Source organism: Myripristis murdjan, chromosome 22 (genome assembly GCF_902150065.1).
Source record: "Myripristis murdjan chromosome 22, fMyrMur1.1, whole genome shotgun sequence".
NCBI classification, from domain to species: Eukaryota; Metazoa; Chordata; class Actinopteri; order Holocentriformes; family Holocentridae; genus Myripristis; species Myripristis murdjan.
The window spans coordinates 3,833,382-4,121,739 of NC_044001.1; the positions used below are offsets into that span (position 1 = coordinate 3,833,382).

The following is a 288,358-nucleotide window of genomic DNA, read 5'->3' on the forward strand; positions in this document are numbered from 1 at the left end:
CAATAATACCTCCTTCTGTTGGTAAGTGGTAAACAACTGCAGTATTTTTACGCACTTATTCAATACCCAGCTGTTGGCTGCCAGTACAATACTGTAGATTACTCATTATTTTTAATGGGATAACCTTGAAATAAATTATTCTTTCAGTGGCAAAGGTGAGTTGCTCCTATGAGTGGGTTCTTGTGTATGTCCATCTTTGTTAATTGATGAATCTGCCATTGCCATTTGACCATTTACAAGCCAAGAAGTTACACATATTCAGTGTTTTGCCCTCAAATTGTATTCATAGTGAGCTGCAGGTTTTCTTCACCAGTTCATTACCTGTGCAGCTATCTGTGCTGTATATCAGCCGCTGATTAAATCGCGAAAATAAAAACTAGCCGGGATCCGCTGTGGGCCCCAAAGATCTGAGAACCACCACTTCAGACCATCATGTGGCACATAAACTCCTCCCTAAAAAAGCCACAATAAAGAAATTATTTGACTGCGGATGGGATTGGACTCAAACTACCAACTCAGAGGTAGGTACACTCTGGTACACATCAAAAACCAAACTGTACAACAAATAAAAATCAAATTTTTATTGTGTCTGAGGTCACGGAAGAGCCTCAATCATATCGTAGCCGCAGACGACATTGATTGGCTGATATCCCAAACTTAATGAAAGGCTGGTCCGGTCCCAAGATATTGTCTAACCTCAGCGGAAGCCTCTCCTGGATCCGGCTTTGAAGAAGATTTAATTGTGTTCACACATCAGTCGGGATGAACTTTATCGATCTCTTGAGGGAAGCGGGGTCATTACAGCAGCCGAAGCACAGCGATGGGATCGAGAACAGACACACACAGAGAGAGAGAGAGAGAGAGAGAGAGAGAGCTAATAAAGGATAAGAGCAAAAAATAAATAGGATGCCTATAAGATGCTGATGGCATGTTTCTCCCTGATGACTAAAACAAAATTTGCACTACGGCCTTTCGCTTATCGGCAGTGCACGAAGATTAATTCAGACTCGTTCATTTCTTTTGTATGTGAGCGTCTCTCAGCTCTTTCCGTATTTTAAGCTCCAAGGGGCATTTTAGTCATTTGGCGCCATTCACTGCTGATCAGCGTGAATCTCGTGTGTGTGTGTGTGTGTGTGTGTGGGTGAATATATATCTGAGCACGTGTAGTTGCATGTGGTCCTGAACATATGTGTGCATATTATGTACATATGTATGTTTAAATAAATTGGTTTTTGCTTCCACAGTCATCGCCTTTAAAAATAAAGCCAATGGGATGAGATAATCCCTCTTTCCCAGTGTACAGTATGTGGGAATAATATGTTGGAACTAAGCCTTAAAGGGCAAATCCGACCTCTAGTCTCAGGAAAATGATGCAAAATTCCTCAAACAAGTGAAACTGCATCTAAAACAAAGATTTTAGCATTGAGGATGAGACTAAACAATATATTTTTTTGCAGTATCACCATCACTGTCACCTTCTGCACTTAGGGATGGCCAATGTATTGATGTTTTATCTACAGCATCATCATATGAGACTAGTTATTGTCAGGGATTTGGGATATTGGGCTCACCAAAATCGATAGGGTTCATTCTCGGGGAAGCATGGGTGCACTCAGCATAGCACATTGCATTCCTTCCATTACATTTAAAGATATTTTGAAGTCAAAGTCAAATGTTCAGCCTGAGTGTGGATGTAGAGGAAAAGTCATGACGTCACCTAAGCTGACAGGGAGCATGCGGTGGGTAGCATGAATGTGCTGCATAAATTTCATTAGACTTTAAAATTTCAAAATTCACCAAAATTCCCATACTTCATGCTCTTGGTAGCACTGAAATCACCTGTTGTAGGTTTTTTTTGTTGTTTGTTTTTTACACAGCCGATGTCACATTTTGACCAGAGAGTGGCGCTAGAGGAAAAATCATACGTTTGCCAAAATCAAGTGGAATCTTCTACAATCCGCCGATTACAGTTTGTGATATTTTGTGTGGAAAGTTAACATTTTGGCCTGCAGGTGGCGCAGGAGGACAGACCATAACGTCACCAGAGTCAACAGGGTTCCTCCTCCGTGGAGCATCGACCTGCTCACCAAATGTCACGGAAATCCACCATCACCGTCAAATAAAACAGAAATGCAAAAAAAGATATTCTGATATATGATTGTGTTTATATCGCCCATCGCCGACCTATGCTATAATCACTGCTATCACCATATTCATCATCAAAACTACAACCATCATCATCATCATCATCATCATCATCACCACTATCAGAAACCTTTATTGTAGCCGTGGAGGGAGGCACGGCGGTGTGTGAGACTTCATCCACAGTAATCACAGCGAAGCAGCGTTCATGTTCATTTTGTAATACACACAATCGACGAGTGAGTGTGTGAGGCTGAGAAACGCACACACACACACACACACACACACACACACACACACACACACACGCCTCCCTCGGCCCCCAGAAACATTAATACGAGGAGATTGGTTATTGGGTGAAAATCCAGCGGGAGATATTCCCACAATTTACCATCCCAGATCTACTGGAAAGCGTGTCAAACAACATTAAAAAGCGAACAGCATTAAAACTTAAAACTGGGCTGTGGAAACGATATCAATAACTGCAGTATCTCTCAAACTAATTGCAGCATTAATCTTTTGGCTGTTTGATATCCTCCCTGACTCTATATTTTATTGAATTTTGCATTAGATTGTAAGCATCTAAGCTCACTTTGTAATTTCACACTGTTGAGCCACTAAGCCACTGCCATTCAGTCTTTATGGAGTCCCACTGAGCGATGTACAGCAGATAAGTGGCTCATTATTATTTAAGATGCACAACTATGGATTCATGCAAAATGATGTGTTTCACAATCACTGCCTTCAGCTGTTTATTTTTTATTTTTTTCCATTATAGGGTGACGAAATTCAGATTTAAAAGGTGTCATACAACAAGAATTTTAAAATGCCATTTTGGACATAATTTTCTATCCACATATGAGATTAAGGTCTGAGTTTACCATAAACATTATTTTTGGAAGACTTTGTAAATATTTCCTATGTATTTATTTACATTTTTGAGATGAAGACCATGACAAATTATCATTACTGCAACATGACATTACCTCAAATATAAGGTTAAAAATGTGTATTTTTGGCTATTTCTAAAGTAGATTTATATTAGTCATGCTGAAAGCTATATATAACTTTGGAGAGATCATTTTTTCATTTTTATTATTTTTCATAATATCCGTATTATTTCTCATTACTGAAACATACTGCATTATTTACAACCTTTTTATTTTATCATTTTACTAAAAAATAACATACACATTTTTTATGAAGCAGACCTTAGATAAGTACTGTTGGATAATATTTATACACATTTTCAAACAAAATATTATTATTTAATAATTACATTTTTTTTTTTTTTTTTTTTTTTGAAAATTCTTTTTATTGAAATTTCCACAGGCACTTAAGTCATACAACATAAGACATACCAACAACATACAGCACATATAGTACATTATACAAAAAGTAAAATCTAACCAAAAAATAAATAAAATAAATAAATAATAAATGACACACAAAAAAGATATATATAAGAAAAAGAAAATAAAAATGTATATATAAAAAATAATTTTTAAAAAATCTTCTTTCAGCAAAAATCATCACATCAACATTATTAGTGCAAAATTTACAATAAATAAATTGTAAAAGGCTTGAGTAATAGGGAGTGCAACCTCTAATATTTAAAGGGGGGATCGATCAAAATATGACCGATATACAGTATGTCCCAGTACTCGTAAAATAGAATAATTACGAATTCTGTAGAAAAAATACCTGTTGCGGTAATGAGAATGACATTTCGGAAATGAGAATGAGTTTATAGTCTCTTCACTCGCTGACTGTTTTTTTTTTTTTTGCTTTGACTTTATTGTATTTCTTTTCCCATTACTTTTCTCTGACATGAGCATTGTGGGGTCACAGGCATAAAACCAGGGTGCTGTGGCCCTGCTGCTTTTAAAGGGAATCAAGTTCACCGCCTAAATTGATGTGTAAAAGCTTTATTCCAATTATTGTCTTTCCTCGCTTTTTCTCCTGCGGTTATGTAATGCAGCAACAAGGCGGTGCAGGCGAGTCAGCGTGGTGACCTCCTAGTCAGCGCTGTTGTTTTATCTCTAACCGAGGATCCAGGAGGACGGCGTGCTGCGACCCCGCCGCCACCCCTCACTGATACACTGATACTGATGTGACACTGCTAATTAAGGCTGATAGGCTGACATAATGTATACAACCAGCAATTTGTTGCAATTCAGTGGTTAACAGCAAATTTATTCAACATCAGCAACACTACTCATAAAAAAATAATACATGTATCGCCTCTCCTGACTTTTTTTTTCCCAGTAAAATCTGTAGTTGAGCAAATACTGCAGGGACAAGTTCATTAATCTGCCTTTTTGTGAAATTTTAATCTTCAAAAATGGAAAAAAACTGAATGAAAATGTGCAAATTTTGAGGAAAAAGAATTGAGTAGTGTGTGTTGTGAGTTTGGGAATTCATATGAATATTATAGCGGCTCCAAAAAAATCCCACATATGACAAGCCAATGTTTGAGCGGGGTTGGCGTCACGCAGTGAAAACAACAAGCGATTTCAGATCTGAAGTCAACAAAGGTAATTTATTAACTAAAGAACGAAACTAACGAAAATATTCTTTAGACTCCTATCAAAATAATTTGGGACTTCATATTAGCAAACAGACATTCAAGAAGCTTAATGCACACAAAGGACAAGCAACTTCTCTCATGCCAAGTGTATTTATTATACATGGAAATATACACATGTGGTATATATGATTAAATGGTATAAAGTGGACTGGGATGGAGACAGCGCACACGTCTTACTGGTGTGACGTCTCACTCAGTATCTTGGATTTTGTTTTTGTTTCTTTATTATTTCATTCATTCATGGTTTTATTTTGTCATGCTCACCCTCCCTCTCGTTTCAATGCATGCACCTGTTTCTGTGTGTATGTTCCTACCACTGTGATTATGCAGCCACACCTCAATTAATTCCACCTGTGTCTCATTAACCTGTGTGTATCTCCTCGTGTCTCTGCTCGTTTCCCTGGACTTTGCCTTTCTTAGCCGGTCCTGCTGCCTGATTATTCGCCTGTGATTTGAAACTTGCTTGCAACCTCCTCTGCAAGTAAAAGACTGAGTTTAACTTGATCCTGTGGAAGAGTCGCGCTTTCGAGACAGGTGAGCCGTGACTGAGCCGACACAGATGGAATAATAAGACAGTTGTGACTTCCATGATGTTCGTGCTGACCTGCAGATCGACTCCAGTCAGACAGCTGGGGTGAACAGGGGGTCAGTGGATGTGCAGGCTGAGAGCCGGCTGGGTGGTCCCGCAGGTGTGGAGCCGACTCGGGTTCAGCTCTGGAGGTGCTGCTGGTCTGGGATGCGGGTGGTGAGGATGTGGACGGCGTTTGCAGACTTTGGGAAAATGTGCCTCAGCAGGAGGAGGGACGTCATTGGAGGAAAAGAGAGGCTCTGTCCCAATTCAAAGGCTGTACGCTACCTAGGTCGTATTTGTAGGCTTCTTACGTCACGGCGGCGTGACAAGTGCTGTCCCAATTCAGTTTTACCGTGCAGGGTCCTGCAAATGCAGCCCACAGATCCAGCCTATTTTTGACTAATTTGCAGGAAACACCTCCACGATGCTTCGCGGCCGACATCACAGCCTACTTCCCAGGGTACCTTTCAGTCCAGTTGAATTCCTGGATCAGCCACCATTGCTGTAATTATGAAGCCTGTCTTAATGTTTATATCATGACGTTTTGATAAGTTTTCATGGCTATAATTACCACCATAGATTCGCCTGTAAATGCAAGTTTAGTTAGATGAGTTAGATAGGCATTTTGCGTGATGTTTCCATAGCAACCATCAGCGCATCAGGTACGTTACAATGTAGCCATGTGTACAATTACTTTAATTGGGATAGTCTGTTGAAATTTCTGAGGTGTAACAATTATCTTAATTTTCTGCATCTTCACAAAGACAAAATAAAATAAAATACATAAAACTACAGAATCGATGTTGTCCATCTTGAGAGCGTTGAAGCTGCTTATCGTTTGGTTTCATGCACAGGTGTTCACCGACACACCTCCCAAACCTACTTTGGCATTTTACGCTGCATCACTCGAATGCGCTTCGGGAAGCCTCGATAATAATGACGTAGGAATCCTCCGCAGGCTACACCGTCCCAATTCACTAAAGTTTTAGTTCCGGTAAACCTGATATTGGCACCTACGTCGGACGCCTCCTACGTGGCCCTGTAGGCTGCGAGCTAGTAGTCATCTAGCCCTTTGATTGAGACAGACCCAGAGACAAGACCAGCCTGTCTCTCTCTGTCAGGATCTCTGCCGCTGATGAATCTCACCGCATTGACATCTCAGTCCAGTCGATTCCACTCGGCTGCCACAGGGTACAGCTTTGAGCTCCTCCTCACAGCAGAATAAGGTGTGATCCTCCTCCTCGTCCTCCTCCTCCTCCTCCTCTTTCTTCTTCCTCCTCTTCTGCTCCTCTGTTCTCTTCCTGCTCAGCACACAGACCTCCACACTAAATGAAGTTTCTCTCGGAAAAGGCTTTTTCAAAGAGGCTGCTCCTTTCATCGCCTTTTCATTTGAGGGTGTGATAACAAAAACTGCTTATTAATTAAATTGCTGGAACTATAACAGGTACATGAAAGTGATTTCTTTGAAACAGTCATGATTCATGCTGTCCAACCCAATCCCTGTATGAATGCAAACCCAACTCAGAGTAAACTGAAAAAGTGAAATTGACTGAAGCACAAAATGATAATGCAATTCCTAATGTTACTGTTTTTTGTTGTTTTTTTTTTTCTTTTTTCTTTTCTGGCTTCTTTGTGTAAAATTTGAATGCAGGGTCTGCTGATGGTGCTGCTTTTATGACCCCAAGGAAAGCTTTTTTGGAAGCAGGATGGGGCTTTAGGGCATAAAAGTGTCACTTGAGGGTCTGCATAATGCTAACAGTTGGAGATGTGTTGGAGACAGAGGTTGGCCTCAGATCTGCAGGCCTCCACCGGTCCTACAGCCGTTTTATGCATCTTGAAAATCATGAAATTGTGAGATGTGGGTCTCAGAGTTGCAGGATCCTGCACACACTCAAGGCCAATTTATATCTTGTAAGACAAAAGGTTGCAGGGCTCATTTTCTGCCATTTTGACGTGATTACAAACATCACAGCAAGACATAAGACACTTCCTGAAAACTGAAAACGGCGCATAGTATTGTGTTGTTGCTGTAGTTCTGAATGGCTTTGAGGAAACGCCGGCAGAGGTTTGGAGCAGATCATGAAGAACTTTAAAAATGTCTCAAAGTGCGACACCCTTGCCCGTTCTACAAATCCTGTGCAACACACGGTCCACGTGGGAAAATTCTCAAGCACAACGTGGCGCATTTTGCACATTTGGGGCTTTAACTCCAACCCCACAGCAGACATCACACACATTTCCATTAAAAACACGACACTCACCAACACGCCGGTATATTGAGTATAAATGCCCAGAGCTACCAGATGTTATATTACATTGTCGGGCGACAATTGTCTTGTGAGATGTGAACCGGCTTTTATTTACTTCAGAGCAGTCAACAGAACCGCTCGCCGATTTGCATTTGAACACCGTCGGCTCTTCATACGCTCGGATGTAATATGCATAAAACCGAAAGGGAAACACAGCCAGAGATGACAAAGCCAGTGGCTATCCGAGGCACAGTGGCTCCCCGGAGAAATCATCTTTGACGACAGCACCGCTCTGCCATTTCTCTCCGTCGCGGGCCGTGCTCTCAGATCCCTGCCGCGCCCGGGTCTCTGCAGGGGCAACTGTATAATTCATAACTCCAGTTGGTACCTGTCAGGCTGTTAGGGAGGCGGCGGAGGGGAAGTTGCCCTTAAGCTCTGAGTGCAAATCAGCTTACCTGCCCTTAATCCCAACCTACAGTTCATTAGTGAGGAAAATTGGGAAAACTGACCCCGCATCAGTGACCTAGATAGAGACTTCTTTTTTTTTGCTCGGGCCCTGTACATCACGGTCTGGGAGAGAACTCGACTCTTGAAGGGTGTCACTTAAATTTGTGGGAAGTACATGACGACCTGGCAGCTCTGACACAGCTCTCAGATACTGTTGGAGATTTGAGCGCTCCGCTTCGGTCAAGAAAACCTGGATATGTGTGACTCCCTGTGTGGGATAGTTTGGCAAAATGAAAGGCTTTGTCGCCAGTGACCCCAATGGAAATAAGTCTGGTATCAATGAACAACCCTGTCAAAGCCCACAGATACTTTCATAGTCATTTTGTGTTATGGGGCAGTAAAAATCTGGTGTACTGACCCTATAAAAAAATCGGAAAATTGTTAGAATAGGCTCATTTTCACACTGCTCACCTCGGTCACTGTCTTACAGAGTTTCTACAGCCTTGCATGTCCCACTGTCCCCGAGCAGATGTTACAGCCTTCAGGTTGGGAATCTCTGCTGATGGTTAAACACTGACCAACACTGCAAAAAAAATCTCCATCTTACAGTAACTAGTCACTGAGTTTCACATTCAGTGTTCAAATCTCGTTTTTCTCCAAATAAGGTTAAAAAAAAAAAAAAAAATCTGCCAGCGGGATGAGATAATCCCTCATTTCCGATGTTAACCAACTTGTTTCCAGGATTTTCTTCAATCAAGTGTCATTTTCTGGATCCTAGAGGTCAGATCTGCTTTGTTGTGCCTTGTTTCAACAGATTTATACTTGTTCTCTGAAGAAAAAATCCTAAAATAAAACCCTTACGAACATATTCATTTGTTCCAACCCTCTGATACGACCCACAGGAGCGTCTCCCGATCTTGCCACTAAAAATACCGGGTTAAGGTTAGGAAAAGGTCGGGGTTAAGGTTCAGAAACATTAGCTAACATCTGCTGATATGAAAGTGAACACTGCTTTTGCTTGGATTTGAAATCGTCTTCGCAAAACTTTGACCGGTTCCTCACCCCAGACGCCTCTTTATGCAGATTTTAATGCTCCCTAAACGCTACACCACACTGTTGTTCTTTACAAGACCACTAGAGGTCGCTTAACTTTAAAACGTAACTATATGTTGTAATAAGCTGCTGTACAAACGACTGATGGGGTCGATTTTTCCTCGGAGAATGAGGATGGATATTTTTTTTTTGCAGTGTGTAGAGCCACCTCTGCCGCTGCCACCTCCTCCTCCCTCCTCCACTTCCTCTTTAGCTCTTTTCTCCTCCTGCCAAGAGCTGTTCCAGGTCAACCTCCCCCCTTCCTCCCTGCCATCACCACCCCCCTGCGGCCCAAGGAGGAAGTGGTAATGTCAGAAACGATTAGGACAACAGGGGTTGTTAGAGCAACTCTCCTGTCAGAGCCGCTGAGGATAGGGGAGGTCCAGCAGCCGAGACAGCTCCCTCTCCTTTTAACCTCTCCCTTCTTCTGTTCACACGGCAGAAAAGCCTCTGCAGCGCTCACACACCCTGCTGTTTACTTACACATTTTGTCCCCTGGTATTAGATATATGTGTCAGTGTGAGCTACTGTTTTTTTGTGCTGTGAGTCACGTTTTGGGCCTCAAAAAACTGGGAGGATCAATGGCTGCCAAGGAGAGGAAAAGACGTGTTGTCATTAAAGGACCATACCGGTGATTTTGAATGTTTGACCTATAAACCTACATTTTATATTGCAACAAACCATTTTGCAAATCATGCAGGGGAAGTAAATTTTTTACAACATAAAATAGATAGATAGATAGATAAATAGATAGATAGATAGATAGATAGATAGATAGATAGATAGATAGGTATACTTTATTGATCCCAGACTGGGAAATTCACAAAAACATAGGGACAACTTCTTGCATGAATTGGGAATCAAACCGCCGGTCTTCTGCATGGCAGGCAGAGAAACTACCCATTGAGCTAACAGGGCTAATGAATGAATATCCATTGATTTAAAATTTTGATTTTTTGATGAAAAGCCACCTTATAATGTTCTGCCTCTGCAGCCAACAAAGACATCAACCTGCATGAACCACAGAGCTGGTGCTTGAAAAGCAAACGTCTCCCTGGGGACTATTTTCCCTGGCGGAGGGACCGCTTCACTCCACCCCACCTCCACTCCACTCCATTTCAAGTCATCGTAACACAAAACAGTGCTGCTGCTTTTAGGAAAACTAATGTGGAGGAAAGTCTGAAGTCTTTGAAGGTTCATTTTCACACCGTTGTGGAATGAATGGAAACCAGCGGCTGGAGGAAAAAGGAAGGAGAAATGATACGGCAGCTCTAAAATACGACAAGTGCATACATTTTGACGATATTAGACGCATTACGGTCCTTTAAGGTCACTTTGTGTTGTGTTTTGTGACAGAAAGCCCAGTGAAGTAATTCAGCCTGTATAACATAACAAGCCTACAGTACACTTAAAGTACATTTATTTTGAAGTACTGACACGTTACGTTTTTACATTCAGAGACTACTTTTTTAACCCTTTCTTAACCCTAACACTCATGTTTTTATGGTTGTGTGTTTGCATGGCAATGTTTTGTTGTGAGAGTTCCAAAGAGCGGGACAGCGCAGTAAACTTCACTTTACATTTCCACAAACCAACAAATACGCTGACATGTCAACATGTCTGAACCAAAAACACGTCACATATCAACATTTAGACTTGGAGGCAGTGTCGCGTGACTGTTAACGTTCACACACATTAGCCCGTTAGCTGCTTTAGCCACTTTTGTTTGCTTCATTAGCTTGATTTGCCACCAAAAGTACTTGACTAAGGCTAAGTCTTGTCGTCCTGGTTAAGGTTAGGAAAGGTCATGGTTAATATTACAAAACAGCTGCTAATGTTCACTAATATTAGCCAGGTAACATTAGCCAGCTAATATTTGCTAGCAATCATGAGCTAAAAACAAATATGGCGCTTACTTTTATTTTATTTTATTTTATTTTATTTTTATTTTATTTTTTATCTATTTTATTCTATCTATTTTTTACTTGCACAGTGCTGGAGTTGTTGCAATCACATTTCACTGCTGCTGTACCTGTACATTCATGCATATGACAAATAAAAAATCTTGAATCTTGAATCTACTTGAGACAGGATCTGAGCCACTTTTTCACCACGACATGAAACTTAAAAAAGTGACATTTGATCGTAAAATGCCAACATTTCATCCTAGTGACTGGGCTGCTAATTGACGTCCTGCGATTTGTTTTCGTTCATTTAGACGCCACAGTGGGCTAATGGGTCAGAAACCGTCCTGTAATCAGAAGGTCATGGGTTTGACCCCTTTCATGTCCATATGCTGCCTTTGTAATTCACCTTGCGTGTGCTTTTTTAAATTTGTTTCCTGGTATAAGGTAGCCGTGTCAATAGATGCTACTGTGTTGTCTTGCGAGCTGAGTTTTTAAAGCCTCTAAAAAAGCCTTTTGAGTCAATAACCGGAGGATTGTCTTCGCATCAAAAAGCGTGTTGCTGTCACCGTGAAGGCTTTGCCCCGCTGAGAAACCACCAGCGCCGTCTGATCCCCGGTGTTTGGTGGCTTCATCGATATGAAGCACCGGTGTGGCCGCTAAAAACAGCAGCAGAATCCATAGCGCTGAATGATTATCTTTGGACAAATTGATGAAGTGTCAGCGATGATGTGAAGTCATCTTCGCTCAGCGTCACTCGTTTACACGACCCGGGGGGGGGGGGCGCTGGTACTGTCCCGTAGGCGGAAGGTCACAAGGTTGATCCTTGCAGACGTCTGTATGAGTCCATCAAGCCATTTTTTTTTTTTTTTTTTGGTCAAAGTGTCCTTCAGGAAAACTGTGAACCCTCTCCTTCCTCTCACTTCCTGAAAGCCTGGGATTACAGTGTAAATAGTAAAAAATCAATTCGGTCATCAATTAGCATTTTCATCATTGTACTCCTTCCTTCAGCTTTGTGTCAGGAAAGTGCATTTTTAAATCATTTGTATAAAGCTCTTCTTAATTCTTGCACCATGCTTTTTTTTTTTTTTTTTTATTTCTACTTATTTATTTACCCTTCGTCTGTTTGATTTTACTTAGGGGAGAGTGGGGTAAATAGTGCCAATTTTTACTTAAAGTGCCTTTAAAGCAAGGGGATTACAGTAATGCCTCCAACTAAAATATGCACATATAGTTTAGGATGTTGTGCATCCCTGGGAACAATCACTTTGGATCTTATATAAACTGTTTGAGAAATATAGCTTTCGAAAAAAAAGTGGTTTTGTGGCACAACTTGCCCCCGGTGCCGGGTAAATTGTGCCATTAGAGAGAATAGACTGGGGTAAATTGTGCCATTGATAATTGAAGTAAAACAGATCATTTTAATCTCATAAATGATAATGCTATATAAAAGCAAAGCAAATTCAATACAAAATTATTTATTTAACATTTATTTATTATTTTAACAAGATCACAGGCCACTTTTCTATAACAAGGCCTAGCGCCACATGAACACATACCCAGAACAAAATAAAACTTCCAAAATGAGCACCTGCAAATCATCTTCATCTGAATCTGAATAGTTTTAGTGATCAAAGGTAAGAAGACAATGTACAATAACAATAAAATACAATAAAGTAATTTATAGTATATAATCACAAGTTGTGCCACTGGCACAAATTACCCCAAGGCCCTTTGGCACAAATTACCCCAAGCCCACCATTTTGAAAAAAATGCATCCCCCAGCTGTTTTGAGCTAACATCATGCTAACTGTATAGACTCATGGTGTAGCTTACTAAAGTACTAAAACCTGTGTGAACTGTTTTCAAAGTTTTCTATAATTGTTCAAACACAGCAATCAAAAAACCTTGATCATAGAAATTTTACTTTGGAGGGCAAAAAAATGTTTTTTGAACTTAAATGTGCTTACCTCTCAAGCCATGTGTCTCCCTTCTTTGCAGGATGAGTGAAATGGATGCCTCTTCAAAAATATGTGGTCACATGACCAACTTCTTTTATGGTTTTCTAGATAACAGGGGTGGCACTACTTGCCCCTTGGCACAAATTACCCCACTCTCCCCTATATACTTACATATTATATTGTTTTTACATGCATATTTGTAATTGCTCCTGTAGCCCTTGCTTTAACTGACACTCTTTGTCTTTCCCCCATCTCTTTCATTATTCATCATCCACTTTCATTATTATTTTATTACCCTGTTTTATGTATGTGCCGCACTGTGTAACTCGGTTTGGAAAAGTGCTATATAAATAACCTTTATTATTATTATTAGCAGCAGTAGTAGTAGTTGTAGTATTTCTATGTTTGAGGTGGAAGTGACACCACTACCGGTTTATGTGTTTGTGTGAGAGAGAGAAGCAAATAGAGAGAGGAAAGAGGAGACAGGAGAGGACATTAGAGACGGACAGAGAGACGAAATACTGCGGATATTTAGTGTAAACTGTGTGGATGTGTGTGTGTGTGTGTGTGTGTGTGTGTGTGTGAGGGTGTGATTCTGCGAAACACACACACGCTTTCTAATCAGCACTGACTCCTTTTTTTTTTCAGTTGCAACCTGGACCACGTGCTTATGTCCACAATATCATGCAAAGTTCATTCAACTTATATTTAAACGCAAAAATTGGAATTTGTCAGTGTTTCCATGGCAATAAACAAATCTTTCCGACATTCTCCTGACGCGCTTGACGCCTCGGTTCAGTCAAACTGCGAGCTACATGCAGTAAAACACCTCCTCCGTTCAGGAAGAGCAGGAGCACTTTGGAAAAATTTAAAGTTTCAATCAAAAAAAAACTATCAAAGGCAACTGTGGTGAAGGTTAATTTGTGAATTAGCTGTTAAAACTGCAGCTTTTTAACTCATTTTGTGTGCTAAGAGTCCCCTTGGATGTTGTGATATATTTTTAATTGTGACTGTAACGTGTTTGAAAGTGGAGGAGCTGGTGCCAAAAAACAGATATGATGTCTTTTTTTTACTGTCACTGTCACTGTACTTTTTTCTTTTTAACATCGGTGTCACTTCAGATACGAGTTGCATCCTAGAATAAATACGAGCAGTCATCCTTAAAAAAAAGAAAAAGAAAAAGCAAACATCAGTTCAGAGCAAAGCGTGCAGGCCTGCCGTGTGAAGGTAGCCGAAGAGACAGAGGGAAGCAGAGGGGTCGAGGTTGTTTTTTTTCCTGGCAGCGCCGTACTCTCCTGCAGCCTCCAAACGCCCCTCAGCGCCGAGGCTCTGGATCTCCTTAGTGACACGTGAGTACACACTGGGATTACGTAAGCCCGTTCTCCTTGGGAATCATACGAGCAACAACACTTAGCGAGGGCTGTTTTTTTTTTCCGCCCTGCCGCTGATGACTAACCAGCAGGAAATTTGGCCTTGGAGCTCAGATTAGTTAATTAAGCGCTAACAAGCGGTCACATCATTAGGCGCCCATCAGAGCCTAATTATTCCCCGTCAATTACGACAATTGCAAGTCTCACGCTGATTGCTTTGTTTGTTGTAAAAAAAAAAGAAAAAAAATAAATAGGTGAGCTGTATTGAGGAGAGCGTGTGACATACTGAACGTGTTTTTCCACAATTTTAAGAGAAGATACTTGCATTTGAAAGGGACGTTGTAATAAATATTATATGTGCGTAATATTGTCCTGTTGAGACACGCTGAGGAGGGGAGGGGGGGTGTGTTTAGGCCTCTGTGACAGGAAACATCTGCTGTGTTTGAATGTCCTTAAAGTGGAATTGTGCATCCAGTTTGAGCTTCTCTCATGTGATTTTAAAAAATATAAGAAAGTGGGAGTGGAAATCAGAGGAGATGGGGGTTTGTTTGTTGGCTGAAAGGATGGAGGGGGATTTTTTTTTGTTTGTTTTTTCAACCTAATAATGTATTTTAAGGCGGTCATCCTTGGCTGCATCTCCAAATGGCTGAGGATGAGGAACAGAGCCAGGCTGGTGAGAAATAAGAAGCACCGGCATGTTTATGCTGCTGTGGTGTTGCTGATGGTGACCTCTGACCTCCATGTGGTGGAGGAAAAAAAACAAAAAACAACACCACATTTCTCCTTCAAAGCAGGAAGACAAAGTCACCGGTTCAATTTAAAACCCAACAAGTCATCCACCTGTGTTGGCTGCTGAGACGAGGAAATGGGAGTTTTACCTCTCACTAAACAATAAAGCAAATTAAGCTTCGGTCATAATTCAGTCATATAATTTGTAATGTAGACATGAGCCTTGACAAATTGTATGTCTTCAAGTCCCTTTGAAATTCCTCCAAAACTGAACTGGACTGCATTTGACTATAAATTCAAGGGTTCAGTTGAGTGGCAGCTTTAATTCTAATAAATCAGTTTGTTTTAGAGCAGAGGTCTTCAACAGTGCTATAGGAACTGCAGGGGGGTTGTGAAATTTTTGGCTCATTAGACAATTTTTTATATATATTTTTTTAAAAAAAATTTACCTCATTTTTCCCCCCACAAATTTAACCCTATAAAGCCTGAACTATGAAAGAATTGGAAGAAAATTCCAATTTTTTGAAATTGAACCCTTTATTTAGTCCTATAACAAAATATGTATAAAAAAAAAAAGAAAAATATTTTATTACACGACCTTTCTGGTGTATGATATATGATATGTACTTGAAGTGCCAATGGTATGGTCCAGTGTGAACAGGGGAAGTGTTCAAAGGTATACAACAGTATTCTGGTCAAGTATTGATTAAACTGAAAACGAAAAACGGAATTGAAAATGTGTATCATATATGATACAAATGGCTTTATAGGGTTAAAAGTCTTTAAATACACATTACAATGTTACAGATGTGTTTATTCATGGCAGTGGCACTAATAGGCCATCACTTATTTTTGTTTCCACTTTACCTTTTGCTGTCACTTTACCTTGCACATTAAAATAAAAACTTGAATCAATAAACCTGTGAATTAGAATAGCTTAGTATTGCATGCACAATAACAAGGTGCATTTATACATGTCACTAGGCCCAGTTTAATATAAAACACAATTTTACACAATATATATTGAAGGGGGTCCCTGCTCCATCACTCGACCCCTGGTGTAGAGGATTAATGGTCTGAAAAATAGGTGAAAACCAGTTGTTTTAGCGTGTGAACCAAACTCACAACAGTTTGTGCAGCAGAAATAAAGCACAAGAAAAGAGAAAAGCAATTATAAGAAGTGAACCGTTAACCGTTGAACTCTTGTATTGATTTTATTGATCATGCACATCTGGGTTACATTGTAAGTAGGCCAGGAAAATAAATGAAACTTTTTTCATCTACATGCAGTGGCAGATGAAGCTGCAAATTGCACATATAAAAACTACATACCTACAAAAGCGGCTTGCAGAGTAGAAAAACACACCAGCCACTCGCACAAATCTACCAGCATTTGCCTGGTGGCCGGGGAAAAAATTTCCCGCAGATTGTAATTTTTTAATTTTTTAGAAACATTTCGTTGCTGAAAAGCTGTTTTTGGTTGAGTTAAACCTCAGAGGATGGAGCCAAAGAACCACAGTTTTATACCTTAGCTAAAACCAGCACATTTGAGTGGCACAAAAATAAAAAATATAAATGCAGTTATACAGCCTCACTAATTCATTTTCATGACCGTGGCGTTGATGATCTTGGAGGCTCAGCAGGCTCGCTAATTAGCTCATCTCGATAATTCAGTATAGCTGCATGGTTTCCCTCTCTCTGTAAGGAGCTCAGGCCTCATAAACATAGTTCAGTCTAATTTTACTCCGCTGGTTTATTAGGTGCACAAACTGAGGTGAGGTTTCACTCCACCAACGCAGAATCCCAATGAAATGTTTTTAAAAGTTCAACTCCAATCTGCTTGAATAACAGTAAGACAAATCAGTGAATTCTTTGTGTAATGCCTGTTCAGGTGTGTGTGTGTGTGTCCCGTGGCAGCGTCACACGGAGGTTATGCACTCGGTGGTGCTGGTGAGGCAGACGCCGCAGTCGCACCTCAGGGCCACGGGGTAGGTGTACGCCGGGTCCACGTTGGCCGAGCAGTTGGGCAGCCGCACGGTGACCAGCCGGGTCTCGTTGTAGGTGCAGACGCGCTGGTAGGACTCGATGAAGGGCGGGTCCAGCACGGGCTTCTGCAAAGGTCAAACACACAGACTCAGGGCCAATCCCATTTCTTATTTTCACCCCTACCCCTACACTGCAAAAAGTCAAATCTTACCAAGAGTATTTGTCTTATTTCAAGTCAAAAATGTCTTATTTCTAGTCAAAATATCTCATTACACTTAAAATAAGACATGATCAGCTCAGAAGTATGTTTTTAGACAATTTTCACCTGTTTCAAGTGAAAATTTACTTGAAACAAGTTAAAATTTGCTAGAAACAAGAAACATATTCTGCCAATGGAACAAGCAAATTTTTACTTGTTCACTTGTGTCACAAGTAAAAATTTGCTTGTTCCATTGGCAGAATATGTTTCTTGTTTCTAGCAAATTTTCACTTGTTTCAAGTAAATTTTCACTTGAAACAAGTGAAAATTGTCTAAAGACAAGTTATTTCTGAGCTGATCATGTCTTATTTTAAGTGTAATGAGATATTTTGACTTGAAATAAGACATTTTTGACTTGAAATAAGACAAATACTCTTGGTAAGATTTTGACTTTTTGCAGTGTACCCCTCTTTTTGGAGTGCCTCTTGCCCCTTGCATCAAAGTCACAAAGGGTAGGGGTTGAAATACTCCCCTATGAAATGGGACAACCCTTCATCCCCGGAAACGTCATCATTAGTCATCAGTGACGTTGTAAACAGACGTAACGATTTTTTTTTTTTTTTTTGCCGGGAAATCTCAATCTCAAAATGACGTCTTCAGCTGTGGTAATCTCTCTTGCGTGGGCTGTTGGCATCTTTTTGCGGTTGTCGATAGCGAATCGGAAGAATGTAAGGAGATGTCCCCCTCCGCCTCAACAAGAATCGGGACATCCCTACCCCTATGCGTGAACGGAGGGGTGGGGGCAAGTGGTAGGGTTAAGGGGTGAATTGGGATTGGCCCTTAGACTTAGACTTTCTTTATTGTCATTGCACAAAAAAACACAGCAGTGAGTTTTTTGCAATGAAATGTCGTCGCTTGGCTTCCGGATTACAACAGAGATGGAACTGTGGGGCAGTTTAAATAATTAAAATATAATCTATATAATAATCTATATAACAGGGCCTGCTCACAGATCTGCTTCTAATGTTCCACTAACAGTCAGAATCAAAATAAATCAGAGAGAATGTTCAGTCAGGCCGGACGAGGTGGTGTAAGCCTTTGATAATCCGTTGTATAGGAAAACATTAGCATCTAATAACCATGTAAATGCTTAATCTGATCGTTTCTCTCTGTTTGGGTTTAATCTGTTATTTCTGTGCGTGTTTATGGGGGGGGGAACATGAGGTGACGTGACAGGTTTCCAGGACGGACAGAAACTCGTGATCGTGATTTCACCGATCAGCTCACCTTCAAGCGGAGAGGAGGTTTGGGTTGGAGTGAAAACCTGCAGCCTCCTGGTTCTCTGTGGCTCGTGGTTCAACACCCAGCATGAAACTATGAGTTGTTCAAATGAGCGTTTGGAAAGATGAACGAAACCGAAATCCAGCTGTTCATCGGCCAAATCAAAAGCTGTTGGATAAGTTTGAGGGCTGCCTGTTACTGGGCTAAAAGTCAAAATGGCAAAAGCGGCTCATTTCATGTTTACACTCTTACAGCCGCCCTGATGGGAGCGTCACCGCTGGCCAACATGACTTAGTCCATCCTGTATTTATATGTCTGGCAGATTAGACACTTCCCAGCATGAGGAACCACTTTGCACATGTCAAAAAAGTTTTGAGAAATGAAATAAAATGCTCCGTGGCTCCGTTAACACACATCTTGTCATATCACTTGATTCAGCCTCCGTGTAAACAGTTAAGCTGTGATCTCTGATCAGAATGACTTGAGCCGCGTTGAAGAAATACTGTCTATAACCACAGCTAGGATGTTATGTTTCCTCTTTAGCTGCCATTTCCGCAGCCATGACAACAAAAGTTATCATTTCAGGGCTTTTCTTGTAACATTTACTGTCTCTGAAGATTTCACCCCTCACTTAAGGGATGTGCTGTTTTCCTCAATGAACATCACTGATCCATCTGATCACAGGTAATGTAAGCTTATTAGCCAGCGAACCAGCCAACACAGCTGGTTCATGATTTAAACAAAAGCTTATGTGCTATTAGAGGCTGTAGAGGCTTGTACAGGGTGACCCAAAAAAACGGGAATTTTTGAAGTGCGTATTGGCAGACATGAGCAAGTGGCAGCACTGCGAGACAGTGACCTTGAGCAAGTAAACACGCCGCCATTTTAGTAACCATGGATCAGTGGAACGGACAACAGCGTGCGTTAGCCATAAAAATGTTTTATAAAAAGGGTGATAGTTTTTACAACTTAGGACGCCATGGTGCTGTTCCATCAAAACACGCGATAAAATGTTGGATTAATAACTTTGAAGAGACTGGATCTGCTCTAAAGAAGAAACCAACAGGACGACCAAGAAGTGCTCGTACTCCACAGAATTGAAAATGGGCCTCATCTGACATCCATAACTTGCTTAGGTTCACGCCAGATTTGTCAGTTTGTGATTTTTTTCTTGTGGGGCTATCTCAAGAGTAAAGTGTACACGACTCGACCAAGAACTCTGGACGGGTTAAAACAGAGAATTCAGGATGAAATTCACAGTATCCCAGCTGAGATGTTGCAGCGGTCAATGAGGAATCCCAACAGCAGATTTCAAGAATGCATTCGTACAGGAGGACGCCATCTACAGGACGTAATTTTTAAAAAATGAAAATTCCATCACTGTTTCTTAAATGGCATGTTTTAAGGTTTCAATTACTATGAATGAAATATTTTTCCTCCATCACTCTTGGTTTTATTGGATTGTTAAAAAGTTCCTGTTTTTTTTGGGTCACCCTGTATTTGTGCATTGACATGAACATCAGCTGCACTGCCGAATGAGTGTGGTGAGTAGTTCGCCATAAAAAAAAAAAAAAGACAAAACCAGCTGTTTTGAGGCTTGGATTGCAGTGAAGAGTTATTTTAACATGCCTTTGGCCACTCCAACCTCGGCACTTCTCCTCCTCGGGGGAATCATCGTCTTAAGTGCCGTGCAATTACTCTGATAACTCAAGTTGAACTTTGTGATATCGATCAGTGGAGGGGCCGAGGCGGCGACTCAACAGCAGCGTGGGCTTCGGGAGCTTGTTTTGCCCAGACTGCATCCTGATGGCTCCCATCCTCCTGTGCACCACCCGCCGTGGCCGCGTCAGTAAACAAATAAACGGCATAGAGGCTTACTCATGAAATTACCTCATCTGCACTAATGCATTACTCAGCGTGTGTAATTACTGTCATTAATCCCTGTTGTCCCCTGTTGTCAGTCATCGCTGCTGGTGGCCTCTCGCATGATGCAGCGTACGTATCATCAGGCACCGAGGGAAAGTCAAGGAGGGCGCGCTGGATGACTAATAACACAGGGCTTTAGGCCCACGGGGGGCAACGGCTGGAGATTCAAGATTCAAGATTCAAGATTTATTCGTCACATGCATGAATGTACAGGTACAGCAGCAGTGAAATGTAATTGCAACAACTCCAGCACTGTGCAAGTAAAAAATAAAAATAAAAAATAAAAATAATAATAATAATAACGATAATAAAATAAAATAAAATAAAAATAAAGATAAAATAGAAAGAATATATGACATTCCTATATACAGTGAACAACCTGTATACAATATACAACAATATACAAAAAGTACAAATAAGTAGAGGGTAAGTACAGCTTCCTGTATCACAGTGACGTGAATGAAAGCGACAAATCCACCTGAATTTATCTGCAGCCACATCACAATGACGATATTTTCCAGGTATCTCTTTTTGTTCCTCTGGTGGTTGAGTTATTTGCCGTTGTTTGCACACAAACAATCCACCAGTAGGTTTCCGTGATGGTGCGACCCCGTGTTTGCGAGGAGATTTAGTGATGTAGCTCGCAAAGCCTCTTTCGGTTCGTTATAATCCTGTTCTGCTGTTGTAGTCCAGTCATTTTATGAAAAAACCTAGGACAAATTGCAAGAGAAGCAAACTCAACTGATTTTGTATCCTCAGTTTGTCCTGAGTGAGGGGAGAAAGTCCCAAGGAATCCCATTGGTGGAAAGTTTTGAAAATCACCTATTTATGACCACATATTACCAAAAAACACTGTTTTTAACACACAGGGGAAAGGGGTTCAAAATTTTATTTTCAGATATCACTATAAAAATTCACAAGTTGATTGCACACACAAAAACAAGAAAAAAAGTCAATTACAAGTTCTTTGAATTATTCTGTTTCACATGCATATCACACATTATCTGATTTGATATGCACTAATTGGAATATAAGGAATAAATGCCAGAAGAGACATTTAAACAGTGAATTAAAAGGTTACTATATATACAGTAACCTTGAATTAAAAGGTTACTACATAACAGTGAATTAAAAGGTTACTGTATATATAGTAACCTTTTAATTCACTGTTTAAATATCTGTTCTGGCATTTATTCCTCATATTCCTTATTAGCGCATATCAAATCAGATAATGTGTGATATGCATGTGTAAACAGAATAATTCAAAGAACTTGTAATTGACTTTTTTTCTTGTCTTTGTGTGTGCAATCAACTTGTGAATTTTTATAGTGATATCTGAAAGTAAAATGTTGACCCCTTTCCCCTGTGTGTTAAAAACAGTGTTTTTTGGTATTATATGGTCATATAGAGCTGATTTTCAAAACTTTCCACCAATGGGATTTCCTGGGACTTTTTATTCCCTCACTCAGGACAAACTGAGGATACAAAATCAGTTGAGTTTGCTTCTCTTGCAATTTGTCCTAGGTTGACCCCAATTTTGGCCTAAAATTACTGGACTATTGCACTAATTGAAAGTTGGCAGCCGGATGCCTGGAATACAGGAGTGTAAGCGCTCATGCAGGAGGGGGATAGATGCAAGAGGAGGCTGTCCTGTAAAAAAGAGTCCAGATCGGATGCTGCATGACCCCCGCAGTGTCCCGGAGCGAGGCGTTGAACCCCCGCGCTGCGCTCTGACCTCTGTGCGGAGGCAGCAGGTGAAAGCATGAGTCTCCTCCCCAAGGGCGTCGAAAGAGCGCCACAAAAATAGCAGGGACCTACGATCTGCATGCTCGCTGGGGCTGCGGCGATAAAGCAGAAAGAACCATGAGCCTCCTAAATGTGTCGTGTCACAGGACGCGACAACGTGCCGGGATTCAAACTTGAGATTTCACAGCATTTTCTCGCCGTTACCCGGGGGGGCGAGTTATGAAATCCAATCGTCTCTTTCATGCACTTGAGGCATTGTTAGGAAAACGATGACTGTCACTTCAATTTTCGGGATTCAAGCCTGCTTTTTCTGTTCTGGCTCAGCTCTGACTCGGTTTCAGCTGCGGGGCTCTGGAAAGTCGTCTCTGTGCTCGTGCAGGATTTACACTTCAGGCCCGTGCAGCTGCTTATTACATGTGACAATGATTACATCCTCACATGGAAGTCTGAACACACACTCACATCCAGCGGTTGGACAAAATAACAGAGGGCCCACGTGAAAAAAATGAGTGACTAATGAGCCGCCTGAGTCCCGGCAGCAGAGCTCCCACACAGGTCTGACATGAAGTGGAAAGCCAATTAGCAACATGCATCAGCGGTGAAAAGGGTTTTTTTCAGAGCAGCACGGCGACATTAAGCGATCTCTAAAGAAGGTAATTATTTAATCAGTGGTTGAAATTCAAAAGTGTCCGTCACACAAGTCTAAGAGTATTAATTAGAGCCGGTCTGGAAAATCCTGACAACTCATGAGCCAAACAGAGACGGAGCAGGGAGGGAAACTGGGAGAGGAGGAAACACACGGAGAGACGCCTGGAGAGCCGGAGAGGAGGACAGGGCGCGGGACGAAACGAGAGAGAGGGAAGGAGGCCTGTCTGTCTGTCTGCCTGCCTGTCTGTCTGCCTGTCTGTCTGTCTGTCTGACTGTCTGTCTGTCAGCTCAGGATGAAACGCCGGCTCGAGAGAGGGAAGGAGGCCACCATGAGGCCGAAGGCTGAAGGCTCCTCAGCACCACACTGACAACTCTGTTCATACATGTCTGTCTGTCTGTCTGTCTGTCTGTCTGTCTGTCGGTCTGTCTACGTGTCTGTCTGTCTGTCTATCTGTCTTTCTGTCTATCACACATTGAACTGAGAACACTGTTCATCAATGTCTGTCTATTTGACTGTCTGTCTGTCTGCCATCCTACCTGTCTGTCTGTATCTGTCTGTCTGCCTGCCTGCCTGTCTGTCTGACTGCCTGTCTGTCTGTTTGGCATCCTACCTGTCTGCCTGCCTCCCTGCCTGTCTGTCTGCCTGACTGCCTGTCTGTCTGTCTGCCTGCCTGTCTGTTTGGCATCCTACCTGTCTGTCTGTTTGTCTGTCTGTCTGTCTGTCTGCCTGCCTGGTTGCCCGCCTGCCTATCTGCCTGTCTAGCTGCCTGTCAGTCTGTCTGCCTGTCTGCCTGTCTGTTTGGCATCCTACCTGCTTGTCTGTCTGTCTGCCTGCCTGTCTGTCTGTGTGGCTGGATCTCTGTCTAGCTGCTAGCTGACCTTGCACTGACCTCCCTGTGGAGAGAAATATTTCTCTGTGGTGATCACCTGTCTGTCTCTCTGTCTGCCTGTCTCTCTGTCTGCCTGTCACCTGTGTGTCTGTGTGTGTGTCTGTGTGTTAGCTGTCTCTCTGCGGCCTCGGTCGTCCAGCTGGCTGCCCCCCCCCCCCCCCCCCCCCCCCCCCCCCCCCGTCTCCTCAGTCTCTCCAGCTGATGCAGACTCATTTCTTCTGTGTAAAGTTGTCAGCACTGCTTGCATCACCTCTCGGCATAATTACATTATACTCCCGTGTGTGTGTGTGTGTGTGTGTGTGTGTGTGTGTGTGTGTGTGTGTGTGTGTGTACAGTAGCTGCCACCACCACCCTGCTCCTCACCTCCCAGGTCTCGCAGCGCCCCCAGCAGGCGTCGGTGGTGATGTGCAGGCCCCCGCAGCCGGGCTTCTTGGCCAGGAAGGTGAACTCGCGCACGGCGCAGCCGATGAAGCGCCGCAGGTTGATGGCGGCGGCCCGGGGCGGGGCGTGCGGCTGCAGCACCGCCCACAGCAGCACGCAGCACAGCAGCAGGCCGGGGCTCCTGCAGGCCACACACACACACACACACACATCAGCACCCGACCACACACACACAACACCTGGCTCGTCTCTGCCATGGCAAAGTACATTCAGCAGCCGTCACATCTGCATCATAAACCCCAGAGTCAGGCTGGGCGATGGGGACAAAATCAAACATCACCATATCTTTCACCAAACACCTCGATATCAATACTGTGGCCATAATGTAGTGATGACTCTTATTTGTTTGCATTATTTTTACATATTGTATAATTCCTGTATTAATGCCTCGTGTTGTTTTTACATTTTGTGTTTTTAATTTCTGTCTTAATGTTTCTTGCACTCTGTAAAGCACTTTGAATTGCAATGTGCATGAAATGTGTTATACAAATAAATTTGCCTTGCCTTATCTTGTTGTGTATTTGAGTTCTATGTGCTGGTTGTTGGCTGTATTTGAATCTTGAATCATGAATCTCTTGAATCTCTCCTTTGGGGATTAATGAAGTTGCCTTGTCTTATCATATATTATCTTATCTTATCTAAACCGCAGAGTCAGGCTGGGCGATGTGGACAAAATTAAACATCACGATATCTTTCGCCAAATACCTCAATATCCATACTGTGGCGATAATGTAGGGATGACTGTCGGTGTGTTCATAAGATATTTACACACAAGAGATTTTTGCCAAACAATCATCAGTCATAATGTGGATATGATGACCAAGCAGGAGACAAATAATAAAACAGCTACAACAGTCTAATCAGCTCAGAAAATTACATTTCTTTACTGTAATGCAGCCTTTAAAGCCAGGAAAAAAAAAAAAAAAACATCACTTATGTCCAGTGTTGGGACCAATTACTCACAAAACTAATAAGTTACAATTACTAATTACTTCTGTAAAAAAAGTCATTTTGATTACTACTCAATTACTGCTGCAGAAGAGTAATTCAATTACTGGGGAAAGTAATTTTTATGATTACTTTTTTCTTTTCTTAAATCCTCTTATTAATGCACATATTTTTGCGTTGCTGTTGCAGTGTGGACATTGCTGTCAAATTTCATCTATCATTGTCAGTGTTGGGCACGTTACTTTGAAAAAGTAATTCATTACAGTTTAAAGTAGTAATGCCAGCTTCTCCACAAGACGCACATTTTTCGAATAGGATAATAAAATAATAATAATAATAATAAGTATTAGTAGAAAGTAACGGCGCATTTTATTGTCAGTAACGGTAACGGCGTTGTAACGGGGAAACAGTAATTTCTTTGATTACTCGTTACTGATAAAAGTAACGCCGTTTATTTATAACGCCGTTACTCCCATCACTGCTTATGTCACATGACAATAAGACAAATTCCAGATCTAGTTTCATATCATGATTGATAAGATATCAACATATCGCCCAGCCCTGCCCAAGGGTTGTAACTCAGTGTTGAGTTTTTTAAATCACTTCACTTGCTCTCAGCTGCTCGCTGTTATACCTGTTTCTCTCAGACTTAATCAGAACGTGTTTGTTTAAAAACAGGACAAGAACGAAACCAAGACATGAGATGGAAAAACACTCACACACATCAGCATGCTGACTCATACACACCTGGCTCATCTCTGTCATGAGGACATTAGTCATACCTGTACCTTTGGTCATACCTGTACCTTTGGTCACACCTATCACATCTGTGTTATAAATGAGGCACCGCACACTTGCTGGCGACTCTGCCACCGGTGCCAGTGTTTGTGTTGTAAGTGTTGGAGTGGTTTTGACTACCGTATACATGGACGACATGACTAACGCTGCACTTACTATTTGTCCATTTGTTTGCTATATGTGGTTGTGGACTTTTTTTTTTTTGGACGCCGCGCTAACACGGCCCTCTACACCAAGTGTGTTGGATCCTGATGTCGATCTCCAGGGAACCAAGTTCAGGACACGGGTGAGACAGAGAGGACGCAGAGGAGGTGCCCGGGTCAGGAACAGCCGGCGTGGGTACAGGCCCGTCCTGCCCTCTGTTATTATGGGGAATGTCCGCTCCTTAGGTAACAAGGTGGATGAGTTGTCAGCTTGTTTGAAGTGCGACCGCCGGTACCGGTGGACCAGCTTATTCTGTTTTTCGGAGACGTGGCTGTCTGACAAGATTCCTGACTCTCGTGTGAAAATGGATGGATTTACACTTCACAGGATGGACAGGGATGAAGCGCAGATGGGCAAAAAGAAAGGCGGGGGCGTCTGTCTGTACGTGAACGATCGGTGGTGCCATCCCGGACATGTCAAAATAAAGAAGACACTCTGTGGCCCGAACATTGAGTACCTTGTGGCGAGTTGTCGACCTTATTACCTGCCCAAGGTGTTCTCCCATGTGATTGTCATAGTGGTCTACATTCCTCCGTCGGGCAACTGGAAGGCCACAGCGACAATAAAAAACATCGTGGATGACCTACAGCGCTCCTCCCCAGATGCGCTGGTCATCATAAACGGGGACTTTAATTGGTGCTCTCTCTCCTCCACTCTGCCATCCTTTAAACAAATGGTGTCGTGCCCTACGAGAGGTGATAAAACTATTGACCTGTTTTACACAAACGTTGAAGAGAGCTTTGTGGCAAAGGCGCTTCCTCCGCTGGGTAATTCAGACCATAACCTGGTGTCTGTGACGTCACGATACTCACCGGTGATACGGAGACAGCCGACTACGGAAGAGACCTGGAGAAATGCACACGGATTTTTTCAAAGCACGGACTGGACTGTGTTCTGTGATAATGACAGCGAGCTGGCCAGCATCGGTGACAAAGTTAACTCTTACATGGACTATTGTGTCGAATCTGCAATTCCCTGTAAACAAATGAGAATCTTTCCTCATAATAATCCACAGTTGAGATGCAAGCTTAAAGCAGCTCTTAATAGGAAGAAGGCTGCTTTTTACAGCGGTGATAGAAACAAGATCAGAGCTGCTCAAAGGAAGCTGAATGCAGTTATCGGACGGATTAAACGGAAATAGGCAGGAGGCCCTGACAGCAGGGGCGGACTGGGACAAAAAATCGGCCCGGGCATTTTGGACCAGACCGGCCCACCACATTCGATCACGCACACCTTTCCGGTCTTTTTGCTCTCTTAAATGTGTATACCAACTGTGCAACTCTTTAAAGCCATAATGCCATGCAATTAGTTAGCTGTCATCAGCAGTGTTGGGCACGTTACTTTGAATAAGTAATTAATATAGTTACTAGTTACTTCTACTAAAAAGTAACTGAGTTACATCATTGTCAAAGTAATTAATTACCAGGAAAATCAACTATTATGTTACTTTTTAAAAAATTGTTCAAATATGTCAAATTACTTGGCTGCCCCAGTCATACTGGCCTATAGTACTATAGTGGAACAATAAAATACAATAGATGAATTGGAACTTTTTTATTCTATTGAACAGGCCACAACTGGCCAACGCCTTTTGGGCATCTACTTCAGATCAGTAAGTGCAGGTGCTTATCAGCATGAATGGAGAATGAGCCCAGACTGCACATAGGAAAGTCATGGTGACAAAGTATCAACACAAATCCGTGTTTAAATCTGAATCTGATTCAATTGGTGTATATATAAAGTTAGAACAAGGCATTAAAAAAAAAAAAAAAAAAAAAAAAAGCAAGGCAAAATAATAATAACAATAATAATAATGATAATAATAATTTAGCACCTGGGTTACAAAACAAATTCACATAGAGTACAGAAATTAAAATTACAGAAACCCTAAATGCCACTGTGTGTGTCATCTAGCCAATGACAGGCAGAATAATAAGAATCACTTCGTTGTCATGGTTAACAACAAGGTGAGGTACCAAAGTAAAAATGCACTCTTGTCTGGGGGGAATTGAACCCCTGAACTCCAGCATGGCAGACGGAAACACTATCCGCTCTGCCATCGGGGATCATGTCTCTTTCAAATCCTTGGGGCTCATACTTTATTCATGCTGATAAATTACGAAAAACTCCGAAAGCGAAAAAGTCTGATTGGTTTGAAAATTGACAGCCGCTCTTTTTCCCCTTGCAGTTTCTCTGCGCTACTTTTGCATTTTCTCTCCATCTCATAGATCCTATGAGATAACGTTCGGCCCGCGTTGCACTGCACACCGGCACACCGAGCCACAGGCTGTGATCTGATTGGGCCAGCCCCGTGTCAGTGAAGAAAAATAACCAATAGGCCGCAGAGCAGCGTGTCTCAAGGGCCGGCCCGGTGCTGAGTAAACAAACTCTTGCAGTGACTTTATTTGCCGAAATCATTATGCAGGCGGGACCAAACTACGCAAAAGGGGTTGTTTAGCAATGTGATTGGGCCAGGACAGTGTCAGTCGGGCCGCTGATCTACTGGTTGTATGGGCAGGTCAGCTATTTAAATAATAATTAAAAAAAAAAAAAGTGTAGGGGGACTGTCGGCCCACGTAGCACCACCCATGCCTGACAGTGTTCATCCACGAACCGTAAAAGTCTGTGCTGACCAGCTGTGCTCGGTCCCAAACAAACTAATTGATTTTAAATTGCACGCTATTATTGCCTGGATTTTAGATCTCAGTTCATTAGGCTTGAAAATAAACTGTCTGACACCATTTTATTCAATACAGCAGCACTATAGGGCACAGTGTTATCCCCTTTATTATTCTCACTTTATACTTCTGACTACAGACATAGTCTGCCATCCTGTCTGATACAAAGGTTTTTTTAGCCGACTCAGGGCAATGACCTGGCCTATAAAAGGGAGGCTCAGTCATTTGCCAGCTGGTTTGACTCTAATTTCTTAAAGCTAAATGTAGGGAAGACCAAAGATTTTAGTAAGAAAAAGGAGGAGGTCCTCCCCATGACAATTAACTGTCAGCAGATAGAAATCGTTGAGTCGTATAAATATCTTGGTGTCCACTTGTATTGTAAGTTAAACTGTAAAGAAAATATCGAGGTCGGACTGAGGAAGGCTCAGTCGAGACTTTTTTTCTGAGGAAACTCAGATCTTTTAAATGTCTTGTATCAGGGTATCTTTCCAAGTGTCCTTTTTCTGCTGTTCTTATCTGTGGAGGATAAAAACAGGATCAATAAGATGATCAAGAGGGCCGGCTCAGTGATTGGCCTAACCCCAGACTCACTTGAAGTCATTGTGGAAAAGAGAACAAGATCAAAACTCTATGAAAATCATCCACTACAGAACGACTGAGGAGGTCCTTCGTTCCTGCAGCAGTCAGATTTTTTAACAGTCAGTTAGTCCTGGCTTGCTGCACAGTAACCTATTGTTTGCACTGACTTTATCTATTTATTTATTTATCTTGTTTTTCTATTGTTGTTCTGTGATTGTTCTCTATTATCTATTCTATTTGTTTACATTATTTTTACATATTGTATAATTCCTGTATTAATGCCTCGTGTTGTTTTTACATTTTGTGTTTTTAATTTCTGTCTTAATGTTTCTTGCACTCTGTAAAGCACTTTGAATTGCAATGTGTATGAAATGTGTTATACAAATAAATTTGCCTTGCCTTATCTTGTTGTGTATTTGAGTTCTATGTGCTGGTTGTTGGCTGTATTTGAATCTTGAATCATGAATCTCTTGAATCTCTCCTTTGGGGATTAATGAAGTTGTGTTATCTTATCATGTCTTATCTAAACCGCAGAGTCAGGCTGGGCAATGTGGACAAAATTAAACATCATGATATCTTTCACCAAATACCTCGATATCAATACTGTGGCGATAATGTAGTGATGACTGTCGGTGCGTTCATAAGATATTTACACACAAGATTTTTGCCAAACAATCATCAGTCATAATGTGGATATGATGACCAAGCAGGAGACAAATAATAAAACAGCTACAACAGTCTAATCAGCTCAGAAAATTACATTTCTTTAAGGTAATGCAGCCTTTAAAGCCAGGAAAAAAACATCACTTATGTCACATGGCAATAAAACAAATCCCAGATCTAGTTTCATATCATGATTGATAAGATATCAACATATCGCCCAGCCCTGCCCAAGGGTCGTAAATCAGTGTTGAGCTTTTTAAATCACTTCACCTGCTCTCAGTTGCTCGCTGTTATACCTGTTTCTCTCAGAGTTAATCAGAATGTGTTTCGGCAGCTTGTTTAAAAACAGGACAAGAACAAAACCAAGACACGAGATGTAAAAACACTTAAAAATCCATAAGCTATAAAACAATTAGATTACCTAAAACACTGCAGCAGAAAAGCCATTTATGAAAACAACTAATTTAATGTAACCTGTTTTTTTTTTTAATGTAATGTCTTTCTGCAGTGTAAACTCTTCATTGTTATCGTTTACTTTACTGCTGTAACTCTTCAAATATGTAATCAGCGATCAGTAATAAATCACTAAAACTGGAGGTTTTCACCTGACATCATCATCATCATCATCATCATCCTCATTAAACATGACGGGCACACTCAGAATGAAATATCCAGTTTTGTACCTTTTTGGCAGGTCTTGCTAAAAGCCCGGTGATAATAATATAAAATGATAATGTTGAGGAATTTGTTTATTTATTTGTCAGCATAATAATCCAGCTGATGCTACTGTATTCTGCTTAAAAAAATCATTTCAGTTGTAATAAAGCTAGTAAGTGAGGATAAGCTGCAGGTGAAGCCTACCTCCCTGTATTGATCTCATTAATGATTTTATTTGTCCTGATGGAGAGATGGAGATTCATCCGAGTGAGTCGTGAAATACGCGAGGAGGTCAGAGGTCATGGCTTTAGCGGACAGATCGGCAGAGAGCTGCACACTTTAACACGGGGCGAGCGCAGGCACCTCCAAAAGGAGAAGAGGGAGTTTTCCTCCAGGGATCAATAAAACATCACATGAATATTGCAGAGCTTTGTTGAGCAGTCACTTCTGACTGACGGCGTAAACGCTCTCTGAGCTCTGTTCTTCCTGAACGACCCTCGAGACGCTGCGCCTTGATTACTGCACACAGTCCCGCTGCTCGGCCTTTTCACAGACGCCTGTAAATTACTTGGTTCATTTAAAGTTATTGCATTTTTAAAATCTTTGGTGATTGGCTCTCCTCATGGAAGAATTCACCTCCACTCCTCACAGTGCCGGCCACCGATCAGGGGCCGGTATCCTGATGACTTCATCTTCACATTTATTCGGTTAAATTAATTCAATTAGACGTTGGAAGGTGCGTTATGTAAAGCTGACGAGGGTCAAATTGAAGTGAGGACCCTTTGGACTCATCTGGTGAAAATGTGGAATAAGTGTGTAATTTACCAGCATGGACTCGAATCTCAGATCGACGGCTTGCTCCATGACTTTTTTTAAACCAGTGGAGTCTACAGGGTTCTCACTTGAACTGACTGGAGGTGAATTTGCATAATGCACCTTTAATTACATTGTAAAGAACCCTAACCCTAACCCTAACCCATGCAAGGTTACTCCTGTGCAAGGTTACTATAGTTAACTAAAACTAAAAAGTGTGAAGAAAAACATTGTAGTGAACTGAAATTAGAAAACAATAAAAAGTAGACTTTGGGAAAAAAATGAAAACAATCTAAAAACGATTTTGTGTGCTTAAAAACTGACTAAAATAATATAAAACTATGGAGAAAATGTGTCTAGTTTTGCAGCTGGTCGGTTTGTTCAAATGTGTGAGCACAAGCAGCAGGAGTTAGAGACTGGAACGTTTACAAAGTTAATACCTATCCTGACAAACACCACCCGGATTAACAACTAACTAAAACTTAAACTAATAAACATAAGAATCAAAACTAATGAAAAATGCATATACATGACTAAAACTCCATAACTATAGTGACTTTGACCCTGTGCTATAGTTAGCTTGAAAAGAATAATCCTGAAGTCATGAAATATTAATAATATAGCAGCTTTTTTGGTCCCATATGTAGTCCAGCTGATTAATGTCATCGGTAATTAGCCATGCAGTCAGCAGGGTAATGCACAGGCAGCGGGTCATTAAGATATTAAAAAAAAAAAAAAAAAAAAAAAGTCAGACTCCTGAGGCAAAGTGGAGCCACCCTGTTCAGGACTTTGTACCATAATGACCAACTCACTTTTTTTTTTTTTTTAAGACTGATACTGATACTCTTGATAGCCGGTTAGGGTTAGGGTTAGGGTTAGCTGGCTTCTTCAATGGTATTCAATGCAATTAAAAAAAAAAAAAAAAAAAAAAAAAAGTAAGGCTTCTGAGTTTTTGCCACAATGACCAACTCACTGTGCCGGGTTTAGACTCTTATGACTTTTTTTTTTTTTTTTAAGACTCATACTGATACTTTTCATAGCCAGTGTCTGGCTTCTTCAATGATATTCAGTGCAATAAAAAAAACTTAAAAAATGCTGGTAAACAAATTTAAAAAATGCAAATGAGAGAGATGCAGTTAAACAACGTTAAAAACACCTTGTTCATCTCTGAGAGCGAGGACAAGGACACACTCATATCCAATAGTCATAAAAATGCATTTATCAGCTGACTGATTAGTAAACTGATTGAACAGCCATATAAAACCCACTCAGGGTAGATAAGTAGGCAGTGCAATCCCAGCATGACTCTGGGCGTTTGGCCGCCTCCAGCTTCACTCACCGTCCCTGTGACCTTGTCCTCTGCGGGGTCATGGTGGCCGTGGGTCAGGTCAGCGCGTCCGAGCTGTTGGCTGGCAGAGATGCAGACACACACACACACACACAGACACACACACACACACACAGGCAGTGAGACGGTGCAGGTAGACGCTGTGTTTAGCGGCCGGACTCCGCAGGCCTTCGCTGTCCCGGCCGGTTAATCATCAAACGGCTGCACAATCTCTGTCCCGCGGTTGTTCTCTGGGTAACGGGCACCGCGGTACTTGTCACTGCGTGCTCCTCAGACCCCGAACCACCCGCTAATGGATCTGACAGCACAAGCCAGGGCTTTTTATCATCCCTCGTCCTGTCAATCAAGAGGCAGCCGAGGAGCCCGGGCTGAAGTCCTCATCTCTGTTTCTCTGACTCACTGAATCCCCCCTCGGGCCCTTCTACCTGTCGCTGCCCATCTCGCTCAGCCACCAGCTTGTTCCCACTCCATTAGCTTGATTAGGGAGAGAGTCTGCCCTTTTGTTCATAGTCATCCGTACGGAAGAGGGGGAACACACACACACACACACACACACACTCTGCCTACCTGTGTCTGCTCTCACTCATCCGAGCTCAATTAGCTGGCTCCAGAGACAGAGCCGGCTCCTGTCCTCACACGCTGACTGTAATCACTTCACCCCCGAGCTCCTGCGCCGCTGTTTGTCTTTTATTCGCCTCTCTAACACTTTGTCTCGCTCTCTCTTTCCACTCTGCCAGTGACATTTCCACACGGCGTTTTCTCACACGGGGAGAAACAAAGCGGGGCTGGTTGCTCAGTTCACGTCTTGCAGGCTTTTACACTTTGGATCCCTCACTGAGCAGGAGACAGCGTGCATGTCGGAGGACGAGGCCCGAGCTGCACGGAGACGAGGAGGAGGAGGAGGAGGAGGAGGAGAAGGGGGAGAATCGATTTGGGTGAGTAAGCACCTCATCAAGAAATTACCATTGTCTGAGGCCCCGCGGGCGCCGTGCAGAGCCAGCGGAGCAGAACTGCTTTCAAACAGTTTGAGGAAATGAATCTTTAAGAGTAAAGTTAAGAGACGAGGCCAAGCAATTAAAGTTAGATTAGACAAACTGACGTGGAGGATGAGTCAGAGACGGGTTCAGGCTCAGCCCGCAGACCCCGAAGAATAAAAGAGTGGACTGTTATTGGACAGTGAGCCCGGCGTGTAATAACAGAGAACATGTAAGGGGATAACAGAGATGATTACTGAAAGGTTAATTGTAATCCAGCACAAAGGGAGTAACAGAAGACTTGTACTTGTGTGTAATTAGAGTAGAAGCATTACAAAATGAAAACGTAATGTGTTAGAGGGGAGGAAAGGCAAAGGAAATGTTGCTGTAGCGACGGGAAGGGGATTATTCTGCTCAGATTACACTAAAATGCAGATTTATGTCGTTTCCTGACAGGATAAACCCTTTAATTTTTGAGGAGGTCCAAGAGAAATGGATTGAATGCAAATCAGTCAAACAACAAAATTACACCTGTCATGTTTTTTTTTTTTTCCCCAGTTTAGGAATCTATAATTAATACAAACAAATTAGGAAATAATTATATGATTCCAGTGTGTGTGTGTGTGTGTGTGTGTGTGACTAGACAAAAACAAACAATTATACAAAAAAAAAAAAAAAAAAAAAAACATCAATGAAAGCCAGCAGTCAGTTCTGAGATAAAAGTAGAGTGTCCATTAACTATCTGAGTGATGCTATTAAAGCATCAGGTAATATATTCCAGCCTGGTGGAGCCTTCAGAACAAAAGATGTTTCCTTAACTTTTTAAAAACTTTTATGAACCACAAAAACAAACAAACAAACAAACAAACTGGCATAAGTGTCTAAGTTCAAGAAGCTCTTTCAGCTAATGAGGATAATTAGTACGAATAATGTGAAAATAAAATGAAACCAGTGGAGATATTTGTCTCCAAAGTGCATCAACTATTATAAACACAATGGCTGATGATGTATTGTGATAGTAAACAAGTGTAGATGTGTTGCTGGTTTGAATCCCTGGACTAAACAGCGATCACTGTGGTGCCCTTGAGCACGGCAGATACTCCATCCCCTGTGGCTGTGCTGTGTTACTGTGTCTCTGTCAGTGATGAAACTGTAAAAGCCAAGCCAGTGGGTGTCGCCTGAAGGCATCTCCACCCAGCTGTGGCTCCGAGCGGGACGTGGTGCTACACTGACCTCTTGTGCCTGTTTGGAGTATTGATAATTCCCAAAGATCAGTGAACGCACCACCGTGAGCTGACGTGTCATGTGACGGCCCACTCAGCTGATCTCAAACACAACAAAAACTTACACCTGTCAGGATTTTTTTTTTTCCAGTTTAGGAATCTATAATTAATCCAGACAAATTAGAAAATTACCGTATGATTCCAGTGTGTGTGTGTGTGTGTGTGTGTGTGTGTGTGTGTGTGTGTCAAAAATAAACAACAAACCAAGACATGCCAAAAAAAAAAAAAAAAGAAAAAAAATCACGCCTAACATCAATGAAAGCCAGCAGTTTTGAGATAAGAAAAAAAAAATCAGGAGTGTCTGTTTACAATTTGAGTGATGTTATTAAAAGATCAGGTAATATATTCCAGCCTGGCAGAGCCTTAAGATTAAAAGACTTTTACTGATTTTTTAATTTTTTTTTTTTTTACTTTTCCTGATTTATTTGTTCATTTTTTTTGGCTGTCCAATGTGGTGCAGAAGGTTTTCATTGTGTTTTGTGGTTGTTTTAATCTCATTTTTAGAATTATATTTGAGTTTTGTTTTTATTTATTATATGAGCAACAGGAAAAATCGCCAGTGAAACCTTCATGGCATAATAACTAACAACAAAAAAAAAAAGCTCATTCAGTGAAGAAAACGCAAAAATAGTCATTTCAGAGAGTTAAATTATCGCTGCATTAACCTGTAAGAAGTATTTTAACTGCTCCATGTCCTGTTGGCTGTTTACACTTGAACATGCAGCACATTTTATTATTTTGCATGGAAAAGCTTCTTCTGCAAACGAACTCCAGCTGTCAGATGAATGTAGAGCAGAAAACAGGACGGGGACACAGGCCTGCAGGAGATGGACTATACCTCTGCGTTTATGTAAATCAATAATCGTTCATTAATTCACTCACTAAAGCCACAAAGTCCTATGAGTGTTATATCCTGCATTGCCTGCACAAACCTGGCATCCTCATTATTGCTAATTTATCAATTTATCATTCAACAGCATCTCTCTAAATTTTGATTTTTTTTTTTTTTTTTCTGACCTCTCATGACACAAAATACTCAAACTAGCCTCATGAAAAAAAAATCACATGTGAAATAAAACACGTGGTTTTGGAGCACATGATTTAAAACCACATGCGATTTAATGATTTCACGTGATTTTCATGTCAGTTTTTCCACGTTTTCTGAAAACACGTGAATATTTCACATGTGAAAAAGCAAAATGAAAAAACGCATCCAAACCACATGGGATCATTTCACATGAAAATTACAGTACACGTGAAGAAACTAGTCACATGTCATGTGGAATTCACATGTGAAGATGCAAATCTCATGTCATTTCATGTTGTTTTTCACATGTGGAAATTCCAGTTCAGAGGCCAGTCACGTGTGAAAATGACAATTCCACATGACTTCGTGTGACCAATTTTATTTCACATGTGGAAAATCTCAATCATGTGAAAATACTAAATCAAATGTGAAAATATCTAGTTCACATGTGACAGTTTTCTTTTTACATGTGAAAACTGAAAATCACATGTGAAAGTTAAACCACATGAGAAAAGTTAGTTCCCATGTGACTTTACTTTCACTTCACATGTGAAAATGTGAGTTCACATGTGAATATTTCCAGTCACGTGTGAAAATGGTAAATCAACATGTGAAATTCAAACGTTCACATGTGAAACGGCCTGTTTGACATGTGAACAGGCTGTCAGAGGAGCAGCAGGTGTGTGTGCAGGTGCAGGCTGTGAGGAGGCTGCACCTTCACTGGGAGCCCAGGGCTTCCTCAGCCGCCTGCGTGACCTTTGATCTCTGGGTCAGGCTTCCGGTGCCATCTGCGACCGTCGGCCACATTCAGGGGAATTTTTTTGTTCCTCCCCCGTCACCACCAGACACAATCCAGTATGGTTTCAGTGACATTAAGAGACGGTTTTGGAAAAAATGATCAAAAAAATCTATAATTAGAAAGTGGAAATCCAGGACTACACTGGCTATAATAATAACATGAGACTTTATTCATATGTATGTATAAATATAAAAATATAAGTACGCAGACATTTTGAAAAAGTGGAGCCACTGATCTAATGAATATAATGACAGTAAATATGATTTTTGTCTGTTTGTTTGTTTGTTTTTTGTTTTTGGTCAAACACCAGAAAATACTTTATGAGGGAATTGTTCCTTTAAACAGTGAAGGAGACTGGAAGGACGGCGCACTTAAAAGATTTGGTCGCCTGAGATGATGATGATGATGATGACGATGACAATATTTCGACTACATTTCAGCTCTTTAGGAACTAACAGCGCCCTGCTTCTGTTTCGACATGAGTCTCCTTTTACCAGATGGATTTAATAAACAGTTTGCACAGACACATATTTTCAGTATCAGTCTAATTTAACTGTGGCCAACACTATTCCAATATTATATAACCAATAAGGTGATTTCATGTAGTTTTACTAGTTGTTAATTCCAGCCATCTCCTGCCAACTCCTGATAACTGTAACTGAAATATCAACATTTAATACTGTAAAATTAGTCTTGTTTAACATCAGAGTTTGACCTTCAGATCAGGTAATATGTAGCTGTAGGTCTGTTTCACATTGATCAGTAACTCCTCTCATGCTATGACCGGGTCATGTTCTTCCCATGTAAATTTGTATTTTGTCCATTTTGTAGAAAAAAAAAGCAAAGCGAAATGATGCATTCAGGTTTCTATTAGAGGTGAGTGTGGGGGGTGAAATAATTTGGATTTGGACTTGGAAAAAGCGGGCGTGGCTCAAGCCATACGTTGTTTTTTTTTTCTAATGTTGGATTTTAACAACAAAAAATATATAAAATGACTGAAATACCAGCTTATTAAAACCATATGTGTTAGAAAACCCACTCTGCAAATCCAGTCAGTGGAGTTTCCCAGCATGCTTTTTGTTTATTTGTTTATTGTTTATCACGTGGTCTTTATGCTGCGTTATTAAGTTTAGGGATGGTTTTACATTATTTGTGCACCGTGACTGTCATTCTCTATTCTTCTGGTGGAGCTGTACATGAATTTTTATTAATATGTTGGCTTGTTTTATGCCCCTTTAAAGTCAAAGTTTGAATGTAGCAGACAGCCAAAACAGTGTAAAGCTTCACAAGAAAACCTAAATTGTGAAGATATTAGGCTATATGTGTCAGTCAAAGCTGAACTTTTAGGAGAATATTAAGAAAGGTAATTAACTCCTCAGAAAGGCTTTACTGGTTTCATGCCGACTGTGGATTTGGATTCTGGTGCGTCCCCGGTTCTGCTTTGCCATCTTTTGCGCGTCTGTTTTCCTGGAGCCCAGCCCCCCTCCGCCCCGCTGCGGCTGGACCTTTAACCCAGGTGACGGCCGCGGCCAACCCGGGGGGCGGCGGCCCGTCTTGCGCCCTGACTGGTTTCTATATTTAGCGTGGCAGGGAAGTTTCCTGGCCTCGGGATGGCTCTGGCTTCTCCGGTGTCAGACCGGCCCGTTACCTCGGGGTGCGCACACGGCACGGCTGTGTATCTGCTGCTACAACCACCACCCACCAGAGCACTGTGCACCACAACCAGCCTGGAGATCACCACCGCCCGGAGCTGCGTCCTCACTCACACCCTGCGTCTTCACCCACAACCCGCCTGGTGAACTTCTACCGCGCGTAAGTCTCTGCAACTTTACGCGTTCGGGTATTTTCATGGAGCGGAAATGTCAAAGTGCTTGAAGTGTGCGTGTCGCTGCTGCGTTGGCGCACTGAGCTTTACAAAACCACAGATTTAGCAGGAATAATTGATCCCGCGTTTCATGCGGTAACTTCCCTCCGTCGTGTTTTCTCCGAGCGTTTCTTTTGAGCCGGGCTCCTCATTACAGCGCTCCAGTCCTCTGGTCCCCCTCAAGGACTAATTAGGGCTCCGCTGAACTGATCTGAGAGCAGCCTGACACACACATGTTCACTGCGGTTATTTTGGGCCCCTGGCAGCCAACAGTAGGCCATGTCACATTCCTCAGTCAAAGGCTGCGCACTTAATAGCAGCTGATAATAAATAGTAGTAACTGACAGATAATGTTCAAACGGGTGTAAAATGGAACAAAATGTCTAAATTGGCTGAAAAGATAATTGAATTCTTGTATAATATATAGCTACTACGTTGAGGCCTGTAGTCTTCTTAACTGTCAGTGTAATGGGATAAAAATAGGAGGCTATTTTATTATTAAATGTTGTGACATCATCGGGCAAAAGCATGTTTCCCCCCTTGATGGGTCATAATTGCTAAATGTTATGTTGGTGTTTTTTTCTGGAAATTATTTTGATTACATTTTCTTACATTTTAAACCCATTTAGAAAGACTTTTTTTGCAAATTAGTTTAATGCATCTACCAGCAGTTGATTTGTTCTGAGTTGCTGCACATTTAATTCTCGGTGCTGTGTGATTATGAGTATTTAGGCTTGTCAGGGGTCAAGTGGAGGTGTAACCCACGCAAAACTCAGTTTACCCTCTTTTTTTATTTGCGGAATAAATCCACCCAGCTGTTTTTTTTTTTTTTTTTTTTTTTTTTAGCAGGTATAAATAAAGTGGGTGGTTTAAGTAGATGATGGTAGGGTTTATAACTGGTGATTTTCCTTTTGATGCTCACTGGAGGTCGGCTGGAGACCCATGTATTCACTGCTAACAGGCTGTAATGAGGGGAAACAGGCAGTAAAGTCTGTTCTTGTCTGATGAATGGCTGATTTGGAGGCTGGATAGCTGAGGTGGTGGCAGCTCAAAAGCTAGTAAAGAAGACTATTGACTGAATCCGTGGACCATCCAGGAAAATCTGGGCGGATTGGGAATGAATGTGGATGAGTAAGAGTCTCCAGTAGGTTAGCAAGTGCTTTCCGTCTCACACAGCACAAAAAAATCTCTAACAAGGTAAAAAATAAATAAATAAATAAATACCAGTTGTTTCCAATGCAGTTGCGCTTGTTTCAGGATTTTGTCTCGGAGCATGAATAAAAATGTTAAAACAAGGCAAGAATAAAGCAGATTAGCTCCACTAAAATGACACTTGATACAAGAAAATCCTAGAAACAAGCTGATTAGCGTTGGAAACAAGTGGGATTATCTCATCCCACTGGCAGGTTGTTGTTGTTGTTGTTTTTTTTTACCTTGTTTGAAGAAAAATAACATTTTAAGACTAAATGACTTGATGATGTGCCAGTATAAGGCACTGTGTCGTGCTTGTGGTCTGGTCCAAAAATCAGGTCTGACTGATTGGCCTTATTTATGAATATTCCTGTTAGACAATTTAATGTAACATCTAACATACGGCAATCATCTAATCTAAAACAATCTCATTTCTTACACTTTTTGCAGTTAATTTGTATATTAGAATCAGAATCAGAGATACTTTATTGGCTCCTGAGGGGAAACTAGGTCAGTTGTAGTTGCTTAATTCTCAAGAGAAGAATTAAATTTCAAGAAATAGAGAAGAAATAAGAAATATAAAAATATGTGCCTCACAACTTTGTAAAAAAGTGTGTGTATTATGTGCATTAAGTCTAAAATGGGATGCACATCTGTCTTGTTAATGGCCAACAAGCCAAGTAGTCGTTCTGTGATTAATAAAGCTGTAAAGTTACTGTATTGTGTTAAAAACAGGTTTAGCACTCATCACAACAGCCGCAGTAAGGCCGTCTGCACTAATCTGGTTATAGCTTATCACTTATTACTTTTGAGATTGTCTGTATCTTTGGAAAATGGTCTTTGTTGTGTTTTTTTTTTTTTTTTTTTTTTTTTTTTTGCACTGCACTTCCCGGTGAACACCTATCAATCAAGCAGTGTGGGTGGAGCTCTTTCTCAGAAAAAGTTTGCCAAACCAAAAAAATCCACTCTGCCAACCTCTAAGCCGGGTTTCAACAGGCGCTAATCCATTGATTTGGCCCGGAGATCTTGTATTGTAAATGCCACACCGACACTGGACCTGCCAGATATTTGTCCCGAATTGCCCTGACCTCTCACTGTGGAGCGTCTCTATTAAAACGAAACAAGAGCTCGCCTCTCCCCGAGCTCTATTATCATATCTGCCGGGGCGTGTCTGCGAGCGATTCGCCCGACAGGTTCAGCAGCACCTGACACTGTTGATTTATTTACGCTGGCAAACAAAGCTGCTAATCACAGGACAAAGGCTATTCGCTGAGAATTAATTACCGAGATGAGAGCGAGAGTCTGTTGTTGCTGAGTCACGCCACAGATGATGACGATGATGATGATGATGGTGGACAAGAGAGGAGGAGGTTGTTCGAGTCCCAGTTTTGATTTGACTCACCTCACTTTTTATTTTTATTTTCACTAAATCCAGTCAAACAAATTCACTTCCTGTTCTGGTTTTGTTTGAGGAGTTTCAATCAGTTCCCTTCACTCCCATTCAGTTACATTAATCTCTATTCAGTCCTCCTCAGTGTTAAATACAAATGCATAACAGATCCCTGCATCACACTGTAGACACACAAGGAAACATCAAGAAAAGCTGCATTTGGTAAGAGCAGACGGCTGAAGGCACAAATCTCCGTCGGCATCGTGGAGCGCCACCTCACTGTCCACACATGTGAATATTCGCCTTTGGCATCTTGCACAAGTTAAAAAAGAAAAGTCCTCACAGCAGCAGCAGCAGCAGCAGCAGCAAAGCACAGCGATGCAAGTCAAAGGATGGTGGCGTGAAAAGCGAGCGAGCGGTTGTAAACTGGGCAAAGGAGTCCATTAAACGGACTCCTGTAGCGGCTCTGCTTTGTCTTGCCGTGTGCCTCAGCTCGATGCAGGCAGCAGCAAACTATCACACTGACATGGAGGAGACTTACTTGTATAGATGGCATACATCATTAGTAAATAAATATGGAAAGTTCCCTTGTGTTGCCGCTCTTGTCTTTGTTTTTAAAGAGCAGGAAGGATAATAACAGGGCTAAAGCAGAGTGTTGGTATTTGAGATTTTACCCAAGATTTAGAGTATCATCTGAGAAATAAAAGCAAAATATCTTGATTTTCACCAAAACCTGTGCTTTATTTCAATTATTTTGTGCACTGACACTTAATGCCTGGTCCAAGCTTCACTGTCCAGTGACTGGAATGGATCAGAACGGGACTCAGTGTTGGTCAATACTTTTAATTTTCGTAATCGTACTTAAAAGTGTTATTGATGCATCCCCAGCAGGCAGCATGCATTCTGAATTAAGTTGACGTGAGGATCTGAGTACACCACTATCTGTATCTGTATCTGTATCTTTATCTGTTCAACCATCTACATTATCCGTATCCGTACTCGGAGCAGGCGGGGCCTAAACCCAAAATGGGTGGAGTTTGACTGGAAATGGGTGGGGCTTAACCGGTGTGTTATTTTAAGCCTGAAATTGATACAGGTTGATCAGAAGTTGCTATTTTTATTGTTTATTAGAAAATCTACTAATAACTATTTGTAAACAGAACAGCCTCAGAATTGACCTTCAGATCAATATTTTTGATCACAATAGTAAACAAACTATTTACAAAACAAGTTTTTTATAAACACAGAACATAACCAAAGTTAGAAACCACATTGTTCTTGCTCTTGTCAAAAAAAAAAAAAAAAAAAGAAAAAACAATGTAGCAGACTGACAACTAAAACATGATCAAAGGAGAACACACATTCGGCATTTTGATATTTTGAATTGTAGGCTAGGTAGGCTACAGAAAGTCAGAGTCCATACACATGGACACACATGTATATACCTTATATTTATTTATTAGTTATTTATTTAATTTTTCTATTATCCACAAAGATCCATTCAATAAGGGTTAACTTTTCAGGTTTCTAAACACGGCTCAACCTTCACTCATTTCTTCATTCCTTGATTTTTTTCTATAGCTTCAAGTAAAAACAAGCATCATTTCTTTGGGATATCTCTCATTTCCCCAGAACTTTAGGGAAACACAAACTATTATTATTATCATTTTTTTTTTTTTAGGACCATTTTCCCAATGAAAAAGTTGTCTGTCAACAAGGAAATCAATAATCAGAGCATTTTTATTGACCAGTGTGTGATCATGTGTGTCGTTCAGTCTCACTGCAGAATATTTTGGGTGTCGTTGTCGATTCAGCTTGATTTCATTCCCACGTTGTCAAGCAAGTTCTGGATGTCGGTCCAGCCGTCCAAAGCAGCAGCAGGCAGAAGGCATAAAGTTCTGTCTTTGAGACGCAGAAGGGACACTCAACCATGTCCCAGAGCGCCGGGATGAAGGACAGGATCTTGAGGAGGCTCACGGCTCGCAGCTCCACGGTCAGAGGAGCCGCGTCTTCTGGGCCGAACACGGACAGGTAGAGGGCACACGGGACCAGAGCGTCAAACACAGTGGACTTCCTCTTCAGACACTGAGAGCCTTCAGCCCACACTTTGATCAGGAACTCCAAAGTGTATATCCCAGAGACCAACGCGCTCTCAAACACAAAGAGTTGGTGCAGATGTTCACGCAGAAACTCGTAGGAATGCAAGTCGTGAACCACGGCGTCGAGGATGCTGGTCGCCACGATGAGGATGTGGAACCAGGACGACTGGTGGATCCTGACGATCAGACCGCCGGCTCTCCTCCGGTGCTGCTCGCTCTCTGCCGATCCCCCCCCCCCCCGTCGTCGCCTCGCTCGGGGTTCGGCTGCCTTGCCGTCCGGCTTCCCTCCGGCTCAGCGACAAATTGAGCTTTCCTCTCGTTCTTCACTTCTCCTTTTTTTTTGCTCCATTTTCAATTCAGGTTTCTGTCTCTTGACCTTGGCAGAGTGTCAGACCACAGCTGTATACGCTGGACAGGTTGTGTGTGCTTCCTTTTGAAAGCTCTGCTCCAAACACGTTTGAAAATAAACGTTTTGGGGTCAAAACCATAGAAATGGAATCTGCTTGATTCTGGTTCTAAACCGCCGAGAACACTTGACATCTTGACTGTTTAAATCTCACTGGACATGACAAAAATTAAAGCACAAATAATTTACAAGTTGCTAAAGCATCATGCACAAAGAAAGGTGTTTTTTTTTGTTTTGTTTTGTTTTGTTTTTTTACAGTTGGAACAGTTTACAGTCGGGCTGTGCAGCTCTTCATACTGTCCCTATAATTAAATCATCACAAGGACGTGTAAAGCGACATCTCCTAAATGTATCAGTGATTAGTTTGTAGTGTTCATATCTAAACCGACAGTACAAGGTGTGTCACAACTAAGGATGAAATAAAAAAGACTATTAACAGCAGGCTGGCTGCAGAACAGCCCTCCTGAGCATTATATTTGGAAAAGCATGCCCACTCTTTACTGCCTGTTATGGTTTTGGCAGCGGGTAGGACTTGATTTACTCTGCTGTCGATCCACTTTGGCCCGGCTCTGCTGTCGCTGGCTGTTGGTGCACCTTGCCTGGTTAAATCAGGGTTAAACGTGCCTCCACTCCCCCCTGTGTTTTTTCCACAGCGCTGTGTCATGAGTTGGAGGCTTAATGCCCTCTGTGGCCACAATTAGAGCTGGCCGCTGTGACTGCAGCGACACTCAGTCACACTCTTTTCCTCTCTCGCTCTCTTTCATCTCACCCGGCCTTCCCTCTCGCTCGCTGTCCCTTGATTTCCTTTGTTCTTTCTCTTTTTTTCGTCTTTTACTCTCTCGTCGTCTCTGCCTCTCTCTAGGACTTTCTCTCTTGAATCTGTCTCACCCTCCTTCGCCCCGTCCCGTCTCTCTCCACCACCCCTCCCCTTCCTGTCACTCTTGCAGCAGCTGACATGAAGCCTGAGGATAGCTGGGATGCCGTGCTATAGTGGTTTAAATGGCGACACAGCACGCACGCACGCCCTCACGCCTCCCGCCCCGGCTTCACGTGACGGTGTGGCTGCCTGGCCATTTTAACCCTGGAGGGCAGCGGGACGGTCGTTTAGTCGTGTTTTTAGAAATGGCACACGTGTTTATTTGCCGCTGCCCGCTCTGTGTGAAGGTTGCATAGCAGCGAAGGCCACACCTGCAGCAAGCGCTGTTCGGAAACACAAATTCATGGTTTTGTTCGCCACGCGGGCAAAGTTTGCTGCACAAGACGATACGGCGACTGTAGCTGCTGCTTCTGTGTTTTATTAGTCCTGCAGATACCAAACGCAGCAAACTGCACTGTCACAGAGATATATCAGGCTGGTATTTGCTTTTTATATATAATCAGATATCAATTAGTCAGCCACCTCTGATATGATAGAGGCTCCACTTTAAAAACAGTCTGCAAAACCTGCAAAAAAAATTTATTTCCTTTGCACAGTTTTTGTATCCTGTTTCTTCCATCTATTTTGTATTCTCAATAATTTTATTTACTTACTTACTTATTAATTTACTTACTTACTTACTTATTTACTTACTTATTTATTTTTTACTTACTTATTTACTCATTTACTTACTTATTTACTTGCTTACTTACCTACTTATTTACTTATTTTTTACCTACTTATTTACTTACTTACTTACTTACTTACTTATTACTTCTCCATTCTAACCAGTGCTACATCACGGTACATCGCTGTGCTGCTGCTAACTCTAATATACAGTCACTAGTAATGAAATTCATGGGAAATAGTTACTATTTAATTTTTTTTTTTTTTTTTGGTATGCAGATGGTCCAATTTTAAGAAATTTAAACTTTTGGCAGATTCCAGATAAAAATATTGTTATTGGCATGAACCTTAAAATCTCATATCCATAATAATATATTTTCAGCTAGTATACATCAGCATTTTTTTCAGCCCAGACACCTGAACGAAAAATAAATTGCAAATCAGCATTTAGACTTATAACCAATGTGGTGCAGCCGACGTCGACGTAACGTGACCGTTAACGTTTAGGCATGTTCGAATGCTAGGTAACATTAGCTCGTAAGCTACATTAGCCACTTTTGTTTGATTTGTCAGCTTCGTTAGCAACCAAAACTACTTGGTTAAGGTTAGAGAACAGGCTGTAACGTTAGCTTGTGAGCTACATTGGCAACTTTTCTTTGATTTGTTAGCTTGGTTAGCTGCCTAAGCTACTTGGTTAAGGTTAAAGAAGAGGCGTTTGATTTGATAGGTTAATTTGCTGCCAGAATTACCTGATTAAGGTTAGTGAACAGGCTGTTATGTTCGTTAATGTTGGTTTGTTAGATATATTATCAACTTTTGCTTGATTTGTAAGGTTCATTTGCTGCCAAAAATACTTCGTTAATGTTAGAGAAGAGGCTGTTGTGCTAGCTAATATTATAGTCCAGTAATTTTAGGCCAAAATTGGGGTCAACCTAGGACAAATTGCAAGAGAAGCAAACTCAACTGATTCTGTATCCTCAGTTTGTCCTGAGTGAGGGAAAAAAAAGTCCCAAGGAATCCCATTGGTGGAAAGTTTTGAAAATCACCTATTTATGACCACATAATACCAAAAAACACTGTTTTTAACACACAGGGGAAAGGGGTTCAACATTTTACTTTCAGATATCACTATAAAAATTCACAAGTTGATTACACACACAAAGACAAGAAAAAAAGTCAATTACAAGTTCTTTGAATTATTCTGTTTACACATGCATATCATACATTATCTGATTTGATATACATTAATAAGGAATATAAGGAATAAATGCCAGAACAGATATTAAAACAGTGAATTAAAAGGTTGCTATATATATAGTAACCTTTTAATTCACTGTTTTAATATCTCTTCTATCATTTGGTAATGTGGTCATAAATAGGTGATTTTCAAAACTTTCCACCAATGGGATTTCTTGGGACTTTTTTTCCCTCACTCAGGACAAACTGAGGATACAAAATCAGTTGAGTTTGCTTCTCTTGCAATTTGTCCTAGGTTTTTTCATAAAATGACTGGACTATTAGTTCCTTAGCTACTTTAGCAACTTTTCTTTGATTTGTTGGTTATCTGCCAAAACAACTTAGTTAAGGTTAGAGAAGCGGCTGTTAAGCTAGGTAACGTCAGCTTGTTAGCTACATTGGCAACTTTTGTTTGATTTGTTAGGTTCGTTTGCTGCCAAAACTACTTGGTTAAGGTTAGGAAACTTCCGTTGTCATGGTTAAGGATAGTAAAACATCATGGTTAAGGTTATGAAATGTTAGCTAATGTTTACTCATAAACAAACAGGACTCGACATGGGATTCGAACCATGGTTTCGCTCGCTTTGTACCACATCACAAAACAAGAAAACATGACATTTACCAAGAGCCAATACAAAAAGTGTGAAAAGCAGCTGTGGGAAAAAAAGATTATGTTTTTTTTTGTGACTGACAGCTGACATGACAGCATCAGAGAAGTGCTTTTGAATTGAATCCCAGCCGCCTCGACTCACCAAGCCGGTTAAAGCAAACGCTGATAATTGCTGCCTGACCCGGGTCGGGCTGTCTTACCGGTGTTTGATTTTGGCGTCACTCACCTGTTTATTCCCCCGAGCTGTCAGTCACGTTTGTGATCGGCGGAGAGAGAAAGACGGGCCCGTCAAATCAAAAGGCTCCTTCCTCTTCACGGCGTGATTGTTTAGGCAGGCGTGTGAGGAGAGGTGTTTAAATGTCACGCATTTTTCTCAGATCACTAATTCATACCCCGCGGCGAGACGGGACAAGACACAACAGAGCACCCGGCGCCCTTCAACCGGGACACAATGTAAACTGACGGAGCAGAGTGTGATCATACACTCCCCCCCTACACTCACACTGGAAGGTGTTTTATTCTGTTTATGTCCTTTTTCAGCTGAGAAACGTGTGATCGATCCAAACTTTTTCCTGACTTTATGCAGCTTTCCTCGCTTTTTCTCTGCAGTGCACGCTCATGTACGCTGTGATTTCTGGTGTTCAGAAAGTTGGAGGTTGTGTGTTTGCTCTTTGGGCAGTAAAATATCTCAAACGTTACCAAAAAGTTGGCTCACATTTGGTGGACAGGAAGTAATCGGTTAGTCGGTGATCAAGAGTTGAGATTGCACAATGAGACTTGGAGAAACTCCCACATCTGGCGCTTCCAATAAATCAGTTTTTCTCATAAAACTTTGCTGTAAAATCAAAGTGAGACGCTCAGGAACAAACAAACATAAGTGGTTACCAAGGCTGCGGCTTTTTAAGATGGACAGTGGTTCAGTGTTCAAAATTAGCTAAAACATTAAAAAATAAAAAATAAAAAATGGAGTAAAATTATCATGAAATTGCCAAAAAATTACAGAAGAATATTTTTGGAAAATTACTAAAAGAAAGAGCAGAAAATCAGCGACCAATAAATAAATAAATAAATAAATAAATAAATAAAATGTACAAGAAAATTACCTGAAAATGACCAGAAAATTTGGAAAAATGTAGACATTTTAATTATTATTATTAGCATACATATTAAAAATAAATTGAAAGAAAATTAACCAAAATTAGCAAAAAAAAAAAAAAAAAACCTAATAAAAAAGTAGCATGCTCATTTTTTATTCTAACATATTTTGAAATTTATTGTTTCCATTTGCCGTAAAATTTGGTGAACACATTCATACCTGACCTGACCTGATGCATGGGTGGGCGCTGTCTGGAGAAGCTTCTACTTTGAGCTGAGAGCTGAGAGCTTTATTTCTCTGGTAGATAAACTGCCATGAGATGTGTGCAGCACCGTCCTCCATCACTGAGGACGTGGAGGATCGGGAAATCTCTCGAAACCCCTGATAGTGGGGAGTTTTTATTTCAAAAGTGGGTTTTTAGAGCCGTAAATCTCAGCCCCCGTCCCAGTAATCACCAGTCCATTGGTATGGATCAATAACCCAATCAAGCCCCTGCAGATTGGAATGCATGTTTTTGGTTATATTTACCGCCTGAAATCGCCTACGTGTTGCCTTTAGTGTCATCACGTAAACTTCAGCACCGTGATGTGGCTGAGCCCGACCCAAACCTGAACATAATTTCTTAATATTGATCCGGATCCGCCCCGACAGGCTCAGGTCAGGTAAACACACTCGACTGCAGAGGTGCACTATCATGGTCGTGGTGTGTGTATGGTTTTATGGTCGTTTCCTCTTTACTAACATGTTGTTTTGGGGGGTTTCTTGTATCTCCAGGTGGGAACCGAACCCCTGCTGAGAGTTAACCTTCACGGCCCTCTGCTCAGCACCGACCCCGGCTGTGTTTCCCCCCTCCCCGCTGTGCAGAGCGCTGCCATGCTGCAGGGCGTCCTCGGGTGAGACAGCATGGCGTCGGACTTCTACTCCGGAGACGGCGTGATGGAGAGAGGAGGCTCCATCCCGCTGGACATCGACAACGTCCACATCCTCCTGCAGGGTCAGTCCGCACCTCCTGCTGCCGTGTTAACAAAACCATGAGCGCAGTTTGCATGTTCCTGAAAGAAAGAAACTAAATCGTGTTGCAAAACGACAATATAAGCATGCATGGGTCATTGTTCTCCGATTTGCAAAATGAGAGGGAAGAAAGGGAGAAAGAAATGCAGAATGCAGAAAGATATTATTTATTTTTAATGTGATGACATGTAAGACACATTCACTTACCACTTTTTTGAAAACTGCAGCCAATATGGCCCACAAATATGGCGGTATTCATTATTAAGTTGCATAATTTGTGTGATCGTAGTTAGAAAGAGAAATTATCTGACAAAATGGTATGGTTTTTATTTCAGCAGCAACCGTCAGATCGCCGTCTTTTTGTTGTTGTTGTTCAGAAAAAACTAAAAGTTGTCGGCCTGTGTTACTGTGCTGCTGCTGCAGACATTTTTTTCTATTTTAATCTCACTTTGTGTTTACTTTTAGCCAATTTTCAGTGTCGATTTTATGGTTTTAGATTATTTCATTCAGTCATTCATCCATTCTTATTTCATTTAAACACACATTTTTAGTCAAAACTAAAATTCTCTGCTATAAAAGAACTTTTTATTTCTTTATTCTCACACAAAAAACAACAAAACAATCTCATTTTGCCTTTTATTTAGGTTCAGTCAGTGTTGGAGGCAGACAAGTTAGTTTTAGCGTAGATGAAGCTTTTAGTTTACAGTGATGTTTGAGTTGTTGTTTTCCCTGTAAGAAGCTCCGTGCAAACGAAATCAGCAGATTCTTTTGCAGGGAAGAAACTGAGGAGATGATTTGGGTGAAGATTTAAGCGCGACGGCACTGAGGGCTCGTTGTTCCTGCTCGCCGCTCAATGTGAGAGCAGCTGGAGGGCATGCAAAAGTTTTTTAAAAATCCCCCTGTCTTGATTTCGGTGTTTTATCTCGGTTCCCGTGACAACAGGGTCACTGTCCAGCGTCAGGGAACAGCCCGCTCCCCCGGCGGCTCCGGCCTGTTTGGGCTCGAGCTTCATGACCGCCACTCTCTGAGCTCACGCTTCGTTTGATCTGCTGACAGTGGAAGAGTCCTCGCCGACGCTGAGAGTCGCGTGGCGAGCGTTCGACCAGCAGGAGCGAGCGAGCTGGAGTTGCCATCTGAGGCTTCCACCAGCTCTGATGGTGTTTTCACTGTCACTCTCACTCTCAGTTGTGCACAATTTAATGCACAATTTAAGGGAACAGTTCACCCAAAATACCAAAAAAAAAAAAAAAAAAAAAAAAAAGATTTCTCCTCACTGAAGGGCGACAAAGTGAAATCCTCACCAAATCACACAAAATCTGTCTGGATGGAGAGATTGGACTGAGGGTAAAAAAATATTTTGGGTGAACTGTTCCTTTAGGATGTTTTCAAGCGGCTGAGTCACATTATTGTATGGTTTTAGCACACATCAGAGCTATTTCAAAATTAATTAATAGAAAAAAAAAAAAAAAAAAAAAGGTCTGCAAATTCTATGAACAGCAGGTAAATTGATTTCTTTTCTTTTTTTTGGCAAAATTAGAACTATTTAACAGGCTGAATTTTATATTTTTTTGTAAATATTGATGAAATATTTAGAAATATTTTAGAAATATTGATGGATGCATTCCAGATAGTGATTTTAGTTTTTTTGTTGTTGTTGTTGTTGTTGTTGTTGTTTTTGACCGTGTAATTAATTAACTAATTAATGTTATATTTGGAACTTTTTATTTAAGATTTTCCATTATTTTACTGAACAATGCATTCACTGAAATAGGACCTTTCACCATAATAAAATAAAATAAAATAAAATAGAATAAAATATTAAGTAATTAAAATAAGTAGGTAAAGGCACAGACTTTTACAAAAGGTGGGTGTGCTCAGCCTCATTATTTCTCAGTATTTCATTATAATAATAAGACAGTTGTGTTATAGCAGTCAGTGTCACTTTATTAAACACCCAGACAGGCGTCCAAGCTGATCCACTAAATGATTTATATTCAGATGATTTATTGCACCTGCTAAGTGATATTTGTTGACTTTAGTCTTGACACTGTGGCTGCAGTGTGAGTGGGTTTCACATTTTGGAGATACTGAGCGCTAAAAGGCCAAAATGAAAACTTTGAGCTGTTTCCTGTGAGGTTTTTCTGTTTGGTGTGCAGCGCTGCAGTGATGAATGGCATGACCAGCTCTGCCCCGGGCGTCTGTTTTCTCGGGGTCCGTGACATTTCCAGGAAAGTTTTGCCATCTGATCTGGAGCCGGATCGTTTTTCAGCTCTCCTGGCAAAGCGAGCGTGAGTCCCTGTCTGAGCCCGACCTCGTCAAGGTCACAGCGGCCTGGACGGGCCTCGTCCCGGCGGCGTGGACGGGCCTCGTCCCGGCGGCGGTCAGTCCTCCAGCATCACAAAGCCTTGGCTCTTTGTTGAGTGGGAGCTGGCAGCGGCACTGACTGGGACAAAGGCCTCATTCTGGTTTTCTGTCGCTCCCTGCTTGTCGTTTATCTCCTCTCTCTCACTTTGTCACTCTCTCTCTCTCTCTCTCTCTGACTTCCATGCACCTGACTCCCACACTGCAAAAAATCATGTTAACCCGCACTCAATTCTTGTTTTTCTTCAAACAAAGTACAAAAATCTGCCAGTGGGATGAAATAATCCCACTTTGCAATGCTAATGAGTATTGATAATGAATATTTGTGAATACTGTGCCTCATTCTGACTTGGATTATCTCATCCCGCTGGAAGATTTTTTACCCAGTTCGATTAAAAAAACAAGATTTTAAAACAAGATTTTCTAACGTTTTAATTTTACCATCCTCCGTCTTGTTTTGGGTTTTTGAAAGCTCACTTTTTTCGCTCTCTTCTTCTTCTCTGTCTTCCATCGCAATGTCAGCCTCACTCGCTCTCTCCCTGTCTCACTCTCTCTCCAACCTTCTCTTTATCTTGGGTTTTTTTTTTTTCGGGCCCATTACTGCGAGGCACTCCATTGAACTATTTTAGGCTCGTGGCTGCTTCCTCCACCATATTTAGAAACAGTGTTTTCTGGATCTCTTCATTCGAGGCTTGTAAATTCTCCCGGGCTGTGCAGATTAGCAGATGGTACGGATGATGTGATGCGAGCCTCGGGTACCGCGGTGACAAGCCGGCACGTTAAACACGAGCAGGGAAATTCCTTGTTTTACTGCGTGTCCTTGAAGTGGCCGTGACGACATAATGTCCCTAAAGGTAGTTTGTGCTGTTGAATTTGTCTTGCAAAACATTTGTCCACACCGCCGTTTATTACCTCTTAACACATAAAAATAAGAATTACACTGGAGCTTTTACCCGTGACTTCTCTTCCTCAGGCCAGGGTCAGACCAGTTTCTGTCTATCTTTATTTCTTTCATTTTGTCTTTCTTTCTTTCTTTTTCTTCTCAAGCCAATCCAACAAATCGATCACCAAATGCAGGATACAAAAAGAAAACCTCTCACTAAACAAAACATCCAACAGTCGACATGTGGAAAACATACGTGATGCGTTCGAGACGGGGCAGAAAGAAGGAAAAAGCTGATTCAGTCCTTACAATATCAAATCACTCTATCTTTAAAAAAATAAATAAAAATAAAAAGTAAAAAACAAAACAAAAACTCTCAGCAAATAAATTGTATATAACAAAAATAAAGGCAAAAAATGCTTACTACTAATACTTTTTTTTTTTTTTTACTTTTCGTGCTCCTGTATTTTATATTTGTTCATTAATAATTGCTTGTAGTTGCGTTTTATTTTATTTTTTTTATGTTATTGCACATATTGCCACATCAAGGCTCTTCCATTTCCCATCTTCCTATTTCCCTCTTAAATCATAACTGCCCTCTCTGCCTGTAAACTTTTTTTTTTATTATTATTATTTTATCATTATTATTTATTCGGTTTATGAACAATTCAGGCTGTTATCTGCCCTCTTATTGAATATCGGATATCATTTCCTATCCATTTCTTCCTATATGACAAAAAGTTATTCTCTAGCTTCTTTTTTTTCTTGATGTTTTTTAATATTATTTGACAGTTTCTCTCGAATCCTTTTATTTTGAAACACCTGATGCATATTTTGGAGCATTTTAAATAATGAAAACCTGATCAGTGCAGACATGAGGAGCGTTATGGGCTGAAGGGCTTGGAGAGACGGCGACCTGGGCGGTGCGGCGCTTTTCATCTCATGTTACGAGGTCATAAATGCCTCTGCTGAGTGTAATTATGTTGCCGCATGTCTTTTGTCCATTCGGCCTTCCATAGCAAAACACTGAACTATCAGCATCATCAGCATCATGCACTGAATTGCAGCACTGATCTTTACACTTTAGAAAGAAGAAGAAGAAACCTCCCATGCTTCAGTTTTATATCTGCAGAAACTGATTTATGGACCTAAATATACTCGGATCCTTGTTTTTATTTATTCTCCGACTTTGTTGTGAAGCTCTGATTGACGTGGAGTTTCTGCCCTGCACATCCCAGAGGTCACCTGTCAATCAAACAGCGTGGGCGGGACTTGGATTTTATTGCGTTTCGAACAGACTGATTTTTTTTCTTCTTGTTTTTAATTTATTTTGCTAGAAAATCTGCGACCACGCTGATGTTTTCTACATGCTCCGCTTGTCGTAGAGCATGATATCAGATTTGACTTACGTTTACAGATCAGTGACATAACAGACTGCTAGCCGGCCAATCATAGCCTCAGTATACTGAACAAATCTTACCAGCATGATATCTCTAACATTTATTATTTGCTGAAAGTAACAATGGGAGTCGACCAAACACAGTCCATGCCTTCCTGCAGAGACTCCCCGTGATGTTCAAAGCATTTCCTCCTAATGAGCGTCTGGGTGTTTGTCTTTGAGTAGAGGTGGGGGGATTTTGCATATTCATAGATCATCTGCGCATACGAAATGAAGGCAAAGATGTGGAGTTGAGCCATTTTAAGGCATGAAGGGATTTTTTTTACATGGGAAAAATACATTATTGTGTAATTTTGTTGCACAGAGATGAGTTTTTATGTTTTTTTTTAACTACAATTTGAATCACCTTTATGTGACAGCTATCAGAGTTATGATATTTATTTTTGTATATGAAAATCCTTGGATATACTCAAAATCAGTGGCATGAAAATCTGATTACTGTGCCGTCACAAACCACAAAACACGCAGAGCGCTTTGTCCACCTTGCTCCACACACACACATACACACACACACACAGACGTAGGACAGCCACACTTTTCCTGAGGTTTATGTTTGTCATTTTGATGGACACACAGGGCGCTGACAGCTGACACACCTCTGTGGTTTTACACTGCGATGATGATAGGCTGTGTGTTTGTGTGGCACGGCTGTACAGGGAAACAAGGATGCAGAAAATTAAGGGCAAAGAAATTACTTCAACTAAATAATTAAATAAACAAATCACTTGTTAAGGAAGTTATTAAATGACATGCAACAGCAGATGAATTTGAATTAGAGCGCTTTGCTTCCTTGATAAATGAATTTATCTCCAAAGCCCCAGACAGAAAGCGTTAAAAAAGAAACATAACTGTGCTGCATACTTCATATCTTTGACTGTGAGTTTCTAATCAACCACGAGGTGCGTGAACTTTAATGAAAATGCACTTGCACATTTTCAGCTGTGCCCCTTTTTTTATGAGACGTTTAGCTCTTTGTATGACATTTTGATCAAAGTAAAAGACAAAATAGTCATAATTCTGGTGATGGTGTTCGTGCAAATACCATTTAAAAAATACAAAAAGTATTCAACTGAAACTTTAGAGCAGAAAACTATTAAAAAAAAAAAAGGAGTCAGGGAACATCCTTGCATGGACTCCCAGGCCCATGTGAATCTGTGCCCCAGTTTGAGATAATGAACGTCTGGTTTTGGCCGCAGGCAGAACAGGTTTATGAGTGTCAATCGACAATAATGCTGCCTTCAAGTGCTCCTCGTAAACTCCACCTTAGGAGTTCTGAAGTCATAAATAAGACGCGCCGCACATCCAAGCGCCTTTGGCCAGTAATTATCATTTTTTTAAAAAAGGACCATTTAACAAAAGGTTCCTGCTTTGATGCCTGTTGTTTTATTTCTCTGAGTTTCTTTATTTAGCAGCAGCTGAGCTAAGACACAGTGTGCATGAGGCGTTTTTGTTCTCATTCATGGGTTAGCCAGATGTTCTTGCATATTTGTTCCCCCAGGTTTGTTAAGGTGCTAGGGAGAACATAAAGGCGTTCTCGGCTAAACACTATTTGCATCTGTTTCATTTTCAACACCAGTAAATATGGATAAAAATGCATAGCTGCTTAGTGTGTATGTGCAAGAGAAAAATTAATCAATATTCATGTTCTCTGCCTCAACACCAGATTTTGACATTTTAGCATCTTAGTCCTGTTTGCTGCTTTTTGGGTCATTCATGTGCCCCAAAGTGATGATTTTGATATTTCCAGCAGCGCCTGAAGTCAGCATTTGGCACCTTTTCAATCAGGTCATGCCTCTTTTATTGCATTAAGTGTGGATGCAGCACCGAGGCAGGCGCTGCTGCTGCTCCTGTTTGGGCAGGCCTGCAGCCCGTGGGAGGCAGGCGTGGAGGGGGCGGGGCGTGGAGGGGGCGGGGCGGCGCTCGCCTGACGAGAGCGGCTGACCGGCAGGGTTCATATCTGCGCGGTGTTGATGTTGGTTAGTGAGGTAAAGCATGCATCTGCTGGGGCCAGAGTCGCGGTTCAAAGTGCTGATTCCATAACAGTTTCTCGCTGAGTCAGCATTTATGATCCCATGATGGGTGAGTTTTTTTTTTTTTCTTTACCTTCACAGTCCCACCTTGAAGAGCTGTTTTGAATACTGTACACCACATGATGATGTTTATTATCATCATCACATTCATTAAACCTGTGTCTCCACTAAATTGGAAACTCCAGTATTGTAGATACACTTAGACTTACAATTAGAGTCATAATTAGCCTCGTAATATGTTGATTCTGCAAGGAGAATCTTGAGCTCAGATTTCGTTAAAACTCAATTTGGCTCAGGTAGCCACAGGTGAGTAATATCAGTAAACCAACCTGTGATTGGTCGGATCGACAGTGGATTTAATAGTTTCAAAAATGTTAAAAATTTCACTCATTCATGCATTATTTAGGCCTAATGCATGAATGAGTTACTTCATGATTTGAGAGGATTAATGTTTTGGAGTTACGTTCACCTGAAACCTTCACTGGCCTCAAGAGGAAATGAAAAAAAAAAGGTTGATGTACGCTGATCGGTGCACTTTCTCCTCTCAGATCCTTCTCAGGAATGTCATATATTTCTTCTATTTTATCTTTATTTTTATTTATTTTATTTTATTTTATTTTATTATTATTATTATTATTATTATTATTATTATTATTATTTTTATTTTTTTTTACTTGCACAGTGCTGGAGTTGTTGCAATTACATTTCACTGCTGCTGTACCTGTACATTCATGCATGTGGCGAATAAATCTTGAATCTTGAATCTTGAATCTTCAGTGTTTCTGGTGCTTCGGTGTGTTTTTACATGGCAGCAGGTCAACATGACGGCAGGCCACGCTACAGCAGGATGAAAACACAGAGCGCGCCAGGTGTGAGGTGGCTCCTGTCCAGAGAACGCACCTTTGTTGTTTGTCGATGAAGCTTTGAATAGAGCATTGCCCTGAAGGCAGAGCTCACCTGTGACTTTTTTTTTTTTTTTTTTTTAACCTAGAAATATGAAGCATGGGCAGAAATGAACACCGCCCACTTGTGAGCTTGTTTACTTGAGCCTCTTCTCCGAGTAACCTCATGTCTTTGGGGAAAAAAAAGCAAATTCTTGTCGTATCATAAATTTCTCAGCAAATATATTTACCCAATTTCTCACTCGGGGATCAATAACGTATTTCTGATTCTGATTTATCTCCATGATTGGGGCTTAATGGAGAGCTGACTGTGCACAGCTGAAGGTGAAATGTACAGGATGTCAACCAGGTTAGACGGAGAGACACCTGAGAGTGAGATGTCTGAGGTGTGGCTGTGGATCCATTCAGCGATGAGTCAAAGTGAATCGCCTGAAGTCGATTTACTGTCAGATTTATGTGACCGTGACGCATAAAACTGTCTTTTAGCTCTTTAGTTTGTGTCTCCAGAACACGTTTGTTGACGAGCTCAGCAGAACAAAGTGAAAGTTTGATCAGCAGACGAGATACTACGACATGTTTGCTCAGGGCTTTTTCAAACCTGTGAATTCTGGACCCTCAGGTTGACTTTGATTGAGTCGTTGGCCCCCGTTTGAACCCGGTTTGCCCCTGGAGCCTTGACATGAAAAGATATATTGCATTATTAATTAATTTGTCAGTAGTTGCACCTCAACTCTGACAAAAAGAAACAGAAATAATAAGAGTAAAACATAACTACTCGTACATTTTTATACTGCAGAAGTTTTTAATCAATCAACTTAGAGTGAAGTTCTATCCAGCGTTTTGTTGAGGGCCCCCTGGAAGTCCTTCAAGGACCACTGGGGGTCCCCAGGCCCCACTTTGACAACCAAAAGACATTCAGTTAAACAAATCAGTTGAATTCTGTTGAGATGAACAAGTTTTATGTTTCTTTGGTCAGGAGGTGTGTCGGTGTGTCACCTGAATGCTCTCTGTGCAGAACGACGGCGTGAAGAGTGTTTTCTGAAGTGATCGTACCCGTCCCGTGACTTTGAGCCCTGAGCTGCTGTCAGATTGATTTTCAGGCTGATTTTCTGGCAGATCGCTGGCGGCTGTGGCGGCGAGCACGCGGCCTCCTTTTAAAATAATTTGCGTCTTGGCAAACGGGCAAGTGTGTCACAGGTCTCTGGTTGCCGCTTCCTCCCGGTACGCCGCTCAGGAACTGTCAGCGTCTCCGGTTGCTCATCGTTGTTTTGTCTGATCGATGATGAGGATACAGCGCGACGTCCGGATGTAAAACAGATTAAGATTAGCCTGTGAGTGAATTCAAGCCATGTGGCCTGCTGGGACACAGATTAAGGAGGGGGGTAGTCTGTAATCTGCCTGTCCAGGTTAGACAGACAGAAGGTGCATCACTTTTGTCGGGTAAAAAGTCTCAAAAAGTCTTGTATAATCCTTCAGTGAGCAAGAATAATGACCACTGGGGCTGTCAGTCTAGTTAAATAAGCACTGTGATTATTTTTAAATGCGAGAATACAGACTTTTTGTAATGAGGAAGATTGAAATCTGAATATCTTAGATGTTTTCTGATGTCTTAACAACCATGAAACTGCCCTGTCACCTTTATGGAAGAGGAAAAATGGTTTGAAACAGTTATTTTTTTTATAATTTATTGCATCTCTTTCTCTAATTTATCATCTTCTTTGCCGCCACAATGACCCATTCTTCATATTTCCCTCGGGGGAATCAGCAAAATTCTTCGTGACCTTTAAAAGTGATTGATTCTGAGGCTTACTTTGTAAAAACTTTTACTTATTCGGGGGGAAATTGCTGAGTAATGCACGGTCTGTTCTCAGCAGCATCCTCCTTTATATTCATGCAGTCACACTTGTTGACACTGGGATCTTACCAGGGAGTATCCTGTAGTATACAGGTTTTTGCAGCCGAATCTGAGCCACAGCGCGTTTGAGCTTTGCTTTATTCCAGCTGTTTGACCAAAAACTTAACGACAATAACCCGCTTTAACAGATTAAATAATTATTGTTGTAGATGCCTGGCTAATTTCACATGTGTTTTCTCTCAAGGTGTAATGCAAAAAAAGCCGACATCAGAGACTCCGGCACGTTTTCCGTTTTCAAGAAAAAGTTTAAAACCTGTTGAGAAACCACTCAGACTCGCTATCATCAGTGTCTGATTTATAGCACCTGTTGATTTCATAACATCTGCATTTTATTAAATATTGGGTATTATTTTAGGCTGTGTTATTTCTTGTTGTGTTGTTACATCATGTTGTCATGTGATGTATGAGTTGATGTTTTTTTATGGTTTTAATGCAGATGAACATTAGCGTCCTGCTAACTCTGGAGGCCGGTGTTGATTATCTGATGCTTTCCCAGCCATTAGGGCCGATGCTGATATGCACGTTTGTACGATTCACATGACAAATGCAGATCCGACACAGGCCTGTCTAAAGACATTAAAGTGCTTTAAGAAAATCTAAGAACTCACTGTAAACGGCTCTGGTTCTCAGTGTGATAAAGTGCTTCTCTCTTCTTTCAACAGTGGAGCAAGAGCAGATCCAGAAGAGGACCTTCACCAACTGGGTCAACGCCCAGCTGGCAAAGGTGAGCTGTGGCCCTGACCTTTGACCTCTCTGACTTGTAATGTTGTCGCTAACTTCACTGCTGCTCTCGATGTCAGCTGCTCTGGTTTAGAGCGTCAGGTAAACGACGAACATTTACATGTGAAAAAGGTAAAGTTTCACTGCAAAGTTCTGGTTGGTCACCTTAATTATTATTACCTCGTGTGGCTGTTTGGGTCATTTTATAAAGAAAAGCTGCAGGTAAGCAACTGAGAGACACAGCAACAAAAATATGAATGACTTTTTTTCTACATTTTAGGCACAATTATATCTGAAATTCGTCATCGAGTATGCCACTGTTTAGTATTTGTTTTTTAATTGTTTTTAAAATTTCACTCAAGCATCCTTGTGCATTATCTCTAAATTATACGGGATCCACTGTGCAAAAAAAATACCTCATAAGGACTTTTATCAACTGCTGATCCTTAAAATGGACCATAATTTGTTTAAAATCTGTGTTATCAAAATGTCCCATCGCTTTCTCAACAGTTTTCCACTCTCTAATTCCTTCATCTCAGTGTGTCAAATGTTCTCCTACCTGCAGTATAGAGTACAATAGAATTCAAATGGTAGATTTTTTTCCTATATTCCCTCATTTAGTTGCATTGGGGTCTTTTTTTTTTTAGGTGTCATTTTCCATTAAATGGGAGTGAAATGTACAAAAAAAAAGTTGTAGGTATGCTATATTCATGCCATATCAGAAGAAGTGGAACAGTGAATTTATCTATTTATTTATTCTATTTTACTTATTTTTTTCTCTTTTTTCCTTTTTTATTATTTATTTTATTTTTTATTTATTTGCTTATTTACTTATTTTTTAATATTATTAATTAATATAAAAAAGAGCCCAAAAATGTTTCCTGCTTGTGTTTACACACTTAAGAAAATATGTGATGCTGAATAGGAGGTATAGGAGCGCAGATGAAATGGGCACATGGGTACTAGCAGCCCGATGTGAACAGTTTTTCCCAGTCAGCATCTCGTGTTTACAGTAAATCCAAAGTGACGTGAACGCAGCAGGAGGTAATGCAGAGCCACGGCTACTGTGTGTTTTTTTTTTTTTTTTTTTTTTTTTCCCACGGCACACAAAGTGCCTGGCAAACCGTGGTCACCACTCATGGACGGCCTGCGAGGGACGTTTCTACAACCAAATGCCAAAGTGACACTCATCAGAGTTGATAATCTACACTGCACAAAAAACCCCAAGAATCCCAAAGAATTGTTTCTCAAATACTCCAAGATATGATCCAAATATCCCCTCCCAGATACTGCAGATAGATGCCACCACAGATGCACTCTGTATTCTAGAGAAATACCAAGCTTAGCTATTTTCAGACATGACATAAGGTCATGTTTGGAACACATACATGATAAAAAATAAGATATATCTGGTATCATAATGTAATATAGACCGTAAGAGTGTTTATTGAGTCCATATTTGACCAGATATGACAAATATGAACAAAACTCAGCATATCCATGAGAAATGGTCCATATTTTTCAGAGAATCTCAGAGATATCCTGTTGAATATTTTTGGATTAGGGCCCTTTTGCACAGTGCTATCCATGTAAACAATATTTTGAGCTGGTCTTGTTGATTCTTTGAGTATAAAACTGGAGGTTGGTTGAAAGGAGACCGGTTGAAAACTAGTTGACACACCCACAGGAGGCTGGCAGGAGTTCACTGTGAGGGGGGTTTTATCTGAAACATGAAAACCAGAAGGTTAAGGCGAGCTGAGTCCAGCCGAGCCGTGCGGTGGAGAAACACGGCGTCAGTCAGTGGGACAGTGTGCCGTTGTGTTTGTGACGGTTTCGTGTTTGTTATGGTGGAGATTCACCTTCACAGCGAGCCAACATGAGCGGGAGCGTCCTGTCAGCTCGCTGCCGGCCTCCTGCCAGAGGTCAGCTGTGAATGTGACAGCGGAGGACGAGGGGGGTGTGGGGGCGTGAAAGCGGGGGAGGGGCGTTGCTGTAGCCATGTAAATATAGCCTTCAGGAGCAAGGTTCACAGCCCACAGACAGACAGCAACAGACGGCTGACACCCTCCCCTCCCCTCCCCTCCACCCACACTGGACCGGCAGCAGCCCCGGGGCTCCTCGCTCTGCTCGACCACCAGAGACTCTCAACCTCAATGGACAACCAGTGGGATTATTGTTAATCTGAAGTTCTGGTCAAATTAGATTCTGCACTACGACACAAACTCATGTTACATCTGCAAGGTTTCCTTCCAAAATGATAGTTTATTTCTATTTCAGGGCTGCAACTAGTAATTATTTGCATCGTCAGTTAATCTTTTGCTGTGTTTCAAATTAGTCATTTCAGATAGCAAATATGAAAATGAATGAGAAAATGCCCTCCACACGTTAACGATGGCCCAATAATGCCAAGCTTTGTCTGAGAAGCTGCTAAACATCTTTACAATGATAAGAAGCAGAGAAAATCAAGTTAAGTGTCAGCATTGGTGAAGCAATGGTTTGTTGTTTTTTACGTTATAAATAAAATTATTAACTGACTGCTCAGTTATAACTGAAGGACGAGTGTCTCACCATGGGTCAACTAGAAAGGCTATGACCCGTGGTTTGGGGTTTAAATGCTGTTGGAGAGTGTCTACTATTTGCCTGAACGTTTTATCAGCTGGTTGTTCAGGTGTTAACAAGCTCCGCAGCAGCCCAAATGTTTGTGCTCCCATAACACTGAGTAAGACACTGACTTTCTTTTCATCTTCAACAGAGTTAGCAACACAATATAACTCCACTCTTTCAACATAAGCTGCCCAGTCTTCAATGCCACTATCAAACGCTGTAATTGTTCCAATCATGGCCATCTTTGTTACGTCAATTCAGTCCCGTTTTTCTTGTTTTCCTTTTTAGTCCAGTAATTTTAGGCCAAAATTGGGGTCAACCTAGGACAAATTGCAAGAGAAGCAAACACAGCTGATTTTGTATCCTCAGTTTGTCCTGAGTGAGGGGAAAAAAAGTCCCAAGAAATCCCATTGGTGGAAAGTTTTGAAAATCACCTATTTATGACCACACATTATCTGATTTGATATGCGCTAATAAAGAATATAAGGAATAAATGCCAGAAGAGACATTTAAATAGTGAATTAAAAGGTTACTATATAACAGTGAATTCAAAGGTTACTATATATATTGTAACCTTTTAATTCACTGTTTAAATATCTCTTCTGGCATTTATTCCTTATATTCCTTATTAGCGCATATCAAATCAGATAATGTGTGATATGCATGTGTAAACAGAATAATTCAAAGAACTGATAATTGACTTTTTTTCATGTCTTTGTGTGTGTAATCAACTTGTGAATTTTTATAGTGATATCTGAAAGTAAAATTTTGAACCCTTTGCCCTGTGTGCTAAATACAGTGTTTTTTGGTAATTTGTGGTCATAAATAGGTGATTTTTAAAACTTTCCACCAATGGGATTTCTTGGGACTTTTTGTCCCCTCACTCAGGACAAACTGAGGATACAAAATCAGTTGAGTTTTTTTCTCTTGCAATTTGTCCTAGGTTTTTTCATAAAATGACTGGACTATTTAGCGAGTTTGTTGCATATCCCACTTGACTTACAGTCCGTTGCTAGGCAAAAAGTGTACTCCGTCAACTGCTTCTGCTCCAAACTGCTCCTTCTTTTCCTCTCCTCTCTCCTTTTCTCCTTTTCCCCTTTTCTCCGGGCGTTATCAGCTGATACGATGCAGGTCCATAATCCTCGTCGCCAATTTGTTGTGTATGTGGCCTATTAACACAACTATATTATTAATAAAGACACTAGAGAGAGGAACTTAACTGCTCTTTACTTGAAGAGTTAATTTGCAAAAACAGATAAAAGCCATCCTTAAAATGAATACACCTTTTTCACTGATACTGCTTGTAGTACACACACACATATATACACACACACACACAAAGCATGATTTAGGATAATAAACATTATGCCAGGCTAAATAAACATATAAAAAATAGAAATAAATATAAAGTAAATTCTAATAAAATTCAGAAAAGTTTGAAAAGGTTTAATAAATTCAAATGGAGATATCTGTTTTTGCAAATGAACTCTTCATTAAATTCCAAAACATAACAACTATATACGGATCAGTGCGCACCTCATAGCGCATGTAACGTGTTACTACAACATAAAGTAGTCCCTTTTTATAACGTAGGCTATACAGTACAAACCCAATTATTTATTATCTCTTTATTAGACGTTTCGGTTGGATCTCTGTTAGAATTAGCTAGTTTATGTCTCTTTGTGGTGAAAAAAAAAAAAAAAACGACTTGGGAGGTGTGGGAGATGTCATTGCAGTTCCTTCTGGTCACCAATAGAGGGCGATAAAAGTTGTATTTTACATTGATATTGTGAATGTATTATTATTTTTTTTTTTATATGGACTCAGGCAGTAGGATAAGATATTTTCTATTTACCTGAACAAGGCCAATCAAAGAGGACTTTATATACATTTACTTTTTCCGTTTTTTGTTTTTGTTTTTGTTTTTGTTTTTGTTTTTGTTTTTGTTTTTGTTTTTGTTTTTGTTTTTGTTTTTGTTTAGCAGCCAGACCTCGGAGTATGATCAGCATGTGTGAGTCAGTTTGGCACATGTTTTCCTGTGGCTGCCAAATCAGCTGACTGATCTGAGCCGGGAGCAGTGAGCCCCTCCCATCTGGCACGGCACATTGAAACAAAACCGGAGAGGCATTTTCAAAATAATAGTTTTGCCCAGGTCTGTGTAGCACTGGCAAGTTCAGGAGGAAAAATTAAAATTTAGAGAACTGTGTATGTCTATTTGAACCTGTGCAGTCACATAAACACACAAACACACACTGCTGGGATGCATGTGTAGGTGGTGTTGTTTGGGTGCATCAGGTTTATTTATTGTCGTGTCTCTGTGTTTGTGTTTGTGTGTGTGTGTGTGTGTGTGTGTGTCACAGAGGAGGCCGCCATGCATGGTCGTGGACCTGTTCACCGATTTCCGTGACGGCTCCAAACTGCTGGACCTGCTGGAGGTGATGAGCGGCCAGCGCATTGTGAGTCTCCGCCCGGCTCAACACCTAAACCAACACACCTGTGATTTTGCATATTTAATCTAATATCTACAAAATGTATATCCTTTACATCTCTGCTAATCCTTTCCCAAAGCCAGCAGTGGTATTTTAGAGCTGCCGTATGATTTTCCCTCTTTCCTCCAGCCGTTGGTTTCCATCCATTCCACCACGATTTGTAAATGAACTTCAAACTTTCTTCACGCCAGTTTTACATCACCTGAATAAAGTCGTCCACATTAGTTTTCCTAAAAGCAGCAGCACTGTTGTGTTTCGATGACTTGAAACTGGAGTAGCGACAAAACTCCTTCCTCCTTCCGCCAGGGAAAATAGTCCCCAGGGAAACCTTTTGCTTTCCACAGCCGATAATCAGCGGTGTGGTTTTATGAATGTTGAGGACTTTGTTCAATGCAGAGGCAGAACATGATGAGGCGGCTGTTTCAACCGAGAATTCACATTTGAAAACTGAGGGATTTTGATTATGATGTTGTGAAGTCTTCATTCCCCCGGTATGATTTGCAAAATGTTGTGTTTACTTGCACAATGTGGAGCAAACAGGCCAAACCAGGGTGGTGAATTTACACCAGCCACCTGTAAACTTTGATATGGTCATCAGCTGCTGGTTTACAACATTAAAAAATAATAAGAGGTGCAAGAGATGTGCAGAATAAATGGATGAAGGAGTTGCCTAACAAAAATCATTCCACTGGTTTATGGGAATATTTACACAACAGCTTCAGGGGTGGCAGCCCGTAACCTGCCGCTCCCTGCCCCAGAAACACGTTAACACCCAGCACACACACTCACACACACACACAAAAAAAAACAGGTTTTGATTTCAGTGCCACACAATCAAAGAGAGCGAGGCCTTCTTTCTAGAGATTTCCCAGAGAAATTCGTTGCAGGAGAGGACAGAGACATGACCAGGATGCAACGCTGCAATACAGAGATACAGCAATTTGACCAGGAAAGACTTGCAATTGTGTTTTGCTCTCTCCTCCTGCATGCAAAACCCACAGTCAGCTTTCTTTCTAGGAAAACGAGGAGATCACTGCCTGTAGTCAAGGTGCATGAAACATGTTGAGGGAAAGAGGGCACACCACAAAAATAAACTCCCAAATTAACTCCTGGAATACACTGAACATCACAGGTTGATGAGATCTAACAATATTAAAGTGTCTGTTTCCTTTAAGCTGCTGCAAACAAACCTAAAGCTTTCAGTGGAGAGTTTTAGTGTCCAGTGATGGTTTAAATGCTTTTTCAGAGACTTTTCAGTGACTTTTCCACACTTTCCCGAGTTTTTCTTGGGGAAAGCATTAAATTCATGTCCTTTGTGTCATAAAAAGCACCAAAATTGGCACAAAACTGGCGTGCACCGAGTCGACTTTCACAAACATATACCAGTAGAAGGTTGAACTCAGAGCGCCTCTACATGCTGCAGCAGGTCTGATCCTCCTCTGCAGTGAAACTGATGTTTGTTTTAGCTTTTCTCGGTTTCTCCGTCTGTAAAGTCATCACACGAGCGAATGAACGCTCGACGGCAGACGGGCTCTGCAGCCATGCGAAACGAGCGGGGCGTCGCTCCAGCTCTCCGGTTAACGAGCAGAAAGCACACGACGTTTTCAGGGATCCCGCTCCCGGCTGCTCCACTCCTGTTGGAAAAAACATATTCACACTGCAGCCGTGTCTGTGGCCTGAGGCTGCTCCAAGCCATAAATCCATGCTGTGATGTCATTCAACATAAATGAATTTATAAAGAATGTGTGGTGATTTTAATGCACGGTGTAAGCGTAAACATATTTGTCATATAAACAGAGTCCTCTGAGGAAATGAAAGTTGTGATGATGTAGTTTTTGTCCTGTGGGATCTGCAGAGTCGGGAGAGAGGCAGGGGGATGTTTCAGCACCGCAGCAACATCGAGAAAGCCCTGGCCTTTTTAAAGAAGAAATCGGTAGGAACTCTCTCCCTCTGTGTGTGTGTGTGTGTGTGTGTGTGTGTGTGTGTGTGTGTCAGTCCATCAGTCCAGAAATCTCAGGCACGACTGGTGTGATTTCCTCAAAACTCGGTGTGGTGATGCATCTTTACGCAGTGATCCAGTTTGGAAAATTACACCCGTTGACCTAATGGTGGCGCTAAAATTAAAGGTGACAATCCCAAACTCAAACACTTTGCCCCATGCAACACTTTTCCAATTTTCAGGGGTGTTGCGTAGTAATTTGGGGTCCCAGAGGCAAATATCTTTGTCGTGTGTTATCATCGTCTTCAACTTCATCAGTTTTATTGCCGTTTCTAACATTTACAGCTTTACTTCTCTAACAGCTGCTGCTACGTGGCAGTGAAAATGAGCTTAAAGTGACGTGGAAGTGTCACACTAGATGTGATGTGGATCCAGTGTAACCTGACCGAGCAGGGAAAGCAGCCAAAGTGAAAGTTTAAAGTGCATTTCTTTTTAAATTTATGTAAAATTTGCCACCTCTGCTGATTCTGATGAGGGCAGGAATGGAGGGACGACACATTTCATTCTGCTGCTCCAGATCATTACACTGAGTGGCTCATAATCATTATAATTCTGGGTCAAAGTTTGAAATTGTTAATCATTTTACTTCTTATCTCTTAGTCTATTAGTTTGACATCAGCTGTCCTTATAAATCACACCGATTGTCCTCATAGGGGAGCTGTAATTGTTAAACAAATCCAAATTATGAATGATGAAGAGCGCTGCACTGATTTTTGATGAAACAAGGAGGGATGAAGCGTCTTGTTAGTGCCTGGTCAAACGGTGTCTGCATGTGGGATGGCATTTTAATTGTTTTCTGTGGAGGTTTTCATGTGAGATGAGAAATATTTTCGTTTTCCTGCTTTTTCCCCAGATCAAATTAGTCAACATAAACATTCCCGACATTATCGATGGCAAGCCGTCCATCATCCTGGGCCTCATATGGACCATCATCCTACAGTATCACGTGAGTCTTTTTACGTTTTCTCATTAAATCCATCTTTTTTTTTTGTTTGTCTGTTTGTTTGTTTTTTTATTGTAGGTTTCTTTGTGTCTTTCTTTCTTTGTTTCATTGCGGTTCCCATCTTAACCTGTTTCTTTGGTTGTTTTTATAATTTCCTTGTTCGTTTCTTCCTCTTTTTTATACTTTTTCCTCAGTTTTTTGCACACACACAGGAAAAAAGGGATTTAAAAGAGCGCACTCCACTTGTCATGAGGTTGTCATTTTCAGATGGAAATGCTTGACATGTAAACGGTGGCGTGTGTGTGTGGGTGGTGTGTTTCAGATCGAGGAGCTGGCCAGCGGCCTGTCCTTCAGCTCCCGTCAGTCGTCCATGGAGTCGCTGGCCAGCCTGGACACTCGCTCCAGCCTGTCGAGCCGCTCGGCCGGCAGCAGCCCCGTCCCGCCGCGAGGCTCGCCGCTGCACAGCCGCTTCAGGGTCTCGGCTAAGAAGGCCCTGCTGCTGTGGGTGCGCGAGCAGTGCCACAAGTAAGAGTCCTGCCTGGAAAACAACATGTCAAAACGCATCAAGGGACAAACAGGGACAGACTGACATGCATCTGTTTCCTGAGGCGCTGACAAACTCCCTGTTCTGTATTGTCTATTTTTTTTTTTTTTTTTTAAATAAGGTTTCTCAGCTTCTATGGAGTTGTTTTTGCTTTTTGCAGTTTCATTTAAATTATGTTTGTTTGTTTTGATCTTCTTAAACTATGTCCTTTATACGTTTTCTAAATATCTATATATCTATATCTATATCTATATCTATATCTATGTCTATATATATCTATATCTATATCTATATATAAATATATAGATATAGATATAGATATATATAGATATAGATATAGATGTATAGATATATATAAATGTGTATACATATATATATCGATATCTATCTCTATGTCTCTATAGCTATACATATCTATATCTATATATATAGATCTATATATATAGATATAGATATAGATATAGATATATAGATATATAGATATATATAAATGTGTATACATATATATATCGATATCTATCTCTGTCTCTATATCTATACATATCTATATCTATCTATCTGTCTATCTATATAGCTACACATGTACACAGGGTAAAAACAGGAAGTAAAAATACAATTTATAAAATGAAAACAGACACTCACCAATGAAAGCAATGAAAACAATAAAGACAAAACAAAGGAAAAGACAAATAAAAACCAATGGGAATCACAAAGCCACACATTACGACACTTTATTATTAATTATTTAGTAGTAATAGCAATAATAACTCTAGCAGTAACAATAGCAGTAGAGGCAGCAGTAGTTGCAGCAGTGGTAGTAGTAGTAATAGTCGGAGTAACTCAAGTAGTAAAGTAACATTAGCAGTAATAGTACTTGTCATAGAAGCAGATGTGGTAGTAATAGCAGTATTAGTAGCATTAATATTTGTTAAATATTTGTATTAGTGGCATTAGACAGTGGTAGCATTTGTACTATTGTTAGTTGTAGGAAAAGTAATCCCAGTAATATTAGCAGTGGCAGTAGTAATTGGTGTAGTCCTAGTAGTAGCAGCAGTAGTTGTGGTATTACTGCAGTATAATGACGTGAGGTGCGTCCTGTGGCTCAGGGCCGGCTGCACGCTGAACGTGAAGGACTTTAAGGGCAGCTGGAGGAGCGGCGTGGTCTTCCTGGCCGTCCTGTACGCCCTGCGGCCCGACCTGGTCGACCTGTCCAAGGCCAGGACCAGAACCAACAAGCAGAACCTGGACGAGGCCTTCCGCATCGCCGAGCGGGAGCTGAGGATCCCCCGGCTGCTGGAGCCCGACGGTACACACACACACACACACACACACACACACACACACCCCGCTCAGAGCCAGGCTTGTCGTCATTTGTTGTCATTTTAATCGTTAATTGACATGTTTTCCAGCACAGAGTGTCCGGCACTGTGACGTCTTTTCCCTCGAATTTTGGATCAGAGGAGTCTTGAATTTCTGCGGAATCGACTTCAGTTTTAGAGAACATTATTTAGAAGAGATGATTCCCAGAAGAATCAAAACTGAGAAGCTGTGAGGTTCTTCAGCGAAATGCCATCTCAGGTTTTGGTCCTATATTTATCTGACATTTTTGCATTTCAGTTTCAGTAAACAAATCATCCACAGTCCATCAGGTGTCTGTTTGGTCGTCTCGGGCCATGCGGTGCAGACTGTTTACAAATTGTCAATTTTTAAGGCCATGATTTTTAAAGCCTTTAAAGTGCAGATGACTGGGGGAAAGCCGGCGGTGTTTTCTCAGGTCACTCTAACATGAATTTGTCTTCCTGGCGCCAGTGCCAAAGCGGTTTAGCGACTTGGTTTAATGGCACAGAGTCAAGCAGAAAACCCACGTGGATGATTCATGGATCCATCGTCCTTCATCTTTTTACACTCTCTGTCCCGGGTTGATTCTTGTAGCTCTTCACCAGAGACCAAACACTGCATGGCGATTATGCTCTCATTCCAAATATGATTCGTCCCGTCTCTGACAGTGATGTTATTCAGCAGCGGTGAATCTGCAGGGTGTTGCTGTCTGTTGTGACTGTGCCGTGCCCCGCAGGCCCCGGGGCGCGAGGGGGGGTGGGGGGTGGGGATGACGATCTGACGGTCTGCTGACTCGCTCGGCGGTTGTTTGCTTCGATTTGATATCAAACCCTCATTTGTTCGGCCTTGTCGTGCCTGTTAGCCTGTCACTTTATTATCAGACCTCCAAAGCTCCGGCTCCTGGGTTCCAGTATCGACCCTCTGAGCGAGTCCGGTTTCAGGCGCCGGCTCGTCGTGTTAGCCGGGCTGAGCTGAGCTGAGCTGAGTGTGTGGCGGTGTGGCCGCGCAGAGACAGTTTGATCATGGACGATTGTGATCTGGATGCAGATGTGGACGTTCGGGACCCGGACGAGAAGTCCATCATGACCTACGTGGCCCAGTTCCTGCAGTACTCCAGAGACCTGCCGGTGCCAGAGGAAGACATGCAGGTCTGTAGTGCACTTTTTAAAACCTTTTATTTATTTATTCATTTATTTTTACATCAGGTGGTATTGTCAAGATAACCTGTCCTCTATACCAGCACTCCATATACTCTAATATCTAACAATTCAATGCCAAAATACAAGAGTTCAATGTGATGATGAGATAATTCATTGCATCAGTGCATTGATTGTATTATTGATTGTTGGATATTATTATTCTATTCTTGAATTATTGCACGTTTTTAACTGAGATACAACATTTTAGCTAGTCGTTGACTTGAATGCGCCTTACAAACTCAGATCAAATTCCATCGCTGAATTGAATCTCTGTTCGGCCGAAAAATCCACACCCCATGTTGCCGTGACAACAGGAAAACCTGTCAAGTCATGCGTTGCCCCGTTTGATCGTTTGACCTCGCAGCGACATTTGAACACGGGTCTCATTGTCGGTGCCGATTTATTAAGACGCGCCGCACCGTCAGCACGGAGCTCAGCTGTTCGGTGGGGCTGCGAGTTTGGTTGTCATGGCAACGCTGATGTTTGTCTCGAAGCCCTGTTGCTATGCTGCGCTGCATCTTTCCACTGAGACTTTCTGTTTTACTCTGGGTTTCTCTCTCCTCTCCTTTCCTCTCCTCTCCCCCAGACACAATACCTGACTCCTCCTAAAAGTCCTTCTCCCATCAACCTGCCTGTTCACTACACTCCTGCTATCTCTGCCTCACCTCTGCGACAGGTATCCCCGACCCTCACGCCCCACCTCTCGCTCTTTCACCTCTCATTATCTCACCTTTCACCCACCCACCCACCCACCAACCTACTCACCTGACTGTGTGTTGAGAGACATCCACACATCTTTGGATCAGATTTACTACTAACAATGAAATGTTACTGTACCTTGCAATATTTTTGAGACGCCTTGAAATGAGATAAAGGTGGAAATTTCAGGAAATACATTTTTTCTCCAGCAATAAATGAGGAAATAAGTAAGTGAGTAAGTAATAGAATAACCGAATGAATAAACAATAAATAATAAATCAATAAATAGACACCACATAGGTAGATGTTTGCCTCAAGTGTTGTCAGCATGGCAGTGTGTTTCATTTGGAAGACACCAGGGACTCTTAGGATTATTTTCACCCTCATTCCTGCGGTGTAGTGTGGCTTAAATAAACTTTAGGACCACCCAGAAGTGAGAAAAGATCTGAATCCGTCCTGATTAAGCCACGTCAGGAGACTTATTTTGCAAGAGGACTGGATTTATAAAAGAAAGGGGGGGAAAAAAAATCAGCTGCTCGGAGCCAAGATTGCCGTCAAATCACGTGTCGATGAGCAACAGGACTGATCATGCAGTTTGGGACGAGTTGGTCCTGTTTTCTGCGAGCGAGCCGTCAGCCGCAGGGAGGGTGTGTTCCTGCGAGGAGAGAGATCCTCGTGGCATCGTCCCGTCACAGAGCTCATGCCAGGTCACGTCCCGCTCGGCAGCCGCACACCTGCCGACTCAGGTTCCCGATGAAACCACATTGGAAATCTGAGTTTTTACTGCGGTTGTTGTTACACTGTTGCTTCACCTCCAGGAGTTTTTTTTTTTTTTTTTTTTTTTAACTAATCCTGTGGATGGAGGACAGATCAATCAGAGTCTCCTGGGAAACTTTCAGCACTGGAGGCGTGAGATGACCAACTTTAAAAAAAAAAAAAAAAAACGAATGCAGAGATTGTTTTCCATGGAAGCCCTCATGCTTTTCCACAGTGGAGTCTTTGTTTTGTTTTTTTTGTTTTTTTTGTCAGCCTTAAAGTCCCCATGAAATGAACTCCCATTAAAATGTAATAAGAGGTGACCTGCACACCGCATCAGAAGGTAGAAATAAAAAATGTCCAACAGTGATTTCGTGGCTGGTTTGCCAGGTTTTTTACGCAGGAGGGCGTGGGCGCGCTAAACCACCGGAGTACAATAGAAACTATCACATGATATTGGCTCCCACGTGAAAGCTGCAGTGGCACAGTCACGTAAACAATAATTTAACCCACCATTTTCCATATGAACAACAACTTGCATTTTAGGTGATACTTTTCAAAACAAAATCCCTTTTTCCCTCGTTGTTGCCGACCACTGAGGTATTTTTATTTATTTGTTTATTTATTTATTTATTTTGAACATGTTGTATAAACGACAACAGACAAAAAAGTACAAAAGTACAAAAGAGATCAATAAATTCAATGCCATTTCCTAGATGGCCGGCCCATGTTCAAAAGGGAGGAGGAAGAAGTTAAAAACTTATATGATCCTAACCCTTGAGTTCCTACATGTTACGTATATATTGTATCATACTCTAGTAATTATCATAAATATTATATTATTAAGCTATGAACATGTAGAAAAATATAAAATCTGTGTAATTAACATCAATATTGTATTATTAATCTATCAAAATACAGAGAAATATAAAGTCTAATCTTATCTAATCATACACATACACACACATTTATACACATATATACATACGCACATTCACATACTTATATACACACATACACACATATATACACACGTATTCACACATACACACCTAGTTCAAAAGTGGAGTCCCAGTCTTTTTCTTTGTCTTGCCTGCCGTGTTATTTCTGTGTTTATTGTTGTAATATTTTGGAGGATTAATGCACTTATTTAGACTTAATGCACATAATGCACCTATTTTCTGAGCAACTTAAGTCCGTATTTCTGACATGAGGCATTTCTGATTCTGGCTCTGATTCTGATCTCGTCGCCTTTGTAAGCGGCACATGAACCGGCTGATTTCACTCTTAATTATGTTCCCCTGTGTTTAAGCCAGGAAAACACACAGAATCAAAAACGCACAAGATACCTTCTCATGGGGTCTTTAAAAAATCTGTGTTTTCACTTCAAGATGAGCAGCCTGGTGGTCCTTACTGCTCAGTGGAAACTCAATAAAAACCTCATGAGGCGCTGGCTGAGGGGCTGCAGTTTCTCTATCTATTGAATTTCACCGCACAGCAACACATTTAGTCGCTTCATAATCTTTACATTGCAGCTAAATGTCAAGGAGGACGTAAACACAGGCATTCGGAGGATCATTCACTGCTGTGTATGTGTGTGTGTGTGTGTGTGTGTGTGTGTTCCCTGGTCAGGCCCACCGGCTCCAGCCCAGATTAAGTCCAATCAGAGCAGCTCCTTATGATATAGCCGAGCCGACCAGAGCTGCTGTGGTAAACTTCATTTTTCCTGTACGCTCTGCCTCCGACTCTAACGAAACTAAAAACACGTCACGACTAAAATCAGAGTGGCTGTCATAACCCGAGCCTGAAAAACCTGCTTCCACAAAATGATTAACCAAAAACCGGGACTCAGAAACAAGGAGTCATAATAAATCTATTTTAATCTAGTTTATCTCCCTCGCTTCGTTTTCGGATGTGGTGGAAATTCGCCGTTCGAACCCTCGTCATGATCAAACCCAGACTTTCCGTGGAAATCCTCAGACAGGTTTAGACAGTTTCCCGACACACAAAAGAGAAATTATTTCCACTGTGGCTGTGGGCTAACAAGCTCACACCAAGCTCTGACAAGTCTGTGATCCACAAGAGACGGGGAGATATTTTCATCTCTATCCTTTATCTACCGTGGATGCATTTTGCTGTTGTTGTCGTTTATTTTTTCGTGTAATCTTCCCTTGTGGTCTTTTATTTTTTGTTTTGCAGTGAGATGTTGTTATAAAACCTTTTTGCTTTATTGATCTCACCTGCATGATTTCATTTATGATTGTGTCTTCAGTTTTATCCTTTATATGGACAATTTTTTTAATTAAAAGCTTCACTAAACAAGATCCTCATCCATCATTCATCCTGACTAACTGATGAGTGATTTAACATCTTTGAACGGTAAAAAGTTTGAAGGTTAAATGAGAGTTTAGCTTTGAATTTCCCCGCTCGTCTTCAGACCGGTCACTGTTTTTTGTGCATGCTGTGTTGCCAGGCATCGCCCAATCAGAAGGCGCAGGAAGTGACGTGCTGGCTTCTCCAGGCGTACGAGGAGCTGCTGGAGGGCTGGGACTCCACCGAGGGAGAGAGCTACGCAGAGAGATACCACGTACGACCCGAGCAAATTCACAAACATATGTTTAGTTAAAACATTGTGCGGCTGTCGCATTTTAAAACATATCATCATCAAATTTCTCAAAGTTGAGGCCGTGGAAGAGGATGCTCTGTTTGTACTGGAAGAACAGCGCCCTCTTCCTGTTTTGTGCTGTAAAGCAACCCAGCAAGTTTCCCCCAAAATCCAATTATGATCAAAATCAATGTGATCATGATTTATTGATATTAAAATGTCGCACCTTTGACCAAATACAGCCGAATATTGTGAATGAGATCAGATTATGGTGGCACAAATAGCAGGGATTTTTTTTTTGTTGTTGTTGTTGTTGTTGTTGGTGATCCAGGTGTTCCAGACGTTCGTGGTGTCCTTTAACGAGCAGCGGCGCCCCGTCATGCCGCTGCTGACGGCGATGAAACGAACCCCGAAACCGAGCGAGGAGCAGCGAGCTCTCCGGGAGGCGTGGGACTCCCTCGCCGAAAAGGTCGGTTCCACTCAAATCTGTGGTCGTAGATAGATAGATAGATAGATATAAACTTTATTAATCCCCGCAGGGAAATTGTAATGCCATAGCAGCACATAAAACAGCCACACATAACACAATAAAACAATAAAACCACATTAAAAACAGACTAGAAAAGTGCAGTAAAATAAATAAACTAAAATACAGTGAAGACCACAGTCTGTATGATAGTGTAGGAGTGTCACTGCAGGGAGACAAGAAAAAAAAAATTCACAGTCAGAGAATATTCTGAGAAAAGAACTCACAAAATTATGAGAAAAAAATTCAAAAATTCTGAGATTTTAAAGTCACAAATTTACGAGGAAAAACAAAAACAGTGAAAATTAGGTTTTCTTCAACACATGAGGTTCCTTCATAAGAGTATAAGAGAAATTTGTCTCATAAATTTGTGACTTTTTAATCAAAGAATTTTCTCAGAATATTACCCCTGGCTCTGTAATTTTTTTTTCCCTACAGTGTCCCCAGTACGCCGATGTAAGTCTACCCTTATGTATGAAAAATCAAATGTAAACATCATGAAATATCAGCACACAGTGTCGATAATCACCAGCTTCTTTCCAAAAATATTCCCTGCTTTCACAAATTGTGTTGAGAATCTTTCTGTGTCCTCTCTCTCCCTCTCTCTCTCTCTCTCTCTCTCTCTCTCTCTCGCTCTGTGTTTATGGACCTCTCTCGGTGTATGTAGCTCCGTGAGTACAAGATCGAGCTGGACGTGAGTCTCCCCGCCCCGCTCGACTCGGTGGCCGGCTGGCTGCTGAGGGCGGAGGGGGCGCTGGCCGAGGAGGAGGGCGACCCCCAGGACCACGGCCGGGCCGCCGACGACGCCAGAGAGAAACAGGAGCTGCTCAAGGTGAACGTTCACCTCACGCATGGGCCATAATCCAGCCATAATCCAGGGAGTTTATAATATCAGCACCACACCTATTCCATTTAATATTCCAAAATTAACCCTCTGAACCCCAAGCAGTTTTTGGGTGTTTTCTGCTCCCCTCACATTTTGGCTCACTGTGGGCTTGTTTTTCTGCTGCACCTCTATGGAAACAGCACAGCTGTGGCTATCACCTGAAGCCATTCAAAAATGTCTTTCACACAGTATGAAAGAGTTATAGTGCCATAAATAATAAAAAAGTAAAAAACGCAAACTGAATTTTTTTGATATTTTATTTTACAAAAATTGAGAAACATTGGAATTTATATACAGAACATTTTTTCAGGTGCCCACAAGTGTCACTGATCCAGGAAAAAAAAAAAAAGTAGGGCTTCTCATGATTTATTTCCTGAAATATTGCCATTTTTCCAACCTGTATAAATTAGGCGTTTTTTTTTGTTTTTTTTTTCTATTTACAGTATTTTTATTGCAAATTCACACAGTTCCCTTCAAATCTCTTTTTAAAGCCATGCCAACATTTAGAGTCATGCCACTCCATTAAACAGTTTTCTGTCCAAAATCAGACAGAGTGCCACACCACAATTCCTGCACTTGCTCAGACAGGCATTAACATTTTCTCACTTTTCTCTCTTGTTTAAACACTCTCAAAGTTCAAACCTTCCTAGAAAAATAAATCCAGTAAAAAGAAAAAGCATGCAAAATTGCATTAAAAAAAATCCGCGAAACTGTGAGGCAGCGAAAGGTGATCCGCGTTATAGTGAGGGACAACTGTATATATATTTTTTTGTGAGTTCAAGCTGTCTCAATGGTGTCCTCTGCCCTCTGTGCCCTCTGGCTACGCACTGCTGCCTACACACTGAAATTTTTGCCACATGACTGTTGGTCTCACCTGAAGTCGGACATGTTGCATTTAGGGACCGTCGGAAAATTCAAATTCCGACTAAAAAATAGGTTTTTAAAGCTTCCAGCTATGATAAACGGTTGAATTTTGGCGATTTTTTTATAAAATACATCCCGCCGGAGGGTTTTGGGGTTCAGGGGGTTAATCGAGCAGCTTTGGAAGTATTTCACTCCACAAATATTGCTGCTGACATCTGAAGAACTACAAATTTTGATTGTCAGCATGTTGAGTGAATTCTTCAGCTTTGGATCTATCGCCATATCAGTTAAATTCCCCTAATGCATTCTCTTTCAGCTAAAAAGAAGGGTTTTTTAAACTTCTTTTAAGTCCCTGCAAAGAAAAGACAGTTTGTCCGGTGGTGTGCCTTAGTGACATTTTGTTGCTGTCATGTGAAAACTTTGCCGTGTCAGCTGCCGTGACTCAGGGGTTTCCTTTCAGTTGAAGAATCTCATGATTTCCCATGGATTTTAAAACGTCTGTAAATCCTCAGGCTAACGGGACTGGTCAGGCAGCCGTCGACTAAACACACACACAAAAAAAATGCATTTGCCTCAAGGTGAAAAAGTGTGTCACAGGAGATCGAGAGCAGTAAAGTAGGAAAATGAGGAGATACCAATCATAGGAGAAACCTCATCACACCATGAACGAACCGACGTGTCAAATCACATCAGATAAAAAACACGAAACGCCGCAGCTTTGAAAGTGTCTCCTCAGGCAAAGAGTTCCACATTCAGGAAGGAGACTGACCATCCAGAATAACAATATTATTTGGCATTAATTCATTCATTCAAGGGAAAATCTGGGACCAAGATATGAAGATGCATCTAAATTTAAATATAACCTCAACTGAGAAGTGAGCCAGTGTCTTTGTCAGGGGTTTAAATGTGGAGCACCATGAATAAAAAAAAAAAAAAAAAAAAAAAAATGTTTGTTCTGGATGATATTGAAACATAAATGTGCATGTAAATATGCTCAGTGCTAAATATTGTTGCAGATTGTTGTATATTATAGATGAAATCTTCAAATCAAGACTGAAAACCTGCCTTTATTCACTTTATTACTGTCCATTTCATTCACTGCTGTATATTTTGTTTTATATATATTTATATATGTATTGGGACCATGCTGTGTGATTAAATGAAACTGATTGATTGATTGATTGACTGATTGGTAGATTTGCTTGGAGGAGATGCCGCAGCAGCTGAGGACCTTCCAGATGTTCCAGAACCTGGACGAGTACGGAAACCTGCTGGTTCCCACCGACAAGATGGAGGAGATCAAGAGGAGGTGAGGCCGCCGCGTTTTTTCAGCGCGCCTCCTCGAACACTTCAGCCAAACTTTATTATGTTCTCGCCGCAGGTTGTCCTCGCCGTCTGACGGTAAAACCATGGTTCCGGTAACTGTGGTCACACAAACACAAACGACAGTAAAAATTTCTGTTCCAACTTAACTCAAACTCCTCCTGCAGCGTAATCCAACATATACTCAGTCTGTCTCAAACAAATTATAATCCTCGTCTCATGCACGAGCAGCGACTGGCCTGCACCCTCACTGAACCGAAGACCCGTGTTATGTCTACTCTTGTGTTAAAAAATAAAGTCAAAAAACATCAGAGTAGTTTGTGAGGAGGAGGTCTACGACTCGCTCAATAATAAGCACTCGTGGAGATGTTTCAGTTTCAACAAAAGGGTCTTTAATTTATTTAAATGAACAGAAATATTCTCCAGGTTGACTTCAAACAATAAGCAAATAAAAACCGTAATTTAGCGGTAGATAAACTGTTTCACTCCTCACTCGCCTCACTCCTTCAGCACCAAGGAAAAACCAAAGAAACCAGCTGCCCTCACTCCCTAATCACAGGAGGAGGTTGGCCTGGCCGGGAGGAGGGACGTGAGCAGCAAAGAAATATAAATAATAGTTCGTCTACAATATATCCTCAACAGTTATCATTATCCTTAGCATTTCCAAATCATTCAAATAATTATACAAAGAATCAATAGGCTCCAACATCCAGCCTCCAGCTTGCTGACAGGCCATATCAAAGCTGTTTATCAACCTATTTCTGCACGTCTGCTCTCCAGGAGGCATGCAGTTTTTTTTTTTTTTTGTTTTACTTCAGCCGGGGTCAGTAAATGATACAAAACATGGCGTTTTTCTGTATTATTTTTATCATTTGCAGCTGTATCTCTTAAAAATAAGTGAATATGCATCCAAATGCCATCACTGGACATTGAGAAACCGTTGAAAATAAAGAGAAAAAATGATCAGAAGCACAAATCTTGGCACTAACTATCCCATACGCTCACAAACAGACGTTTTAAATCCTGCTTTTGGTTTGCAGTGGGAGACACCAGAGAAGCAGAACTAACTTTGAGCTGCAGAGTTGCTCACATTGGAGATGATTGCAGGAGTGTTTTAATAATGCTGACTGTTGAAGGGGTAGAGATGAATCCCACACACTGGCTTGACTTTCGACGAGGACTTTATTGCAGAAAACATTTTGATCCGGTCAGGATCCTGTTCAGGTCGAGTGTGCAGAAGTATTTTCTCCCATAATGTTGACTATGAATCACAGCAGCCGGGCGCAGCGTCATTTATCTGACACTTGTGACTCATTTTGTTCAACTTTAAGATCAACAGATTTGTTTTGTGAGTGAGATATTTTTATACATCCTCTCCCTTTTCACCTGACCGGCCCGATTTTAGGATTTTGTTTCTTCCTCTTCCTGTGTTTTATCATTTCTACGACTCAATATGAAGTTTCTTTTTCGGCTTCACTACTTTATCGTCACCTGTCTCGTCCAGGTTCACCAGTGTGAGAGTGACGGCTAAGTACCATGGGATCAGGCTGGAGTACCGGGAGCACCGCCACACCGTGCTGGAGCTGCTGGGGCAGATCAGGACCAAGCTGCGGCTCTGGAAGAGGCCCTACATCTCCCAGGAGGCCGTGCGGCTGCTGCTGCACGAGTGGCATGTGAGTGCTCTTTGCTCAAACTCAGCGTCTCGGGAAGAAGACCTGAAAATATTTACCGAGAGGGTTGTGAGGAGCTGTCACGGCGCGCTGGGCCTGCTGCAGTCATGTCGAATCCAAAAAAGGTGTAGTTTCCCTCTGGGATTTGACTCGGCCGCTCTCTCTGTGCGCTTTTTTCAGGAGCTGGTGGAGAAGCAGGAGCTGCCGTCTCTGCTGGAAGCCGCCCTTCACAAGCTGAAGGATGTTTCTGAGAAGTACATAAGCAAGTCTGCCCTCGGTAAGCGTGCTGTCGCTGCAGAACAATTAAACTCCTCCCTGATTAATCGCTTCAGAGTTTAACAGAAAGTTCACTCTCCAGGACTTGTGCCTGAAATTAAAACTGAACAAACACACACAGCATTTGCTTGCTGTTTGTATCTTTTTATGGTTTATGTTTGGCGATAATGCAGACATTATTAGTTATGTTTAAAGCCAAAAATATTAAGTATTGCCAGAGAACATGCAAAAACTTTTTGTGTTCACCTCAGAAGATGAAAATTACAGAGGGAAATTTGATTTTAGGCATCCAGTTGCTCGGACCACTTCAAAACAAATGTATATTTCTGTTGCCGGTGTAAAACTTTGGAATTCTCAACAGAATGACTTAAAGAGTTATAAAGATATTGCTCAGTTTAAAAAAAAAAAAAAATGTATAAAGGAGAGAAATTAGGAAATATGCATCTGAAATTTAACTGTATCTTTATTTGTTTTGAGCTTGTAAATTTTTACTTATGGGTTATTTTTGTTTTATGTTGCTGTAATCAAGGGTGTAGTCGATGGTACAGGTAAATGATGAGCAAAGGGTGGGTAACTGGAAATGACGGACCATTCAAGATTCCTCGTGTTCAAGTAAGGAGCAGACAAAAAAATAAGAATTAATTTCATCTCTCTGCTCCTTTCCAATCATGAAACGCATCAATTTGAAATACGTATTGTGAATTTTTGCACCAATTTCATATTGTATTAGTGTGCATTTTCATGAAAGGAGCAAATAAAAATGAATGAATGAATGTTATGATATGAATCAGTACATCAGGTGGATTTGTTGATTTATCTGTTTGATTGATTGATTGATTGATTGATTGATCCTGTGCTCCTCAGCGGTGGAGTACAACCACGTCAGTCAGCAGGTGAAGCAGATGGAGGAGGAGACGGCCGCCGTGCTGGAGGGCGTGACCGCGGCCAAGGGCACCATGGGACGGGTGCTGTCGGCCTGGGACTCGTACAGCGACTGCCTGAGCTCGCTGCAGGCGTGGCTGGAGCAGGGGGCCGCGGCGCACGGCCTCGCCCCGCCCACAGAGGTGTGAACACGACACACAGCACAGAGGGGCAGACTGGACGTTTAGGTCACGCTTGACATTTTATTTCTCAGCTGTCACCGTCCAGCTTTGAGTGAAGACGGTGATTTTTTGGGGCTGATTAATAAAAAAGGTATTAAGACTGTTGACACGTAGCGGACTTTTGCTCTACGGCGGCGTATTTGAGCCATTGTAGGGAACAAAAAAAAAAATTATGGAGCCGGGAGAGAGGGATAATATTCAAAGGAAAAAAAAATGAAACTTAAAAATTCTGAGATTATAAAGTCACAAATTTATGAGAAAAAAACTCAGAAAAATAGTTCTTATTATAATTGTTGTATAATTTATGAGTTTTTTTCCCATAAATGTACAGCTTTAATCTCAGAGAATACCCAAGGTTTTTTCTCGTAAGTTTACAACTTTAATCTCGAAAAGTGTTTTTTTTTTTTTTTTTTTTTTTTTTTTTTCTTGAAATATTACCCGCCCTGCCTTGGCTCCGAGATATTTTTTTTCCCCTCCAGGGGCCCCAATACGCCGTCATGTCTCTTGATGGTTACGGCTGAAAAAATAAAAACACTGTGTGTGAATTTGGTCTTACTTAACATTTAATGGACCAAAGCAAACAGATAAAACCACACACCCGAGCAAAATACAAATATAAATAATACAGACATTTGCAGGGCACACAAAACATGTCATTGGCTTTCTCTTAGTATTAGAGTCCCAAAATCAGATTTTAAATATCAGGCGGCATATATTCCATTATAATCTGGTCTGTAAACAAAATATATAACTGAATAAGTAAATAAAGATAAAAGAAATAAATAAAAAATAAGAATAAAAAACCTTCAATCCCCTAATCCCATATTTCTAATAATCTCTTTAGTTTAGTTTTAATGCCTCTCAGTCTGTGTTTAACTCCAGCAGTGAGATTATAATATTATTAATAACACGTTCACAGTTCCCTGCACACTCCAAACTCCTCCAGCCTGTCCATGCTCTCTGTGCAGGTGACGTCCGAGGTCATGGCTGAATGGGGCTCCCGCCAAGCCCACCTGAACGAGGTGGGCACCTTCCTGGTGGAGGTGACGGAGCCGCAGACCAGCAGGAGCCTGGCCGACGAGCTGCGCAGACTCAACGCACACTGGGCCGACTTCGCCAAGAGAGCCACGTTTGTAAGTTAGAGCGTGAGGGAGGAAACCTGACACACTGATGAGAAAGAGCAGCAACACAAACACACGGTTCAGTTCACATGTGGGGATTAAAGTGGTAATCTGCAAGATACTTGGTGTATATTTTAATTTTAGAGACTTTTTGTGCTCTGCTCTCCACCTCTGAGTGACCATCTGACTCTGATGTCTTTTTCCTTGGATTGAATTTGAGTTTCTCCTTCCTTTGTTCTGCCGTCACTTCTCATGCAAACTACTCAGTTCTAGTTTATTCCAAACAAACTGGAACCTAAAACTCATCACTTCCTGTGCAATGGAAAAAAGCTGCTCATCTTTTTTGCTCTGGAAGGTTTCTACCTGAGTGAAAAGACCTGGAAGGATCTAAGTGACAGTCATGATTTGAGCCGGTCCAGTTCTCTCAAGGTGAAGGAAAGGAGCTTCAGTGCTTTCTTTCCTGTCTCCTTTAGCCTCGGACCTGATCCTTTAAGTCCCACAATTCACAGTGAAACTTGCACTGACATGCACAAGAGTAAATTTGTATCTGTTTTGCAGAAATCTAATGATTATCTTCATATGATCTCACTAATCGGGATCCATGTGGGTAAATGTGAGCGGACAGGAGGGGGAGCGTGAGCGGCCGTTCTTCATGTGACAACCGTTTGGTTTCACTTTTGTGACTGCTGGCCTTTATTCCTTTTTTATTTCAATTCCAGCCTTGGTAGTGAAGTCATATTTTTCACCGTGTTGTCCTCGTTTATATCACCTGCATGAAAGAGCGCACAGGGCCAAGGCGTCCATTTTCACAACATCAACAGCGTAAGTGCAGTCAGATTCTTGTGTCCTTTCCTGAGTCCCTATGAACTCTCCTTCACGTCTTTCCTTTACCTCATGACTTTTTCCGTCAAAGGTCAAGGAAAAGCGGTCAGGTAAGGACATGGGATGTGATTTTTTTTGACCATCAGCTTCAGCCTAAGCGCTTAGGATCGCAAACAAGAAAAACTTCTTAAAGTGGACATAGACTGAATCACTAGTGTGTATTTATCAGTCATTATACCTCAAAGGGTATTTATTGATGCAAAAATTCTGCTCTGTTTTCAAATGAGTCACTCTGTTTGTGCCCTGTCGTGTTGTTTTTTCTCACCGTATGCATCAGTTTTCTGGAATTTGAAGCCGAGATCCTCCTATTGTCGCAGCTCCTCTCACACCCTCGAAATCAGTGCTGCTCCACCTCAGCTATTGTGTGCGTCGAGGCAATCGTAAAAGGTTTTACTGTCTCTGATTGTGGGTGTATTATCACGCGGCTCTAGGTGATTTACTCAGTTGTGCATGACAGACGCTGGAAAGATGTTGTTATAATCTGATTGTCAGATGGCTGTCATGTGTGCAGCTGAAACCTGCAGAGTTATTTCCTGTACCGCTGCACCGATACAGGAAATAAGACTCCATTTAAACTTTAGGTAATCCTCCATAGGCCAATTTGAATGCAAAGGATTTTTGCTCTGAATCATAAATGTGTTAATCTGTATTTTGTTTTTTATTTATGTCTTATTCAAATGCATACATTTTTTAACTCTAAGATACACACTCTATAGGCATGAGGGCTTATAGTCTTTAAGTAATGAAGCGTGCAGATTTTTGGGGTGAAAGATTTTTGTCTACACAGGATTCTGATTGGGTTTAGACGATACCTGCTTTTTAAAAGTTTCTGTAATGTGTCTGATTGTTGTATTTCTTCCTGTGCTCTGTCCAGGCCGAGCCCAGCGCTGACGTCCCGGCCAGGTCCCAGGACCTCCAGGCTCTGATCAGGGAGGCAACACTGATCCTGAAGGAGCCTCTGGAGGTGATGGCCGGCCCTTTACGCACCTACAGGAAGAGAATACAGGTGAGCTGGGTGGACGGGTTACAGTCATTCCTCGAATGAAAGGAATGGAGATTCAAGATTCAAGATTCAAGATTCAAGATTCCTTTTATTTGTCATTTTCACCCATAGTACAAGTACACAGGTTAAAACGAAATAACGTTTCTCACTAGTTCTAGTGACCACAGTGCAAGTTGTGCAATAAAAGAGTAGTTTTTAAAAGAAAAGTAGCATATACAATCGATAAGAATAGGAATAAATAACTAGATAAATAGATACATGAATACTCACATAGCACATAAATCTGTCTAAAATGTTGTAAGAATAAACATAATGGAGTTGTAATCCTTCTTGTGCTAACTGAACCTAACTCTGAATGTTTAACTCCAAAAGTCTGCTCCAACCAAATAAACAGGGAGACAGTTTCAAAGAGAGAAGCTGTATTTATTGCTGTATTTATTATATCATAGTGTGTTATGTGAAAGGTAAAATACATTCTGATGGCCATTACCAAACAATAAGCCCTGACAGACTGAATCAAAATGCTGACCCAAAAGAGACTATACGTAATCCCATTTATTATGCAGGTAATTACAAGAGACATGAAATATTGATTTAAAGTGACTTATCAGCAGTTGTCAAAAACCTGGACTCTCTGAAGTAACCACGCAGTAGTGTATTTTTGGCACAGAAAGTGTAATAATATTATTAGATGATAAAGAGCAATGTTCTAGTCTGTTATGTCATATTGTGGTACCGTGCTATCTGATACGCTGTTATGATTTCTGTGCTATAAATGATTTGATAGATTTTGGCATGAATGTCATTGTCTTCCTGCCTTTCAGTTCATGATGAGGAAGATGAGGGAAGTGGATCTGGAGGCTCTGGTTCCCTCCCCAGACTGCTCAGCAGATCAGATACAGAAAATGAAGCTGGCCGTGCCTGAGGTAGGGAGGAGGATCCCTTCTCTCTTAAAGATTCACACAGATTTGATCAGACGGATTCCAACTTACTGCATTTTGTAAATAACAGCCAGAAGCTCCCAGGTGTGACTGAGAGAGAGCTTGTGTTTGATTTGCCCACCACATTGTGCAGCTGTGCAGAGGCTCCACTGTTTGTATTTATATTTATATTTGTTTTGGGGCAAAATAATTCGGATTCAGATTCAGGAAAATGTGGGTGTGGCTTAAACCAGAAGTAATTTATTATTTTTGTAATCATTGGATTTTAACCACAAATAAATAAATAAAAAAAATGACTGAAATTCCTGCTTATTAAAACTATATAGGTTTAGGAAACCCACTCTAATGACTATGTATTCTGTAAATCAAAAGAAATATAATACACATATTTCACATTTTTTTGTGCACCATGACTGTTATTGTCTATTCTTTCGGTCTATCTCCATATCTCTCATCTGCTATGCTGAAAAAGATGAAGCTTTCAGGTTAACACTACTACAAAGTAAAGGGCTGGATGTCAAAGACAGCCAAAGCAGTGTTATCCTTCACAAGAAAACTCAGATTATGAAGAAATTTCATGTATTGTTTAAAGCTGAACTTAAAGAAAAATGTTCAGAAGGGTAGTTTATTCGTCAGAAAGCCATTACTTGCCAAATATGGCTTTGGGGGCATCCCTGCACATAATAAAAGAAATATACAAAGATGCAGTAACATACTACATTGAAAATGGTTCATACATTTAAAATACGGTGTGTTTAGTTTGCTCGGTAGACAAATCAATCATCTCAGAAGTGTCTTTAGTTAAACAGCATTCGTAATCTGTCTTGCCCGTGGTGACCCTGCAGATCCTGCAGACCCTGTCGGAGGCGGAGCAGGTGTGCACGGAGCTGCAGCACAGCGTGTCGGGGCTGGACAGCCGCCTGGCCGAGCTCCTGCACTGCGAGGCGGAGGCCAGGGAGCTCTACCACATCCTGAGGGCTGCGGAGCGACGACCTCAGCGGAGCCAGGACCCTCGAGTCCGGGTGAGCGATCCAGACACGGAGGCTGGACTGCTTGTCTCGTCAAGAATGGAACAGAATAGAACAGAATAGAACTGAGGCGTCCCGGTAGCTCACATGTAGAGCTCGTACCACCTTTGAATCCAACCTCAGGCCATTTGCTGCATGTCATCCCAAGATTGTTGTGCAAATGTGGAAATTTACCTTTACCTTCACTGTGGTTAAATTAAAAACAAACAAAATGTTATAAATGGATTGTTGACTTTTTATTAGGGCAGAGCAAGGCCTGTGCTGTTGTGCATATGGAGTTTATTTTCTGAACTAATCACATCAATTTGTAATATCCTCAGTGGTTTTTGTTCCATCGGAGAACACGCTATATTGGTTGTAAGTGAGCTACGGGGAGCCGGTGGAGTGTTTTAGCCAGCCAAAGCTGAGTTATATGCTGAGTTATCATTATCCAGTCACTAAAGTGATAAATTATTAAGTGGTAAAATATTCCTATGGACCCGCCTTCGTGGCAGGGGAAATGGTAACTTTCATGGAGAAAATGAAAGAAGTTGGGCCAAAACATTTTCTGTCCAGGACCCTTAATGAAAACTTTCACCCTGGGACCCAAACTCATTAAAGCATATTTCCTCTCTTATTATGCAGGGACTGAGAGAAGCAGCCCTGTGGCCCAGTTTGGGTGTTTTTACACAGTTTAAGCAGCCATAGATTAAAAGATTCAGTTTTAGGCTCATTAGGGTACTGTAATCACAACCAGCAACTGCCTCTGTTGAACAACCTGAAATTATCACTGATATTAATTCCCCCCAAAAGACATTCAAGTATGCAATATGCATATTCTTTATAGTTACTGCTTCCCTCACAATCCTACATTCAGACAGACTGAATTTAACGAGATTGCATTTACAAATCATAAACAAACTGAGCGTACAAATTAATACAGTGACAGAAATAATACTTTACTACTTCAGAGATCCAACAGAACTGTCTAGTGTAGTGTGTGATACAAAATATATTCTTATAAATATATTCTTTGGCTTTGACAACCAAGCTTGTCAGAGTTCATTGCTGAAATGTCTTGAGATGCCAGTTTCTTGGTCAAAGTAGTTAAAAAATTGTGAGTAGGTAGGGAGAGAGTTGATAGATTGGCACAAAATTCAAATGGATAGGGAGTTTTTGAAAGTGAGTCATTGCAATTGATTGATAGCGCTATTAACGCTATGATCATTTTGTGCAATGGGGCAGTACAAATATTATTTATTGCCCTTTTGGAAAAAAATGACAGATGAAGCTCTCATGCTTATTAAATCCCATCTCTTCCCCCAGGTGCTGATTTCCCGTGGTCTGCAGCTGGAGGGTCAGGTGGTGACGGAGGAGCAGGACCTGCAGGTGATGGTGATGACGGGGCAAAAGAACTCTCCAATCCAGTACCTGCACGCCTCGGCCATGCAGGACCGAGTGCGAGCTGCTGTCGCTCAGTCACAGGCCAGTAATCTTTTCTTATCGTTATCATTATTAAGGGAGTGGGAAGGTGCTTGCAGACTGCTGAGAGGGACCCGGGACAGAAAAGGCTTCAGAGTCAATGTTATATGGTTCTAGATGCAAAGTCTCAAACCTATTATGACAGATAAATGTTTGATTTTCTCTGTTGCTCGTTATTAATGGATATACATGTCCTGAATGAATAACATCAAACCTGTATGCAGGCATTTTTAGAAGCAGAGGCTCTCGACAGTGAATTGGCACATCATTCCTCTTTTGTGAATGTGTGCACAAAGGGTAAGGGGTTTGAGCTCCCTTTAGTCCCATCTGTACACATGGCTCATTAACTTAACATAGATACTGATGAATATAAGAAACACAAGTGAAAGTAGCTAATATTGAAGAAGTCAAATTAGAAAATTAATCAATTTGCAGTGGGTGTTATTGATTTAGTTTATTTTACTGATACGCCTGCAGGCATTTGAAGTCTGGGAGATGTCTGGGATTATTATAGTATCAATTTTGCAATGTGTGTATCTCCTATTTTAGGAAGCTGTTGGTATGTTGAGCAGCCTTGGAGCCAGGCGAGACAGAAGTAGAAGTCCTCCAGAAGAACAGCCTCCTCCAACAAAAGTCTTCATCAGGTCACAGGAAGAGACTCAGCTTCAGAGGTCTTCAGATGCTCTCTCAGCCACCAAGCAGACATCTCAGCTGCCAGAGACACAGTCACAAGTTTCCCCTCAGTGTCAGGAACCCTTTGTGCCAAGGATAGTAGTGCAGGTATACAGAGATGAGGAGATGAGTTCTCCTACGTTGCCATATTCCTATGCACAAGCTGTGACTCAGACCAGGCCACAGGTACCTCCAGAAGGCCAGGCTCAGGTACAGACACAGACCTCAGCACAGATCCACACCCAGACTCAAAGAGAAGTATCAATACAACAGCAAGAGCTGTCGCAGCAAGAACAACAGAGACTGAAAGAACTACAGCTACAACAACAGCAACAATTCAAACAACAGCAACTGCAAGAGGAAATTCAGCAGCAAGAGTCGATACAGAAACAGCAGCAACAAGAGCAGCAGAAGCAGCAACAACAGGTGAAGAAAACTGAAGAAAACCAGCAAGAACAGCAACAAGAACAACAGAGACAGAAGGAGCTACAGCTACAACAACAGCAACAACAACAGCTCAAGCAACAGCAACTACAAGAGGAAATTCAACAGCAGGATTTGATGCAGAAACAGCAGCAACAAGAGCAGCAGAGGCAGCAGCAACACGTGGAGCAGCAGCAGCAAGTACAGCAGCAGCAATATCAAGATCAACAGCTCACGGCAACGCAGAGACAAGTTGAAATGCAAGCCAAAGAGACACCAGAGGCCCAGAAACAGGCTCCACCTCAGCAACCAGCTCCACAGAAGAAGCCTCTAAGCACCCAGGAGCTTCAAAGCAGAAAGGCTCAGGCCATGAAGAACCGTCCCTGGCTGCAGAAAAAGGCCTCAGAACAGGCAGCAGCTCCAGCTCCAGATTCAGAACAGGCTCCCTCTCCAACTAAGGCTTCTACTCCAGTAAAAGCTGATACCCAAACACTGACCCAGCCAAAGCCAGGAGAAGAAATAATGGTTTCAGTTCAGGTGGTTCCACAGCATACCGGAACTCCCAGGCCCCCTCCTGAGGCACAAGTTAAGACAACTGGACAGCCACAACAACAAGAGCAGAAAGCAACAGACAACAAAAAGCAACAAAAACAGCAGCATCAGCAAAAACAACAGCCAAAACAGTTTAAACAGCAGCAGCAACAACAAAAGCTAGAGCAACACCAGCTACAACAACCATACCAACCACAAAAACAGGAACAGCCACAGCTACAACAAGCACAACAGAAACAACCAGATCAGCCACAAACTACTATGAGGCATGCACAAGCACATTCAGCCACCATGGTTAAGACCCAGACTATGACCATGGCTCAGCCTCATCAGCAAACACCCTCCCAAATTCAACCACAGCCCCAGACTAAAGTTCCCTCTAAATTGCAGCCAGTCATTCAAGTTCAAGTGGAACCCATTAGTCTGTCCCACACTACAGTGCACAGTCAGCAGCCATTAAAGACCATGCCGCAGGCCAAAATGAACCAAGGTCAATCACAGGTACAGGCTCATCCACAGTCACAGGGCTCTACAAAGACACAGTCAATCAGCCAGCCACAGCAACAGCTGCAGCCCCAGGGTCAGGCTTATCCTCAAACATGGTCCCCAGTCACACCTCAGTCTCCCATGCAGCCACAAACTCAAGCACATGGCCAAGCTATGGCCCAAATGCAGACATGGGCTCAGATCAGATCTTCCTCCCCTATGCCGACCCATGCCCAGGCCCAGTTGCAGGCCCAAATTCAGCCTCCTGTGCCATCCCACATTCAGGTGCGTAGCCATCCACAGTCCTGGGCCCCAGTCAGGCCCCCTTCCCCTATGCCAACCCAGCCACCCAAAGAGGGCCAGCCTCAAACCTACACTCAAACTATTGTCCAGTCTCAAACCCATGTTCAAACTTTAGTCCAGTCTCAAACTCATGCTCAACCTATGGCTCAGCAACACACTCAAGCCCAGTCTATGGCTCAGACTCAAACCCATGTTCAACCTGTAGTTCAGCCTCAAACCCATGCTCGACCCATGACTCAGCATCAAACACACGCTCAGTCAGTGGTCCAGCATCAAGGCCATATTGCCCAGAGCCAAGCACAGGCTTGGGCTCAAGTCAGAGCTGCATCCCCAATGCCGATCCCACATGTCCAGGCTACAATGCAGCCTCATCTTTACCCTCAGGGTGGCCCACAGGGTCAGACTCCACCCCAGCAATGGGTCCCCAAGCAAGAGCCTTACAACCAAGCCACTGACCAGCAAAGGCACCCCCATCCTCAAGCCTACCCTCAACATATAGGTCAGGCTCCACAAGCTCAGGGTTATCCAGCAGGTCAGACTCTACAATGGGCCCCAACTGGGCCCCAGCAAGGACTACATCAAGGGCCCCCTGGGTATCCTCACACAGGGTCACCATACTCTCAATCTCAGATGCAGCCCCCGGCACAAACCCAGCCATGGGCTCAACCACAGTCCCAAATGATGCCCCACAGCCCCATGCAACAACAGCAGCCTCAGATGAGAACTTACAATCTGGCGCATATGCAGACACAACAGGGCCAGGTTCAGCAACAATCTTGGATTCAGGCACCACCACAACTCCAGCCTCAGCAATATTCACAGGCTCAGCATCAGTCCCAAGCTCAGCATCACCCCCAGCCTCATATCCAAGCCCACTTACTTTCTCAGTCACAACCACAACGCCAGGCCCATCCTCAACTTATTACACAAGCCCAGCCGCAACCTCGTCAGGTTCAATCTCAAACACACATCCAGGTACAGTCCTATTCACAAGCAAAGTCCGAATCTCAGACTCATCACTCTCAGCCTCAGTTCCAACAGAAACCATCACAACCCCAATCTCAAGCCCAGTTGCCATCACAACCTAAGGCTCAGCCACCACCACAGACCAAGGCTCAGTCACCACCACAACCCAGCATTGACTCACCACCAAAACCCAGCATTCAGTCACCAATACAACCCACCATTGAGTCACCAACACAACCCACCATTGAGTCACCAACACAACCCACCATTGAGTCACCAGCACAACCCACCATTCAATCACCATCACAACCCAAGGCTCAGTTTCCACCACAACTCACCATTCAGTCGCCACCGCAACCCACCATTCAATCGCCAACACAACCTGCCATTCAGTCACCAACACAGGCCAAAGCTCAGTCGCCACCACAACCTGCCATTCAGTCACCAACACAGCCCAAGGCTCAGTCGCCACCACAACCCAGACCCCAGACCCAGTCACCACCACAACCCAAGGCTCAAGCACCACCACAGCCGAAGCCTCAGGTCCAGTCACCCCCACAAACTAGGCCAGAGACCCAGCCACCTCTGCAGTCAAAACCTCAAACCCAGTCACCTCCACTAGCCAAGCCTCAACAGCCCCAACCCAAGCCCCTTTCCCAGCTCCATGTCCTGCCTCAATCACTGTCTGAGTCTCCAGAGCTCCGCATCAAACCTCAGGCCTTGGCCCAAGCCCCTCCACAGGCCTATACCGAGGCTTATGCCAAGGCCCAGGCCCTGGCCAGGAACGGCTTTGAGGAGGCCAAGCACTGCCTACAGCAGCACATCTTGGATGCCATAAACATCTTCAAAGACAAATGCGTATCAGCTGAACAAGCATCAGTGAAAGAGGTAAACATGATTATTGCTTATTTCTGCATGATAATATTCAATTCTAAAGCACTCCTTTTTCAACATTTGAATCGTAATCTGCAATATTTTCATGCAAATGATTTTCTCTTTTTGTACTCTCTGTTGCTAATTGATCAAAGACAATAGGGTTTCAGCCTATACCCATTTCATATAATGATATACATTTGCTGCTCTAAACGTGCAGGTTTGTCCCAGCAAAAATCCTCTGGTGCACAGGAATTGGTGTTTTATGTTACTAGCAGCACCAACACCACTTTGTTTGGGATAAACAGAGGAATAACTTGACAAATGGTTTGAGCAGCCACTAAAATCATAACCCCGGCAATCCCATTGAAGAGATGTCACAGTACTGGCCACACTCACTGAAAAGTGATCTGTGGGCACCGAAGATGGCATTATAAGAACAACACATTACAAGAGAGCATAGAATGCAGCTTAAAAATAATTTTCTATGGTTTTGCAGAATGATTGCCATGTCAAACCTCTAAAATTTTCTTATATTGTCTTAAATACAAGTAAAGCATGCTTTGATAATCTTGTATTTATTTATTACGATAAATGTGTAATTTGTGTGAATGTAAATATCTGTGTAAACTCTCTCTTTCTCATTTTGGTACCAACTGAGCTATTTGGGGATCACTTTTATTACATTTCCGGCACTGTAAAACCCTCGAAAAAGAAAATGTTTCTCACAAAATATGCTTAAATAAACACACTCCTCCTCATGTTTCTAATTTCTATTTGTAAGTGAGATAAGCTCATTTGCCCACGAGCCAGCCTGCTCATTAAATCTGTGCCTGTCTCTTCTCCCAGGAGACCCTGAGGACCCTTGACCCAGAATTGCTGGAGGAGTTCCTGAGAGCAGCCGAGGGCATGGAGGCCTTCTGCACCCCCTCCCAGCTCCGAGACATGGAGTTCTTCACCCAGTCTGTCAGGACGCAGTGGGAGGTAAAGCACATGCTCGCTGTGTGTGGGCGGTGTGGCGGTTTAATTTCCATTGATAAGAGAGTGTTCACACTAATTGCAACGAGTTTTAATGACCCAGAAGTGTGTGTTTGCCTCCGTCTGCAGTTCACATGTCACGTATTTGCTTGCGTATGTCTTGTAAAACATGTGTGTACTAAAACTGTAGCAGTGTTTTTGCCTTCCTCAGTATTTTATGAATTTGAATGTCAGTCATTTTGCTTGTTCACATTTTATCTTTATGTAATAACCTGGTACAGCGTGTGATGTTCTAACGTGCCATCATGCTGTTTTATTCATTTCACTTTGTCACGCAGGCCGTGAGAGCTGACATATCAGGCTTTTTGCAACAATTACGATTTGAAGTAACAAGGAAAGACTTTAACACAGCTGCTCTGCAGTGTGAGATGCACTTAAGCTCCAGCTTAGAGAGCAGAACTCAGGTAGCCAAATTGCTCAAGCTAAACTCTTGGCAGGCTTTGGTGGGTGGATATGCAGCCAGCTTATCAGCTCTGCTTTCTCTAACCTTTTTTCCTCTTTCTCCTCTGTATGCCTTCATGGAGCCTATAACAAAGGGACTTGGTAAATGCATATTTTCAGTGACTTTGTTCTTGGTCTTTACAATTCAAAACAAATGATACAATTTATTGCCTTGAAAATAATTTACAACCACAAAAAACATAGTGAATATTATGCACAATACAGTAACATATAAAACAAAACTGTAAGGATAAGTAAAAAGCAGTATAACAGACATTACATTGCAAACTGAAATTAAAAAAAATGCATTTTTTATTCTCTCTGTACTTGTGGGCTGCTGCCATCTGCGGGGTTTGGTTGTGTGTTGCAGTGTGTGTGGTTTTGCACTGCCATGTACTCACCAGATGTGACTGGGATAAGATACAAATGGGAAAAATGAGAAGATGTTATTTAAAGAGAAAATTTAGATTCTTTGAGATTTATTGTGGTTTGGTCAATCAAGGGAAAAGTTTGTAGCACACAAATCTATGTAGATTTTTCTGTCAAAACAGAAATGCATGTGTGACATTGAACAAAACAGGGAAAAAAATTAATCTGGTTGGAGTTGGCTTTATAAATCCTCTGGATTTAAATCTAATTATTACCGTGCCAGTACGCTGACTGTCTTTGCTCTGTCAACATTAATCAGGCTTGCTTCTCGGTGGATGGCAGCCTGGCTCAGGCGGGGCAGCATCTCGAGGCCCTGAAAGAGCTGTGTGACACCCTGAGCCCGGAGGACGCCCACCGCCTGGCCCAGGCTCAGCTCAGGGAGTGTGAGAAGAGGCTGGCCGCCATCCAGCGCCAGTTCAGTGGAGACCAAGACACATCATCCCCCGACGCTGGGTGAGATCCTGACGGGAGATGTTACTAATCTTGTGTGGTCTAGTTTGAACGGTTATCTAAATAAATTGCACCTCAGAGCAGCAGTAGAGTAGATACAATAGTACAGCCATGTCTACATATCAGTGTGGGGCTGCAACAGAGAAGAGCATTCCATACCCACTTATTGAAATGCCATAGACAGACCATATTTACCCAAATTAATTTCAGGTTTTGGTATGGACGCTGGTGGACAAACGTCTCTATGCATAGAAAATTGAAATTTAAGAAAAAAGTAAGGAACAGAAAAGTACACAAACAATCTGTCCATAGAAAGCTGGAAACAAGATTTTACTTCATAACTTTTTTTTCCACATTACCATCCAGTCAAAAATGAGAGTGCAGTGAAATGATGTCATGTTAAGTGATTTTTTTTTTTTTTTTTTTTTTTTTTTTCGGTAATGAAGTCCTTTATTTATATTGTATTAAACTGTGGAAGGTGTGGTGGCTGTTATAATCCACATAAGCGTCATTTCACAATTCATCAGCAAAGCTACAGGATTACAACACAGGCACCAGAAAAGAGCAAGTATGTGGAGACATGATTGACACTTGTGAGTTATCATTTCATCTCTGTTTCCCAGGATCCCTGCTGACCACAGTCAGGATCTGACCCCACAAAAGGAGCAAACGACAGCTGACAAACCTCAGATCTCAGTTGAGGTATGATTTACTCCCATGGAAAGAATGAACCCTGGATTAGATTAAATTCAATAGTAGGAGCACTTTTAAGCATGCTTGTCTCCATCATCCTGCTACACAATCATACATTTACACACAGTTATAATATTCATCATGTTACATTTGTCAGGTGTCCCAAGTGGTGGTGAAGACGAGCCCTGTTGAGAGGAGGGAGATTGAAAAGCAGACGTCTGTAGACGAAGATCTTGCCAGAAAGGAGTCTGTAGAAAGGTAGACTGAACTCACTTTCCGTTTAAACTGCATTGAAATCTATTTCCAGTTTGCTAATTGCTATTTTTTTTTTTTTTTTTTACCAATTATTAAAACAATCTGGGTGTTAAAACATGCAGAATTCTGAACACACATTATGAAGGGTGCTCAAAACTGTTTGGAGGTCAATATTTTATTCATGTTTACTTTGACGGATAAATTCCCCAGACAGGAGAGTAGTAAGAGGACTCTGCAGGCCCAGCTGGCTAAGAATGAGCAGAGCATCCAAGACGTCCCTTCTGAATCTGTTTCCCTCAAAGGCCTGCATTCACGGCTGCAGGAAATACAGGTACAGTGCAAGTTTGTGTATACATAATCACAGCCTAGTATTTAATAATATTTATGATTGCAATATATGTATTTTTTTATATAAATGTCTGGATATAATATTTGGATTACTCTTAATAAGCAAAAAAAAAAAAAAAATCCTCAAATTATTAAATGGCAGTAGCATGGCAATAAAGAAACTGGAATTCCTTGTTTCCCAGTTCATGAGGCAGGAGACAGAGTCCCTGTGGTCTGACTACACAAACCAGTGCTCCCAGTTGGCTGGGAAGGCCGGGCTGGAGCAGGAGAGGGTGGAGCTGCAGGAGCAGTGGCGCAGCCAGCAGGTGAACCTCCAGAGGAGGGGCAGCGCTCTGGGCGCCGCGCTCAGACAGATCGACTCCACCGAGAACCACATGGTGGACTTCACCGACCGCCTGGACCGCTACCTCAGACAGCCCAAAGACGTCAGCGCCTTCACGCTGGCCAACAGCAACATCCTCACCGATATCAAGGTCTCACATGAGCCATGCACTGTCTCTCTTTTGGTCCAGCTAATGAAAAAAACCTTGAGAATGACTGCTGTGAGATGCAGGTGTCATCATCAACAAGTCAGTCAAACAAAGGAGAGGGTTTTTCCATCACAACCTTAGATCAGAGCACAATCCAATCATAAAAAGGCTGCAGGGCATAAAGGTGCTTTGTTGCTCTGGCCTTGCAGCTGAGGCAGCATTTTTCTCTTGCAGTCGTGATGAATGGGCTTATTTGCTCACACAGCACTTGTTCTGAGGGCTTGTTTACACCACAATTTGATTTGCCTTAAAAACAGCTCAGGCATGAAAAATGCATGAATTGGTAATTTAATTAAACAAAAAAAAAAAAAATCCCTTAATTTTGTTTCTTTCTTCTCTGCTAGTTTTTAATCTGTTTGAAAACATTCTTTGCTAAACCAGCTGTCAAATGTATCAAACCAGGAATATTTCTTGAGCCATTTTTTCCACAAATTTAGTCATTCTCTCCTCTTGTGACAGGAGCTGGATGAGAATATCCAGAGCGAGCTGGATCAGCTGTCCCGGCTGAACTCTGAATCCAGCGAGCTGGACCCCAGAGACCGCTCCCCCCTGTCCGGCGAGGTGGAGACACACCGAGCCAGCCTGGACCAGCTAAGACAGCAGGTCCAGAAGAGCGAGGCAGCCGCTCGCGCCCTCGACCGCTTCCTCATGTCCCTGCGCACCGTGGACCAGGACATCTCCGGAGTGCAGGGCGCCCCCTGCAGTGACCCTACGATACTGCAGGACTGCCGCTCCAAGCTGGCTCTGATCCAGCAGAGCATCGACAGTCTGAGGGACAAGGCTCCCCAGCTGGACCTGCTCCTCCAGGGAGCGAGGCTGACGGTGACCAGGGACGGGGCCCCGGCCTCCTGCCTGGACATGGTGGCCGCCCTGATGAGGAGGGTGGAGGAGGCCGACAGTGGGCTGGCCGGCCAGCAGCAGAGCCTGCAGAGGGAGACGGAGAACAAATCAGTGGGGCTGAGGAAGAGGAGCCTGCTGGGAGTGCTGAGGAAGCTGCAGGAGACTGCCGAGAAGCAAGGCCTGAAGGAGCCAACCATGCCTGCTGTGCAGCAAAGGTGTGTTTGTGCTTATTGATGAAGTTTAACAACAAGAACAGCCTTGCTTTTAGCTTGACCACCATGCATACATGGTTTTATCAACCCATAGAGGGCCTTGAAATCCTTCAGCTTTCATTTAACCATGAAAATCAGCAAGACTGGGGTTAAGATCCTTTCACAGGACAAAAGCATTACACTTCTTTTGATACAAGAAAACTGGATCCGTCTGCTCGTGACCCCGAGGTGCCGTTCAAAACATACAAGAAGCTTTGTTTCTGTGTAACGTGAGTAAAGGCTGAATTCATGAAATCATATTAATATTCTGTGTTGTTTAGGCTTCGCGCCGTGTCGGACCTGGACGCCCAGCTGCAGGCTCAGCAGGCGGAGCTGCAGAGCCTCCGGGAGCTGCAGGCGAAGCAGGAAGGAGGAGAGGCCGTCCTGCAGGAGCTGGAAACTCAGTGGGAGGAGACCCAGAGGGCTGTGGCCGACAGGTACAATGGGGAAGAACACAGGCTGAAGTACAAATAAAAAAAAAAAAAATAATAGATGGAAGAACAGGGGATTGCATGATGTGTATGTTGTGTGTATTCATGGTCACACACTTTTTAGAAAATAAATTAACTGAAATAACAGTTGATGGTGTGCACATCCAATAAAAATAAATACATAATAATAGCTAAATAAAATAAAATAAAATAAATAGAAAAATAAAATCATAATATAAAAGATACTACAACTAAAAATGAAAATATATTAAAAAAAAAATAAAATTAGGAGGATGATTGGAAGGATAAGTGATTAAATGTATGACTTTTTTTAACTTATTTTTTATGTTTATTTGCATGGAACAAAGTATCGAAATTCAAAAGATTGTTTAGATAATACAAACAAGTAAAAAAAATGTTACAAAATGAGCACCAGTACATGAAGAAAAGCATAACTGTGTGCGTTTGTGATTTGAGTGCTAACACTAGAATCACAGTTAACATGTAAATGTGAAGTATGCTGCGTGTTTTAGACCTGAAGAGCCTGAAAGCTTTTGCGTTCCTCCCGTTGCAGGAAGGACGAGTGCGACGTCCTGCTGGAGCTTCTCAAGAAGTTCCAGAGCTGCCGCAGTTTCCTGAGCAACACCATGCAGCGCGCCGAGCAGACGGTCAGCGAGCAGGCCTCCTACATGGGCAAAGACAACCTGCAGAGGCTCATCGCCAAGGTGAGGGCACAGCAAGCCAGACGATGATGATGTTGAACATTTGTCTTGCATGCAGAGGTTACCTTCGTCTGTCAGAGTCCATCTCTACTCAGTGAGCTGTATATTAGAAATGAGGAATGAACAAAGATTAAAAACTCACTTATAGAGCATATTTCATACATCAGTGTTACCAAAAGTGCTTTACACACATGAAGACGATGGTTCAGGGTGATGAAAAGATGTCCCACAACAGAAAAAACAACAAAAACAGCAACAAAATCAGAAACAGGCATCACAACTCGAGAAATGATGAGTCAAAAGTGTCACAGATTTAATATTTTGTGTGTTTTTTAGGGTAAAAATGTCAGTAAAAGTAGTAGGATAGAGTTAAAATTCATTGAGCCACTAGAGGGCAGACTCGCTGTGAGTCCCCAGTTCGTTCACGCTCAGTTTGCGTCTGCGCAGGTCCAAGACATCAAGGAGGACCTGGCCGGCCTCGGCGAGCGAATGGAGGAGATCCGAGGCGTTTGCAAGCAGCTGCAGTCCCACCTGAAGAAAATCCCCGACTGCAGCGACGCTCCGTTTGAGGCCGAGGCCGAGACGCTGATGGACAACTGGCTGGATGTAAGGAGAGAAATAGAGATCGACCCAAAAGGGAGAATAAGAGACTGTGAGGTTTAGTTATTCAGATATTTCTTGGCGGTCGAGTTAAAAACCTCAATGGTTTGAATGGCAAAGGAAAAAATTCTGGTAAAAATACAAACAAAAGTATAAATGGTAATGACTTATTTTTTCATACAAACAATAATGATGTTAATTTGAGCTTGGAAGGTCAGCTAAGCTAACTTAAATAATGTAGGTAACTTAGAAGGACATTTTTTCAGTTGCTAGCAGGAGGAGCAAGGCTTCATATTGTTACTCATATTATTCATATCATATTATTCCCTCCTGTCTCCCCTCTTTTTTCTTTCACACTGGGCTTAATCTAACATAACATTTCTGAGTCAGAAAATCTGTGGTTCTTACGCCTGCCTTTGTGAAATATTTTTTAAAGTCCAATCAGCACGAGTGAAAATAAGGGGGTTAATCCTCATGTTTTGATCCCTGGGTGGAACAATAAAGTCTCACTGAGCTGGACGCTGTGTTGCAGGTGACGGAGAAGACGGACACACACATGGACAACCTGAAGGTGGGGCTGGAGCTGTGGGACAAGCAGCTGATGCTGGGCGGGGAGGTGGACGGCTGGGCCGGAGCCAAGCTGGCCCTGTTCGCCGAGAGTCATCCCTTCCACAGCGAGCAGCAGGTCCTCGCCATGAGGGTACGACCTCAGCCGACCGCGTCTTTACCGCTCTACCTTCCAGTCTGCAAATCTCTCTCAAGACACGCAACACGCCAAGTGTCAGGCCTGGGTTTCCATGCATTGAAGTTGGGATTGGGAATCTGGGAATCTAATCTGAGAGTCATCTTATCACAAACCAAAATCTCTCTTTTTTTTTTTTTTTTTTTTTTTGTTATACTTTATTTTTTCAATGACTGTTGACATATCTGCAGCTTAACTGCTTCCACACTTACATTTCATTACATTTTTAATAAAGAACACAGAAAAAACAATACAAAACCGAAAAAACAACAACATTGCTCTAAACCAAATACCAAAAAAAAAAGAAAGATGTGACGAATTAATTGGATGCTGCTGATGTTTTGTGCCTTCAGTTCATATATACACATGCATACATATATGCATACCCATCAAAATACACACAGTAGGTCTCCCTATACATATACACAGTATACAATGCATAGTACTTGCAGGGAGTGTCAATAGCGTGATAATCTCTTTTAAAGTGAGAAAAATAATATTGACCTTCTGATTCCTTTTGATGATGTGGTTATAATTTACGGTCATCTAAAATCCACCTTTTCTCAAACACATCTCGATTTTGTGAGTTATTTTTTCCATAAGTTCAACTTCTTTAATCATAATTTTCCATTTTGTTAGATCCGGGGGTTTAGTTGTTTTCCACCCTTTTGTAATTTGCCTCAGAGCTGTGATTCTCAAGATTTTCATCCTGATTAAGACCAGCTGGAGGTTTTCCCAACATAATATGCTCTGCTTTCAAACACAGAGGTTTTTTTTAAAGACCTCTTCTATAAATGTAAAACCCCCCAAACCTCTTTACAAGACCTACTCTCTCTGAAGTCCGTTTTCATTGTGGTCTCCTCCTTTTTTTTTTTTTTTTTTAGGACGAGATCCATGAGCACGAGCAGAACATCGAGCGTTTCCACAAGAAGTCGGTGGAGATCCAGGAGATGCTGCAGAGCCAGGAGGCCCCGCTGGAGCTGCAGGTGAGCCGCAAAATCATTTTCACCGTCCTGCTGTTTTGTTGTCTCTCAAAACATAATTATTATATAATTATCATGAATGATCTAATTCAGCACACACTGCCTAAAACCTCTTATGTTCTCCCGTGCCTTCTACTGAATTATTGTTCTCAATGTCTTGTTAAATGCCTTTTTATAATTCATGTAAAGCACTTTAATTTCTTCTTTTGTATTTAATGCGCTGTGCAAATAAACTTGGCTTCTCTGTAGTTATTACAGTGTCCTTATATGATGCTGTAATGGCTGCTGTTGCCTTTGTGAAGCAGATTTAGTTTACCTTCCTTTTCTAGTCAAACCTGCCTTAGCCTTTATCTTACTCTGCCCTTCTCTACTCTTACGCCCGTAGGTGATGGAGACCCAGCTGAGGAAGAGGATGGAGCAGGTGAAGGAGCTGTTCACGGACAGCACTGACGTGTTCGAGGAGCTGACCGCCGTGAAGAAACACCTGGCCGAGAGGACGGACGACTGCCTGTCGGCTGTCGACAACATCCAGTTGTCTCTGAGCAAGATCACGGCGTCAGAGCCACAGGCCGGCTCAGAGATACAGGTAGACAGCCACGGTGACGCCTGGATTATAAGCCGACTCCTGGGTTACAGGGCGAGTCTCTTTTATTGGCCGGGTAAGGCTGCATGATCTGACAAATAAACACCAGTCCCTACCAGGTTACATCAAACATTCACATTAAAGCTCAGACTTGAGTGTTGGGTTTTAATCTGGGTTTCAGTTTAATCATCCTGCCCACTTCCCTGGGACTGAATCAGCACCGGCTAAGGTACCGGTATGATTTCAGGTTTATAATTCTCAAAGAACCCTATCCAGCTTAGATTATGTAATTGCAGTGTGAGTCTAATGTGTGTAATAAATAATAAAATGAAACAGATACAACAACAATAATGATTAAAAAAAAAGCCGCATTTGGATATTTTTTCGATATTATAAATTCTCAAGTGTCTTTTGGTATATTTCTAGCTTTTGCTGAGCCAGAATTTTGTTCAAAAGGAAATAAAAACGAAAGTCCCAAATACAAGCCGGTTACTTTTGCTGATTAAAGCGAACAGAAGCCTTGGCTGCTCATCGTAGTTGTACGCTTGTTTTACAGGACTGCACTGGACTTAATTAACATGAGCGCAGAAGGAGAAGCAATTAGCACGTTCCATTTGACAGCATTTATTATAGAGTGTTACCATTTCTACAGTCAAAACAAAGTGTCCATACAACTCAAATCTACACTTACCTTAATTACAGAAATAAGTGAACAACTCTGAATCACATAAATCAGTGCAGAGTTTGCTTTATTTGTTCAATTTGATATTATAATATCCCCTAAAAATGACAGGTGGAGGATCTTATGTGTTTGCCCTGACCGCCGATGGATAGAAAGAATCACTTGAGGGAAGGAATATCAATATCAAATACAGTTTGATGCTCACTAACGTGCAGATCAGAACAGTGAACTGTCCACGGCGAGACATAAAACTGTCTTTCGCTGCTTTTGTTGCCGGAATAACACCGATATGCAGCAGAATAACGTCAATATGCAGCAGAATAACGACGATATGCAGCAGAATAACACCGATATGCAGCAGAATAAAGACGATATGCACCGCTTCATCATCTCATCCCCGGCAGGATCTGTGCGAGCAGCTGGAGGCTCAGGAGGAGCAGGCCGAGGCCGTGCTGAAGGAGGTGGGCCTGGTGTGCAGCGTGGCCAGCCCCCAGGCGCTGGAGGTGCTGTCTGCAGAGTGCGGCCGGCTGAGGGAGGCCATCGCCCGCACCAAGGACATGATCCACCTGAAGAGGGAGGAGAGGGACAAGGGCCTGCTCAGGGTCCTCAAAGGTTAGCTCTGACAAAGTGTCTTTTTTTAATTATTTAATATGTTTGGATGCCATTTCAATTCAGCATACCAGTGATTACCTACCGATTTGTTTCTTGGATCAAAGGAACGGCACCCTTGGTGTTCTTGGTTGCTTACACTGCAAAAACTCAAAATCTTACCAAGATTATTTGTCTTATTTCAAGTCAAAAATGTCTTATTACTAGTCAAAATATCTCATTACACTTAAAATAAGACATGATCACCTCAGAAGTAACTTGTTTTTAGACAATTGTCTCTTGTTTCAAGTGAAAATTCACTTGAAACAAGTGAAAATTTGCTTGTTTCATTGGCAAAATTTGTTTATTGTTTCTAACTAATTTTCACTTATTTCAAGTGAATTTTCACTTTTTCCACTGGCAAATTTTGCCAATGAAACCAGCAAATTTTCACTTGTTTCAAGTGAATTTTCACTTGAAACAAGTGAAAATTGTCTAAAAACAATTTACTCCTGAGGTGATCATGTCTTATTTTAAGTGTAATGAGATATTTTGACTAGAAATAAGACATTTTTGACTTGAAATAAGACAAATAATCTTGGTAAGATTTTGCGTTTTTGCAGTGTATAGTGTGTTTTTAGTGATGATTTTCTTCATGTTCCCTCAGATGAAAGCAAGTCGTTTGAGGATTGGTTCCAGGACTTGCAGCTGTCGGTCAATGAGTGTTTTGAAAATCCTGAGAGCAGAGAGGAAGTGGAGACATCTCAGAGAAGACTAGCTGTAAGTTACTGGCTGGGTGTGTGTGTGTGTGTGTGTGTGTGTGTGTGTGTAAGGATCTTCCCCCAGCGCTGATTGTGACGTAATCTAAAACTTACCAAGATGAAGGGGTTCTCAAAGACCTTCTCTCCCGTCCACCAGGATTTTCTGTCGTCCAAAGACTGCGAGAGGCGTCTGGAGCAGCTGAGAGATCAGCTGGAGCGAGGCGGAGAGCAGCTTCCCGCCCAGCAGCTGGATCAGCTGTCCGCCTGGCTGAAGGAGCAGCAGGAGGAGGTGAACACGTTCAGAGCTCACTGCCACAACCGCCAGCAGCAGATGGACTCTGTCCTGAGCAGCTTGGACAGGTAAACACCAGCAAATATAACAACAAGGACGAGGGTGTGAAAACAGCCTATTCAGAGAACCAATTCAAATTCCTTTTTCATTTGCACATGGAACTAGTAATAATGCTTTGCCCAGAAAATTAGAGAAAGAACAGAAACTAGAATAATTAAAATTACATTTAACATCAGATGGATGTTAGATTTCATGTGTTTCAGTGCTTTTGATGCCTTTCATGGTGCGGGCGGGGAGGTTTAGGGGGGCTTTTCTGGTCGTTTCTTTGTTCCCACCATAAATTGCACCAGTGAAGCCGCTCCATCAACACTTCAGTGAAAATTCATGGATCTCCAAACTCACATACTTTACCTTCAGATTAAGTATTTCTAATTCGATAAAGCATCTCTGAGTCTGAAGCTCACATGGAGATTAACAGCGTGGATGTTAGCGTGACGTAAGTTTCTTGCGTCTTCTGATCTGCAGTCTGCAGGAGCAACACGACGGCTTCCGTGATTGGCTGCAGGCCAAAGAAAAACAGTCCGCGGACTCCGACCAAGTCAAGCACCTTCTCAAAGAGCTGCATGACGAGAGGTGACGTCCAAGATCTTTAAGAAAAAACAGCTCTTAAGATGTATATTCTGCCAATGTATCGTCTGACTGACTGCAAAGTGCTCGCCATGTATCCGACTTTTGTCTGTTCCCTCACAGTGGAAGAGCTGAGGCCCTCGGCGAGCTGCTGGCATCAGTCAGGAAGCAGGGCGTCCGGGCCGACAGCCTCCTGAAGGATGGAGACAACCTGCTGCAGCGCTACCGAAACCTGGAGGCCCGGCTGCAGAGGCAGGCGGAGGCCCGGGGCGTCCTGGAGGGGGAGTTAGACGGTTTTAATACCCAGGCTGAGAGCACCAGGGCCTGGATCAGAGACCTGCTGCAGCCCCTAACCTCCCAGAGCGCAGAGACCCAGGCTGAGGAGGTGAAACACACGGCACAGGTCAGTCAGTAGAGCCTAAAACCTCAGTGAATACAGAGATCAGCGTCAGGATTTGCAGAGAAAATCAAAGTCTTAACCCTATAAAGCCATTTGTATCATATATGATACACATTTTCAATTCCGTTTTTCATTTTCAGTTTAATCAATACTTGACCAAAATACTGTTGTATACCTTTGAACACTTCCCCTGTTCACCCTGGACCATACCATTGGCACTTCAAGTACATATCATATATCATACACCAGAAATTTAAAAAAAAAAAAAAAATAAAAAAATAAATAAATAAATATATATATATATATATATATATATATATATATATATATTGTTATAGGACTAAATAAAGGGTTCAATAAAAAAAAAAATTGGAATTTTCTGCCAATTCTTTCATAGCTCAGGCTTTATAGGGTTAATATGAATTTTCAATCAACAAAACCATCAATCTGCATTTACATGTTTGCAGAATTTGTCACTTTCTAAAAAAGATGTTTGTTCCCAGGCTGTCCTGAGCTCCAAGCCTGAGGGAGACTCGAAGGTGAGCGACCTGAGGAGACGAGGTCAGAGTCTGTGTGACAGTGAGGACCTGGAGGAGAGCAGGAGACAGGAAGTCCAGCAGACAGTCAGAGATGCAGAGGAGCGGTGGAAAACAGCCGTGCAGAGCGCCGAGGACGCGCTCAACAAGGCCGACGCACGAGCCGCCTTGGACAAGGACTTTGCTGCTTTCAGAACCCAGAATGAAAACGTCCGGTCCTGGATCAGAGACCAGAACCAAAACCTGCAGGCTCTGGACGCCACCATGCAGCCTGAAAAGAGGCGGCAGATTGCACAAGTGAGTCTAAAATTGTCTTGAAAAGGGACTTCGAGTTTTGTTTTTTTTGTTTTTTTTGTCTGGGAATTTTAACAATCAAGAAAAAGCAAAGAATATACCACTGATATCTTGATCCCTAATTTGTTAAAAATACTTAGTTCAGTGTATTTGGAGTAAGTGTCTCTCGCCACAAGCTGATTTGGTTATCTACATGGATATTTGTTTCCTTTAGGCCTCTCTGAGCTCCAAGCCTGAGGGAGACTCAAAGCTCGAGGCGCTGAAGGGACGCTGCCAGAATCTGTGTGACAGCGAAAACCTGGACGAGAGCAAGAAACTGGAGGTTCGACGGACGGTGACAGACGCAGAGGAGCAGTGGCGGGCGGTCCTGCAGAGCGCCAAGGAGGCCGTCGACAAGGCGGAGACGCAGGCTGCCGTCGAAAGGGACTTGGATGCTTTCAAAACGCAGAATGAAAACGTCCGGTCCTGGATCAGAGACCAGGACCAGGACCTGCGGTCTCGCGGTAGTCACATGCCGTCGGAGGAAAGAGCACAGATTGCTCAGGTGAGGGCATCAGTCATTGTGTTGCATGATTTATTCAGAAACATATGATTTGCTTTGCCTCAGAGTATCAAAACTACAAGCCCAAACCCATAAAGTAACTTTAACTATTTAACGCAGTAAATAGCCACCATCATTAACCCTCTGAACCCCAAGCAGGTTTTGGGTGTTTTCTGCTCCCCTCACATTTTGGCTCACTGTGGGCTTGTTTTTCACTGCAGTTACAAGTGCTGCACCTCTATGGAAACAGCACAGCTGTGGCTATCACATGGAGTCATTCAAAAATGTCTTTCATACAGTATGAAAGAGTTATAGTGCCATAAATAATAAAAATATAAAAACGGCAAACTGATTTTTTTTGATAATTTATTTTACAAAAATCGAGAAACATTGGAATAAATATACAGAATATTTTTTCAGGTGCCCACAAGTGTCACTGATCCAGGAAAAAAAAAAGTAGGGCTTCACATGATTTATTTTCTGAAATATTAACATTTTTCCAACCTGTATAAACTTAGGCGTTTTTACTGCCTTGCGCCCTTCCATGTTACTACTGTTGCCTACACACTGAAATTCAGTGAATTTTTGTCACGCGACTGTTGGGCTCACCTGAATCAATCAAGATGTCTCAGATCCACTGAAGACCGCAGAATTTTCTGTTTTTTGAATTATCTGGATTGATTAAACGACTATTTTTTGGCGAATTGTTGAATGAAGCATGTATAATAAAATGATTCGAATGAAAAATCACTTTTTTAGGCTTAGGAAAAAAATGGTTTTTAAAGCTTCCAGCTATGATAAACGATTGAATTTTGGCGATTTTTTAAAAAATACATGTCTTTCTATCCCGCTGGCGGGTTTGGCGTTCAGGGGGTTAACATGACAAAGTGGAGTGGAGATGTAGATAAAATGACAAGTGACACATGGGTTCTGCAAAAATGAGGTGCAATTCAATATTAGAGAGACGTGTAATACCTAATACACAAGTTATAGCCTCAATATTTAGTTCTTTCAAAGCTCTGCCTGTATCTTTGTTTGCAGGCTGTTTTGAGCTCCAAACCTGAGGGAGACTCAAAGGTGGACGACCTGAGGAGGCAAAGCCAGAGTCTGTGTGAGCGTGAAGCCCTGGAGGAGAGCAGGAAACAGGACGTCCTGCGGGCAGTGAAAGACGCAGAGGAGCAGTGGCGTGCGGTCCTGCAGGCGGCCGAGGAGGCTCTGAACAAGGCCGAGGCTCAAGCTGCGCTGGAGAAGGACGTGGACGCCTTCAAATCTCAGAGCGAAGGTGTCCAGTCTTGGATCAGGGAACAGAAACAGAAGCTGCTGTCGCTCGGTAGTCACATGCCGTTTGAGGAGAGGTTACGGGCCGCACAGGTGAGATTACAAATTAGATGCAATTAAAGGTCTCAGATACTAAAATACCTGTAATCTTAGGTTGCACTGGCGCTTTTTGTCTCAGTGTTAAGGCTAACATATGAAGCCAAAAACCCTGAGTAACATGTCAGAAATAAAAGCAAATGATCTTGATTTTCTGCTGTTTTGACACACAAAAGCCTGTCGATGTTGACAAATTTGCAGTCAGAGTGAAGTCACAGGCAACTTCTGTTCACAAAATGCCTGCACCCACAGCTTGCACTGTAAATATCGACCGGTGTCTTTGCCTTCAGGCTGTTGTGAACTCCAACTCCGAGGCAGAATCCAAAGTGAACGACCTGCAGCGGCGAGGCCAGAGCCTGTGGGAGCACGAGGACCTGGAGGAGAGCAGGAAGCAGGACGTTCAGCGGACGGTAAAAGACGCCGAGCAGCAGTGGAAAACCGTCCTGCAGGCCGCCAGAGAGGCCGAGGTCCGGAGTCTCACCGACGACTTCGACACGCAGAGGAAAGACACGCAGACCTGGATCAGAGACAAACAGCAGCGGCTGCAGTGTGTGAGCAGCCACGCCCCACCTGAGGAGAGACGCCGCACAGCAGAGGTCTGTCTGAACTCCGTACACTGCAGACACACTGATCACTTTTTTATTTTCAGCGAATTCAGTGTGATTCATGAATTTTTCTGACTCATGATATTGGCATGTCTTGAGCTGCCAAAGGGAGTTGTGTTTCAAAAGAGTTTGGGACATGAGGTGAGGTTTGAAAGCTCAGCACCTGCTAAAGTGATAGTTAAGTTTACTAGATCTAAGGTCAGCTAACTCACTGCCCTCTTTTAAGTCGCATCTCAAAACCTATTTTTACAGGAAGGCCTTTTTAGAGTAGCTCTCTCTTGCTTGCCACTTTTATTGCTTTATTTTATCTTGTTTTATTTTATTTTATTTATTTTTATTTATTTTATATCTACACTCCTGACTTTGGTTGTATCCTGACTGTTTTATCTTGCTCCGTAAAGCAGATCGGGTTTATGGTTTCATGTTGAAGTTTTTGTGTGGTTGGCGTTGACTGTATTGTTTTGTCTGATCTGTAAAGCACTTTGTAACTGTGTTTTGAAAGGTGCTATACAAATAAAGTTTTATTATTATTATTATTATTTATTATAAGTTACTGATCAATAATCTTAATTAATCCACAGATGCATGGTCATGGCCATTTTGTGATATGCAGAACTAAAAAATGTAAGCCTTGAAGCTGTTTTTAGAGCATTAATTTCCACGTCATATCCACATTTTCCATGTTAAAATGATTCCTTTGATACTATTAATCATGTTTTTTTGTAAGTGGATCACAATGAGCTTCACTTCCTCGGTCAACAATATTACATGCAGCCAAAAATGAGGAGTGCACTAGACAAAACCAAACGGGTGGTGGAAATTTTGATATTGAGAGAGCTTGTCCTTTCATCATGCATTTTTTCTTTCCACCAAATTGTCTGTTGCATGTAATGAGAGCATCGGATTTTCTTTTGATAGACCGTCCTGAGCTCCAGACCTGAGGGCGACTGTAAGGTGAACAACCTGAGGAGGCGAGGCCAGAGCCTGTGTGACCTTCAGGACCTGGAGGAGAGCAGGAAACAGGAGGCTCAGCGTGCCGTCAAAGACACGGAGGAGCAGTGGCGGACGGTCCTGCAGGCGGCCGGTCAGACGGCGGACGACGCCGAGGCTCAGATCGCCGTGGAGAGCGAGATGAGAGTGTGGGAGGTCAGAGAGCTTAACACCTCTGTTAGACACTCATTTATCTGACTTTTATCCACAGAGACCTGCAGTGAGAGCAACAGTACAATGACATTTCCCATATCATTAAAATAAAAGTTCCCGTAACAATCTTACCAGTCATTTTGTAAAGGAAAGAAAGAGTTAAAACAACATCAGCCTCGTGGAAATTATGATAAAATATTCCTTCACTGCAAAAACGCAAAATCTTACCAAGACTATTTGTCTTATTTCAAGTCAAAATATCTCATTACACTTAAAATAAGACATGATCACCTCAGAAGTAAATTGTTTTTAAACAATTTTCACTTGTTTCAAGTGAAAATTTACTTGAAACAAGTGAAAATTTGCTTGTTTCATTGGCAAAATTTGCCAGTGGAAAAAGTGAAAATTCACTTGAAATAAGTGAAAATTAGCTAGAAACAAGAAACGAATTTTGCCAATGAAACAAGCAAATTTTCACTTGTTTCAAGCAAATTTTCACTTGAAACAAGAGACAATTGTCTAAAAACAAGTTACTTCTGAGGTGATCATGTCTTATTTTAAGTGTAATGAGATATTTTGACTAGTAATAAGACATTTTTGACTTGAAATAAGAAAAATAATCTTGGTAAGATTTTGAGTTTTTGCAGTGTTTGACCTTTAAATAATTTTGTACAAGAGAGAAGTGCAATGTAAATGATTAAGAGGCAACCCAAAAGACTTTTTTTTATCATGTCTGAATGTTTTTGATTGGACCCTTGCTGGATAAACTGCAGAACTGAGCATTAATTCAGTGTGTGTTTTTCTTTCTTTTTCAGCTGAGGGAGTTTGATTCTCATAAACAGGAAGCTGAGACGTGGCTGAGAGACCTGCAGGGAAGGCTGGAGTCACTGAGCAGCCAAACGGAGGCGGAGGACAGACTGCACGCCGCTCAGGTGAGCCTGCCGATAAGGAGCGCCGAGGCTCCGGTTACGAGGTCGCTCCTGTTCAGCACAAAGATGCTTTCAAAGTCCCAACTCTGGAGGAGGAGGAGGAGGATTTAGACCCGGAGTGCAACAAGTGAACAAGAGGAAATGTTCTCGTCTTCTTTAATAGCAGCCAGCGTGCTAAAAGCAAATAGCAAATGAAGCACAGTGACCCCCCCTCCATTGTAACTAAATATTAAGTCTGCCCCCTGAAGATCGACCCCCTCATAGTCGCTTCAGATCCTTTGAGTCAAGCAGTTGTTTAAATTTATTTAGAAATGTAATCATTTTCATTCTTTAATATTTAAAATCATATCTGTGCCGTCTCATTACTGCGACAAAGCCACACCACAATTCAAATTGGCCGGAAATTCAAGTCTTGATGCTGCTGTCGTAATCAATTTTAAAGATTTTAAATGCTCATGCGATTAATATTAATATGGTCCAAAAATAAATAAATAAATAAATAAATACAGATAAATAGTTAAACCCTCATGCTGGATGGCTGCATCTGGTTTGACTGAGGGAATCCTGTGATGGAAACAGTCCAACTGGATATATAATCTGTAGGATTTTCTCTCAGGTCTGCATTTTAGCTTAAATAAAGCTAAGATAAGTACTTAAAACTTGTGGAGTGTGACGTTATGATTTTAGATTATAGTTTTCTTTCCACCCGAATACTAAAGCTGCTGATTTTACTGATCAATAAACTGAAAACCACAGAGGAGAGGCTCTCCAGTGAAATCAGCTGGTGTAAATAATCTGCAGACTCGTGGTTCCTCTGTGTTTTTGTTTGCTTTTGTTGTTTTGAGTTTGATTTTAAGCTTAGAAATGACTTTATTTCACGTAACCGCAGGCCATCCTCAACTCCAAGCCCGAAGGAGACTCCAGGCTGCAGGAGCTGCGGAGGCGAGGCCAGGCTCTGTCTGAGCACCAGGACCTGGAGGAGAGCAGGAGGCAGGAGGTCCAGCAGACGGTGAAGGACACGGAGGAGCGGTGGAGGACGATCCTGCGTGACTCCAAACAGGCCCTGGATCAGGCCGAGCGCCAGTGTGCTCTGCAGGCCCGGCTCAGGGACTACGAGGCCCAGAGGGAGACCACCCGAGGCTGGCTGGAGGAGAAGCAGCAGAGCCTCTCCTCTCTGGACTCCCAGACCGACCCAGAGAAGACAATAAACGCTGCACAGGTACAAGCACAGAGCAGTGTGTGTTTCAACAGGTTAACAGCTCACTCTTTTCCAGTGTTGGGACCAATTACTCACAAAACTAATAAGTTACAATTACTAATTACTTCTGTAAAAAAGTAATTTTGATTACTACTCAATTACTGCTGCAGAAGAGTAATTCAGTTACTGGGGAAAGTAATTTTTATGATTACTTTTTTTCTTTTCTTAAATCCTCTTATTAATGCACATATTTTTGCATTGCTGTTGCAGTGTGGACATTGCTGTCAAATTTCATCTGTCATTGTCAGTGTTGGGCACGTTACTTTGAAAAAGTAATTCATTACAGTTTAAAGTAGTGATGCCAGCTTGTTCAAGTGGGGAATTGAACCCCCGGTCTTCTGTATGGCAGGAGGAGATACTATCCGCTCTACCGTTAGGGAACACATGCAATTTTTGTAATTTGTGCTCAATCATTCTCCACGCATGTTGATAAGTTACGAAAAGCTGCAAAGTCCGACCGATTTGAAAATTGACACACCGCTTTTTCTCCACAAGACGCACATTTTTTTGAATAGGATAATAAAATAATAATAATTATTAGTAGTAAGTAACGGCGCATTTTAATGTCAGTAACGGTAACGGCGTTACAACGGGGGGAAACAGTAATTTCTTTGATTACTCGTTACTGATAAAAGTAATGCCGTTAGTAACGCCGTTTCTTTGTAACGCCGTCACTCCCATCACTGCTCTTTTCACAAAATGCACTGCCTCAGAAGTCAGTTTGGATCTGGAACGAGCTTGGCAACAGCCTCAAAGCGTCACTGTCCATCTCCATCTTCAAACACCGGCTCAAAGAACAATTATCAGGCACTTACACATAACTTCGTTTATCAGCTATTCTGGGATTGTATGGTTGTGTATCTGTATGTCTGTAATTGTTACCTGTATGTTTGTATGTTTTAAGCTGTAGGTCTATGGGTCTGTCCTTTGCAAATTGTGTGCAATGTAGCATCAAATGGCTCCCACCATAAGCTTTTGAGACCAATTTCACATACAACAATGTAAACAAGCAATATGTAATGTGGAATAATTGTGTGTGTGAAATAAACCTCAATCAATCAATCAATCAAAAAAAAATTAATTTAATATAAACAAAACCAACAATTCAGCTCATTAGCTTGAATGGGACTTTTTGCCAGTGATTTGTAAAGTTAGCCCAGCATAACAACACAAAACCGTTGTTTGCAGATTGTTGAAAAGTCAGTTATTAGGCCCAACTTTATTATTAATCAACAGCAGCGTTGGCTGTTTTCCATTATGAACATGATCGCTGTAATTTTGCATGGTGGGGAAAAAAATCACAGTTCACCTCAGGTCACACAGGACTGCAGAAAAATAATTTAGTTTCACCCCAAGTAGCAGTGTAGCAGTAGCAGTATATAATAGCAAATGTTAAAGCATCCAAAAAACATGCACATCCATAATAACAGAATCAAAGTATGATTTACAACATGCACTAAAGTAAAAAATTAGATAATTTTTGGGCTAATTTAAGAAAGGTAAAAGGTGTTTGTCTCCCTGTAGGTAAACTTTTATACGCCCTGCATAATGTTGCTTGTGCAGTCATGTTTTATAATAATCTGAATTTAGAGTTTTGATTCCACAGCCTAAGGGAATGTTTGCAAGGTTAATAAATCAGTTTAACTTTAATTGTAAGTTATATGAATTATACCTGCGTGTAACAGCAAAGCAGAGAGCTGTTCCTCTTGTTGTTGGCTGAGGTTTTAGCTCTCAAAGTGCCTTCTAGTTTTATTTAATTTTTCCTCTCTGTTTATTTTCCCATTTTTCATTGTGTTGCGTGTTTCTTAAGTGATTTAGTGATTTTCTTGTCTCCAGACCATCCTGAGCTCCAAGCCCGAGGGGGACTCCAAGCTGTCGGAGCTGAGGCGACAGAGCCAGAGTCTGTGTGAAAACGAGGACCTGGAGGAGGCCAGGAGGCGGGAGGCTCAGCAGACGGTAGAGGACGCGGAGGAGCGGTGGAGGAACGTCCTGCAGGCCGCGGAGGAGGCTCTCAGCAAGGCTCAGGTCCAGTACTCCCTCTCCAGGGAGCTGGACGGTTTCCGCGCCCAGGCAGAGAGCAGCGGAGCCTGGGTCGCAGAGCTGCAGCGGCAGGCCGACTCCCTGAGGAGCGGCTCTCACGGCAGCCGGGCCCAGATAGAGGACAGGCTGAACACGGCACAGGTAGAACACAGCACAGGTAGAACACCGCACAGGTAGAACACAGCACAGGTAGAACACAGCACAGGCTTTTTGCTGGAAAAGTAATCCCATGTGCCAGAGGAGATTTGGTGTTTGCTTCAAAACCCAGAGGAGTGTATCCATTGCATCCATGTTAACACCTTGCAAGCAAGCATGTAAGTATCACGTAGCTCTTATTGTCGGCACACATTCTTCACATTTGTGCATTTGTTCTTCTTTTGTCAAGTTTAATGTTTTTCTGCAATGCTCAAATGAAAAACACGTTGACATTTTTATTTGGTCTGTTAGTCATTTATGCACATTTTAACATATACAGTCGTTGCATGTCCTCAGAGGAGGGATGCTGCAAAACAGCTCGAGGGACACATTCATGAATACTAATGATGCATAGATATATAAATACATGTTTTCTTCATAACAAGCAATGCATGGTTCTGTCCTCAGGCTATTCTGAGCTCCAAGTCGAAGGCGGAGGCCGACATGCTGGAGCTGAAGAGACGAGAACAGAGTCTGTGTGAAAATGAGGACCTGGAGGAGAGCAGGAAACAAGAGGTGCAGCAGGCGGTAAAAGACACAGAGGAGCAGTGGAGGGCGACGCTGCAGGCTGCTGAGGAGTCACACAGGTACAGTGACACCTGCTGCTGTTGACCTCTGACCTCTAACCTCTGACCTCACTGTGGAAGCAGGCATTTCTCCCTCAGGCCATCAGTGGGTTATCATGTCAGCTTCCCAATCCAGTGATATCCATGGGTGTCATTTGCCTTTTCCATGTTGTTGTACATCGAGCTCTGGGTTGCTAAGTAACTGGTCTGATCCTCTGTATCGCCTGTTTACCCATCAGGCAGTTGGCGGGCGTGTTGGAGCGCCTGGTGTCCTGTCAGTCCGAGCGCGCTCAGGCTCAGTCCCGCCTGGCTGAGCTCAAGCAGCAGACCGCCGACCTGCCCCGCCTCTTCTCCTGGCCCGGCCTGGGAGACCGCCGGCAGGCCGCCGAGCAAATCCGGAGCCTGCTGGACCGAGCCGGCGCCCTCGCCCCCGTCCTGTCCGCTGTGCACGCAAAGGTGAGGATCTTACCGGAAAGCCCAAAATATTACAAATCCTTTCAGGGCTGAGTAGCTCACAAATTTAGTTTGGCTGAAAGTGGGTTCACAGGGAAAACAAAACAAAAAAATCTCTCGACTTCTCTTCCCCGCCTTCAGAGTTTGGAGTTGTCTGAGATCACCCAGGACCCCAGCTGGTCCCACCCGTCCTGGGCGGCCATGGAGGAATCCATCCCTGCCGTGCTCAAAGAGCTAACGGTGAGTTATGTACTCCGAATAGACAGATGTAGAGTATTCCTTGGAAATTATGCAAGAAATTATTTTGTTTCATGATTCCAGTCTTTAATTCATTGCAGCTAATAATTTATTACCACAGTAAGTTCTGTGCATTTGTAAATTTGCTTTAAAAAATGTTCTAAGGTGTAATTCTCAGTCCTCCTTGCTGTCTTCTTTCCCTCTTCTACCTTTCTGCATTATCACTTATCATTTAACTGGTTTATCAGTGACAACAGGGAGTCTCACGCAGCTTTCTTTGTGAGCAGGAGCTCGGAGCCAACATGGAGTCGGGCATCCGGACGGAGCGTCAGTGCATGCAGCTGGTGGAGCAACACGGAGCCGCTCAGAACTGGCTGAGGGAGCAGGTGAAGAGTCTGGGAGCTCCTCCGGAGGACAGGCAGGGTCTGCACGCTGCTGTCAACACACTGAAGGTCAGAGAGTAAAACACACACACACACAAAGACTCAGCAATAAGAGCTGTCAAGGCAGTTCACATGCACACACACAAGAGACACAATCCACAAACACACAATTTATTTGGGTTATTGGGATATGAGAGGCGTCTATGTTGTCCTTGTGGTGAAAACATTAGTGTATTCAGAGTCATCTCTTATGCTCATACAGCCTATTTAGAAATAAAGTTTATTATATCAATGAAAAAACTACCAAGGAAAGATATTTCCAAGTTAAAAGTGTATTATTGCTGCAGTAAATTTTGGTTTTGTGATTGAAGTGAGGCTGGATAGTTCATGAGAGTAGGAATGTTAGTCTCTTAAACAGAAATTATGTCTTTGCTTTGGCAACTTACCAGCTTTATAAGTTCAGTATTGCCATGACAACAGTGTCAGAAGTTGAAAAAAAGAGAGTTCAAGGCACCTTGTATTGATGGCAGGGATTTAATATCACAGAATATAAACACAGCTTTTTAACGTTTTCTTTTCGTTTGCTCCATCTTTTGTTTTTAATATGTTATTGTATCGCGAGTCCACACAGCGTCTGTTCACCTCTTCGTTACTTTCTTCCATGAACGTCTCTGGTGCCGAGTGACACAAATCCCCAGTTCTCTTCTGCTTATCTAATGTTTTTAGCTTTCAGCCTGAGCGCACAAACTAAACCACCATCCAAGATTGTTGACGTAAAACATGAAATCCTGTTCTCTGTAAATTCTAATCATCTGCCCCCTCCTCCCACCCCGCACCAGGCTCTGCTCCAGACGGTGGACCGGGAGGAGAGGGAGATGAAGGAGCTGGACTCGGCCAGAGACGGCCTGCTGAGCCTCTGCACCCCCGGAGGTCGGGACGCCCTGACGCTGGAGGTCAGCCACCTCCACGAGCTCTGCGCCTCCTCGGAGCAGGAGGTGAAGGAGCGCCTGGCCGGCTGCGAGGCCAGGCTGGAGGAGCTGGACAGGCAGGCGGCCGGCAGAGTCCAGGGCCTGAAGGACCGAGCGGCGGCCCTGCAGTGGGAGCTGCGCTCTCTGGACCAGGCGCTCAGCTACAGCGAGCCGCAGAACAACATCGCCCAGCTGCAGCAGCACTGGCACAGCCTCCAGGTGCCTTCATTCACTAAAGCTCAGGATGTAATGTGACCGCCCACTGTGTTATCAGACAAGAGACACTGCCTGTGCACAGACGTGATGAATGTCAGGAGGAAGGAGGGGGTGTGAGGGAAAGTGATTTGGGATTATCAAGTGTGCAAAACTCCCATCTCAAATGCTAACAGGAATCTGCAGAAATGGCTCAAATAATTTTCATGTTGTAATTTTTTTTTTTTAACGTGGGTAGAGTACCACATGGAAGGGCCTGTACAAAGTACAAAAAATAGGCACAACATTTTCTGCAGAGAAAAATAAATACAGCTCTGTTTATCCATAAAACAGCAGGTTTCAGCAACCAGTGAGACACAGGGGCTCTATATTTTTATTTTATTTTATATTAAGGCAGTTAGGAGATTAAAAGTCTCTTTTGCAAGAGCATTCTGGCCAAGACAGGCAGCAGCACAAATAACAGGACTGCAGACATACAAGAAAATCTAACAAGTTACAATAAAAATAGGAAATAAATTACAGAAGATTCAGGTCATTTTGATTCCAAGCAGAGGGAGCAGCAAATTTACACACATTTTGTTCAGTTCAGTTCAGCCTTTAGGGACAGATAATAGTAATAAGTCCTGAGATCGAAGACAGTAATGTGCCATAGTTTTATAAAAGTTGTGGATCCATAGGTAAGACAGAAGCAAACCAAGAATTGCCCTGTAAATAAAAATCTACCAGTGCTAGAATAAAGCGACTGATTCTGATGGTTATCGTTATCTTTCAGGGCAATAAGAATAAAAACATTAGTTTTGCCTCCAACCATCTCACTGCACTTACACTGCATGTCAATCAAAGATATATTTTTTCTTCAGAAATCCAAATTAAGGGAGAATATAAAAGCTGAAAGACTTCTATTCCCAGATGTGCAGTGTCTCTGTTCTACAATACAAAGCAGAAGATTCAGTTTATTTAGTTATGAGTTACACTTTAAAGTGAATTTAGCCCAGTATTGTTAACTGGACAGTATCTGGTAAGGTCACGCAGCTTTCTCATCAGTCCTTAATGATCCCTATTAATGTACTTTCCCTACGTGTTGGTGACGCTGCATTGCAAATGTGATTTACACGATGACGTTTCCATCCTTTCTCAGAACTGTGAGAAGTCACTGGAAGGTCTGGGGGTGAAAGTTCATGACCTGCACCAGGAGTCGCAGTCTGCGGCTGCAACAGATGAGCTGCCAGCAGACGTCGTCACCACGGTGGAATCTCTAAACCAGCAACACGACAGGTACACCAACATTTAACCTCTGCCAGCTCAGGAGTTATTTTTAGTTTATAGACAAGAATATGCAGAAAAAAGGTGACTACAAATATGTGTTAAAGTTTGTGTCAAAATCGTTGTACAGGTGAATTTGGCTCAAAGAGGAGTGTAACAGTGGAAAAATAGGGTAGAGAATGAACAAAAGGAAGGTGCAGTTGTATCATTTTCTTTTTGGATTCTTACATTTGTCTTTATTTAATGGAAAATACAAGCAGGGAAGTGATGTGTCATTGCGAGAGGTCTGGTTCAAAAGCGACAGTCCACTTGACCGGTGGGGTATTTCCAGCTGTGCTTTGGTTTACCTGAACAGACTCTGCTCTGATAAACTGTCAGCTGGCACAGCTCTGCTTCAGTTCAGCTCTCAGTCCACAGTCACAGGCCGGCAGCACACCACAACGCTGTGCTGTTGGTCAGTGACACGGAAACAAGGAGCTCTCATTGATTTATGACCTGTTTGAAATGTCGAGAGGTTATTACATCTTAACCTCATGTCTGGTTTGTGGAACTGAGGGTCGGGACACACACAAACACAGGCAATATCAAAAGATGTGTATAATTAAAAGGTGTATTTTTCTCAAAAAAAAAAAGAAAAAAAAAGATCATTATAAAATTGTATCAGCTGTAAACGTTTAGTATCACTGACCATTTTTCAAGTTAAATTCAGCCAAGAAAACGGTAATGTTAGGGGAAGATTTAGAAAACTTTGCTTTGTGAATATCGAATTTACCAAATAAGATCATATAATTAACTACATGGTGAGTGTAAGAGTTTGTATGCTCACAGGAAGCTCTAACCCCTTAACCAGCAGTTTGTAAAGTCTGTACTGTTCTGTTCAGAGTGTAATCTTAAATCTTAATCTTAAACATCTTTCCAACATGTAAACAATTTTTGATAACTTAGATGAACTTTGATCATATTTATTACAAGGATAAATATTGAACAATATCTTCCACTGTACTTTTATTTTATTTGATATAGAAAGCCATGCATTTTGTCAGTGTATGTCCTTGAGGATGGAATTCCTAAACGATTTCCCTTTAGACAAAAACATTCACTGTTATATGTGATGGTGTGTATTCTGCTGCTTAAAGTGAAAGTGATTTGGTTGTGTGTGTAGCCTGAGGTCCAGGCTAAGCGTGAGGCAGGGATCCTGCTCTGACAACGCAGCTCGCTGTCTGACCGACTGTCTTCACGCCCTGCAGCGGTGGAACCACAGCAAACCATCAGAGACTGTTTCCTCTGTTAAGGTATTGTTTTTAATCTGCTGTAATCCAGGGAGGGTTTACTGACAACACACACAGCTTCACACTCATACAGTATAATACACTTGCAGAAATACTAAACATAATCTACCAGGAGAAAAGTTCTTCACGGAAAAAAATAATTTTTGAGATGTGTAATATTTGTGAAAAATGACTTCAGCGGCAGATAATGTTGCTAAAGTTTTTTTTTCTTTAATATTCAGGCCATGCTGTAATCAGTTATTACTTTGTCGGTACTTTATGATACTGTCAGTCTCTCCCGTGCTGTGTTTGGTTTTTAAATCAAACTTATGAGATACAGGACAATTTTGTGCATGCCTACAAATTTTAACCAATAAAACTAAAGTAGCAATTTTTTAGGTTTATAGTTGCAACCTCATTTATGCAATTTAATGTTTTAGCTATATTGCATACTGTGTGTTATCACAGATGATGTTTTAGCTACCTGTCCTCTGCAAATTAGCTCATACGTCAAAATAATGTTCAGTCTTAGTTTATGCACTGTGTTCAGTTTCCTAGAATGTGTTCATGCAAGTCATTTAGCTGACAAAAGTCTTTAGACCTTGTGGAGCTAAGCAAAATGAAAAGGGAGAGTAAAACACTTGCAATGTAAAAAGTACGAAAATGTATTCATGCTTAACATTGCATAAATATGCATGTGTAAGCTGGCAACACAAATTGCTTCATGAGGAGGATTGCTGATGCAAAATATGCAAAATGACTTCAGGTGATGTTAATCATGAATATATTGTCTTACTTTCTGTATTGCAGCTAGTTATGGTCCTGTTGTTATCAAGGAAAAATATTAAGCATTAACTTTGGGATTAAGTTAAATATATTAACTCAGGACCCCACTACCTCCAACATCTCACTGACTTGTTATATCCATTCATAGTTGATGCATTTGCACATTTTGTTTCACATACAAACACAGCCATTAGGATACTTACAACATTTACAACTTTATAACAAGTTTTCTATCTTTGTCTCCTGGTATTAGGTGGCTTTAGAAGAAGGTGAAAAAATGCGACTTAACCTGCAAGAGGCGCTTTCTCACCAGCAGTTTCTGGTAGACTGTCTGAAACCTGACGTGTTGGAGAGACTGCAGAAAGAGGGCTCAGAGACACTCAAAGAAGCAGACACACATACTGCTTCTCTCAGCCAGAACATGAAGGTATTTATATAATATTTCAATATTATTCAATATATTCAATATTTCAATAAGCTGAATTGAGTCACTTATATGAAATTTTAAAATGTACTCATATGGTTCCAATCGCAACAATTCTCTGTGTACCTTACTGTACCTTTTTCATTTATTTATTTTTGTTTTTCATTTGAGGAACTTGATGAAAAGAGTAAACAGAAGTTGCAAGACCTTCAGTCGTCTCAGGTCCTGCCTGATAATCTGCCGGAGACGCCACTGGTGGCACCACCACGGAAGAGCAAGCACTCACCTGAGAAAAAGCGTGCTTCCATTGTCCAGGAAAGCCATCAAGAAAACAGTGCCACAGTGGAGAAATCCATATCTGTTGAGGAGGAGCTTTCAGTTTCACTAGACACCATACACACTGAGACTAAAACACCAGATCCTACTATAACAGTAGTCGTGGAAGAGAGTAAAACTACTGGTGTGGAGCAAACCAAGCCTGAACCTACCAAGAGGAAAGCTAAGAGGCAGAAATCTCTTCCAGAACCCACCACAGAACAAAGTAACACTGCTTTTGGAGAGGCACAGTGTAAGAATATAAAATTATCTAGGACTCCTGATCTTGCTAGACCAGAGCAGACTCAAACTACTGCTGAGCAGCCTACACCGACCAAAGCAGACCCTAAGAGTGCACTATCTGAAGTGTCTCCTGTGGTTGCCACAGCAGAGCAAACTGCTTTTATGGAGCGCACCAAACCTGAAGCAAATTGTGCAGAACTTTCTGTGGGTGCTGTGGAACCTGTACAGATCAGACAAGTCTCTGAGAGTCCAAAACCTGTGCCATCCAGGAGAAAGTCAAAGGCTTCACCTACTGATGCAGAGCCTTCACAGACCAAGGGGGAGACTCAAATGCAGCCAGTTTCCATTACTCAAGAGTCAGTCACAGATCAGACTGGATGTGCTGTTGTGGAAGAAAGTGAGCACATACCAACAAGGATTCCAGATTTCTCCACAGTTTCAGAGGCTGTCACTACCAGCCCTGTAACTGCTGATGGTGAGACTGAGGGCATTAAGAAAGAGCCTGAGTCTCTGAAGTCTTCCATTACCCCAGAATCAATCACAGAGCCAGCTGAAACCACTGTCGTTGAGGAAGCCAAGCTTGTACCTACCAGAAGAAAGTCAAAGGGTCAACAACTTTCCAAAAAGCCTAGTGATGCAGAATCTGCAAAGATCAAGGAAGAGCCTGTGAGACTGAAGTCTTTCCCAACTTCAGAGCCCATCACAGAGACAAATGGTGAGCAACATAAGTCTGTGCCAAATACAAGAAAATCAGAGAGTCTGGAAGTTTCCACAACTGCAGAGCCAATCACTGCCCATGGGAGAGCTTCTGATGGGGAGCATGAGAAAACTAAAAAAGAACCTGAGAGTGTGAAGTCTTCTTCCGCTCCAGACTTGGTCAGTGGAAAAACTGAAACTGCTGTTATTAAACAAGGTAAGCTCTCACCACCGAAACGAAAACCAAAGAGCCCTGTGATCTCTCTGAAGCCTAAAGAAGTTAAACCTGCACAGACCAAGAAAGAGAAGTCCCCCTTGAGCTCCAAGAAGCAGATGGGAACTGCTGTTGTGGTGGAAACTCAGCACTTGTCAACCAGGGTTTCAGAAATCTCCACAATTTCAGAGGCTGTCACTACCAGCCCTATAACTGCTGATGTGCAGTCTGAACACACTAAGAAAGAGGCTGAGTCTCTGAAGTCTTCTGTTGCTCCAGAGGCAGTCACAGAGCAAGCTAAAACCACAGTTGTTGAGCAACCCAAGCTTGTACCCACCAGAAGAAAGTCAAAGAGTCAAGAACTTTCCAAAAAACCTGCTGATGCAGAACCTGCACAGGTCAAGGAAGAGCGTGAGACTCAGAAATCACTCGCAACCTCAGAGCCAGATGCTGCCCATGGTAAAACTACTGATGTAAAACAATCTGAGAGTGTGGGGTCTTTCACAATGCCAGAATTGGTCACAGGAAAAACTGAAACCGCTGTTATAAAACAAGGTAAGCTTTCACCACCAAAACGAAAACCAAAGAGCCCTGTGCTCACCCCGAAACCTAAAGAAGTTGAGCCAATACAGATCAAGGAAGAGCCTGACAGTCAAAAATCAGCTGTAAGCTCCAGAGAGCACAATAAAACTGCTGTTGTAGTGGAAACTAAACACATATCAACCAGGGTTTCAGAAATCTCCACAATTTCAGAGACTGGCACTACTGGCCCTATAACTGCTGATGTTGAACCTGAACACACTGAGAAAGAACCTGAGTCTCTGACGTCTTCCATTATTCCAGAAGCAGTCACAGAGCAAGCTGAAACCACGGTTGTTGAGCAACCCAAGCTTGTACCTGCCAGAAGAAAGTCAAAGAGTCAAGAACTTTCCAAAAAACCTGCTGATGCAGAGCCTGCACAAGTCAAGGAAAAGCCTGAGAGTCTGAAGCCTCTCCCAACCTCAGAGCCTGTTGCTGCCCATGGTAAAACTACTGATGTACAACTGGAGATAACTACTAAACAGCCTGAGAGTGTGAAGTCTTTGTCAGCTGAAGACTTGGTCAGAGGACAAACTGCTGTTGTACAACAAAGTAAACTTTCACCACCCAAGAGAAAACCAAAAAGAGGTGATGTCTCCCTTACAGCTAAAGAAGTTGAGCCTGCAAAGACCAAGGAAGAGCCAGACGGTCAGAAATCATCCTTGAGCCCCAGAGGAGAGAATACAACTGATGATGTTGGGCCTGAACACACTAAGAAAGAGCCTGAGTCTCTGAAGTCTTCCATTACTCCAGAATCAGTCACAGATAGAGCTGATACCACTGCTGTTCAAGAGGCCAAGTTGGTACCCACCAGAAGAAAGTCAAAGAGTCAAGAATTTCCCAAGAAACCTACTGATCCAGACATTGCACAGGTCAAGGGAGATAATGAGAGTCAGAAGTCTTTCCCAACATCAGAGCCAGTCGCTGCCCAAGGTGGAGATGTTGATGTGGCTTTGTTTGTACCAACAAGGAGAAAGTCAAAAAGTCAAAAACTTTCTACAGCCTCAGAATCCAACCAAACTCTGGAGTCTCAGAGTCCAGAGATTTCCATATATCCCGAAAAGGATGCAAAGACAACAAGAGCAGTGGAGCCTCTTCCAGAGAAAGAGAAAGGCCATAAAGTGGCCACTGTCATCTTGGAATCTGTCTCACAGCAGATCCACACACCAGGAAGCAGTAGTCATTTAGTTGAGATCCTTAGTGAGGCTCAGCTTCCAGTTGAGTATTGTGCTGATAAAGCAGCTCTTCTACAAGGATTGGAAACTACAGAAGAGAGGCAAACTACACTAGTGATTGGTCCAGAAACTAAGAAGAGCAGTGTCCAGGTTCTCAGCACCGATCCTGCAAAACCCAGTGCTCCTGACAATTCAACATCTAAACAAGTTTCCGTTCCTGATACTCCAAGTACTGTTATCCATAAGAAAGCACAGGAGCCTCCAGGAAAGAAACTGGCCTCAGTCATCCTAGACACTTCATCTGTTTTTGTACAGATAACAGACACCTACCCACAGACAAGCTCTGAGATTGTGCGTATTGTTTCCAGTGGATTGTCTGGGGCTGATACCACATTCATTCAGGCATCAGAAAAATCAGAGACCGATACTCAGTTGCTTCCTTCTGTTGTATCTGTAGAGTCTTGCGTTCCACCCAGTCAGACTACCTTGTCTGAGGCTTCACCGCCTGTGTTACAGGAGGTTAAAGTCGCAGCTGGTGAGGTCCCAGAGCAAACCATTTCCCAGCCCACAGAGAGCGACTTGAGTACAGCTCCCCATGCACAGCTGCTTGTCTCCCAAGCCACTGAGACTCAAAAGCGATATCTGGTTCTTGACCTTCCTGAGATGGGAGTTTCCCAGGAGAAGCTTGTTGAGAAGCCAGATCAGTCAGAGAGAAAGTATGTTGATCAAGCACAACAGGAGTGTGTTGCTGAACGTGACACTGCTCAGCCTATTTTAACTATGCCTGCTGTTTCTGAGGAAGTGCAGCCACATGAGGCAGAGACGGCGTGCACAGATGTTAACTTACCTCAACAAGAGATGATGAAGCTGAAACCAAGCCAAACTGAGACTCAGGTAGAGCTTCTCAAAACCACAGAGGAAAGACCTGAAGAGGTCAAGGGATACAGTACGGAAGAAAACTATGCTGAAGAGTTGAAGCCCAAACATGACATACATGATGCACCCAAGAGTTTTGATGAAATACCTGTTAGGATAAAGAAAATTCACTCAGTCACTCACTCATTTGTCCAACTAAATACGCAGATCAATGTTGAGCTGCAGGAAAACTCAGCTGTCCCAACAGAAAAGAGCTCAAGAACAGATGTAGTGCAAATAATCAACCAATATGAGGCAGAACCAGAAAGCAAGGATGTGACTGTTACTGAGGTTCAGCCTGAAGAGGCTGAAGGCCAGCCAACCAAGGTAGAACAGCAAGAAAGCAGTCATGAATCTCTCAAAGTCAGAGCTAGCCAGGTCGCAGAGCAAACCATGGCACAGCCTACAGAAAAAGACTTAAGCACTGCACCCCATGCGCAGCCACCTGTCACCCAGCCCACTGACACACCACAAGATGATAACATAGACCAGTCATGGAAGAATATCCCTGAGATTCAAAAGAGATATCTGGTACTTGATCTTCCTGAGATGGAGGTTGTCCAGGAAAAGCTTATTGAGATGCCAGATCAGTCAGAGAGAAAGCATGTTGATCAAGCACAGCAAGAGCATGTGGCTGAATGTGAATCTACCCAGCCTATCTTAACTATGCCTGCTGTTTGTGAGGGAGAGCAACCACGTGAGGCAGAGGCAGAGTGTACAGACATTGAATTACCTCAACAAGAGATGACGAAACCAAGCCAAGCTGAGACTCAGCCGGAGCTCCTCAAAGCCACAGAGGAAAGTCCTGAAGAGCTCAAGGGTTACAGTACCCAAGAAAAGCATACTAAAGAGTTGGAGACCATACATGACATGCACGATGTACCAAAGAGTCTTGATGAAACATCTGTTGGGATAGAGGGAGTTCACACAAAAACCAATGTGTCATTGGTCCAAGTAACTACACAGCTCAATGTAGAACAGCAGGAAAACTCAGTTGTCCCAATAGAAAATAGCTCAAAGACAGATGTAGACCATACAAGCAGCCGAGATGAAGCAAAACCAGAAAGCAAGGATGTGATTATTACTGTGGTTCAGCCCGACAAGGCTGAAGGCCAGCCGGCTAAAGCAGAAGAAAGCAGCACTGAACCCCTTTTCACTGTAGTCCCCGAAGCACCAACAGATGTAAAGGAAAAAGATAAGAAAACAGAAGAATGGGAGAAGGAAGAGGTGAAGGAAAAGAGGTTCAGTTTAAACAGAGAACTGAAAGAAACTCCACCTCCCGTTGCCACAGCAACAGCTGATGACCAAGTGCGGCTGGAGAGTGATTTGCCACAGGTAAGACATTAGGATGAGTTGCTAATCTGGAGACTTATTTAACATTATTGTAAAGGCTGTTAATTCGACTAGTGTGTGTGGTTATTGGGTAATAGCCCAATAATTACTGACAAAATTTGGCCTTAATTCTAACTGAACTGGAGTCAGGGAAACTGTATTGTATTGAAAATCAAATGCCGATATAGATTAATTTGTTAAGAATAATTGCCCCTTAAATTAGGATTTAAGCAGGAATTACCTGTCAATGGGATTTTCTTTTTCTTTTTTAATATAATATAATAATATAACTAATAAGTTACTCAGGATTAATTAGATAAAGCTAGTTAAGATTTAGGCTGCAGGCTTCTTTCAGTTTTCGAGTACAAAATACCTCTAATTCAGAAAGAAGGTAGTTCTTACAAGGGAGAGAGGATGTGAATTGACATAATGAGAAAGAGAGAAATAGATTGACATCAGAAGAGAGGGGGAGAGAGAGGGAGACAAAAAAATATCCAGACAGGACAGAATGATTTTAGAGCTTGCTTGCCTCGAGGAAGTTATATATATGCTCTATTATTTTCAGCCCCTGCATTTATTTGCTTGCACTTACTCCTTAACACATTGAGTGTCTTGAATGACTGGTTAGTGTATCTTTAGACATTTTTGTCACACTTATGTCAAAATGCAATGAATTTGGGATTGTATAAGACTACATTTTATTGGCATAATACACAGAGCAAAGAGCATAAATCTGAGGTATGTGTACCTGTACAAGCACAGATTTCACTGCCCAAGGGTAGGAATATGAACTACCTCATGCATGATGTCATGATGTTGGAACAGACAGAGGGTAGGGATTGGTTGTATGTGCACTTTTAGTTTAAGGGAAAATAAGGGAAGGGTTATCTGACAGAGGAAGACTTTGGGGGGGGGGGGGGGGGGGTTGAAAACAGCACACTGTTCTGATTTCAACAAAAACAATGTACACTTGTGTGTTACAATATTTTCATACACTAGTATTGTAATTTTGTGTTCATAATAGGAACAGATGCACCGTGCAGAAAAAATGTCATCAGCACCAGTGGAGGCAGTTCCTGTTCAGAAAGCTTCATTTGTAGTGGTTGAGAAAATCCAGGTAGAAGTACAGCCCATCGAGGAAAACCAAGTTAAGGAAGAGGTTAATGTGAAGACTGAGGAACCAGTTCAGGAGGCAACAGAGGAACCCACCATGAAGGACACCTTCTCAAAGATCCAGCTTGTTGCAGGGACTGAACCTAGGAGCTTACTCTTTGAGGTATCAAGAAATTTTCATTGACATTTTGAAGGAGCAGTTGGTCTATTTTACTTGTGTAAAAATTGTGAATGTCAAAATTTTTATTTGGTGACAACTGTTGATAAATACTCGAAATGTCCTCAGAGAGCTGTGGTCTAAGCACAAAATACTCTCAGCATTGTGAGTTTTAATGCAACTAATTTTATTTGTCACATTATTTATCTTGTCATGATCTGAATCCTGCACATCTCATTCCTGTCCTAACATTCTCCACTACGTTTTTGGGCATGACCAAAAGTTTTGAGAGAATTTTTTGAGGCTCTGATGTGTTTCTGTGTCTTTCTAAGGATAAACCCCAGGATGACTCAGCCTCAGAGATTATGGGTACATCCATCAGTGACATGGAAGATCGTCTGAGCAGGCTGGTGGCTAAAGTCTTGGGCTGTAAAAACTGTTCTGTTGAACTCAACCCCACAACAATCGCCCAACAGGTTGAAAAGGCTGAGGTGAGACTCAAGACAGAAGGAAACTATTCTTTATAGCAGCTGCTGACGTTTTACATACTACTGGTGTTGAATAAATAATTGGCAGCTTGGTCGGGAAGGTAGCTTGCAGCTGACTTTGCAAAATAATGTCAAAATGCTCCTGGGCAAGAGCACCTCCTTTGCATAGAGTATCTGTACCAGCCTGCTCCAAGGGTTGGTTTTGGAAACTAGCACCCAAAACTCCCAACATAAGCCAACATGACTGCAACAGTTATTTGCTTGCCCTTATTCCCCTATCTGTCCTAGTAGCAATAAAACATGCATTAAACACACAAATCATAAAATCTCAAATTAGCATTTGAAATGCAGACTTTGATCTTTGCAGTTAATTATCTTCTTCCTTGTGGTTGCTGGGCACAGGAATGCCGACAGGCTGCCCTGGACCAGGTGTCATTGCTCTCCCAGCAGAGAATAACTGATGCTGAGGACAAAGACTACCTGGAGCATGTGGAAGGCCAGTGGAACGCTGCTCTGGGGGATGCCACTGCTGTTATCCAGAGCAAAGAGGCCCATCTGAAACTGGTGACTGACTGTGCCAGACAGACAGAAGCAGCCAAGACCACCCTGGAAAAACTGGTGGCAGAACTAGACACTGTCAGAAAGTAAGTTGTCATATCATGGTCACATTAGAATCTGACTCAGAGGCAAATTGTGTAAAATGCAGTGTAGAAACTGTTAGACACTTCCCAGTGATGGTCTACTGTTTATGGTAATTATTATCTATTATCTATTAATATATTATCTAATATATTATTATCTCAAAATGAATGTGGTAATGATTCACTGAACTGATGTCAAACTACACAAAGCAATGTAACACATAACCTCTAAGAGACTGTAATGTCAGCACTGAAGATGTACATTTAGTGACACTTAGTTCTTAGAAAATTTGATTTTGCCATAGTGGCTATGTTGTTACAACAATAATGTTATAACAGCTTTAATTTATGGACTTTGCCCTTTGTTTGTCCCAAAGCACCCCAGAAGAGACCAGCTCCAAGGAGGTAGAGAGGCTGTGCTCTTTCCAAAGAAGCATGGAGGAGAACAGGACAGTTCTAGGAGAACTGCTTCTGACTCATACAAAGCTTGCCCCCCACCTCAGCCGATGTGAGCGAGCAACTGCACAGATTGAGCAGCAGGTCCTACAGGAGAAGTGGAGAAGCCTAGAAAGAGGTGTGGAGAAGACCTTGTACCGCGTAAATGTCCATGCCCAGGAGACCAGCAACCTTCAGTTCGAAATATCAGGCCTTCAGAACCACCTTGAGGCTGTTGCAAAAGACCTAGAAGCCCAGTCTCCAGCTGTTACTCCGTGGAATTGTAAGAGGGCACAGCAGTTGATGGTGGCAAATGCTGAGATTAATGCTGCTCAGCAGAGATACCTCCACCTGCAGCAGGTCTCAGAGGCACTAGTCCCCAGCTCAAAATGGGAAAAGGATAGAAAAGAGATAGAACAGGGGCTCCAGAGGGTCAAAAAGCAACTCTCCCACACAGAAGAACTAATTTCTTCCCAAACCCAGAGCAGCAGCAACCCCACCATGGAGAAAATCGTCAAGGTGATAAAGGATGCCCTTGCCTGGGCTAAGCAAACAGAGAGTGACATTGAGAGCAGGAGGAAAAAGGTGGCTCTTCTGCCTGAAGATGTGCACCAGCAGATCAGAAACCTGAAGCAGCTACAGTCTGAGATTATGGCCAAACAGGGCCAGCTGGAGATACTGGTGGAGGAGGTGACAGAGCTTCTCCCACAGCTGGACAATACTGAGGAGGTGCCTATGGCACGTTCCTCCCTAGCTACTTTAGAAGAGCTCTCCAAGTCTACCAGTGAGAAGCTAGCCAAGGCTGTGAGAGAGATAGAGTCGAGTCTGCAGTCCAGAGAAAAGATGTCACAGCAGATTGCTGACCTAGACTCCTGGGTTGTGGCTCATCTGCGCAAAGAGACCTCCAGAAAACCAGAGAGTGAGGTCAGGAGCCCATCTGACATTGATCGCCAGGCTCGTCAGATTCAAGATACACTGACTGAGGCTGAGAACCAGGCTGCTGTCAGTGAGGCTCTTGTAATGAAAAGCAGAGATATTGCCTCTGAACTCAGCATCACAGAGAACTGCCTACTACATGACAAGCTTACCAATCTCCAGGAGGATATCAGAGATATTAGCAGCTATGAGAAGACCAACAAACAGGAGTTGGAGGAACTCATCGAGACTCAAGACTCGTCTAAGCAAAAGCTGAATGCTGTAGAAAAAAGCCTGAGACAAATGTTGGTAGATTTGAACAGGCACAAGTTCCCCATCACCAAAGAGTCACTGCATGCTCTTGAACCTTTCAAACACATGATTTTGGAGCATAAGTGTCAGGTGGACCTTCTCCAACCCTGTATCCCGCAGGAAAAGGCAAGGGAACTGTTCTCAGTGATTGCTGAGCTTCAGACCAAATTGGCTGCCCTGAATATGAAGTCCAGGGATCATGAGAAATACCTGAACTTGAGGCAGTGCGTGGAGGACTTCAAAGAGAATGTGCAGGAGCAAGTTCTCCAGAGCAAAGATCCTAGCAGGAATGTCGAGGAAAGGTACAAGACCTGCCAGACCCTCCTTGCCCAGTTCCCTCTCATGAAGGGAATGTGTGACGAGGCTGCTTATCAGCTCCAGAGCATCTCCCATGACCTGTATCCCTCACAGCTGAATGCTGAGCGACAGAGACTTAAGCAAAACATGGAGAGCCTTAATACCTGGAAGATGGCTATCAGCAACAACCTTAGCATCATTGAGTGGGATATGCTGAAGGGGCTGAACCTTGATGCAGAGCGGAAAACCACTGAGGCCTTCCTCAGGGAAACCCAGGATGAGCTTCTACAGCCGTACATGTTGGAGCCAAAGGAGGCAGTCTTTACTGAGGAGCACAGGAGAATTATGTCATTGAAAAGGACTGTAGAGTCCAAAATGAGAGCACTGGAGGTCCTGGAACAAAAGAAAGGAGACCGTCAAGGGAGAAGATCTCAGGAACAAGTGGACTTGAAGAATTCAGTCCTAACTGAATGTGACTCACGAATGGCAAGTTTTATTTTTCTGCTTTTTTATGCTCTGTAATTCATTTCTAAAGATATGTCTATTTTGGTAGGTGTTTCTGCAAATCCACTTTATACTATACCCTTCATTCAACTAATCAGTGATAATCAGGGCATAGAAGTTTAAGCCAGCATACATAGGTGGAGATCTCAAGCTAATTGTAGTGCTATGGAAAAACAAAGCAAACATAAAACAAAATTACTCATTTGTATTTATTATATTTCAGGAGAATATTTCTCAGGTCAGGGAGTCTTTGAGAAGATACAGCTCTGCTGTGAAACACGCAGTACAATTCCTGAGGAGTGCCGAGGCCTCAATTCTGCCACCGCAGGGTTCAGTGGGAATGTGCTCTGAAAGGCTGGAGGAGACCCGGCAGGCCTTGGCCTCATTGGAGCAGCAGTTCCAGATTCATGTGGACCAGCTCCAGAGCCAGGTTCCCCAGCACCCATACCTTTCCCCCAAGCAAGTGGAGAACCTCCAGGGGAATATTTTGAGCCGGCTTCTGGTGAGGATATCCACCCTCCAGGCTCAAGGCAACATAAAAATGGAGAATCTCAGCAGGTACAAAGCTTTTCTGGTTTTCTGGTTTCCTGGTTCCTCAGTCAAGGGTAAACTCCAAACAAAAGCACAATCAAAATCGTTTTTTTCTCTTGATTGTGTTGCTGTAGATACACACAGCATAAACAACCCATGTAGTTACAAATCAGTTTATTAGAACATCACACACTATGATAAAAAAAATCTAACTGATGAAAATTTGTGTTTCTCAGGTGTGGTGAACAATACAGAAACTATAAGAAGTGCCAAGATGAAATTAGCCAGTGTTTGAAGAACATAGAAGATGGTCTTTCAAATTGCATGTCTCAAAAAGTCACATCCCTCACCGACTGCACTGATCAGCAAGTTAAACTAAAGGTATGAAACCGATCCTCTTCAGTGTTGGCCGCCAAATATTTTTGCAACAAGAATACCACTTTTTTTGAGTTCTTGTATTTTTCTAACATTAGCTGTGTGGTTAACTCTTGTGTAGGCGCTGTCTGAGGAGGTGGAGTCTCTTCAGCGGCGTCTGGAGGGCTTGAGGGAGTGGTGCCCAGAGCAGAGCTGTCGTATAGGCCGACAAGCCGCTGCAGCTGCTCTCTGGAAACAGGTATCGAGACTCCGCCGCTGCACCCAGGAGCTGACAACTCGCTGCAAATGGAAGATGGCAGAGTGGAGTGATATCAACAAGAGTGTAAGTAAATCTAGACACAAACACAGATATCTATGCTCACAAATTACTTCTCCTTGTCAAGATTATATCACATGATTTGAGTAGTATTACGTAATCTCATTAGCATCTTTTTCTCACTTGTTTCAAGAAAAAGATATTATATTAAATTCAATGACTAGATTAAATGCCCACTTAGCCCTGCCTATCCAAATTTATTAAACTTACCCATATTTATTGTCTGCTTCCAGCTCAAGCTATTTTTTGTCTTTTTGCCAAATTAAACCAAACTACAGTGCAGAAGGATGCCAAATATAATAAATAAGACAAATGAAAGCAAGTTTCATTTGTGAAAATTTGTGTCACACATGCAAACAACTGTGTATGTACATATTAGCTCTAACAAGAGGTACAGTGGAATTGTAGAACCATATATGTAGATATAATGTGTCTGGGATAGCGCAATGGATATTTCTTAAAATAAAAGGGAAAAAAGCCTTACTAGTTGAGTCATGTAAATGTAATCATGTAAATGTAAATGGAGCACCACCCTTACATTAGATGCAGCGTTGACATCAGCTCTCTTCTCTGTCCGCTCCTTCCTCTCAGGTGGAGAAGGCCTCCGCTGTCCTGGAGCAGGTGGAGGCGGAGCTTCCTGACGGTACCGGGAAGAAGGCCTCTGCCGAGGAGCTTCATGACATGCTGCTGTTCTGGGATCAGTACCTGGACCGACTGGACTGTGAACATCGGGCCATGTCTGCACTGGAACTGCGCATCGCCAGGCTGCTGGGTGTCCCCGCCCACCTGGAAAAGGCCCCTCCCACTCCGCTGTGCCAGCAACTGCAGGCCATGCAGGACCGTTATGGCAGGTGAGATGGAATGTATTCCAGGTAAAAGTTTGCTAGTTTTTGCATGAGATACAGGACAGCCCAGTTTGAAATTCTTTGAATATTAAACTTAATTTACAAAACATATTATCCAGTTTGTTTGCAGGGTAAAGTGTATGCATTAGCTGAACGTTTTCCTTCTCTTGCTTTAAATTATGAATGTAAGTCACACTCCAGTCATCTCTTAATGTAATTCAGAAATCTTCCTCATCTGAATTATAATTTTAAAATAATGAGTAATTCACCATTTATCAGTGATCATTATGATTAAGTATTACCACATTGTATCTGTTGGTGGTTGTTGGTGTTCACTTTTGTGTGTGTGTGTGTGTGTGTGTGTCCTCAGCCTGAAGCAGAGCAGCAGGGCGGGTCGGGATGCGGCCCGGCTGGAGGTGGAGGAGAGGGAGAAGGTGCGCGAGGAGCTGCAGGGTGTCAGGGTTTGGCTGAAGGCTGCAGACGGTCTTCTGTCGGAGCCACAGCGCTGCAGCAGCTCACAGGAGCTGCAGGTGGGTCACTGCTCAGTCTGAAGAGGTGTTTCTCTCCTGTTTTCTGGTCAGAATCCAAGTGAGTGAGGTGACTTTGTTGTATTTGGTTTAACCTAGTTCAAAATGACAAGCAAAAGTTGCATACACCAACAAGTAGCTTTTTAATTGGGAAGAGTTTCAGAGCAGCAGGTAGTCAAAACAAATCTGATTCTACTCCCTGTAGCTTTACTTAAGCATGTTGAGCATTCCTTTGCTCTGTACTTTAATTGACTCCCTCTTGTGTTCATGCCCATTAAAAACACATGAAGAAAAAACTGAATATGAGCATCAACCCAGACTGCAATTTGGCCTAAGCATGCAATATCAATATTTGACTCTGTCATATAAAACCTTGTGTTTTGGGGTCATTTCTTGGAGATTTATAGTTTTGCATCGTATTCTCACACCAAGAAAGTGCAGCAGAAAGCAATGTTATTTAAATAAGTTTTCAGTCATGGTTTTAAAATTTTCACAGACCCTGCATCTCTTATAGCCTTGGATAAGGAATTCCATCATTTTGGTGCATAGTTTGCTGACGATTATCTTATTTATGTGACAGTTTGTATTTAAAAATAATAATAAAAAAAAAAAAAACAGCAGCAGCGGATTTAAGAGGCCATGAAGGATCATAAATCAACAACCAGAGGGGACAGAGCCTTTGCAGTAGCAGCCCCCAGACTCTGGAACTGCCTCCCCCTCCACATCCATGCAGCCCAGACTCTGAATATCTTTAAGTCTCATTTAAAGACCCACCTCTTTTCACTTGCCTTTGATTAGTGTCTCTTTTTTTTCAAGTGCCAGTGTATAGTGTCCCCTGGTAATTCCTCAGTTACCTTTTAATTTATCTTTTCTTTTGGATTACTGTCAGTGTTTTTTTAATCCTTTGTCGTTTTGCTCTAAGTATTTCCTGTGTTTATTGCACTTAAGCACTTTCATGTGAAGCACTTTGGTGTGGCTCAGCCATCTGTAAATGTGCTATAGAAATAAATTTGACTTTTGACTTTAACAAAGACTTAGTACTGTAGGCTGGTCCTAACCCATTGAGATCCTTGTAAAAAAAAAAAAAGTTTTGTAAATAAAATTAACCTGAATGCTAAAAGACACAGGGAGTCGGTGCTGGCTAGCTAAAACTGGGGTGATCTGCTCTCTCTTTCTCGCTCTAGTTCAAAGTCTGGCAGCACATGGGACAGTCCAAGTAAAGTGTGACTGAAGATCAAACGCTGGTGAAGTCGGCTCCCTCTGTATGAAGGGTTGATTTCACCTTTCACATTGCATCAGTCACTTCCTGTGGGCTGAGAAATGTCCAAACCTGGGAGTTTACTGGGGGAATCTACTGCGTCTCAGTCAGTGGTTTCGATGGGATTCTCTGCTTTGCGATAAGACAGGTGTACTTTTACATAACAGTATTGCCCAGGGCAGCTTTAAAAATGCTGAGAGAGGGGGGGTGGGGGGGCTGTTGGCTGCCCCGGTGTAAGTGTCCAGTAAATACGTGACGTCTGAATGTAACCGTTGGTTTGGCCCGAGGCCCAGAGGCAGTTTGGTGTTCACTCGATCCACCTGCCAGCCCCTGACTGTTGTGCTGCCTTTGTCCTGAGACCTGAGCAGCGGCCAACATCTCCCCATCCGCTTTCTCTTTTTCCCCGCCGCCCCCACCCGCCTCCCTCGCCGCCGCAGAGGCTCTGTGTCGCTCCTCTCCTCCCCCAAAATTCCCCCCTCACATCCACAAATCCTCCCACCCCTCTTGTACGAGACACCTTTTGTTAACTGTTGTAAGTGGATCTTCCAGGTGGCCTCTGAGGCCAAGTCTCAGCACTCTTGTCACCTTATGGACACACACACACATACACACACACACATTTTCATATTCATCATGTCCCTAGTACACACCGACACACACACAAACTGTCCTCCTGTGCTCCTTTTTGCCCCCTTGCTTTGTATTCTCTCTTCCCTTCTCTCTCACACACAACCACACACACTCTCTTTCTCTCCTCTGTTCTCACACACTCTCGATCTCTCTCTCTCTACACACACACACACACACACTCATTCCCAGTTTCCCATGGTGATAACAAGATGCACCTCCCTCTTTCGCAGAGCATCGGACACTTTGAGACCCAGGTAGTCTCCTCCGTCTTGCCGTGCACATCTCACCGTTTTTTCTCCGCACGTCAACCGGGTTGTCGCCCTCTTTTCGTCGTTATCCCGCGATAGGCGAGCGGAATGGGCTGTCACTGCGTTTCCTGTGGTCGTGATTGAGAGAGGAGAGAGTTCAGTCTCTAACCATTGTGGGGATGAAAGACTTGAAGAGGTTAGGCTCTCTTTAATGAAAGCAGCGGAGGGAAAGAGGGCTGACTGCCGCACAAAGCGCTGAGGGCTTACGAGCTGTCGGCCGGTAAGAGACGCAGACGTAAGCTTCATTTCTGTACATTTTGTGACATAATATGTATATTTCCAACATGTGAATATTTACACCCTCCCAGATACAAGTGTCGCTGGCTTGAGAGAAAATTGACTGGGTGAAGTTGTTAACTCTGTGAAATCCTTACGAGGTAGTTTTTTAAAGGAAGCAGTTGTAATTTTTACAGCGTTGAGCAATGAACATCATATAACTATGATTAAATGCAAAACTGAGATGTAGCATTTTGGGAATAACTCTGCCGTCGTCATCGTCGCGATCAGATTCCCTTTTTTCTCCTTCCTGTTTTCTCTTCGTGCCTCTTTAACTCGTTCAAACTGTCTCTCCCTCCCTGGGTTTCAGGACGTCCACAGCCAGCTGTGTACCCACAAGGCCGTGCTGCAGCGCATCATGGACGGCCTGAGGATGAAGTACTCGGACATGTACGTGCTGGTCCCCGTCGAGATCGAAGGCCAGCTGCAGGACGTCACGCAGTCGCTGCAGGACGTCGAGAAGAAGGTGCACAAGACTTTTTTGCAGCTCATTTACAGTTGAATTCTTTATGAATCCGAACGTAGGGTGACCAAATGAAAAATTCAGAAAGCCACAAATTACAAGCAGTTGTCCCAAATCCTGAATCCTGTTTTTCCCCCAAATTAGACTAACCCGCATTTTTATTAGTTATAGCCTAATGAAACGCTGATATGAATTATGGCTGACACAGACATGTGACAGGAACTGCACGGGTAAAATGAATAAAATAAAATTAATGTAATGTAATGGATAATGATCTACACACTACACGTTACAACAACACAGTTGACTTTGTGTTCATGAACAAAAAAAACACATTTTAGTGTTGAGTTTTTACTGTTTTGACTGATATATTTTGTTTGCGTTGCGCTTTTTGTGATACTCTAAGACACTTTACTGTAAAAAGAGATAAACTCACATGAAATAAACAATATAAGCTGATAAATCAAAACAAATAGAGAATTTAACACTGACTGATTAGGAGACAGTAAAGGAAACAACTGGTGGGGTGGATGACTTGGGAAAATTCAAGGAAAAGATGAGTTAAAGAGAGAAAAAAATTAAAAAGTAAGGAGGAGATGGTTGAGTCTAAATCCAGCGCTGGCAGAGAAAAAGATGAATCCCAGACAAAACAGCCGTAAGACCAGGACAAGTCAAAGATGTCAAAAAGTGTCCTGACTCAGACGGATATTTATGGATCTGCTCAGGTGGGAGAGGCGGTGGAGAGGAGCGGTCCGATCTACAGGCTCGGAGCCAAGCTGTCTGAGATCCAGGCCGGTCTGGGCTCGGTCCAGAAGAAGCTGGAGCAGAGGAGCCCGACTGTGGCCGAGGCAGAGAGGATGCAGAAGGTGGGTGGGGAGGAGGAGGTGAATCCAGCTGGGCAGAAACTGGCATCATGAAATCAACAAGACAAAAAAAAAACAAAAAAAAAACAGCCTCAGTTTTATTCTTATGGTCACTTGTGGAGATGTGCAGTTTAACCCTAGAAAGCCTGAACCATCAAATTGCCAGAAACTTCTAATTCTTTAAAAATATGTTTAATGAACATTCTGGCAAATAATAAAGAAAGAAAGAAATTAACACTTATCAAATATGAATTTTGTTTCGTATCATATTTGATGCATCTGGAAGAAAAATCTATAGAACACATTTGTAACCCCTTAAACTCTGACTTTCCCTTCAGTTTTTCCTCAGGTAATTTCTAACATAACACATTTTTTCCCACACTGTACGACATATTCTGTATCTGCTACACTGAAGCTACATCAGACCTGCATCATATCACCTTAACTTTGGGCACAATTGGCAAAAATACCCATGAAAAACCCTCTTTGGATGTCTCCTCTGGGAGTCTCTGGTGCTGCAGTGCATGCATGATCCACCAGGGGGCAGAAGACGTGTATGACATTATGTACATTGGGTTTCATCATTTAATGTGGAGGGCAGGATGCTGCAATGTTTAGTGTGTGTGTGTGAGTGTGGTGAATCCATGTACTTTTATAGTATGTATGTGTGTGTGTTTTCAGGTTGCATACATATTGTACATGTGAATGTGTGTGTGCATCGGTGCCTCTGCTTATGTTTCACGCGCTGTCTTCACATGTGCTTATCTGTGTGTGTGTGTGTGTGTGTGTGCTCAGTGTGTGTGGGATGAGCTGGACGTGTGGCACTCCTGCCTGGCGGCGCTCGAGGTGGAGATGCAGGACTTAGAGCAGCCACAGGAGGCGCTGCTGCTCACCGAGCGGCTGGCTGAGATCCAGCAGCTGCACTCCCACCTGGCCAAACAGGCCGAGCAGAGGACCGCCTTCCTCAGCAAGGTCAGAATGACTACAACTCCCATCAGCCCCAGCGCTGGGTCAAAGCCACACTTAATATTACCCTCCTAAAATCCTGAGACTCAGCTGTTCAGTTCATATTTTATTTGATTAGTAAATATCAGATGTTCTGTATCACTAATTAATGTTTTAATTATCTCATTAACAAACAAATCAAACAAAACAAAACAGCAACTTAGGAATAAAAAAAAAACATTTTTCCCTCCCACTTTTTTTGGGTCATTCATGTGCTCTGATAAAATCATAATAATAACAACTATCTGAGGGCCGATTTAACATTAATATTACAAAATCTTTCTTTGTACATCCAGACCTTGACATTGAAATTAAAGCAACAGGACTTTTGAGTCTTTATATTCCTTCTAATAAACCCCGTCTGCTTCGTCACTGTATTTGTATTCGTGCGTTCATGACTCAGCTTTTTTTTGATTGCTCATGACTGTTCAATATCTGTGCTCTGGTTGGCTTTGCAGTCGGTGTTTGTGACTGTATTTTGGGGTAAATGTGCTGGTTCTGTCATCACATTGATGATTTAGTGTAGTTTGTAGTTTTTCACAAGCTTTTAGGCCATATGTGGAAATAGGAAAATGAAAAATGGGTGTCAGATGTGGCTAAATCAAGGAAAAAAAGGGTTTTGATTGACAGTGATTTTTCTTTTTTTTCTTGTTTTGTGCCTTGGATTTTGTTTGTGTTGTGGTCAGATCCACACGTGGCTGCAGGAGCACGAGGAGATGATCAAGAGCTCCAACAGCTGGATGACCGAGGCTCAGTCGTGGCTCACCGCTCCCTGCACCTACACCACAGCTAAATGTCTGGCCAGCCACGTGCACGCTCTGCAGGTCAGTGCATGTTCACCTTTACCACCCTGTACCGCCGAATGCAACTCTACACTGTGCTGTACTTCACTATAGCAGAAATACATCAAACAGCGCTGTACACCATGTGCTTAGAACTGTGCGCCTGCTTTCAAAGTAAAAGTAGCAACTACAAGGTGCAAGATGCAATCATTTTGTAAGTCGCTCACCTGTTCAGACTCACTTTTACTTGATTTCATTTCTGTTTTCCTTTTTATTACTTGTAGATCAACATAGAGACTGACAATCAGTATGTTTACATGCACACTAATTTTCCACTATTATTCTGAATATGACAATATTCCTACGTCAGCTTTTAGGAGCATTGTCTGGTCATATGTACAGTGCATTAAGAATATGCATCTCTAATTTGATTTTTACCACAGTTTGCAGCCTCTTCGCATTTTTGATCAGCTCTGTGCGTTGTAAACCAACCAACAAGCCAACAGTTTGCACGGCTGAGGTAGAGATGCATTCACAAAATAAAAGCCCGCATTTCTGTTTGGAAGGAAAAATGCACCTTTTTTAGGAAAGACTTGGCTATCATCTGGTTTTTGGATGTGCACAAATATTGCAACGGCGACTTTTTCATTGGTTAAACAAGTCAGAGTCTGCACGGCTGCATGTAAATGGGAATATTAGTGGAATATTCCTCTTCATTAGCCATGTAAACAGCTGAGTAGGAATATTGCCTTTTTTGGAATAAGGGCAAAAATACTTTGTGCATGTAACTGTGCGTGTAACATCTTGTTCATGTGTTTGATGGAGGATCCGACATTCTGTCTTTGTTGCAGATGGTGCTGGATGACTCGGCGCAGATCCGGACCACCCTGCAGGGGTTCAGCTCAGTGCTGACGGACATGTCGCAGGTGTGTGACGTCACGCTCCTCCAGGAGCAGCTGGCCGAAGCCGACCGCCAAGTCGCCAGCGTTCAGAGCAGCTTTGTGGCTCCACTGTCTCAACTGGAGCACGCCGCTGCCGTGAGTCCTGCACACCCTCTCATTTTATCATCTTACCATCACATTTCATTTTTAGTTAATTTGTAGTCTAACTGTTTTTATCATTTCCCTTCCTTCTTTTGACAGGAATTCTCAGCCAATATTGTATTTCTGTCATCATGTTTCTCTCTTTCTTCTCATTTGTCTGCTATTTTTCTGTCTTCCTAACAACAAAAATATGTATGTTATTGTTTTCTAGGAGGTGGAGGCCATTGAGAGTGAAGTCAGACGCATGGAGAACGACGTGGGCGACATCAGGAATCTGTTATCTTCTCCAGAGACCCTCCCCAGCCCCAGACAGGAGAGCCTCAAGGTGAGACGAAGCGCTGTTGGTCAAAGGATGCAAAAACAATCAGTCACACTTGTTGTCTTCAGTTTATGTCCATGCAGCGGCTGAGGAAACACTTACATTATGTGCACAGGTGATTGAGGATGTTCCAGCATAGTGGAAGTAGTGCTTCAAGAGAAAAAAAAAATGAAACACACACACAGATTTTCAATCGCCCAAACAAAAATCCCAGAGAAAATGGCAGAAGCCTTTGTTATTATGCTTTTTGTTCTGAAATGGTCCAATTCCTTTGTGCAGATGGTTGAGCAGAGGATCCAGTCGATGAGGAGGACCATAGCTGAGATCCAGAAATGTAAACCAGGCCTTTGCCTTCCAGAGAAGGCTGAAGAGACGCTGTCTGTCTTCTCCGTGGTGGACCAGCTCCAAACTCTCCTGCTGGAGCTGGAGAAAGTGAGCCAATCAAGCAATCAGTCAATCAGTCAATCAGTCAGTCAGTCAGGTTATCAATGAATCAATCAATTAATCAGGGACTCATCATTGATTTGTTACTCATAAACTCTTATTCTAATCTTCTAACCTTGATGCCAATGTTTTCCTGAAAATTTGAAAACATGGCATTTATGACTTGATTGTAAATGAACCAGAACACCATGTTGTTCTAGAGGATAATTCATTTTTTTGTCTGTTCACGCCGATCACCCTGATATACATCATGTCAGATGGTGTTATACTGACGAGCCTTCTCCTTTCCCGTCCTGCTGCAGAGGGTCCCTGCTCTGTTCCTCCAGCAGCCTCTGACCCCGGCCCCGGCCAAAGCTCTGTCCCCCAGCTCATCTGCCCTGGCGTCAGCCCAGCCTCGGATCACAGTGACCCCTTCAGAGCCGGTAAATGTGTTCACAGCGCACCGTCCAAGCTGCACGTTTTACTGTCCAGGTCGCTGTTTGACTGTGCTGAGTCTCAAAGATATACCCCTACTCATCTGAGGAGCTTCTGCAGCTCTTGTCTGGTCAAACCTCCGTGGCCAGTTCACACCTTGCAGAAATGCATATCAATGTGTCCCGCTCGCAATAACAGCAATGTATTACAATACACATTTTCTAACTTAGAGCTTCTTCTGGTAGCACAACTGATAGGCAGTGGGATACGATATGATACGATACGATACGATCCGATATGATGCGATACGATATGATATGATGCGATACGATATGATGCAATACGATACGATATGATATGGTACGATACGATATGATGCGATACGATACTATACGATACGATACAATGTGATACGATACGATACGATACTATATGATACGATGCGATGCGATACGATGCGATACAATACGATATGATGCGATATGATGCGATACGATACGATACAATATGATACGATACGATACTATACAATACGATATGATGCAATACGATATGGTACAATACGATATGATGTGATACAATACTATACGATACGATACTATACGATACAATATGATGCGATATGATGCAATACGATACGATGCGATGCGATACGATACGATGCGATACGATACGATACGATACGATGCGATGCGATACGATATTTCATTGTTCCCTGGGCCAAATTTGTTCCTGGGTCACTGCTTTTTTACATGTATGTCAAGCAGTTTTCATGTTGCCTTTCGTTATGGATGGATTCAATATTTTTAGCCAGCTTTGTTATGGCTTTTTATTTTTAGCCATTAGCTGATCCTGTTGGCTATCATTTAACTAACTGCCAGCTCAGGCGATTAGACGCCACTGTTTTTCTTTGAGGACTGCGCCCTCTTGTCGGTACATGACATGTGTGTATCTGCCACTCCAACCACAGAGATAATGCCCCATGCATCCATATCAAGGAAATCCTACCAACTTGTGTCAATAAATCCAAACTACGCCTTCAGAGCAGAAATGTTGTTTGAAGATTGTTTCAGGTTTTGATTCAGGAGACGGCAGCAAAATACTAACCAGAGTTTGGCAGTCATTTTTAACTTTGGTAGTGCAACAGTGTACAGACTTTGTTCACAGCCAAAAGTAAGCAGTGCAAGGATTAATAATCACTCGTGGCCAACAAATTCTGCTGTGTTCTGCACCATCTTAAAGGAGGCGAGCGTGGACCAGGGCCAGATCACCATCGCCCGTGTCACAGAGGACGTGCTGAAGAGATCTGGAGCCGCACTCATGACCGTGGGCTCACCGGAGCAGAGGCAGTCCTGGGCAGCCGACAGGACTCAGGTAAGGAAGCAGTGAAGCCGTGTGTCTGTCTGCACCTGTTGAAGCTCTGGTACACTGATCCAACAGACAAAAACATCTCAACCTCCCAAACATTATCTTAGAAATAATTCAGGACAAAACATCAATGAGCCATAAGAAAAATGGAGTTGTGAGGCAGGAGACAGTTTCTCTCAGATTTAGGTCCTTGATGTTGTTGGGCACCTGTTGGCTCAGAAAACAGTAAATATTATATATATTTGAATTATTTGTGCAGTATTTTCTTGATTTCTTACTTGTATTGGATGTCATTATCAAGGTTTTTGTTGCAGAATGTTGAAGTCTGGTTAAAATGGTTTTGTTTTTGTTTAAAACAAATGTCTTACTCGATGAATGACCTCTAACACCCGCTGTGTTAACTCGGCCTCGTAGCTTTACCCACATAGCTTTCCTGCACTTTCCCAAATGTAAACCCTGTTTTTAATTATAGCAATGCATGACCCTCATAACATTTTTCGCACTGCTGTACCCTTGATCGAAAAAAAACAAAAAACAATCTAATATCTGAAATGAGAAAAAAACAGTGAAAGTTACACATATCTACCTAATTGAGACACTCCAGTTTATTGATCTGTTTAACAATATGATTTGGTATCATACACACCCAATAATACCAGGAGAGCATAAATATAATCCTGTGCTCTTTTACATAATCAGTGAAAACATAAAATCAGTTGAAATATCGATTTTTTTTTGTCTTTTGTAATACAATATCTTCTTGTCTAAAATAAAATTAATGCAATCCTCAATCCTCTGCATGCTACTAATGATTGAAACTGATCATGTCTTTGTCTTTGAGTGTGTGTTCATTTCATACATTTCATCAAAAGTGCAGGTACCGGGACAGTGAGTTAAAGTCTGTCCGTTTGACGTGACAAACTGAGCTTCACGCTAAGCGATGTGAAGGCTGTAGTTGACTTTTTGCGCCGCGAGTTTGCGGCTCAGTGTCCCGCCTGCACTTTTGGCTGCACCTCTGTGACCCTGCACATGAGCGTGTTTCCGTGACCGCAGCAGGAGCATCTGGGTGTGCTCCGGGCTGAAGGAGCCAGAGAGGAGAGAGGCAGGGAGGAGAAAAGAGAGGAGGAGGGAGGTGGAGCAGGTATTCTCTGGTGGCTCTGGGATGCCTTCGTGGGCGATGCTCCAGAGGTAAAGAAGAACAAAACCTGCCGCCGAAATTTTACCCGTTCACTCTCATTCTCTCACCTCATTTTCTCATGAAATGGCGTGTCTGGAAGAGTAGATAATTCAAAGAACGGTGTCGACACCATCTGAATCATCCTGATGCAGTCTGTCCACATTGCTTGCCTTTAACCTGGGTCACTCTGCTTCTGTTGGCACTGAATCCCTCCATCTTCGCCTCCTCACCATCTTCTTCATCCTCCTCATCATCATCCGGGCCAGCACCTGCTCCTTCCACAGTTTCCTTTTCTCTTTTTTTTCATAAATCTGCTATTTGAATGTCCTTTTCTACTCCTGGCCATTTCTGTGCACATCTGAGTCAGTATTTTGTTTTTCCTCTAGAGGGCAACAGAGAACAATCTTTGTGGTTCATCTGGCAGTAGATTAATTTATCATTTTAAGGGCTCAACAATAGTCAGTATTGTCTCTTTCAGCAATTTTCCTCATTCTCACGTGTTTGTTAATATGATTGTTATTGTCGTGATTGTCATTTTTGTTGCTGTTGTCAGGGAGCGGTGGTTGCTGGCACAGAGGAGGCTGTCAGAGAGCAAAGTGCTGAACAGCCTGACCGCCAAACTGGAGAGGAGAGAGAGGTAACCAAACAACCACACACTGTAAAAGTAACTATTGGCTCTTATTGAAACTGAAATCCACCAGGATTTGAGTACGTTTTTCCAAATTAAATCTCGCTTTAATACTTTTGGCTGTTTGTGATGTTGGCGCTGCAGGAATTTGAGCTTATTGTAGTGCTGCAATCACTGCAGTTATTGCATAAGAGTGTGAGCTAAACCTGTAACAAAAAAAAAAAAAGCCTTTTCTGTTATCCATGCCAACATCCAAAGTTCTCGTCACCTTTCGCCGTCTCTTTTATTTACAGTGAGCAACAGGAAAAGCCGGTGCATCTGGATTGTGGTTTTAATTTGAGCCAACAAATTTGTTTTTATAGCATCTTAGTTTCTAAACGTAGTAGAGTAACATAACAAATTGATGTCCATAACATTAGATAATGTTAAGTCTGTAACTGACTGTATGTGTGACCCAGTCATGTGGTGGTCAGTGTAGTTAATCAGAATAATACCGTACTGATATTCTAACCCTGCTCATGTTCCTTCAGGATGTTGAGGGCGTCTCTGTCACCACGGGAGCGAGTTCGTCCGAAGCTTTATCAAAACCCCTGGGCACAGTCAGAACTCAGGCCCTGCCCGAGAGCATGGTAAACACATCCTCGTCCGTGCAGCTCTCCAAATCCGACTCCGACTCGTCTCAGCAGAAATGTGTAGTCTCATAGGTCTAGAACCTCTGCACCTACATCTAGAACCTCTCGCTTCCTCTCAAGCTAGCCCTAAGTCCTCCCAACTTCTATAGACAAGTGTCAGAACTCTCTCATTTCTTCTTGAGTGCATTTAAAGGCTTTCATTTCTTTTAGAACCATGCTTGGAACTCGAAATTTTCTTCTAGAATGACCCTTAGACTTCCCTGCTTCCTCTAGACTGAACCCTAGACCTCTGATTTCTTCTAGAGCCAAGCTTAGTACTCTCACCTTCTTGTAGAACCAAGCCTCGATTTCACTGCTTCTTCAACGAATCAACCTAAGACCCTTTATTTTTTTCCCACAACTTCCAATTTCTTCTCCATCCCACCCAAGAAGTCCCATGTTCCTCTAGAACCAACCGTAGAACTCTGAGCAAAGAGCTTCTGCATCCTCTGCAGCCATCCCCAGAACATCCCGGCTTCTTGTAAAACCGACCTTAGAGCTCTCAGCCTTTCTCTAGAGCCAAACGTAGAAAACTTCCGCTTCTTCCGCAACCAGTGCTAGTACTCTCACTTCCCCTAGAACCGAATCTAGAACGTCCAGCGTCTCCTACGGCTAGGCCAAGAACCTCTCCCTGTCTCTCTGTCTACTGTCAGTGCATTTACATGGCAAGAAGAATTCCAGGTGTTTTATTAGCCTCCGCAGTTGGATTCTCAGCGCTGTGGAACATTTTGTTTACATGAGAAATTTGGATTCCAGTAGGTTTAACCAGTGTTTTAAGCTGCATTATGAAAAGTATACTGAGAGGGCTTAAACTATAATCATATAAACAATATAAACAAGACATACAATGTGTGGCAGAGTGTGTGGCACAGCAACTTTTTCTAGGTTTTTACTTGACTTGTTTACATGAAGGACTACTGGGCTCACCAGCTCTCCGTGAGCAATTCTGCCGATTCAGCGGCGCTCGCTCGCCGCTGTGGCACGTTACGTGGTTTACAGCTGTTAGCCAGAGATGACAGAGCACATTGTCTGCAACTACGTGTGAGATTATTTGACAGAGTGAGGTCTACAGTAACTCATTTTCACCAAAATAAAAAAGAGCAGACTGATGGTATCCAGCATGTGGGATGGCTGTTTTAACAGTCTGTAATATGGTTTTGCATGGACCTTAACTCTGATGGTTTAATATGATTTTATAAAAGGTACTTTCAGTTTACACATGTACTAATATTGAAATAAATTTTGTGAACCATGTTTTATAATGTATTATACTGAGATTCTGAAAGAGGATGCTGTTTTAAAATAGGAATTGCATACACTAATATATTAAAAAAAGAAGTTTTTTGACTGTTGACTTTTCATTTACTATCTGAGCTTATTTGCAAATGTGGTGGTTACCTGTTTAAATATACCCTTATATTCTTGCTTACAGTATGCAACTGCTTTTTGTATTTCTACTCTCTGAACAAAATGATACTTTGCAGAATATGCTGTTGAGAGAATCGATTGATTAATTGGGTAATTACACTGATGAATTACTCTGTCTCTGCCTGGCAGCAGGACAGAGTGGGAAGGAATTACCCTTTTGCTTTGAATCAGCATATTCCTATCCACACTGTAGACCACAGCTTTTATACTGTAGAAAATTACCTCTCCTAATTTAGTTGGCCATGAAAATGCACTGATTTGACATTAATAGACATTAACACGGCGCTGCTGGCAGGTGAAAACCTCATGACTCCAGTTTTAGTGATTACTTGAACATTAATTGATAGAGATTATATCAAACCCTTTGAGGATGAAAGAAATTGCATGACCCTTGCACTTTTGCAACAAATTCAAGGCAAATTTTGTTATTTAAAAAAAAAAAAAAATTCATGGGTCCCTGACTAAAAGTATGCAACAGCACCTGAGAAGCTGTGGGGATTTGTGGAGATCCAAGGTTTTCACCCAAAAGCAGCGATAATAAAATATTTTACATGTTTGCATGTTCTGTTCTGTAGGTTGTTCCATTTTTTGTCTTTTCCATTTTTGTCTTCATACTGCGGCCAAAACGACAACCAGCAATACAAATAAATCCACAACAATGATCTACTCCTCCGTCTCTCTTTTTCTGTGTCAGGAGCTCATGAAGGGACAGAGGGGGCTTGCATGGAGGGGGGATGACAGCCACCCAGAGGGGCTGAAGACACACACGGCACACACACACGACACACACACACCTGGTAGAGACTCACACACACCTAGCGAGCTCAGAGTAGACGATGCACCTGTTGCCAGAGATTTTCGGCCTGTAACCCCGGAGAGCGGTGAGGCGGACAGCGGCGTTTGGTCAGTGGAGGCGTTTCAAGGCTCGGTTCCTCCACGGCCTCCATCGTCCACCTCGGGGAAGGTTCTGGTCGAGAACCGGGAAAGATCTGCAGAGGCTCAGGTTGCACCCAGCATAGGAACACCCCAGCCCCTAGAAACGGCACCCACCGGGTCCGCTGCGTCACTTTTAGCCAAAACACAGGCACACACACCCTCTGAGCTGAGTGAATCATCACCGGTGCAAGCGAGGGCCTCGGCCTTAGATCCCCCAGCCTCCCCCAGCCTCACACACAGCACCCACCAGAGCACACTCAGACCCCAGCATCAAGAGGACAGGGTGGTCCTGCCTATGGGTCCTGCACAAGGCCTGGTAAGCGATGTCACACCTCCCGTCCCGGTCCCGGCATGACACACACTCAAACCGATCACACACTCACAGCACAGTCCTCCTAACCCTCTCTAACCATGCAAGTTAGTGGATGCAGAGACGGGATCTGGTTGCACACAAACCCTCACCGGTGGATTGAGTTTTCATCGCTGTTGGTCACTTAGAAGATGTCCTGCTGTTTGGTTGATTAATTTAATGTTTGACCCATTGCACAGTTGCACATCAAACTTTGGGTTTACACACTTCCACGCCTGGAGAATGATTAATGATTTAATGATTTAATGGTTACTTTTGAAGTTTGTGCGTTTACATTCTGTATTCACTCAAAAAAAATCTCTAAACAAGTCATTTAGTCTCATATTCAGTCTTAAAATTGTGCTTTTCTTCAAACATCGTAGAAAAAAAAATAAAAATCTGCCAGTCGGATGAGATAATCCCACTTGTTTCTGATGCTAATTAATGTGTTTCCACAATTTTCTTGAATTAAGTGTCATTTTGTCGATCTCAGTGGTCTGATCTGCCCCATTCTGCCTTGTTTCAAAATTTTTATACTTGTTTATACCTTTTGAAACAAGTGCAATTGCATTAGAAAAATGTGATTATCTCATACCCATGGATTTTTTTTTTTTTTAATTAAGAAAAACTGGATTGTAACACTGAATGTGTGACTAAACCACTTGTTAAAATGGAGATTTTTTTTTGCAGTGTATATTATATTCACATCAGACTTGCTGAAAGCCAAGTCTTGTGAATGATTCGAGTGGTTAATGATTACATTTCTGTTTACTTTTTTTTTTTTTTTTTTTTGCATTTACATTTACATTGCATTCACACTGAACTTCCTCACACCCGAGCCTGGTGAATGACGTCATGCCCTCGGTAATCCCGTCGGAGTGATTAATCTTTACATCCAGACTGGGGTTTGTTGACTCATGGTGTTCACTTCCTATTGAGGTCTGATCAGATCCTCAGTCGTTCCTTTGCACCGTGTGTGGAGCGCTCAGCCGTGAGAGGAAACCGCCTATTGTGACTGTGTGAGTCTTTTGAATTTAAGGACAAATGTACATTCTGGGCGTTAGCAGTGTAAACTTGAAGCACAGAGTCAGAGTCAGTCCATTCAAAAGATGGGAAGAAGGGAAATTTGAATGAATGAAAGTCAGAGGGGAGAGCAGTAAATCCTGTACACACAGACAAGAGAATGCATTTACTGTGTAGCTTCATGTTCAGTGCTAAAGTCTTGTTTTATTTCTTACAAGGTAAAATCCAGAAATAAGTGAAACTGCACTGGAAACAGGTGGGATTATCTCATCCTGCAGGCAGATTTTTTTTTTTTAGCTTGTTTGAAGGAAAAGCAAGTTTTAAACACCGAGCATGTGACTAAATGTTGAGATGGAGGTTTTTTTTTTTTGTTTTTTTTTTGCAGCCTACAATAAAAAGGCTGACTGCATAGCAAGTCTACCAAGCACATTAGCAAGTTAAGAAGAAACTGGGGAAGTGTGGTGTGTTTGCTGCTTACTCAGCTGACTGAGGCGGTAACCCAGCCCTCTTGTCTCAGCTCCACCCCTGCAGCCTGAGGCCTCTCTCTCTCTCTCTCTCCCACACCCACACACACACACACACACACACACACACACACACTGTGACAATGAGTCCCTGTCACTGGAGCCTGCCACCGCTCCAGGAAGTGGCTTCTAACACAGGTGGGTGGAGCAGTATGGGAGAAAGAAAGAAAGAAAGACAGAAAGACAGAAAGAAAGAGACAGAGAGAAAGAAGAGAGAGACAAGGGGAAAGAGAGAGAGTGAGAGAGATAATCAGGGTGGAGAAAGAGGGAGAGGAAGAGGTTTGTGAGAAGGAATAGGAGGTTTCAGTGTGAGAAGTAGATTTGCAGGTCATCATTAGTGGGTCAGCTCAGCAGTCTGCCTGCAGTTTGCACAGGAGCCAGGTCGGCTTACACCCAGCCGAGGGCCCACCCCCCCTCCTCCCTCTCTGTGTGGGAGGCTCACCCGGCCCTGCTGTGTTTGTGTCCCAGGCCCCGGGGGAGCGTCACTCGGCGGCGGGGTCGGCGTCCGGGCCCGGCCTCGGTGAGGGTGTCCTCCATGTCTTCCTGGAGAGGGCCAGTCAGCTGGAGCGTTGGCTGCAGGAAGCGCAGGGCAGCCTGGGAGCCGCGGCTGCAGGTTCAGCCAGCATGCAGGACAGCGTGGAGCAGCAGCTTCTCACCTGCCAGGTAAGCGCCGGCAGCCCAGCCCAGCCCAGCCCGCCACGTCTGTGCCGTCTGAGGAGACCGTGCCAACTTCAAGATAGAAAAACAAAGATATGAAACTGGTTTGATTCATCCTGCAGTTCATCAGGAACGCTTTTACATGTTTTGAATACTTGGTGTCAGAGATACGACGGCATGTCAGGGCCGCTGCAGGGAGAAAATAATGACAGAGCCGGGGAGGAGGGGTAAAACTCCAGGAAAAAAAACTTGGATAATCTCTGAGATTAAAGTTGTTACAAGAAAAAAACTCACAAATTTATTAAAAAAAAACAAAAAAAAACTCCAATGTTCTGTAATTATAATGTCACAAATGTTCAAGAAAAAAACTCAAAAATTCTGAAAAAACTCTAAAGTTCTGAGTATAAAGTCACAAATTTACAAAAAAAAAAAAAAAAAAAAAAAAAACTTGGAAAAATGCTTTTTCCTATATTCTTTCTTATACTTCTTATACTTAGAATTTTCAAGTTTTTTTCACATAAATTTATGAGCTTTTTCTTGTAAATGTACCTCCTTAATCCCAGAGAATATCCATGCGTTTTCACATGAATTAGCACTTTAACCTTGAAAATTCTGAGTTTTTTTCTCAGAATATAAACCAACTTGGCCAACTGTAGCCCTTATTTTCTATTAAACATGAATCAGCATCAAACCACAAGGACTTAATGCAATATCAGAAGAAATATTGATGACAGAAACAGGTTACTCACACCTCTAAAATGTCCCAAAGACTTTTTTTGTTTTGTAACTTGGTACCATATCGAGCTCATTTGAAAGACGCCTCCATCCTGTCAACACTGTTTGATTGACAAATGATTTCTGGGAATTGCGGTGCAAGTTTTTCAGCAATGCAAAATTACGGTTTTCCTCACAGGTCTTGGAGGTCACTCTGCCTTTATGACCATTTTCATTCAGAAAAATGTCAAGATGAGTGACTTGATTTTCCCAGCGGTGACACTCATCGAGCTGCAGCGTAGGAGGAGGATGATGGTGCATCGCCACGTCACATGACCGTCAACCGATGAGGCAAACTGGTTTCAGATCAGAATATCTTGGCTGAGATCATTTGCTCATACTTCCCCTGCGTCTGTAAAGAGCCGCTGAGCATCTGAGGTCACTGCTCAGGTCACATGACCATAACAGCTCATAAGCAGCTATTTGAGGTTGCACAATGTAGATTCAAGAAGAAAAAGAAAATGACTCATGGGAAATTGAATTCCAAATCCTCACCGCTTTGACAGGAAGGGTTGTCGCAGATTGCATTAATTCTCATAAAAAGGAACATTTTAGAATATGAGGCTGGAGCTTGTGTTTGTGCAACATGTGCACACTGCAAAAAATATCAAGGCAGTCCAACTTAAAAACTTAAGTTTCCCTGCCGCCTTAAGATCAGCAGTAAAACCCACTTAAGAGTAGAATTTATCTCAATTTACAAACTCAAGTTGAAGATGTTGACACAGCTGCTCAGACTCCATTCTGTCAGTGCAATATTACAAATTGTAAAAGTGAAGCAGCTAATGATTATTTAACTCACCTTCACCCTGATGTCAAAGAAAGGAAGATTTCACGTCGCTCATAAGAAAAAGTTCATGCTTTGAATCCGAATCCATATTTGCCAAGTCGTCAATAATGACTTTCTGATGGAGAAATTACCCTTCTAATATTTTTCTAAAAGTCTGACTTTCAATGACTCATGTAATATTTTCACAATCTGGGTTTGATTGTGAAGAATGACACTGCTTTGACTGTCTTCAGTGTCCCGGCTTTTATTTTGAAGCAGCTTTAAACCCTGATATTATACAGCCAAATGCACAGACAACAAGAGAACAGACAATAAGAGTCACAAATAATATAAAAGCATCCTCAAACTTCATAACTCCACACAAAGAGCACACGATAAACAACAACACACGCACACTAAAGCACTAAACAGGGAACATGAGCCAAAAAAAATGAACTCTGATGAAACTCCATTCCACCACTTCCACTTCCAAGAGCGAGTTGAACAAACATTGAAAATTCTCACACATTCAAGACAACGAATGATTTTAAATTCAAAATCAGAAAACGTAAACAGCTGAGTTTGATATTCAACAGAAAGCACGGTACATAAAGTTAAAGATAACAAACTGAAGAGGGCTGTTATTATTTTTTCTGCAGTGTGTGTGTGTGTGTGTGTTGGGTTATTATGCACCCTGCTTCCTCCTGCAGCTGTTTGCTTTCTTTCTTTTTTTTTTTTTTTTATGGAACTGAATTATAATTCGATGAGCTCTTCCTGCCGCCGCTCTGTTTGCTTCTGCTATCTGAGCGGAGCTGCAGCACAGACAGGCCCACAGTGTCTGCTCTCACCACTGCAAACAGCATCAACACCAACATGCATGTTTACGGCCCGTCAGTCTGAGCGCGGCACAAACCCGGCCGGGGCGAAAACTCGTATCTCCAGTTTGGGTGATTTACATGTTTTGAATGAAGTTGAAATTTTACCTGCTGCCTCATGAGCTCAGAAAAAAAAAAAAAAAAAAAAACAGCTCAACGTGCCGACATTTACCTGTGCACCCTGCAGTTTGGTGGCTTTTTGATGAACGTCTACTCTACTTATTATTGTTGTTTTAAAGGCAGGACTTTTACTCAGGTATGTTTTGGTTGAGTTATTGCACCTATCAGTGCATTTTTTTTGCATCTGTGCAGTGTTGCATTAGAAACAGGTCGATGATAAATCAAATCTGCTAAAGCTTGTGAGGGAAAAATGAAGCAACATTAAAATGAACATTGGGTTTTGATTGATTCACCTCAGTAAGATTAGGCAAAAACCTAATTTATCTCCAATATTATCAGTTTGCTTGTTGATAGCTACTAGCAGAAGAAGCATCAATGTAGTAACAACACAGAAAAACAAGAATGGACTTAATTTATTCTGATCAGAGTTTGAATACTGACACAAATTGAGCAAAATGTGCACTATAAGATGTGTAGTGACCTGTCTTTTTTGCATTGTCTGGTCACATTTATTACAGTACCAAATTACAGTCACTTTTAATTTAAATGACATATTTTCTGACTATTATTGAAGTCAATTTTTGAAATTGTAACAACAGGAAGCTTTTAATTAACCTGAGAGGCGAGGGTCAGAGCCGCCCCAACACCAGGTGTGACAAATCCTCTGCTTTCTTTCCGCCATAAACTGATGCAGTCAGAGTTTCACTTTTGTCTTTGGTTTGTTGCTTGCAGATCAGACTCGGTGATCAGAGTTCATTATCTGGTGTTTGCTCGGGTTTTTATTGCTGCTGCAACCTTGACTTCTCATTGTGTATCAAAGACTGCAGTAAAATAAAAAAAAAAAATGGCTGTGGAATTCATGATGAGGAAAGTGAATGAATGACAGACTCACTGCTTGTAACAGTTAGGCTACCCCTGAGCTGCCTTTGAGCAAGGCATTCAAAGGCCCCATTGTGCAAGTGTGTGTGAGACAGGACAATTAAAAACCACAGGTAATTTGTTTCATCACACTTGTTATCATGCAAACCAACGCTTTAGCAAAAAAATTGAGCAGAATTTAACTGGGAAGCACATCGACCTGGAGGGAAGGAGGGAGTGAGGGAGGGAGGAGTTAAGGGAACAGCCGCTGTTCTGCTGCCAGTGTTTGAGCTGAGGGCGCAGCGGCTGCAGAGGCAAAGACCAACATCATCAGAAATCTACTGGTCAAGTGTCATAAATTTAATCTCTGCCAGATTACTGTCAATAATATAAAACAAAAATAATAATAAACTTTTTTCATAAGGTCCTTCCCAACAAGACGCAAGCACAGAATAAAATCACGCTAAAAATAAAAGTAAAAAAGTAAGGCCTGCTGGTCGTTTTTGTTGACTGAAATTTAAAAAAAAAATTACAAAATGCAAAAAATAAAAATGGCTCCTAACTGAAACTGCACTGTGTGCTTACAAAAATAACTAAAATAAACTAAAATTATGCAGAAAATGTCTTAAGTTTTTGTCTTTGTCACTTTATTTACAGTATACATTCACAATATTTTTTCTGACCTTTTTGAATCTCACCCCTGACAAAGAAACATATTACATAAATGCTAAAACTAACACTGACACTAAGAAAAACTAAACTAAAACTAAGCATTTTCAAAAAAATAAAAACTAACCCACTTTAAAAATGAATTAAAACTAAACTGAAGTTGAAAACAAAATAAAATAGAAGCCAATGAACATACAAAACTATAACAACCCTGTAGTGATTACACTGGGATTACAATGAATGAATGAATGAATGAATGAATGCACACCAAAACATGTCAATTTCACCCTGCAGCCCCTCCTGTAGATTTACAGTAAACACATTTCAGTGGAAACACATGCTGCAGCTGGCGTGTACCTTTCGCAATAAAAGCCCCTTTTAAAGCCTCAGTCAGTGAAAATCCCAAACTAAAAGCCTTTTGTGTGTGAAGCTGCAGGACACTGAGTCTAAACAGTCCTCACCTGGCTCATTCCTTGATAATTAACACTTTAAGATGAAAAAGAAAGAAAAAAGAAAAGAACAGAAAACTTAGGAGGTGTGGATTCTGCAGAGGATTAAGTCAGCTTCCATGTTGACCACAGTTACACTGAAAAAAAAAAAATCCTCTGAAATTTACAGTAAAATACTGGCCGCTGTACGCTGCTTTGAAAACCTGTTAACAATAAGTATCTTTCAAAATAGCAGTTGTAATATAAACCTAAATAAAAACCTAAATAAAAAATATATTACGGCATATATTTAGAGTTTAAGGTATGATTTTGCTGACTGGTGAGAGGTTTTATACTGTAAATTTAAACATAGACACAAGCAAAATTAAACAGAATAACACTGTTAATTTTAGAGTAATTACATGCTTTTGAAATAATGGTACTTTCCCTTTCATTTTTTACCCAAAATGTTTATTTTCACAATAAAATCCTGTGTTTTATGACAATAAAAGTTAAAGTGATGCACTGTTTCCTGTTTTAGAGTAGTTTAATGCACCTGCCACGGTGATGTACTAGTTTTAATGTTGCTCTTTGGCAGTTTTTGGCTGTAATTTCTACAAACTTTTTTTTTTTTTTTACAGTGTACATAGCCTCTGTTTTATCAGAGATGGCGGACAGTGATTGGCTGATATCTATTTAATAAAAGGAGATGAGACATGCAAACTTAGTGGTAAACCTTTTACGGTTAGGAAGTTTAGATACGGGCTGAGTTAATCTGAGGTGTACAGGCCCATCATCATCATCATCATCACCATCACCATCATTATGTCATCAGTCAGTCCTGTCCCGCCCAGGATCCACTCTCCGTGACCTCAGGGGTGTAACCCGACCCCGCCATGAAAGTTTCAGAGGTTAAACGCGTCCCGGTGGCACGGCGGATTTGAATGGAGGCTTTGTGGGCAAACGGGCGCAGCGTCTGATGGGATCTCACCTCCATTCAAGGAAACGACCTGAATGAACCTGTGCTGCTTTTGTTTTGTTTTTGTTTTTTTTTTGTTTTTTTTTTTATTTTAACTCGCTGTTCCAGTGAACTGTACTTACAGCGCTTTTCACACGAGAGTGCCACAACGCACCAGAGAGAACAACAAAGAGAGAGAGCAACAAAACGGGTCAAAGTACCAGCAAATACTGTGCTGTGCTGTCATATCCTCAAATCAATCAAAAATATGGGCAAAATGCAGAACGCACAATGGAACAAACCGGACTAAATTGTGTTTATAAGCTTCAGTCTAAAATGGGTCTCAAAATCAGAAAGGTCACTTTGTTCCTCTAGTCCAGTAGAAGCACAAGGAGTTGTTTTTTTGGTGCACGTGAACAACCTAAAGTGACATTTTCTGATATTTTTTAAATGACTTTGTCTATCTTTAGCTAAAGGGTGAAGCGCCAAAGAGTCAGAGAGTTTGGTTTGAATTATTTGAAAGTCAAAAAAGCCTATGGAGAAGGCCTTTGACCTACTGATTCTAGATGTCCCATTTCTGACCTGCATGACTGAACAACTTCATCATCGCTCTGGTTTGGACCAGGCAGCCGGGAACCAGTTTCATGCCAAAAATGTCAACTTGTCAGTGTTTAATCCCAGATTTTTTTTTTTATGTCAGTGCAGAAAAGCCTCTGAAACGATTTTAGCCACACAGCTTTTTTTTTTGTCTTCTCTTTTTCTCAGGAGTCACACTATATATTTCCATGGACTGCTCAGAAAATGGTCGTGCTGCCACTTGTTTTTTTTTTTTTTTTTTTTTTTTTTGTCACTTAAAACAAGTTTGACTTCTCAGAAAATGGACTTTGACGTCTCACTTTTTTTTTTATCAGCCATGAGAAGAATACAGAATACAGCACACATTCAACACACAATCACTGTGGAATGAAAGTTGCTGTTTCGTTTTTGTGTTTTGTTGCATTTTTTTCCCCACTATCCTATTGTTTAATATTGTTTTTATATTGCTTTTTGTATTGCTTTTAAAGCATTTCTCTTTTTTTTGCACTATTTAATTGTTTTTTATATTTAACTTTTTTGCACTGTTTGCACCGTGGAGAAGGTCAGAGTGAAACTTTTTTTTTTGTTTTTTTTTTGGATTCTCTGTATGTCTGGCACATAACTGCAGACTTGACAAGAAAGCATCTTGAATCTTGAATCTTGAATTTTACCATATCTTTCTTCAACTCAAAACCAGTCTTACCAGCAAAAAAAAATAAAGTAGAATAAAAAAACTGACTGTACTATCCACTCAAACCCACGACTTGAAGTTTAAAAGCTCTTTACTGCACCTCACATGTACTCAGCCGGTGGGAAATTGTACATTACCTCCTTTAGGTGACTAATAATTCACTGTCCCAACACGCTGACGTCCTGGTCTGAGCTCCTGCCTGTTTGCATGTGTAAACTATTTGTGATGGACCTGTTGGTTTAGCTGTTTAGCATGTTACATGACGTGACGCTGGGGCTTTCTGTGCAGGAGATGTTCGAGGAGATAGAGCAGAAGGTGGCCAGCCTGTCGGCGCTCAGCCAGCAGCAGGACGTCCCGGGAACGGCGGCGGCGGCGGCGCAGCAGGAGGCGGCCGAGCTCCTCTCCTCCAGGCTGGAGCTCCTCAAGTCCAGCCTGGTCTCCTTCCAGCAGCTGCTGCAGGACAGACAGGGAGCAGAGAGGATGAGCTGCACACAGCCACAGGAGCAGGTACACACAAACATCCAGGAGAGAGTCACACACATCAACAGAACTACAGGCTAATTCACTTACTTGTACACAAAATACTGTATGTTAAAGTAGCTTTCTTAAAATTACTTTTTAAAATTTATTGCACTTATTCCACTGTCTTCTGTGACCATCCAGGCCGCCCGAAAACAAGCTGAAAGGTTTTGTGTGGAGTAGAGAAATGTGCTTTAATAGTTTCATTGTGATATGCTGAGACCCTTTCATTTATTAATTGAAAACAAGAAATAGAGACAAACATTATAGACAAAGAAATACAAGGTCACACAAGGTCGCAAGGTTTCTTTCCATCTGCCAACTTAGAAATCTGAAGTTTTAAAACATGCAGACGAGTTTCCAGCTGTTGACAGCGAAGCAGATAAGCTGCCTTATTTTAATCCCTGATAGTTAAAAAATAAAATTGCAAAAAAAAAATAATAATAATAAATAAATAATAATAATAATCTCAGGTTCTTTACCACCTTGAATTTAGTTTCCTGCCTGCAAATGGAAAAACTCAAACATCGTAAGGCAAACAGACAGCTGGACTATGTTTGTTTTAGAGTCACTAATCCACATCAGCTAGTAAATTTAGTTTCAAGGGGTTGAAACTTTAAAAACTTTACGCTGCCAGTCACACACACACTCAGCGAAGTGGCAGCATGTATTTTATAGCAGCTGCCACATGTCACTGATGTGTGTGTATGTGTTTGTGTATGTGTGTGTGACTGGCTGTGCAACATGCCTGAAAGTTTCATCCACTAGAGGGCAGCGCAGCAGAGGTTTTACACAAGTGTTGACTCACTCTTAAAGATTTTTACTATTACTTTACTTTTACTTTTACTATTTTACTTTACAATTTGTGCTTTGGAAATGGTTTGCAGCCAGTAATGCAAAATAAACACAGTTTGTGGTTAATGAAGCTGAAACAGGTTTGTGAAAACTGACTGCTGGGCAGGTTTGTAAGTGTATCTCAGAGATTACTTGGCCTGCTGCTCAGATTTTTGGCATCAAAACTCAGTTTCAGGGCCAAACTGTGTTGTTGCTTCTATGCAGGTATTCCTGTTTGTAGTTTGTGATGATGATGGTGACAGTGATGATGGTGACGATGGCAATAACCTTGTTTTTCCTTCCCGCCTTATCCTCTATCCTCTTATTGTGTCTACTCCTCTGAAATCCGTACCCCAGCGAGAGCGCCACCCGGAGGCCAAGCTGAAGCGCAGTGCCAGCGTCCAGGAGATGTTCTCCTCACCCAGAAACAAACTGCTGAGGCAGAGCAGCGTGCAGCAGCAGAAGGTACACGACTCTGACTCGGTTATGAAACTGTTTTTACATGGAAAAAATACTTGGAATTCAGTATTTCACTGACATTTTTACTCTTGTCAGGGTGGGAAACCCTCTGAAACAGCATTTAACACACATGAAAATGTGAAATGAGACCCCACATGACAGTGGATCAGCACTTTAGATGTAATTCAATTTTCATTTCAATTTTATTTATTTATATAGCCCAGAATCACAAATTACAAATTTGTCACAAAGGGCTTTACAGGAAATACAACATCCTCTGTGCTTAGACCCTCACATCAGATGAGGAACAACTCCCTAAAAAACCCCTTTAACAGAGAGGAAAATAGGAAGAAGCGACCTGCCTTCTCGACCCGCTACCTGCAAAACCTGCTAATATTGAAGATGAGTTGGGCTTTTTGTCAGGGGGGGAAACCCTCTGAAACAACATTTACATCAAAACTCTCCACTTACAATAGAATTAATGAGAGTTAGCAGCACTTCAGTTTACGAAAAAAAGCCATACTGAGAAATTAAATGAGAAAAGAAAGAAAACAAAAGACATTAATGTTCTTGTCAGGTTTACAGACTGCTTTTCTGTATCTGTATCAGGCCGAGTTGAAGTAATTAATGAAAACCCAGGACTGACCAGCAAACCGGTCTAACTTGTTCGGTGTTATGTTAATGCTTGTGTAATTCTTGAGGTGAGCGTTTCTCACGCCCCGGCCTCGTAACCCAAACCGCGCCGTCACCAGCCTGCCGCTCTGACCTGCAGGCCTGCAGTGTTCCTGCTGCAGCACAAACGAACCAGTCAGAAAACAGCGTGTTAAAGCCCACTTCATATTCAACATTACATCTAATGTGCTCACACACGGTCATGGTTGCGATGGTGGTGATGTGGGGCCTCATTTCACATTTTACGCACAAGAGGCTGACACAGAGCAAGATAAAAATCATAATCATGTTGTTAACTTGCTCGTGCATGTGTGGCTGATGGGTGTGTGTTGTGTTTCAGGAGCTGGAGCAGGAGCTGAGCGAGCAGCGAGGACTGACTCATGCCATCGCCAGGCAGGGCAGCAGGGCCCGACTGCACAGCCAGGACTCTGGGGACCAGGGCCTGCTGTCACCACGGTAACACTTCCTGCTTTGTTATAGCAACATTTAAATTTTTTTTTTTTTATTTTATTTTATTTGATGATTTTTACCTTTACTTTAATTTAATTTAATTTAATTTTTAGACCCATTATTATTATTATTATCATTATCATTAGTAATAATAATAATAATAATTAATAGTATAATAATAATAATAATAATAATAATAATAATCATCATTATTATTATGATTATTATTATCATTATCATTATTGTTATTATTATTTTTATTATTATTAATAATAATAATAATAATAATAATAATAATACTAACAAAGTCAATAATAATAATAATTATTATTATTATTACTTGTAGTATTATTATTGTTATTATTATTGGTTTCATATTTTAATTATTATTTTAATATTTTAATTTTTTTTTTTTTTTTTTTTTTTTTTTCTAATTAAACTTCCATTTTCCACTTGTTGGAAACTGGGGTGTACTGTATTGAGAATAGTCAAGGGAAAGACTATTCATTTCTTTTCATTCTCATATCTAACATTGTTAAATATATATTTCTAATTGCAAAAGTGAGTGACCGTGCACCGTCTCTAAGGCAGGAGTTATTAGGGGAATCTCAGTCAGAGCGCGGCACTTTTCCCACATGTGGAAGGGATTCGTTAACTGCAGATTAATTGCGTCCCCCTGCAGGCCGCCTCCTGCTGACGCCGAGGCGGAGTCTGCTCACAGGAAGTGGGATCACCTTCACGGTCGACTCCTGGCTTTGCAGGAGAGCTCGCTGCTGCCTCCCTCTGAGGTAAGACCTTCATCACGACATCTGGAGTGCTTCATTATCACTTTTATGACAAAAAAAAAAAAGAAAAAAAAAGTGAGGCTCTTAACACGCTTGGTTATCACCCTCTTTGAAAGTGTTGCACTTTTTTTTGTCTGTTTTGTGCGATTTGAACTCCTGCAGAGTTTGATGAGAGTCATGTGTGTCTCCTGGCTGTCTTGTCCTCTGTCTGCTTATCCTTCTATGTGAATACCTCTCTCTCTCTCTCTCTCTCTCTCTCTCTCTCTCTCTCTCTCTATCTCCGTCCCTCTGAAGGTGACAGACTCATCTCTGAGGAGGACTGATGGAACAGCAGGACGCAAGATTGGCACCCAAACCCTGAAAGAGCTTCAGACCTGCATCAGCCGTCTGAGGGAGCTGGGCAGCTCTGCTGCTGAGGTTCAGGTGAGGAGGCGCCATCAGCAGAGATGAGGTGGAGTGGTGACCTCTGGACGGTTGCTGGTTTGAATCCCAGATACCCCGAGTCACCTTCACCCCACCATCAATGGCTAAATCTAGGTGGCACTTGACTAAGACGCAGTGCCGGCTCTACCTATGGTGGCGCTCTAGACAAAATTACTCCCTTGCACCCTTCCAAGCCTAAGCTAGAGGTGTGTGTGTGTGTGTGTGTGTGTGTGTGTGTGTGTGTGTGTATGTGTGGTGCGGGGTGTTACAGTCTGACCACTTAAATCAGACTGATTGATTAGATCGAGTGCAATGTCAAAAGTTTATTTTATTACACCAGGTTTTATCAATAATTAGCTCATCTGATCCCCCTGCAGGACGTCCCGGTGGAGGGCGCCCATCACAGGCTGGATGAGGGTCTGTTTGATGTGCTGTGCGGGGCGTCCTTGTCTCTCTCCTCCCTCAACAACCTTCTGCGGTCTGCAGCCGGGACGCAGCACGAGGACGACACACAGCTGAGGCTGCTGCAGGTAACAGTCGCTCTAACACTGTGCACCCAAACTCAGTCTGGGATCTTGACCCTGCACCCCGACACTGGTGGGATAGTGGAGGAGGACCGGAGCAATGTGATGGAGGATGCTTACTGCATGCTTCTTAGATAAAGCATGCTATAACAATTTGAAGAGAACATTTCTCTGATTTCCTTCAATTTTGTCTCTCTTTTTTTTTTTTCTTTTTTGCAAGATATTATGTATTGTAGGGTTATTATTTAAGCCATTTGCCACCGGCAGATAAATGGAAATACTGTGTATTCCTATTTTTGCTGTCTTACCACCTCATACAGGATGGGTAATGAAAATAAACTTCATTCATTCAACACTCAACGCAATGCAACTATTTCCAGATGTGAGATTCCAAAAGAACAAGTTAAGAACAAATTAGGTCATGATGTAATTTCCGTTATCACTGCTGAGGGCGAGGAAGAATTCAAGACAGAGAGCAGAAAAAAAATAAGCAAACAAACTTTGCAATGCAGCCAATAGTAAGAATCAGAACTGGATTTATTCACCAAGTACAGTGGGAATACCAGGCTTAGCACTTTACAAAGTGATTAAACCATACAGGATTATAATTATATATTTTTTTTACTATCATAAAGAATGCATAATAAGTGCAAGATAAAAAGTAGGACTTCACTTTGCTATGTGGTGCAGACAAGGAAATACATTCAAATGGAAAGAACTGCTCCAGGGCAGCAGAGTAGCATTGTTATTTACAGAATTGACAGGTAGGGGCGCAACGATTAGTCGACGTATCCGACAAAAATCGATGTCAAAATTAGTTGGCGACAAACTGAATAGTCGAGTTGGTTATGTCATCGCGTGTGTTTGTCGTGCCGTGCGCGGGCTTGACGTGGTTTCCCGCAGTTCCTGAGGAGTGAGTCATCTTTGCGTCATTCCTATCTTTGCTGAGAATATGCGCGGCAAACTGCAGCAAAATGGCGACGGCGGCGGTTGATGCTATATCGCCGTGTCCCAAAACTTCAAAAGTCTGGAAGTATTTCACCTTAAACCCGGCAAAGATGAGGACTGGCCGTAAGATTTGTAAAGTGGGCCTTGTGTCTTACTGGAGTACGTCGGTCACACGGCAGTATTTGAAAAGAAGACAGTCGGACTCTCCAGGTAAAACAGTTAGCCTCTCAGCTAGCTAACGGCTGTTAGCCTCTTCCACCCGGGACTCGCCGCCGTCTCTGCCTCCGTGTTCGGCCTCCTTACAGCCGAGAAAACGGTTAGAAAAATGCGGTTGTGCGACTCAAGTCCACCTGTTCAGTTAACTCATGTAAAAATAAAACTGTTTATACAACCAGAGACATTAGCATAATGCCGGTTAAACCTCAACCTGTTTCTGATTAAGATTTGGGCAGTTAATCGAATTAGTTTACTGACCTTTAGCTACTAATTTTAATTGGACAAAAACTTGATACTGTTTTTTTTTTTTTTTTTTTTTTTTTTTAAATCTTGTACTTGTAGCTCAGCAGTTCAATAAAAAATAAAAATCTGAATGAAAAATTCATTCAGTGTCTCACCTGTACAGCCAAATGCAGTTCAGTGCAACAAATTCTGCCTTTTAAGTAAGTTTAAAATGTTCAGTTTTTGTTGTCATTGTGGAAAATGTGTCAGTTTACTTGTGTTTGTCACTGAGGTTGTAGTTTGCAGAGGTCTTGTACTGGACTACATTACACTGAGAGGTGTTTCTAATTTTTTATCCTCCGTATTTATATACAGTGAGGGGGGACAGAATAGTGGAAACAGCTGTCAGTAAACTGCAGTCCAGTCCAACAGCAGCACTAACTATGAGCTCAATGCCAAACATAGAAGTGAATGAACGCCTCTATTACTGTGAAAACAAGAAAAGATGAGCATTATAGGCAGCAGGAGAGGAAACTATGGCACAGCAGGTGGATTGGATTAGATTGTACAGGTGGACCTAATGAGGTGGCCACTTTGTTAGATGGCAATTGCTTAAAAAACTTCCAAGTAAATATAAAAGCCTGATAGCTAAATAGGAGCCATTTAGTAATTGTGTTATTAAATATCCAATTAGTTGACTAATGGTTTCAATAATCAATGACTTGTCAGCTATCAAAATAGTTCTTAGTTGCAGCCTTACTGACAAGTGATAACATTGATTCATTCATTTCTGCTTTCATAGAAAATTTCCTTGCCCTTTAGCCTGCATGTAGCAGATATTTTGGATTTGATTACACCTTCATTTTGATTTGTTTTTGTCTAAACTACAGTGGAAAGGATTTTTTTGGTTGCATATTTTGTATTTGGTTTGTTTCGGTGCACACTCTAATTACAAGTCAGTCAGGTTTCATAGAATCAGAAGTAGTTCATGTTTCGGTCGAGATTCGTCTCATTTTGTTAAGACAGGTTTTCAACCATGAGGAGCTGTTGGATATCAGATATCAGTGGTAATGTTCAGGGGTTTCCCGCCTCAGATTACATTCTCATTCATAACGAGCCACATTACAGCTCTGTTGGTAGAGCAGCGGTGTTGGCGCGCCACAACCTGGGGATTTGTCCTCTTGCACTCGCCAAAGTGTGAGTCAGAACTTCCTGGAGATGATATGCAACCAGCCCCGCAGTACAAAATGGATTTATTCATAACCTTTGCTGTTGCCTTTCAGAGTCTATCAGCAGAACTCGCTACCCTCGGTGATGAGCTGGTATCTCAGGGGTCAAAGGTCAGCAGAGTCCTGAGCTCGCAGTCAGCTCAGCAGTGTGTGGAGGAGCTGTGCAGACTCCTGCCTGCGCTCCAGGCTGGACTGACCAACAGACAGAAACATCTGGAGGACTTACTGGAGGAGACTGGAAAGCATCAGGTCAGTCCTTACTCTTCTTCTTCTTCCTCCTCTTCTTTTTCTTCTTCTTCTTCACTCTTATTTATGGTGGCCCTGAAGTTCAAAATAAATGCTAAACCTAGAAAACAAGACAGAAAAGCACAACATATTACAAAGTCAGAAAACACAAACAGAAAGGCAGACAAAAAGCACACAAATTAACACAAAGAATATGCATATTAAACTATACATATGATCATAATTTGGTAATTCTTCAGCCAAATTATCATTATAAACACTGCTGTCATTATGCTCTTCAGTGATTTTCACCTGCTTGTATCCCTTGTCTGTCACAATCTGATTTGTATAGCTGGTAATAAATATAACCTACTGTCTGAGAGTGTATAGTCTATTACATAAAGATCAAACAAGAGAACAGTTTTGTAATTTATTTTGCACTTCAGGGCTGCTGCACTTGCTTAGTGAAACAAGCTGAGCAGGTTCTCGAAGCGAACCAACAGCCGCTCAACACTGGACCAAGTGGGAAACAGCTTCCTTTTTCTCTCGGTCCAGTTGCATTTTTGGCTCAGACTGTGCCCTCAGTTTGAAAAAACAGCTTTTTTTTTTGCCAGGATCCTAAATACGACATGTCTCAAGCTGAGGGAAAAAAAATACATTTTATCCTGCTCTCTAAATGGCATTGCTAGGTTACCGGGCTCAGACGTCACTTTCTAATGGTGATGTGACTGGGTTTGTTGGGCTGAGTGACAGAGGGTCTGCAGGCCGGCCACAAGGCAGCTTCACAAGCAGGTTAATATTAAAGAGTGCAAGGAAGCTGCAGACAATACCTCTGTCATGACTGTGTAAGAGAAAAGTTCTTAATTTCATTCACATAGTTAATTTCTAGCTCAAATTGAGATTTTCTTCATTTTCAGCTGAGCCAAAATTCACAGATAGGAAGAAATAATGAACAGCATAAGATAATTTTGAAAAACTTTTTAGCACGTCTGGCTGTTCTCTAGAAAGTTGTTTCACAGCATAATGAGCATTTAATCAGCCAACTCACTTTTATAAATGATCAGTACATTATTGTTTAAGATCTGTGTGACTTTTCTTACTCCCTTGTGTTGTTTGGTGTCAAGTTTATTCAACTCTGTGTAAATGATAAACATTTGTCCTGATATAAGTGATTAAGCCAGAAGTACACCTGTATTTTTCTTTTTTTCCCCCAGAAATAACATTTTCCTGTTTGTCTGAATGACCTTTACCAAAGCGTTGCTCTGTGTATACAGACAGCAGTTTATTAAGAGCGCTGTTGTGTGTCTAACCCAACAGAGGCTCCTCACAGAGTTGCATGCAGCCTTAACCTCTAACAAGTCGGCCCTTCACCAAATAACTAACGAACCAAACAGGACCCAGAGCGCCGACGATCAACTCCAGGTACTGTTACCAAGGCGATGTGTAATTATCATGAATCTTTCCTACTGTAAATGCTTGAAACTCTCCAAACACTCTAATTAAGTGATGTTTTTATAATTAGGCTATCAGATAATAAACCAGAACACTTACCAATGTTGGATTAGATGACTTAAAAACCATCCCTACCATATTGAGCCTTAAGGAAAATTAATACACAAGCATCATCTTGCAAAAGGTGACAAAATTCAAATTTAAAATAGGGATGTCTGTATATTTATTTGTAGTTTGGTGTAGTTCAAAGTTAATTTTATCTACAATTTGAGTAGCGCCCATAGGAGATTATTTGATGGTGGATGGAAGAGCTCAATTATAAATTAAAGACAGGAGAATTGAGATGTGTGTGTGAATAGCGATTAAAGAGGCTGCCTTTCAACCTGATAAGCCAGATTCAAGTATTTATATTGGCAAACCATTCACCTTGCTGAAAAGCCAATGCGCTGAATACCACTCGACTCCAGAGGGCGCTGTTTTCAAGACTTCGTTCACCTCTGACCTCCCTGTGGAGCGAGGGAAAGACAGTTTTCCCTTAAACGGTCCATATTTGAACACAAAAGCAAGACAGTGTGAGATGTAAAAAGATATTAAAGAAAAAAAAAAAACTTCTTGAAACTCCTTAAACTGTAAATATCCAGTATGCTGTTAAAGTAAGTTGTAACACATTCACCTCACAGTGTCAAAGCATGTCATGGTGTGTTTGTGTGTTTGTGCTCCAGGCCATGCTGCAGCTCCAGGAGCCTCTGCAGCAGCAGGCCAGCCAGGTGAGCTGCCTGCTGGAGGAAGCCGAGCGACACGACCTGCCTGCCTCGCTCATCCACCAGGCTGCTCAGCTGCAGGTGCCCTCACTGATCTGTTTTGTACCTCAGCCAAACCAAATTTAGACAGCTATTAGTCTGAGGGGTGTGGTGGCGGGCAGAAGCCTTGCAAAGAAGAAAAACCTGAATAAACACACTCAGGGCAACCACTTTAATGCAAAAAGGAATCCAAAAATGCTATGCAGTGCAACCTGGAAAAGAGTGCATATGAAATTTAAAAATAGCTGTTGGAAGTGTATTCCCTAATAATTCCTGCTACATAAGAGATCACATGCATACTGAATCTTCAGATGCAGTGATTTGGGATTTTATTTTTATTTTCATTTTATTAAACCTTTATTTAACCAGGTAAGCAGCAGCAGCAACAGCAGTTTCAAAAGGTTTCAGAACATAATTATAAAACATATCTAATGTAATTGGCTCAGAAGGAATACAGTTACCAACTCCAATGGATTCGACTTCCCTTCACTTTTTTTTTTTTTTTTTTTTTTTTAAAGCCTTAAGTGAGATCCTCTCATGGTTCAGAATCTGAAAGCATTTTTGCCAAGTTTAGTGTGAACCTTAGGAACGGTCAGTAGTGGAGTCGGTTGAGCACGGGCCTTAAATACTGGTTATAATTATGGTTATAATATAACTGGAGATAATACCCACAGATATAAGTGGGGAGCAGACCAAGAATGGACTTAAAGATAAATGTGAGCCACTGCGTGAGTCTGTGTGAGGCCAGAGAAGGCCACTGAACTTTAGCAGAAAGGGTGTAAATCAGGGATGTCAAACTGGTTTAATTCCAACCGAAATGGACTAATCAGTGAAATTACCTGGTGGAGTTTTCGGTTAGAATGAAAACCCACAGCCTCTCGGCCCTCCATGGCACCAGTTTGACACCCTTGGTGTAATGGATTCATGCTGAAGCTGTTATTTCTCCCTGTGGTGTGCAGGGTGAGCTGGACGGCGTGCTGGGCAGTGTTCAGTCCCGCTGTGAGGAGCTGAGGAGCAGCGTGGAGCTGCAGCAGCTGTACGAGCAGCTGGTCTGCAGCCTGGAGGAGCTGGTCGCGCGGGGCCCTGAACGCCTCGCGCAGCAGCCGGGCGCAGAGCTGCAGAGCCGGGCTGAGCTGCAGCAGCAGCTCACGGCTCAGACGGTCAGTATGTGAAAGACCCACTTGTTCACTCTTTCTGATTATATGATTAGCATGGGGGATTATCATTATCATTTCTGGCATTGTTTTCTCAAATTTTAAGAAAAACAAGATTTGAAGGGTGCCTTGGTAGCTCACCTGGTTGAATGTGAGCCACATATCAAGGCTAAGAACTTACTGCAGCAGCCTGGGTTTGAATCTGGCCCAGTCCCTTTGCTGCATGTCATCTCCTCTCTCTACTGTAATTAATTAAATAATTAATTAAATAAAGCAGAAATACCAAAAGCAGTTTATCTTAAAAAAAAAACAAGATCTTAACACTGGATAAGAGATTAAATGACTTTGTAAGATGAACTGTTTTGCATTGTTAATCATCATTTATTGTTTCTGTGTTCAGAAGTTCTTCCGGTTCCTGGGCAGTCATCTGAGGAACTTGCAGTATTTGACCCAGAGAGTGCCAGACATCGCCCTCCAGAGGTGGGAGGGCGTAGTGTCAGGTCTCCAGGACAAGGTGGAGCAACTGCAACAGCAAAGCGTGGAGAAAGGCACCAGGATGAAGAGAACCTTACAGGTGATACAATGGTGTTAAGTTTGTTCTATGCATTTGCACTGTGAGTGTGAATTATAAGCACAGGAATAAAATCTGACATTAAGGAATACTGCAGAAAAATGTCATCATTGTTTTAACAACAGTAATCTCAGTTCTGCTTGTCACTGTTTTGTCCTCTGTCTCAGATGTGGACACAGTGGGAGGAGGACAGCACCTGGCTAGACACCTTGCTGACAGAAATGGAGACATCATTGCCCAAGATGCACCTGGGGGATGATTCTGAGGAGGCGATATCAGAGAAACTCTCTGTCTACCAGGTAATTTGTTTTAATACACATGTTCCTTCTACCCGGGAGGGAATAATTATTATTTACCAAAACACAGACGACCAGCAGATGTATTTTTCTGTTCTGCTCATTTAGAGACTGTTGGATACGCTATCTGTGCTGTTCTTTGTACACTGCACTCAAAACCTAATTGGCTCAGTAAATATGAGCCAATGGGTTGTTTTTATAGGGGTACATGATGTTCTGTGGCTTCAATGTGAGTTATTAGTCGAACGTCCAACCAGAATTCATTTTGGCTCCTATTTCCCATTTTTCTCTGTGTCTGGTTTATCTGAAACGCAGCTCATCCACCCCAAGATCAGAGGCTCATCTTCATTTTGCAGGATGATGCTGAAATGGTGTGTGTATGTGTGCATGTGTGCGTGTGAGAGAGAGAGAGAGAGAGAGAGAGTGTCTGTGTGTGTGTTTGTGTGCTCCTGTCAATTTAAAGCTGTGTCTCTCTGGTAGGATGTGGCCGGTGTCCTGCAGGGCAACCGGGCTCGGTTTGGCAGAGTGCTGGAGGCGGGGCTCCAGCTCCAGGGGGCTGGCAATAGAGGAGTGGGCGTGGCCACCGGCAGGCTGGAGGCACGGTGGAACGCCCTGGACATGAGGGTGGAGCATGAACGCATCAGCACTGACAGGAACAGGAAGCTGAGGAGCAGGTGAGGCAGCCCTACTTTCTTTGAAAATAGTATTGCTTTTCATAAGGGCGGGTGATATCGTCAAAATATAGTAATACTGCATATTTCTTATGTCATTGTACTCAACCATCACTCTCTTTTGCTAATCACTCCTAAACAGATTTACCCAGGACTCTGCTGTACTAACCGACTGGATGGGTGGAGCCAAAGAGCCGATTGACAGGTGGAGTCAGCTCACTGTTTCAGCCAATCAGGAGACAGATCTTCAGCAGAGCTCTGACCACTTCCACCAGTGTTTGGTAAGGTTAAAAAAACAGAAAGGTGATGGTGAACCTAATTTCATCAACATTTCTCAAACTTTCCAATCACTTTAAATGAATCCAAAAGTAGAACTGAAATGCCTTAAAAGTAAGCTGAAATTTCTTGATGACTAAGCAGCTTAGCAAGCAGCAGGCCAAATGATCACGGAGTCATTCTCACTAAATGTTCACATTTCAGAAGTTCAGCAAAGAGCTGGAGGCCAAATCTGGACTGAAGGTGTCGGTGGTCGTAGTCGGGACCCAGCTGGCTCAGCTGCTGGAGGCGGACAGAGCCTCAGATGGAGCGGCTCTGCCCTCCCGGGTTTCAGATCCAGATCTGGGCTCCGTCCACGGCCGGCTCAGGCAGACGGAGCAGGACTGGGCTGCACTGCTCACTCGTGTTTCTGTGGTCCAGCAAGCTCTACATAAGGTGAGTGTGTAAGGTTAACTTATGATCGTCACACAGCTTTGTGGCCCATCGGTACATCTGAATATCCAATTTGTGCACTGACTGTCAATTTGTAAATCTGCATCTGTAAAAACTCATCATATTGAGAATTGTTTTTAGCCAGCTAGTGTTGTTTTGATGATCAGATCATCTTTAATTTTCAGTGTTTTTATCTATTTTTTGCTATCTATTTTTTTCTAAATCAGTCAGAAATTTGTGAGAAAGGCTTATTATCTCATTAATTCGGGGAAAAAAAACAAAACTGCGGATTTTTTAAGTGAGTGCATCACACTTCTACTATGCTGCCTAAAGACTGCATTATCTAATTTCCTGGAACACTGCACCTTCCTAAACGTGTTGATAAGCTCAGTGAAACAGCTGATTTTACCCACTTTCTCTTCTTATAATAACCAATATCCAGATCAGTTTCAGGTTTAAGTTGCATTCTATCCTGTGCATTGGAAAATGTAAACAGTTATGTATAGTGTAATTAAATGCATTTCAGTGTTTGCACTAACCAGGCGTCTGAATTCAGCATCTCCATTCCCACATGTGTAGTGGAGTTTGGTATTTCAGCAACATGCTGCAGTCCTCCTGTCACCAATTAGCTGTAAACTCCCTGCTGCGAGGCACAGAGGCAGCTGGAGGACTCTTCTCCTCTTATTGGTGTGAAACCATTTTCTCCTCTGTCTGTGTGTCTGTCTGGATCTCCTTTTCTTTGCTCGCTCTGCTTTTCCTGACGGGTCTCATTTCTCTCCTTCACTTTTCCAATCTTCTCCAACTTTCTCCATCCTTTCTCTCCCCATCCCTTCTCCACCACTCTTTGCTCTTATAATCTCCATTCTAACTCCCTCTCCCTTCTTCTCCTCGCTGTTATTTCAACCTCCCCTCATCCATCTGCCTCTTTCTCCGGCTTTCTTTCCCCTGTCTTCTCTCCCTTTATTCTCTCCTTATCTTCCGTCTCATCTTTTTGTCTTTGCCCCTTCCTTTCTTTTCTCTTTATGTCTTCTCTTCTCCTCAGCGGTGGATGCAGCAGTTGACCCAGCAGGGGGCGCTGGAGGAGCTGCAGGTCTGGCTGCGAGGCACAGAGTCCCGGCTGGAGGAGGAACGCTGCAGGCTGAACCAGACCTCCTCTGATCTCACTCAGCTCCTGGCCTGCTGCAAGGTGATGTCACGTCCAATGCCGCTGGTTAACAGTGCATGTGAATATGTAGCGATGCACATTAGCACTGTATGGGCAGAGATTTGCACATCTGTTCTGTAAAAGTGAAAATAATCTGTTCCCTGTACATTTCTAAATGTGTGAACTGCAAGATTCTGCTAATTTCCTATATGCCTGTTCCTATGTCCTATAAATATGCAAATAGTTCTCTGCTGCCTGCGCACACACCACCTCATAACTTGAACTGTATTTGATAATCTGTCCATGTAAAAATATTTTTTCAGCAAATCTCTTAGGTACACAAATATTGTTCATGTGAAGCAGCCAGACCATCAAGTTGGTCTTGTCAGTTTTTTGAAAATAAACAGTCAAACAACCGATGGATCTGCAGCTAATGATATGCAAAGCAGCGCCTGGTCAGCTGATGGATGATTGGCTGTTGGATTTATTCAGCTGGCTCGGGGTCCATCTGAGTCTCAGAGTTTACAGCTGTGCACACACACCTCTGCCATCAGTACAAGAGTGGGAAACCACCTCTCTAGTGACAAACTTTGCACAGATACAAATCAGTACAGGCGAGGTCAGACATAAACATAACAAATTTTTGAGTGGAAGGGGACTTTAAATCATATTCGTCTGTTTATGCACTTTCCTGTGTATCAGGACAACCCAGCTTACTCTCTTAATGCCTTTTTTGTTCCTCTGTTTATTTTTTCTATCTCTCCCTCTCAGGAGTGTCAGACAGAGATGTTGGCCCACCAGGCCACGTTGGACTACGTAAACCAGCCAGTGTTACAGATGTGCAGTATTCCAGATAGCCAGAGGGGGCACTATGAATACATTCACTTTGCCGAGGAGCAGGGCTCTGTGAGCCATCGGTGGCTCAGTCTGCAAGGAAACCTCAACTCTCTGGTCAGAAAACAGGAGACGTTCAGCTCCAACTACACTGACACTTTCTAAAAGCAACAATAACAGAAATACATATTTAAGTAGTTTTTAACCAGTGGCAAGTTAAGGATGCATGTTTGCTTTTAACAGGTATTAAAACCTGTCCCTTGAACAAATCGAAACTAAATGCATCTGTTGGATGCATCAACATGTCCTCTGTCCCTTGCAGGAACTTGAACGCTTTTTTGTTTTTCATATTGCATATTTAGGTTTTAGATTGGAAGGAACACAACAGACATTTGGAACTGAGGAAGAAGAAGCTCAAAAGATTTTTAAAACATCCTATCACAGAAACCATTTGTACTTTTACAAAAATGAAGATTGCTGTTTGAAAAAGTGCTGTTATTCCCTTGTGTAGCAGATTTAACAAAAGGTTTTCACTTACAGATGTGTTCTTTTAGCCATCAAATAGAACTCAATAATCTTTTTTCCCATGATAATATGTCACTCTTTGCACCAAAGCCTTTGTGTACCTGATATGTTTAAGTGCAACCTGTTAAATTTGTGTGTGTGTGTGTGTGTTCAGATGCAGGAGGCAGAGCAGCAGCTGAGCAGCAGAGCGGACAGCGAGGCCCGGCTGCAGCACATCAGCAGCTGGATCGCACATCAGAAACTCTGGATTGATGCGGCTCTGAGTCCCAGCAGCCGTGCTGACGTACAGAAGAGTGTGAAGACCTGTGAGGTACGACATGTCCTGTGCATATGTGGAATTTAACGTATTGTAAAAATGAAAAACAGCACCTACACATTGAAAATGAATGTCAGCATAAAGGTAAGCACATTAACGGCTGCTGTTCAAGTTAGGAATCAACTTAAATCTTTTTTCCCGCAATATTTTTAGGTATTGCTGTCTATTTGTTTACAACATGTTGCAGAAATGCCTATCTGGGACACTTAAGTTTGATTTTTGAGGATCTGAGTTTGAAATGTGGATAGAACATTTGAACATTAAGTACTTTGGAATGAAGCCTTCTATATATCACAACTGTCAAATTAAAATTTGATATGCCTATTTATTTATTTGTTTGTTTGTGCTTATATTTTTCCCCAGGAGTTTGAGGAGAAGATCAGGCAGAAGTCTGCTGCTCTTCAGGCTCTGAGAGACAGACACGGCAGAGGAGGAGAAAGCAGCAGCTGTGATTTTGAGACAGATCAAGTCATCACGGCCTGCTCGGCTCTCGCTCAGCAGGTTTGTGACAAAAGTAGCTGAATGTGTTTCATGGCCATCTGGAAAAAAGATATATATCTGATTTAACTTATTTTCCAAGTGATATTTTTATTTTTATAGCTGGACAGATGTCTGATCAAGTCTAATAAGCTCAATCTAGCATTTTAACATCAATAAATCATTGTCACGGTAATTTTGAGGTACGACAGAATCAAATACTTCATTAATTTTGACCAAATATCTATGTGTGTGTGTGTGTGTGTGTGTGTGTGTGTAGAATGAATCTGCAATACAGAAGCTGAAGCAGCTGCAGCAGCTGTGGGACGGCCTGGACCAGAGGCTGAACCGGGCGATGCTGAAAACTGTGCGGACGTCTCAGACTCTGGATCAGCTCAGCAGCCCTCCGCTCTCCATCCAGGCACACAGACGCCTGCACGACCGCCTGCAGGTAGGAACACTGTCACTCTATGTTGATGCTGTTTTTCTTTTCTCTGTGTGTTACTGGGTGGTACTGGACATTGTTCTTGCAAGTTGTCTGCAGGCACGTGGGAAAATTCACCCTAAAACACATTACCATTGTTTAATCCAGGTACTGGTTGTACACCTTGTCTTTCTGCTGCCAGTTTTGGTTTAATAATTCCTCAAGAACAACAGAGGAGTTAAGTGAAAATAAAATTAAGCTTTCTCTCCTCTGTGCTGTATTTCTCCCTGTATGGTTGACTAATCTTATCGCACTTTGCCAGTCTGGATAAAAGCCATTACTTTTTTCCTTTTTATGGGTTGAAATGTTGAAAAACCTTTAATATTAAACTCCACTGTAACTGTGCTGAAAAAAACTCCCATTGACATCACTAAAATAGACCATCATGCAACAAAACGACAACAGAAACACAAGACACATCACCAATTCTTGTTTTGAAATGACATCTAAGTGTTTTAGGGTGGACATTTCCTTTAGTATATCTCAAAGGCCATGAAACTCCATGAAATGGTTGTATTTTCTATTGAAACAGGAAGTTTTGGCGGGACAGGTGGGAAGGATCATTCACAAATGCAAACAGACAAGATATTAGTTTGGGAGAGACACAGTTTTATTTTGAAGGGATAGGTGGATGAGAGAGGATGTTTGAAGATTTGTGAAGGTTTTATTGGTTGAAATTTTATTTCACATCCACTAGTGCAGGATGATGTCACTGTTTAAGATGCTAAGTAGAGGTCATGTGAGGTCATTTCACAAGACTTTAAGTTGAAACAGCCACATTAAACATCTATAAAGCTCGTAAATGCACTAAAATATTTCCTGTAATTTAAAAAAAAAAAAAAAAAAGAGTTTGCTGCATTTTCTCAGCATAGCGCAAAATCAACTCGGTCTTTCAAACACGATTTTCACATTTATTTTTCTGGAGCTGTTGCTCTTAAATGTTTTTGGAATCTGCTTTATGGCTTTCCTTGTTCTTAAGCAGTAGCCAGAACAGTTTTTTTTTTGTCGTGCTGCCTGAGAGGACTGACTGCCATGTTTGTGTTGTTGAAAGCAGCGTCTTCAGGAGGAGACGGAGGGTGCAGACGCAGAGTGGGACGAACTGAGCCAAACTTTCCGCTCCCTGCAAGGCTTCATCAGCCCTGCCGGGGCTGCTCTGCTCACCGAGCAGCTGGACACTGAGACAGCAAGGCAAGACTGCTGCTGAAGTGACAACACATTTTTATAATCTGTTAACTCTTTTAGTCATGCATCACGTAAAAATGTCAAACAGTTGCTGATTCCAGCCTTGCCAAAATCAATAAGATCACAAAGATGCTAAGCTTGTCTTATTTTCTCCATTCAAATCGTTATAAAAGTAAAACTGGGATTTTTTTGACTGCTTGTCAGAGTAATAATTTTCCGTGAGTGTTTGTCATGATTCTGGACACTTCCTACACTAAATAATTGACTAATTAATTTAAAAAAAAAAAAAAAAAAACTTCACACACAGTTACCTACTCACTCCGACTCACAGTTTTGATTGTTGCCCGCTCTGACTGACCTCACCTCTCTGTCCGCTCGTCTCCCAGCTGGACTGCGGTGGTTCAGGCCCTGGACCAGCAGCTGCAGAGGAGCCGGGCCCTGCTGCATGTCTGGGAGGTGTACGCCCGCCTGGCCGACTCCTTCTCCCAGAGATTACAGTCGAGACAGAGTGAGGCCGCCTCCCTGCTGACCAGCGCGGCTGAACAGGACAACACTGCTGAGCGAGTCACTGCCAAGATCCAAACTTTGCAGGTGAGACAATAAACAGAGGAAATTTTTTTAAGGATAATTGTCATTTGGGATTGCAGCTCTTTTCCTGCTGTCTGTCACATTTCCAATCATTTAAATAACATTATAGGCGATGATTATGTCGTGTTCAACTTGTTTTTTCTTGTGGAAGAGTCAGGCAGATTAATTGGTTCACTGATATCAGGAAAATATCTGCCTTTTTGGATATCATATATATGCCTTCACTCTCCCATATGAAGGAGCTGCTTTTCTTCCTCTTCTCAAAAACACTTTTAATTTTAGGGATGCACAATTAAGTCGGCAGGTCATCGGTATCGGTGGATATCAGCTTTAAAATGACAGCAGTATCGGCCTGAAATGAAATTTTCTGCCAATATGACATGTTGATATGTGAAATATTATATAATAATATATAATAATATATATGATAATAATATATATAAAAATAACATCTCTGTTGTCAGGATTTTCTCAGGCAGAGCGTCGTCCAAGCCTGTTTCACTGGGATGAATCTGACAGTTTTAATTGAATGAAAATGTTATATAGAAATAAATATGGTATGTTTTGCGCAATTTAAGTTGAAGTAGTTTCTCCATTTTGCCCTGTGAATGTGTACATTTTGAAAATCACTGAATTTTATGTCTGCATTTGCCAGTGGGCCTTCACAATAAGAGTAGTCATAATAAAATGTTAATTCCACTACAGGAGAGACTTGATATTCTCTGCAATTTGCTGGAAAAAAAATATGTGCATATATCAGCAGCAGCAATCAGAGAAAAAGAGATGGAAAATATCGGCATATTGGATATCGGCAAAAAATCTTATTTCGTACATCCCTATTTAATATTTTATGAAATCTGTCTCTCATCTTTTTGTTTTGCTTTTGTGAAAACTTTCAACTTTTCAAATTTAAAGATACTGAATATTGGCACAAAATATCAGCTGTTGGCAACTTCAGTTCAACAATTTCTGAATCAGTTTGAAAACAGCAAGACAAAACAAAACGGATATATCATCATCATTTTATTTATTTAAAACTTCGGACGCATTGAGGGAGAACTCTCATTTTCAACAATGCCGAGGTTCATACAAAACAGACACAAATAAAATCAAGTAGCAACAAAAAAAGAAGACATGGCTATATCAATTAAAAAACAAGGTAAAATTAGCAATGCTAATTAGTAAAAGTGGAGGACTTGACAGTGAGATAAATATATAAAACAATAAATAAAACAAGAACAATAAGAATAAGATATTTCTGGGAAAACAAAAAAGAAATAAAATAATATATATATATATATATATATATAAAAGTAAAGACAATTAAAGCAATGACAGTTGTAATGAATAAAATTAGCAATTAGACCTTGGAATTTTCTCTATAGATTCTATAGTTTTTGGACAGTGTGATAGATTTTGTGACAATCATTTGATCCTGAATAAGTAATTGGTCCCTCCCTGACCGACAGAGTCTGCAGGAGAGCGCAGACGGTCTGCAGACAGACCTGGAGGCAGTGCTAGAGGCCTCCAAAGACCTGATTGGTCACCTGGAACCCACAGCCGCTGCCCTCGTCCAATCAGAGACCCGGCTGTTGTCTCGCGGCGTCCTGCAGCTCGGCCAGGCGCTGGCAGGGAAGCTGGGTCAGCTGCAGGTACAAACTCATGAATGAACAGATCTGTTGGTGTGGTGTGAGTTGTTTAGTTATGGTGACTCTCATAAACATAAACAACAACACTTTAACTAATATAATTTTTGTACATGAAGACAATGCTGAAAATATTTTACTTTACAAATTAGGCCAGATACATTTCAGCAGGCAAACTGGGGCATCTGGTAAATATTATCATTATTATTATTATTGTTAGTGGTGAATGACTTTGACTTAGCATGTACACTGTAATATGGGACTATTATTTTTTTTTTATCACAACCTTCTGTTATTCCTCTTAAGTCCTTTTTAATAAGAATCTGGCATATTTATTGCTGATCTTACCTGATTTTAAAAATGTTTGAGAGGGTAATATGTCATGCAAATTAAGTTTATTATCATTTTTAACACTCTAATCCACGATGTACCACACTGCAGGTCTACACAACGCTTTTGTCTCTGAAAAGTGTCTTGTAGCTTCAGTGCACCGACAAGTGACCAGTGACCTACAAATTAAGACACTTAAGGCTGTGTGTGTGTGTGTGTGTCTGGGACATGTAGGTGGAGCTCGAGCGGCTCCAGGAGTTTGACAGCCTGTTGGGATCACTTGAGAGAGACCTGGAGGATTGGCAGGACCGGCTGAGAAATGGGACGGGGACGACAGACTGGAGCTCAGCCCAGGTAAGAGCGGCGTGACTGGAGTTTATGAATGAACTGCAGCTCCAGCTCTTCTTCTTTAACTCAGCCAGATATATTAGTAATACCTGTTCATAAAATAGTCACAGAGTCTAATTCAGTTGATTATCTACAGTAAAGGGACCAAATATAAGGATAACCCTGTCATGGCTGATTACCAGCAACTTGAATTATGAAACTTTGATGCTCAAATAAATGATCGTGTATGTATTTAATGTGCCTTAAATATTTTCTTTTTAACATTTCTATTGTTCATCTTTTTTATTTTTGTTTAATATTTTTTAATCAGTTTTTTAGATTTTTTTTTTTTTTTTTTTTTTTTTTTTTTTTTTTTTTGACTTTTCTATTTTTTTCTGTATTTTTGTTGGTAGTTTTTTCTGTTAAGACAAGTTTGTGAGTCAGTTAGTTGGAGTTTAAGTAAATAAAACCCCTTCAGAGCAACTGACACTAGTTTGGATGAACCCATACTGTCAATTAGTAGGGACATTATACAGCATATTAATTCATGAATATGATGTGTTTGGTCCACACCTGAATTTACACCTGTGAATGTACCTGTCAACAGGAAGAAAATAGAGGTAGAATAGAATAGAAAATAACAATGGGAGTAAATTCTTAAGAAGCAGAAAAGGGCAGACGGTTAAACTGTGAAACTAAATAAACATGAAGGCAGACAGAAGGTGTGGTGTACAGTGTTTTCCGGTGCTTATCTGTGACGCCGCGTGTCCAGCCTCGAGTGCTTTGATCCCTCTGAGCGTGTGTGTGTGTGTGTGTGTGTGTGTGTGTGTGTGTGCGCGTGTGCGCGTGTGTGATTCTGCCATATGGTTCCAGCGTGGCCTCCTGCAGCTGAGCGGCTCGTCTGCTGACCTGGATGTGCTGAATGAGCTGAGCCACAGCCTGACGCTGGGCGACGCTGCAGCTCGCCACCTGCAGCACCTCAACCGCCGCTGGGCTGAAACATCGGCCGGAGCCGCCGAGGCCTGCAGGTCAGCCCCGAGGGAGCGAGGGAGCTGGGCACTAACGAGGAGGGCTGGGCCGTAATGCAATGCTGTCATTCATTATTTTTAATTAGTTTTTGTTTTTAATATTAATGGATCATTCCATATAAAATCAACAAATTCAGAGAAAAATTCACACCTGACCCCCTCACAATCAGCTGATTGTTTTTTTCTACAATATCACTCACTGAGCATAATCATGGTTGCAATTCCTATCAAGAGTTAGTAGAATTTCCTATTTTACATTTTGTGAAAGTCAAAATATGCCTGTTTTAGAGAATTATTCATGACACAGAAGGAATTATGACTAGAACATGAGCCTGGTCTCAAAGTGTAGCTGAAAATGAGAGCTTTCATCTGCCATAATTTGTTTTAACCAGCCACCGATCCCACATGGTGATATAGTCCTTGAAAGTTTTCCTAGAATGCACTTTTTCCAGTTTTCTCTGAATTATCAGAAAACATGACACTTCCAGGATACCAATGCTTGTTTCTGTTTCCCTGTGTCACAGAGATTAAACTGGTCCAGTATTGCTGCTGAAACTTACATTTTTCTCAAGATATTGATGCTCAAAGTTGGTTACTCGAAAACACACGTTAAAAAACAGATTTGGGCTTTGGATTGTGACACAGAGGATGGATGTAAAACTGACATGGCTGCAGTTTTTAACAGCTTTATCAGAGTGTGTTTTTCAGCCATGAAAGTTTCATGCGGCTACCCCTATCAGGATTCAAGTTACGAGGCTCAAAAATGCTACAAAAAGCACAAAATCTGGACTAACTGTACGTACTTGGAGCTCCTGTAACTCAGAAAATGTTCCGAGCATGAATATAAGATTTAGCATGGCTTCACTGAATATGCAAAAGATATTGTAGGAAAAAAAATCAGCTGATTGTGACGGGATCAGGTGGGAGGCACTGCTTGAGTTTCCATGCAGTGACCCTATTGTCCACAGTTATTTATAAAAATCATAATAGAAAAAGTATACATAATACATGCAAAACAGAGAGATTGGGAAGAGAAGAATAATTTTAGAAAAGAAATGTGCAGGAGGAGCAAAAAACTTGAGTCCTTGTCAGGTGTCCCTCTTAAAATGAGACATCCAACGTAAAAGCGTAAAATACAAACACATGAAAAATCTGATGAAAAACATGATAATTAAGAGGTTACACATGTGCAGGAAAGATGACTATATTACAGGCACAGTGAATATATTAAGACAGTGAGAGTGGTTGTGATTGGTCCAAAAAGAAAAGTACAGTTATGTTCTCAAACGATTTTAGACTGGTGGAAGTTTTTAATGTGATCTGGTGAGGCGCTCCAACAGAGAGGAGCTCGGGATCTGATGGAAAATTTGCAAGAGGACGTCCTGAAGAAAAGCAGGGTGAAATTATTGGCTGACCCTGTGTTGTAAATGTGGTTTGGGGAATTGAACTGAAATAAATTTGGAAAACAGACGGGGGCAGATTTGACGGTTTAAATCAAAGATAGGAGGACATGTAGAGACTGGAACAAAGGAGTGGAGCTAGTGAATCTGTTGGAAGTGAAAATACTACTGAGGTTGCTTTAGGTGCTTTTCGTCAGTGTCATCATAATGATATGGGGGTTTATGGGATATGACGCACAATTCTGTGGTTAGGGTAACTCATGATAAGAAACAAAATTATGTTTTTGCACTTATGATTAAAGGGGCATTAAGAAAGATTTTAAGTGCACTGGAGCACAAAATGGCCATAACTCACTTTGGAGGGTTAAAAGGGCATTAATTCTTCAATAACTCGGTGATTAGTTGTCCTGGCAGTGAGACTCTGCAGCTTTAATGAGAGTATGAAGAAAAATGCAGCCAACAGTGGAGTTTCAAGACATTCCCAGTCTTCTGAACATTTTAGACATTTTAGCTACAAAGTTGAGAAGCCTCATTCTCAAGGCAAAAACTAACTGACCACACAGTATTATTATTTTAATATTTAAATATTCATCATGGTGATACATTACCTTTAGTAGACTATTTATCCTGGTGATATATAACTCTTTAATAGGCCTTTCTGTTGGATGTGTGCCAGCCAGCTCACTCATCTCTGCAGGGGGATGTGTCTTAGTTGTTGCTTTAGTTCCAGGCTGCTGTAGTCAAAGGGGACAGAAGTGACGAGGAGCTGCCAGAGACGTCCCTCGGTGTCGTTGTATTTGCTAACTGTCACCAGCAGAGGTTGATAAAGGTCATAAATGGCTTGTCACTTTAAATGACACTCACCTCCTGTATAGGCTGGTGAAGGCCTGCACATCAGTGTGGGCCGCTGGCTGATGATGGATTGATGAATGTTTTAATGGATGGATATTTGTTACATCGGCTATCTGGATGCTGTGGCGTTGACTGCTGAATCCTTTCCTCTTATTGGCTGGCTGTAACTCTGTCCATCCAAAAATGTAGTAAACCTCTGACTGTAGCACTCATGGCAGGTCAGTAGAGATAATAGCATCAGCTAAAGGCCTAAAATGCAAATTAAAAATGAATGAAGGGATCAATTAATGGATGAGTTGACGGACAGATGGTACCTATTTTTGTGGGTGTGGTGGGTTGATGTTGGTGATATTAGACATCCTGATACATTTATGCAGCCAAAGTCCCTTATCTTGCCCTCATGACAGTTATAATTTAATAATATAATTTCCTTCCACTGATAAGTTTTGTAATATCACTTTTATTAGTTTGGTTGTTTCCTGGATTTTCTCCCAATTTTCCATCTAGACTCTTGCCAGGTCATCACTGTTACAGAAAAATGAAGATGTTGAAGCTCAGGTGATTCGGCCCAGCTTGCTGACTCTGTATTGTGTGTGTGTGTGTGTGTGTGTGTGTGTGTGTGTGTGCGTGTGCAGTGAGCTGCAGACGGAGGCGCTGAGGCAGCAGAGCTTTGAGCAGAAGTGTGAGAGCTGGATGGCTTTTCTCCAGAGGATGGAGGACAGTCTGGCTGTAGATCTGGCTGGAACGTACGCCGGCCTCAGAGAGCAGCTACGGACACACCAGGTATCTCTCTCTCTTTCTCTCACACACACACACACACACACACTTTCTCTCTCTCTAACCCTTGTTCTCGTGGTGTTTCAGCGGTTCCAGGCAGAGCTGTCCATCAGCCACCAGATCCTTCACTCCGTCATCACCGAGGCTCTTCAGCTGCTGCAGAGAGGAGAGGTGGAGGACAGGTGACATGCTCAAACTACAAATCTCTTCATTTTTATTTTTCGCTGTTTAGTTTGCACCATGGTTTTTAGGCCCTTGTTCAGTTTGTAACATGGTTTGTCTGGTAAAAAAAAAAAAAAAAAAAAAAGAAAATGAACTGAGTCAGAATTAGTATTCTTCCCTTTTCAGTTAAACATAAACCAGCCACGGACCACACTATTTTAACATTTAATTTTTATTCATTTATTTATTTATTTATTTATTTATCTTTTATTATCTTTATTTTTTATCTTTTATTTTATTTCATTATCCTTATTGCTTTGTTTTTTTATTTGCTTATTCATCCATTCTTTTGTTCTATCATTTCTCAAGTTCCACAGCCACCACAGAAAAGTTAAATAATTAATAATCCTGATGAGTGATAGCAAAATTTGAGTTCAGTCATCATCCCACTGCAGTGTCTTGATTGAAATAATACTGTCAAATAAATTTTTTTGTAAAAGTCTCTCAAATTAAACAAAAGGCCATTAGAGGGCATCATAACATGATAGACACACCTAAAACTTTATGACGTCCTGCTGCATCAGCCTTCTGTTCTCGATTGCACTCAGATGACCTTTGACCCTTATCGGTCACGTCCACTTTAACTGGATTTCGGTTTGTCTCATTGGAGCAGCTTTAACTTCTTGTGCAGGGTTTTGGTCACATGAATCTAGAAAAATTAATCCAGTATGTCTATACACACAGTACTGCAGTACAGGTTTGAGGTTTTGAGGTACCTGAGTATTTCCTCTCAGTGAGGCTTTCTACTTTTCCTACCTTTTGGAGGGAAATCTTGTACCTTTTCCTGCGTTACATTTATGTGACTGCAGAGGAATCTTTTCCATGCAGAACATCAGATGTGCTGCTATTAGAGTGGAAACCAGTCAACAGGATGTGGAGCAGTTAGAGCTACAACATTAAAATACTTCTTACAGGTTAATGCAGCAGTAGTTTAACTCTCTGAAAGGAACCGTTCTTCACAATGACGACTTTTACTTTTCACACAACTACATTTTACTAAGAATGCTGCTGTACTTAAATAGAAAAAAAAACATTTTGAGTGCAAGGGTTTCTCTTTTAATGCAGTATTTCGTCCGTTCTGGTGTCACTACATTTAACTCAGTAAAGAATTTGGGGACTTTTTCCGCCCCTGCGCAGGAGTGACTTCATCCTGAAGCTTGCCCAGCTCAGGGAGCAGTGGCAGGGTGCAGTGTGGCGGGCGGATCAGCGGCGCTCCCTGGTGGAAGGCCTGGTAAAGCACTGGCACCTGTACAGCCGCAGCCTGAGGAAGCTGCAGAAGTTCCTGTGGGACGCTCAGACCCTCCTGCCCCCCGCCGGGCCGGCCCGCTGCAGCCTGCAGCAGCTGAGACGCTTGCTGCAGGATCTTCGGGTGAGTACATCATATGAGGTTTCATGCTGGACCTGGAATTCCTGGAATATCATACAACATATTGGAACATGAACAATATTTTAACTTAATTTTCCCAACTTTTTGTGCAGTGCCCAAAGTTTTCATTAGCTGGAAATAATCAAATTGTTTTTGTCATACACTTCAGACCTGTGAATGGAAAAGAGCAGAGGGTGTTTAAAACATGGCTAGACGGCTGATGTTGTTTCCTCTGACAGGTTGTTTATTCAGATTATCACCCACTTTTCTTCAGCTCCACTTAGAGAAACAGAAACTTCCAGAAGACTGACTAGCTGCTTAAATACTGAGCCACAGGGCCGATAGTAGAAGAAAAGGAAGGATTGCTGCTGATTGGATTTCCATTAAATGGAGAGTCATGGTTGTGGTGTCAGGAGATTTGAATTGAGTGTAAGTGAGTCTAACATGAAGATACAGTCAACAGATAAGAATTTGCATCATTCAGCCCACTGATCACCACTGAATGTTAAAGAGGCTGATCGCCACAAAACAAATCACTCATTTGAACTGCAGTGAACCCAGTGGTTAGTGCTCTCTGTCTTTCTCTGTAGCTTCTTTCTTTTTTGCTTCATTTGCTGCCTCTCTCCTGTTACTGTTTTATCCTTTTCTCCTTTTCATTGCTTTTGTTTCCTGTCGCCCTTTTTTCTTTCATTTCTTACTTTGTCTTTCTTTATCCCTGTATTTTGTTTCTATCTTCCTTTCCTTTCCCTGCTCTTCTTCGCTCTCCTTTAACCCTTTGTGTTCCCCTCTGTCTCTGCAGCACACAGAGCTGTTGTTCCAGAGGTATCAGTGCAGTTTCATCCACACACTGGAGGTCGGCCGGCAGCTCTTCTCCATGGGAGACGAGGAGACACAGCTGCAGCTGCAGACGGAGCTGGGGAGCCTGCAGGAGGAGTGGGACAACCTGCACAGCCTGCTGGGACGGAGGATGGACCTCACCGAGGCAATAGTCAAGGTGATCTTTCAGTGGTTTGTGCTACTGATTGTGGGTTAGCTGAGTAAAAGTGATGCTATTTGAAATATCTTCCTCTAAATATCTACTTCACTGTGAGCAATCTGTGCTGGAGTCAAGGATCTAGACCGATTGTCTGACATCTTGGATTTGTCTCATTGTGTTTTTGCTCATATTTGTCTTAGGTCACATACTGGCTTGACTTCCTTCATCATTGCTTATTGCCTGTTTTGGTCTTGATCTTGAAGAGGGTTCAGTTTGCTCTTGTTTCACTCTGGTTTTGGTGTTGACTCCCCGTGCACCTGGTCTTGATTTGAGGTTGGTTGGACCTGCTTTTGGAATTGACCTGGCCTCAGCTATGGTGGCCTTCACTACAGTTTTCTTGATATCAGTTATGATCTTAAAGGATAAGTTTGTAATGTGATGTGTGCACATTCTTCTTGTGATTACATTGCAACCTGTTTTGTGGCTGCTGGCTGAAGCAATCTCAGTAGTGGACCAGTTCCAAAAATATTTCTCCCTATTAGTCATTTGGACCCCAAAGGGTGGAAATATAGGGCCCAGTTTGAAATATACCGGAATTATCCTATATGTCTCTTACACAGTTGTTTTGGGACTCAGGGTTTTTGCACTTCTGAACATTTTTTCAGGTATAATGGGAAAGGTAGCCATACCCATCATATGTCGACCAGTCGTGTTTTCTGTTGTCTCATTTGTTGACAGTGATTCTTCTTGACGATGCTTTCTCATAAGGCAGCACAATCAGTTGAATTAATTTATACAGTTTTGCAGACAATCATGCGGTGCAGGCTGGTGTGTGAAGAATTTGATTAGTCTGACCAGTGAGCCTGTGCACACACTGCAGAGGCCAAAGCCATTGCAGCGCCTCATTTTCTCTGCAAACATGTCCTTTTGTTTTGTGCAAACCAGCTGAACTTGGTTTCCACTTTCAGCTTTAGCGGTAACCCACCCCATCACAGGGTATCACATGTTCATGTGAAGGGCTTAACCTGAATAACACCTTAACTGCAGTGCAGCCGAGAGCGGCATTACCCTGACCATGTAAATGTGGCCAAGAGGAATGAGAGAGATGGAGAGGAAGCAAGAAAAGAGAGACTGAGAGCAAGAAAGAAAAGGAAATAATGAGGTGAAGGTGAAAAAGACAGAAAGACCACCACTAAGAAATAATGAGACAGAGCAAATAATGAGAGACACAGGGGAAAGAGGTAAAGAAATGACAAGAAAGAAAACTAAGCAGCTAGATGGATTTTAAAGTTGGAAGCTGCTGAAAATGGGCCTCCTATGGATTATGGCCTATTTTGGGGCTCTTAAAGTGCCGCTCCGGCCTCTGCTCCCCGCTGCTTCAGTGTTTCACCTGCACCTCCTCCTGCACCTCCTTGCTCCGCTCTGCTCTAACAGCCTCTGAGGCCGCTTTCCTCCAAGCTGGGGCTTTAATGACGAGGAAAAACAGGTCTGGACCTCAAACTGTTCAGCCCACTGACCTACACTCGCTCTCTCTCCTCTCTCATTCTCTCTCTTGCTTGTGTGCTTTACCTGCAACAGTGGAAGTAACTAATTACATTTACTCCAGTTACTGTAATTGAGCGGCTTATTTGTGCAATTTGTACATTTTTTTTATATGCACATGATCCATTTTTCATGGTCACTCAACCATTGGATAATCACAAGGGATAACCAGATATTTGCTGCGCACTAGCAGATACACTATGGTTGAAAATATATAACTTTCAGTATTTGTAAACATTGCGATTTCACATGAAAGAAGAAAAAAAGAAACATTTAAATACATTTAATTTGGATTGTGTTGAACGTTTCATGTATTGCCAAACAAATACACACAGTGATGATTCAGCCACAAATAAAGCCTGCTTTTTTCATTATTTTGACATGTGACTGTGTGTTCAGACCAAATGTGAAGCACGTTTTTGCGTTGCAGACTCGCCTCAATACGACCAGGAATTTTTCACTTGAGTTGAAAAATTTAAACTCAGGCATTATGAGACTTGAACCCATCTTTTTCCCATCATTTATGATGCTGAAATTTGTGTAATTTGCGTCGCCTAGCGCAAATTTGGATCTATTTATGTCTTGGCATTGACTTTGTATGTAATCAGCCATGTTAAAAACTCGCTTCATGTTTGGTCTGAACGCACAGTAAAGGTGGAGTCTGTAACAACAAGGGTTAAACATCAGACACAGGTCACAATTTTTACAAGAATAGTAGAATTAAAATTATAGCAGATTTTTTTTCATCTGTTTTTCTTGGCACATAAAAAGAACATTTCTTAATTAAAATCCTTTCAGAGCGGCTTGGCCATTCATCTAAAAAGTGACAGCAAATCCCAACAGAGAGCAGAGGAGCCACGCCCAGTCTTGCAGGTTTCACATTGCAGGAGTGTGAAAACCTGCAGCACTCCACCTAGTGGCTGAACTTGAAAATTGTTCCACAGCTGTTCACCCATCTAAATAATTTAAACATATTCATTATCGTTCTGTGGCCCTAGTTTTTGCGGTGTGACCCGTACCGTTGGCACAAGTCAGATCCCTGTCGGCCTTTGTTGTTACAAGTTCTTTGATGTTGGTTTGGTGTGTCTGGGCTTTTACAATTACATGGAGCTACTTTTTTCTAGTAGCAACTTTACTTTTACAGAGGTAATTTTACTTCTACTTGAATACAGTTTCAGTAAAGTCTGCTTCTACCTGATGTTTTTGTGATCTCTCTCTCTCACTCTCTCTCTTTCTCTCTTTCTCATGCTGTGATCTGGCTTTTTGGCTGGGGTTTGAACCAGGTGTCTTAACTAAACTCTGTTCTCTGAGTGGTTTTTGGGTCCATTTGAGCCACAGTAGGGAGAGCCACACAACTAATTCAGATTTCTGAACAAAAGCAAAAACTCCCATCATCCCCAGCTCTGCTAAAGGGTACACAGGTAGCTCTTGATGGTATCCCAGGGTGTATACTGTAGATATAATGCATTAAGATTATGACAGTGGCCGTGCAAAAAGGTTTCCCATGGTCAGGACCCCAAATGATTGTATTTTAGAACCGACATGTTGATGACATTTATTTAGAGGACACTCCTGTCCAGAGAAGCACAGCGTGTGAGCATGTAAGGATTCATTGTAAACCTAGACAGGGATGAATGGACACACATTGTTTGTTTGTTTTTTTTTTGTTTTGTTTTGGGTTTTTTTTTTTTGCCAAAAGCAAGGTCTAATGAAATTTTGTGAATCATGAAAAGTGAGACAAATGTGTTTGCCCAGCAGGAATAGATTCATTGGAAGAGACACAACGATAGAAGCAGCATCTCTTGTCAACCAGCTAATTGAATGCGATTGTGAGGTGAACCTGTTAACGTGCTGATTTTAATATGATACACATATCACATAATTCCATTCAATTTAAAATTGAGGTGGGCTTTTTCCTTAGCCCTTAACTATGTGGCTAACCCAAAGCCAAAATTGCAACCCACAATTCTTTTTTTTATTCAGAGAAAATCAAGATTCATGAAGGAAAATGACTCATTACATGGCAAAAGAAAGCAGAAAAGTAAGAAACAAAAAATAAGTGCAGAGACAGATTAGTGCTCATGAAGTAAATCTGGTGGCGTATGTATTTTGTCTTTGCTGTAACACAAGACCGATGCAAGAGTTTGGTCTGTGTTTAATCATCCTGGATTAACACATGCTCTCTTCGTCTCTAAGAGGAGTTTTTTGACCGAGGCGTCTGGATCCTCGGGCCTCCATCTGTCCCCTGTTTGGCTCTGAGGTTTTCTCATCACCTGAGAGCGGCCGAGTTAATCCAATCTCCGTTAATTAACAGGAGAGATATGTTTAGGAAGTAAAAGACAAAGGGCTGTGATTGCTCTCCCATCATTCTGAAAGGCTTATAAGGATTCAGTGTATTGATGTGTTCCTGCTTCTGTTGTTGCTTTGTGTCAGAACTGGGAGCGCTGCGAGGCCAGACTGGCCGACAGCATGGTGCGGCTGAAGGACGTGAAGACCAAACTGAACCGCTCGAGGCCTGAGCACGATAACGAGCTGCTGAAAGCTGAGCAGCTCAACAAGGTACGGGTCAGCTTGGACACACAACACAGACCCAAACACATATTTCTAAAAATGATACTAGACTACAGCCTGGATCACAATATTACGTCAGCGGTTTCAAAACGCTCCACACTGCAACGCAAGACAAAAATTATGAATAAATTGTGTAAAAATTACTCAAAAAGTTGAAAAAATGCAACTGTCCAAAGACCATGAAATGTCCAATAAATTAATGTGTAATTGTAATTGACAAATTGCAAGAAAAACGGTATTTGTAATTATTATAATTATATATTTAAAATGAAATAACCATAAACTTACCCCAAGAAATACAGCAAATTCAGAGGGTGAAATAAAGACTTTCAAAATAAAAGCCCACCCATGTGCTCCTGGGTTTCAAAGAGCTCAGCGTCATTTTCACAGGTGAAAATGCTGGTGTGGTGTGAACACAGGGCCAGAATCGAGGGAAAAAAAGGGTTTTCAAATTTTCCCAGGTTAGTGTGGACACGGCCTTAGTCCTACAAACATTTCTCAGATGCAGCGCCTCTGCAGGCACAAATAATCTCATTGGTTGTGTTGAACCTGGGCGACAAAAAGCCACGTTTGCCAACTAACATCAGGCGACAGCCCAGTGAAAAAGTAAGAAAGCAGGTAACTAATAATTTGAAGTCTAATGCTCTTGCTCCTAACTGGAAAAAAATGCAGGTTAACAATATCTTACCTAGATTAGCTAAATATCACAGTGTGTCTTACAAGCTGCGAATAGTAAAGAGTATTTTTTGTGTCACTCACTGACTCGGCCAATGTAATTTCTGCCTCCAGAACCCCTCTAATTGTGGATTGGGCAGTTGGAGAAATGTCTTGAGAAATGCCTTTGCTGTTTTGTTACAGTGTGCTAGACTGAATTGTCAACACACATCCAAGAATTTCTCTTGGTGGCGTTGTTAGAGTTCAAGTTAACTCCTTTTTCACAGATAAGGGAATTTTAGAGAGAGAGACATATCAACAACTTGCAAAGCGCATGCTGACAGACAGCGCAGTGACAAAAAGGTTGAATGGGGACATTTTTTAGCCTTCAGGCCATCTGTTTGTTTCTTATCATAATTTGGAAGGAAAGAGTCACTTAGTCCTCCAAAGCAGAAGAAAAACCTGTTTGTCCTGGGAGAGAAAAGCCAAGTTGTAACAGGTCTGCCTCACAACTCATCCTTTCTGACCCATCAGGGCTGTTATCCTCCTTCTCTGCCTGTTTCCCCTCCCCCTCTCCTGGCACCCCTCCCCCGTCCTGTCCCGGCCTGCAGGCTGCGGCCCTTAATCCTCGCTTGGGGCGGGGAGGAGAGAGAGAGAGGCAGAGAAAAGAGTGAGAGAGACAGAGAGCAGAGGGGAGACAAGAGAAAGGGGCCGGTCAGAGAGAGGGACAGACATTAGAGAGCAGCCGTGAGCTGGAGGGGGTCCTGACAGTGTGTGGTGGCGGTGGTCGGTGTGTTATGGTATGCAGGAGAACGAGGACTCCCTGGAGGACTGGGCTGAGAGCCTGACGGAGCTGGCCACCATGAAGACGGACCTGTCCCAGTACATCATCGCCGATGATGTGCTCCTCCTCCAGGAGCAGGTGGAGCACCTTCACTGCCAGTGGGACGAACTCTGCCTCAAGGTTAGTCTGCATCTGGGAATAAGAACTGAGTTTCCTCCCTCTCACCTGCTCACCCTCACAAAAAAAAAAAACTTTTACATCTCTCCCCAGCTCTTATTGAACTTCTTTTCTAACACTTTTATTCTATTTTATCATTCTGTGGCCGCAGGATTATTATCAAGGCACTGTGGCTGTGGCCTTGTGATCCCTCATTGTTGTATTCGTACTCATTTGTGGCTTAAAATTTGGTGTTGTCAGAATATAGGCTTATTGTAACAGCACTGCAAAAAATCTCCATCTTAAGTCATTTACACTCTGTTCCTCTTTAAACAAGTGAAAAAAAATCTGCCTGAGGGATGAGATAATGACACTTGTTTCCAGTGCAGTTTCACTTGTTGCAAGATTTTATTCTGGGAACAAATATACATGTGTTGAAACAAGGCAGAGAATAGGGCAGATCAGCACACTAGGGTGAAGACAATGGCACATAATGGAATAAAATTATGCACACAAGTTGAAAACAAATGGGATTATCTCTTGGGATTTTCATTTGTGAATATGAAATTGGGTAAAAGCACCTACAAATGTAAATGTACTTGACTTTGATGCTGTGTAGGGCTCTAACTCGACCATGCTTAAAGGTTCGTTTCTCACCTTCGCTAAAAATAAATTTTCACGCATCACACTTTCCCTCGCAGCAGGTTGTGTCACTTGTGGACATGACAGCTCAGTCATGGTACAATAACAGGATTTCATATGCAGCTGTGAAGTACAACATTAACAGAACATTCACTTTCAAACTTTATCAGACATTGTTCTTGGGGACACATTTTTAATATCTTTGCCAACCTGCCACAGAGCCAAACAGTACAGAAACAGGCTGAGGAGACTCTAGAGCGGCTCACAGTCCTGTAAGGGCTGACATGTGTAAACAGTGGCCAAACACACAGGCTCACTGTCTGTTTGTTTGGTTTTGGGCTAGGAAGCATGTGTGTTTTTCGCCTGGGGACAGCAGCAGCTCAGCCAATAAATAAGAGTTTAGTTCCTCAAACTGCCCAGAGACAGAGGGAGGGGAGAGTTGCTTTTAAAGGCAACCTGCCAAATGGCTAAACGAGAAGCTTTATTCTTACTAAATCAGTTGTTTTTGACAAAGAACAGTCATCGGACGTGCTTGTGGCGATCAGGCACGCCCACTAAAACTAAAGTATAGAAAAGATTGCACAGCTTCATCTGAAACTCTCAGATGAGCAGCGGCTGGAGGACATGATACATTATTTAAACAGCAAATGCACATTTAAATTTACTGCCTTTAAGCTAAGTAAGTTTTAATGCGCTGCTCTCCATTTGAGCCGAGAGTCATTTTGCTGTTCATGTTTTCCAGTCTGTTTACTAGCAAGCAGCAAGTTTGGTGCTAAGCTATTCATGAGGAGTTAAGTTAGTAAATCTCTCGGAGTCTTTTGTAGGGTGGACAGAGAGTCCAACAGGTCTGGGTGGGGGGTGGGGGGCATTGTGGGAACGGGGGAACAGATGGTGAAATGGGGAGAAATGGAGAAATCAGTTTGGGCTGCAGGAGTAGGGCCTTTTGTGTTGAAATCAGGTGGGGGTGGGGCATTGTGATGGTCTTAATGGTCCTAATAGCTTTCACTTTTTACTGTGTGTGTGTTTGAGCACAGGTCTGTGGGTGTTTGAGCACAGGTCTGTGTGTATTTGCATGCGAATTGTGTGTTTGCATGTGTGTGTGTTTGATCAAATGAGGCTCTGTGATGCCTGCAAGTGAATGTGCTGGATGATGAGGTTGAAATCCATATCACTCGATTGTTTTTTTTTTTGTTTGTTTGTTTTTATCACAAGATATATCCTGATACAACAATTTGATGTGTTCAAAATCACATGACATAGGAGCTCTGTTGCTGACACCTCACATTTGTCACAGCTCATCCTGCAGGATTCACTGTTTTGAGAGTTCTTTTTTTTTTTTGTTTGTTTTTTAAATATTATTTTAAAGTTCATATACAGCGTTCAAGATTTTAAGAAGCCTGTCCTATCATTGGTCAGCCCATTGTTGGGATTTTGAAGCCATAATTCAGAACATTTTCATATAAATAAATGATAGTTTTGCCAATCTCTGATGCACCTGATACAGTACAGCACAAAATACTTCCTTCACCTGCTGCCGAGCTGACAAAGAGTGGACTTTCTTTAACAGGCCCTTCACATAATCAGACCTAGTTTGTCAAGGACAATAAATGTACAAGAATTCGTCTCATTTAGTGTATGGTACAAGAATAAATCCACCTCAGATACATCAGCCCATGAGTTCAAGTGTGACGCAGCATCTCTGTCACATGTCATCCCTCCTCTCACTTTATCATCTATACACTGTGCACAATCTAATAAGCACAAATCCAATAAAAGCAATGTCACTGTAATGTGATTTCTTCATCAGCAATAACACGGTGCCTTTAAGTAATACAGTTTATTTAATTTGTGTCTCCCGATCCTCCGTGTGTCAGGTGTCTCTGCGTAAACAGGAGATCGCCGACCGTCTGAATGCCTGGATCATCTTCAATGAGAAGAATAAGGAGCTGTGCGAGTGGCTGACGCAGATGGAGAACAAAGTGGCTCACAACTCTGACCTCAACATCGAGGAGATGGTGGAGAAGCTCAAGAAGGTAAGAGGCTGTTGCTTGTGTGTCTGACAACCACACGCTAACACACCCCCACACAGTCATTGTGATGATAAACACTCATCACTCGTTGCAACTGCTGGAAGATTGGATTAAGTTTGCCTTTGGGGCTGTGGCTGCAAATTACATCACTGTGCTCAATCTGAAATGATTAAGGTCTATTGTGTAGGAGTTTGGAAGGTAGCACACAAACAAGTGGGAAAATAGGATTCACAAAAAGACATAAATACAAACATTTGAGACGGAAGCCACTGTGTAATGTGATAAAGACCCAAGTATTCATCACAGCCTTCACATGCACTCTTTTTACCGTGTTTATAGGCTTTTCAGACACAAAAATCAAAGCTAAATTTATGTGCAGACCACCAGCAGTGTGTTTCAGGTGTACACATTTATTCAGGCAGCAAAGGTAGCTGACACACAGAGACTGCTGCTCAACAGGATGAACAAACCTGGAGAATTTCAGTGACGCTGCGCTGTTCACTATGTTGGATTGAGACATGCATTGCAAGTGACTACAATTTTCAAACCTTGAAAAAAGGTTTGGGAAGTGGGCTTTTTTTTTAATTCCTGTGACTTCACATTTCCAACACACTTTGGTTTCATCATTAAAGCTTCTTGCTTCCCTGTTCAGGCTCTGCTCTAAGTCGAGACATGTTGCTGGTGAGGGCAGTTAGATGGGACGGTCTGGCCTTTTCACAAAGCTGTGAATTCCCCTGACTGTGAAAGAGACGACAGCTGTTTGTGCCCCAGCAGGGCCATGCTGGTTTGTTTTGTGTCTGCCCAGGCCTCTTTCATTTGTTACGGTGTGTGTGGTGGGTGATGAAGAGGAGGGGCGGGACGAGGAGATACTAAAGGCGCTGGCTGTTGCTGAAACTCAAACTTATTGTCCCACTGGGGGGTTTTAAACCTTTTCAGGCCTTTGGGCTTTAAATTTAAAGTTTTGGCCTGAGGCATCACCGACTCTTGTCATGGGGATTATGACTGTCTGTCCAGCCTCCAAATCAGAAATTATGATAATTTTCAGCTAAAAAGTTGATTCATAAACAGGTATCCAAAATTATTTCAACTTGCAACTTAATTTGTCCATGAAGGGCAACTGGTTTTCCTGTGAGGCAACATAAACTCATATACATAAAAAGACGTATAAGTCACCTTAGAAAACACAAATATTTTACCCGCTTTTTTATTCAGGATTACAGTGAGTTGCTCTTCTTAGGCTGATATTAATGTGCATGAGATAAATAAATAAAGTTTACATAAATTCACGGTTTACATCACATAAGGTAGTTTCAAATTTGTATGGTATATAAAAACTGGCTTTTGAGGGAAATAAATACTTACAAATTATATATAATTATTACATAGCTACAATAATCAGAATAATCATACTTTTTATATCGGTGGTTGTGACATTTTATGATCATCATTTGAGGGTCACATTGTTTACCCTGTTACCTTTTTATTTACAGCTCCATCAGTGATTATACACTCAACCCCGCCTTCAACCTCCAGTCTCATATTAATGATAATATGACACTTAATTAATCCCTAAAGGGATGTTTCCCTGTCCCTCTCCTCAGGGAGGTCAGAGGTCAGGTTCAGCTACGGAGCAGCACTTCAAGAGCCCAGACGCTTCATCAGGGTGAATTACTGCTAACAGGAAATGCATTTAGAGGAACAAGCACAGAAAGGAGACAGCTCTTAAACAGAGGAGTCCTCTTTAACATTGGTGTGCAATCAAAAGCAATGCTACGCAGGGAAATGATAAAACATGGAATACACAGTAACTGCCTCAGCAAGTCGACTCGAAATAAGTTCAGTCAAGTGAGATTCTTCGAGTTGAGCAGGCATTTCTAATTGTTTACATTTTTAACCTTTAAATAATAAAGAAGCAAGTTGTAGAAGCTTCTTTTGATCAGAAATATGTGCAGATTCATATTTCCATCTCATCATTCCAACCATGCTGCATACATTAATCCATTCAAATTGGGCGATAATTAAGACCAGTCGTGATCGCATTTGTGTATTACAAATAGAGCTGGGAGATAATCTGTTTTTTTTTGTTTTGTTTTGTTTTTTTCCCAAACTTTTCATGATTTCTGATTTTAATCTAGATTTTTCTTGTTTTTCCACCAACTACAGCTCCTTACTGATTTGTAGTGGCCGTTATCATGTGACTGGTGGTTCACACACACACATTTCCGGGCTTGCACGCTCTGTGTAGATAAGTGAATTGTGTAGCTTGTTTGAAGAAGTGCTCAGCTGCTTGTATAACATTATAACATATGTAGTCAAAATCTTGATTTTAGGATTCAGACGTTTTTTGTATTGATTTAAAATGTAAATCTGAATCAGTCCATTGAATCGATTCATTGCCTTGCCTTAATTAAAAATGACGGCTGCATTAGTGAGTACAGGATAATGTTCTCCAAGTCACTCCCGCTCATGTTCAAAAAATGTGAAAAACTGCTTGCTGTTCATTTTATGGATTTCAAATGGTCAAAAATCTGTTCATATGATTGTGTTGCGTTTGATTATAATTGTGTTTGATTGGTGTTATTATTGATGTGGTCTGTCAACATTAAACCCTGTGCCAAAGCACATTTTCTGATTGGCAGAAAGTATGAAACAGCAAAATGTGATTGAGCTGAGGAAATTCTCAGCCCCACTGTAAAAAAATTCAAGATATAGACGACACAGAGTTGTTCACGGCTTCTTTCCTGCTGTTCTCCCATCAGGACTGTATGGAGGAGATCAACCTGTTCAGTGAGAATAAAACCCACCTGAAGCAGCTTGGGGAGCAGCTCATCACCGCCAGCAACAAGACCAAGGAGACGGAGATCAACGACAAACTGAAGGACATCAACGACCGCTGGCAGCATCTGTTTGACCACATTGAGGCCAGGTGAGGAGAGCGACACTGTTACTACTCTTTTCATGTTTTTAAAGGTTATCAGGCTTTTTTCTGCTTACTCCCTGTGTTTTTATGTCCCAGTCACATCTTTGGCATTGTGACCAGGCTCGTATTTTGTAATCATGTGATTGATCCCTCTCCTTCAGTTTTATTTGCGCTTTATGCAGCTTTATTGATCGATAACCACAACCGCACCTTTCCTCGGACATTGATTGAGCGATAATTGACCACAAGGATTTTCCCTGCCAGGATAATAAAAGCTGCACTTTGCACCTTGACTGGAAGCAGCTGTTTTACAAGGAATCTTTTCTGATTGAGAGCAGCGTTGTTTTTACGCACTCAACGCTGTGTCAGCACACTGGAGACTGAGATGTGTTAAAGCCAGCGTAGATGTATAAGGGGTAAGGCTGAAATGTTTTGACATGTTTTAGTAGTTGTAACTTGCCTCCTGTTGCAAAAGAGAAGTTGTTGGAGAATTGTGAGAAACTCTTAAAGCCTCAGGTCTTTTTGCACTGGAATAACAATGCCCACTTCCTCCTGTGTGCAGAAAGGTAATCACCTCTAATTTTGTAAGGTCAGTCCTGCAGGTTTCCTACTAAATCTGATCTTGTGGCACACAGTGTAATATTCAGTGTAGACACCAGAGGAGGATGATAATTTCATTGATCTCACTGGCTTCATTATCCTAATAATTCCCAAGTAATGCAGTAACAACTTATCAATATGCCGATACGGTATGGGACCTTATTCAGGGATCAGATATCAGAGTGACGTTACATTTAAAGAGTCGCCATAGCAGTTTGCACTCCTGTATAATGTAGAACCAATTAAGCACTGATGTGGAGCAGAAAAGTCACACCTTGTCCCTGGTAATGGAGACAAATTTGAGAAACTTTAGTATTTTATTCAGTTTGAGCTGAATCAGTTATCAGTTAGTTAAGTGTCTCTGAGGGGGAAGGTCCTCAGCATGGTCTCATGAGTAAAGGTTTTGAAGTCTTACCTTAACAGTTTGGTTATTTTTGTTCAGGACTTAGGAATTGTGGGGAAACTTGTTCTTTCTTTTATGGTTCAGTTCCCATAAAATGGGCTGTTGGCTGTGTAAGCATTTGACACAAATCTGATGCCAAGGGGCAAAGCAAGCTGTTGGTCAGGTGTGTGTTTAGAGCTCTTCCTTTTAAAGTTGCACAAGATTTGAATGTAAAAACACACCCATTTTGGGACTTCATGGTTGCTCACTTGGTCAATGCACTTTAATGCTTTGTTGAATTTTATTCCCCCCTCTCTCCCCTTTGTCTGTTTTCTCCACTACCATCCCTCTTAATTGCGACCCCGTAGGTTTGCCCTGTTGGCCACCATAGCATCGTGGTGTGAGGTGTGTACATTTCTTTGCTGGCACAATAAGTGAGAGGCAGCAGTGAGCAGCGTCCACAAACAAAAACCTGGACTCTCCAGTGTTACATCTTTTGTCTCTTCCCCCCCATTGGTTTCTTTTGGTTGAAAGGGAAAACAAATCACAGTTTGGCCAGTTTAAAAAACCTGATGTGTGCATGTTACATGTTTTCTGGTTACACAAGGTCATATTTTTTCAGTTGCGCAGTTCGACCCCAGGATCAGTCGATAGTTTTCTCTCAGAGGGCAGATCACAGCTGTGAGTCGCGGTGGCCCGTGCAGATTAAAACAGAGAAAGCTCAGAGACAACATGCGGATAGAGTGATATTATTAATCCATGAATGCAAATCCCATTCCAACATGGAGGGGAGCGGCCGCTGTATGGAGGGAGAGAACTGCTGAAATGCCCGTACACCAGCTTAGTGCCACTTCGCCTCTTATCTGCATGAGAGCAGCGTGGTGCCATGTGACAGACAGGCGGTACAAGTCGGACATAAATAAACACAGAATGAGCAGCACAGGCTGGCAGTGATAGTGATGAGTGTGTACAGTGGAGGTGAGTCCATTCAGTTCAGTTTGACTGAGTGGCACGATTAATGACAAACCTCATTGAGGTTAATTATTGGCTCCATGAATTTTAATTATCATTTAGCCAGTTAAACTGACCGAGGACACGCTGCTATATGTAGCACTGGCTGCTCATATTGCTTTTCACATTTTTTTGTGGTAACAACTGCTGAGCAGCTTCATTACAGCAGTTGGTGTGTCAGTGCCATGCCCAGGAGCACAGTGGCAGTTGCCATTGAATTTTCCATAAATCTTTCTAAATTTAAAGTTGTAACAGATGTCGGCAACGTCTTTTTTTTTTTTCTTGTATGTGCATTTTATTTCCATTTTTGCTGCTAAGCTCTAATCACTGTGGTATTTCGAAACTACACTTCCAAGAGATGACCTGTCAATCAAACAGTGAAGGCGGGATTTTCTGCTGATGGAATTTGAGTTTCTCTTTTTTTTTTTTTTTTTTTGGTCTGTTCAACCATGGTGGCTGTTGCCAAGAAAGAGTGACCAGATGCCGAGTGTTTAGAACAGCCAGTGGAAAGGCTTTGATTAACTGGATATAGGCTGAATCACTAATGTTTTATACTGGTCAGTGATAGACAGTAAAAAAAAAAAAAGCAAAACAGCAGACACTCATTCAGATGAAAATGTTTCGGGTTATTACTTTAATATTCCATTTCAATGTGAGCTTCACCATACACCTGATGCCATCATATATATTTTCTGCCCTCGGCTTGTGTTGGCAAGAGGGTTCAGACTTGAATTTCCTCGTTAAGTAAATGTTCTCATCACTAACGATGTTCACCCCAGAAACGAGGGTCATGTATTAGCAGATGGTTTTGACCTTGTTCCCCTCCGTCAGTAACTTTTTTTTGCCGCAGACAGGCAGCCGTGCAGCGGTTATTACCAGCTCCGTGTGGGCTGATGTTTACCACAGAAACCTAGTGAGCTAATTGTCCACAATGGCTAACGGCAGAGCGGACTCAGGGTGGTGGAGTGCATGGCCGTTACATCTCCGGCAAGCAACGGGCCACCGAGTTTAAACTTGTAATTGAATTTGTGCTTCGGTTAATTGCTGGTTTGATAAGGGCATTTTTACTGGAACGAGTCCAGAATTTTATGAAAGGCCAACTCGCAAAACTCAGTCCCAAGCCAATCTGCTCTACAGAGGAATGTTTTCTTGTGGCCAGATGGGTGAAGTCGATGTGGGTGGGTGAGACGGGGGACGGGAGGGTCGGGGGGGTTGGCTTATCCTCCATGAGAACGCCTGGCTTAGATATGCCATATGCCCACTGTCTCCCTCCCGTCTGTGTTTCTCTTTCAAATTAAAATTCAAAGCAGCTTTATTGGCATTAATGTCAAAGTAGTAATCTGTGACATTTTAAACTAAATAAATGTTTGTTTTGCTTCCCTTTCCACCGAGCAATATAACACAGCATTGCTTCAATGGGTCTCCAGTGACATTTGGAATATGTGCAAATGTAAACAGCATGTTTTAAGCACCTGGTGGCAGGTATCCTTTCATGCACAGAGTGATGCATTTCATGTCTCTGGCGGCAGCAATAACATAATTAGTAGAGGAGGAAGAGCTGGGTAGTTAGTATGAGCAGAAGACTCAGCATCATCAACCAGAAAACTAAAGATGATGATGATCACAAAGATGGTGTTGAAGCTCCAAAGATGAAGACAAAAGCAATAAAACAGTCATCTTTTGAAATATTGCAGCATGGTTAACACTATCCTGTAATTTCAAGCAATCATATCTAAAACATACATCCAGATGTAAAGACACTATTTCTTTTATTTAAGAATAATTTTGTCAAAGCCACTTTGCTTTGAGTGTGGCTTGTTCACACCAGTCTTCTGTCAGGTGAAGTGGCTGAATCAGATTTTCTGAGAAGGGTGAAACCTCACCAAAAACACACCAGGATCACATTCCTGCCACCAAGGCAAAAAGGGGGTGGGGTCATGACACTGAGTGACAAAGGGGGCGGGGCCATGTCAGCCCAGCCATGTGGTTCACGGTGGAAAGAGGGCGAGGGTCTTCATTGTGACTGACAGGTCATTAGGGCCGAGGTGTGCCCTCTGTCTCTAACAAGAGGGGGACAGAAGTGGGGAGAGAGCGTGACACACTGCCCCACCCCCCCGCCCCAACGGGGACTGACTAGCATAACAAGGCTAAGCCCACTAATGAGCTACTGCTGAGGCACGAGCCACACTGCTGCCAGACTGTGTGCTGGAATGTGTGGTTGTCACTCCCTGCTTAAGCCTATAATGTCACAATACATGTGAAATTTCTTCCATATTAATTAAAATTAAAGCCTTTCTTTTATTGCAATATGCTCTTCTTAAATTCTCATTTTTGTTGAGGTAAAATACGTTCAAGCCTGAGAGTTCAGAAACACATGGGGCATCTCTGATTCTTTGAAACGTGTTATTTTGAAATGTATGTTGTTGAAATTTGGCTGAGAAAAACAGCGTCTGGAAGGCAGTATTCACCCTTGAGAAAGAACTTGACCCCAGTTGTACCAGTGAAGCTGCTCAGTGGTCAACAACTCTGTGGCTGAACTGGAGTGTATTGTGTGTCACTCACGCTTGGTGAAACCCGTTCCTGGATTTGAGACTCCCAATCCACTGCTGTGGTTTGTAGTGAGGGGGAAAACCCCTCTAAGCAGATAAACCTGGGGATTGTCTGTCCATCTCAGTCTTCACAATCTGCTTAACGTGATGCGGAAACCATTTAGCCATTGTCATGTCAGCCCTCTGCACGCCTTGTAAACAACAGAGCGGGCGATGTGGCGGAATGATCAGCAGAAAAAGAAAAGGTGGCGAGTTGGTTTATTAAAATCTCTCATAAAATGATGTTCTGCCGGCTCACGATTATGATGAGAAATGCAAAGTTGTCGGATTAGTTTGAGCTCTTCCATCACAGCTCAGGAACTCATCTCTTCAAAAAAAACATCTCGGTCCTCTTCTCACCTATCCGCCTTTAGGCCCTGACTCACACCCTGACACATATCTTCCTGCCATGCAAAATCATTTAAAGAGCAACAGTATTTGATATTACTTGGGCAGTCGGGAAAGATCAGTGCAACAGGGGTCTTTGTAGGTGTCCGTGTTGGTGGGCAAAAGGTGTTGAGGGGGCTAAAAGTAGCTTTGTAGATCAGTGGGCTGCAGGCCTCAGCCGACCTGCCCCTCAGCCTGTCAGCTCCACTCCACATCAAACTTAGTGATACTTGGTAATCCTGCCAGCAGTGGACACGCCTCCTCCAGGCAGGATGAACACCGCAAAGCCCTTTTCAGACATGAGAATCAGGCGCGGACTTTCACCCATGCAGCACACAACAGGAGACGATCCATGTCAGATGCTTTCACACCTACAGGAAATATTCTGTATGGTTTTGGCCAGTGGTTCTCCAACGTTTCTCAATAATGTACCCCCTTTGAAATGTTTTTTTCAGCCTAATTCTTTTTCACTCTAATTTTCTCCTTGTTTTCAGCTTTATCGCAGCTGTGTTTAAACCATAAATCCATTATCTTAGCTTTTGCCTCGGCTTCCTTTTTAGTCAGATGAGCAGCCAAAAAATGCCAGAATATTAATTTTATAGTGAGCATATCACCAACCTGTAGATATTACACTCCCAAAATCATATTGTACAGTCTCAATATTCAACATCGGTAAATTGCACATTCCCAGACTCTTGTCCAGATGTATATGGGACAAAACTGTGTCATTTATTGTGGGACTAGTGCCCCGCCTTGACTGTGAGCAGATATGAACAAGGTATTGAAGTAATTTAGTTTGTGTTTTGGGGTCTCATACTTGGAATGCGGGACATGGCCTGGGTCAGAGATTATCTTCTCTGCTTCCTTGGCCACAGCCTGCCCGTCAAAGAGGGGGCTACGGTCCTGTCATCCATGCTCTCTGTACTCCCCTGATTTCCTCATATCGTCACTGAGGGCGAGGCAGTGAAGACAGTGGACGCTCTGACTCGTGCGGTCCAGTGGCAGCGAGTCACATGTTTGGATAAGCGGTGCTGGAGTTCAAGAGAGAGCGGGCGAGCTTGTTCAGAGTCAGCGATGACTGGAGGCTTTCCTCAGCCTTTGTCTGTGTCTCGCCCCAGTAAGTTGCGGCAGATGACTGCTGGGGTTTGACTTGCCGGGGGGATTAGGTGCGTTGACACTGGACCGCTGCTCGCCTTTGTCCACCAAAACAAACCGGGTGCTCCGTCACCCTGCCCAGCAGCTGCCGTCTGCTGACACGAGCCTTTGTACGGCCGGGCCCTCGGCCCCGGGGGCCACCACGAGTCCAGGGCCACCATCCTGCCCCCCTGGTTCCCTCAGCCCCCCTTACTTCTCATTGTCTGAATGGGATGCACACGAGGCAGATGTTTCTCTTTAAAACAAAAAAAGCCTCCTCCTTCTCCTCTTCCTTCTCCTCCTCCTCATACCAGGAGCCATTTGCTACATCTGCAAATATATTTCCTTTATTACCAAAGAGTGATTTTGTGTGTTTGTTTGTTTGTTTGTTTAATGTCTGTGGGTCAGCCTTTACACATTATTTTGTGTCCTGTTGTTTTTGTTTGTTGTTGTTGTTTTAAGAAGTGGCTGATGGTCATTGAAAAAAAAAGTAATCATTTACAAATCCCTCGGCTCTCTTTCTGCATGGTTGTAGATCTGGTCGTCGTGGTAACGATGGCGCGTTTCTCAAAGGACTCTCGCGTCACTGGCTGCTCTGTTGCCACGGTGATTTGTGAAGTTTTGAGCGAGGGATTGTGAGACAGAGAGATGGAAGTGTCTGAGTGTGTGTTTGTGTGCGTGTGTGTGTGTCGTGTATTGAAAGTGGAAGCAAATGGACTGTGTGATGGCAATGAAGTTGAGTTATGGACTTCAGTCTAAATGAATGAATACAGTTTCAGTCTATTACATCCCAAGTAATGATTTCTGTCTGTGAGTTATGTGTTTGTCTCTCTTCTTTTCTCTTTGTCTCTGTCCGTCTGCGTGTTGTTGAGTTTACCAGGCTTCATCAGGAGGCCCCATATATTTCTGTTTGCTGTTAGTGTTTATAACCCCAGGCTTGTGTGTCTGAATGGGACCAGGGTGGCAGATGTTGGTTGTCCAGGCTGCCGTTTGGTCTACATCTGCGATCTCCTACAGGCCTCGACTAATTTTAATGGGCTTGTTCTCTCACTTTGCTCCCTCTTGCTGAGTCTGTTGATGCAGGACAAATCTGGTATTGTGTTATAAAGTGTTATGCTTTAGTTGAGCAATACCGGGCGAAATATCTGTTCCTAACCTTTTTAATAGGAAGGTTTGTCTTTCACCTTTTGGTCCTGCCACACACACAGACACTTGAGTTGTTTTTCTAGCCAAATTACCCAGGTAAAGTAGTTCCAGGCACTACTTTTGACTACTTTTCAAGGGATTAAAAGGTTCCCTCAGCCTGTTGCTGTCTGTGTGTCCACCACCCACAAATGAAACGACCGCAGCTGTTTTACTAGTCATGTTTTACAGTCGTGAAGCATCACAGTATTTAACCTATTTTAACCCCCTTCTTGACAGATTAGACACTTTTTACAATGTTTTTCCATTGCGTCTTTTTTCGATCTCCGGCTGTGTGTGTGTGCACTAGGTAGGGAGAGAATAAGGGGAAATGCAGAGAAGGAAAATGAAGTTAAAAGCGTTGGTCTCCACAGTAAATCATCTGAGTGTTTAATGGTATTTATTTGTGCTTTAGAACGTAACAACCATGAAACAAGTATTTCTCTCATTCACCTCCTTTCTCATTGTTGGACTGTCGCCCCTTTTCACTCTTTCTCTCGCTTGCAAGTGCTTTCAACTCAATTACATTACCACTCTCTTCTTTTCTGTCTTTCTTTCTTTTCTTTTCTTTTTTTTAAAATGAGTCGGGAAGCCAGCAGCAAAGCTTCATTTTGCTTTTAATGCTATCAAAAAAAGACAAATGTCTTCCCTTCGTCCTAAACCGGTCTTAAATCAATACTGGAGTACCCCATCCCTGTTTTATAAATCAAGCGGTGCATAGGTTGAAACAGCCGCTCTATGTATGTTTGACCAATCAGCGACGGTCATTCCTGCAACCTTCCCAAAGTTCCTGGGTGATAAAAAAGTCCCTACCACCGAAGACGGACTTTTTCTGGGGTAAAGAAAATATCCCGAGAACTGAATTTTTACCCTGGTCCCTGTGGTTGAAACGCAGACAGTTCCTCAAAAGGTTCCTAGTCTCTGTGGAAAGTGGTAAACGTGGTTTTGGACATATTTTATCTTTAAAGTGTTATCTGAGGTTAAATTTTTTAGTAATTGTACTTCAAGGAGATCTGCATTTCTTCATTTGAATCAGACGTTCCACACTAAAAGCCTCTCTGAAAGTCTTTAGACTGTGTCAGTGCAGGTTGTTATTGATTGGGCTGTGGCTAGAGTTATGCGATCTGTGCCTGCCCACAGATAACAAAAAAAAAGGCTGTTCTGAAATCTCTAGTTTCTGAGGAGCAGTGGTAAGTCCCAGTGAAATCTGCCATTATGATAAAAGTAATTATAGTCTTTAATCCAGGCTGAGCCAAATGTTTTATTCCTGAGCTTTCCTCCTCTTAGAGTCATAACACTAATCATATCATGCCACAAAATTAAAGGTAAAACCTTTTTAAATGAGAACAGATAAATTAGATCTTTGATTGACCAGAATGAAGTCACTTGAACAGACTGGATCCTAAGTATTTTCACATAATTTGATGATGAACTTAAAGTAATTATGACCAATTTAAGTTCAGTTGGGAAACTCTTCAAGCGATGTAAGCTGATTGGTCCTCTCCCTGGCGCACTTTTAACAGCTGACCAATCATCTCTTCACTTCCTAACTCAAAACCATCAAAAGTCAAAATTATTGCCATGCCACATCAGCCAGCAAATACATTTTCTATACACAAACCTTGCTTTTCCTATTATATTCAGCCGTATATGTGCAATACTACTCTCACTTTTCACCAAGTAGCTTGCATTATTTATGCATTTATAGGAAGGATGTAGTTAAATCTGAGTCCAGTCTGAAATCAGAGGCGCTCAAGTCCAAATCCACAAATGCACAAAGAGCCAAGGCGAAAACTTTGCGACTGTGTGGATCAAAGGAAGTCTTACGGCTGCACTACATCCATGTACCTGTAGTAAGGGTAGGTGTGTAACCTTAAGTGAACCTGTGCGTGTATGTATGTGTGTGTGTGTGTGTTGCTGCTGCCAGCCGTCCGATACGCCAAGGAGGAAGAGGAGGGAGACAGGAGGGAGGAGGGGACAGGCGGACTGCAGAGGCAGGCAGGGAGGGAGGGAGGGTTGTGTTGGGTGTGGGGGGGGGGCAATGCTCGCTAGCAGATGAGCCATCGCCATGGAGTAGCCTCCTCACCAGCCCGTAAGTACCTCTCGCCCTGATCGTAAGCTCTCATCGCTCCCCCTGCTCGCCCAGCCAGCATGGGACTGAAAGGCAGCAGGGTGAAAGGGGAGCAGATTGGATGTTGTGTTGCAAGTGCATGTGTGTGCGCGCGTGTGTGTGTGTGTGTGTGTGTGTGTGTGTGTATATGTGTGAAGGAGAGCAAGGAAAGGGGAGTGAGAATGAGAGCGAGGGAATCAGATGAAGGGGGATGGGCTCGGCTTTGTCGGTGCATGGATGCAGGAAGGCAGGCAGTGGCTAGCCATGCCATTCTGCACAAATTCATCTTGATGTGTGGGTATTTATACAAGGCAAGGAGGCAGCTTGGACAGCAGGTGTGTGTGCGTGTGTGTGTGTAAATTCAATGAGCCATTCTAATGTATAATGAGTGTTTTGGATGTTATTGACGCCGCTGTCCTGTCTCCTCCCTCCTCTGCTATCACGCAGCCTCACATAGCTACATGCAACTTCAAGCTACACCAGCTCACACCTGCATGTGCGTGCACACACGCACACACACGCACACAGGTGTACACACACTGATTTGTCAGTGATCCTCACTGAGCCAAAAATAGCAGAGGTACATCACCTTCCTGTTCTGTTATTGCAGATTGGTGAAGCATCAGACTCAGAAATTAATGTCTGTCTCTCTGTCTGGGACACAGAATTGCTTTTGATGTGGCTTCATGGGCGAGATGCAAATCATGTGCACACAAATTAAACATTACAGACTGATAAATAGATCCAGTTTGCAGATTTGCATGCATGCAAGTTTTGCAGAACGTGCGCAGCTTGTCTGGATTGTATGCTTTGTCTTTTTGATCTTGGTTGATGAAATGCAGCAGCTTGTTGCTGCTTTTCAGTCTGTGTTACATCAGCCTGCACTCTTGGTTAATGTGGACCAGTCACCTTGAATACTGTTTAAACCTGCATGAAATCTACCCAGTCAGTGACAGAGCAGTGTGCTATGGTGGTGGAATCTGTGTTTTATTTCATTTTATGAGCATGCACACAGTTACACATACAGACCCTGCCTGAAGTGATTTTGCTTTTGACTAAACGGGTGGCATATGAGTATTTTGTTCTCTGTGACCACCTTTTCACATTTTCTCAATATTCCCATTGAATTTGCATTTAGTATTCCACAGAGAATTATACTGTTGAAGCACAGCCTTCCCTTTCATTTTAAATGATTAAATTTACATTGACAGATTGAGTGTAATAAGATAAAAACATAATATTAGAATAATCTCACATATTTTTTCATCTTTATTTCCAGTGATTTAAATTACGGTGATGTTAATCTATTCCTCATTTTGCTGAGGGAGCCCCTCAAGGAGCCCATGGGGTCCGTGAACCCCACTATGAAAACAGTGAGATTAAAACTCCCATTGACACCAGAGGTGGTGTCTAAATCATAACACCTGCAGTGAGGTTACCCACAACACAGTTTACTTCATGTTTCAGTGTCATGCATGCGCATGCAAACATGCTTGTTTTTCTTTAGCATGGTTAAGAAAAAAAAAATCCAGTGGGAAGACCTAATCCCATTTGTTTCCAGTGCTTATCAACTTGTTTCCTGAATTTTGTAGTGGGTTGATCTTCTTGTTTCAACATATTTATACCTGTTCCCAGAAAAAATCCTGAAACAAGAGAAACTGCACTGGAGAAAATGGGATTATCTCATCCACCAGCAGATTTTTAATACCATGTTTGAAGAAAGACAGGATGTTAACACTGAATAGGGGCGTCCTGTCGGCTCACCTGGAGTCCTCACTGTGGTGGCCTGGGTTTGATTCTGAGCAGAGCCCTGTCGTTCCTGCTCTCCCCCCTGCCCCTGTCCTGTCTCTCTCACCTGTGGGGGTTGTCAAGTTTTGATGACTGAGGGCCAATTTAGGGAGGCATCAGTGGATTTAGGGCCATCCAAGGGAAAACGGAACACAAAATAATTCCAAAACAAATCTTCTGTTTGAGACTAAAAGTGATGCCAAGTGTGAATCATGTAAGAAATGTTTTGGAGGCGAAGAAAAAAATCTGTTTGTCCATTTGTAGATGTTTTAATGACAAAGGTGTGCATCTACAATTCATGCTGTTGAAATGGTTTGCAGCCAGTGACGTAAAATAAGCACAATTTGTAGTTTGTTGCTAAAACGGATTTGTGAAAGCTGGCTGCTGGGTTCATCTTTTTTGAAATCTTTAAAGCTCAGCTGTTCACTCCTCGCCTGTGCATCACATTCACCTGCTTGCAGATTAGACGCATCATTTTATCTGTGCGGTACGGTGAAGTAAGAGCTGCTTCATTTCTCCAGAAACTTCCTTCTCTCCTCACTGACACCACATTTTTTGTGCGATGGCCCCGCCTCCTCCATGTCGCTATCCAGCTAACATACCTGCAATGATGATGTAATCTGTGAGTAGGGATCTCGCGAGTCAAACATGAACCATAAGACTCCTACTAGATGCTTTGTTGTCATGCAACCATTCTTAACTTGACAGCTCAGCCCATTCTTAAAAGCAAGGTACTGTGTGATGTAAGTTTGGTGTAAAACTATTAGAAGCAGATCAAATATAACGCAGCATTTCATTATGTCAACTCAGGTGACATGATGAAACTTCTGAGGGCCGCCATTGTCCTGAAGGTCACACTTCAAGAATGCCTACTCTACTGTCACTATCTAATAAAGCAGAAATACAAAAAAAAAAAAAAAACACCTTTATAAATGATTTTAACACAGACTAAATGTTAAGTTGAGACTTTCTGCAGTATACTACAGTATGCACACGAGCATTGACTAGCGTGCACACACACACACTAACTCGCTCGCTCGTTTGTTTGTGGGAGTTTGTGGTGGAATGCGCTCAGCAGCTGCAGTCACATGCTGGCAGGGTGTCGGCCTCTCTGTATTGTGTCGGTGCGTGCAGGAGAATGCACTGATGTAGGTCAGTGACCAGGCAGTTATACTGGAATGCTGAATGATGTCTGTTTCCCAGACATCATTCAGCACGGCAGCAGATCTAGGTCAGCCTGCAGCCCCCATAATGGCTCCTGTTGTATCACATGTGAGGGTGACAGCAGCACCTCCCACACATGTTTGTAACAGCCTAAAACACGACTGCAGAGGAGCTTAATGGGCAGAGTGAGAGGTAGAGCACAGCCCCGACACTGCCAGGGTTACAGAGGTCTGATTCCCACCGGGGCCTCTCATCCCTAAAATGTATGCACTCATGGCACTGAGAGCTCGTGTTTACGCCGTTTAAAGTGTCCCAATTTAGATTTTTGTTCCCTCCCATGTGACCCATCAGGTGTTTTCAATGAATGTAAACAGCACAGTGTGTTATAGGGAGCTGCATTCTTTGAGTTCCCATCCAAATTGGGTCCTGAGGCATGCGGTTTATTTGAAAGTTCAGCTAGGAATCTGCCAGCGTTGACTCGACAATAAGTAAATCTTTCATCATTCAACAGCAATTTGGACGTGAAGGCCGAAGGCACTGATGAAAACATTCACCAAATGTGAAATATAAATCAGCCCCACCACAAATATTACCCACACAAGTCGCTCACTTCCCCAAATATAACCCGAGAGCCTGTGGGAATCATCGGGCAGCTATGCTAATCACATGTTGGGTGAAGACTTGTGTTCTCAGTGAGTGTGTGAGTAAACAGATGCTTATATCTTGGATTTTCCTAACTTGGAGACAGGACGCAGCATGCCTGACACCACTGCTGCCGAGGCTGAGTTATATCATTTTGAGTGCTTTTTATTTACACTGTGCACTATGAACATCTGAGGATGGAACAGTCCTCTAGTGAGATGAGTTAGAGAGACCATCCTGTAACAAAACCGTCACAGGTTTAATCCCCATAGCTTCAAGAGTGAATGAATGAATTGCAGGTGAAGCTGAGTTTTAATTAATCGGGACTGGTGCAAGGACAGCAGGACAAAAAATTCAGTTATCTTTTTTTTAAACAGCTGATTTTCTTACTGTTTGATCTAAGTCTCCATTCCCTTAATTGTCTGAATGACTGACTCCCTGAATGAATGATAGATGGATAGTACAGCAGTAATACCCCAGAAAACATACTCTGCCGTGATTATGACATTGATGCTATGAACACATCTATACTTTCTATTAATGCTTAAACAATTAGCTGATTACTCTCTCAGCAGAAAACTAATCAATTACCTATTAACCATTTTACCAATTTCTGTTTGTCTTAAACTTTTTTTTTGTTTGTTTGTTTTGTTTTGTTTTGTTTTGTTTTTTATGGCTGGTGGTCAGACTTGAAGACTTTGAAGACATCGCTTTAGGCTTTGCTAACTTCCCATGAGCCTTTGTCCTCACAGTTCATGGTTCCTTGATTAATAAATTAAAAACATGATATTAGTTGATAGATTAAGTTTTAAAATAGTTAAGAGAGACAGGCCATCCACAAGCTTCTGGTTGTGGATGGTTTAAATCGACCAATTTCAAATTTGTATCTTTAAGGGACTGGTTGGAACGTGTCTGTCAAACTGATGGGTTGAACCTACACCTTGTGTAAAATAATTTTTTTTTTCTTCCCAGGGTGAGGAAGCTGAAGGAGACGCTGGTAACTGTGCAACAGCTGGATAAGAACATGAGCAACCTGCGGACGTGGCTGTCTCGTATCGAGGCCGAGCTCGCCAAGCCAGTGGTCTACAACGTCTGCCACAGCGACGAGATCCAGAGGAAGCTGGCTGAGCAGCAGGTGGGTGAAATTTTCAGCCACTTACAAATGTGGTTTAAATCTGATTTGTGGTTTTTGCTGGTCAGACTTTCAAAAAATCTGATTTGTATCAGTAGGGCAAAAAATCACTTGTGAGCTGCCTGTCAGACCATCACGATGAGGGAAATGGCTGCAGTCATGAAAGAGACAGATGAGAGACAGGTAGAAAAAAGGCATGAAGAGAGAATTAGAGGGAGACAGAGGGGGGAGGAAAAGATGGAGAGAGACGGGACTCCTCCTGTCCTGCTGTTTCCTGAGAAAGAGGCTGCCACTCTGCTATTAGTGAATGAGGGAAGGCTAAAATGACTCCTGCATGGATGGGCTCTCTACGCTTCCACCTGTCGCCACGGCAACGCAGAGAGTGCTAACTCTGAACAAGCAAGTGCTAACACAAGTGCTGTCAGCGAGATGCGCACACACACACACATACACACACACACATATTGGGAACTGACATTGACGTACTCTTAGTAAAGCTCTAATCGTCCAGCCTGCTGTTGTATTCTGTGACTGGGTTAGGTTTTTTTTTTTTTTTTCATCTGTCAGTGACAAACCTTTGCCTAGTTCCACTGAGGAACCATTAAAGGGAAAATTCCAGCCCACAGCACATTGACACAATTTTAAACCCTGGATTTGGTGATTTTCATGGCATTTCTGATGCCATTTTGTTGTGTGATGTTGTATCTTTATTATCCTGCTGCAAGTTAATCAAGTTACATCACTGAGATATTATCAACTCAGGTACGATGGAGTTCAGTTGAAAAAAAAAAAAAAAATCACCAGTCTTATACAGGATTGTTTGGTGTTTGGTTTCAGTGTCAATCCCTAAAAGTAAAAGAGCGAGGACTTCTTTGTCTTTGCTGCTGAGATTTGCAGCAAAATTACACAGGGAGAAATCCAGCATAGAAGAGGGAGAGCCGACTTCCCTCTCCTATTAAGCTCCATTGTAACAGCAGCAACTCTCCGTGTTCCTGAAAAATGAAATTACATTCTCTCTTTGGGTGCAAAAAAAAAAAACGTAAGACAGAGTTCTGGATGCCTGCTGTAAACACGTTCTTGTGGATGGAGACGTCATTCTAATTGGACAACCCAGTCGCCATAATAAAATGTTGCCATTTTACGTTTCTGCCAACCAGCAAATATGTTGAAATGTAACCTGTCTGAACCAAAAATATGCTGCATATCAACATCTCACCAAACTCGAAAATATGACTTTTCCACATAATCTTGGTTTATAGAAGCATAAGATGCCAGCATTTTCAATGGTTTCGATTGATGGCTTTTGAGTAACTTTTTAGAATTTCACATCTTTAATATAGCAGTCCTGTTCCTCTGCTAAACCACCAGCCAAACAATTTTTTTTTTTTTTCAAACTCACCTCACAAACATGCAGATAATTCCTATATATTATGCTGAAGCAAACCTTGTGATAACCACACAAGCCAGAATCATCAATCTTGTTACCTCCTATTCATATGCATTTATAGGCTACAATTTTTGAAAAAAATAAGTGTTCAGTCAGTACAAATGCATTTGTAACTGAATGATTTATATCATTGTATGTGATTACATGTACTCGATGGTATTTGGCTGCACCTCAAACCTATTGCTTCAGGCTTGCACCCACAGTTAGAGGCACCTTTCCAACTCTTTTGTATATATTCTTATTTCTTATATGATTTTTCTGGGATAAATAAATAATAATTCCCGTGTCCGAGAGAGCAACATTTCCACTCAGCCTCAAACGCTGTGTAAATGTGGGATGTGTTTTCTGACTTGACAGGTTACCAAACTGATCCCACTTGAACCAGTTGTAAAAATGCAACCTTTGCCCAGTAGATCAGATCAAACCAAACCAAATCACAGAGGAGTTTTCTGACTGTGGTTCTGACTCCTGCAGGACCTGCAGCGGGACATCGAGCAGCATACAGAGGGCGTGGCGTCAGTGCTGACCCTGTGCGACGTGCTGCTCCACGATGCCGACGCCTGCGGCAGCGACTCAGAAAATGACTCGATCCAGCAGACGACCCGCAGCTTGGACCGACGCTGGAGGAACATCTGCGCCATGTCGATGGAGAGAAGGATGAGGTGGGCGATGACAGGAGCAAGTGAATCTGTCAAAATACATTTAGGCATAGGGATGAGATACAAATAAAAATAACTGAGATGCACCCTGATTTATTGACATGTACCTGATGCCTCCAGTGGGCACCGTGCCTGCAAGACACTGTGATTTTCTGTTTTGTATCTGCTTATTTGTGCTGTAAAACTCTGTGTTTTTCCATTAGTTCAGATGTGAGCCCAAGTGCATTATGCTTGCTGGGTTTTTTCTAAGATTTCCAAGTACTCAAACACATGAAACACACAAACACACACTCAAACCACTATGGACATAAACAGCAAAAACAGTGGATAATGGCTCCTGATTGTGTAACCAAGAAAAAAGCTAATGAATTGGATTCGATTTGAGGCCCTATGAAAGAGTTTGTTTGCTGATGTAGTTTTGCACTTGGGAGAAGATGGATGGTAAAATACGTCACTGTATACTTCAGTGAATTTCAAAATCCAACCCTGCTTCAGTTTTTCATCTAAAAGTGGAAAACACGAAACAACATGTGATGCAAAAATAAATTATTTGTTATCAGCAGTGCCAGCACTGAAAAGCCAAAAACAGACATGAACTTAGGCTACTTGGGCATAATCCCATATATGTTATTTCATAGTTTTGATGTCTTCATTATTAATCTACAGTACAATGTAGAAAATGATAAAAGAAAAGAAAAAAACATTGAATGAGAAGCTGTGTCCAAATTTTTGACTGGCACTGTACATATATTTTTTGATCCTATTCTTTGAAGGATTGAGGAGACCTGGCGTCTGTGGTGTAAGTTCCTGGATGACTACTCTCGCTTCGAAGACTGGCTGAAGACAGCTGAGCTCACGGCAGCCAACCCCGTCTCTGCTGACGTCCTCTACACCAGTGCCAAGGAGGAGCTCAAGAAGTTTGAGGTTAGCAGGAAACTGATTTATTTAAGCCATATTTCACCTCAGCATAGCATTTTGACACCACACTCTCCTCTGCATGACTCCATCAACAATGTCCTTTCGGTGCCCTTGACACTGAGCCTCTCAACTACTAGAAACCTAGAAATAATTCCAGTTAAATGTCTGGGGATCAGTTTCTTAGAGCTGTCCTGAACTAAATAACAGTTACCTGTTGGAGGATGGGTGTCAAGGTAATGAAACACAAGCACCTTGTTATGCCCACTGATCAACCTGGGAGCACAAGAAAAACTTAAAAAATAATCTTTTCATAAAAAGCTTTTTAAGTGAAGCTTTTATCAAAAAGCTTTACTTTTGGTAAGCAACAAAAGCAATAGATGTTGTGGTCTGTTAGCAGTCATTTAGGCTTTTCTGCCTCTTAAGTGGACTAAAATGTATGGTTGACTTGGATTGCACAGTTGGAAGCTATAAAATTGATTATCTGCTGTGGACTGGTTGGGATTGGTGGGTTTGCAAGAGAAAGAAGAAGCAGTTGTTGATCAGAAATTTTTACAGAATTCACAAACAGGTATTTTCCTTTGATTGTCACAACTCTGGTTGGTTCTGAGCGGGCTGAGAAGTAATCCATGATGTGCAGATACTGTTTGACCCTGGTCTGTCGTGAGCGCAGTTTCAGGTATCCTGCTGTGATCATAAACACACAGGTAACCTTTGACCCTGATGTGCCGGCCTGGATTACTGACAGAGATTAGTGGCTGGTAATCTGGGCTCTGCTGAAGCCCGCTCTTATCTCCACAGCAACACGGACCGAGTGTTGATGGTTACTAATGGTACCTCACCACAAAGAGGCCCAGTGGCCTACATACGAGGCCGCTGGTCTAGGGTCAATAATTGGATGCAGTATTAAAGTTTAGAAAAGCAAGATGACCAGGAGGTTTTGGGTACAAATTCCTGAATTGGCTGGAAAAGGCAATTAATCCCTATAGCAACCAACAGCGGAAGCCTTTGATTATACTGGTCAGCTTCCAAGTGTGAATTTATCAACAAATGCAAAGCAGTGCATGACTGAAAATGAGCAAGCATGCTCAATAAACACCCTTGAGTATGTTTAAAAAGACGAGCATCACCAACATCAGCTACTTCTCAACATTGTCCTCTTTAATTCCTTTTTATTGTTTCAGAGTTTTTATACTTGCAGGCAATTTAACTGCAAGTAGACTGGCCTCTCAAAGACATTCATAATGGCCCTGGATCAATGGATTTTTCATTCCTATTCATGCCGTTCTTCGTGTGTTCTCTACTCCCAGGCTTTCCAGCGGCAGGTCCATGAGCGACTGACTCAGCTGGAGCTGGTCAACAAACAGTACCGGCGTCTGGCTCGGGAGAACCGTACAGACGCCGCCAGCAAACTCAAAATCATGGTCCACGAGGGCAACCAGCGCTGGGACAGCCTGCAGAAGAGAGTGGCCGCCATACTTCGTCGACTCAAGGTGAGACCATCAGAGATATTTAAAGCTGTACGAGACAATTTCTCACTCATAGAGGTACCAAGTAGCAGTGATAGGCAACTGAAAAATGTGAACTGTAATACCCATATACTATGCCTCATGATCAGCATTCAGGTAAGAAGGGCAAATCTAAGTAGTATTATAAATTGGTAGGAATGGGTGACTCAGTGGTGCAGCCCTTCTTTGTGATTTACACTGATAAGACAGTTGTATTTTAACAAAAAAATCCAGGTTACTTGAGTATAATGCATGCCTGAGTATGGCGGCGACCACAGTCAGTTGCAGGGATGTATAGACGGTAAGCCACTTTAGAGATAATAATATGAAAATGAAAAGGGATGGCAGGACAACCTTGCACGGTTCCTTAATGTGTTTGTACTCAAGAAAAAAGTCTTTCAGTGCACCCTGATTTTGCCAGGACAGGTTAAAGAGAGAACAACACAGTAGTCTGGCAGTCTCAGGAAGAGCACTGTCAGGATGACCAATATGGTAAGACTGCATCAATATCAGCAAATGATGTACAAAATATTAGAAACGTCCCCATAATCCTGGGTCCTACTGCTTTTTACTCAGTCCAGTTCAAATACCATATCACAATTGTGTTAGTGCATAAAAATCCAACTTTAATCTCTCTCTCCTTCTATAACCTTTAACTACTTCATCACAGAAGTGGATTTATTAAATGAAGTCTAGGAGGGATCATAGCTTTTACCTTGATTAACCTTGTCGAATGATTTCGAAGCAGTTGTCCTAATGTCTGGAACACTTGGTACAGATGTAAATGTGGGGAAAAAAATGTAATCCGGTCTGTTGTCAAGCTTATTTTTGTTTAGCGATGGAAAAGTAGGTGGAAAACAGGTCATACAATTATTTTGAATCTGTTTTTAAAAACGCTGCCTTTATTACAATGTCCACATGGCGACGATCAGCACTGAGCTGGTGCATGTCTGTTTTATTCAAGTGTGGCCCAGTGTTTTCAGTTTGCCATTTGGTTATATCAAGGACTCTTCTGTTGTTTAATGCCAGAGATCAAAATTTTGTTTACTTGGCCTTGCACTACTTTTTAAAAAAACATTTCTTCTGCTTAATGAGATCAGATAGAGTGGGCATGTGAGGACATTTAAAAAGCCCACAACCCATTATGGATTGCGGTTAACTGTAGTTTTTCAGATATGCTGGACTACACAGGAAATTGGCAGCAACCCCACTAAATGGAAACAGGGCTAAGTCGATGAGGTGTGGCTCTGATACAAAACCAAATATTAATTTAATCAAAAGAATGCCTTTGTACTCCCATAAAAATGTAAAATCAGAAGTCAAATATGAAAATACATTAGATATCTCCTCCTGATCTCTGTAGTGATCTGAGTAGTTCTCAGTGGCCAGCCGAGTCCTAAGCCGTCAGGATTTAGGTCACGTCTCAGACAGTGACGAGGCGCGGCCCGCCACGATGCCAGGCAGCTGTTTTCATTGTGACATGTGGCGTCGACCAGATGGAGGGTGTTTACGCTTCCTTATAAAGATGGCATGTAGTCAGAGAGCTCTGATTGGATCTGGCTAACCTCTTGGCCTCCTCATCCTCCACTGACTCAGACCCTATAAGCCATACAAGCTAATTGCAAATACTTGTTAAATACTTATCTATATATGTAACTACATTTGTCTGTCTATATCGACATACATACATACAGATAGATATGATATGTTTAGTGTGAACAGCACAAATTGATAAGAGATAAGGATGGGACACTATCAAAATCAATGTATTGCGATGCAGAAATGTTACATTATATATTGTTGGGCAGTAAAATGAATCGCAATATTAGCTACATCTCGGTTTGCTGTATTAATCACAAACGAAAGGTCTCACCATGTGGTGAAGTGAAATCTAGAATAAAGCCAAACAGTATTTTAATAATGAGGTGTGATGTCTGCCATGTGCCCCGCCTGCAGCACTTTACCTCTCAGAGAGAAGACTTTGAGGGAACACGTGAAGGCATCCTGGTCTGGCTGACGGAGATGGACCTTCAGCTCACCAACGTGGAGCACTTCTCCGAGAGCGACATCGAAGACAAGATGAGGCAGCTGAACGTAAGCCACCTCTCCCTGGCCATTATTACCAGTTTTTGCCACATGCCATAAACCTACAAGCAGCTCTTATTTTTAACCTTTATTTAACCAGAGACCCTTCTTGAATTTTGAATACACTGCCTTTTTTCTTTTTTTTTTAATCATTTGATGTCTTCAAAGTCAAGTCACTTTGTAGCCGTTCAGTTTTTTTTGTTTGTTTGTTTGTTTGTTTGTTTTTTAGCTGTTTTTAGATGTGCACTACTTATATATTCTTGCAGTGATTAGAAGGCCTTTTTCATAATAAGAAAGTCACTGGTTTCCAGTGTCCTGATCAAGTTCCTACCTGACAGCATCTCCAGCGAGGAGTGTCAGGTAAAGTCCATGAATAACCTGACTGAAGTTTTTTCTTCGTATCTCCCTCTGCAGGGCTTCCAGCAGGAGATCACCCTGAACACCAACAAAATCGACGCCCTGATCGTGTTTGGGGAGAACCTGATCCAGAAGAGCGCTCCTCTGGACGCCGTCCTGATCGAGGACGAGCTGGAGGAGCTGCACTCCTACTGCCAGGAGGTGTTTGGCAGGGTGGCTCGCTTCCACCACCGCCTCGTTAACAGACGCCCGGTCAGTAACGAGGGTTCATATCAGTTCAAAGTGCAATGCTGTCATGACTTCTCATTTAAAAAAAAAAAAAAACAATGAGAAACCATAAGATTGTGAACTTCACTAATCTGAGTGCATATACTTTAACTGCTTCAATGACAGAGTACACTCCTTCACATCTCTAGCAATACTGTCTCTAACCTGTAGGCTACAGTCTCACCTGCATTTCAACACATAGAAATAAGGATTGTTATTCAGAAACAGACACGGCCATTGACTTAACCAAAATTCTCACCAAGGTTCTGGAGGAGGAGCGGGACCTGTCAGACCGCGACACAGACCTGGAGGATTCGCCGGACCTGACCAACGGTACTTCCTGGAGGGAGGCGGGCAAAGAGGACGAGGGGGAGGAAGGTCCGGCTGGGCGAGGCGTCTCGATGGGACGTCACGTCATGTGCCACCTCCTGGCGCCCCCTCTGGAGCGATCAGGCCGAGAGACCCCCGTCAGCGTGGACTCCATCCCGCTGGAGTGGGACCACACCGTTGATGTGGGAGGATCTTCATCGCACGAGGATGATGAGGATGCCACCTTCTTCAGCGCCCTGTCAGGTAATAATCACTGATTGTCCTGCGGTGCTCAGGTGGGATCTCCTGACTCTTCCTGCCAGGGCTGAAAAGAATTTTTTTTTCTTTCTTTCTTTGGTGTTAAGATAGCAGTTAAATCCGGGTGACTTTCATTTTTAACTGCAAGACTTCCATTCTATCTTGTCGAAGTTCCTCTGATTTTCACTCTTGGGTGCTCATTGTTCTGTTGACACTCATTCTTGGATGCTCCTGAAATAGCCTCCTAACTTTTGCTGACTTCCTTTCTTTAGGGAATAGCTATCAGATTCCGTTGACTTCCATTCTCTCTTGCAGATGTAGAAGTCACAGAGAGCTCAGACTCCTTTGTTAAAGCGACTGCCAAAGCATTGAAAGCTGCCTCGGGTAGGCACTCTGCCTCCTGCATGCGTCTGCCTCACTGTGTGCTTATGGCCAGGCATGACTATCCACCTGAGCAACCCCACCTCACCCCTCTTCTCCAAAAAAAAAAAAAAAAAAAAAAAACTGCACCTCACCCATCCATCTTCCCTTGTCACATTCCACCTCATTTCTACTCACTTTTCTCCTTGATACGCCTCGCTGGTGTCATGATCTGGCCATATCCAGTTGCAGCAGTTTGTGGTTCACCTTGAGAATGAAAAGCCTGAAAAGCTCAAACATGACACTTGCAGACGTGCATGATATGGCGCCGGACTGTATTCACTTTGGCAGCAAAAGTTTGTTTTTTGCTGCTGTTGTTGCATGTCATTGATAGTCACAGTAGTTTCACGCATGTATGAAATGGCATGAAGTGGCAGTGTTGTGATGGAGGAAACACAAGACGTCCACCATCACTCAGTGGTGAATCTTGTGGACTTATTTGTAACCTCTTTCTCTGTCCTTTCTTACTCTGTTTGCTTGTCTCAACTGCTGACCTTCACTGCTGTGTTTTCTTTCTCTCTCTTTCTGGTTCTTTGTCCTTCATTATGCATTTCTCTGCTTTTGTCTCTTCATCTCTCTTTTTTCTCTGGTTATGTCTTGTTTGTTTGTCCAGATGACAGCAATGACTTTTAAATTCAGGCACCGATAACCACACCAAGATGTTTGAAACTGAGATGTTTGTAGGTTGTTCTCCCGGAGAACAGTGGTGTAGTTTGTTCGGAGGGAGAATGCAGCCCCAAGCAACATCAGGAAACAGCTTAATAAACAAAAGTTTTATGGGTATAAAGAGGCAAATGCAGACATCTGCCAACCAGCAGCTGAAAAGCATGGCATAGCAGAATGAACTAAGGGCAAACCACAACCTGGGCTGATGTACATATGTAATGATTTCTTTATGCATTTGTAATTGACAGGAACAACACAGAAGGTGAATTATAGCAAAAAATACATCATGCTTAGCTGCAGTTACAGGGACTGGAGTCTAATTTGATTCTCCCTGCAGCCCAAGTCTCTAACCTGGCAAGATCACAGGCAACCAAAACAAAAGGCAATGAAGGAGCTACTTGTAATTCCATCTGACTTTTGTTTACAAGACCTGGTTCGCTTGTAAGTAGCCTGTGTGAGCTTAAGCAAATGAAGCAAATTCAGAAAGGCAACAGAGTCAACTTTTCCATCAAGGTCCGGACCAAAGAAAACCGGAGCTGTGATTGCAGCCTTAATCTTTCCCTCTGAGTTTCAGCTTTTCTCTCTCTCTGTTTTTAACTGTGACATTTCTATCAAAATCAGTTTCAAATTGTCTTTATTGGCGTGAAAAACAAATCTACTCAGTGCCACAGTACAAATTCAAAAATACAAATGCAGATGAAAAGATGAGCAGAACACTACCCAAAAGCAAATAAATAAAGTAGTTCTTAAAGCTTTTAGCTCTCCAATTTTGTCCCACTCTCTACTTTCTTTCTGTATCTTTCCCTTCATGATTTTGCACGACTCTTTTCACAATTCTCCTTTTCTCTCCATCTTTCCCTTCATTCAGTGAAGTCAGTGACCGACCCGCCCAGCTGGCACCAGCCTGGCAGCCCGGAGAGAAAACGAATTCCTCGGGAAATCATCCGCGGCCTGGGCTCCTCTCCCACCCACACCACCAGTACACCCTTCCGCCAGCAGGGCTACGTAAGAATGCACGCACACACACACACACACACACACACACACACACACACACACTACCTCTTACCAGTATCTTTTTAATTAAATCTTGCAGTGGTTGATATGTTGCGCCATTATTCAGTATCTATGAATTTGTACCCTTTCATGTAAGAAAAATGTACTTACTATTAGCAACATTTGGACCGTTTTTATACCAAAACCAAGATCTGATTGTGCACTTCCACAGTTCAGTGAACTCTGTGTGTGGGGTAAACCTTTTTTTGTTTTTGGGTCCACCACAGTTGTTTTAGTGAATGATATGAAATTACACTGACCACATTTGTTTTGCTGTAGAACATCCATCACTGCCTTTAATTAAAAATAGCATTAAGCCTAATAACTGACTTTCACACAAGCTGCATACAATACTTACTGTTTTTTTGTTCCCCAACCTTTGCAGAACATTGGCAAAAGCCTTAGTGAGTTTGTTGTGTTGACTTTGTTGGGATGTGTCCACATGAAAAAGAAAGAAATTTAATTCTGAGTCAGTTCAGGTTTTTCAAGCCAAAACATGAAACAAATCAAACTCTGGCAGGAAAACTGAGGTATAAACAAAACCGGATGAAAGGGTGAAAGTTACAACTGAGACAAGAAACAGGACATCTCCAGGGTTTGGTGAAAGATGTGTCCTTTGTGTTCCAGGCGAAGCTCATGTCCGAGTGCAGCGGCAGCATCGACAGCCTGAAGAGAGTCAAGCTGATCCTGAACGACGACGAGGACCCGGAGGATCCAGGCCTCATCAGCAGCACGGCCGACAAGCAGACCAGCACAGGTAGACTAGACAGTGAGATGCACCACTCTGTTTGACTTCCTGGAACTGAAAATAACCGACTGACAGTCCAGACACAGACTCAGAATCTGGGACTTAAACATCCTGATGGTATTCAGTAGAAAGACCAAGGCTGCCGTTCAATATTCTTTGTTGCTTTGGAAGGTTCCTAACTGGGTGAAATGACCTGGGAGCATCTAAGTGGCACTTCTTTAGTCTAGGACACACTGAGGCATCCTTTACCAAAGCAAAAGAGATAAATCCCCTCCCACAATTCCTTGCAGCAGCAACATTTAAAGCGACGCACCATTCGGCTGTTCATAAGGTCAAAGAAAAGCGGTTAGGAAAGGACATAGAATGTTTTTTGTTTTTGTTTTTTTGACCTCAACCCAGTCCAGAAAACATTATATGGATTATACACGAACATGACATCAGTGTATTGTTAGGACTAGACTTTGTCAAAATCAAGACCACCACAAAATTCCCATAAATCTCATTGCAGATATTGCTAAAGGTTTTGTCTCTGGCTTTACTGAAGAGAATAAACATGTTGGAAATTATTTTCTATTGGCCTTTATGCCATAAAACCATTTCCCCAAAATGCTTTAAAAAGTTTTTTTGCAGGACAGACCTGGCCAAGATAAACATAAAGCACTGACACATGACTAATGCGACCTAACAAGCGTACAAAAACATCGAAGGGCTTTTCATCATTCCAGTTCACATTCATCTGCAGGTGTGATCGAGCGCTGGGAGCTGCTACAAGCACAAACCTTCAGTGACGAGATGAACATCAAGCAGGACCTGGAGCAGTGGCAGAAGCTCAACTCTGACCTCTGTGATGTCACTTCCTGGCTGGGCAGGGTGCTGCCCGAGCTGGAGAGGCTGCAGCGCATCGCGCCGTCCACCAGCATCCGGGACATAGAGGTCAACATCCGCAAACTCAAGGTAACACCAAAGGAAGAACAGGAGCAGAGCAATATGACTTCTTATGCAGGTTGTGTGCACAAACATTGAAAACCCTTTAGATAGATAAGTTTATTATTTTCATCCCAAAGTGGGGAAGTCTTGTCCAGGTTGTCCAGACACTGCAGAGGAACAATAGTAACACTAGAGAGAGAAATATATATCTTTAGAAAAAAAAAAAATACAACAAATAACATTTAAATAAAGTATCTCGATGCAAAGAATACAACAAACCTTTCACCTTTAAACCTTTGTATAGATTGTGTAGTGAAATTATATCTGCAAAATATCTATTAAATAGAATATGTATATATAGAACAGATGTATGTATGTATTTGTGAAGCAGAAATGTTTCTAAAAGCTGCAGTTTTATTGAAAGATAAATAAATGAATTCTACCGTATTTGTCAATTGCCTTTAAAAGTGCCCAGTTTATATAGATAAAGCTAAGCAAACTGAATCAAATGGAAATGTATTGAAGCGACTGGAAGTGTCTTATACATACAGTCCAGCAGGTCTCAGGTACTTAAAGGGAAATTTCACCTGACTAAATTATTATCTAATGGCCTATTTGGCAAAAAAAAAAAAAAAAAAAAAAAAGGAATACATTTTGTTTATCTAATTTCACTTTTTTATGAATTGTGAAGACTGGAGTGTCTTTAGATCCTGAAATGGCCTGAAAATGTCTTGAATTTTATTACCTAAATTCTGGGCCCCAAAAGTCCTTTACTAATATTAAATACAGCATGTAATCCTTTGATTCAGTTTTAGAGACCCTAAAAGTTTGGAGATTTCTTCTTTCATTCTCATGTTCATCTAAGTGGCAAAATCGGTCTTACATTTTAGCTGGAAGAAGCTCGCAGGCGTCCTGGAGATGTTTTGACCAAAGTGTCAGTCTGAGTGTAGAAGCGCTGTCATGTCACTGTAGTCTGGTGGAGCTGAAACTGGGAAATTTACCAAACTGAGAGAAGGAACGGAGGGAGGGACGGCTGTGGGACAGCACAACTTAGAGTTGAGGCTTTTACTGGAGTTACAGGACTCATGAAGTCTAGAGACATTTTCTTACTCATTTTCTTGTTTCATCCAAACTTAAAACAAGGATAATGTGCCTCATATTTTACATATTTTAACTTTGTCTTGGGGTAATGCAAAGACAACAAATGGATACTGAATAGACAACAGACCTATTCATAAATTCCAGTTCTTTAATAAAAAAACATTTTTTATATACTTTTTAGATACCATATAAAAGTCACTGTATACTTTATATACTTTTAAAGAGACTGTAGCAGTGATTGCAAGCTGAATTCTCTGAAGGTGTCAATTCACTTGTCCAATTACATGGATTCTAATTATGAACTTCTGTATTTTTAAGTGAGTGTTATAAAGCTGACAGTTTTTGCGTTTTTGTTTTTGTTTTGTTTTGTTTTTTTAATGTCCCGCTCCACTTGCTCTTGTTGCACTCCTGTGGCTTTTTGGTCGAGTGATCTCTCTGATTGGCTGTTTGGCAGCTTAGTGAATCAGTACATGAGAAGAGAAATTGAATTATTAGGGAGAATATATGGTAGCTGTGTTCATCTCAGGCTCTTGCTCTCTGTGTGATTTAATTCAGGAGGATGCACACTGCTGTAGGTCCTAATATGCAGAAATAATAATTTCCAAATTAAAAAATGACACGTGTTTGTGTCTTCTGCTTGGTTCCTCCAGGAGATGCAGAAGACCTTCAACAGCTACAAGTGTCTGATGATCTCCATCAACCTGAGCAGCCGTCACTTCCAGCGGGGAGACAGCGCCGAGCTCAGGGAGCTGAAGGACGGGCTGCACTCGGCCAACCACAGCTGGACGCAGGCCTGCGCCGGCCTGGAGAGCTGGGAGCAGCGGCTGCACGGCGCCCTCATGCAGTGCCAGGTCAGGGACGCGGCGGGGTTAGAAAAGGAGGGGAAGGTCGATGGTGGTGTCACGCACGTGGGATGGTCAGATCTGTTTTAGCCAACATATCTGAAATGGGCTGCGACCAAATGTGGTGGGACATTAACATTAGATTTATCGAGGCAAACTGCCAAGCGTGCAGCTTCGCTCTGCTGTTGATTCTCAACCAATGTGCAGCCAAACAAAACTGACTGGTGAGGCATAGCAAGAATTATTGCTTCTTCCATCTTGGATCTTCTCGTGGAAGCTGATGCCATCATCCAAAGCTCACTAGAAACAAAGATAACTTTGTCTCTTGTGTGTGTGTGTGTGTGTTTTGTTTTGTTTTTTAATGGAAGTGAATAAGAAGGAAAGTTTCATTGCATATTGATTATTCGGCTGCTGCAAACTGTTCTGAATTGCATGCTAGGATGCACCAAAATGAAATTAGACATTTTTCATTTCATTTTAATCTTTGTTTATCCAGACATTATCTATTATCACTGAGCATGCATGCTCTTTTCCATACAGTTTTGATCACATTCACACCTGAAAGCTGACCAATACAGCCACAGTCTTACACCTTTGGCCTCTAAGTAGCTCCACTGTAGGATTTGGGGTTGAGCACCTTGCTAAAGGGCATCTGGACAGGAGTTGTTGCTTACATGTTCCCAGCTGGTCCCAGGATTTGAACTGGTAACCCTCCACAGCCATAAGCTTGCCTCACAGTCCCACCTCCCAGCTGTTGCAGTTATGCGACATAGAACTTTATTTCAGCTGTGAATTCACTCACTAAATGTTTTCATTGTGAAAACTTAACAGCTGGATGTCAGCAAATGGGGCAAAATGACATTGGTTTTAGCTTACACATCCTCAATGCAGTAAGTAAAAAAAAAAAAAGTGCGACAGCATCATCATCTATGATGCAGCAATAACAGATTCTCCCATTTGGAATGAATGGAGCTTCCATTGGAGTGTAAAGCATTCAGCACCGTCAATGTGATTTTGACAAAAGCGGGAAAATACGCTCACGCATTTCTCACTTGTCCCCGGCCTGCAGGATGCCATCTACAACTCATATGCTGTATCAATAATGAACCACATTCACTCATCTGTGTTGTATTTTTGTTAGTTTGTCATGATGTTAGCTACAGCAGCTTTTAAAGGCAGCGCCGTCCTGTAATTCACTGTGACGCAGCTAAAAAGAGAGGGGTAGCATCTCTGGCGAGGAGCTGGATCGACTTTGTGGATTTACCGTAGACTGAGAAGACGGGAAAAGATCAGAGAAAGGCTTGCATTGCTCACATTGATGTGGTTGATGTTTTTAACAGCAGATACATCATTTCAACATAAATAAAACTGTTAAGGTCAAGGTGTTCTTTATCATCCCTGAGGGACACAGCCAGCAGAAACGACAGTCAACACACACCAATCCACACTCAGTCTACACAAAATACATAATGTGATTGAAAAGAGCGACGGCAGCAGGGACACAAGTTTTTCAATCTGACTGTAACATTTGAGTCAAGCTGCTGACCTTCGTCCTCTGAAGCTCGTCTTCCTCTTCCTGCAGGAGTTCCATGAGACGCTGCACTCCCTGCTGTTGTGGCTGGCGCAGGCTGAGAGCAAACTGCACGCCGTCAACGTCGCCGAGCCGCTGAGCTCCCACGCCGCGCTGCTGGAGCACCGGGACACGCTGACGGTGAGGAGACCGGCTCCGTCACTGCCATGTCAGGGCCACACAGTTTGACGTTTAAAAAAGCAGTAATAAGTCATAAGTCAGTTTATTTTGTATCGCACATTTAAACACTACAAGACGTTGCTCACAGAATCAGACAATTAAAACAAATTAGAGCAAAATAAAGCAAATTAAGATATTAAAATAAAATTAAAACAAGTACACAACATTAGATAAGAAATAAAAAATATTACAACAAAATAAAATGAATTTAGCTATTAAAATAAAATTAGAACAAGATACACATCATCAGATCAAAATAAAAATATATCAGAACAATAAAATGAATTAGGCATTAAAATAAAATCAAAACAAGTTGCACAAGATAAGATAAAATGAGTAGCTGAAGTGGTAAAATGAAATGAACGCCATGTGCTCTCTGTCGCCCCCTGCTGCAGAGCCTGGAGGCGGAGCTGCGTGGACGGCAGCGGCAGGTCTCCTCGCTGCAGGAGATCTCCGCCCAGCTGCTCCTGCAGGCCAGCAGAGAGGACAGCGTGGAGGCCAAGGAGAAGGTGCACGTCATCGGCAACAAACTGCGGCTCCTGCTGCGCCAGGCGGCCGCTGACCTGCACACGCTGCAGGGGAGGCTGGTACGTCACCACACCTCTGTCTGTCCAGAGACGCACTCTGCTCCACATCAACACTGACTGCATTCGTGCACACATGTACACACTGACAACTGGGATTTAGACACTCCTTTGTCTTCCACTGTACCAGCTAGTTGAGGGGTCTGGACCTTTAAGTTCACTTCTGTAAAAAAGGCATTCTGAAAAATTATACTTTTTTTTCCGTATTTATGTTGACTACAACTCCTCATTACTGTTTTGAAATTCATACCCAGTTTATCTTTTATTAATATGAAATGCTGTGGCTGCTACCAGAAGTGTAACACACATCACGTCTGTGTGCCAAAGTAAAGACCTAAAAGACTCTAAATGTGTCAGGACAGCAAATTGAAAAACATTTGTTAACTGGCTATAAGATGAATCACTATTGTCTTATATTAACTGACAAAAGAGAGGAGCAAGTTTTATTTTATTAGAAATGTTGCATCTTATTTCATCAAGAGTTTGGTCAGCTAGTTGGTATTAGTGAATTACACAAACTCTCAGGTAGAAATGGAATGTAAAGTACATTTCTTTCAGGTCTGTATTTCCATTCAGTGAGACTTTTTACATGTCAGAGGGAAATCTTGTACTTTTTCCTGCTCTACATTTATGGCTGGACTGACTAGTTACTTTGCAGAAGAAGCTTTTCCATGCAGAACAGTAAAATGTGCTGCATTGTTAGAGTGGAAACTATAGCCAACAGGATATCTGCAACATTAAAATAGCTTTAACAGGTTAATGCAGCGATAATTTAACTCTGTGAAAGGAACTGTTCTTCACAATGAACTGCTTTCACTTGAGTATGAATTAATGCTTGTTAGTTTAGCTCTAAATTCCCAAAATAGAGTAAGCAGAGACACCAAGCTCAGAAGAAAGGTCAGAAAAATGCCTCTGTCTCCTCGGCCTGGTGTTGATGAGCTGGTTTGGGTCTGTCCGGTCAGTGTTGTTTGATGATGTCACTGGTTGTTTACCGTCTCCCAGGAAACCAGCCCGGACAGCTCGGCGATGGACATCGGCCTGGGAGCGCTCGGCTCTCCTCTGCTGCTGCAGGTCAGACCTTTACAGCACTTTGTCCGACTCTTCAGGAGGGGAACGTCGAGTGCGTTCACCTCCTGTTACTGTTAAGGTCAAACTCCGAATTTAATTAAACCCTACTATAATATTGTCATATCAAACGCACTCATTGTGGACAGCTAGTTTTCACTTTGCCCTAAATCTGGAGCTGAGGTTGGAGTGTTTGCTGTTAGCAGCTCCTGCATTGTAGTTTGTAGAGTATTTACAAAAATAAAGTGAACTGGTCCTTAACCTTTAGATGCAAACATGTTGAAACCTACACTCTTCCATGAGTGCACACGATTCAGTGTATTTTTCAATAATTTAAGAATATTATTTCCATCCTTTTGCTCAACTTAATTAAACAAATTTGATGTGCACAGCAATGATTTATAATTTAAAACTGGTTATTTGTGTAACTCCTTTTAAAGTGTATTTAACTAGTGAATAACCGGTATACTTAACATTGAAACTAGCAACCCACCTTCTGTATGGGCTTCCAGACTAATTTTGCCCCCAGGCTGCAGGTTAGTGTTCATGCAAAAATCTAAAACAAACGTCCCAGACCAGTAGCCTCAGCATCTCGCTCCGTCTTGTTGCTCTGGTTCTGTTTACCCAGCCAGCCTGTAATAATGTCAGCAAGCTGCTGTCAATAATACCATACAAATACAACAACTACTATTACTATTACTAACCAGCTAACCTAGCTGCATGGTGTTAGCTGGTGATGTAGGCAGGCTGATTTGATGAAAAAATAATAATTAAATAAATAAAAATTCAACCTGTGGTAATTAATGTGCCAGGTTACGCACTTGTTATTGATTTAGTGTCATGAGAGAGTTCCAGCAGTAAACGAGATGTATTCAATATTGATAATATTGATGTGACATGATATATTATATAAAATAATGTGTAAAATAGTCCTGATAAGTGGTTACGCTACCGACATTTGAAGTGTGCTCCACAGGGAACAGGCTTTATGCTTAATAAGGATCAAATGTTCTCATCAGATTCCATAGGAAATGCATGTGGGTCCCTTTAGACCCACTTATGGAAACCTGGGGTAGTAACACAAAACATCTATTCTCTTAAAAAGAACAAAAAGTAAATAACAAATTTGAATGGGACAGGATCATAAACAAGATTTTTGAGAAATACTTACAACATGAAAAGATCAAAGATTTTTATTGGAAAGATATTGCAAAAAAAAAAAACACGGGTCATTTTGGACCCATTTATGCATCTCAGGGTTGAAGATGTTTTGACTTTGCTGTAGCCACTCAACACTGATGTTGTTCATATTGTTGTGATGCGTTCACTGTACAGCCAGTATCTGCTGTGATCCGCTCTGAGGCTTTTATTTGCTCCCTCTTTCTCCAGGAGGAGGCTGGAGTGCAGGCCCCTGCCGGCGCGCTGCCAGGCACCAGACGGTACGCTCACTGCAAAAAAAGCTGCATTTACACTTCAGGCCTATATGAGTTTACACCTGCTGACCCATATCTGATATCACTGTGCTTACACCTAACACCTGAAACAACCTGCATGCACACACACCTGAAACACAGGTAAACAACAACACACAGGTACAGAAATGGAAGTGACAACAACAACACTGATATAAACATTAGAAATGGAGGCAGACGAGACTGGCGTTACTTCGCTGGCCGCCGTCGGCCGTCGTTTTCCCTGTTCAACAGTCTGCAGCCCCGAGCTTTCCCTGTTTTGGTCTAAATTTTCCACGTGTGTTGTGTGTTTTGGCAGACAGGTGTGTGTGTGTACGTCATTGGTGGTGATGACAGGGTATATCTGATCTGTCCACTTACACTGCAGTGGCATTGGCAGACATCCGATTCATATCTGATTGTTATCCACCTATGATCATGGCCTGATTCAGATCTGACCATATCTGATCCCATGTGCTTTTTTTTCCTGTTCACACGGTCGTGACGCATATCCAAACTGGGCCACACGGGAGGAAAAAAATTGGAATTGTGTGATATAATTAAGTATAAGTTACACAGTGTTGGTTAGGCTGGATGTGTTTCCACTCTGGAAAATGCAAAACCACCGTTTGCTTCTCCATCTGCCTCCAAGGTGAAATACTTCAATACGAAGTATTGGTTTTTTTGTTAGTTTGCAGCTCACCATCTTAGTTATTTGTGTGTGTGTGTGTGTGTGTGTGTGTGTGTGTGTTGCCCACAGGTACAGTACCAGTCAGCACTACCAACACTAATAAAAATATTACCGATGGGTTTCTTGAAATTTGGCATCATTGTAGTATCAGTCATATCGGTTCATGTGACGTCCCTACGTGTCACTTTGCATCTGGTACTAGAGTGCCAATTTTTAAAAAAAAAAAAAAAAAAAACTATAAATGTAAATGAATGTAATGCTGGACAGACAGTTTTGCTGATGTGTTGGTGCACTTCTCATCCCACTCGTCCTCTCCGTCCTCACTCAGGGAGGAGAAGAGGGATTCCTCCCCGGATCGGCCCTTCTTCTACCGGGTGCTGCGCGCCGCCTTCCCGCTCCACCTGCTCTTCCTGGTGCTGCTGGTTCTGGCCTGCCTGGTGCCGCTGTCCGAGGACAACTACAGCTGCACGCTGTCCAACAACTTCGCCCGCTCCTTCTACCCCATGCTGCGCTACACCAACGGCCCTCCGCCCACGTGAGACCGCCGCGCCGCTTCCCGGTGAAATCCGTCTCCGAGGCTGACGAGTGAGGTGAATTTCCCAGGTTGAAATCCGGTTTGGGACTCCTGAGCGGCGTCGAGGTGCGAGAGCCTCACACCGCGTGGAAATAAAAACCACCGGCGGCACCGCTCCTTCTCCCCGAGCGCCCTCTCACTGCAAGGGCACCACTTTGTGTTTTTGCTTTTTTAATCAAGTCTAAATTTTACTGGTGTATTTAAAAATGTATTTATTTATTGTTTGTAGAGCTCATGTCAGTGCGCAGCTTTTCGCCGAAACAAAAAGAAGAAGCCATATCACTGGTTTGTTTTTTTGAAGTAAAGAGGTTTTTCTATGTAGACCGGACTCGCCAGGAAACGTCCCCCGTCAAACGTCTTCAGCAAAGGCAAATTTCAAGATTTATTTTGATATCTCTATTTTCATTTTTTTGTATGAATGATCACAACAGTGTGTGGGACATAGCTGTAATGACAGAGGACAGCTATTACCAAAGCTTTCAGAAATCGAGGAGAACACTAGCCATTTTCTACCACAACTGCTGTTTTTAATGTTTTTCACAGGACAGCCACTTGACTGTAGCACATTTTGTACATATTGACTGATAAGAGGTGTGGGGGGTTTGTCATTTCTTTGATTTAGAGGTATGTACACTGTATAACGTGATTTTTTTTTTTTTTTTTTTTTTCCCAAATTGAATAATGGTAGTGACTCAGCAGCAGACATGCCTTTCTGTAGCCAGTGGGTTTGAAAAGAGAAATCTTTGATTTTTATCTACTGTAATTTATCAAATAACAATGTACTTTCAATTTTTTTGATGCATTTTGTATATAATGTTGAACTACTGAAAACGATTAGGTAAATTATTGAGGATAATTTGTATGAATGTGTGTGAGTATGGCTTTGAAACCTCATTATACCCGGGTTGAATAGTATTTGAGAGAGTTAACCTGCCTGGAATAAAAAATATTCTGTATTAAGTTAAACACAGCATAACACAACCACTGCCACAAACCTCAGACTTTAACAGGAAAGTGTTTGGGAGTCATTCAGCATGCTGACTTTTTTATTTTTTAATTGACAGCCATATCAAACTGAAGCATTTTGGCATCGGACTGCCAATATTTCAACTATTTTCATAGAATTTTTTGAAAGCAGGTATGCTAAAGGTTTTCCAGATACTTTCCTGAGATGAAGTTTTTGAAAGCTGAAGGTGAAACCGCATCAGTGCACAGCAGCATCACTGAGCCGGCGCTCTTCGCTCTGCCCTGTAATGCAGTGAGCGCCTCTCGTCTGAGTGTCGGCAGGTGAAAGCGTCTCCTCAAATCCTGTTTGCTCCACGTTTGACTTTATCAAACTCTCGTCTCATGCAGTTAAATGACGCTGTTACGTCAGACTTCAAGCAGAACGTGAATGTAAGCGATCCTTTGGGCATTGAATGTAGCTGTGTACGTGCACAATCAAAGACCCACCATCTCGAACGCTAATGATCAAATATCACAGAGGATTCTGTACAAACTGTCAGTGGTGGAGAAGTGACCTGAGCTGAAACCCAGGGAGCACCTGTACTTACCTTCAAACAGACTGAGCAGGTTCATCTCTGATGGGTTAAATCTGTGATCCTGTATTGATTTTACCTTTTTAAATCCCTTTCTGTCATGAAGGAAACATGCAGGTTAAAGCCTTTTAATCCTGGAGTTGATTGGGACGTGAATTGAACTGCAGGAGGTTCAACTCAGTGACTTAGCTCCACGTTGTTTTGTACATTCAGTGGCGAATTCACAAAGAAAGGACTTGGGCTGCTGATAGAATCATGAGCGGTGCATCACTTGCTGTCGCTATCTGGCCCATCTCAAGGTCCGAGACGCTGCGCTAATGACATGACAACGCAAACACACCCCTAAAGTTCTGCAGCTGATTGCAGTTACTCGTGTGAATGTTGCCTTTAGGCCAAGAGCACCAGGACGATGCGAGGCTCGATGTCGTCATGTAACTATTTGACCTGGCAAACCCGAATCTGTGGCTAATGCTGGTCTATATCAATCTGTGATCTTCTCCTTTGAAATGTCTGCTCTCGAGCTCCTGGCATGATGATGCCTGGCTGCAGTCGGACAGTCTGGGCGGGACGCGCCTTAGAAATGCACTTCAGGTCCCACCGGCTCTGTGAAGATGCTAATAATCTCACTGTAACTGCGTGCGGCTGTCAGCGCTGCTCTTGGTGAACTGGACTGCTTTCACACTGAGGCTCATTTGCACAGAAAGGGGCCAGTTTTGTACCAAACGTTCGCGCAGCGCCTCGTTTAAATACGTGCAGAGAGAGAAAGGGAGACGGCGACGCACTGACAGCGCAGTCAGGCCTGCAGCTCATCTTCTGCAGGTGCTGTGTGAATTTTTGTCGTATTTGCGCAAAAGCCACTCAGTCCTTTTGTGAATCCGCCCCTGGGAGTACACACACACACACACCACCACCACTTGCATCAGTGTATAATCCCAGCCACACACTCTGTGCTCACAAGGCCAATAGAGCAGAAACAACAATGGTGTATACAGTTTGATTTATTAAGTGAATGCTTATTTATGGGATGTATAGATTGTCATTTCTGATTGACAATAAAACCTTGTTTGCCATGATTTACAGTTGTCTGTGTGTGTGTGTGTGTGTGTGTGTGTGTGTGTGTGTGTGTGTTATGGATCGGAGAAAGGCCCAGGCTGAAGGCTGGGTTTGACAGGCAGACCACCAAACGTGACATTTGACAGGAACTAAGATGAAGCTCTGAGAGTGTGTGTGTGTGTGTATGTGTGTGTGTGTGTGTGTGTGTGTGTGTGTGTGTGTGTGTGCATGCATGTCACAAGCCACAACAGAGTCAGAAGGACAGAACACTGAGCGTTCGTCTGTCTCCTAGGCAGTAGTTGGCTGATTTATCACCGAGGCTGCATTTACACCCATGACCTGAACACACTCTGATCCTCCAGTCGATCAAACGCTTCGGCGCGGCGAGGCCGTCGGCGTCCCGTGTGCACGCGTGGGACGGGTCGAAAATCTGGGTTCACCTGTTTTAAAGGACCGCACGAGTGATTTTGCACGTGTAGCGCAATATCGACAAAAAGTTTCTGCTGATCTTTTCCCAAAGCAAGCAGTCGGAGTTTAGATCACTCCTCCTCCCTTTCCTCCAGCCGCTGGTTTCCATTCATTTCCACGACGACGTGAACATGAACTTTCAGAGCCGTCACACTTTCTTCACTCCAGTTTTCCCTCACCAGAATAAAGTCCTCCACACGAGTTTTCCTAAAAGCAGCAGCACTGTTGGGTTTTCAGGACATGAAATTGGAGGCGGAGTCAAGCGCTCCCTCCTCCTCCTCCTCCTCCGCCAGGGGAAATAGTCCCGGGGAAAACATTTTGCTTTCCACAGCCGATTATCAGCGGTGTGGTTTCTGAATGTTGAGGACTTTGTTAGGACATTATTTCAACCAAAAATTCTAATTCAAATTTAAAAATAAAGGGATTTCAGAAGTCTGTAGTGCCTCCATGATTTGCAAAATGGATCGCTGCCATGTGAAATGCCTCGATTTCCTCCAGGATCAATAAAGAATCTCTCCGTCTGTCTAAAATCTGTGGAAATTGTCCCCTTGAGGATCAATACAGTATTTCCTCATTCTGATTCTGCTTCTGAAACATTAAAAAAAAATCACAGGTTTGGTCCTTTAACTACATTTTAAAGTTCATCTCAACATAGCAGATGTTTTTTTTTTTTTTTTTTTTTTTAATGGACATTTTGGCTTTTTTTTTTTCTTTCTTTTTTTTTCCACCACAAGCCACGCTGATTTCCTCAAGAAAAGCTACGACACGCCCCAAAACATCCCGATCAGCGTGCAGCTCGGACCCGCTTCTGATCGCGGACGGACTCAAACTGTGATTTTATTAGTTTGTTTTTTGTTTTTTTGGTTTTTTTTCCCGGCACTTGTGTAAATTCAGCCTCAGCTCTTCGCGCACATGAACAGGAATGAGGGCTAACAGTCGTCTCATTGAAAGGCCACGTACTGCTGCTCGCTGACTCCACGGACGCTGCTGAGCTTACAAAGACGGTGCGGTATAAAGAGAGTAGAAAAATCCTGAAAGAACACGTACGGATTCCACCACAGTCACATTGGTAAGCATAGTGCAATAGTAGTTGTGGGGGGGAAACAAAATAAACAACATAGCACAACGTCATAGAAAACATGGCACTTCATCATAGCTGTACATCGATATCTAGTCTCGCGGATGTCGAGTGTGTCGGCCACATGCGCCCTCAGGTGAGTCACTGATGGTATGGCTTGTTCTGCATGTTTACACCGAGGTGAAAAAAGAGATACAAATACTGGAATATCAAAAAGAGAGCACGGTTCGACTGGCGGGAGGGGTGGGGGGGCTCCACGGTGTGTACTCGTGACCACAAAGTGCACATTCACGAGAAACATTACGCACACAAAATATACACTCGGATCGGAAAACACTTCACTTTAAAAACCTTTTTTTTTTTTTTTTTTTTTTTTTTTTGGCATCTCATAAACCAAAAACATCTTCAAAAAACTGAATATTTACCTCACAACTGCACTTCCCCCTTTTTTTTTTTTTTTTGTTTGTTTGTTTTGTTTTTGTTAAGTTTCCTCTCGATCCTCTGAGGGATTCGCCTCGCCGAGCGCCTCGTCTCGGTTCAGTCTCAGTCTGTCTCTGTCCGTCCCGTGAGGCGGTCCGGGCTCACATGGCCTCCATGCCAATTTGATCTGTGATAATGTAGTCCGTCAGTTCCACGGCGGGACCCGCCTCGCCTGGATCCACGGGCCACTGCTGCGAGTGCACATAACTGCGAAGGGAATCGAGTGAGCGGTTAATGCACTGCAAAAACTCAAAATCTTACCAAGATTATTTGTCTTATTTCAAGTCAAAAATGTCTTATTCCTAGTCAAAATATCTCATTACACTTAAAATAAGACATGATCACCTCAGAAGTAAATTGTTTTTAGACAATTTTCACTTGTTTCAAGTGAAAATTTGCTTGTTTCATTGGCAAAATTTGCCAGTGGAAAAAGTGAAAATTCACTTGAAATAAGTGAAAATTAGCTAGAAACAAGAAACGAATTTTGCAAATAATCTTGGTAAGATTTTGTGTTTTTGCAGTGTGGATGTTTGGCTGGCTGGTGTGGATTAAATGGATCACATTGAGCTTCCATACAGAGAAAAAAGTGGGGATAAAAGGTATGATTAAGCTGAAAAATGCACTGCAGAGTGACTCCTTACTTAAAAATAATAGAAACCTATATTTCAGATGGCTTTTTAAACAATTCATTTTGCACTTGTGACACAAATGTCCACCCACGCTCCGTGACGGTCCAGTTTAACTCAGCACCGTAAACACAGGCGGGACTGAGGCTGCGTTTAATTTACACTACTCACAAAAAGTTAGGGATATTTGGCTTTCGGGTGAAATTTCAGGATGAAATTTAAAATGCATCATAACCTTTACAGGTGAACTTAATGTGACCTTCTGTAAACTTTTGAATGCACATGTCCAACTGTTCAGTGTTTCAGTACTTTTTGCACAAGTTGCTGTTCTCTAACAAGGAGTTTAACGGCAAAATTCACATCAGGTGTTTGATGCTCCAGCTCATCGAGGTCGTATCATTAGGGAACAGCTGCTGGAGACTGGGGTACCTCAGATGGAGTGGCCTGCACTTTCTCAGACCTGCATCCCATAGAAAACCTATGGGATCAGCTGAGTGGCCGTGTAGAGGCTCGGAGCTCTGTACCCCAGAACCTCAATGTCCTGAGGGCCGCCCTTCAAGAAGAGTGGGATGCCATGCCTCAGCAGACAATAAGTCGACTTGTGAACAGCATGAGACGTCGTTGTCAAGCTGTAATTGATGCTCAAGGGCACATGACAAGTTATTGACACTGACATTTTTTGTTGTGGTATATCCACCACTGTTGTTGGCTTTTGTTTCAACAAATTGTTTGAGATGAGGAAATCACCAGTGTATGCTTCTACTTAAATGCCCTACTTTCATGATATAATATCACTGTAGCGTGAACTTTTTATATTTTCCATAAATTTCACCCAAAAGCCAAATATCCCTAACTTTTTGCGAGTAGTGTAGCTGGCTCAGTACCAGGAGCCTGTAATCCAGGACCTGCCCAGTAGACCACTTCGCAATTTGGTGTTGAACTGAGCCAATGGGTCCCTAGACATGAAAAATCACCGAGGTGCTCGTCCTCCACAGTGTTACCATAGTAACACTAAGTGTCACCATATTAGACCGTATTATAAGGATATTAAACCCAATATTTACCCCTAAAAATGGTCATGTTATGGCCAAGAGCTTCAGAATAGTAAAATGACCTTGACCTTTGATCTTTACCATGTCCTTTCAAGGTCAAAATCACCCAGAATGATCGTAACAACATCAAAAAATGAATTTTATGTACCATAATTAGTTAGAATGGAGGTATTAAATGTGTAAATATTCTCAGAAACAAAAACGTTCGATTTTTCATCATAGCAGATGACAGCCATATTTGATTTGCCCATTGTGCCATTCGTGACGCTGTGGCGGACGAGCACCTCGGTGATTTTTCATGTCTGGGGATCCACTGACTCAGTTCAAGTGAGAAACTCTCCCAACACCAAATTGCGAACTGGTCTACTGGGCAGGTCCAGGAGCCTGGAGCTGTGCATGCCGGCTCACCGGAACAGACTCTGGTACATTTAAATGGAACGCAGCGTTAATCTAATATTTATGTTTCATGTTTTATCATCTATTCTAACTTAAAAAATCATGCACAGTAACAGTACATTGCAAAAAGTCAAAATCTTACCAAGAATATTTGTCTTATTTCAAGTCAAAAATGTCTTATTCCTAGTCAAAATATCTCATTACACTTAAAATAAGACATGATCACCTCAGAAGGAACTTGTTTTTAGACAATTGTCTCTTGTTTCAAGTGAAAATTTGCTTGTTTCATTGGCAAAATTCGTTTCTTATTTCTAGCTAATTTTCACTTATTTCAAGTGAATTTTCACTTAAGTGAAAATTTGCTTGTTTCAAGACAATTTTCACTTGAAACAAGTGAAAATTGTCTAAAGACAAGTAATTTCTGAGCTGATCATGTCTTATTTTAAGTGTAATGAGATATTTTGACTAGAAATAAGACATTTTTACTTGAAATAAGACAAATAATCTTGGTAAGATTTTGACTTTTTGCAGTGCATGGGATGAATTTCTCCGAGTCAGAACTCACCCGTTACTCTCCACAGGCGTGTGAGCCGGCTGTAAATTATGGGATGGAGGTGGAGTTTGGTGGTGCTGAGCCTGGAGATGCGTGTCCAGGATGGGAGTTTCAGTCGCGGCGCAGGGCGGGGCGGCGGCGGCGGGCCGGGCGGGGCAGGGGTGGCCGTCCTGGCCGGGGTGGCCGTCGGGGCCGGACAGGGGCGACGGTCTGCGGCTGCTGCTGCCCGACGTGTTGGTGTCCAGCATCTCCAGCAGCAGGTCGTAAACCAGCACCACGTTCTTGCGCTTCATGGTGGACAGGTGGTCCATGCCTTTGTTACTGCAAACACAGCAGAGGGATTCAAGGATTCAAGGAACTTTATGTCAGACCAGCTCACATTTACACGTTAGTGGTACGAAATTAGGACTCAGGTCCCAGTATAAGCCTGAATAAATAAAGAAAGCAAGGTAAAAAAACAAAAAAAAGAAAGAAATGTAAATATAAAATATAAAATATATAAGTACAGCGGTCCCTCGTTTATCGCGAGAGTTACGTTCTAAAAATAACCCGCAATAGGCGAAATCCGCGAAGTAGTCAGCTTTATTTTTTACAATTATTCTAGATGTTTTAAGGCTGTTAAACCCCTCACTACACACTTTATACACTTTTCTCTCTTGTTTAAACTGTCAAAGTTCAAACCTTCGTAGAAAAATAAGTCCAGTAAAAAAAAAACAAAAAAAAAACATGCAAAATTGCACTAAAAAAAAATCCGAGAAACTGCGAGGCCACGAAAGGTGAACCGTGTTATAGCGAGGGACAACTGTATAAACAGTATATATCAATTATAAACAAAAAAAATATATAAATATAAACAGTATGTATAAGAGAGAGGGCAACGCCAGACAACAGACACCATAAATTAAATAAACAGAAACACTACATGTATGAATATCAAACCAGCAATCCTCAGGCTGGGAGACACAGTGAAAGGCTAAACTGGGATTCTGCAAAAGGTTTAATATTTTACACTGCACTGAAACTTTTAATTTCCTGTTCTATCTTATTCTCCTTTTAGCTTCTTTTTATTTAATGTTTTTATGTATGTTTTCTTGTGTTGCTTTTATATTGTTTTAATGCCTTTATGCTCTATGTAAAGCACTTTGAATTGCCTTGTCGCTGAAATGTGCTATACAAATAAACTTGCCTTGTCTTGCCTTGGATCCATTGGTGGGGGATGTTTTTTTTTTTTTTTAGTTTTTTTTGACAAGTTAAGGTTTCCCAGTAACATTTTCAATTACTTTCTCCTGCCAAAGTTCTCATGTTGCTGAGAAAAAAATAAAAAATACCGTGATAGAGTTCACACTAACATTAAAACTGATAGACATGCACATGGATAATATGCACAGATTTTAATGGCCCATAAGGTAGGAGACTATCATGGTTAAAATGGAGCCTTGTTGGACATTTGCACATTTAGCATCTTGAAATACTCAGAGGATTCACCGCAGCTGCGACTGTACGGCTCTCTGACAGGGACAAAATTACAGTCGACCATCTGAGCCTCACAGGGCCGTCTGGATCTGCTCGCCAGGCCCTGGAAGAGCCTCCGTGGCTCCTCTTCACTCGACACATGTAATCCAGCGGCTGCAGAATCGAGCGCTCCCTGCAAGATTTTTTCCGTCATTTGTGTGTTGGAGCGTCTCCTGTGCGTGTCTGCCCGTACCTGACGTGGCGGATGTGGGACAGCAGCATGGTGAGGTGGCCCAGGCGCAGAGTCTGCTGCTGGGACGACAGGCCCATCTTGGAAATGACCCAGACCAGCGCGTCGATCACCGAGTCGAGCAGACGCAGGAGCTTGTTCCTGCTCTCCACCTCCTCCGCCGTCTCCGGGGAGCTCGTGCACATGTCTGCAGGACAGGGGGGACACACATGAGCCACAACCATCAGGTTTCACCAAGACGCTAAAGAGTTGAGAGCGTGTGCAACTAACGTAAGAGACCAATCGACTCGGAGAGGAGGATACATCCCAAATCTGTCAAAACTTCCTCTCTCCACATAACACTACAGCACGAGGCTGGAAAACAGGAACAGAAGCACAAACGTTTGGGCTTTTGCCTCCATCAGTGCACAATATTAATATTGCACTGCAAAAACTCAAAATCTTACCAAGAATATTTGTTTTATTTCAAGTCAAAATGTCTCATTACACTTAAAATAAGACATGATCACCTCAGAAGTAACTTGATTTTAGACAATTTTCACTTGTTTGCAAATTTTTCCAATGAAACAAGCAAATTTTCACTTGAAACAAGAGACAATTGTCTAAAAACAATTTACTTCTGAGGTGATCATGTCTTATTTTAAGTGTAATGAGACATTTTGACTTGAAATAAGACATTTTTGACTTGAAATAAGACAAATAATCTTGGTAAGATTTTGAGTTTTTGCAGTGTGGCCTTTTATTGATTATTGGATATCAGGCATTAATAAGGCCTACTGACAGTATGATGGTGGCTCCTGCTCCTATTTGGCCCTAAAAGGTGCTTTACAGGTGGATTATTGAATAGATTTCTAGACTGCTTCTGATTGGTTCTCATGTCTGAATCTGCAGCAGCAGCGAGATTAGATATTTTACTGCATCAACCTGCTGCTGCTTTACTTGGTTTCTCTATTAAAAGTTCCTCACCTGTGTGTGACTGTTAAACACATTTTTGTGATGTTTTCTCTGCTGGTGAGGAAAAAATGCTTACTAAATTAAAAACTATGCCACTAAAAAAATCACCACAACTTTCAGATCAATTTAGTGAAACAGCTGAGACTCCCCCAATGTTTACAAGCAGCAAGTATCAAGAAGTCGGGAATCCATTTATATACTGCATGCTTACAAAAACACCAGACTCATAAAATTATGTTTGCAAAATAACTGATTATTGCAAAAAAAAAAAAAAAAGTGTTATCCACGCTGTTTGTTTGACGTCTCGTTTGGCTTCACATGAACCCTTTCACGCCCTGAAACTGAGCATCCACGCCTCTCTAAACAATAAAATAACAATATTCCTCTTCACACGCAAAGCCTACCCATAATGCTGTGCGAGTCTAGGTTCGTGCAGATGGCCAATAACGAACGGAAAGGCAGGAAGACGATTTACAACCAGGTACTTTTACTGGGTTTCTCTGAGCTTTTCAGTCGTGATATTTCTGATGTAAACTGAAAACCAGCTCATAGTCTGAATCCTGTGTGTGTGTGTGTGTGTGTGTGTGTGTGTGTGTGTGTGTGTGTGTGTGTGTGTGTGTGTGTGTAATCGTACCCAGTGGCTGCTGAGGGTTTAAACTTGTGACTCTGAGCCTAAACTCTCTTTTTAAGAGGCTCACAGGCTCAGTGGTGGTCCTGATGTTTGATGTGGGCCAGTAGAGGGCGGCAGAGCGGAGCCACTCCTCCCAGCAGGACAGAGGCCAGCCTGCGGGGTTGAGCCATACCTTCCATCTGTCCAACTTCATAAATCCTCACATTCCTCCCTGTTCTCTTGACTTTCTCCACTTGATTTCACATCTTGCACAATTTGTACTTTTTTGTACTCTTTTTTTTTTTTTTTTTTTTTTCTTCCCTTTTCGTTCCAGCTGCAGTGGAGCAGAGTCAACACTGAGTCTGGCAGAGGCTGCACGTGTGTGTGTGTGTGTGTGTGAACAGTAGTGAACTTTGTGAGGACACTGGGAGGTCGGTCACCTCGAAACCTCGAGCGGTAGAGGTGATGGAGTGAGAGCGCGGCTGGCGGAGGACGCGGCGACCGCTGGGAGCCCACGAGAGGTTAAAAAACAAAAAAACAAAAACATCCAGCTTCACGGCGAACTCCGTCATGTCATGAAAAAAAAAAAAAGAAAAGAACAGGAAAGGAAAGTAGAAAAGTGAAAAAACAAAAAGCTCTGCCAGCGGGAGTGAAACCACCTCCCCCGGTCTCTGATCCACATTTCAGTGTTTCACAACTTTCTTTTTTTTTGTGTGTGTTTAATATTTTCAGGTGACATCACTTTTAATACGAGTGCAGATCTTCTGTTTCCAAAGTGAGGAAAGCCGAGCTGCACTGATAACATGAATGAATGAATCTCACTGCTCTGGCTCCTCTGCTCAGCTTCGTCTCCACTTTGAGATACAAAAAGATTTGAGCTCTCAGCCGCTGATGGCTCCATGAACAACTTCCTGCTGGATTAGAAATCAGATCTGACTGTTGAGGAAACACACGCTGGAAATTAGCAGATGAAGAAGAAACGTGGTGCAAAAACGCCGAAGCTGCTCGCGGTGAGACGGCGACCTCCTCGCTGCGTCTTCCTACGACGCCTCGTTCAGGAGAATTCACCCCAAATTAAACTTTTGACCTTTGGGTGACCGTGACATTGACCTTTGACCTAGATACTCCAAAATCTGATCATCTCATCCTCCACTTATCACCAGTCCCTGCATGAAGTTTCGTCAAAATCCCTCCTGTAACCCTCCTATTATGTCTGGGGTCAATTTGACCCCATTCAGTGTTTAACGTCTCTAAATAAATAAATGATCAACATCATTTTTTTTTTGCTTCATATTTAATGAGTTTTCCTAATGTAATGGGTACTACCAGGTAAACATGATGATATGTTTTCAATGTCCTGCACACACTTTGTAACGCACTGGTTATAAATAACAAAAAATTGTACTTAGAAATAATATAAAGCCATTAAAACACCAAAAATTATTATTTCTTTCCAATTTTAGGTCCATCAGTGAGATTTTAAGGTGATTTGCATATGGGTGGGGGGTTGTTTTATTGTTGTTTTATTTAAAGGGCTATTTAGGTCGTCAACAAAGAAACATAAAGTACCTGACACATAAACGTTAGTAACAATTTTAATCATAATAATTTTGTGGTTGTTTAAACTGCTGGAGTCAAATTGAGCCTAAACATAAAAGATGTTGGTAAATTTGAACATAACAGGAGGGCTAACAGACAAACAGACAAACTGAGGTGAAAACCGAGACTTCCACCCACCGTCAGTGGTGGAGGCAAAAATATATGATTATTCAAATTACATATCAATTATATTGTCACTGGTTTATGTTTTCCTCCCTGTTAGACCCCGTCCTCTGATGAGCACAAAATGTTTCGCTGATTCATTCAAATAATTTCATGAGTTTTAGACACAACTGCCATTCATCTTTATAGGTTTTCAGCTGCGGTCAATACAGTCAAAGAGAATTATTATTAAAACGTTGCAGACAAGAAAAAAAAAACACACATTTTGTGGATGGTGAAAGCAGAAATGTTGTTTAAAAAAATAAAATAAAATGGCAGCTTAAAGGCCAAACAAATACAAGATATCAGATTATGGTCAGATTTTTTTTTTTCTTTTGGGTTCTTTTGTGAAAAAACCTTCTCTAAACTCAGATTTTTTTTTTTTTTTTTAAGTGACCCACTTCTTCTCTGGTAAAGATAATTATGTGCAGACATCCTTTAAACAGGAGCAACCGCACAGCAGGGTTACATAAAACAACAACTATGTGTGGAAATAAAGACGCTGCAAAGTAAAGAATTGTGTGTGTGTGAGTGTGTGTGTGTGTGTGTGAAACTCACTGGAGTTGAGGAGGATCATGGCTTTCAGGCAGACGTACTCCTCCCTCTGCAGCTTCAACTCACGAAACCGCGAAGTGGCTGCCAGCAGCATGTCAAAGATCTCCATGATGCCCTCCACACAGAGGCCCTCGTCCCTGCAGAGAGAGAGAGACAGGCAGAGAGAGAGAGAGAGAGAGAGAGAGAGACAGGCAGAGAGAGAGAGAGAAAACAGAGATGAAGAAACAACCTGTCTTGTTTTCTTAGTTTCACAGACATAATCGATGGGGGCCAAAATCAAAAAATAGCTCACGTCTGAAAACAGAGAAGAGAAAAAGCAGCACAGATCCTCGTGTTCGTGTCCCGTGCGTCATTCACAAGGACGCCTCCTTTCACCCGAGGAGCCTGTTTGCTCCGAGGCGCCACTTGAATTCAGAAACTTCACAAAGAAAACGTCACATGACGGGAAGCACGGCTCCTATTTGCTTTGCCGGGCGAGTTCCATCTCTGTGCGCCCGGGGAAATGAATCACAAATCACTGAGAAAAATCCACAACAACACTCAAGAACAAGCTCTCATGCGTTTACATGGGCAAAGCGTTCAGCTAGGCTCCTGTCCACCTTTAAAATCATCTTACGGCTGCATGGAAATCCCTCCTGCACAGTGAAGGAACCGCTTGATGTTCCTTTAAAATTTCATCTAAACAGCAGATCTGCGTGTCTGAGACGCTTCCTACTTAGTCCAGTCATTTTATGAAAAAACCCTAGGACAAACTGCAAGAGAAGCAAACTCAACTCATTTTGTATCCTCAGTTTGTCCTGAGTGAGGGGAAAAAAGTCCCAAGGAATCCCATTGGTGGAAAGTTTTGAAAATCACCTGTATATGACCATATAATACCAAAAAACAGCCTTTTATAACAGTGAATTAAAAGGTTACTATATATACAGTAACCTTTTAATTCACTGTTTAAATATCTGTTCTGGCATTTATTCCAATTAGCGCATATCAAATCAGATAATGTGTGATATGCATGTGTAAACAGAATAATTCAAAGAACTTGTAATTGACTTTTTTGAAAAAAAGTCAATTACAATTATTCTGAATTATTCTGTATAATTATTGTGAATATTGTCATTTATCCAGGTCATCGTTCTCTTTGGGCAAATTGAATCGTAGGCAACTGGACTTGTATTTGTCTTAGGAAGACGTTTCTCTTATCCAAGGGGCTTCATCAGTTCGTGCGCATCGGTCGGTGAGCAACCTAATATATGCTGTCCAATGCAGTGAGAAATGCAAGGACTTATACACTGGGGAAACAAAACAACCATTGAACAAACGCATGGCTCAACACAGAAGGGCGAACTCCTTTGAAGACAGCTATGTTAAGATTTTGGACAGGGAGGATAGATGGTTTGAGAGTAAAAGAGGCCATATATGTGAAAGTGGAAAAACCATCCCTCAACAGGGGAGGGGGTCTGCGGCACCACCTGTCTCCAATCTATAATGTTGCCCTTTCATCGATACCCAGGAGGTTCAACAAATTAACCTCAGACGACTCTCAACGATCGTCGTTCACCAGGGTTTCACCTGACTCTGACGACTGTCCTTCACCAGACCACAACAATGGTCAAGTGAAACCAGCACCTAACGACTGTCGTTAACACTAGACCACAACAATGGCCAAGTGAAACCAGCACCTAACGACTGTCGTTAACACAAGACCACAACAATGGCCAAGTGAAACCAGCACCTAACGACTGTCGTTAACACAAGACCACAACAATGGCCAAGTGAAACCAGCACCTAACGACTGTCGTTAACACAAGACCACAACAATGGCCAAGTGAAACCAGCACCTAACGACTGTCGTTAACACAAGACCACAACAATGGCCAAGTGAAACCAGCACCTAACGACTGTCGTTAACACAAGACCACAACAATGGCCAAGTGAAACCAGCACCTAACGACTGTCGTTAACACAAGACCACAACAATGGCCAAGTGAAACCAGCACCTAACGACTGTCGTTAACACAAGACCACAACAATGGCCAAGTGAAACCAGCACCTAACGACTGTCGTTAACACAAGACCACAACAATGGCCAAGTGAAACCAGCACCTAACGACTGTCGTTAACACCAGACCACAACAATGGCCAAGTGAAACCAGCACCTAACGACTGTCGTTAACACAAGACCACAACAATGGTCAAGTGAAACCAGCACCTAACGACTGTCGTTAACACCAGACCACAACAATGGCCAAGTGAAACCAGCACCTAACGACTGTCGTTAACACAAGACCACAACAATGGCCAAGTGAAACCAGCACCTAACGACTGTCGTTAACACAAGACCACAACAATGGCCAAGTGAAACCAGCACCTAACGACTGTCGTTAACACAAGACCACAACAATGGCCAAGTGAAACCAGCACCTAACGACTGTCGTTAACACAAGACCACAACAATGGTCAAGTGAAACCAGCACCTAACGACTGTCGTTAACACAAGACCACAACAATGGTCAAGTGAAACCAGTGCCTGCATGAACACACCCACAGGCATTAGGGTGGCCCCTCCCACAGAGGTTAAATACCTGGACCTCACTCCACTGTCTTTGTCAGACTAGTGCGGACTAGAAAGACCGATGCGCATGAACTGATGAAGCCCCTTGGATAAGAGGCGAAACGTCTTCCTAAGACAAATACAAGTCCAGTTACCAACGATTCAATTTGCCCAAAGAGAACTTGTAATTGACTTTTTTTCTTGTCTTTGTGTGTGTAATCAACTTGTGAATTTTTATAGTGATATCTGAAAGTAAAATGTTGTACCCCTTTCCCCTTTGTGTTAAAAGGTTGTTTTTTGGTATTATATGGTCATATAGAGGTGATTTTCAAAACTTTCCACCAATGGGATTCCTTGGGACTTTTTTCCCCTCACTCAGGACAAACTGAGGATACAAAATCAGTTGAGTTTGCTTGTAATTTGTCCTAGGTTGACCCCAATTTTGGCCTAAAATGACTGGACTAACTATAGTAAGACAGGCGGACATATTTCCTAAAAATGCTGCAGACAGACATACAGGGTAAAAAAAAAACTTCAACTTTGTCGTCAGAAAGTTACGTTAACATGGACTTAACATGGTTGCGGCGCCGGGTTACGGCAGCCCTGCTGGGCGCTGCGGCGGGTTGAGGCGAGTTAGGGGGGTTAGGGGGGCCTGACCTCAGACTCAAGCCGAGCTCAGCTGAGTCAAATATTTCCAGGAGCGGCTGCCTCGATGTGCAGCCACGTGAAAATAAGACACCGCTACTTCTGAGCTTTCCAGTATTTGTACGGTGAAACCTGCGAGCCGTGAAACCACAGCAGCCCTTTGACCTGAAGAGTAATAAAAAAAAAAAAAAAAGCGCAATGAGCAGCAGGATCACGCATGACAGAGCGAGTACAGTGAGTTAAATCATTACTCAGAGAAAGTCAGCAGCTACGTTTCCATTAAACCACTTTTTTTTGCAGAAAAAGGTTTTACATTTGAATTCGGGTCAAGAAGTTTCTTAAAAAATAACTGATGTGGCAACAGATTTTGTAAATTAATGCCAACGCGGCGGCAGCAGATGAGGTTCACGTGTTCGTTCGCCCGTCTCTCCTCTCGGCTACACGCCGGCCAAAGCGTTTCACAATCAACACTGAAAGCAAAAAGGACAGGATTACATGAAACTATTATCATCATTATCATTATTTCACCGACAGCAGAGCAATCATAGAAAGCACGACATCGAAAGAGGCATCGGCGATCTGATCGTGCGTCTAAAATCTAAGATTGCGTAGCTTGATCAATCAAATTTATTTCAAAGTGATTAGACAATCTGATAACTCAAGACGTGTTTTATACATCATATCGAGTCGTAGTTTGAGACTGCACTGCAAAAACTCAAAATCTTACCAAGATTATTTGTCTTATTCCTAGTAAAAATATCTCATAACACTTAAAATAAGACATGATCACCTCAAAAGTAACTTGTTTTTAGACAATTGTCTCTTGTTTCAAGTGAAAATTTGCTTGAAACAAGTGAAAATTTGCTTGTTTCATTGGCAAAATTAGTTTCTTGTTTCTAGCTAATTTTCACTTATTTCAAGTGAATTTTCACTTTTTCCACTGGCAAATTTTGCCAAAGAAACAAGCAAATTTTCACTTGAAACAAGAGACAGTTGTCTAAAAACAAGTTACTTCTGAGGTGATCATGTCTTATTTTAAGTGTAATGAGATATTTTGACTAGAAATAAGACATTTTTGACTTGAAATAAGACAAATAATCTTGGTAAGATTTTGCATTTTTGCAGTGTAGACAATCTGATAACTCAAGACATGTTTTATACATCAGATCGAGTCGTAGTTTGAGCCTGAAAAATCTGGCATTGGCGTCATCATCCATAACAGTTTACTGGCCATTGTTTCTGTTTTTCCGACAGACTTTTTCTGCGTCTCTGAACCGGCAGATGATGCCGAAGGCCAAAATACTTTGGATGAAAGTGGAACATCTGAAGTATTTTGTTGTTGACACTGAAGGACTGAAGGATAACAGTTTCTCCAAAAAAACCTGTTTTCTGAGTCTCGGTGTATCTGAGGTCAGAGCAGACGGCCCGTCTGAGGCGTTCAGACTGTACTGGCCTCACACTGGTGAAGGTCAAGTTTTCTAAAATCAATGGATATTTGCTTTGTTTTATTTGTGCTGAGGAAAAGGTTTGACTTCTCACACCAATTTAGGAAAAAAAAAAAAACAAGTCAAGCTGCAGGAGGCTGACCAAGGCAGCGTCCACTTTAACTCCACAGTGTAAACAGAGCCGACTCTTCCCTTATAACTTCTGCAAAACCTGAATGGAGACGCAGCTCGAAAGACAAAATGCACCAAAGACAGGAAGAGAGGAGTGGACACAAACAGCAGAATGACACAGTCTGAGTGGACGGCGGCCACCGGGCGCTGGAAACCAACACCGTGTTCGAAAACACACCGAGGTGAGGCCGCGCCCACGGTGACCGTTTCCATGGCAGTGGGGGACAAAAAGGTCAAACGCTGCGTTCAGCGTCCTCTGGGAAAAACGACGGTGCTCGCCTGCTGATGAAGATGTTGTTTTGTTGTTGCCAGAGATTTATGTAGTTGACACTCTTACCTGAGATGGCCTCTTGTTGCACCACTGTTTTTATATATTCAGTGAGACTGTAATCTGTTGAATGTGTGTGTGTGTGTGTGTGTGTGTGTGAAACGTGTTGTCCTTTATGTCTTTTTTATACCTGTCTGCAACCAAATTGCCCAAGTTGGGACAAATAAATTATACTTGACTTGACTTGACTTGCTCCTGCTCCTGCTCTCGCTCGTGCAGTTACTCACTTACCAACACACACACACACACACACATTACAGTGGATACAGACAGAAGCTGTGCATGCTATGACAAACCACACCGCTGTATAAACAGAGACATGTTCAGGTCACTTCTCTTTGACCCACAGCAGCAAAGTCCAAACTAACAGTTATTTTATCAGGTTCAGTCTTTAAAGCCTATTTTTCCTCAAGTGGCTCGAGTCAGTTTAACACTTTGACATCTCTAAATGGGAGAGACACATAACTGTGTGAATCTTTGACCGTCTGAAGGACTTTATTAGCCGGATATCACATAACAACACATCCGTACGTTCCTTTTCTCAGTGTCTGGAGGGTCAGAGGGGCTGCAGAGGTTTGTTCTTCTCTTGTCAGCCCAGAGGAAGCTGGACTGACCACCAGCTGCTATTTTGGGGCCAAGGTTTCAGATTCCACGTTCACTTTTTTGAGTGCAAAGACGACTGTGCGTTACCGGCACCCCAAATTAAATTAGCCAAAGTGCAGGAATCAGCAGCGTTTCGTTTAGCGGCTGAATCCCGCTGGCGAGCGTCAGAGGAAACGGCGGTGGAGAAGTTTCCATTGTTTACTGTGGTTTGGGAGCAGCACGCCGCCTCGCCGGTGTCCTGCAGCGGAGGGTGGCGGACGCACATCGGCAACATCGAGATCAGTTTCCTGAGTCGCGTGTTACCTAGCAACCAGGCGGAGCGATGCACAGCTCACACTGAAATGAGCCGTCCAGGTGCTGCAGGACGCTTTTTGACTTAAATTTCATGACCACAGTAGGACTGCAACTTGGACGTGCACAGGTCACTCCTCTCTGCTGCAGACTCTCTCTGACCTGTGGGCTTCTGGACAGATTTGTCCCTGTTGCAGCTTCAAAACATGAAACAAACACGTCATTTCTCACATACCAGCCCTGTTTGGCCTGCTGGAGCTGCTGGAGAAAAGGTCACGGGGTCACCACAGCTGACACGTTTCATCCCATTTCAGCTTTTTGAAATGTTACTGTGCACCAGAGGGTCAACAAAAGTGACAGATTTCATCGTGATTCATCCTGATTAACGTCCCGGCTGCACAGAGTTCCCTCTGGAGCTGAGCTGCTGACCCACCAACACATAGACTTACAAATGGACCACAATAATGAAATGATGTTCCTCGTATGTTTTCCTTATTCCATCTTTAAAAGGGTAAAAAAAAAAAAAATCTTGGGAGAAAGCCGATCACATTTTGTTTTGGTGCTGCACAACACCTCTGCTCTGACCTGCTGACAGGAAAGAGCTGAGCGACAGTGTGGGAGCTGCATGGCAGATTAAGACGCAGCAGCTGTTTTAGGTGAAAATACAGCATTTCCTCAAAGATCACTTAACGGAGAAAATGCAGCTCTGTACCGAGACGGAAGAATTTCACCCCAATTCAAAATTAAACAACAAAAACACTGCAAAAACTCAAAATCTTACCAAGATTATTTGTCTTATTTCAAGTCAAAAATGTCTTATTGCTAGTCAAAATATCTCATTACACTTAAAATAAGACATGATCACCTCAGAAGTCACTTGTTTTTAGACAATTTTCACTTGTTTCAAGTGAAAATTTGCTTGAAACAAGTGAAAATTTGCTTGTTTCACTGGCAAAATTTGTTTCTTGTTTCTAGCTAATTTTCACTTATTTCACTTTTTCCACTGGCAAATTTTGCCAATGAAACAAGCAAATTTTCACTTGAAACAAGAGACAGTTGTCTAAAAACAATTTACTTCTGAGGTGATCATGTCTTATTTTAAGTGTAATGAGATATTTTGACTAGGAATAAGACAAATATTCTTCGTAAGATTTTGCGTTTTTGCAGTGAACCGACTTTTTTCTCTCTCTCTGCTTCATGTCATGCATCTCGGGCGTCTGTTTCGTTTGTTGTTGTTGTTGCACACCGAGCCGAATGCAGTCCTGAGCGCGACCTGCAGCGATCTGATCACCACGCAGGCACCGGTGGAGCTGGCATCAGGTGCACTGTGCCTTTAAACACCAGGTAGGCGCTCGGCTGCGTGCGCTTGGGGGGGGGGGGGTTTCCACAGACGATCACAGGAAACCCAAAGAGCCGGCAGAGACGCAGCCTCATTAGAGCGTGTTTACTGTGAACACACGAGGGTGAAATGCAGTGTCAGCAACCGCCAAGCGTCTGGCCAAAGTTGAAGGTCAATGTGAGAGAGAACAGAGAGAGAGAGAACAGAGAGAGAGAGATAAAGAAATTTGGCAAAGAAAATCCTGAAGCATCTGAGTGGTGGCTGACTTGAAGTAACAGCTGTAAATCTGGAACAAACAGCGTAAACACTGATATGTAAACTGACGCTCTTATCTGCACACACACACACACACACACACACACACACACACACACACACACACACAGGGACAGGCATGTACAGTTTAAAGGCATATGCAAACCAGACTGGATCTCACAAGGCGACCCGGTCCGTTCAGCATCTCTTAGAAATCCTCAAGGGCTTTGCAGGTGCAGAGAAAAGTGACGAGGGAAAACGGGATTTTATACAAATGAGCATGAAGAGCCGATCGGATTCACGCACAAAACGGGTTCTAGCATCCAGCCGTGGATCTGGCTTTTGTTCACTTAAAAAAAAAAAAAAACAGGCTGAGAAAAGAGTCACTGCTCCAGGTGTCTGGCTCTGAAGGCTCGTCCTGAGTCTCCTCATGAATCCTGGCTGTGTTTTGGGCGTAACACGCAGTGAACCAATCAGAGCGCCGCACTGCAAAAACTCAAAATCTTACCAAGATTATTTGTCTTATTTCAAGTCAAAATGTCTTATTCCTAATCAAAACATCTCATTACACTTAAAATAAGACATGATCACCTCAGAGGTAACTGGTTTTTAGACAATTGTCTCTTGTTTCAAGTGAAAATTTGCTTGAAACAAGTGAAAATTTGCTTGTTTCATTGGCAAAATTTGTTTCTTGTTTCTAGCTAATTTTCACTTATTTCAAGTGAATTTTCACTTTTTCCACCGTCAAATTTTGCCAATGAAACAAGCAAATTTTCACTTGTTTATTTCAAGTCAAAATGTCTCATTACACTTAAAATAAGACATGATCACCTCAGAAGTAACTTGATTTTTAGACAATTTTCACTTGTTTGCAAATTTTTCCAATGAAACAAGCAAATTTCCACTTGAAACAAGTGAAAATTGTCTAAAAACAAGTGACTTCTGAGGTGATCATGTCTTATTTTAAGTGTAATGAGATATTTTGACTAGTAATAAGACATTTTTGACTTGAAATAAGACAAATAATCTTGGTAAGATTTTGCGTTTTTGCAGTGTGTCTCCCGTCCCCTTTAACAGCCAGGTGAGTCACACCTTGGTGGGCTGCTGTTCTAACGGAGGATTCTCCAGGTGAGAAGGCAGGAGACGGAGCTGCTCGTGCACCGAGTGAAAGCAGCAGCGACTTCAGAGCTGCTGCAGTTTGTGGCTCCGTCGCTTCCAGCCGCCTCACGTCTCGTTTTAAGAGCAACATGCCCGTGGAGCTCAGACGGACGCAGAGACACGGACATGGAGACGCCGCCTCTTCCACGATGCGGCCGCTGGACGGGGAAATGACAACCGAGCCGCTTGGAAACTAGAAAAGACACTTGAGTGGCGCTTGCAGCTGCTTTGAACCAGATGGAGGATCCAGAGCGCCTGGCCCTTCTCCACTCAAATCCTCGATGCTGGAAGACGCTCCGGCATCGATTTCTCCACTTGTCATCACCAGCAGCGTTTAGACTTGAGGGGAATTCCTACACACATTTATGAAGAGGTGCTTAAGTCTTGGGATCCTCCTGTGAGATCCACTTCCTGCCGAGGCCTAAAAGCACAAATCTTCCTCCGATTCGGACTAATAAACATCAGCCTTCTTCAAAACTTCTCATTCCCCTTTGTATTTCTCTGTCAGTCCTTGTGGGCTGCAGTGGCTGTGTTGAAATGTCCTTAACTTTCTGACCCACCTTTGTCAGCAGCTCATAAGGACCCTGATAAATGAGGTAATGCACGAGGCGAACTGCTGGTCCTCCTGCTGTGTGACGTTCATCTGCAGCAGCCTGAGATACTTGAGCTGCTGACATTACGGTAAAACATGTTGTTCGTTCAAATTTCTGCCAGGGTTGGAAATAAACGGTGACTCGTGGAAAAATGACTGCAAAAAAAAAAAAAAAATGAAAAGCTGCAGTAGGAAGTGGGACGATGTGGGCACTCAAACGCCCCATAAAGTAAACAGCTCAGTTTCCTCAGGAGCGGCTGGGACAGTCAGTACCTGTAAACCCCCCCCACACACACACACACCTCCTTCAACGTGAACACACTGTCTGGCTCAGCTGATTCACCCTGTATACAACATTTTGTCATTCCAAAAAATAATTCAAATAAATAAAACTGGAACTGCTTATTGGGCAGATTACCCGCAGCGAACACTCACATGTCGAAGATTCTGCGAGTTTTTCCCAAGATTTACTAAAACTGCTGTGGAAATGAGCCAAAATTTCCCCCTACACTGCAAAAAGTCAAAATCTTACCAAGATTATTTGTCTTATTTCAAGTAAAAATGTCTTATTTCTAGTCAAAATATCTCATTACACTTAAAAAAAGACACGATCACCTAAGAAATAACTTGTTTTTAGACAATTTTCACTTGTTTCAAGAGAAAATTTACTTGAAACAAGAAACAAATTCTGCCAATGGAACAAGCAAATTTTTACTAGTGACACAAGTGAACAAGTGAAAATTTGCTTGTTCCATTGGCAGAATTTGTTTCTTGTTTCAAGTAAATTTTAACTTGAAACAAGTGAAAATTGTCTAAAAACAAGTTATTTCTGAGCGGATCATGTCTTATTTTAAGTGTAATGAGATATTTTGACTAGAAATAAGACATTTTTACTTGAAATAAGACAAATAATCTTGGTAAGATTTTGACTTCTTCCAGTGTAAAACATAAAAGTTTCCCATTTCTCGACCTATCCCATCACAGCGGGCGAGCTCGACGGGGCGAAACCACACAGGATTAACACCGGTACCTAAAAAATACAAGCACAGGCGTGCATATGCAGCCCATACACACACACACACACACACACACACACACACACACACACAAGCATAGCACACTCTGCAGTCATGAGGGCGCACTGTCTGCCCGTGACAGCTAACAAGCTGTTGTATGTGGGAGGGAAAGGCTGCAGATTAGCCAAGGCCCCGTCCCGCAAAATAAATGAGCCCGCGTTATTAAAACTGCAAACTGGCCCAGAACCCACTTTTTAAAAGCCTTTTTGTGTTCCACGACGAGCGATGAGCGCACATCTCCGAGTTCAAAGCGGGTCTCGTCTGTGTTTTTCATTACTTCTGAAGTTCACTTTCATGAGGTTTTTGGAAACAATATAAATCTCCGCTTTGAAATCGGATACGCTTCAGAGTGATATCACTGCTTTTACCACCACTTCTTAACGTTAGCATCGCTCCCTCCCTGACACACACACACACACACACACACTATTCTCTTAGTTTTAGATTACAGAGTGATAAAATGTGTCGAGTTGACTCTTTGTCACTTGTGGGAGACATTAACATCTGAAGAAGAAAACAAAGAAAAAACAATAAAGAAAGAAACAAAAAAAAGGAAGACAGAAGTTCACCACTCATTCATTTACAGCCTCAGTTCATCCTCCATGTATTTCCCTGTTGGAGCGTAAAAAAAAAAGACCGGTGAGAGCAGCCCGAAGCCGAGCCACCGCCGGCCCCCCTCACCTGTTGAGCTTGAAGTCGGGGGAGAAGATGAGTTTTCCCGGATGGTCGACGGACCTCCACATCAGGCCGAGCATCAGGATCTCCAGCCAGCAGCACTTCAGCAGGTGGATCTGGTCGGCGAGGCTCAGATCCACAAACCCTGCGGCGACAACACACACAGGTCCCGTTTACACGCAGCCGGTAAAACGAGCCTTTGCCTGCTTACAGTCGAGTCGAGCTCTAATATCTTCGCATTGAAAGAGCAGTTTCACTTGAAGAATGAAACCTCATCCATCATGTCATCAGCTCCACCTCGACGAGCTACAGGAATCCAGGGAAAAAAGGTTAAATATCCAGTATGCAATCATTTACACACTCAAATATGCAAATACCTGTGACACAGCAGTGCCTCTTCATTTTAAATTATTGGTAGATAGATATAAATTGCGTATACTTCATTGTTGATATTATTTCCTGTAACATGCCTCCACTTCTCAAGGCCCTTGAGGGTTTTTAGGCAAATCTCCCTCACATCTCCCTGTTAATGTTCTTTTATATCCTTAATAAAAAATTTTATGTGTGTAAATAAAGAAACCAAACCAAGTGTTGCACATCAATCAGTCAATCTCCTGTTATTTGCTGTAGCCTAAAATATAGATTTGCCATGTTTCCAACTGCTGTTACCTGACCTGATACTTTTTCTAGCTCATTTTAACATTTCTAACATTATTCATGAACCTAACCCGTGTCATGGTGCCAAAATATTGCCTGTAAATATGATAAATAAAATATTTTTTTATCTTATAACTCCGGTACTCTTGAGTCTGTATACAAACGCAGAGAGGTAAGATCCACTAGATGGTGCTAGAGCTTAATAAAATGATGTATTTGAACTTTTAAATGAGGATTTCTGTTTATTTTGATGGCAAGGCATTTGAGATTTTTCATTTTTAAGGCATCGTTCACAAAGGCGAGGTGGGTTATTTAGGGCTCAAGTGTGACATGAATCATTGTACCAAAAAAAAAAAAAAAAATGACATTCAGGATTTTGATGGTTGAAATTAACTCGCTTAGTCAGCCAAAACAACAAAGATTTAAACATCAACTCACGGCACACGGTTACATATTCCTGCGCTCTGCCCTTTGCAGCTCTTACTGTAAGTGTGTTCATGTTTAACCGGATGAGACAGACAAAAAAGTGAGTCTGATGACATCACCGAGCTGCAGCTTGTGCTTTGCCTGGCGACACCTGGCTCACCTGTTCGTGCTTTCTTAGCTCTTTTATGCGGCAGACAATGCACGCTCATTTTCACTTCGATCTGCCAAAAAAAAAATAATAAATACATTTTATAAAAAGGCAGAGAAAATGGTCTTTGTGCGCCGACGGGGAGCTTTGTGAGCTCTTCACGTTAACACCTCGACTGGGAAGCTACCTGCTGGGCTGAGGAGGACAGGAGAGGAAGAGGAGGAGGGAGAGGAGAGGAGAGGAAGAGGAGGAGGGAGAGGAGAGGATCACAGCTATGAAAGAAACAAAGGGAGACAGCGAAAAAGAGAAAGACAGGGAAGGAGAGGCACTGATTACTATTTCTGTCCTGCAAGAGAGGAATTTTAGAGAAAGACAGAAAATGAAAGATCACTCGCATCGTTTAACTTCTTATCTTCACACGGACAGCTGATGATGAACCGTCCGTGCGGTTTCCTTAACGTCACTTTAAGGATACTTTAGTTTGAGAGGTAAATCATTTCGCCTGTCTCCTCCTTGGAGCGCTGACATTTAAGTTCATTTCAACTCCACATCTTCGCCGTAGCGCCAAAGACTGTCATCTCATGATAATAATGTACAGTCGATGCTGTGTTCAGGCGTGAAGGGGAAGTGTTTTTCGTGCATTTACTGCTCGGCACTCTGCATGAACTTGGCCGAATTCCAGGAAAAAACAGAAAAAAAAAAAAAAAAAAGCAGATTTCAGAAGCATCTCGCTGGCAAACTGCAGTGGTCCAATATTACACTGACAGGAGGAAAGTACATCAGAAAGTTTTTACTGTACTTTGTAAATATCTAACCATGAGGCCCGGAGCCAAGTCAGGAGTCCAAACTTTCACTGCGGTGTCTGTTTGGCCTGTGTGGTAAACAGCTCAGCGGACCATAACTTAATGGCTGCTGATGTCTCTCCAGGTTTGGCTGATAAATCACCAAGTTAACCAAATCCTACTTTTACTGCCCTTTTGAAATTGTGAAGATTCACAATGTGTATCCTGCCTTGTTCTTCTCGGACGGTGTGTCTCCTGGCTCTGCCTCGCCTCCTCTGTTCGGGGCTAATCTCGAAATATTTGGGACGTCTGCACTGCAAAAACTCAAAATCTTACCAAGATTATTTGTCTTATTTCAAGTCAAAAATGTCTTATTCCTAGTCAAAATATCTCATTACACTTAAAATAAGACATGATCACCTCAGAAGTAACTTGTTTTTAGACAATTGTCTCTTGTTTCAAGTGAAAATTTGCTTGAAACAAGTAAAAATTTGCTTGTTTCATTGGCAAAATTTGTTTCTTGTTTCTAGCTAATTTTCACTTATTTCAAAATTTTCACTTTTTCCACTGGCAAATTTTGCCAATGAAACAAGCAAATTTTCACTTGTTTCAAGTGAATTTTCACTTGAAACAAGTGAAAATTGTCTAAAGACAAGTTACTTCTGAGGTGATCATGTCTTATTTTAAGTGTAATGAGATATTTTGACTAGAAATAAGACATTTGATTTTTGACTTGAAATAAGACAAATAATCTTGGTAAGATTTTGAGTTTTTGCAGTGTGCATCGTCCTTGAATGTTTTACCTTCATAACCTCCAGTCCCAAACCTTACTGATGTTTGATTAATTTGCCTGCGTGTCAGCTGACCTCACTCTTAATCTTTAAATGGCTTTTTCTTCTTCTGTGCCATCAATCAGCAGACAAAAATGATCACCACTCTTTTTACAAGACTGTAGACCATCTTAGTCGACTCCAAGGTAATTCCAAGACCAGGTGAAGTCGAGTTTGAGTCAAGACCAGGTCCAAACAGGTTCAGACCAAGTCAAGAACAACATCAGAAGAAATGAAATGTTACTCAAGACCAGGATCTTTCCCACTGGAAAAAATGAGTTTCTTTAGGATGAAAAGAAAGAAAGACACCGTTCAATCGAGCTAATCAGTGATGAGGGTTTGGCTGGTCAGTGAACGGACATCTGAGGACCGCTGCCGGAACACTTTCTACAGATGAGGTCCCTCGATTTGTTTAAATGCCAAATATTCCACTTCTTTAGTTTGAGATAGGTGGGAAAAAGTGGATTCAACGTCAAAGAGAGACAAAGACGAGTCACAGTCAACACCAACGTGGGCTGAAGACACGTCCAAGACTTCAAAAACAATGTTTGCAATCAGACATGAGACTGACTTAACACACACACACACACACACACAGAAAACCTCCATACTGCGGATCTTACCAGGGATCTTCTTGGCCCAGCTGATCATGAGGACCAGCTCCTTGTCGGCGAGGTGCGTGAGCGTCATCATCATGCTGGACTCGGTGAAGGGCTTCTTCATGTCCTCCATGAGGTAGATCTCCGGAGGTTCCGCCTCCATGATGTGGCAGATGAACTGCTCCGGCGTCATGGCCGAGCGGCGCTCTCGGCCGTGCTGACGGAGCGAAGGCAGCGAGGAGAGGGGCGCCTCCAGGTGGAGGTGCCGCTGGGCCCCCGACCCCAGCCCCATCCTGAGCAGCCCCCTGTTCCCGGCGGGAGCCCGAGGCTGGAGTCCACCACGGCGATGCCTCGTCCCCCTGTAGCTACAGCGCTCACGCCTCACACCTGCGTGAATGAACACAACATGCAGTGTTTAGTACAGTTTGAACTCCAATGTCCCTTTACCCTGGACATGAGGTCCTGTTGTCTCTGTCCTGTGTCTCAATTAGAGCTCGACTTTTACATCAGCTCAACATAAGCCTTTAAGCATCAGACGCTGCCCAGTTACGTGGAGTTACAATGGAGGTAGCAAAGCACAAATACCTAAAAACTACCAGTGAAAACCTGCAATGAAATTTTATTTTCTACATACAATAATTCATGATTTAAACATCTCAATGTACAATGTGCGGTCCCAGAAAACCTCAAACACTGATGCCCCTTTTCCACCAAAAAACACCTGGTGCTAGTTCGGAGCTGGTGCTAGAGCCAGTGCTTAACTGGTGCCAACAAAGAACCGGTTTGCTTTTCCAGTGGCCAAGAGCCAAGTGGAGCCAAGTCAGAGCCACGTCATTACGTCATCGTAAAACGTGATCACGTGGGTGTGCGAGACGCTCGCTTGGAATCACAACAACAAACATGGACAACCCACCGTAGCGATGCAAATACTGCTCGGAGTCGGTGCTTGCCTAGCACCAGTTTGGAACCAGTTTGGCACCAGTTTGGCCCCTGTAATTCTGCACTGACCAAGTCCAACAGTTCCATGAATCCCAGTCCCGGGCATCAGGTTCTGTGGCTTGGTCCATTCTATACTACACTGTCTATATTATATATACATATTTATATATATATATATATATATATATATATATATATATATACTGTTTATATTTACATAGGCTGTTTATATTTTTCTCTATATTTTTATATTTACTGCTTATATATATTATATTTATTATTTATTATACATATACTACTTACTTATATATAGGCTGCCTATTTATACTTATATATATACTATTTATATTTTTATTTACATTTATATATGCTGTTTACATTTATTTACATATACTGTTTATAGTTTACATACTGTTTTACTGTTTATATCCACACATACTGTTTATATATACTGTTTATACCTCTCTCTCTCTCTCTCTCTCTCTCTCTCTCTCTCTCTATATATATATATATTTATATACTGTTATAAATATATTGGGTTGGCTTATACCGGGACCTGAGTGCTAATTTCGTACCACTAGCATGTAAGTGTGAACTGGTATGACAATAAAGTTCCTTGAATCCTGCTTGGGCGGTTGAAAACCAAAAAACTGGTGCTAAGTCAGGCACCGGCTCCGAACCAGCCCTGGTGGAAAAGGGGTATGAGTGGAGTGCTGAGTAACAAGCAGCGGCCCTGAACCCATAGGCTTCCAGTCATACGGCTGTGGGATGATGATGTGAAGGACAGAAGCGAAGAGAAGGTGAGGCGCCTACCGCACTTCATCATGCCCACTTCGTAGCATTTGCGCAGACGGCAGGCCTGGCAGCTTTTACGCCGGTTCTTGTCGATGGTGCACTGGTTAGTGGCGGGGCAAATGTAGTCGTGGTGTCCTGGCAGAGAAATAAAAGACACATCAGGGATTTATGTTATTTGAATGTCTCATGATGGATAGAGAGATAGAAAGATGGATGAATAAATCTGACAGACTTTACATGCACAGCATATTCCGGCTTTTGCCCTTATTCTGAAAAAGACAATATTCCTACTATTCCTTCCCACCTGAGATGAGGTGAGGGCGTTTATTTTGTGAATGCATCTCCACCCGGGCCTTGCAAACACACCCAGCCGAGCGTAAAAAACCCCAAGAGGCCGCGTGTCGCTGTGGGTTTCACACTCTCACCCACATTATCATCACATGTTCAGCTGCTTTCATTTGTAGTCACTCAAAATTGCAAAACACATGTTTGGTTTACAATGCATTGTTTTCTGGATGGAGAATCAGGATTTCTCTGTATTGAGTTTTAGTGATTGTCTCTGTTGTCCACCCCTGTGTGTTTTTATCCGTCTGATCAACAGTACATACAATAACCCTGCGTTCCAATACCCATACTACCATACTATTTAGGAAAAGGCAAGGAAAAGAATTAGTATGTCCCAATACATAGTGTGTCAGATGCAGTATGCCAAGAGTACCAGGATGTTCTACTACATCCGGTCAGATTTTGCAGTATGCATTTCAGCACGCTGCTCTGGCCATTCTGACCCACAATCCTTTGCGCAGCGGAAGTTACGTCGCACCGACTGAGCTGTGTGTACAAGCCACGCCCACATACGGAAGACAACGCAACACACACATCGCACACACCTCGCTCAGGTACAGCAGCGGCGACAGGAAGACAGAAGATCAGAAGATCAGTGTCCACTTTATCAGCTCCACCTGTACAATCTAATGCAGTTCAGTGCAACATAAATTCTGCCTTTAAAGAAAGTTTATAATGTTCAGTTTTTGTTGGAGAATGTGTAAATTTAATTCTGTGTTTATTACTGAGGTTGTAGTTTGCAGAGGTCTTGTACTGGACTACATTATATTGAGAGGTGTTTCTAGTTTTTTGTCCTTCCTATTGATATACAATGACGGGGGACAGAATAGTGGAAACAGCTGTCAGTAAAGTGCAGTCCAGTCCAACAGCAGCACTAACTATGAGCTCAATGCCAAACATAGAAGTGAATGAACTCCTCTATTACTGTGAAAACAAGACAAGCTGAGCATTACAGGCAGCAGGAAAGGAAACTTCATTGCACAACAGTTGGATTAGATTGGATTAGATTATACAGGTGGAGCTGATAAAGTGGCCACTGACTGGATATTACCCTTGTATGATACTCTGTATGTTGTTAGCCTTTTTTTCCGGTGTAGTTATGTTTTGTTGACCTCTTTTAAGGCCTTATATGGTGACTCTACTGATTAAGCTGCCTTTAGTTTTTAGTTTTTGTGGAATATTTTGGGGAAAATAAACCCAATTTATTAATTTTCAACCTGTTTTCCCTGTGCCTCCTGCCAGAAAAAATCCCAGCTGAGATGCATAATCTGGATGATGCATGACCGGAGAATGCTCCTCAAACCCGAATAATAACAGCACATCCCACAAGTCTTAATCTGAAGCGGAAAAAGGCCTAATTTGGAATATTCAGGCAGAATATGCTGCTTCCATGACCCATATCAAATTAAGAAACACTGTCAGATTCAGAATAATAGCGGAAAACTAGTGTGCATGTAAACTGATTCGTTAAGGTCGGCAAAGTCGCACCTTGGATGCTCCTCTTGAAAAAGGCCTTGCAGCCCTCGCAGGACCACACGCCGTAGTGATACCCGGAGGCGTAGTCGTGGCACACGGCGCAGAAGTGCGTGTCGGTCTTCCCCGCGGCCGCCGAGGAGGAGGAGTTCAGCCCCTCCGCCCCCTCCTCCAGCCTCTTGCCCAGCATCTTGTTCGCCGTGCTGGTGGGGGAGACGCGTGATGGAAACGGTGAACATGGACTCAGTTAAAAGGGACAACTTGACATTGTGAATTTTAGCCTGTCATTCACCCATCATCAGTCTGCCAACGGGCACTCCGCTCCAAATGTCTCTACAATTGTATTTCAGTCAACAGACAAAACGGCCGTGCAGAAGTGACAGCCGTCTTTGCAGGTGTGGTGCTGTCGTGCACACCGGACAGCTGGTGCATATGCATAAATATCCATAAAGTCTCTTTACAATTTAACAAATTTATTACAGAAGCAAATGAATAGACAAATCTGTGGACATTATTACAAAATGAGGAGTAGATACTGAAGTTTTTTGCCTCATTTAACCCTTTGATGCATGAATTATGAAAGCCTGAGTCAAGATTTTTTTTTTTCTTAAGTGTTTTTACTCTTCTTTTGTGAGTCTCCATACTTCTTTAAGGATGCAGGACTGGTGTTACCATGTCATTATACTAGTATTAATATTTTCAGCAACAAGAACTGACAGTCTCCGCATAAACCTCAATGGAGGGGAGCAGCAGAGAGCACTCTAACAGCTGATATGCAATTCCACCATAGAAACCATTGCATTTAGGAGAAAAAGACTTTGAAACAGCTGCCCACTGTAGTGACCGCTATGTGCCAAAGGGTTAATACACCTCTATATCCTCCTGAGACCCAGCCTATTCAATTATGTCCTCTGTAGTGGACATCAATTGATCGTCTATATCCTTTTACTAATTTTTAAGGGTTTATTTAACAGAACCTGTTTCATCAACAGGATACCTGAAATACACAAATGCAATGTGATTAAACACTTTGATAACCACTGAGTGCATAGAACACATCTGATTAACATATCTCATCAACTGCTTTTGTAATAGATTTTTTAAATTGTAAAGAGACTTTGTGGACACCCTGTACAGTAATCAGCCAGGAAGAAGAGAGATATTAAAAAAAAAAAAAAAAAAAAAAGTTGCTGTGGTGTGGACAATATCAGTAAAAATACTGAGTTTTTGGTGTGCAAATTAGGGATACATATGACTCTCACAAGGCTCCTGTTGGATTACTTGGATTGTTTTGTGTCTGAGCTCCAATTGGTGAAGCTGCAGACTCTCAGCTTCAAGGTAAGAGGCTGTGAATGAACTTTTGCAGAGGCGCTTGCACCGCTGATATGAAATCTGGACCCATTTCTCTGCAGAATGTGCCGTTTTGAAGCTGAAGAGGCGAGGGAGCGAAGAGGCGCTCATTCAGACCGATACAGAAATTTTGAAAACTCAACCCAGGGAATAACAAAAGTCTGCAAAACTGTCTGTTGGAAAGAAGACCCACAGTGATGAGAACAAGGGGTTGTTTTACTGAAAAAAACCCCAAAAAAAACATGCATGCAAATTCATGGTGAACGCACCTCAGTCAGGTTCAACCAGTCTTATTCAAGTCACTGTAATCAGGGTTTATTAATCACCCTCCTGAAAAAAAAACCCCAGGAAGCCCAAAATGTGAGATAACCTCTGATTTATGACAGCGGCTGGTGCTGATGACAACAAACCAGCTTCAACCCAGAAAGGTGAGCAAATCAAACGTGTTTACAGGGACTGATATTGTCACAAATACAAATAGATTTACAGCTTTACTGCTACCAGCCAAAAACAGCACAGCTATACTGAATGGCCTCATCATAAGTACATCCAGAATATAGCTGTTGGCCAACTATGGCTGGTGCCTAAGGGCTGCTGACTTCCTGTGAGAAGGTGTGTCATGTGACCTGACACCTGAACCATGTGGCCTGCTGACCAGCCTGCTGCCTTCATTCATAAAACACTGAACAATTAAACAGTTCATTTTCCTGACTTCAGCTTGAGAAACTGCCTTGACAAATTCTTCTTCATTTCCTTATTTCATGATTGTCTCTTGGAATAACACGCATGAACCAAGTATAATCAGCAATATCACCTGTTGCTGTAAGATGTGGGCCGATGTAAGGTTGATAAAATGAGATGACACACAGCTCGGGATCATTTGCAACTGGCTGCATCAGTAGCCTTGTTAATCATACTGAATGAGTTTGTTAGACATTATTGCAAATATTAGCGTCATGTTTTTGTCGGTGTGGGTAAAGCAGGTGAGAAGCGTACCTGCAGGGGGCGAGGCCGTGCGGTTTGGCCTCCACCCAGGGCGGATGTGTGCTGGGCTCGTTGTAGACCAGAGGCTGAGGGCAGTGCAGGGTCAGCGGCGGCATGCTGTGGTGGCTTTGGGAGGCGAAGAAGAGCGAGGGGCTAAGAGGCGGGCACAGTGACGAGGGGCTGTCGGTGACCGGCGGCCTGGCGTAGCTCAGCACCGAGGGGCCGTAGAAGGCCAGCGGTCCGTGGCTGTGGCTGTAGTCGTGGCTGCTGTCCGTGTACGGGGAGGGAATGCAGACAGCGTGGCCGTCCATGCCCACAGGAGGGGTGTAGACGGCGGGCAGGAGTCCCGGCGAGTCCCCCCTCTCTGCCACTTTGCTGGAGTCCACCTCCTGGAGCTGGAGCAGGGGTAACGGGTCATTGCTGATCCCGGGAGAGGACGCCATCCTGGGCCGATCGAGCATATGATGATGATAACGATGAGGATGGCGGCGATGAAGCTGGTCTTCCTATTGCATTTTCCACTGTGGTCAAGACCTACGACAGGAGGGAGAGAGCGAACACACCTTCACATACAGGGTCTACGTAAATCAAGGCTCATTTCAACTGCATTGAACCTTCAATGCAGAAAAAAAGTCTCTTGGTAAAAGAAGCAAGAAAGAAAACCAGTTCTGATGGGAGGAGGTGATGAAAATTCATTCAAATGACCTACTCGAGCTGATTTATCCTGATTGACGGCCGGTGCAGCGAGGGAAACTGCGCCTGTTATTTAACGTCTTTGAAAAGCCCACATTAAGAGCTCTGTGGGGCCTGTGGCTGTGGTTCAACCTGCCATGGTGCTGCAGACAATCACACCAGTTCACACCAACTGTGAGGCGAAACCTGAATACTGCAAACAACGTCACTCATTTACATCAGAGAATGCCATGGTCCCTGTCAGGAAATGATTTTACTAAAGCATATAACCATTCATAACCGAATCATGAACTCATTTTATTAAACACACTGTATGAGTTTTTTTTTTTTTTTTTTTTTTGGAAAGGTCAGCTGGAGCAGAGTGAAACGGTGTCTGCAACAGAGGGAAATATGCAAAAACTGAACTGCAGTGAGACGAGTGGACAGAAAGGTCAGCTGAAGGCAAAATATAATACACCATTATTTATGGATATAATATTTGGCCAATGAATGAAGTTAATTATAAGTTTAATTTGCTGAAACTTTTTGTCTAATTTTTGTTTAGTTATTCTGTAAATCAAACCAAGAAAAAAAAAAAAAAAGGCAATGTTCTATAGTTCCAAAATTATAATTAGTATCAATTAGTATTTATTTTATTGTATTTAATTATTTTATTTTATTTATTCATTTTTTATTTTATTTTATTTTATTTTATTCAACGCCAAAACACGGGAATATGCCAAGTAACATGTAAACAGAATATTCGAGTTGCTGCAGCGCATATAAACACCTTATTCGGAAAATTACCTTAACCGGAATATTGACCCGAACGGGAATATGGTGTGCATGTAAACGTAGTCAGTAACACTAGGACCAATTAGTGGTGAGGAAAGGAGAAGAGAGGAAGTGAGGTAGAAGAAGTGAAAAAATAAAATGAGAAATAAGAGAAAAATAGATCTTTACTACAGAGCCTGCATTCTCACTTGTTTGATTGAGTTTTATTATGTTTATTTAAATAACAACTGAGGACACATCTGCAGGAGGGAACTCAGATTAAACCCCACAACAGGTGGGAAAAAGGTATAAAAACAGGTGAATTATAGATTCTGTTGGGTTTGTTGCACGCTCACAAGGTTTATGATAAACTTTGTTCATTTCTGGCCCAAAGTGGCGGGGCGGAAAAATCTCCAACAGGTGAGTCTGCTGAGAATCACCAAGTATCACAGGCTTGTTTTTCATATTTTGGTGTTTACCGGAAATTGAAATGATCCAGCGCTGCGCACCATATCACTTTATTATTTGCCCGGCAACGCAGCTATTTATGAGTCTCTTAAAATCCATCCATCGCATCGGGAGAACAGACACAAACACAGTCACACCTTATTTTCAGACAGAGCACACAGTTTGCACGTTTATATTTCCATATTTGCGTCTGAGCAAATTTAGAGGCATGTGCTTTTTCTTTTTCTTTTTTTTTTTCTGCATTCCTTAATGAGATTTCGACCGTTTAAAAAAAAAAAAAAGCTGACTCCTACGCTTACAAATCCAAGCAAATGCAATTTATGAACTTGAGGATTTTTTTTCTTTCTTTTTTTTTTGGGTGCATATGTCATCGCATATTTTGGGAAATGAACTCACGTGAACGGTCTTCATTTGACCGAGACCAGACGCAACAAGACGAGCCCGTTTCATTGTTTTGCCTCACTTTTGTCTAGACTGCGTCAGACTTCCCTGCAGTGAGACTGTGACTTAGTTCAAATCCCAGAGGGTCAGCGGGGATCCTCCTCCCAGAAGTGCTGCCGTTATTCAAGGACACACGAGAAGCCTCAAGAAAACAGGAGATAACGGGTTGTTTCCTCCACCGAGTAAAACACGAGCAGAGGGCAAAACAACATTCTGCCGGTGCTGCACGTGTCGACTGGATCTGACGAAAGGCTGAACGCAGACACACCGAGAAACGTCACCAATCAAAATTTGATTTGGTTATGATTTCCCTGACAATACCAGGTATTTTGCACAGCTGAGTAACGCAGGTGACACATGCACAAGTGCCACAAAGCAAAAAAAAAAAAAAAAAAAAAGTGGGTCATTCCATGTCATTTCAACAAATTTTCAGAACATCCCACGCACTTGGGTCTCAAAAAATTCTGAAATTTTCTCCAGTTGTTCCTTATTTTCCTTAAAGTTCATGAAAATGTTGATGTTGTGACAAATAAATGCATTTCTGATGCAATGGTCATTATATTTTAGGTTAATAATGAACAAATAATAAACAATAAATGAATGTAAGACACAGAAGCAAGCTACAATGGTCTAATATTGAGGAATTTCAATATTTGCGAGTGGTAAAATAGCCCCATGTTTGGGATCAAAAACAAAAATGAACTTGCATAAAGAAAAAAAATTTTATATTCCAAGAAAAAGTAAGCTTTGAACTTTAAATTAAAACAGAGATCAGATTTTTAAGACATTCCCACATGCAGTTATGGGCCAATGAAAATCTGACACGAATTTTTTTTTTTTTTGGATTTGGAGAGGCTGCGATCCAGAAATCGATGCATATATCTGACTCATCATTAATGCTTTGAACAGTCCATGTATGTATGTCAAAGCTCTGAAAAAATCAAGAAGCTGGGGCAAATACAAAGTTGTTTTCTGAAGGCCCAAACATGGTCGACCACAAAACCCATGTCATTTTTTCCCCATTTTTCAGGGGCTGGCATGCCTACCAGTTATGATGTATGACAGATGTTTTTGTATATTCTGAGAGAGAAGGTGGAGGTGTATTATCGTGCCAAATTTCAGTTTCCTATGTGGTGTAGTTCCTGAGATATTGACACCTGAAAATGGAGGAAAAATAAGGACGCGTGAAAATCGCACCAAAATCGACACATAACCCCCCTCACTAAATTGGCTGTATCTCAAAAAGTATCCATCCGAGCAAAGTAAAATTTTACAGTGTGCCTATTGGATACATAAGGAACAACTGGTGAAAATTTCAGAATGTTTTGAGACCCAAGTGAGTGGGCCATTTGTTGAAATGACATTGAAATGACAAGTTTTATTAAGTTTTATTTGCAGATGACAGATGAGGTACACAGGAGTTTATTTACAAGCAAGCGACCTCTTATCTCATCTCCTGTTATTGTTTTCTACTGTAATACTTACCCTAGAATTTCACTCCTTGGACTGTGTTTCTTACACACACACACACACGCACGCACGCACGCACACACACACACATGCACACACACGCACAGTCACTTTCCCTCTGTCCTTTTCTCTGTCACACACACCACTGATTCTGATGAGTCAGCTCCAGTGATGCAATAGCTTATTTATTGTGTACAAAGTGAATTAGAGCAACACTTCATTCCAGATATAAGTGATATCTAGGCATGTTTTTTTTTTTTTTTATGTTTTTGTTTTGTTTTCTCCTCAGGATAGGATAGAAAGACAGAATGAGAAACGGCTTCTATACTTTCGCAGCCCTGCAGGTCTTGTGAAGCCGCGTGATCGCCTGGGCCTTGTAAACACACCGTGGCCGCACGGTGCCAAACACACCACCGGCCGGTTAATCAGTGCCAGGATCAACAGCAGAGCAATTAGAGAGTGAACCTCAAACATCGGAGGCGCTCGGGCCGCCGGGTGGTCCGCTGGTTTACTTTAAGGATACATTTCTGGCATCCTCGCCTCGTTCGTGCTCCACCGTGGACAGACAGGAGAAACGAGGACGGGCAGAGAGAGAGAGGAGAGATGCCTCAGACGTCCTGGACCGGATTCAAACCGGTGGAAAGGAGAGTGGAAAGTTTTTGGCCCAGGTGCAGGATAGATAGAGACGTATGGAAAAAGAAGGAGAAAAATATCGGCACACAGGATCACAGCTTACCCAACACTTGATCTGACTAACTTTGCAACATTTCAAGTTGTTCTCCTTCAGGAAATTTTTACTATATAGCACTTTGGTCAGCTTTTAAATGTGCTTTATAAATAAATTTGACATTTAGCGTACACTGCATGAACTGTAAAAAGTTGTATATAACAAGCAAGCATCTATTTTGACTGACTGTGGGCGGGGCCAGTTTTAAACAAGCAAATCACATCAAGGGTGTAATCATAGCTCGTTGGCATGTGCTGATTACGTAGCAATGCAAAAAAATTACCAAAAAAAGAGAGAAATTCACATATCCTCACTCAACTCCACTGATGGATGTTACTTATCACCAATGAGCCTGTTTGAGACTTTAACCTTTATGTGATCTCATTTATTTGGTGTCCAAGTTTCCCATCAGGAAGTAACACCTGCTCTTTTTTTATGTCAGGTATCACACATCAGACAAAAACAAAGCTCGACACGCAGCACGAAACAACCCGACTTGTGATGTCACTGTTATTTCCAACATGGCTGACCAGCACAGAGATAAACAATTAAGCCAAAAATGAACCACAGGGACTAATTTCAGTGAAATGAACGCCCACTAATGACTGTAGTGCTGTAATATTTAATTTTTACCATCCATGAGAAAGGAAACCTGAACACCTGATAAATCCGACGCCGCGAGAATGAGGGATTATTCCTGTAATCTCTGAAATCGAAGTGGAAAACATCGGCGGAAGCTTTAAATGGCGATTAACTGGCTTTACAGCAGAAAATGTGTTTCTATCTTTGGAACAGAAGATCGTGGAGACACGCGGTGAAGACGGGCGTGTTCGGTGGACCCAAAAACCCCCAGATGGACGTTGGGTCCGAGTCGCTAGGAGGTTCCATTGCGTAGATACAGTCCCATTGGATCCTCCATTATAAATGAATGGGAGATGTGTCAAGAAGTGTCAAGCAGAAATCTTTGGTTGATATTTGACTTAGAGGTTCGTTTCAGGCCATTTAGAATCAATCAGAACCAGAAAAAGTTTATTGATCTCAAATTGGGTAAATTCTAAGTCCAATGGAACCAATACCTTCATACCAAAAAAAAAAAAAAAAAAGTACATATTTATATAAAGATGTCTTGGGTATGCAGCGTAATTTTTTTCCCCATTGGAAGCTCTCATATTTGCTGCCACTGGAAAATGCATAATTGTAATTGTTGGCTGTGTTGAAAGTCAGTAAACAGTTAAGACACTGACCAAAACAAAACCGAGTGGAGGCGGCCACTTATCTTGGAGAAATCACAGACTAGTCCTTTAAATCTGACATTAAACGGTCGGTGTCGTCCTCAAAACCATGCCTTAAATGTGCAAGCTGCATAAATGTAAATAAATATCATAGAATTGTGGGAAAAGCACCAAAATAAATAAATAAATAAATAAAATAAAATAAATAAAAAGCATTAGGTGCTCATTTGGACCCCCCACCGGTTACCGTGCCTCAGGTGGCTTGAAGCTCTCCTCTGTGATTTCCTCTGTTTCTCTACATCGTCTCCTCCTTTGGCTTTAAACAGTTTTTGAAAATGATCTCTGTGAAGACGGTCACTAAAAAAATGTCTCCTGGCACCGGGTGATTGGCCTTTCAGTGACTGTAACCTCTGCAGAGACAATTTGGTGATAACACGAGTTATGATGAAATACTGCAGCTTCGCAATAACAACAGCCCACAGTGTGCACCTTCAGCATAATGTTGTTGTTTTTTTTTCCCTATATGAACTAGTTAGCAGCACTACTTGCCCCAACCAGAGTGACGTACATATTCTGAGCAGCCCGACAAGCCATCAGGTGGACTGAATGTAGTTACAGCCAGTTTTTGTGTGTGTGATTCATAAAACCAAACCCTCGCCTGCACAGAAAATGGATCTAGGAAAAAAGCCACGGAGGGACATTTTAAATTTGGAGATATTTCACGCATCAAAATTCACACAAGCAGCAGCTCGGATCGGAAAACGCTCGACAAAACAGTCGCAGGTTTGATGCCAGGCGCCGCTACGTGTCAAAGTGCCCTTGAGCAACACATACCAGCTCGTACTGCAGCCGCTGTGGAGAGGAGCATCAGCTAAAGCCTACAGGCTGGAACTCAAACGTGGACTTTACAGCTTGTCCTTCCTGAAAATCTCCTCTGCTTGCTTTATTGATTGCTTCTCCTATCGTCGTCGTCGTCACAGCTTTTCTTTCATTTAACTCAAATTTTATGTGCGCTCAAGTCATATAAATTTGAAAGTTGAGAAATGCGGGGGCTGCGATCAAACAGTGGATTTTCCCGAAGACGGCATGAATCAGCGTCGTCGTCGGCATGTTTTCAATTAAACCTCGGTGAAATCCACACTTTGGACCGTCTGGTTCAAAGAGGATCGGGCATTAAATCCTGCTGAGCGGAGAGCTCTGTCCCGTCCAAACCACCACCAAACCCGTTTTAGGGTTTTGCTTTGATCGAAAAACAGCAACAGGCACAGAAAATATCAATGCATTAAAAAAAACAAACAAAAAAAAAAACAATAACCTCAAAGCAATACCACAGCATAATCATACACGAATATTTAAATTTGACGAGCTGCAGAGATGCTGCACCCGTTACGAGTCAATCTGGATTAGTGCATCATGTTTATCAGTAATATGGATAATTTTAACTTTAATATGTCCGTGAAACTCCAAATTGCAACACATCCTACACATCAAGGCCGCGGTTTACAGAACAACAGGCTAAAGAACAGCAGGATGGATGGATTCCAGTTTTATAGCAGCTCAAACAACCCGACCCTTCACCTCACAGAACACAGGATTATATCTAGGAGGCACAATAATAAAAAACGTAATGCCGATAATAATAACTGACCACATTCTGGCTGGCATTTCAAACCTCAGCCTTGACTATGTTCTCAGACCTGTCAGAATTAAACAGCGATTTGCCGCAATTATTCAGTGAAGCCTGGATTTGGTGATTTCCCACGGGGCCGAACCGCGAGCCGAACACACGCATTCGGCCATTCACCAGAAGACATGAAAACAGAGGATGAGCTACTCACTTTTCCATGCTGTGCGGGCTGGAGGAAAGGCTTTTGTACCCACCAAAATTCACAATGCAACCAGAGGTGTCAACAAAATGGCTGTGCCCAAGTTTGAGCTTTGGACAGAGTCATGGCAGTCGTCCATGGTAAACGGCACGGCAGGCAACACGGGGTCAAAGGACGCTGTGTGACTGCAGGGCTCGCTTTTTATTCCCCTGCCTGCTTCATGTCACCACCGGCTGGCACGTCTCCTGCTCTTTTGGCTCCGGGGCGGCTCAGACGGAAAAACGTCACGGGTTCGGTTCCCCGTCATCACCGCAGCATCCGCCGGTGTGTGTGTTTTTTGTTAAAGTGACAAATGACAAAAACGCTGGACGTGCATGTCATTTCATAGCGTGCCGCACCGGCCACAAATCAAACAACTGCGAGTCTCAATTGAAGTTGATGATCAGCTGATTTAAAAAAAAACAAAAAAAAAAAACCTGGAATAAGCATGATAACTTTGTTGGTTGCCAGCTCATTGATAGCTTGAATTAATAAATGAATTATTAAATGAATTTTTTTTTTTTTGCATACCGCAGCTTTAAATCACATTATTATGCCATGAAGATGCTCCTCACCTTCTTAGTCTTTTGCTGATTTTTGACTTTGTCAGCATTAAAGAGCCTCTGAGCTCCCTCACAGTGAGTTCCTCTGGGTAAGCATCTTCTCCGTGGCTCAAAATGTGAACTTCAAGTAATAATTGGTGACATTTTCACATAAATAAATGCCTGCTTCACTACTTTAAGCCCAGCATCACATCCCCATAGAAAACACCATAGAAAACCGTGTCACTGCTGCGTAAAAGCAGACGGCTGTATGAAGGAAAACCAGGTTCGAGTCCAAAGCCGTGTTCAGAATCACCTCAAGTACTACTTATACTCGATTCACAAGATTTTTTTGTGACTACAACGTGAGCTCACCGGTTATACTCAGCTTCCCAGAATGCATTGCATCACTTCAGGCGGACGGTTGTGACGGCGACCGGCAGATGTGTGTTTTCTGAGCGCTGTATCAGAGCTGTGATGCTGTGAGCTGAAGCTGCTCACATCACATTAACATCCTGGCAGCGGCGCCTCAATGACACTACAGAGAATGTCACACATCCTGCCTTCAAAATAAAAACACCACTATTGGTTATAATGTATTCAACGAGATATTTGTGAGTAAAGCTTTTATTTTGTAAATAACAGGAATTGTGCTTATTTTGGGCCATGGCTAGCTTGACAGTTGTTTGGTGTCTCCATAAACATCGGACCAAATTTCCAAACAGGTGTTATTTGGATAAACTGATCACATTTCTACATGTCTGCTGTGTCGCCTGAAATATTTAAAACTTCTTCAGTGACATATTTAGTTTGTTAGAACAAAAAGTGTAGCAGCTTTTAGAGCCTGGCTTCGTACTGGTTGGTGCAAAATGCATTCTGGGATACTTAACAATATACTTCAGTGTGAACAGCCTGCCGGTCAGCAGACTAATGGTTGGGCTGAGTGTGCACTGTGTAGTACACACTGTCTGAGTGTGTAGTAGGCAGTATGTAGTACACACTGTCTGAGTATGTAGTAGGCAGGATGTAGTACACACTGTCTGAGTTTGTAGTAGTCAGTATGTAATATGTGGTATACACTGTTTGAGTGTGTAGTAGCAGGATGTAGTACACACTGTTTGAGTGTGTAGTAGGCAGGATGTAGTACACACTGTTTGTGTGTGTGTAGTAGGCAGGATGTGGTACACATTGAGTGTGTAGTAGCAGGATGTAGTACACACTGTGTGTGTAGTAGGCAGGATGTAGTACACACTGTTTGAGTGTGTAGTAGGCAGGATGTAGTACACACTGTCTCAGTATGTAGTAGCCAGTATGTAATATGTGGTACACACTGTTTGAGTGTGTAGTAGCAGGATGTAGTACTACACTGTTTGAGTGTGTAGTAGGCAGGATGTAGTACACACTGTCTGAGTGTGTAGTAGGCAGTATGTAGTACACACTGTCTTAGTGTGAAGTAGGCAGGATGTAGTACACACTGTCTGAGTATGTAGTAGCCAGTTTGTAATATGTGGTATACACTGTTTGAGTGTGTAGTAGCAGGATGTAGTACACACTGTTTGAGTGTGTAGTAGGCAGGATGTAGTACACACTGTTTGTGTGTGTAGTAGGCAGGATGTAGTACACACTGTTTGTGTGTGTAGTAGGCAGGATGTGGTACACATTGTTTGAGTGTGTAGTAGCAGGATGTAGTACACACTGTGTGTGTGTAGTAGGCAGGATGTAGTACACACTGTTTGAGTGTGTAGTAGGCAGGATGTAGTACACACTGTCTGAGTGTGTGGTAGGCAGGATGTAGTACACACTGTCTGAGTATGTAGTAGCCAGTATGTAATATGTGGTACACACTGTTTGAGTGTGTAGTAGCAGGATGTAGTACTACACTGTTTGAGTGTGTAGTAGGCAGGATGTAGTACACACTGTTTGAATATGTAGTAGGCAGGATGTAGTACACACTGTTTGTGTGTGTAGCAGCAGGATGTAGTACACACTGTCTGAGTATGTAGTAGCCAGTATGTAATATGTGGTACACACTGTTTGAGTGTGTAGTAGCAGGATGTAGTACTACACTGTTTGAGTGTGTAGTAGGCAGGATGTAGTACACACTGTTTGAGTGTGTAGTAGCAGGATGTAGTACACACTGTTTGAATATGTAGTAGGCAGTATGTACTACACTGTTTGAGTGTGTAGTAGGCTGGATGTAGTACACACTGTTTGAGTGTGTAGTAGCAGGATGTAGTACACACTGTTTGAATATGTAGTAGGCAGTATGTACTACACTGTTTGAGTGTGTAGCAGCAGGATGTAGTACACACTCAAACTCCATCAGCAGAAACTCCAAGTCCCGCCCACCCTGTTTGATTGACAGGTGACCTCTGGGAAGTGCAGGGCAGAAACCCTGCAGCAACGAGAGCAGAGCAACACAGACAAAATAAAAAAAGAGAAAGTCCAGGATGAGCCTTTAACAGCTTGATTATAAAGCACACTGTTTTCATCACTCTCTATTGCTTATAAAGGAAGTGGGCCAGCTGCCAAACCCTCAAAAAAAAAAAAAAAAAAAAAAAAATCACCTTAATGATTCTTCATTTTTAGCAAGTCACTTCATCAAGCTCTGAGCCTTGAAATCTGAAGTCCAAAAAAATCCACCACTGGATCTTCAAACCGAGAAGCCTGCCTGACCTGAGGTGGATCACAAAGTCACTTCATTCAAGAAAGTCAATTTGTAAATCCATCTGCATCGGAAAAAAGTCACATGGCAGATGATTTTCTGCTTGTTTTAGGGAAAAAAAAGACATTTCAACACTGAGGTGGTCCTGTTTCCTGATGCAGCCAAAAAGGAAGATGAACTGCAAAGTCCTGTCATTTTAAAATGTCTTATATTGTCTTTGCATTAAAGTTCACAAGTCACATCTTATTTTCTGGGGGACTTGTTTTAAGATGTGATTTCTCAAAATTTGGACTAATTTTTTGAACACTTCTCTCCTCCCGCTGATCCATGCAGTGTCTGCCTCACAGCCCATCCAGGAAAACTAAAGGATCACAGAAGACTGCGAGAGAAAATGAACAAAATTTTTAAAACCTGAACAGAGAACATACTCCCTCAGCGTGAGAGGGGTTTCGGTTTTTGCTCGTTTGTTTCGCGAGAGCCGGAGACGCCGCCTGTCTCCCTCGGCTGTCAGGCAGACCGGTGTGTCTCTGGAGGAGGACAGCATCTCTTACACACACACACACACACACACACACACACACACACACACACACACACACACACACACACACACAAAAAAAAACTTCAATCACTGGAGCAGCACGATCTCTTTCAGCTCTGTAATCGACCACAGGTGCAAATGACTCACCTTTCCTTTGCACATGCATTCACTGGGATGCTCCACTGATTGTTTTTTATCGTCCTTCAGGTGTTTTATAGACTTCATATGCTCTATAGGTGGGTTTATATTGCTTATAGTGCAATGCTATCACATGTAGTATTCCTGCAAACTGTGCTGATACAGAAAAAAAAAAGATGAGCTGTCACTGAGCCAACCGAGCTGAGGAGGGTCTGACTCGGTGATTTAAAGGGGTTTGCTGCCCCACCCTTTTAATTCAGATTAATAATGGGCCACAGAGCAACGAGCCCTATCACATCTCACTACAACAGACCAAATGCAAATGCCTGTCACCTTGGTGACCAATTTATGTTTTCTGTTCATAAACCTCCCTCTGCTGGATTATATTCCCGTCCGTTTGCTGTGAAAGTGAAGAAGTAGCTCTCGTCTCTCTCTTTACGTCTGATTTTTATATTTCTTTTTTGAACAAATGGTCAAAATCGCTTCCTTAGTGACCGCTTGAGGAAAAAACACTTTATATCCCTTCCTCTCCACCCTCCTCTGGATCATTCACATTGTTTTTTTTTTTGTTGTTGTTTATTTCTCTCATATTTTATCAAACTGACCACAGGTAAGTGAGCCAGTCTGACCTGCTTGGTTTGCAGTGATCGGTTGTTTGTGATGTTGGAGGTTTAGGTTGTGGCTCTTGGTCACGGGATAAACATGCAAGAAAACAGAAAACAACAAATTCTGCAGGTCGCCCACTGTTTTCTGTGCTGACTTTGCAAATTAAATCACCCCAGGGATTATAATCCAGCACTGCTCGCTGCACCGGCATCATTCAGACACATACATGTCACAGAAATAAGTCCAGGAAACACAAGAAAGATTTCCGATGATGGTTTCACGGTCTGTCCTGAAATCGAGGGTTTATGTCTGCCCTCTCTGTGTCTGCACTAACTTGTTACCTGCACTCTTAAAAAAACAATATCAAAGTTTTAGGGGTGTAAAACCGAACCGTGGAGAAAAAAAGCTGAGGCTGAGAAATTCATGAATCCATGAATACACTGAAGGTCTTTTTATGTTTGTTTAAACAGCCTAGTTTTATGCAGACTTTTGCCTTTGAAAGAATATTTGTTGATTTCATTTTGATATCCCAAATCTCTGAATGAAAAAAAAAAATAGCAAAGACTAAATACAGAGAAGATTAGAAATATTGTTTTTTTTCCTCTTCCCTGACTGAAATCGTGGCCCACAAACCGCAGCACAAACCGAACCGTGGCTTTACTGAATCGATACACCTCTGATGTTCACACACAGATTACAGACTTCACCGTCTGTCCTGAAATCGAGGGTTTAGATCTGCCCTCTGTGGGAACAGCAGACCAAAGACTGAAGATAGTCTGACGTCAAATTCGGCCTGTGTGCACTAACTTGTTCCCTGCACTCTTAAAAACAACAGTACCAAAGTTTGCATATGTATAGTTCAGGACAATGCTTGTTTATGTCCGTTTTCCAAAGACACACATGCTATAAAAAAAAAAAAAAAACCTCCATCTTACCAAGTCTCACATTAAGACATAAAAATCATGTTTTACTGAACTCCATAAAGTCCAAACCTGAGGCAGATTAAGGCAGATCAGCCCACAAGGACCAAGAAAATGACGCTCAGTTCAAGAAAACTCTGGAAACAAACAGAAGAACGAGGGAGAAACACTCAAGACGCGACTAAACCACGTCATTTTGGAGATTTTCTGCAGCGTATCTCAGAAGATGAGGGGTAAACAGGAGCGTACGTGCGCTGCATGAGGGCTACGGCTGCAGCCAGAAATAAAAGACATGTTTATTTCTTGTGTATAAAAGGAGCGAGGAGCCTTCCCCTCCTCAGCGCCGAGCTCCCAGCCAGCGCCGCATACCACAGCACAAAGACCCCCAGCGAAAGCCTCTGCTCCTGCTTTCTGTGAGCCTCACAAAGCGACAAGGAGCCGCTCAAAGGAGAGAGCTGCCTCGAGTTAAAGCGCCGGGCAGATTACATGGCGGAGGGAGGAGCGGGACGGGACGGCGGAGGGGAGGACTCGTCGAGCCGAGCGGCGAGGGGCTCTGGCACAGCCGGGCGGACAGGCTGATGACGGCGCGGGGAGTTTGGGGTAATTTTACCCGTCACCTTGTCAGCGCCGCTGTGCTGTCTACCTGCCAGGCCTATATCTCACAAAGTCGTTTAATCTGAAACTGAGTCTTTTTTTCCTTATATGACACATCAGAAGTGAAAATCTATGCTAATAAGGTGTTATATTTGTATTTATTCTCAATTTAAGCAGCTCAGGGCCGTAGCAGACACAGGATGGGGGGGTCATGTCCCTTCTGTCCCCTGCAACCTGGACATTGTTATGGAAGTCCAATCACCAAATTAGCAACCCCTCTTGCATCTTTATTTCCCCTTTTTTCTTCTGAGCTGCTGCAACTGAAAGCTGAGCAAAGTGACTTGATTTCTCTCAAAAACATGGGGAAAAGGCAACAAGCAAATTTGCTGATTAAAAAAAAAAAGAAAGAAACAAGAAAAAGACCAAAAACGACCAACATATTACTGGAAAAGTACAAGTGCAATATTTATAATTATTGTAAATATGAAGCATATTTCAAAATGAATTAGATAAAGATAATTACCACATTTTACGCTAAAAAAAAATGAGATAAGGCCTTCTCGCTTTTGAAATAATGGCTCCGCCCCCGAGGCGGCTCTTACATAAGAATAATATCTGATTTTGAAATTCAGAAATAAACAAAGCTGACTTCATTTTCTCCATTTTTGGCAACAAATGGAGGTAAACAGAAAGATGTTCGATCTGTTATTTTGTCCAGTGATGCCAGGATAATCCCACAATCCCAACTATAATCTGGCTGGTGAAAGTGATGGATGGGATGTTTGCTCTGCATCTGTTGGCGTCGTTATCGGAAATTAAAAAGCGGCAGCGATGCATCTTTAGAAATAACTGACACAAAAACTTCAAACAAGAAAAGTGAAGAAAATAATAAATATCAATATTAAAATCAAAATTAAAAATAAGCGCGACCATGACCAAGACGACTGGCGGCCTCTATCTCGTGCCAGAGCTGCTTATTTGCTTTTCAAAATTAAAGCCACATTCATGCAAGCTGCTCCTTTCTGCCATAACATAAATAAAAAAATAAAAATAAATTTAAAAAATTCTCTGGAGCAACAGCGCCCCCTCTTTCTGTTTGGTGACGTAAAAAAAAAAAAAAAAAAAAAAAAAAAAAAATCCAGAAAAATGATGGTGATGATGTCGTTTCTTTGTCAGCAGTGTCTCAAAACTGATTGATGTAGTAGTCAACACACACACATAAAACACACACTCCCCGCGCTTTACGCCTCTGGTGCGCATTAACTCCTTTAATAAAACCTTGACAAAAGACTGATCTGTTTATATTTATCATCACTCAATGAACATTTTGGCAGGTATCTGACAGATAATCAGGGCACAAATAATAACTCCAGCCCTCCACAGACGACGCTCGTCATTAAATACTTTGTTGATGTGGATTTCTGCAAATGGTTTTGTTTTGTTAAAAATAAACGGCGGGTGACAAAGAGAGGAGAGGAGAGGACGACATCAAGAGCACCGTGACCGTCACCGGACAATTAAACTCAGGAGGGTAATAATTAAACATTGTCCTGTATGCTCGTGTGGTTTCCCTGTGATTTACTGATCAATATGTAATCAATCAAACTGCATCACGCCCGACGTATCGGAGATGGAGGACACTGACTGATCATCTGTGCGATTTTAAATTAAAAAGGCCGGTCTGCTTTTCATTCAAGGATCCCTAAATTGATGCACCAAATTTAGACCAAACGCTCTGTGTCAGTGTTTTCCTTAATTACACTGAACCTCATTTTGTCGGGGAACCTTGGGAACCCTCTCATAGTGGATGTTAAGCAATGAATCCACTAGGGGGCAGCTCAGAGTGCAACTACAAACATGTGTAAAGGTCCTCCTTCATGTAAAGCTTTCCTCTTCACGTCTCGCTCATAGATCGGTCTCTTTTATCGGCTTTTTTAATCGAGTGCAGATCGAAGGCTACGTCCAAAATCCGTATTCGTACTTAACGTCGAGCATAAACGAGCCTTTAGCCGGATGACTTTAAAAAGTGTCACAGAATATGCCGTGAAATTTTGTCTGTTGGTATCAAACTTTATCATGGATGACCAGATCATTATCCTCAACATTCACACTTTGTTTTACAGATTCAAATCACGATCACCGGGATACAGCGGCATCTTTTCCAGTTTTCAGGCTAATTTTCCACTCCTGGTTTGTGGAATTCCCTGAACAGCCCCCCCTGTCTCAGTTTATACTCTAATACATCCAGTAAATATCTAATAAGAGCAAAATGTCCAACAGATAATCTTAAAAAAGAAAACTGAAATGACCTAACACTTGATGTATTGTCTTTATTATGAACCACAGGGGAAATTATTTCTTTTTCTTTATTTTTCATTTTTCATATTTATTATTTTCATCAGTATATCTTACATTTCTTACATTTCAAAACATCTCATATTCTCAGGCTACTTTATTGTATATACTTAGCCCTTATTGTATTTAGTGTATATATTTCGCATATTTAGTCTACTTTTAGTATACTTTTAATTTTAATTTTTTAATTTTTTGTTTTTATTGATGATGCTGCTGTAACGTGTGAAATAACGTGTGAGTCTGGGATCAATAAAGTATACCTATCTATCTATCTATCTAGCTATTTTTTTTTTTTTTTTTTTTTTTTTGCATATTTCTATATGTTTTGTTTGACTTCACACCACAGGGTCGTGTCAAGATGGTAACCCTGGATTTGGTAGCCCTCGATCACATGCACAGTGGCGCAGCAGTTTCACAAATCTAGGGTTACCGTCTAGGACCAGTTACAAGTGAACCAGAGGACTTTTCCTGCCCCGATGTCCCGCCTGATTGGACGTTCTGGATGCGGGCGAGGAGCTGAAACCCGTCCGATCTCAGGCTCAGCTGGATTCGTCTGAGCTCTTCGCCCTCACTGACCCTGTGTTCATCCTCATCCTCATCCTCATCCTCATGGAGAACTGGTGTTTGCCCTCGCTTCTGTTTATTAAGCTAGGCTTCCTCTCAGTCTGCTGTCAGGTGTCAGGACCCACTTTTCCTGTATCGCCTCCTACAGGTCAGGCAGAGCATGGCCTCACTTTCCAGATGGACCTCGGTTCGCTGCTTTGGTCCACAGTGAGAGGTGCAAACCACACCGATGTTTTCACCTCTTAGAACAAACTGGGGCTGCACGATACGGACAAACTCAAAGGTCACGATATCGATATTGTTGGGATGACCGCTGGTGCTTTCACGAAATGTTTTACACAAGACAAACAATCATAACTGATGTGAACGTCATGACCAAACAGGTAGAGACAAATAAATGGACTAGAGCAGTCAGAGTGTTCAGAAAACTGCATCCCTTAAAGGTTATGAGGCCTCTAAAACTAGGAAATGACAACACATATGCCACATATCGATATATCACCGTGCACGAAAACAAACCAAACTAAGTAGCAGTAGTCGTAAAACGTACCATGAGTCTATTAAAACAGACCAAACCGGCAAGATGTGACAGCTTTCCTTTTATTTTGCGTTCAAGTTTGCAGATTTTTCCATGGAGGCTCAGTAAAGGGATCCAGTAAGATGTGCTTTCACATGCCACAAAGCATTTAGTCAGAATAAAACCTCTCTGACATGCGTGGGAAGTGTCTAATCTGCTGGAAATATAAATATAATCCAGGCCTAAGTCATGTTGGCCGGCGGTGGTGCCCCCATCAGACTGTAAACATGAACTCTGGCTGGGTGGCAGCCTTCAAACTTTTCCAGCAGGTTTGTGATTCGGTTTGATTCATTCGTCTTTTCACTCGACTTGTTTGAACAACTCGTGGTCTCCAGCCTTTCGTCAGGCGTTCGACAAGCCTGTAAGGATTTCTGTCCCCCCTCCTCCCCATGGGGCAAACAGAAGGAGGAACGCACAGAAAGAAGAGATTCATCCCAACCAGAGACAAACCATCAGATTACATGGTTACTAGTTGCTAATATCTTCCTATTGAACAGATTATCAGACGTTTACAGCAGCCCAGACTGATGACTCCTTCGGGTCAGTCTCCTCTGATTGAGATGGCATTTTTATCCTGATTATTAGTGGAAGATTAACAAACGCAGCTTCTGATTTGGTGCCAGCCGGGTCGACACGGCATTCCCACCTAAATGAGTGAACGCTGAGGAGTGTGAATCCGGGTGGAAACGCCCTGAGACGGCACACGGTGTCCGAACGCTCTAACTGAGGCGTGACACACTCGCCCTGCATGGAAACACTCAATAAGGGCGTGAGAGAGAGTGAGTGAGTGAGTGAGTGAGTGAGTGAGTGAGTGAGTGTGCGGCGTGGGCAAGGCGCTGGCTGTGTGTTTACTACAGCCGTGTTTTAGTTACAGGCTGTACCGAGGTATCTGGGTGATGCACAGGCGAGCGCGGGGAGGCTGCCGAGCGCCGTGACCTTGGCGAGGGTTTCGGCGCTCGCCTGTGGAATGCTTTTCAAAGCCCCGGAGAGGGGAAGGGGATGCGCTTTAAGTTAGCCCTGTCCAAGTTATTATTACAGCAGGACATCCCCCTTACCCTCCCCTCCAACCACACACACACACACACACACACACACACACACACACTCAACTCCCCCGCAGCTCAGCTATTCGGCGAGTGGAAAAGGAATCTGGCGTTTATGGCAACATTGAGATCATTATTACACTGTGAGCAGTCTCAAGGCTATGGAGAGGAGATTGCCGAGTGTACATCCTCGCTGATTTCCACCCTGCTCAGCGAGGGGGACCAGAGCTGATAAGGGCACCTTTTGTGATAAAATATCATCGGTGGCGTCAAAAGATTAGAGAGCAACCAGGATATCCCTAAAGAAAATGAACGAGCAGACGGACAGAGCAGCACAACAGCCTGCTGCCTATGGGAGATTTAAAAAAAATACCATCTGACCTATAATTTAAAAAAAAAAAAAGAAAAATCACTTTTGACCACAGACACACCTTATGAGACTGAGAAACAGAGCCAACACCAGACTCTGAATGAAAAATGAATGAAAAATCAGCCATTCATTGTAATCCACCTCTAATGTGATGGACACGATGTTTGATTCCATTTTTAACACATTACTTACTACAAAAGTTGCCTATGTGAAGTTTTTACCTTGAACTCACTGTAATGCAGGGGATCAGATACCAGCCATGAACACATGAGCATTCTGCCTTTTTTTTTTTTTTTTTTTTTTTTTTTTTGGACACCGTTCACTTTACCAGCTTATGTTAGGATTTGAGGATGGACCTCTCTTTGGGAATTACTATTAAAAAAAAAAAAAAAAAAAAAAAAAAGGGATGGGTTAGGGTACTGGCTGCAGCCTTGCCACCTTGGATTACCTCTACCCACAAAGACCCAAATCAACTCAATCTCAGCTTAGACACTGAACACTGCACTTACACAGCACTGTTCCTTAAGAAATGACCACAATATTCCCACTTAAAGAGACATAGAGTGGTGGTAGATACTTAAGTTACAGTGACTTTCACCTTTTCTAGAGTTTTTTTTTTTTTGATCAGCTGTATAGTGGCACTGATATTCATGTACTATTGGGACAGTCTTGCTATGATATGTCTATAGTATCCATGTACCATTTATTATAGGATTATAGTTCTAGTTCCTGTGGGTGAGTTCTAGTTCTACAGACTGTTTCAACTGTTTGATACTTAATTAGAGAGTTAAGTTTAATGACTGAAACAACATAATCTCCACTTCTAACGGGCACAAGAATTAAAGTTTCTATTTCACCTTTTGCTCTGCAGGATCAGCTGCTGATCAGAATCATTCATCGCTGATCCCTTGCGGGCTGTAAAGAGATGGGAAGTTTCCTGCGAGCTTACCGCAAAAACTCAACTGAGAATCAAACGGAAGCGAGCTCCGCACTGACCCGCCCGCACCCGAGCAATAAAACCGAGGAATTCCGGGCAAAATGTCCCCTGACAAAGACCACAAAGCTGCACCTGTCAATCTGGAAACGGCTGGTCCGTTTCGCTGCGAGAGGAGACGCAGAGGCACCGCGAACAAACTCCACACAGCCTCTCACTTCTCTCTCTCTCTCTCTTTCTCTCTCTCTCTGACACGGGAAAGTTTAACTCCCCGCTGGAAACCAGACGACGGAGGTTTGTGTCTCTCACCGACCTGTCACTGGGTGAGTGCAGCCGCGGCGATCCGGTGACCTGGCAGCTCCAGCGGTGCAGTTTGTGGTTTCCAGGGTCTGAGCGCCCCGCAGCCCGTCAGCTCAACTGGAGCAGAAAAACCAAACCGTGACGCGTCAAAGTGAAAGTGGAGACGCGCATCGCAGGCAGCCGGCGCTCGGCCCTCAAAGCGGACCTCGGCGTACTTCATTCCACACTTAAAGCATGTCGTTAATGTTTGCCCACTTGTGACAGATCTGCGCCTGAGGAGTGCCAAGACGGACGTGGGCACGTCACTGTGGCCACGCCCTCTTGGAGAGCCGCCCGCGGCGCTGCGCACGGTTACGCACAGCGCCACTCAGCAGCGCCGATCCAGCTGCAGCCCGTCAGGGACTTCACCCAGATATGATAGGATTTTAAAAAATGATGAATGAAATCTTGGCCTTTCATGTCAGTTTTATTTTTTTTCACGCCACTCCTTTACCATTTACGCTAAACTGTGGATCAAATAACATAATGGCCCTGCAAGAACAGGCTTTGAACTATCAAATTAATGTCTCCATGTAATTTTGTCAGTTAAATTGAATAAAATCAAGACCGAGAACAGACAAAGGTTCCTCTCATTTTGTCATACAATCACTGAGAAGTGATATAAAAAGGAAAATAAAGATGAAAGGAAACGTGTTAACTTTATTTAACCCTCCTGTTCTGTTCAAATTTAAGAACATCTTTTATTTTTGGGGTCAATTTGACTCCAGCAGTTTAAACCTCCACAAAATTATTAGAATTACAATTGTTTCCAAAGTTTATGTGTCAGGTACTTTATGTTTCTTTGTTGACGACTTAAATAGCCCTTTAAATAAAACAACAACTAATTCCGGCTTCTCAGATGACAGTAAAGTAAATATCTTCGGGCTGCGGTCTGCTGGTTGGGACAAAACAAGACATTTGAGGATGTGGGAAACTGTGCACAACATCTTTCACCATTTTCTGACATTTAATGAACCAAACAACTCATCAATTAATCAACTGATCAATTATGAAAATTATTGTTAGTTGCATCTTTACGTTTGAATCGCTGGATGGATCTGATTTATATATACCCGAATCTGTTTAAATTTTGACAGGCTATTTGTCTGTTCTATTTCCTACTGTATCCTAGTCTTATTTGCTGCTGCAATGTTTTCAAGTTTGCAAGTTTTCCCAGGGGAAGCATCGAAATTTCTTATCTCATTCAGTACCATATAATAATATACATGTCACATTGGACTAAATTAGGTAGGAAGTGAGCCACCAACCATGTCAGATTTTGGAGAGTCACACACTCTGACCTCAGCACCATTTTCAAGCCGTAATCCCAAATTGGGAGTGAGATTTCTGGGTTCTGGCCGCTCAGAGATGCCGTTGTCTGACGTCATCTTCACGTGGACGTTGCCTTTAGCACGTTTATAATCCGTCATGAACTCAAACACAGTTTCTGTGGTTAAGGGTAAAACATGTAAGTTGCATATACAGTCGCTAAAATATAAACATACTCACATTTAACCTTTTTTAAAATTTATTTTAAGCAACATTCGCCCTTTCCATCAAGTTTTTTTTTTTTTTTTTTTTTTTTTTTTTTTTAAATCCAAAACATCACCTGCTGCAGGGAAACAGGATTTTGCAGTGGGCTTGAAAAATTTTGTAGTCCTCCATGTTTCCTCTTTTTTTTTTTTCTGAGCTGGGCCTGTGGAACATATGGAGGCTGGAATTATGGCTTACAAATAAGGATTTCCTTCTTTCCAGCTGTGAACATAACGCAGCACTAGTGCCTTGGACACCCTAACCCAAGCCATGCTGGTGCCTTGCTCTAACCATCAAGCTTCAAACCAGCAGCACCGTGTCCCTGCTGCCAGAGCTGTACCTGCAGGCCGCCGTGCCACAGGTGAGTGCAGTGTGGTGCCACAGGTGAGCGTGGTGCTCATGACAGCTGAAAACAGCAGGGCGGTTATCATTTTTGCCACACATGACTGACTCTGTTGTCAAAACAGTGGACGCTGCACACCGAACCGGTTCAGACTTTCAAAAACCTAAAAAAAAAAAAAAAAAAGATTTGAGTGTGGAGCTAATTAATTGTCTTCTTGTGTAAAAATGCAGCAGACTGAAACACAAAGTGGGGCTGCTGACTGAGACGATGTGAACTGGATTCACCCCAGTTTGCCGAAATGAGTCCTGGAGTCACGTTTGAGCAGGAAACCTCATCTGTCCACTGGAAGTGACAGATCAAAACTTCAGAGAACTATCGGAAAAATGCTTCCACTGATGAGAAGTGACACTTTTATTATCATTTTTACAGCTTTTTATGCTGTTGGCAAACTGCTGGGATTTCTATCAGATGAAATTCAAGATGTGTGTGTGTTTGTGTGTTTTGCATACCTTGACTTCCCTCCATACCTCATTGAAATCTCTCTCTCTCTCTCTGTCTCTCTCTCTCTCTCTCTCTCTCTCACCCACATACACACCCACATCTCAAATCAAATTCAAATTTGATTCCACTTTGGAGCACTTACAGAGCTCATTTTGCAGTCTATTCTGGGAGACAAACAATCATATAGGCTGATAATAAATTATTAGAAATAAAATTAACTCGCTAAAAATGGCCCGGTTTGTTTGCCGTGCCACACCGAGGCTCAGCGTCTCGCCTGAAACGTTGGAGGAGCAACAAGGAAATGATTTTTGCAGTTTTGTCTTGGACTCTTGTTCACTTCCACATTGAGGATGCAGCACCTAATGTTCAAAATATTTACCTTTACCTCAGGTTCATCATGCACGCTCTTCAAAATTTGGAAAATACGATGTGGAAATTTTACCCATCAAGTTTTTTTGGGGTGTTTTGAGTCAGCCATGGGTTTGATTTAACGGCACATTTGGTGTAACGAGATGCCTGAGCAGGATTCGGGTCTTCTGCATGTCTCCTGATTCAAAATGCTGCTTCTTTGGTTTGCGGCGGCGATGTGCCCTGCGTTTTAAAGGCCTCCTCCGGTGACCTCGCCGCCCCCTGCTCGAATCTCCCAGCTTCTCTGAAAGCAGCTGTGAGCGTGATGTCTGAGTCGGTGCGCCGGTGCCAATCCCAGCTCATCAGCCAGAGACAGCGAAGTGAAGCTGAGCCGGTCGGCATGGCAAGCAGGGCGGCCGCTCCTTCCAGCTCCTCTGTTTGGAAACCAATGAATGTCTCACAGGGCTCGTCTGACACTGTGTGTGTGGCCGCTGCAGGGGGGGGGGCAAGATATATAGATTTATATTTTTTACTTTCAGCAAAAATCAGACATCATCGCCGGGGCTGCCCACTTCTAACACGGTGAGAAAATGAACTTTTTGTATCACAACAAAGGCCTTTGAGATAGAAATGTTGATGAATGAAATTGAATTTGGGAGCATTCATTCATTCATACAAATATGCAGACTTCATTTTTTTTTTTTTTTTCCCAGGGTTCTCCTTGTTTTGAGTTATTTTGGGACGTGCATCATTTTGCACCGTTGAGCAGTTGAGAATATTTACCAAAACATCGCCAAAGCCTGTAATTAAAGATCCGTCCTACTGCTCCGAGGAATTGTGTTAACACAGATTTCAGTGTTGAGTTTTAGTGTTTTCTGAAGATTGCTTGAGACATTTGCTTGCTCAAAGAAAAAAAAAATGCGGGAATTATGCAGAATCTTTACAATTTGGAGAATTTTACTGTAAAAAACTTGAAATGAAAACTGACCTTTCTGTACACAGAGTGCAAAATATCAGCTAACAGCAGCTACGATCCAAAAATGGGGTGAAACCACGTGATTTTTCATACAGTGTAGAAAAAAACAATCCCATCTTCAGAGCAGAAGGAGGCAGAGACACGAGGTAGAGACTGACGTGCTCAGGGTCAACCTGAAAACCCCGAAACAGACACATTTTCTCAAGCAAAAATACTATTTAGGAGCAGGTTTCAAGCCACTCTGTGATTTCCCTCACATTAGATTTTTCAGTCCAAATGCACAAACTTTTTTTTTTTTTTTTTTAAATTATTATTATTTTGAGACATATCAACAAAACACAAATTAACTTGGACCTGCTTAAAAGTCCATTGCACATTTTTTTGGTTAGAGGGATAACATCAACTCTTCAAGTACAGCATTAGCTGTCGTTTCGATCACAATATTTACATAATCATGATTCGAGTATGGAAATTTTCCCGATTGGAAGCTGTCATATTCGCTCCTGCTGGAGACGGCGTTACTGTAACTGGTCTGTGTGTTTAAACTCAGTAAACAGTAAGACACTGCCCAAACCTAAAGCATGTGGAGGGGCAGACACTATCTTTGAGAAATGGTCAGTGTTAGTCCTCAAAACTATATAAATCTGTGGGTTTTCATATATAATTATCACGTATTTGTTAGAAATGCACTGCAGAAATTCTGGGGGAGGGCTCTTTTTTGCATCAGACACACATTAAAAAAACATTAGAGGACATTAAAGGAGTCAGAAAACAGGGGATCTGATTGAAATGCACCGAAACGAAGCCATCACCAAAAATTTCAGGGTAAAAGGAAAAAAAAAAAAAAAAAAAAAAAAAAGGACCTTTGCCGAGCGAATGCCTAAATGCCTAAAATGACTAAAACGTGACGTACATATTCCACTAGAGGCAGCTATGTTTAAAAAAAGAAACGTAAACCAGGGAGAACAAAAAATGGTGAAGAGGAGGAGGAGGAGGAAGAGGAGGAGGAGGAGGAGGAGGAGGAGGAGGAGGCCGGCAGGGAGAAAAATGGGAGATATGATACATTACAGCTCTGTTTTTCTACTCTCTGACCCTGTCGGCTCTCTGTCTCATATTCTGATGATTCATTCATTCAGTTTCAGTCCAGCAGCACACACACACACACACACACACACAAACACACACTCCTATTCAAAAAAAAAACTTCTCTTTCTCTGCTCCCGTCTTTCTTTGTCTTTCTCTCTCTGTCGTCTTCGGATAATTTCATCCGCCCTCTCGTGAGCCGCTGAAACACAACAAAACAAGATGTACTATTGTGCGATGCGAGGGGCCGCTGGTGGACTATTTCACATCCAAAAAATCCCGACTGAAGAGAGGAACCGCATGTTCCCTCTTGTGTCCTCTCTTCTCTCTTAGCCCTTGCTCTAGTAGCATTGTGCACTCCCCCGGCAGCGAGAAATGAGCGTGTGTGTGTGTGTGTGTCTTGTGTGTGTGTGCCCTTTGCACAAGCCCGGGTTGTGTGTGTGCACCCATGTGGACTCGCTCTCTCTCACTCATGCATCCAAATTCTTTGCTCCAGTCCAATTGCACATGCAGGTTAATTCATTCTTTACTCGGATTCTTCCCTTAATCATCTCAGAATTACTTTCATTGGCCCTCTGTGCTCCGGCTGCATTGATGGCAATGACAGGCAGCGAGAAGCGACCGGATTCCCGGGGCTTTCATCTGCCTACCGGCTATTACCCCAGTAATAGAGCGCATATTCAGCTGCCCGTCCCCTGAGCCCGAGTGGAAAGTTAGGTCAGGAGGGGACTGATGGATTATTAGCATCAATCCAGATCTCTCTTGTGGATGGGAGGAGGTGAGCGGGGCACATGTGGCTGCCGGGACATGTTTGTTTGTTTCAGCGTTTGCATTCAGAGCCCTGTCTTAGCGAACGGCCTCGATGGAGTGCGTGCTTTCCTTTTGGTCCACAAACGCCAGCGGCTGCGTTTACGTGGACGTGAGTGTCCTGAAGTATCCCCTTTCTGTGTTTGTGCATGTAAACATGAGGGATGAGCGAGTACACCACTATCTGTATCTGTTTCTGTTCAACCATCTACATTATCTGTTTCTCTACTCGGAGTGGGCGGGGCCTAAACTGGAAGTGGGTGTGGCTTAAACCTGGGTTCGACCGGAAATGGGTGGGGCTTAAACCGGTATGTTATTTTAAGCCTGAAATTGATACGGGTTGATCAGAAGTTGCGA

At 42.2% G+C, this 288,358-nt stretch overlaps 3 protein-coding genes across 4 annotated transcripts; 1 reads left to right on the top strand and 2 right to left on the bottom strand.

Moving 5' to 3' along the window:
- Positions 1 to 16,253: 16,253 nt before the first annotated feature.
- gphb5 (glycoprotein hormone subunit beta 5) lies at positions 16,254 to 47,611 on the bottom strand. Of its 2 annotated transcripts, XM_030044725.1 has the most exons (4): positions 47,509 to 47,611; positions 32,852 to 32,921; positions 24,095 to 24,293; positions 16,254 to 17,166 (listed from the first exon to the last, which is right to left on the bottom strand). In XM_030044725.1, the coding sequence occupies exons 2-4, from the start codon at positions 32,881 to 32,883 to the stop codon at positions 16,975 to 16,977; spliced, it is 423 nt and encodes a 140-aa protein (XP_029900585.1). In that variant the 5' UTR covers positions 32,884 to 32,921; positions 47,509 to 47,611; the 3' UTR covers positions 16,254 to 16,974. The 2 variants fall into 2 exon arrangements, with proteins under 2 accessions (XP_029900585.1, XP_029900586.1); XM_030044726.1 differs by lacking the exon at positions 47,509 to 47,611 and having other exon boundaries at positions 32,852 to 33,100.
- An 8,488-nt stretch (positions 47,612 to 56,099) lies between these two features.
- Positions 56,100 to 231,908, top strand: syne2b (spectrin repeat containing, nuclear envelope 2b). Its single transcript, XM_030044847.1, has 131 exons — positions 56,100 to 56,171; positions 59,602 to 59,663; positions 64,624 to 64,719; positions 66,608 to 66,685; positions 67,605 to 67,697; positions 68,017 to 68,219; positions 69,345 to 69,544; positions 70,624 to 70,724; positions 74,704 to 74,817; positions 75,167 to 75,304; positions 76,029 to 76,193; positions 78,308 to 78,420; positions 79,939 to 80,107; positions 80,285 to 80,381; positions 81,245 to 81,444; positions 82,452 to 82,612; positions 83,642 to 83,654; positions 84,361 to 84,492; positions 85,314 to 85,415; positions 86,276 to 86,452; positions 87,764 to 87,895; positions 88,469 to 89,017; positions 89,261 to 89,653; positions 89,696 to 92,209; positions 93,044 to 93,178; positions 93,511 to 93,636; positions 94,362 to 94,555; positions 95,176 to 95,254; positions 95,403 to 95,503; positions 95,711 to 95,831; positions 96,031 to 96,321; positions 96,838 to 97,433; positions 97,751 to 97,906; positions 98,475 to 98,625; positions 99,070 to 99,228; positions 99,755 to 99,922; positions 100,849 to 100,950; positions 101,333 to 101,533; positions 102,617 to 102,824; positions 103,468 to 103,580; positions 103,719 to 103,921; positions 104,379 to 104,486; positions 104,604 to 104,883; positions 105,384 to 105,713; positions 105,925 to 106,254; positions 107,293 to 107,622; positions 107,916 to 108,221; positions 109,149 to 109,376; positions 110,189 to 110,305; positions 111,192 to 111,521; positions 113,397 to 113,741; positions 114,204 to 114,382; positions 114,601 to 114,817; positions 114,956 to 115,054; positions 115,339 to 115,503; positions 116,274 to 116,621; positions 117,754 to 117,890; positions 119,041 to 119,170; positions 120,186 to 120,359; positions 120,528 to 125,828; positions 126,850 to 127,101; positions 127,428 to 127,586; positions 127,986 to 128,227; positions 128,602 to 130,669; positions 130,911 to 131,245; positions 131,455 to 131,599; positions 131,715 to 131,915; positions 132,501 to 132,760; positions 133,125 to 133,284; positions 136,064 to 136,219; positions 136,942 to 137,082; positions 137,875 to 138,051; positions 138,771 to 138,908; positions 139,718 to 139,903; positions 140,121 to 140,234; positions 140,508 to 140,660; positions 140,975 to 141,094; positions 142,329 to 142,460; positions 144,185 to 144,268; positions 144,790 to 144,888; positions 147,236 to 147,610; positions 149,659 to 149,853; positions 156,851 to 157,069; positions 158,273 to 158,380; positions 159,387 to 159,502; positions 160,179 to 160,284; positions 160,576 to 160,704; positions 161,082 to 161,234; positions 163,898 to 164,092; positions 165,386 to 165,490; positions 166,243 to 166,362; positions 167,280 to 167,480; positions 167,875 to 168,048; positions 168,213 to 168,344; positions 168,822 to 169,015; positions 169,155 to 169,293; positions 169,493 to 169,723; positions 170,763 to 170,906; positions 171,636 to 171,815; positions 172,378 to 172,533; positions 172,903 to 173,040; positions 173,297 to 173,467; positions 174,552 to 174,688; positions 175,069 to 175,273; positions 176,740 to 176,922; positions 177,481 to 177,600; positions 178,447 to 178,601; positions 181,489 to 181,636; positions 181,718 to 181,812; positions 182,990 to 183,221; positions 184,018 to 184,212; positions 188,170 to 188,295; positions 189,770 to 189,925; positions 192,418 to 192,576; positions 195,333 to 195,499; positions 209,454 to 209,616; positions 211,535 to 211,722; positions 212,493 to 212,643; positions 213,945 to 214,127; positions 216,099 to 216,236; positions 216,642 to 216,836; positions 217,115 to 217,424; positions 219,373 to 219,509; positions 220,188 to 220,317; positions 221,051 to 221,262; positions 222,987 to 223,187; positions 224,761 to 224,889; positions 225,324 to 225,515; positions 226,515 to 226,583; positions 227,967 to 228,016; positions 229,048 to 231,908. The coding sequence occupies exons 1-131, from the start codon at positions 56,168 to 56,170 to the stop codon at positions 229,256 to 229,258; spliced, it is 32,304 nt and encodes a 10,767-aa protein (XP_029900707.1). The 5' UTR covers positions 56,100 to 56,167; the 3' UTR covers positions 229,259 to 231,908.
- Positions 231,909 to 233,013: 1,105 nt separating this feature from the next.
- Positions 233,014 to 282,650, bottom strand: esr2b (estrogen receptor 2b). The gene is made up of 10 exons (XM_030045051.1): positions 282,385 to 282,650; positions 262,586 to 263,107; positions 260,255 to 260,442; positions 258,440 to 258,556; positions 256,712 to 257,074; positions 253,252 to 253,390; positions 242,123 to 242,256; positions 238,243 to 238,426; positions 236,550 to 236,858; positions 233,014 to 234,117 (listed from the first exon to the last, which is right to left on the bottom strand). The coding sequence occupies exons 2-10, from the start codon at positions 263,032 to 263,034 to the stop codon at positions 234,012 to 234,014; spliced, it is 1,989 nt and encodes a 662-aa protein (XP_029900911.1). The 5' UTR covers positions 263,035 to 263,107; positions 282,385 to 282,650; the 3' UTR covers positions 233,014 to 234,011.
- Positions 282,651 to 288,358: the final 5,708 nt, after the last annotated feature.

Coding starts and splice junctions, on each gene's coding strand:
- gphb5 (XM_030044725.1), bottom strand. CDS start 32,883: ATGACCCCGCAGAGGACAAGGTCACAGGGACG. Junction 24,294..32,851: donor AGGACAAGGTCACAGGGACG/GTGAGTGAAGCT, acceptor TGTGGCCTGCAG/GAGCCCCGGCCTGCTGCTGT. Junction 17,167..24,094: donor GGCGCTGCGAGACCTGGGAG/GTGAGGAGCAGG, acceptor TGACCTTTGCAG/AAGCCCGTGCTGGACCCGCC.
- syne2b (XM_030044847.1), top strand. Junction 131,916..132,500: donor GGAGTGATATCAACAAGAGT/GTAAGTAAATCT, acceptor CCTTCCTCTCAG/GTGGAGAAGGCCTCCGCTGT. Junction 172,534..172,902: donor AGAGTGTGAAGACCTGTGAG/GTACGACATGTC, acceptor ATTTTTCCCCAG/GAGTTTGAGGAGAAGATCAG.
- esr2b (XM_030045051.1), bottom strand. CDS start 263,034: ATGCTCGATCGGCCCAGGATGGCGTCCTCTCCCGGGATCAGCAATGAC. Junction 238,427..242,122: donor CATGATCCTCCTCAACTCCA/GTGAGTTTCACA, acceptor CCTGTCCTGCAG/ACATGTGCACGAGCTCCCCG. Junction 236,859..238,242: donor TCCCACATCCGCCACGTCAG/GTACGGGCAGAC, acceptor CTGTGTTTGCAG/TAACAAAGGCATGGACCACC.